The sequence below is a fragment of the Aquarana catesbeiana genome, linkage group LG01 (genome assembly GCF_042186555.1).
Source record: "Aquarana catesbeiana isolate 2022-GZ linkage group LG01, ASM4218655v1, whole genome shotgun sequence".
Classification (NCBI taxonomy): Eukaryota; Metazoa; Chordata; class Amphibia; order Anura; family Ranidae; genus Aquarana; species Aquarana catesbeiana.
The window spans coordinates 947687225-947975582 of NC_133324.1; the positions used below are offsets into that span (position 1 = coordinate 947687225).

General features: G+C 45.8%; 4 protein-coding genes across 6 annotated transcripts in view; 2 read left to right on the forward strand and 2 right to left on the reverse strand.

The window, feature by feature from the left end:
• HSPA12B (heat shock protein family A (Hsp70) member 12B) overlaps nt 1-20913 on the forward strand; it is an 80933-nt gene extending 60020 nt beyond the window's left edge. For all 3 annotated transcript variants that reach the window (XM_073611112.1, XM_073611113.1, XM_073611114.1), the window contains 4 exons: nt 7737-7841; nt 9147-9405; nt 14942-15045; nt 19137-20913. In XM_073611112.1, coding sequence (XP_073467213.1) covers nt 7737-7841; nt 9147-9405; nt 14942-15045; nt 19137-19771 — 1103 coding nt within the window. In that variant the 3' untranslated portion in view covers nt 19772-20913. The remainder of the gene's footprint in view (nt 1-7736; nt 7842-9146; nt 9406-14941; nt 15046-19136) is intronic.
• Nucleotides 20914-67260: 46347 nt separating this feature from the next.
• ADISSP (adipose secreted signaling protein) lies at nt 67261-184328 on the reverse strand. The gene is made up of 6 exons (XM_073611115.1): nt 184171-184328; nt 156919-157004; nt 151298-151440; nt 128623-128761; nt 81071-81193; nt 67261-71061 (listed from the first exon to the last, which is right to left on the reverse strand). Exons 2-6 carry the CDS (start codon nt 156935-156937, stop codon nt 70961-70963), a joined length of 525 nt encoding a protein of 174 aa, XP_073467216.1. The 5' UTR covers nt 156938-157004; nt 184171-184328; the 3' UTR covers nt 67261-70960.
• A 13153-nt stretch (nt 184329-197481) lies between these two features.
• On the reverse strand, nt 197482-221150 carry SPEF1 (sperm flagellar 1). The gene is made up of 7 exons (XM_073611121.1): nt 220964-221150; nt 215058-215169; nt 212574-212730; nt 210548-210590; nt 206848-206920; nt 205065-205170; nt 197482-202904 (listed from the first exon to the last, which is right to left on the reverse strand). The coding sequence occupies exons 1-7, from the start codon at nt 221070-221072 to the stop codon at nt 202803-202805; spliced, it is 702 nt and encodes a 233-aa protein (XP_073467222.1). The 5' UTR covers nt 221073-221150; the 3' UTR covers nt 197482-202802.
• A 12246-nt stretch (nt 221151-233396) lies between these two features.
• ADAM33 (ADAM metallopeptidase domain 33) overlaps nt 233397-288358 on the forward strand; it is a 60817-nt gene continuing 5855 nt past the window's right edge. The window contains exons 1-11 of the mRNA XM_073612322.1: nt 233397-233567; nt 242584-242663; nt 245036-245112; nt 251758-251836; nt 264184-264260; nt 265217-265370; nt 266249-266302; nt 268587-268658; nt 269537-269706; nt 282371-282455; nt 282822-282958. Coding sequence (XP_073468423.1) covers nt 233507-233567; nt 242584-242663; nt 245036-245112; nt 251758-251836; nt 264184-264260; nt 265217-265370; nt 266249-266302; nt 268587-268658; nt 269537-269706; nt 282371-282455; nt 282822-282958 — 1046 coding nt within the window. The 5' untranslated portion in view covers nt 233397-233506. The remainder of the gene's footprint in view (nt 233568-242583; nt 242664-245035; nt 245113-251757; nt 251837-264183; nt 264261-265216; nt 265371-266248; nt 266303-268586; nt 268659-269536; nt 269707-282370; nt 282456-282821; nt 282959-288358) is intronic.

Here is a 288358-nt window from a genome sequence, read left to right on the forward strand (position 1 = left end):
ACAACTGGATCACCAGGTGAGACTAGAAGAAAGCCTAAAAAAAAAGAAAACAAATGCAGCCATCACATCTGATAATTGGTGAGCCGCAATGTAATAAATGTTTGTTTTTGGGTTTAACACCGCTTTTTTTTTTTTTACAGTATTAATTCCTTTATTCGTCCTAACTGTCTGGTCACATTGTTATTATGAAAAAAAAAAATATATATATTTTATGTTTATAATATATATATATATACACACACACACAGTATATACACTATATTACTATATTACCAAAAGTATTGGGGTTCAATATTGAGTTGGCCCACCCTTTGCAGCTATAACAGCTTCAACTCTTCTGGGAAGGCCGTCCACAAGGTTTAGGAGTGTGTCTATGGGAATGTTTGACCATTCTTCCAGAAGTGCATTTGTGAGGTCAGGCACTGATGTTGGACAAGAAGGCCCGGCTCGCAGTCTCCGCTCTAATTCATTCCAAAGGTGTTCTATCGGGTTGAGGTCAGGACTCTGTGCAGGCCAGTCAAGTTCCTTCACCCCAAACTCGCTCATCCATGTCTTTATGGACATTGCTTTGTGCACTGGTCCAAATCATTTGGTGGAGGGGGGATTATGGTGTGGGGTTGTTTTTTAGGGGTTGGGTTTGGCCCCTTAGTTCCAGTGAAGGGAACTCTTAAGGCGTCAGCATACCAAGACATTTTGGACAATTTCATGCCCCCAACTTTGTGGGAACAGTTTGGGGATGGTCCCTTCCTGTTCCAACATGACTGCCACCAGTGCACAAAGCAAGGTCCATAAAGACATGGCTGAGCGAGTTTGGGGTGGAGGAACTTGACTGGCAGGGGCATTGCTAGGTGGCAAAAAAACAGGGGCTTCAGCCTGAAGTCTGAGCCCAGCACTGGGGGGGGGGGGGGGGTAGTACCTACCTGACACACACTGACCTACCTGACATACATACACTGACCTACACTGACCTACCTGACATACATACACTGACCTACACTGACCTACCTGACATACATACACTGACCTACCCTGACCTACCTGTCATACATGCACTGACCTACCTGTCATCAGGGCTTTTTTTCAGTGGGAAGGCGGGGGAACGCAGTTCCAGCACCTCCAGCAATGAATGTATGTAATAGAAGGGAGTGCTGGGGTGTGCTGGAGGGTCTATTGATGCTGGTTGCTTGGGGAATCTATTGTCGCTAGGAAGGATCTATTTTTGCACGGGGGTCTATTCTTGCTGGGTAGGTCCATTGTTGCTGGTGGAGGGTCAATTGTTGCTGGAAAGGATCTACTGTTGAGGGAGAGGTCTATTGATGTTGGCTGCTGGGAGATCTGTTGTTTCTGCTGGGGGTCTATTGTTGCTGGGGTGGTTTTTGGTGTGGGGGAGCATTGTTGCTGGGGGGGGGGGGAGACAGTCTATTGTTGTGTATGGGATCTATTGTTGTTGAGGAAGGTCTATTGTTTCGGGGGGGTCTACTGTTGCTGGGGTGGGGTCTATTGTTGCTCAAAGCAGGGATTCTATTTTACTGTCTTGTTATCATTAACAAATCACTTAGTAGTACAAAATGATACTTGGTTCTGTATTCTCTACTGGGAGGTATGTAGAAGGTGGAACCAAGGGACAGTGCTCAGAGGTGGGTAGGGGGCATAAACGATGGCTGGCAGGAGTTCCTGCACTTATTCTCTGAGAAGAAAAGCCCTGCCTGTCACACACTGACCTACCTGACATACACTGACCTACCTGTCACACACTGACCTACCTGATATACACTGACATACCTGTCACACACTGACCTACCTGATATACACTGACATACCTGTCATACACTGACCTACCTGACATACACTGACCTACCTGACATACACTGACCTACCTGTCATACACTGACCTACCTGACATACACTGACCTACCTGACATACACTGACATACACTGACCTACCTGACATACACTGACCTACCTGACATACACTGACATACACTGACATACACTGACCTACCTGACCAGATTTCAGGTGTCCTCCTGCAGCTCAGCGGTCCGCCCATCACACAGTATAGAGTAGACTTCAGGCAGCCAGAGCCATGATGAGGAGAGGAGAGCCGCCCGCCCGAGCGCCGAGTGGGGTCGGGATCTTCTCACAGTGACGCGGCGGCCGCATTTTAATTCCCGCCTTCTGGAGCCTGCAGCGCCTATGATGGACATCCCGCGATCCCGGCATTGTACCAGTGGGACGTCCATCGTAGGCGCTGCAGGCTCCAGAAGGCGGGACCTGCTATTACACTCGGCCGCGCTCGAGTCAGATTGGTCCCCGCTTGGCGGCAATGCTCGGGGCTAATAATAGATCCATGCCCACCCGAGACCCCGGGCTTTTTGGAGACCCACTCGGGGGTTCAGCCACTGTCAGTTCCCCTCCTGCTGACGCCACTGTTGACTGGCCTTGATTGGTGAGCATAAAATTGTTGTCCAAAATGTCTTGATATGATGACGCCATAAGAGTTCCCTTCCCTGGAACTAAGGGGCCAAACCCAACCCCTGAAAAACAACCCCACACCATAATCCCCCCTCCACCAAATGATTGGGACCAGTGCACAAAGCAAGGTCCATAAAGACATGGATGAGCGAGTTTGGGGTGGAGGAACTTGACTGGTCTGTAACCCAAATCATTTGGTGGAGGGGGGATTATGGTGGGGGGTTGTTTTTCAGGGGTTTGGCTTGGCCCCTTAGTTCCAGTGAAGGGAACTCCTAAGGTGTCAGCATACCAAGACATTTTGGACAATTTCATGCTCCCAACTTTGTGGGAACAGTTTGGGGATGTCTCCTTCCTGTTCCAACATGGCTGCAAACCAGTGCACAAAGCAAGGTCCATAAAGTTCCTCCACCCCAAACTCTCTCATCCATGTCTTTATGGACCTTGCTTTGTACACTGGTGCGCAGTCATGTTGGAACAGGAAGGGGCCATCCCCAAACTGTTCCCACAAAGTTGGGAGCATGAAATTGTCCAAAATGTCTTGGTATGCTGACCTCTGAAGAGTTCCCTTCACTGGAACTAAGGGGCCAAGCCCAACCCCTGAAAAACAACCCCCCACCATAATCCCCCCTCCACCAAATGACCTCACAAATGCCCTTCTGGAAGAATGGTCAAACATTCCCATAGACACACTCCTAAACCTTGTGGACGGCCTTCCCAGAAGAGTTGAAGCTGTTATAGCTGTAAAGGGTGGGCCAACCCAATATTGAACCCTACGGACTAAGACTGGGATGCCATTAAAGTTCATGTGCGTGTAAAGGCAGGCGTCCCAATACTTTTGAGAATATAGTGTGTGTATATATATATATATATATATATATATATATATATATATATATATATATATATATATATATATATATATATATATATGATGAGAGTATATAAAAAGCAGCATCAATCACCTGTGACAGATCCTCTATGTATCTTCACAATGAAGTAGAAATGTAGCACACATGGGATCTCTGGACTCACCAATAAAATGAAATCAAAGTGACCTGAGAATAGAAGAGATGTGAAACAATGTAACAGCTCCAATATAAAATATAATATAATATATAATTGTATGTCCTCATCACTGGAAACAGCCACCTGCTCACTCCAATTCTGTATCCAAAAAAAAAAAAAAAAGATGTATCCAGCAATGAAAGGAAGGGTCAGAGAAGGCAATCAATCGGTATGAACAAAAAGAAAATGGTATATTGGAAGAAAGATTATTTTTGTAGCGATATTCAACCCAAAAGCAAACATTGATTATATTGCAGCTGACCACCAATTCTTAGATGTGACGGCTGCATTTGTTTTCTTTTTTTGAGGTTTTCTTTCTTTTATTCTCATCTGGTGATCTGGCTAGTAAGTCTGTTGTTGTTTTTTTCAAAAGCTCAAGCTCTCCAACAGAATGTATCAGCTACAGAGTTGAGACAAACCATTTACCACTGACAGGGGTGCCTACAATGGTCAGTTTTTTATTCATTCACGTAAAACCTTTATCCTAAAATTATTAGTATTAGCTGGAGTTTGGCTTCCATTTCTTAATGTATCTAAATATGCTAATACATCTAACACTCCCCTCCCCACAGACGGGCAATGTGCTTCTTCATCCAGAGGTGGGGGGGGGGGGGGGGCTCTAATACAGGAGGTGTGTTACTGGCCAGATCACCGGGTGAAAACAGAGGAAAAAACAGCCTAAAAAAAGAAAACGAATGCAGTCGCTGCAATACATTACATTTTTGGTTTTGGGTATAATTTGGTTTTAAATGATTTATAGCACAATGATTCACCATATGCCAGTGCCAAGTACTGGTGGAGTGGTCCATATAGTGTGGGTGAAGTCTGGTGGGGTTGATTGTGGCGCCCTCCTTGGATTCATGTTGTGAGAAGTCATGATAAGATATTATCTGAGGGGCTGAACAGATTTTAATTGATTTAAATGTGAAGTTTAACCACTTGCATACTGGGCACTTATACCCCCTTCTTGCCTGTCGTGTACACACTATGACATTTTTTTCCTTTTTTTTTCACAAAAATAGAGCTTTCTTTTGGTGCTATTTAATTAGCACTGGGTTTTTTTATTTTTTGTTGAACTATTAAAAAAATGACAGAAAATTTAGAAAAAAAAACATTTTCATAGTTTGTTATAAAATTTTGCAAATAGGTAATTTTCTCCTTCATTGATGTGCGCTGATGGCTGCACTGATGGGTGGCACTGATGGGCACTGATGAGGCAGCACTGATGAGGCTGCACTGAGGAGGTGGCACTGATGGGCACTGATGAGGCTGCATTGATGGGCACTGATGAGGCGGCAATGATGGGCGCTGATGAGGCTGCACTGATGAGGTGGCACTGATGGGCACTGATGAGGCTGCACTGATGGGCACTTATGGGTGGCACTGATGGGGCTTCACTGATGAGGCGGCACTGATGGGCACTGATGAGGCTGCACTGATGGGCACTGAAGGCTGCACTGATGAGGCGGCACTGATGGGCACTGTTCAGGCAGCACTGATGGGCGCTGATGAGGCGGCACTGATGAGGCTGCACTGATGAGGCTGCACTGATGGGCACTGATGAGGCTGCACTGATGAGGCGGCACTGATGGACGATGATGAGGCTGCACTGATGAGGCGGCACTGATGGGCATTGATGAGGCTGCACTGATGAGGGGCACGCACTCATGGGCACTGATGAGGCTGCACTGATGAGATGGCACTGATGGGCACTGATGAGGCGGCACTGATGAGGCTGCACTGATGGGCACTGAAGGCTGCACTGATGAGGCGGCACTGATGGGCACTGTTCAGGCAGCACTGATGGGCGCTGATGAGGCGGCACTGATGAGGCTGCACTGATGGGCACTGAAGGCTGCACTGATGAGGCGGCACTGATGGGCACTGTTCAGGCAGCACTGATGGGCGCTGATGAGGCTGCACTGATGGGCACTGATGAGGCTGCACTGATGGGCACTGATGAGGCTGCACTGATGAGGCGGCACTAATGGGCGATGATGAGGCGGCACTGATGGGCACTGATGAGGCTGCACTGATGAGATAGCACTGATGGGCACCGATGAGGCGGCATTGATGGGCACTGATGAGGCTGCACAGATGGGTGCTGATGAGGCTACACTGATAAGGAGGCACTAATGGGCACTGATGAGGCTGCACTGATGGGCAATGATCACTGATGGGCACTGATGAGGCTGCACTGATAGGTGGCATGAGGGAATGGTGGGCACTGATTGGCAGCAGTGATAGGTGACACTGATGAGGAGGCACTGATAGGCAGCACTGATGGGCACTGTTGGGACTGCACTGATAATCAGGACATTGATAATCAGTGCCCCGATTATCAGTGCCGATGTCCCTTTAGCACAAGCTGATTATCAGTTCTCTTCTCCTCTTTCTGCTATCAGCGTGAGAAAAGAAAAGCCAATAACTGGCTTCTTTTTGCTTCCGTGATCAGCTGATCATGTGGTGAAGGGCCGCTGTGATTGGTCCTTTACCCTTATTTGTGATCAGCTGAGTCCGAGGGACGCGGGCAGCACGATCACGGGAGGACGTCCTCTGTATCCCTCGGATGCCCTCCAGCCAGGAAACAAGGCGGGGCTCTATCTGACATGCTGAAGTTTCTAATGCACATTGTGAGAAGCTCACAGCGTTCAGTGAAATCAGAGGAAGTCATTTCAGTCCAAGAGAGGAGTCGGTGCAAACTGTGCAAGACTGAAGGGGAAGGCCGGAGGGGGGGGAATTTAATCCCTTGGACTGAATTCCTCAGAAATAAAAAAATGAAGAAAATCACAAAGTTTCCAAAGAGAAGAGGAAGAAAAATGCAGAAAATGTGCAGAACGGCGGCGAGGATGTGGGCTGATTTCAGCACATGTGGGAGTCCGGGAGATGGAGACTCCGACTGATAATGAAACTGAGCGGAGCGCAGACATGGCTCAGATAAAACATGGAGCTCGGAGTCCGCGGGGAGGGGAAATCAGACATCAAACTTTTCTTTACGGCTTGTGATCCTCTGAGAAAATGTACTCTGATGTAAGAGGGGTTCTGAAGTAAGGGGGGGGGGGGGCTTTGATCGGACCTCTGATGTAAGGGGGGGTTCTGATGGGTACCTTGATGTAAAGGGGGGGTTCTGATGGGTACTCTGATGTAAGAGGGGTCTTTGATGTAAGAGGGGTCTTTGATGTAAGAGGGGTCTCTGATGGGCTCAGGTTTATGTGGAATTTCTCTGGTTTGTTAATGAAGTTCTTTCCTGAGTTGTTATAACTCACACCATACCAAAACACTTAATGTAAAACGTCTTCATTCATTTCACTTGTATTCGCTGAATTTCTAAAAACTGATTTTTTTTTTTCGGCTGGTGAATATTTGTAATATAGGATGAAAAGTCTGGAGTCCCCCCCCCCGTTATAGACCAATTAAATGTGAATAAAATACCCGTCTCTCTGGCATTGGCAGTGGAGGAACCCCCTTGGCAGGTCAGATGAGGTTGGACGAAGAGAAGTTGGCCGTGTTCTCAGTCCTGTAAAGTGTTTTTATGACTCCCGGGTGGGACGTGGTGAGGTCACTATTGGACTGTTGGTGGATGAGCGGGTGGAGCAGGATACTGAGCTGAGGGTTCAGAGCTAAAATTAAAATGTTGTATTTCCTGTGCAGGGGAGGGGATCCAGGTCTCCTCATGACCGGCACACTAGAGAGCATGGAGGACCTAAACACATTGCACAACGTTTAAAGTGAACTTGCTACCAGACTGTTCATTTCAACTAAATTCCTATATCCTTGAACCCCCCAAAACCCCCTCCCACCCCTACAAAATTGACTCCCCCCATTTTTTTTTGGTAATGCTTGCCCCATCCCATCTTCAGAGCCACCATTCTTGCCTAGGCAAGTGCTGTGAAGCCTCCTTCACAAATTCCAGCATGCCTATTTTTCCTCCAGACCTCTACTGGAGCTCCATTACACCAGCATGAAGTTTTGAAGAGTCTGTGGTCCCTTTTATCAAGGTATCAGACGGAACCTTGAGAAAGGAGACCAAGGTGCCCTACAAACTTCAAGTTGGTCCAATGGAACTCCAGCAGAGGTCTGGATTGGAACTTGGTGAGCTGGTTCCATCTCTCTAGTTGGTCATGGTACCACCATTTGAGGAGTAATAGTAGGTTCTCTTTATCATCAGCCCAGACTTTTCTCTCTGTTCCCTGCCTAGGAGATCGCTACATTGTTGTGGACTGCGGTGGAGGTACGGTGGACCTCACAGTACATCAGATCGAGCAGCCAGAGGGGACATTGAAGGAGCTCTACAAGGCATCAGGTGAGACCAGTTTGTAGCATCAGAGGGAAGATAGGAGAATGTAGCTTTCTATAGCACCTTCCACTGTCCAACCCACTCTGGAAAACTGGAATCCAGAGAGGTCTCCAACAGAAACAAATCCGTCCATCTTTTCACTGATTGTAAGAACAGTCACCAGCAGACATTTGTAATGAACTGAATCTCCACACATGGTTATAATAATGCAGTCTTAACTCTCAGGGATCACCGTTTTTGTCATTATTTACTTGTATTTTCTCCCTGCCCTGGCAGAATTGTTAGGCTGTAAGGCCACCATTGAGGATGTCTTCTGTCCTGCCTGTAAAAAAAAGTTGACATTGAAGTGCCACACCACTGCTAAGAGGTCCAGATACAACTTTATTCCATTAAAGATCAGGGGTACAATTCAAAAAGTAGCCAATAAAAACAAATATATAATAGCAATAATATATTAACAATATATCAAATATAATAATAACAATAATCATCACTAATATTGAAATGATACATTGTGGATGATAAGGTAACCTAATGAGAATAAAAAAAAATAAAAAATAGAAATTTATATGTGTATAAATTGAACCATACATTAAACAATATGATTGTGCAATCAAAAAACTGATAAAATAAATAAATAAATAATAGTATTATTTTTTGCAAGTGAACCATAACCATATACTGTAACAAGCAACCTAACAGTGTAACAGAAATCCTAACCAACAAACTAACTATATACAAAATATACAAAATGAGATACACGAATAAACAGGGCAATACCAGAGATGAACGGAGGAGGGAGGAAACAGGACCGGGATCAGGAACAAGGGGAACAGAAATAAGGCAGGAGAGTACAGGATGCAGGGCAAGACCAAGATCTGGAGCAGGATAAACGGCACACAGTAGCTGGCTAGCAAAGCAAAACACTGATGCAAAGTGTAACCCTTCATGGTTCCTTGCACTGGGGCCCTGAAGGTTCTAGTTGCGCCTCTGCTTCCAACTTTTGCTTTTACCTTCCTGTCCCCATGACAACTGCTCCTCCCAGTCCTTGTATAGGTGTCACGTGGACAGGAAGTGAAGCAAAATCTGTCCAATGGGGGTCACAGACAGAAAAAGCTAAAACCTGACAGAGATTCCAACCCTCCCATTTAATATCCAAAACTAAAAAAACAAGGGTTTTGGATAGAGTTGGACTTTTATATCTAGTAAATATGGCCATGGGCTAAGCATGGCTGGGTTTAGTCTAGAGGTATTAGATATAGTTCTCTATATAATGACCTCCTGACCTTTGGCCATGTTCTGTCCTTGAAGGGGGTCCATACGGATCTGTTGGGGTTGACCTCGCCTTTGAGAAAATGTTGTGCAAGATATTCAGCGAAGATTTCATCCAGACCTTCAAGATGAAGCGCCCAGCTGCCTGGGTGGATCTGATGATCGCATTTGAGGCCCGGAAAAGGACAGCCGCCCCACAGAGGTCCAACCACTTGAACATCTCTCTCCCCTTCTCCTTTATCGACTTCTACCGCAGACACAAGGGGCATAATGTGGAGACGGCTCTCCGGAAGAGCAGGTAATTCAAGAAGATAGTGTAATTTTAAAGGGTGGCTCCAAAAAACCTCTTTATTTAGTATGGAAAAGCTCAATGACTGATGAAGGGGGGGGTGGGGGCATCCAGTCATAGCATGGCTGAACTCTTGGCTTTTCAGTTGGACTATTTTTGTCCCTAGAGGTATCAAGACACAAATTTACTATGTTGAGCGCCCTCTAGTGGACTCTTCATAGGAATATGTAGAAACTCGGATTGGTGACAACAGTAGCTTTCACTCTTGTGCAAGGGTCCTAAACAGCAGCAGCAAATCAAACCATGCCTCATTCCCCCCAAACCTCAGAAAATATATTGTAGTTTAGCAGTTGAAGTTATGGCTTTATCTGCAATTCAAGCTGGTTACCACTAGGTGGTGCTCAGCTCACCTTTTACCAAGAAAGTATGCTTAAAACTTCAGCTGCCTGATATTTCTGGATTTAATTATGGTTTAAAAAACGAGCAATAAATATACATTTTGGAATTCTCTAAAACTCCTGTATACATGCAGATTGGCCAGTAGAAAATGTGTAAACATTAAGTCCTTGTCAAGTTTGTGGCCACCTGATCATCACACCTATATGAGCTTGTTTGACATCCTATTCCAAAACCATGACCATTACTTTGGAGTTTTCCCAACCTCAATGGATATAACATCCTCCACTCTTCTGGTAAGGTTATTCACAAGAGTTTGGAAGGTATCTGAGGGATTTTTTTTCCCAGCCTAAAGAACACTTGTGAGGTCAGGTACTGATGTTGGATGAGAAGACCTGGCTCCAAGTTGGCATTTTAGTTCATCTGAAAGGTGTTCAGTAGGGTTGAGATCACAACTCTGTGTCCAGTAGGCTTGAGGTCAGGACTCTGTGTCCAGTAGGGTTGAGGTCAGGACTCTGTGTCCAGTAGGGTTGAGGTCAGGGCTCTGTGTCCAGTAGGGTTGAGGTCAGGGCTCTGTGTTCAGTAGGGTCGAGGTCAGGGCTCTGTCCAGTAGGGTTGAAGTCAAGTCTCTGTCCAGTGGGGTCGAGGTCAGGGCTCTCTGTCCTGTAGGGTTGAGGTCTGGGGCTCTGTGTTCAGTAGGGATGAGGTCAGGGCTCTTTTTTCAGTAGGGCTGAGATCAGGGCTCTGTGTTCAGTAGGGTTGGGATCGGGGCTCTGTGTTCAGTAAAGTTCGAGGTCAGGGCTCTGTGTTCAGTAGGGTTGAGGTCAGGGCCCTGTGTTCAGTAGGTTTGAGGTCAGGGCTCTGTGTTGAGTAGGGTTGAGGTCAGGGCTTTGTGTCCAGTAGGGTTGAGGTCAGGACTCTGTGTTCAGTGGGATTGAGGTCAGGGCTCTGTGTTTGGTAGGGTCGAGGTCAGGGCTCTGTGTTCACTAGGGTCAAGGTCAGAGCTCTCTGTCCGGTAGGGTTGAGGTCAGGGCTCTGTGTTCAGTAGGGATGAGGTCAGGGCTTTTTTTTCAGTAGGGTTGAGGTCAGGGCTTTTTTTTCAGTTGGGCTGAGGTCAGGGCTCTGTGTCCAGTAGGGTTGTGATCAGAGCTCTGTGTTCAATAGGGTTAAGGTCAGAGTTCTGTGTCCAGTAGGGTTGATGTCAGGGCTTTGTGTTCAGTAGAATTGAGGTAAGGGCTATGTGTTCAGTAGGGTTGAGGTCAGGGCTCTGTGTCCAGTAGGGTTGAGGTAAGGGCTGTGTGTCCAGTAGGGTTGGGATCAGGGCCCTGTGTTCAGTAGGGTTGGGATCAGGGCTCTCTGTAGGCAAACTCAAGTTCCTCCAAACCAAACTCATAAATCCATGTCTTTATGGAACTAGCTTAGTACACAGAGGCACATTCGTGATGGAACAGAAAAGGACCTTCCCCAAACTGTTACCACAAGGTTGGGAGTGCACAATTGTCTAAAATGTCTTTGTACTGTAGCATTAATAGTACCCTTCACTGGAAACAATGCAACAAAAAAAGCTGCTCCAGGTGAGTGAGACTCTGGGTAATCCCCACACACAGTAGTCAGGTGCTTGCCCAGCTCACATGCTGTGTAACATAAGGAAATGATTCCAGACGGCTGCACTTCTAAAAATCCTTTTATTGAAGCTTCATATGATCAGTGGTTGACAGATGGAGCAGGGAACAAAGAGGTAGACGCGTTTCATGCATTTGGAGAGGTGGTCATATAATTGGTGTGATGGTCAGGTGTCCACAAACTTTTTGGAGTCAGCAATTTCACCAGCTCCTCTTTTTAATTCTGCATGCAGAGTACAATGGCTCTCTTCCCTAATCAGGTATCTTGTTTACCTTTGTGGAAATGTAGTCCTATCACATTGGTGATGTGAACCTATCCTCATAGAGTGCATCCCTTACAATTTTTTTTTTTTACCTATAATGGCTGACGCCCAGCATCTCTTGTAAATAGATCACTCTAATTATCAATCTACGAGTAATGAGTGTTCAGTTCCTACCTCTTCGGCAATCACTCAGTGCTGGCAGGGTGTCCACAGGGAGCGGTCATTTTTCACTCTCAACGCGTCCGATGACCGTGTATCAGTCCTGCAATTGCTATTGACAAGGTGATTTCTGAGTCATCTGTGATGACTTCACTATGGATTCAGGAGCCCATCTGTCACAGTTTTATATCCCAGGGGGGCCCTGTAACCAGACTTAGAGCAGTTCTGTATGTGCGTATCACATATTTGTATTGATGGAAATCCTAATCATATTAAAAAAACAGGGCCTACACTTATAAGTGAAAAACCTACACAGTGCATCTCTGAAATCATTGCATATTTCCTAGATTTTGATCTGCAAGTGTAGATAAATACCCGTTGATCTGGTGGAAATGCACTCAGCTCACAAGTCAGGGCTGGCATCACACAACATTTTTGAGGACTGAGTGGCAAGTAGGGTTGGGCGAACGGTTCGGGCCGAGCATAAGTTCGGGCTGAACTTTCGCTATTCGTACGTTCAACGAACAGCCGAACAAACGGGTAGTGCAATCGCTTCTTCGGCCCCCGAACCAACCACAATGCATTGCGGCGCTGAAAGCCCTGATTGACTGAAGCAGTGAAATATTCAGCCAATCAGGGCACAGAGCACTGTCAGAGTCATGATTGGACACTGTTATCATGACTTTATCCAATCATGGCTCATCCCCGCCCCACAGTATAAAAGTATTCTTTCAATGGCAGTCATTTTCAGTGTGATTTTGGCATGGAGAGAGATAGAACAAGGCTCTGTTCAGTGCTATTAGTTAGTTAGTGTGCTATACTGTGCTATTTTGCTATTTTGCTTCAATTGTCAGTGTAGAATATTAGTTTAATGGCAGTCTAGGGATAGTGTGAGTGTAGTGAAGAGGACCATCATTCAGCTTTGCATAGTGTGCAGAGTAGGGACAGCTCAGAAAGTTTCACTGTAGTGAGACCGTGTCAGTAATCTTTACATTAGTGTATAGCTAGAGTAGGGACAGCTCAGATAGCGTCAGTGTAGTGATGGTTGAACACCATCTATTTGATTGTGTTACTGCCAGTTTAATGCCATATAGTTCTGTGTGCGTTACTGCCAGTTTAACGCCATATAGTTTTGTGTGCGTTACTGCCAGTTTAACCCCATATGGTTTTGTGTGCATTACTGCCAGTTAAACTCCATATAGTTCTGTGTGCGTTACTTCCAGTTTAACGCCATATAGTTTTGTGCATTACTGCCAGTTTAACGCCATATAGTTCTGTGAGCGTTACTGCCAGTTTAAGGCCATATAGTTTTGTGTGTTACTGCCAGTTTAACGCCATTTACTTTTGTGTGCGTTACTGCCAGTTTAACGCCATATAATTCTGTGCATCACATTATATTGCAGTATATTATAGTGTATCCGTGGAGTGTGTCTGTGTAGTGTACGTACTCAAATTAAAGTGCACCAAACACCTCTTTACATTGATTAAGGTGCATCAGCATACAGATTTCAACTTCTTCTTTACATTTGCTTATAAGGACTGCCCCCTTCCTCCCAATAGACGGCAGACGTTCCCTTGGCACTATAAGGGGGCCAGCAACAAATGTGTCCACAGGCAAAGGTGGACGTGGTGGTCAGTCCTCGGGCATCATTTCTTCTGTTTAGTGAGTTTGCCCATGCTATCCAGCCACAGCTTGCAGAGGAGGTGGTGGACTGGCTTACTAAACCTTCCTCATCCTCCTCATCCTCTGTCACACAAGCAGAGTCAAGTGTGAAGTCCCCTGCAGTTGCAAGAGTGGATAAACCTTGTCCACATCTATTCCTGTCATAGCGCCAACATCAGCCATCGAGGAGTCAGCTGAGTTATTTGACCACAGCGTCAGCCACTTGCAAGTAAATGGCGTTAAACTGACAATTGAAGCAAAATAGCACCGTATAGCACACTAACTAACTACTAGCACTGAACAGAGCCCTGTTCTATCTCTCTCCACGCCAAAATCACACTGAAAGTCATGATGACAGTGTCCAATCATGACTCTGACAGTGCTCTGTGCCCTTTTTGGTTGAACCTTTCACTGCTTCAGCCAATCAGGGCTTGCAATGCACTGTTCATTCGTTCATGCATTGTGGTCGGTTCGGGGGGGGGCGAAACAAACAAACGGTCGAATGACCCGTTTGTTCGGCTGTTTGCCGAACGTCCGATCAGTGAAAGTTAGGCCAAACCGTTAGCTCATCCCTAGTTAGGAGGAGCTAGGTGGAGGTCTGTGGAATAGTGGATTGGTTACAAATGTGGGTGCCCGTCTGGTGGTATGGTGCTTCCCCTTTTGGTATTAATTGGCTTTACTGGGGTTCGATCCCTTGGGAAGGCAGAAAATAGTCGGTTTGGAACTGTCCTTGAGCTAGTGGGGACTCACTGGATTACTGTCAATCCTTTAAGCCTTGTTAATTTATGCAGTGCCCTCTGAGTGAATCTGAAATCTGAATATCACAGATCTTGCCAGATGATGTACATGTGCATTCTAAGCAATTTGGGCTCCTCAGCTTTCCCAAGATACGAGAGCCACTAGAACATGGGGTGTAGGGTATTTTTTTTCATTTTCTTAGATTTTTATTTATTTATTTTTTTTATTGCTTTATATAGCATTTTCAAATTATACTCTTTGCAAGAGTCCATTATTGGTAGTGAATCTATAATTTGTGTAGCAATAGTCCATACCCCTTGGAACCCCCAACTGGGCTCCCACAAGTAGTAATAGCTTAGATCTTAGCAGTTCAGTCCCCAGAAAGCTCTTGACCTAGATTCAGTTCCCTTTTTGTATGTTATGTCCAGCAGAGGGCAGTACTATTCAGAAAAGCCCAGGAAAACCTGGCTAGCAGAGTTAACCCTTACCAACCTTACAGCACCGCTTCTGCTGGGAAACCTCAACTAAGCAGTGCAATTTACACAGCAGAAAATACAGTTAACCCCCAAAAGTACTGAACACAACCAACACAGAAATACCCCGGTAAGCACCTGCTTACAAACCAGTCCTCCTAATTCCAGGATACAACCATTTATGTTTAATCCCTGCCATGCAATAATGCAATATTTGTGTCTTTGCCGTAGCGTGAATTTCGTGACGTGGTCATCACAGGGAATGCTGAGAATGTCCTCCGAAGCTATGAATGAACTCTTCCAGCCCACCATCCAGCAGATCGTCCAGCACATAGGTATGGTCACACTGGAAGCTTTGTAGAAAAGGCATTGCAGGGTTCATATTGCAATTTGTAGCTTGCTGCTACAGCTGACTACAATGCAGGAAAGGGTGATGGGACAAACATAACCAAATGGCCCCTTGGACCATAGGAATGTTTTCCTGTGGGCCAAAAAAAGTATGCCACACTAGGGGGTCTCTTTTTTTAAAAAGAAAAAAAAATAATAATTGGGTGAATGCCTCAGCATTCGCACAAGCATCATGAATAATTCTCCTAATGTGTCTAATGTGTGTATTTTCTGTAGTCATCAGCTTCATCTAGTGGCCATAATGTGAAATTTTCCTGATTTTGGTATTTCAGGAATATACTGCATTGTGACCACTAGATGGAGCTGTGATTGCGATATTTCAGGAATATACTACATTATGGCCACTAGATGGAGCCGCCAATCATAGGAAATACACATATTAGATACGTTACATGGATTATTTGTGATGGCTGTACAAATGCTGAGGCATTAAGCAGTAAATGAATAGATCACAAGTGTGGTATGATGCTGCAGAGATTTGTGGCCACGGTGGAGAATGGGTGTTGTCTTAAAGTGTAAGTACAGCCAAATTTGTATTTTTTCAAATTGGGTAAAGTGGGAAATATTATAACCCCTGTCTGGTTTTTCAGGGTTTTTTTTTTTTTTTAGAAAGATTTCCTCCTTAAAGGTCAAATCTGGGGACCTAAAAGCTCTGCAGTGGGATCCCCCATTACTGCGAGAGTTCAGTGCTCGTTTTCTTTCCAGGGTACCATGAAAAAGGATTTTTTTTTTCTTACCCTATACCCCTCTCTCCTCCTTCCCTATTGGCAGTCTGCACGGTACTATTATCTCCAATGGTCAAGGTTGTGGGTGGGCCCTCAACGTCCTCACTTACAATGCAGCACTGCTGCTCCTGCATTGTATGTGAGGACTATAGAGCTGCACCTGATGGACAGAGAGCCAAAGAGAGGAGGCTTCAAGGAACCGGTCATGTGGAAGGAGGAGCCCACAGGAGCGAAGAATAAGGTAAGTAAATAATGTACTAGACCTCAAAATCTTGTGGAAAGCCTTCCAAGAAGAGTGGTGGTCGTTATAACTACAAAGGGGTTTAATGGCCATGGTTTTGGAATGGGATGTCCAACAAGTTCATATAGGTGTCCAAACTTTTGGCCATTGTATCTCCAGGGAGATACAGAAGAGTGGAGGCCGTTATAACTACAAAGGGGTTTAATGGCCATGGTTTTGGAATGGGATGTCCAACAAGTTCATATAGGTGTCCAAACTTTTGGCCATTGTATCTCCAGGGAGATACAGAAGAGTGGAGGCCCAGAAGAGTGGAGGCCGTTCTAACTACAAAGAGGTTTAATGGCCATGGTTTTGGAATGGGATGTCCAACAAGTTCATATAGGTGTCCAAACTTTTGGCCATTGTATCTCCAGGGACAGTACAATGTGGAGTCAAGGAGGTGGAGAGTGAAGTTTCTAGGGTTAGGGTTTGTAGACCTCTTCCATCCCCAGTCCATTTTATCTGCTGCTTCATGTGCCTTCTTGCAGTATTTGAACGGTTGGGATTGTTTTCTCTTTTGCCCATATTTCTTCTTCTATTTTTTTTTCCATCAGCGGTCCAGACAGTCATTTTATCTGCCTGAGCAGCATATGAATAGTGTTTTACTATTGTGTCCTGAGAGATATCCCAGCATGATTCATCACTGAGCCATGATTCACCCGCAGGAGATGTAACAGATACGGATTATTTACAGGCAGACGGTCTAAGCGACATTAATAATGTATGGGGCAACCCCGAGAACAGGAGAAAAACATCTGCAAGAATTATAGCACAGCCCCGATGGGATCTTCTGCAAGGCGAGAGCGCCAGTATGTTCTGAAAAATAAAAGGAACAGTCCATCCAAAATTGATGTTTCACAGTTAGGTAGAAGCTGGGCAGTTAAAGGGTTTCTTTCTATCTCTCAGGGACACCGTTGATGAGATCTTGAACTCTACGCTTAGTTTTTAGGTCTGCAAACCATTAGCAGGAGGGTCTTAAAGTCAGTTGGATTTTTCATTTATTTTATATTGTGGAAAAATATAACCAAAGATGGAAAAGAACCTTTGGAATTGGTGGGAAAAGAACCAGGGTCAAGGGTTCCTAAGCAATACTCTATGGGGTAACTTTAAAAAAGCAGCAATATGGAAGTACCACTGATTTCTGGAGTCCGAAGCTGGTGGAGCCTAATAAAAATCAATGGGAGTCTTGCCAAATGAATGGGAGAATCTGTCAAAATCACATGACAATCATGGAGCTCTCTCTACTGGACCAAGCAGAGAATATTCCATGGAGCACCACTGGTTTCCCACCACGACCCGCATTTCATGAATTGGTTGTACAATGCATGCCATAGTGTGCTAGGGGTGTATAACGGAGATTGGATAGTGATCTCTGCTCTCTGTTATAAATTGCCCCCTATATAGGCACAAAGTGTGTGGACACCTGACCATCACACCTATATGAACTTGTTGGGCATCTCATTTCAAAACCATGGCCAGTAATATTGAGTTGCCCCTTTCCCCCATACCTTTGTAGCATAACTACAGGGGTTGAAATTGCGACCCAGCCCCATGCTCCAGGGCGTCCGTGTGGCCCTCCCTGTACACCTGTATAGGAGGGCCGGAGAGGGTGGCATATTGAGGAACTGATCCCCTCTATCTTCCTCCTGTAGCCTGTAACCGCAGAAAGCCTGCTTCTCCTCCTCTCCCTCCCGCAGGCATTCAGCAGCTGCAGGAGGAAAAAGGAGGGGATTGGTTCCTCTATATGCCACGCCCACCGCTCCTCCTATCCAGGTTGCTCATCTCCTGCTGCCCCCAGGCCCCTGTGTTCTCCCCTGAACTTCCCCCCCAGCACTGCGGACTTCTCCGCTCCCCTCTCCAACCAGCTACTGGAGGGGATGTATCAGAATGGAGAGCGGGGAAGGGGCTGGTGAATATGTAATTTACCAGTCCCTTCCTTTTCTGAATGGACAGAGTCAGTGATCGGTGCCGACCACTGACTCTGTTCATTTATATATGAAGCATAGTAAACTATGTTTACTATGCTTTGGTTTGTGAATGAACTGGAAGTTCTGTATAGAGCTATTCCTGTCCATTCATTCCATGCTGCTGAGACTGCAGAGACGGAAATTAAGGGCTCTGTCTTTAATTTCCTTTCTCTGTCTCCAAGGGGAAACAACAGAGGTCTCTTTAAACCCTTTCAGGAAATCCCTCCAACGGGGCTCCAAAAAAATTGCAAAAAACTAAAATTGTAAAAAACAATAATAAATTGGTAAAAAAAATAAATAACAAAAATAAAAAACTACTGACACCAGTGGCAGAACTACCAGGGTTGCAAAGGTGGGACTTGTGACTGGGCCCTGGCGTTTTACTACTGTGGGGGGGCCCAAGATGGCAGGAAGGGGGCCCACTGCAGAACATGTGAAAGGGTCCCACTGCGGGATCATAATAAAGGGCCACGCAATGGGAGTACAGGGCCTCGGGTTTAGTGGGAAGGGCCCAGGACCAGAGGTAAGGGCACCGGGCTCAGAAGGAAGGGCCCTTCATGGTTTCTCGCTTCCCGAAGGTTCTAGTTAGGCCTCTGATAACAACCATCATCCAACGCAAGACTTTGGAGTGTGTCTGTAGGAATCTGTGTCTCTTTAGCTAAAGGAGCATTTGTGAGGTCAGGTATTGATGTTGGATGAGAAGACCTGGATCTCAATTGATGTCCCAATTCATCCCAGATGTGTTCAGGTCAAGGCTCTTTGCAGGCCACTCACTCCTCAGGAAAGTCTTTCCACAAGAACTTTGAGTGTGTCTGTGGGAAATTGTGCCTATGCAGCCAAAACAACACTTGTGGGGTCAGGTAGTTGGGCTAGAAGACCTGGCTCACAGTTGGTATTCCAATCAGTAGGGTTGAGGTCGGGACTTTGTGCAGGAGACTAAATTTCCTTTACACCAAACTTTTCAAACCATGTATTTTTATCATTGGAGGGAAAAGCTGTTTGTAGGTATGCGATCATTATTTCATTCTTATGCTTCTTGCCTGCAGGTGACCTCATGAACAAGCCAGAGGTGAAAGGAATCAAGTACCTGTTCCTGGTGGGTGGTTTCGCAGAGTCAACAATGCTTCAGAATGCAGTCCAGACTGCATTCAGCGAGATCTGCCGGGTCATCATCCCCCAAGACGTTGGCTTGACCATCCTCAAAGGCGCAGTCCTATTTGGCCTAGACCCGACCATTGTGAGGGTCCGACGCTCACCACTAACCTACGGGGTCGGAGTCCTGAATAAGTACGTTGAAGGGAAGCATCCGAAGGAGAAACTCCTGGTCAAAGATGGGAAGAACTGGTGCACGGACATCTTCGACAAGTTTGTCTCTGTGGACCAATCAGTGGCCCTCGGTGACATCGTTCAGAGGAGCTACTGTCCGGCACGCCTCGGGCAACGTAAAATTATCATCAACATCTACTGCTCCTCCACCGATGATGTGGTCTACATCACCGATCCGGGAGTCCGGAAATGTGGCACCATCAACCTGGACTTACCAGACATCAACGACGCCAAAACATTTCGGCGAGAGATTAAAGCCAGTATGCAGTTTGGAGACACGGAGATCAAAGTCACCGCCATGGATGTGAAAACCTCGAAAATTGTCAGAGCCGCCATTGACTTCCTGTCTAACTGATGGACAAAGTCCCATCACATTTGGACAATAACTCCAAGCACTTAATGATATAGTTCTGGACTGTGGAATTCATAAATGCAGCGTATGACTGTTTCCGACGTACACACTTTTATTTTATGTGGCATTTTTGAAACACTACATGGATTGGCTCAGCGATCAATCAGTTCACCCAAAAACTGATCTTTCCATTATGGAATGATGCTACCTGGTTGATTTGCCAAGGCCAGTCCACTGAAAACGGATTTTCTCATTATAGAATGAGGCCACCTGGTTGATTCAACCAAGTCAGTCCACCCAAAACTGATATTTCTATGGCAGATTGATGCCACCTGGTTGATTTTCAGTTTTTTTTTTTTTTTAAAGACTCTGGTAGTGAGATTTCTGCTTTTATACTTTATGGTGGAGCTGGAAAGCCAAGTGCAGTGTAAGGAGGAGCAGGTGATGTTGAATTAGCGGCTGTAATACAAATTAAGTTCTCTGAAATTTCATCAAAAAGACCCTCTATTATTTCATGATGTGGCACAAAAAAAAAATAGTTCCCCGTGGTGATGTGGCATGGTTTGTTTATAAACAAATCCACCTCAGAAGCCATCATTGTCTGACATGGCTTTGTGGATAAACAAAGCCATGTGATCACCATGTTAACACTGAGATTGTGATCGGTGGCTTTCTTGGCAGTTGCTATTTTAAAGAGGACAGGTCAAGGTTATCACCCTCGCCACAAAGATACCAGCAAACCAAGCTTGCAGTATGGTATAGCAAGAGGGCACCTTTCCGGGCACATACTTACTGTGAGGGTAGCAGCCTGTATTTCTTGTGTTCTAGGCTGGTAAAATATCAGCAAGGGGAAGGCTGACGTCGTATTGATTCCTTTTGGTTTTGGAATGGATTCGGGAGAATGGGCTGCATGAATATTTATACATTTTGGGAAAGGTGGTTTAAAATAAAACAGTGCGTTGGCCATTTTGGGACAATGCAAGGAGCTTGCCATTAGCACTTTGGATCTTCTGCCACCCACATAGATGGCACATATAGATTTCTAAAAGAAGAAGACTGTGGCGCTTACTCAGTGCTAAAAAACAATAATGACTATAATAAACAAGTCTAATATAAAGTGCAATATTCAAGGAAGAAAATTTTCATTAAAAAAAAATGTGCAAATATGCAATAACATCAAAAATAAATAACTTTCATGAAAATGTGCAAATAATCTTCGAAGATAAAGTGCAAAATGCGCCAAAGTGATAATTAGTGCAAAAAATTGTGTCCGATCAAGGATAACAAATAAACAGTTCATGAAATAAAGTGCTTGTGCAAAAAACGAAAAAATCCAAGTGTTTCCACCACGCATCATAAACTTTGATGAAGTCACGGGTTCAGTGACGCAACGCGTCAGGGAGGAGCCGTGTGTCGTCACTTCCGGTCGTGGCCGAGACCGGAAGTCCCCTTGTTTGTGAAGCTGTATTGAGCGTTTTTAAACTGTAAGTTACTACTTGTTTTTTTAATAAATTGCACTGGATTACTACACCATGGAGCCCCTCCTCTTTCATTGCATGTAATCTGCATTTGATGAGCATGGAAACTGATCCTTATACTGGTGTCGTCTTGCTTTGGATACCTCTGGAAACGTATCGATTGTTGTGGAATCAGTACTCCATCCACACAGAGGCTTGACTTGGCCTGTAGGGGTCTCCATATGAGGTGAGAGGCTGGGGCAAACTAATAGCGCACAACGGATGGTGGAAACACTTGGATGAATTGGATTTTTTCGTTTTTTGCACAAGCACTTTATTTCATGAACTGTTTATCTGTTATCCTTGATTGGGCACGATTTTTTGCTCTAATTATCACTTTGGCGCATTTTGCACTTTATCTTCAAAGATTATTTGTACATTTTCATGAAAGTTATTTATTTTTGATGTTATTGCATATTTGCACATTTTTTTATGAAGATTTTCTTCTTTGACTATTGCACTTTATATATTAGACTTGTTTATTATAGTTTTGATTGTTTATTAGCACTGAGTAAGCATCACATTCTTCTTCTTTTATATTCATTTTTAGTGTGGGAACACCTTATATGTTGGTAGCTACTTATTAGTCCCTCCTTTGTTCATTATTGGTTTGCGCATTAGTACTCTTATTTTACATATAGATTTCTCTGGCCTACTCTTCAGTCTTGTAGTTGTACCGGCTCCTCTCCTGGACTGAAATTGGTTACTCTGATTTCTCGCTGCACACTGTGAGCTTCTAACACTGTGTATTAGAAACTGCAGTAACAGTCCATTCACTCATTGAACAGCCCAGGGGTCCGTCTTTTTTTTTTTTTTTTTTTTAAGTTTATTTGCTGGTAAAACTTGGGAGGGATTTAGGTGTGAAGTGAGATACAGTGGAACCTTGGATTACGAGCATAATCCGTTCCAGGAGAATGTAATCCAAAGCACTCGCATATCAAAGCGAGTTTCCCCATAGAAGTCAATGGAAACTAAGATAATTAGTTCCGCATTTGGGGTGTGCGGTACCACATTTGGCCAGAGGTGCGGGGGCGCCGGTGACACTCGGAACGGTTCGGAGCCATTCGGAAATACTCTGAACTACTCGGAAATACTCGGAAACACTAAAAAATACTCCGTTCCGGAATGTTTCCGAGTCTTTCCGAGTTCAGCCGAGCTGTCCCCGAGTATTTCCGAGGCTCTCCGGCGCCCCCGCACCTCTGGCCAAATGCGGTACTGCACACCCCATTAGCTTGAATTCTACTCGCAAACTGAGTCAGAATTTTAAAAAAAAGTTGATCGACTTTCAAAACGCTCGTTAACCGCGTTACTCGTAAACCAAGATTCCACTGTACTCCCAACCAATTGAAAAATAGCAGAACGAAGACAATCAAGGGCCTGATAAAGGCAAGCAATGGGCCACATCTGCCCCCCCCCCCAGCCCGAAGTTTTGGAGACCACTGCCGTATTGTTATGAATATAAGCAGCAGCGTTCTCAAATGTCAATATATGCATTGCCTTAACTCTATAGTCCCAGTCTGTCCAGACAGTATGTTCACCTGCTGACTTGGCACTATTCACAGGCAGCTTAACTCTTCAATAAGACACAGAAGCTGGATCCAGAGCAATTTTACTTCAGGTAATTTCAGTACAGAAGAAGTTTTTTCCAGTCTTTGGGAGTGCAGGAAGAGAATGTCCTAAACCTTGTCTCTACAAAGAACTAACACTGATAACGGGAACATGGAAAAAGAGCGGGGAGGATCTAGCTAAGACTGAACTAACCAGCATTAATTAGGAGGGGAGGACAGAGGGAAAAATCAAATCACATAAGCAAACAAGTAATTTTGGCCCCAAACCACCACTAGATATCAGCCTGCATTAGAACAATAGTAACTTGATACCGTTCAATAGATGCTTTGTTTCAAATGCCAATTTAAGCATTCCCAGTATTCCAGACAGTGTGGTCACCCTCTGGACTTGGCACCATCCACAGGCAGCTTAAAGCAGAGTTCCGGACATAAAACACATTTTACATTATTTAACTGCATTAGATACAACCTTTGGAATTTTTTTTTTTCTTACGCACCTTTTCAGGTCTGTTGCTAGGGGGTCCCTCCTAATCTGCCTCTTCCTCTCCACGGCGCATGACGTCACTTCCCTCGGCGCCCGTGCTCTCTAGTGCTCCTGGGAGATGTCTGTCATCATTTCTCAGCAGTCACTGGGCAGCGCCGAGGGCTTCGTTGCCATCACAACGGGGGAAGGCACTTTCGATGCCGACGCCCGTTGTGGCGGCCACGACAGAAGTGTACGGAGCTGCGCCATACACACTACGCATGCGCGAGAACGGGAGGTGCATGCTGGTCGCTCCAGCTGCACCAGAGCCCCAAAGATTAGTGCTTGTGGGCTTCACATGCCCACAAGCAAGATGGTAATAGACAAGAACAAGGAGGAAAAGAGATCTTTCTAAATTAAATCGGCAATCGAGTGCCGTTTAAACAGAGACACGTGAGCGCTACTACCAACTTTTTAAATATTAAGATATTCATCCTTAAAAAAAAAAAAAAAATTTCACAGTTGGAACTCCGCTTTAACTCTTCAATAAGATGCAGATATTGAATCCAGATACATTTTATTTCATATAATTGCAACACAGAGGATGCTTTTCTTCAGTCTTTTGAAGTGTAAGAAGACAATGACTTGCCTAAATCCCACCTCTGCAAAGAACTAACACTGAGAGAGGGAACATGGAAGAAACAGAGGAGGGTGTAGCTAGAACTGAACTAAGTAGCTTTAAACAGGAGAGGAGAACAGATGGAAATACTAAATGACATAAGTAAACAAACTGTAGTGGCCCCAAACCACCACTAGATGTCAGAATACCCCAGAACAATAGTAACTTGATACAACAGAGACCTCTGTGTTTTATTTAAATGTCAGATACAGGCTTTAATGAGATCTATGTTCTTAGAGGTCAGTGTTCACATGTATGCCCCCCATTGGTCTTTTGCACAGCTTCTCTCTGTAGGACCGGATGTCTCCTATTTGTGTACAGAGAGTGCCTCTGTGATGAAAAAAACAAAACAAAGTTAATATGTTACAAACACAAGGCGGATAGAAAAAGCAATATTCGCCTTTTTCACGATGTCCCTCCACCTTCAATAGAGCAGAGGCCGGCGTGGTCTGTACCAGCAGGAAGTATGAACAGGTCGTTCCTTATCGCTTCCCACAGGGGGAGCCAGAGCTGTGTCCGGAGAATATCAGAAAATGAAATGTACCCAGAAGTTTATTTTTGTATTCGTCTTCACATATTTCTGTATTCTTATATTGTGTAGAATCGGTTCTCCTGTGTATGAAGTGTATGACTCAACCTCAATAAACCACTATGGAATGTACAGATGTCTCCAACATATACCGAGGTGTTGTCCAAGAATCTACACCATGTGTCAGGACTCTGCTCCTTCCTCTATAACTCTCCTCTCCTGAAATACTCTGCACTGCTGGATGACTCTGCTCCTTCCTCTATAACTCTCCTCTCCTGAAATACTCTGCACTGCTGGACGACTCTGCTCCTTCCTTTATAACTCTCCTCTCCTGAAATACTCTGCACTGCTGGATGACTCTGCTCCTTCCTTTATAACTCTCCTCTCCTGAAATACTCTGCACTGCTGGGGGACTCTGCTCCTTCCTCTATAACTCTCCTCTCCTGAAATACTCTGCACTGCTGGATGACTCTGCTCCTTCCTCTATAACTCTCCTCTCCTAAATTACTCTTCACTGCTGGAGGACTCTGCTCCTTCCTCTAATTCTCCTCTCCTGAAATACTCTGCTGGAGGACTCTGCTCCTCCCTCTATAACTCTCCTCTCCTGAAATACTCTGCTCCTCCCTCTATAACTCTCCTCTCCTGAAATACTCTGTTCCTTCCTCTATAACTCTCCTCTCCTGAAATACTCTCCTCTCCTGGAGGGCCCTGCTCCTTCCTCTATAACTCTCCTCTCCTGAAATACTCTCCTCTCCTGGAGGGCTCTGCTCCTTCCTCTATAACTCTCCTCTCCTGAAATACTCTGCACTACTGGAGGGCTCTGCTCCTTCCTCTATAACTCTCCTCTCCTGAAATACTCTCCTCTCCTGGAGGGCTCTGCTCCTTTCTCTATAACTCTCCTCTCCTGAAATACTCTGCTCTCCTGGAGGGCTCTGCTCCTTCCTCTATAACTCTCCTCTCCTGAAATACTCTGCACTACTGGAGGGCTCTGCTCCTTCCTCTATAACTCTCCTCTCCTGAAATACTCTGCACTACTGGAGGGCTCTGCTCCTTCCTCTATAACTCTCCTCTCCTGGGGGACTCTGCTTCTTCCTCTATAACTCTCCTCTCCTGAAATACTCTGCACTGCTGGAGGACTCTGCTCCTTCATCTATAACTCTCCTCTCCTGAAATACTCTGCTCTGCTGGAGGACTCTGCTCCTTCCTCTATAACTCTCCTCTCCTAAAATACTCTCCTCTCCTGGAGGGCTCTGCTCCTTCCTCTATAACTCTCCTCTCCTGAAATTCTCTCCTCTCCTGGATGACTCTGCTCCTTCCTCTATAACTCTCCTCTCCTGAAATACTCTGCACTGCTGGAGGACTCTGCTCCTTCCTCTATAACTCTCCTCTCCTGAAATTCTCTCCTCTCCTGCATGACTCTGCTCCTTCCTCTATAACTCTCCTCTCCTGAAATACTCTGCTCTGCTGGAGGACTCTGCTCCTTCCTCTATAACTCTCCTCTCCTAAAATACTCTCCTCTCCTGGAGGGCTCTGCTCCTTCCTCTATAACTCTCCTCTCCTGAAATACTCTGCTCTGCTGGAGGACTCTGCTCCTTCCTCTATAACTCTCCTCTCCTGAAATTCTCTCCTCTCCTGGATGACTCTGCTCCTTCCTCTATCTAACTCTCCTCTCCTGAAATACTCTGCACTACTGGAGGGCTCTGCTCCTTCCTCTATAACTCTCCTCTCCTGAAATACTCTGCACTACTGGAGGGCTCTGCTCCTTCCTCTATAACTCTCCTCTCCTGAAATACTCTGCACTGCTGGAGGACTCTGCTCCTTCATCTATAACTCTCCTCTCCTGAAATACTCTGCTCTGCTGGAGGACTTTGCTCCTTCCTCTATAACTCTCCTCTCCTAAAATACTCTCCTCTCCTGGAGGGCTCTGCTCCTTCCTCTATAACTCTCCTCTCCTGAAATTCTCTCCTCTCCTGGATGACTCTGCTCCTTCCTCTATAACTCTCCTCTCCTGAAATACTCTGCACTGCTGGAGGACTTTGCTCCTTCCTCTATAACTCTCCTCTCCTAAAATACTCTCCTCTCCTGGAGGGCTCTGCTCCTTCCTCTATAACTCTCCTCTCCTGAAATTCTCTCCTCTCCTGGATGACTCTGCTCCTTCCTCTATAACTCTCCTCTCCTGAAATACTCTGCACTGCTGGAGGACTCTGCTTCTTCCTCTATAACTCTCCTCTCCTGAAATACTCTGCACTGCTGGAGGACTCTGCTCCTTCATCTATAACTCTCCTCTCCTGAAATACTCTGCTCTGCTGGAGGACTCTGCTCCTTCCTCTATAACTCTCCTCTCCTAAAATACTCTCCTCTCCTGGAGGGCTCTGCTCCTTCCTCTATAACTCTCCTCTCCTGAAATTCTCTCCTCTCCTGGATGACTCTGCTCCTTCCTCTATAACTCTCCTCTCCTGAAATACTCTGCACTGCTGGAGGACTCTGCTCCTTCCTCTATAACTCTCCTCTCCTGAAATACTCTGCTCTGCTGGAGGACTCTGCTCCTTCCTCTATAACTCTCCTCTCCTAAAATACTCTCCTCTTCTGGAGGGCTCTGCTCCTTCCTCTATAACTCTCCTCTCCTAAAATACTCTGCTCTGCTGGAGGACTCTGCTCCTTCCTCTATAACTCTCCTCTCCTGGGGGACTCTGCTTCTTCCTCTATAACTCTCCTCTCCTGAAATACTCTGCACTGCTGGAGGACTCTGCTCCTTCATCTATAACTCTCCTCTCCTGAAATACTCTGCTCTGCTGGAGGACTCTGCTCCTTCCTCTATAACTCTCCTCTCCTAAAATACTCTCCTCTCCTGGAGGGCTCTGCTCCTTCCTCTATAACTCTCCTCTCCTGAAATTCTCTCCTCTCCTGGATGACTCTGCTCCTTCCTCTATAACTCTCCTCTCCTGAAATACTCTGCACTGCTGGAGGACTCTGCTCCTTCCTCTATAACTCTCCTCTCCTGAAATACTCTGCTCTGCTGGAGGACTCTGCTCCTTCCTCTATAACTCTCCTCTCCTGAAATACTCTGCACTGCTGGAGGACTCTGCTCCTTCCTCTATAACTCTCCTCTCCTGAAATACTCTGCTCTGCTGGAGGACTCTGCTCCTTCCTCTATAACTCTCCTCTCCTAAAATACTCTCCTCTCCTGGAGGGCTCTGCTCCTTCCTCTATAACTATCCTCTCCTGAAATTCTCTCCTCTCCTGGATGACTCTGCTCCTTCCTCTATAACTCTCCTCTCCTGGATGACTCTGCTTCTTCCTCTATAACTCTCCTCTCCTGAAATACTCTGCTCTGCTGGAGGACCCTGCTCCTTCCTCTATAACTCTCCTCTCCTAAAATACTCTCCTCTCCTGGAGGGCTCTGCTCCTTCCTCTATAACTCTCCTCTCCTGGGGGACTCTGCTTCTTCCTCTATAACTCTCCTCTCCTGAAATACTCTGCACTAGGGATGAGCTTCGTGTTCGAGTCGAACCCATGTTCGACTCGAACATCGGCTGTTCGATCGTTCGCCGAATTGCGAACGTTATGGGCCGTTCGCGCTAAATTCGTGTGGCGCGTCACGGCCCATAATTCACTGCGGCATCGCAGTGCATTGCTGGCTGATGATTGGCCAAGCATGCACTATGACCCGCATGCTTGGCCAATCACAGCGCTGTCAGTAGAGAGAGCTGTAATTGGCCAAAGCCAGGGTGGCTTTGGCCAATTATGGCTCAGGGGATTTAGTACACACCCCACACTATATAAAGCCGCCTGCACGGCGGCCCTGTGTAGTGTGTGTTCCGGTGTGCTGAGAGATAGAGAGAGAGAGAGAGACAGTGTCATTTGATTTGAGTTAGATAGATTAGGCAGAACAGTCAGTCAGTTAGCTGCACTTACAGTGTATTGTGTATATATATGCATCCCAGGTGTTGCATATATATATATACACTGTATTCAGTTTAGCTAGATCCGTTCCTGTTATCTTCTATCTAGACTATTTACATTTAATGCAGTGCGTCCTGCTCACAGTGTTCAGCTAGATCCGTTCCTGCTATTTACATTTAGTGCAGTGCGTCCTGCTCACAGTGTTCAGCTAGATCCGTTCCTGTTATCTTCTAGACTATTTACATTTAGTGCAGTGCGTCCTGCTCACAGTGTTCAGCTAGATCCGTTCCTGCAATTTACATTTAGTGCAGTGCGTCCTGCTCACAGTGTTCAGCTAGATCCGTTCCTGCTATTTACATTTAGTGCAGTGCGTCCTGCTCACAGTGTTCAGCTAGATCCGTTCCTGCTATTTACATTTAGTGCAGTGCGTCCTGCTCACAGTGTTCAGCTAGATCCGTTCCTGCTATTTACATTTAGTGCAGTGCGTCCTGCTCACAGTGTTCAGCTAGATCCGTTCCTGCTATTTACATTTAGTGCAGTGCGTCCTGCTCACAGTGTTCAGCTAGATCCGTTCCTGCTATTTACATTTAGTGCAGTGCGTCCTGCTCACAGTGTTCAGCTAGATCCGTTCCTGCTATTTACATTTAGTGCAGTGCGTCCTGCTCACAGTGTTCAGCTAGATCCGTTCCTGCTATTTACATTTAGTGCAGTGCGTCCTGCTCACAGTGTTCAGCTAGATCCGTTCCTGCTATTTACATTTAGTGCAGTGCGTCCTGCTCACAGTGTTCAGCTAGATCCGTTCCTGTTATCTTCTAGACTATTTACATTTAGTGCAGTGCGTCCTGCTCACAGTGTTCAGCTAGATCCGTTCCTGTTATCTTCTAGACTATTTACATTTAGTGCAGTGCGTCCTGCTCACAGTGTTCAGCTAGATCCGTTCCTGCTATTTACATTTAGTGCAGTGCGTCCTGCTCACAGTGTTCAGCTAGATCCGTTCCTGTTAAATTCCTACTGACCGGCAGGCTTGTCTGGTTACAGTATATAAAGCTACCTGAAGAAAATTACAGGTGTTCTATTTGATCCTATTAGTACCACGGTCAGGCAGCTAGACTATTTACATTTAGTACAGTGCGTCCTGCTCACAGTGTTCAGCTAGATCCGTTCCTGTTATCTTCCTACTGACAGGCAGGCTTGTCTGGTTACAGTATATAAAGCTACCTGAAGAAAATTACAGGTGTTCTATTTGATCCTATTAGTACCACGGTCAGGCAGCTAGACTATTTACATTTAGTACAGTGCGTCCTGCTCACAGTGTACAGCTAGATCCGTTCCTGTTATCTTCCTACTGACAGGCAGGCTTGTCTGGTTACAGTATATAAAGCTACCTGAAGAAAATTACAGGTGTTCTATTTGATCCTATTAGTACCACGGTCAGGCAGCTAGACTATTTACATTTAGTACAGTGCGTCCTGCTCACAGTGTTCAGCTAGATCCGTTCCTGTTATCTTCCTACTGACAGGCAGGCTTGTCTGGTTACAGTATATAAAGCTACTTGAAGAAAATTACAGGTGTTCTATCCCAGCTTAGTGCAGCTACAGGCCATTAGTATGTCTGGAAGGCCAAGAAGGAGAGGCAGACAGTCACAAGCCAATAAGAGAGGGCAAGCAGGCTCTGTGTCTAGTGCTGGTCGTGGAGACGGTGCATCCTCATCAGCACGTGGCCATGGGACACGCTTGGCCTTTTTTTCGGCAGCTGGCCATGTTGAGCCGCAACATGCGGAAGACTTGGTCGAGTGGATGACCAAGCCGTCCTCATCCTCCTCATCCTCTCTCACCCATGCCCAGGGTGCTTTGTCTGGCAAAGCAGCGGCCTCTTCCCTCAGCTCAATGTCATCAGTGACTCCTTCCCTAGCTCCACCATGTCCTCATGAGGATTCCCTCGAACTGTTTGACCACAGTGTTGGGTACATGCTCCAGGAGGATGCCCAGCGTTTGGAAGGCTCTGATGACGATACTGAGCTCGATGAAGGCAGTAACATGAGCGCGGACAGAGGGGGTGCCCAAGAAGGACAGCAATCTGGCAGTCATGCTCCCCCTGCTGCAGCATACTGCCAGGTTTGCTCCAGTGATGAGGAGGGAGGGGATGATGAGGTCACTGACTCAACGTGGGTGCCTGATAGGAGAGAGGAGGAGGAGGAGGAGGAGGAGGAGGAGGAGGAGGAGGCGGCAGCACATCACCAACGAGGCAGGATGCCCTCCAGGGGCCAGCCTAAGGGCAGCACATTGACTGCATCACACCCCAAAGCTCCACATGTGCAGGGCGCTGCAGTCTCTGCACGTTATTCAAAAAGTTCTTTGGTGTGGGCCTTTTTTGAGACGAGTGCATCAGATCGCACCGCTGCTATTTGCAACATATGTCTCAAGCGTATCTCGCGTGGCCAAAATATCTCCCGCTTGGGTACCACATGCTTGACCAGACATATGTTGACCTGCCATGCAGTTCATTGGCAAGCGTATCTAAAAGACCCACACCAAAGAACAAAGAGGATCTCTCCTTGCTCCTCATCAGCTGAGATTTCCAACCCCACTAGACCTTCAGTCCTCTCTGAGACCTGCAGTGAGAGGAATGAAGGTGTAGAATTAGGTGTGTCACAGCCAAGTACTTGTGGGCAATCTGCTTTTGGTACACCGACGTCAGATTGTACCAGGCAAATTTCCCTGCCCCAGCTGCTGCACCGCCGAAAGAAGTTTGCTCCCAGCCATCCACATGCCCAGCGGTTGAATGCTAGCTTGGCAAAATTGCTAGCACTTCAACTGCTGCCTTTTCAGTTGGTAGACTCTGCCCCCTTCCGTGAGTTTGTGGAATGTGCGGTTCCTCAGTGGCAGGTACCCAAACGCCACTTTTTCTCACGGAAGGCGATTCCGGCTCTCTACCGGCATGTGGAAGGCAATGTCCATGCCTCGCTGGACAGGGCGGTCAGCGGTAAGGTGCATATTACCGCTGACTCATGGTCCAGCAGGCATGGACAGGGACGTTACCTAAGTTTCACGGCGCATTGGGTGACTCTGCTGGCAGCTGGGAAGGATGCAGGACAAGGTGCAGTAGTGTTGGAGGTTGTTCCGCCACCACGCCTCCAAAATGCTGATTGTGACACACCTCTCTCCTCCACCCCCTCCTCTTCTTCTTCCTCCATGGCCTCTTCCTCGGAACCAGCGGTGCTCCGTAGGCGTTCAAGGGGCTACGCAAGTACGCAGGCCAAAAGATGCCATGCGGTGCTTGAGCTGGTGTGCTTGGGGGACAGGAGCCACACTGGGGCAGAGGTTCTGTCAGCTCTGCAGGGGCAGGTTCAGAGGTGGTTGACGCCACGCCAACTTAAGGCAGGAATGGTGGTTTGCGACAATGGCACCAACCTCCTCTCTGCCCTCCGACAGGGACAAATGACCCATGTGCCCTGTTTGGCTCACGTCCTTAACTTGGTGGTGCAGCGGTTCTTGGGCAGGTACCCGGGCTTACAGGATGTCCTGAGGCAGGCCAGGAAAGTCTGTGTGCATTTCCGCCGGTCATATAATGCCAGTGCTCGGCTGACGGACCTCCAAAAGGAGTTTAACCTGCCCAAGAACCGCCTAATCTGTGACATGCCCACCAGGTGGAACTCAACGTTGGCCATGCTGCAGCGGCTGCACACGCAGCAGAGGGCCATCAATGAGTACCTGTGCGACTATGGCACCAGGACAGGGTCAGGGGAGCTTGGTTTTTTTTCCCCACGCCAGTGGGCCATGATCAGGGATGCATGCACTGTCCTGTCACCATTCGAGGAGGCCACGAGGATGGTGAGCAGTGACAGTGCATGCATCAGTGACACTGTCCCCCTTGTCCACCTGTTGGAGCACACGCTGCGTGGAATAATGGACAGGGCACTTGAGGCAGAACAGAGGCAGGAAGAGGAGGACTTCCTTAGCTCTCAAGGCCCCCTTTATCCAGACAGTGTTCCTGCGTGCCCGCCGATCACACAGGAAGAGGACGAGGAGGAAGAGGAGGAGGAGGAAGATTGTGTCAGTATGGAGGTGGAGCCTGGCACTCAGCATCAGCAGCAGTCTTTAAGGGATCAGTCCCAAGAAACACATGGACTTGTACGTGGCTGGGAGGAGGTGGCTGCGGACCATGTCGTTCTTAGTGACCCAGAGGACTCCGGACCGAATGCCTCAGCAAACCTACGCTGCATGGCCTCCCTGATCCTGCAAAGCCTGCGTAAGGATCCTCGTATTCGTGGTATCAAGGAGAAGGACCAATACTGGCTGGCAACCCTCCTTGATCCACGTTACAAGGGTAAGGTTGCGGACCTTATCTTGCCATCGCAGAGGGAGCAGAGGATGAAACATCTTCGGGAGGCCTTGCAGAAAGGTCTGTGCAACGCGTTCCCAGAGACTGGGAGGTTACAAACTCCTGTTTCTGGACAACGTGTTGCTGAGGCTTCGGTCAGTCAAAGAAGGAGCGGTGGAGAAGGTGGCCGTCTGACCGATGCGTTCAGACAATTTTTTGGTCCGCAGCCCCAAGGTATGATCGGTTCCAGCAACCATCGCCAGCGTCTGTTTTACATGGTGCAGGAATACCTAGGGGCAAGATCAGACTTGGACACCTTTCCCACCGAAAATCCTCTGGGTTACTGGGTCTTGAGGATGGATCACTGGCCAGAGCTTGCACAGTATGCAATTGAGCTACTGGCCTGTCCTGCATCCAGCGTTCTTTCGGAACGCACATTCAGTGCTGCTGGAGGCGTGGTAACCGATCACAGGGTGCGTCTGTCCACCGACTCGGTCGATCGGCTGACCTTCATAAAAATGAATGAGTCTTGGATCACCACCAGCTACCAAGCACCTGATGCTGATGTAACCGAATAATTTTTTTTGAAATCTCAGATCCCTTCAAAGACTGCCTATGCTGATGCTGAGTGACTATCCCTGAGTAATTATCCTCTTCCTACTCAATCATCACGCTGATAGCTTGTAAGAACATTTTTGGTTCTGGGCGCCACCACCAGTGCCTAAGGCACAATTTTTCAGCCCCTGTTTAACAGGGGCGTGTAATTACAATTTTTGATGTAATACTTTGCAGCAGGGCTCGTTCCTGCATTCCAACTAGAGTGTCTGTGAGGGGTTGCAGTGTTGTGGCACCAGCACCAGTGCCTAGGGCCCAATTTTTCTGCCCCTGTCTAACAGGGGCGTGTAATTACAATTTTTGATGCAATACTTTGCAGCAGGGCTCGTTCCTGCGTTCCAACTAGAGTGTCTGTGAGGGGTTGCAGTGTTGTGGCACCAGCACCAGTGCCTAAGGCCCAATTTTTCTGCCCCTGTCTAACAGGGGCGTGTAATTACAATTTTTGATGCAATACTTTGCAGCAGGGCTCGTTCCTGCGTTCCAACTAGAGTGTCTGTGAGGGGTTGCAGTGTTGTGGCACCAGCACCAGTGCCTAAGGCCCAATTTTTCTGCCCCTGTCTAACAGGGGCGTGTAATTACAATTTTTGAAGCAATAATTTGCAGCAGGGCTCGTTCCTGCGTTCCAACTAGAGTGTCTGTGAGGGGTTGCAGTGTTGTGGCACCAGCACCAGTGCCTAAGGCCTAATTTTTCAGCTCCTGTTCAACAGGGGCATGTAATTACAATTCTTGATCTAATATTTCACAGCAGGGCCCTGTGAGGGCTTACAGTGTTGTGGCCACAGCAACACCTAAGGCCCAAATTTCTGCTGAGTATATAGGGCAGGACCCTACTTTCAAACATCTAACTTACAAACGACTCCTACTTGCAAACGGAAGGAGACAACAGGAAGTGAGATGAAATCTACCCCTAGGAAGGGAAATTCTCTCCTGTAAGAGTTAATATGGGAAAACAAGTTCTCCTTTCCACTGATGCTTTCCAATCCTTGTTCCACAAAAAAACCCAAATTTTCAAAAAACATTTTTCATTGGGACAAAAAAGTGAGGTGAAATCTTCTGAAGAGGAGGAAAGACAGCAAAACAAATGTCACAGGGGTGATAACCCTTCCCTATGTTTTCCAAAAAGCTTAGAAAAGATTTTTTGGCTGGAGCTAAACACGTTAAAAATGTTCAAAATTACAAACAGATTCTACTTAACAACAAACCTACAGTCCCTGTCTTGTTTGCACCGCCTGTATACTGCTGTTCAGAGTATATAGGGCCTGGTGGCCCCACACCTTTCCTTATTTTAATTTGGGTGCGGGGTTCCCCTTAATATCCATACAAGACCCAAAGGGACTGGTAATGGACTGGGGGGTACCCATGCCGTTTGTCTCACTGATTTTCATCCATATTGCCATGACCCGACATGACATTAAACCCGCAAGCAGTTTTAAATGAGATTTTTTCCTTTAAAAATGACATTTGGTGCAGGGACTGTTCTAAACATGGGAAACACGCGTCACTTTACAGGCATACTATAGACACCCCCCAGGTACGATATTTAAAGGAATATTTCACTTTTTTTTTTTTTACTTTAAGCATCATTAAAATCACTGCTCCCGAAAAAACGGCCGTTTTTAAAAGTTTTTTTTGCATTGATACATGTCCCCTGGGGTAGGACCCGGGTCCCCAAACCCTTTTTAGGACAATACCATGCAAATTAGCCTTTAAAATGAGCACTTTTGATTTCGAACGTTCGAGTCCCATAGACGTCAATGGGGTTCTAACGTTCGTGCGAACTTTCGGTCCGTTCGCGGGTTCTGGTGCGAACCGAACCGGGGGGTGTTCGGCTCATCCCTACTCTGCACTGCTGGAGGACTCTGCTCCTTCCTCTATAACTCTCCTCTCCTGAAATACTCTGCACTGCTGGAGGACTCTGCTCCTTCCTCTATAACTCTCCTCTCCTGAAATACTCTGCACTGCTGGAGGACTCTGCTCCTTCATCTATAACTCTCCTCTCCTGAAATACTCTGCACTGCTGGAGGACTCTGCTCCTTCCTCTATAACTCTCCTCTCCTGAAATACTCTGCACTGCTGGAGGACTCTGCTCCTTCCTCTATAACTCTCCTCTCCTGAAATACTCTGCTCTGCTGGAGGACTCTGCTCCTTCCTCTATAACTCTCCTCTCCTGAAATACTCTGCACTGCTGGAGGACTCTGCTCCTTCCTCTATAACTCTCCTCTCCTAAAATACTCTCCTCTCCTGGAGGACTCTGCTCCTTCCTCTATAACTCTCCTCTCCTGAAATACTTTGCTCTCCTGGAGGGCTCTGCTCCTTCCTCTATAACTCTCCTCTCCTAAAATACTCTCCTCTCCTGGAGGACTCTGCTCCTTCCTCTATAACTCTCCTCTCCTGAAATACTCTCCTCTCCTGGAGGACTCTGCTCCTTCCTCTATAACTCTCCTCTCCTGAAATACTCTGCACTACTGGAGGGCTCTGCTCCTTCCTCTATAACTCTCCTCTCCTGAAATACTCTGCACTACTGGAGGGCTCTGCTCCTTCCTCTATAACTCTCCTCTCCTGAAATTCTCTGCACTACTGGAGGGCTCTGCTCCTTCCTCTATAACTCTCCTCTCCTGAAATTCTCTCCTCTCCTGGATGACTCTGCTCCTTCCTCTATCTAACTCTCCTCTCCTGAAATACTCTGCACCCCTGGAAGTCTCTGCTCCTCTTAATAGCTCTGCCTTTACTGATATAAGAATGAAGCACAATAATCATAAATGGACCTATTTTAATGAAGTCCTGTGGGAACTCATCAGCTCGATATCCCGGCAGTAGAGAGGTAAAGGCGGCACACAGAGTTCAGGCAGAGTTCAGGCCGGTGTCGGGAGGCAGCACACACACAGATTGTACGGGTGATCGGGGATTATTATGACCGCAGGCGCTTTCCCTTTATCCTGGTCCAATGCGGAGCGCTGCGCTGGGTTCTCTCTGATCCATAGATGGCAGGTCTGTTCTCCGTCATTCCCAGTAATCAGACACAATGTAACAACTCCGTGTTCTGCTGTCATATCTGAGAATTATGTGTCACTTGTGGAAAATCTCTCCTCCAATTAAACTCCTAATTAAATCTCCTGAGTGGTGGCGGCTGGGCGCCTCTGCTGTGCGGATTGTCACTCCGCAACTGAACTTATCAACGTTTACTAAATACTCCTTCATCATCATCATCGTCCTCATTAAAGGTCCTCTCCACTTCCCACCCAACACATCTGTATTATTCCCCTTAACAGTAAACTGAGCGTAGAGAGGAGCTGAACACGCAGGCCTGAGAGTGCCACCTGCTGGCTGCAAGTTGTAATTATGAAATACGGTGCCTTAAAAAAGTATTCATACCCCTTGAAATTTTTCCACATTTTGTCATGTTACAACCAAAAACGTAAATTTATTTTTTGGGGATTTTATGTGATAAATACATCTCAGTATAAATACAGCTGTTCTGTGAAGCCCTCAGAGGTTCGTTATAGAACCTTAGTGAACAAACAGCATCATGAAGGCCAAGGAACACACCAGACAGGTCAGGGATAAAGTTGTGGAGAAGTTTATAGCAGGGTTAGGTTGTATTAAAAAATATCACAAGCTTTGAACATCTCACGGAGCAATGTTCAATTCATCATTAGAAAATGGAAAGAGTATGACACAACTACAAACCTACCAAGACATGGCCGTCCACCTAAACTGACAGGCCGGGCAAGGAGAGCATTCATCAGAGAAGCAGCCAAGAGGTCCCATGGTAACTCTGGAGGAGCTGCAGAGATCCACAGCTCAGGTGGGAGAATCTGTCCACAGGACAACTATTAGTCGTGCAGGGCCCTCTTTAAGTCAGGGCAAAAGGGGCAGCTGCCCTGGGCCCTGTCATTGTTGTGGGGCCCAAAGCAGCTGCCTCATACTTGCCAACTATCCCAGTTTAAATTCCCTTGTCCTTTGAAGTTTTAGTCTTGTGCTCTGTCCCGATATCTCAGTGTGAAGTGCTGGTACTAATGCTGCCCAACTCTGCCCTATTGTTGTGTACGGATGACTCACCTGCAGACCCTGTGTTTACATGTAAATAACTGGCATTCATAAGTAAATAGCTGCGGCCGGCGGCATTGATATGTAAATAAAGGCGGCATTTATATGTATATCATGCCACCCTGCAGTGAGGAGATTATGTTCTGTAACCTCTAGCAACCAATTAACAAGCAGGAATCATTTGCTGTAACCTCTAGCAACTAATCAGTGAGCTGTAATGTATGCTGTAACCTCTAGCAACCAGTCAGTAAGCAGTAATTATATGCTGTAAATGGTGACAACCAATCGCAATTCCTGCCTGAACTGATACAGTAAACTGAATTTAAGTCCAGCTGCTATTTATTTTATGTCTCAGAGCAGGTGGAGAGTTAAATTGCATGGGGGGGGCCCCAAGAAATTTTTTGCCCAGGGTCCAATCAATATTAAAGATGGCCCTGTAGTCGTGCACTCCACAAATCTGGTCTTTATGGAAGAGTGACAAGAAGAAAGTCATTGATGAAAGAAAGTCATAAGAAGTCCTGAGTGCAGTTTGTGAGAAGCCATGTGGAGGACACAGCAAACATGTGGAAGAAGGTGCTCTGGTCAGATGAGACCAAAATTGAACTTTTTGGCCTAAAAGCAAAACACTATGTGTGGCGAAAAACTAACACTGCACATCACCCTGAACACACTACCCCCACTGTGAAACATGGTGGTGGGAGCATCATGTTGTGGAGATGCTTTTCTTCAGCAGGGACAGGGAAGCTGGTCAGAGTTGATGGGAAGATGGATGGAGCCAAATAAAGGGTAATCTTAGAAGAAAACCTGTTAGAGTCTGCAAAAGTCTAGACACTGGGGCGGAGGTTCACCTTCCAGCAGGATAATGACCCTAAACATACAGCCAGAGCTACAATGGAATGGTTTAGATCAAAGCATATTCATGTGTTAGAATGGCCCAGTCAAAGTCCAGACCTAAATCCAATTGAGAATCTGTGGCAAGACTTGAAAATTGCAAAAATGTCCCTCTCTAGATGTGCAAAGCTGGTAGAGACATCCCCAAAAAGACTTGCAGCTGTAATGGCAGTGAAAGGAGGTTCTACAAAGTATTGACCCAGGGGGGCGCCATACAAATGTACCCCACAGTTTTCACATATTTATTTGTAAAAAATGTTGAATACCATTTATCATTTTCCTTCCACTTCACAATTATGTGCCACTTTGTGTTGATCTATCACATAAAATCCCAATAAAATTTCAGCCAGGCGTGTGATTGGCACCACATGTATTCTGCAGCAGGACAACGACCCCGAACACACAGCCAATATCATTAAGAACTATCTTTGAGGTTAAGGAGAACAAGGAGTCCTGAAAATGATGGGTTGGCCCCCACAAAGCCCTGATCTCATCATTATTAAGTCTGTCTGGGATTACATGGACAGACAAAATGTTTTAAGGCAGCCGATATCCACAGAAGATCTGTGGTTACAACATTGTTACTTTGTATTTCTCCATCTTCCGTCTGTATAAAGTTTATAATCAATGTTACTTTGTATCTTTCTTTCTCCAGTCTGTACAACGTTTATAAACAATGCTACTTTGATCTCTCTATCTTCTGTCTTCTCAATGTTTTATAAACATTGTTAATTTGTATCTCTCTATCTTATGTCTGAAAAATGTTTATCAACAATGTTACTTTGTTCCCCTCTCTCTCCTTTCTGATCAATATTTATAAACAATGTTACTTTGTATCTCTCTACCTCCTGTGTGATCAATGTTTATAAACAATGTTACTTTGTTTCCCTCTATCTCCTTTCTGATCAATATTTATAAACAATGTTTCTTTGTATCTCTCCAACCCCCGTCTGATCAATGTTTATAAACAATGTTACTTTGATCAGACGGGAGATAGAGAGAAACAAAGTAACATATAAACAATGTTACTTTGTTTCTCTCTATCTCCTGTCTGATCAATGTTTATAAATAATGTTTCAGATGGTCAGTTTTTTTGTCAGCAGAAGCCTCTACAGCTGTGTAATTCCTGGCTGTCATTTTGACAGTTGGGACTTGCCGGCAGATGGGAGGGAGAGAGCAGCAGAAGGACGGGACACTCTACACCTCCTGTCCTGTATTTTAACAACATTTTTGGGCATCAAGTGTCCATCAATGCTTACATCGCATTTTCCACTGCTGACATTTCTTCACACCGCCGCTCACACTAATTAAATGGCGGTGTTGTGCCGCTCTCCCTGGGTGACGGACAGCCAGTGTCAGAGGGAACCTGAGGAACAAGATGTTTCCGGAGAGATGTGACAATCACATCGATCTTCTGCGTGCCCCATCTCCCACCACAGGAGAGCAGAGATCAGACTGAGGGCCTTGTGTTCTGATCCTCGACTTTATCATCCAGATCTACAGGAGAACTGGAGCCCCGTCTAGGCTGAACTCGGGGCAGGTAGAGAAGTGTCATCACCCAACCATGAGTGAGGAAGCCTGGACTAGATCTTCACTAAGGCTGGCCATACATTGTACAATTTTCTGTACAAGTTTCTTTAGATTTACCTTCAACTATGTAGTGCAAGGGCCTGCCTGATTGGATACAATTGAAAGCGTTGTTTAGTTTTGACCTCATATATGGTTTTCGGTAAATCTAAAGGAAATTTGTACAGGGATATTGAACATGTATGGCCAGCCTTATTTTCATCATCGATTTTAATATCACAGCACAGGTGTGTCAGGCACCAAAATGTTCAGGACAAGGGCCACATCGTATAATCTACTAATAATCAGAGGTGGGCAAAAAAAAAAAAATTAATAAAATTAAAATGAATAAACAAGTTTGTACTTGGAGCCTTTTGTAAGCATGATATGATTCAAGGTCATAGCACTCCTCACCAGTAGGGGGCGGACATCCAACACATCATTACTCTATAGAAAAAAAATGCAAAACTCATGAGCTGCAAGGTGAACCAGCAAAAAAAAAAAAAACGCATGTTAAATCATGACTATTCAGGTCCAATATTTCTCTAAAGGTCATGACACTATTCACCAGTAGAGGGCAGACATTCAACACATCATTAGATGGAAACCGAACCCCCAAAACGAGAAGCAGCGGCATGGCGTCAGCTTGGTCCCATGAAGACGTGCCTTCGCACGAAATGTGTAGGGGCGGAGCTATACGTGCTGACGTCACGCCACAAAAAAGGTGTTTAAAACACCCCCCCTCCCAATTTTCAGCCCCACAGCCGTCGATCACGCTACACATAGTATTGGAGTGGGATCTATAAGTCTAGGCCCGTTTTTTAATGGTTAGCTCACAACTGATGGACTATAGAGGCTTTTAAAATGTCACCAAGGGGGGCGTGGCCAAGCGATGGCAGAGTGAGGACGCACACCTCGGAGCTCTGTGCAGGGAAGCCCTGAGAACGGACAGTAATCTTGCCTAGAGAGAGCCGAAATTCATGCCAGGGGACCGCAAACACCCGCTGGACTCGGGAGTACAGAAGGGTTCAGAAATAACCCATTATTTCCTTCGGCAACACGCCGCCGCTTCCCCCGCCACCTCGGCCAAGATGGCGCCGCCTCGAGTGCCTCCGACGAACGCTGCCGCTTCAGCTAAGAAAAGCACCCAGCCGGGAACGAATCCAGGAGGAGACCGTCCCGCTTCAGATGACAGGTCAGCATCTCCTATTCTATCCCCTGTGATCCCCACCACTGACACTCAACTTAGCTGCAGTCATACAAGGGAGACAGGCGGTAACATGGAGGAATCCCTAAGAGACATTGTGTCTGGTCTGCCTACAAGACAAGATCTACAGGAAATGGCAGCATCCATTGTCAATGCACTCTCCAGGGAACTACATGACTTGCGCCAGCAGGTAAACACGGTAGATGAAAGGGTCACTGTTTTAGAGACCTCAGCATCCACATCGGACGCCCGGATTGCCGCTATAGAACAGGAACAGCGTGGCTTTCGCCGCCATCTTGTGGACATACAACTTAAGCTGGATGACGGCGAGAACAGGAGCAGACGTAATAATTTGTGCCTCCGCGGCATCCCTGAAGCCACCATGGGATCAGATCTCCGTGCAACGGTGGCGGCTATCCTGAACCAGGTCCTTGGAAAACCACCGGCAGCGGAACTGGAGCTGAACAGGGTCCACTGCATCCCAGGCCCCAGGACTCCCCCCGCAGCATCTCAAGATCCTGATGCCACAGACCTCCCACGGGATGTTCTGTGTAGGGTACACTTCTTCACCATAAAGGAGGAAATCATGCGGTTGGCCTGGGAGCGCGGCCCCATTGACTTTGATGGCGCATTGATCCGGATCTACCCGGATATTTCCAGGCAAACAAGGGCAATGCGAGGCCTTATGAGACCACTGCTGGAGGTCATCTGGGCGACAGAGGCGACGTACCGCTGGGGCCACCCTTTCCACCTAATTGTGCGAAGGCAGGGAGTAGAATTCTACCTACGCTCTCCAGACCAACTTCCAGACCTATTCAGCTTCCTAGCCAAACCCCCTGTTAGTGTCCCCAATTGGTTTGACTACCTGTTGTCACTGGAGGCCTTGGGCCCACCTCTGCCCAGGCCACAGCGTTCCCGTAGACCACGCTCACGAGCAATCAGCCGAGAGACTGCTAGACCTCACCCGAGGTCCGCCAAAGCGTAACTTCCTATCTTCCCTCAAGACCCGGTAAGACCAGATGAACGCTCATGTTACATCACCCCACTGAACTTCCAAGATCATTAAAACATACTTTCCAAGTGGCTTGTAAAGCTGGGTTCCTGGGTGTCTTTCTTGGGCCTGTCTAGACTACCATACCTTGTGTAACCTCAGGAATAATGACCCTCGGATATACCTACAACTCCCACTCCGGAATTAAGGGATGTCGGCCATTACCCACCAGCTTAATCATTAAGGGGCCGGACTGTCGCGGACTCGTGCCAAGCCTTGTCTGGCACTACGCCTCCATCGCACAGGCTCACTACCAGTGATGGATGAGGGAGACCGATGCAACAGGGAGACCAGTGACTTAGACCCCAGCCATGGCACCTCAAGATGGATACGCAGAACTTTATCACCGCCTGGAAAAATTGGCCCTCCACTCCCAGATAAGTGTCCTGAGGGCCTGGTCTGTTTATTTGCCTACCTTCCATTTGGCCTCATGTTTGGTTATGTACCCCCCCTATTTGCTAAACAACTTAGTAGTTATACGGGGCACCCCTGGGACCCCTCACTCTCCCTAGCTTCGTTCTGAAGTATGTGCAGGTTGTCATGCATTAGGAGGGGGAGGGAGGCTCAGGGCCGTAGTGGGTAACAATCCCAGGGACATGACAATAGTTGATGACGTACCTTTTATGATATGTTATGTTTTGTTGTTTAATTTCTTACCGCTCTTCTACTACATTGTTTTATCACTACACTGTATTATATTTACGCTACTGGTAGTAACCTCGCCTTTCATGATTCGCCCCGGTACCCCCGGGTGGGAAGGTGAAGGACTCTTGATGCTGGTGTTGCGGGCCTGGCCGTGAGGCGTTGGGGCGGACCCCACTGGTAATGGCTATTGCCTGTGTTGGCAGGGGGGATCGGTCTGACGTCCATGAGCCTCCTGGGAGCACCTTCATCTAGTGGTCGCGGCAGAGGATGTTTTTGTCAGCCATGATGCAGGTACCAACCACTGAAGGGTTTTTTCAGCTGTTATGGTTCTTAAGTTAGACACTCTATAATTCTCAGAGGCGCTACCCCCTCACATCTCCACATATTTTGTCTATTTAAATCACTGCCTAAACTCTATTTACTTTAGAGTAGATTACAACGCTCTTTTCACCCCCACATTAGGGCGGACCCCTGTGTAGACACCTTAGTGTACACCAGGGGCCCATAGTCAGTCTAAGACAGAAACCGTTTACTCCCCCTACCCCATCCTTCCTCCCCTCCCCTTTCCCTCTCCCTCCTCTCCCTCCCCTCTGGCCTATTTTCTCAAATTCTTACCCTCTGCCTGTAGGGGTGTCTGCTGTTGGGACTTTCCCACACGCATATTGACTTCCATTTCCCTGCCAGAAGGCATGATGGGCCACCTAAAGATTACCTCGCTAAACGTGCGTGGCCTTAATGTGCCAGAGAAGCGCTCGCAGCTTTTGACTGACCTGCGCAGGGGCAAAACACATGTCGCTTTTCTACAGGAAACGCACTTCCGTGCAGACTCCATACCCAGGCTGACTAACGGGGCCTTCCCGGTAGCATATCATAGTGTCTCTCCGGTCTCCAAATCGAAGGGGGTTAGTATTATCTTGGCCAGGTCGGTTCCTTGGGTGTTTGAGGCACAGCGAGCGGACAAGCAGGGTCGTTTTCTTCTCCTAAAGGGAAGAGTGTCCGATCTGCGGGTTACCTTCGCAAACGTTTACTTTCCCAATGTTAACCACCCCCAATTTCTACGTAAGCTTCTTTCGGAGCTCCTGGAGTTCTCGGAGGGGATGCTTATTCTCAGGCGGAGACCTTAACTTCGCCATGGATCCAGCCATGGACGTCTCGCGGGGAGCCTCCCATCTGTCTTACTCCTGCCTGAGGCGTCTCAAGGCAGACTTGCACACCCTACAACTTGTTGACCCTTGGCGGCTGCTCCATAACCAAGATAGAGACTATACATTTTACTCTCAGGTGCACCACACCTACTCGCGGTTAGATTACATATTGCTGTCACATAAAGATCTTGCCAAGGTAGTCTCTACATCCATTGATGTCATATCCTTCTCGGACCATGCCCCCATTCACTTGGTCCTCCAGTTGGGGCCAGTGATTCGGTCTCCTCCCTCTTGGCGACTAAACGAAGCATTGCTTCAATCGGAGGAAACACGTGCGGAGCTACTGAGAGCGCTGCGGGAGTACTTCTCCGTCAACGAGGGATCAGTCCCCAACCCCCTTGTGATATGGGAGGCCCACAAGACAGTAGTGAGAGGGATATTAATCAAAATAGGGGCCCGACTTAAACGGGACAGATTGAAACGCACGGAGGAACTAATTGCACTGATTCGTAAGCTGGAAAGTGTACATAAGGCTAGCCTTGCTCGTACAACCTTTCGGGATCTACAGAGGGCTCGGGAGGAGCTTTGCACTCTCCTCTTCCAGAAGACCAAACAGAAACTAGCATGGGCACGTCGTACTATGTTTGAGTATTCAAACAAACCAGGGTCACTTTTGGCCAGAGCCCTGCAGGGCCCTCGCACGAAAACATACATCCCACACATACAGTCGTCTACAGGACAGAAGCTAAATACCTCCTCAGAAATGGCGGAGGAGTTCTGCTCCTTCTATACAGGCCTCTACAACCTAGACAGATTGCAACTCACGGGTTCCCCTGGGGAGGGCAGGCATACCCCTCAATCTTATATAGCTGCCTCAGGCATGCCATCACTACCTGAAGAGGTAAGGGAGGAACTGGACGAACCCTTGACTGTAGAAGAACTGGGAGTTGCTTTGGCCTCCTCGAAACCAAAAAAGGCCCCTGGCCCCGATGGTCTAACCCCAGTGTACTACAAAACCTTCTTTGACTTACTGGCGAAGCCCTTAGTTTCTGCCCTCAACACCCTTACGGAGGGGAACCTATTCCCCATAGACACCCTTAGGGCCTACATATCCCTCATCCCGAAAGAAGGTAAAGACCCACGACTTTGTGGGAGCTATCGCCCAATTGCCCTTCTGAATTCGGATCTCAAGCTCTTCGCAAAAATTTTAGCCAATAGACTGCTCCCCCACATTCCGAATCTGATTCATAGAGACCAGGCTGGTTTTGTACCGCTACGTGAACCAAGGGACAATACTATAAGAGTCATCAACCTGATGACTCTCGGCGAGGATCACCAAACGGGCCCTTCTCCTGCTGTCAACTGATGCGGAGAAGGCCTTTGATCGCGTTGACTGGTCCTTCATCCGGGCAACTCTAGAGCACATAGGCCTTCGTTCCTCTATGCTACGGTGGATCCTTTCCCTATACACGCACCCCACCGCGTCGGTTAGGGTAAACGAGATGAGGTCAGACTTTTTCGACATCCGGAATGGCACGCGTCAGGGATGCCCCCTCTCCCCTCTGATCTTTATCCTGTCCCTAGAACCTCTTCTGTGCATGATAAGGGCAAACCCAGACATTCTAGGCTATCCGAAGCCCTCGAGACCCCACAAGGTGGCTGCTTTTGCAGATGACCTAATTTTCTTTCTAACAGAACCCCTTACCTCTCTCCCTAACCTGCTTGGATCCCTTCAAGAATACGGTAATCTCTCATCGTTTCAGATCAATCTGACAAAATCCTCCATTCTCAACATAATGGTAGATAAGGGAAATGTCCAACGTTTACGCGCGTCCTTTCCATTGAAATGGGCAACCAAGCATATACGTTATCTAGGAGTCGACATCACCTCAGATCCGGCTGAACTGTACTCGGCTAATTATACCCCTTTACTTCTACGCCTTAAAACTGACCTCCTGCACTGGCACTCTTTGACGCTGACATGGTTTGGCAGATGTAGCGCTCTCAAAATGACTTTGCTACCAAGGGTGCTATACCTGTTACAGGCGCTTCCCATCCGACTACCGCCAGCATTCTTTAAACAAATCGACTCCATGTTTCGGGCTTTTGTCTGGTCCCACCACAAACCTCGTGTTAGACTCCAACTTCTTTATCTAACAAAAAGCAGGGGTGGGGTTGGTCTGCCGGACATAAAGGTTTATTACAGAGCAGTCCACTTAACTAGGTTGGTGGACTGGCACTGTCATGCAGAGGCGAAGCACTGGGTCGCCATGGAGGAGGAAGACTCTGGGGGGTCGGCCATGAGTTGGCCCTGGATTGCCTCACCACTCCCAAAGGATCTAGTGGAGCACCCTACCTTGGGCAGCACCCTAACAGTGGTTAGAGATGCTTTTCGGCGCTCTTCAGTGTCCCCGCAGCCATCTCCCATGGTTCCGATTATAGGTAACCCGGAATTCTTACCTGGAATTCAGAATCCACAACTTAAGCGACTGGCAATGGGCACTAAATGCCGCCTACACGATTTTTTGGGACCCAATGGCCAACTTTCCTTAGAAGCTGGAGCATTGGTGACAGACCCCCCCTAGACTTTTGGAGTGGCCTCCAGCTGTGGAACTTTCTGCGCAGCTGTCTGAGGAAACCAGGCATTACCCGTAATCTCACTGAACTGGAACTCATTTGCCAGCGTAGGGAACCGATTCGACATTGTCTCTCACTGATGTACTCATCCTTAACCCAACCAGAGGAAGGGTACGTTCCTCAGTTCCTCTCCAAATGGGAGGCGGAGCTGGGAGTCCAATTCACTGGGGTGCAGAGACAAAAAATTCTCTACTTCGCCCAGAAATCCTCAATTGCCACTAGGGTTCAGGAAACCTGTTACAAAATCATGACACGCTGGTACAGAGTCCCTGCCATCTTGCATCGTTTCTTTCCTCAGGTGCCCGGCTTATGTTGGCGCTGTGGCTCTGAGGAGGGGATGATGCTACACATCTTCTGGTCTTGTTCCAAGCTTGCCCCATTCTGGCACGGAGTGACACGCACGGTCGGACATCTTACCGGTGTTTCCCTGGAAGACGATCCTGCAGCCTGCTTGCTCCATCTATCAGAACGACCCATTAAGAAATATAAGACCTCTCTCATCATCCAACTTCTGAATGCCGCAAAGGCCTGCATCCCTCTTTGCTGGAGATCGGAGAGACCACCGACACTATCCATGTGGTTTGCTAAAGTAAACGAATTAAGGGATATGGAGGATCTTACTGCCACCCTGCACAATAGAGAGGAGACCTTTCGAGAGACCTGGAGACCCTGGCAGCACTTTATTTACACGGAAGCCTATTTTCAGGAAATGACACAATCTAGCTAACTCCGCGGGTTGGCACCATCTCTCAGGCAGAGGGCACCACCCTTTACCCTGTTATATTGCACCTCTACATTCTTTCTTTTTTCGTTTCCTCTGTACTAATTCACTCCTTCCCCTCTACTTACCCTCCTGTTCCCCCCTTCCTTCTGTATTTCCCCACCCCCTCCTACCCCGTTACATTTCTCTCCTACCCCGGGGGACACTAGTCTCTATATTATGCATCCTCATACTTGGGTTTCTCCACGGCCCAGATATAAAGGAAATCTTGTAGATCATTACCTGTTCAATATGTCCCAGGTATGGGTTTTACAGTCTTTTTGCCCCCTTGTTACCAACTATAGAAAAAACATTGTATCCCACTGAGTGACAATGACTAGTAGACAAGGAAGTTAGACATAAGCCAAACAATTCAGAACCTAGAGCGCCGCTCAGATCTCATCCACTGACAGTATTGATAATTCGGGGGACCACCCCCACATACTTTAACTGTGGTGCTTGTTTTAATAACCAGATCTGTCGATCTTGTTGGTTTCTTTTTTGACATAACTGTTTGCAATCATTTACCTGTATCACACTTGCCTGTCTCTTACATTGTTTTACAACAGATTATGTAACTGTCTGCATTTGCTCAGTGTCAAAATAAAGGAATTTAAAATGTCACCAAGGGAAGTAGGATACTGAGGTTTGTCGCCATTTCACGGGGGGGCCATGCCTTTGCTGCGGGAGCTCCAGGAGAGTAATCCGGATGGTTTTCGGAATTATCTCCGGGTGACGGACCCCTGCTTTCACTAACTCTTGGCATTGTTGACCCCCCTATATTAAGATGCAGTTTTAAGGCTTGGCATGTTGGGTATTTATTTACTCGGTGCAGCCACATCTTTTATACTTTAGCGTTTGCATGATGATAAATGATGATAAAATTTAATTTTCCTGAAATTTTGCTTTTGAGAAACTGTTGCTCCCCTATCATGTGAGCAGTGGCGGCTGGTGGTATATTTTTTTTTGGGGGGGGGGGGGCGTTTCACAGACACAAACACCCCCCCCACCCTGGTCGGTTGGTCACCAGTCCCAATCTTACCCCATCTAGATCGCGGGCAGCGCTTCCTCTTCTGCCGCAATAGGATCACTTCTTCTATCGGCCGATCGGGGTAACGTGTCTTAGGACCCGCTTCCTGATTGGCTGGGAGGAGAATCAGGAACAGAATAGTGAATGTTCATTCTCTATTGTCACGCAACTGGGCGGGCTCAGGGCGCAGTGCTCTGCGCCCCCGAACCCAACCTTTTTTGAAGCCAATTAGAGCCTCAGGTTCTAATCACATGCTTAAAAAAAAAAAAAAAAACATTGGAATCCACGTGTCCGGTGCCCTGCATATAGATTAGGGGCCGGGCACATGGATTAGGGGCGGCCTCTTAATGGACGGGCCGCCGCTGCATGTGACATAACAAACAGCAACTGCCACTATTTTATTCTACGCTTGCAGAAAATAATATAATAGTTTTTTGGGTTTTTTTTTATGTAATCTTCAGTCCTAAAATGTCTTTTTTAAATGTGTGCAAAAACATTAAGCTAATCTCCAATAATATGATAATGCCCCCCCCCCCCCCCCCACAGCAGTATAGAAGCTAATTGGTGTAGCGATGTTGTATTCTTGCTGGCTTCCTGTTGTTGGCCTGGTGTGCGATAATACGCTAAGCAGACGCATCATTTTTATATAAAGATCTCTTCCTAACGATGACACTGAGGACAGATGAATATTTTAAAGCCGCTCAGCCCAGTATTTACACTAAATATTTTAGTAGCATTGAGCTGCGGTAATCACCGGCCTGGCTCGCTCTGAAACCCAATGCAAACGCCGGCAAAGTGTGAGGAAGTCTATCGAGCTGCGGCCTGAGGCTCACACCGAAGGTAAAATCGGGTATTTTATCTGGCATTGGCCGTAATTTATTCCCCCTCCCCCCCACAGACATGAGAAATACAGACCTCTTCTTTTTAACTTTTCAATTATTTATGAATGATGTATAAAGTTAGCAACACTCTTTTACAATCCATACTACTGACATTTTGAAATAAAGCCTTTCCATTTTCATTACATTCCTTTTTTTGGACTCAGTGATTAAATAAGTTGAAGCATTTCAGCCTATAAGGCCTTAGTCATATGGTTATGACTAAGGCCTTATAGGCTGAAACGCGTCAACTGATTTAATCTGCGTTTGCTCACTGTGGCTATTCAATAAAATAAAGAAATTTTAAGAGCAACATTCGGGGTGCGGATCGTTCTTTCTATATTACTCTACTCAGCCAGCGACTGTGGATCGAGCACCTGGGATCTCTGCTATCTATGTGGTGTATGGGTAGTAGCACCGACTTTTCTGTTTATACTCCTCTCAAGAGCCCTCAGGCCTGACACAGGCAGTGGGACCATTACAGGTCTTTGTCCCCAGATAATAAACCTCCCTGGCGATGTCCCTGATGACAAATGATGTGGAGCAATCGAAACGGAAACCTCAGTTATGACCTTTAAAAAAAAAAAAAACCTTTATTAACATGAAAAAAACTGGAGCAATGAATTTGGTATCTCCACTTCCTTGGCTTAGCTGATGAAGGACAACTATAATGGAGTGCAGGACAGCAGCTTCACAGCCAGGGGGAGGTGTGCGGGGTGTGTGGGGTATGCGGGGTGTGCGGGGAGTTGGGCTGGGGGCACCGGAGGTCCCAACAAGCAGATCATAACCGTCCCCAGCCAAACATCTCACCAATTCAGCCCCCACCCCCCTCCCTGCTGTGCACAGCTACCAACTTCAACCTTTTCTTTCTTGTAATGCAGGCCTCCTACTCCTGACCCCTGCAATCTGCCGTACTTACTCCTGACCTTTGCCATACTTACTCCTGACCCCTGCACTCTGCCATACTTACTCCTGACCTCTACCATACTTACTCCTGATCCTGCACTTTGCCGTATTTACTCCTGACCCCTGCACTCTGCTGTACTTACTCCTGACCCCTGCACTCTGCCATACTTACTCCTGACCTCTGCCATACTTACTCCTGACCTCTGCCATACTTACCCCTGACCCCTGCACTCTGCCCTACTTACTCCTGACCCCTGCACTCTGCTGTACTTACGCCTGAACCCTGCACTATGCCATACTTACTCCTGCACTCTGCCGTACTTACTCCTGACCTCTGCCATACCTACTCCTGACCCCTGAACTCTGCCGTACTTACTCCTGACCCCTGCACTCTGCCATACTTACTTCTGACCCCTGCCATACTTACTCCTGACCCCTGCACTCTACTGTACTTACGCCTGACCCCTGCACTCTGCCACACTTGCTCCTGACCTCTGTCATACTTACTTCTGACCCCTGCCATACTTACTCCAGACCCCTGCACTCTGCCGTACTTACCTGTGCACTCTGCCATACTTACTCCTGTCCTCTGCCATACATACTCCTGACCCCTGCACTCTGCCGTACTTACTCATGATGCCTGCTCTCTGCTGTACTTACTCCTGCACTCTGCCACACATAAGACGACATATTTTTTTGGAACATTTAGAAGCTTATCGCTTTTTGCGATTCACTTTGATCCATCATTACCTGGTAGGTCCACCTGTGTTTCAATCTGCATTATATTTATAAATACTTATTGATTGTAAAGCAGTTTTGCTAAATTTAAAAATGTGTACAATTATACACCCATATCATGATAGATGCGATAGCTCCATTTCAAACTCTATGTAATTATTTCTATTTTGTTGTTCCTTTCACTATCTTTCCTTAGCAATCAATTCATACAGCACTCTAGAATTTCCTGAAGAAGCTAATTCGAAGTGAAACATGTAGAGCGGTAAGGTCTGGATTTTTGTATATGAAATTAATTTGAAATGCAACAAGGATTTTTTTACAAAAATAATTTTATTTTTATTAATAAAGCAAATGTTTAATACAAAACAATTTTTCATTTATCTGACACCTTTAAAGTCCCGCAGTTTTCTCCTTTTCTATGTATTCTTCATAAAAATTGGGATGTGGTGTCTACTCTGATCTCACTGCCCTTATCCTTCTAAAAAAAAAGCACTGCCATACTTATTATTCCTGACCCCTGAACACTGTGTTACTAATGACTGACCCTTTCACTCTACTTACTCCTGACCCTTGTACTCTGCATTACTTAGTACTGACCCCTGAATTCTGTGTTACCAACTACGGACATCTGCACTTGGAATTACTTACTACTGACCCCTGCACTCTGAATTACTTACTACTGACCCCTGGATTCTGGGATATTGCCTACCGATTCCTGCACTCTAAATTGCTTACTACTGACCCTTGAATTCTGTGTTACCGACTACTGACCCCTGAACTCTGCAATACTTACTCTTTATCCCTAGATTCTTTGTTACTACTGCCCCCTGCATTCTAAATTACTCACTCCTGACTCTTGTACTCTGCATTACTTACTACTGACCCATGAACTCCTTGTTGCTAACTACTGACCCCTGCACTCTGAATTACTTACTACTGACCCCTGCACTCCGAATTACTTACTACTGACCCCTGCACTCTGAATTACTTACTACTGACCCCTGCACTCTGAATTATTACTGACCCCTGCACTCTGAATTACTTACTACTGACCCCTGCACTCTGAATTACTTACTACTGACCCCTGCACTCTGAATTACTTACTACTGACCCCTGCACTCTGAATTACTACTGACCCCTGCACTCTGAATTACTTACTACTGATCCCTGCATTCTGAATCATTTACTACTGATCTCTGCACTCTGAATTACTTACTACTGATCCCTGCATTCTGAATCATTTACTACTGATCTCTGCACTCTGAATTACTTACTACTGACCCCTGCACTCCGAATTACTTACTACTGACCCCTGCACTCTGAATTACTTACTACTGACCCCTGCACTCTGAATTACTTACTACTGATCTCTGCACTCTGAATTACTACTGACCCTTGAACTCCTTGTTGCTAACTTCTGACCCTTGCACCCTGCATTACTTACTACTGACCCCTGCAATACTTAGCACTGACCTCTGAAGTTAGCAACAAGCACATTATTGGCCTCCAGATATGCAGTGGTGCTCGCGCTGTGAGCGCTGCGTTCTTCTCTGCGATTCCTCCAAGACACCCCCCTGACTATGCGCACATTTCTTGGTGCCTCTCATTTGAAATCTGAATTTATAAACTTCCAGACGTCGTCCTTGTTTTAGAAGTCTGTGAATGTGTTAAAGATGGAGATGTGATTTTGGTGCGAGGGGGCCACAAAAAAAGGGGGGGGGGGGCGGTTTTGTGGGTGTGGTCAGTAAGGTGGCTCTAGATTTTCATTCTGAAAATCTGGTAAACCTTAAATGTAGCAGTAGCCCAACCCCAGCATGCTGATTGGATTATAAAGCAGCAGCAGCAGCACCCTGATGAGTCGTCCTTCTGCTCTCTTCTACCACTTGATTGGCTCAGAGAGTGCTGACCCTCCCCTTTCCAGTTTGAAATCTAGATTCAGTGTTATAATTCATCTAATTATAAAATATATCTAATTATTCTTTGAAGAATACAGCTTTTTATATATATATATATATATATATATATATATATATATATATATATATTGGCCTGGAGCTCAGCTTTTAGCAGATTCCCTTTAAACACACTATAGGATCCTTTAATTCAGTATATTCCGAGAAATGAAGCAGCATCCTCGCATGACAAGGACAGCAGTGGCGGTTAAGCGGTCGCACCTGCAGACATTATGTCAGGGGCCCACAGCATTCTGGGTAGTTAATAGCAGAGGTCTCAGTGTTCATCCGTTCACAGCTCCGTTCATTCCCCTTCTGTTTATTATAAACGTCAGAGAGAAGAGGAAACTGAGGCTCTCCGAATATCCTGTGTGAGAGTGATGTGATGGATGATAAGAGGGGATGATGAGCTACAATATACACTGTATTACCAAAAGTATTGTGTCGCCTGCCTTTACACACACATGAACTGTAATGTCATCCCAGTCTTAGTCCGTAGGGTTCAATATTGAGTTGGCCCACCCTTTACAGCTATACCAGCTTCAACTCTTCTGGGAAGGCTGTCCACAAGGTTTAGGAGTGTGTCTATGGGAATGTTTGACCATTCTTCCAGAAGCCCATTTGTGAGGTCAGGCACTGATGTTGGATTAGAAGGCCTGGCTTGTAGTCTAATTCATCCCAAAGGTGTTCAATCGGGTTGAGGTCAGGACTCTGTGCAGGCCAGTCAAGTTCCTCCACCCTACACTCGCTCATCCATGTCTTTATGGACCTTGCTTTGTGCACTGGTCCCAATCATTTGGTGGAGGGGGGATTATGGTGTGGGGTTGTTTTTCAGGGGTTGGACTTGGCCCCTTAGTTTCAGTGAAGGGAACTCTTAAGGCGTCAGCATACCAAGACATTTTTGGACAATTTCATGCTCCTAGCTTTCTTCTGGCCACTCTGCCATAAAGCCCAACTCTATGGAGCGTACGGCTTATTGTCGTCCTATGTACAGATACTCCAGTCTCTGCTGTGGAACTCTGCAGCTCCTCCAGGGTTACCTTAGATCTCTGTGCTGCCTCTCTGATTAATGCCCTCCTTGCCCGGTCTGTGAGTTTTGGTGTGCGGCCGTCTCTTGGCAGGTTTGATGTTGTGCCATGTTCTTTCCATTTGGTTATGATAGAGTTGATGGTGCTCCTAGGGATCATCAAAGATTTGGATATTTTTTTTATAACCTAACCCTGACTTTTACTTCTCAACAACATTGTCCCTTACTTGTTTGGAGAGTTCCTTGGTCTTCATGGCAGTGTTTGGTTAGTGGTGCCTCTTGCTTAGGTGTTGCAGCCTCTGGGGCCTTTCAGAAGGTGTGTATATGTAATGACAGATCATGTGACACTTAGGTTGCACACAGGTGGACATCATTTCACTAATTATGTGACTTCTGAAGGTAATTGGTTGCACCAGAGATTTTTATGGACTTCATAACAAAGGGGGTGAATACATACGCACATGCCAATTATCAGTTTTTTATTTCTGAAAAATAGTTTTATGTATATAGTTTTCTAATTTTACTTCACCAACTTAGACTATTGTGTTCTGATCCATCACATATAATTCAGATTAAAAAAACATTGAACTAAAGGCTGTAATGTAACAAAATAGGTAAAAAGCCAAGGGGTGAATACTTTTGCAAGGCACTGTATATAGCAGTCTTGTGACTTCTATCAGTGTCTGGTAAAAAGCTTGTAGGAGGAGTTTTCATTCTTCTCCAACTGTCCTATGAGGCTGCGGACCCCTGACCCTCTGCCTGGACAGTGCTGATTGGCCCTGTGCTGATCACCTGCACCCTCCCAAGAAAAAATAAATAAATAAAAACTCTCTAGCCATATACACCAAACTGAGCATGTGCAGAGTGTCCCCAATGCTCTGTACTGTCAGGAGATGGATTGGGGACACTGTAATGCAATGTGTGATGTGAATAGACTTCAGCTTGTAGAAAAGTGGTGTGTACAGCAAACTGAAAAGCTTGAGGCCAGCTGACCTAAGGGTTTAGTTCACATTTTTTTGCTTTCGGTTGCTGGCTCTCACACAGATGGTGGCTGTAATCGCTGTTGCTAGTTCACTTCTATGCACTTGTAAGCAGGGCTATCTTTCAGCAGGAACGCAGTTCCGGCACCTCCAGTCCCAAATGTGGCAAGGGACGGTGGAGAGTCTATTGATGTTGGCTGCTGGGAGATCTATAGTTACTGGAGGGGGATCTGTTAATGCTGGGGGGTGGGTCTTATGTTGCAGGATTATCAGTCATTGCTGGGAGGGATCTACTGCTGAGGGAGGGGTCTATTGGTGCTGGCTGTAGGGAGCCCTTTGTTGCTGGGGGTTCCATAGTTGCTGGGATTGATCTATTGTTGCTGGAGTGGATCTATTGTTGCTAGCTATAGGGGATCTATTTTACTACTTTTCTGGTTATCAATAACAAATTCCATGTGCATTACTTAGCGCCATAAAATTATACGTGGTTCTGTATACTCTAAAAGTGGTGGTACTGGTAGGTGGGTTGAGGGCGGAGCCAAGGGGTGACTTGGAAGGGAGGAGTTCCTGCACCCATTCTCTGAGAAAAAAAAAAAAGCCCTGCTTGTAAGCATATCCATTCACCAAGCTTCCTTATGAACCCAGATGTGGTTAGCTTGGAGCAGTGGTGATGCTAGATTTTCTTTCACCCAGGGGAGACAGTCATTTTTTTTTTGTTGCGGCGGCGCCCCTTCTAATCTGCTGCGGAGGCGAGGATTGAATGAAGGGATTTTAAGCCTCACCTCGGGTCAGTGGCATCTTGATAGCATCATGGGCCCCTGGGGAAAGTAATGCACTGGGGCCCCTACTAGGGAGATGGTGATCAAAAAGTGGGTGTGGCTAAAATTATACTACACATTGGGCGTGGCTTTTTAATCTGATTAGAAACAACAAATAAACAAAACAAGGGAATTATCCCAAATACAGCACCTTGATAAAGTATTCATACCCCTTGAAATTTTTCACATTTTGTCATGTTACAACCAAAAAACATAAATGTATTTTATTGGGATTTTATGTGACCAACACAAAGTGGCACATAATGGTGAGGTGGAAGGAAAATGATAAATAGTTTTCAAAATTCTTTACAAATTTTTTGCCGCAGATTCTCCATTGGATTTAGGTCTGAACTTTGTCTGGGCCATTCTAACACATGAATATGCTTTGATCTAAACCATTCCATTGTAGCTCTGGCTGTATGTTTCGGGTCATTGTCCTGCTGGAAGGTGAACCTCCACCCCAATCTCAAGTCTTTTGTAGACTCTAACAGGTTTTCTTCTAAGATTTCCCTGTATTTGGCTCCATCCATCTTCCCATCAACTCTGACCAGCTTCCCTGTCCCTGCTGAAGAAAAGCATCCCCACCACATGATGATGCCACCACCATGTTTCACACTGGGGATGGTGTGTACAGGGTGATGTGCAGTGTTAGTTTTCTGCCACACATAGTGTTTTGCTTTTAGGCCAAAAACTTCAATTTTGGTCTCATCTGACCAGAGCACCTTCTTCCACATGTTTGCTGTGTCCTCCACATGGCTTCTTGCAAACTGGAAATGGGTCTTCTTCTTACTTTCTTTCAACAATGACTTTCTTCTTATCACTCTTCCATAAAGGGCAGATTTGTGGAGAACACGACTAATAGTTGTCCTGTGGACAGATTCTCCCACCTGAGCTGTGGATCTCTGCAGCTCCTCCAGAGTTACCATGGACCTCTTGGCTCTTCTCTGATGAATGCTCTCCTTGCCCGGCCGGTCAGTTTAGGTGGACGGTCATGTCTTGGTAAGTTTGCAGTTGTGCCATACTCTTTCCATTTTCGGATGATGGATTGAACAGAGCTCCGTGAGATGTTCAAAGCTTGGGATATTTTTCTATAACCTAACCCAGCTTTAAACATCTCCACAACCTCATCCCTGACCTGTCTGGTGTGTTCCTTGGCCTTCCTGATGCTGTTTGTTCACTAAGGTTCTCTAACAAACTTCTGAGGGTTTCACAAAACAGCTGTATTTATGCTGAGAATAAATTACACACAGGTGGACTCTATTAACAAATGAAGTGACTGCTGAAGGCAATTGGTTCCACTGGATTTTAGTTAGCGGTATCAGAGTAAAGGGGTTGAATACAAATGCCCCCCACACTTTTCACATATTTATTTGTAAAAATGTTCCTTTCGCTTCACAATTATGTGTCACTTTGTGTTGGCCTAACACATAAAATCCCAATAAAATACATTTACATTTTTGGTTGTAACATGACAAAATGTGGAAAATTTCAAGGGGTATGAATACTTTTTCAAGGTACTGTAAAAATGACCCCTATACACACTGTCCCACCCTCTCCACACACTGTACACTCTATTCCCATATTGTTTTTTTAAATTTACTTTTTTTTAACTATTATTTTTGTTATTTTTTCAGTTTAAAAAAAAAAAATGTTTTAACGCTGCTGGGGGGTCCTTGGTGAGATATTCGGGATCTAAACAGACTCCTGAGGTCTCACTTATGGGACAGAGAAAGAGACAGGGGCCTAGATTCCCCAATTCCTTTATCTACAACATCAGCTGCACTGGAGATGAATGAACAGGAAGCGCTCCGAGGCTTCCTGTTCATTCACAAATTGAAGCATAGTGTAAAATGCACATTACAATGGGAAGGGGGAGCACATTGCATGTCAGGCACGTGGCATGGGGGCCTGGGCAGCAGGGGAAACGCATGTGGACGGAGCAGCTGAGAGCTGGCCGGGGGGAGGAGGAGATTCTGCTGCTTTCAGCTGCTGTAGGAAGAGCCACATAGAAGATCGGTTCCAGTTCTTTCCCCCCACCCACTGCACTGCCCCTCTCAATGTGGCACACGTCCCTCCCAACCCCCGGCACATTTGTAATGTCAGGGGAAGTATATTGCATGGCAGGGGTCTGGGCAGAAGTGGGAAACGTGGGTGGGCAGAGCGGGTGAAAAGTGTGGTTGGTTGGGAAATTCATGGAATTGATCTTCTGTGTGGCTCTCCCTGCAGCAGCTGAAAGCTGGGAGGAGGAGATGCAGGCTTTCAGCTGCTGCAGGGAGAGTCACATAGATGATCAGTTCCAGTCCTTTCCCCCACCCGCCATACAGATCAGCAGCGCCCGTCTTAATGCGGTACCCGGGGCACATGCCCCCCCCCCCCGACCCCCAATCACCATGGCGGGGGGGGAGGGAGGAAGTACATTGCATGGCAGGCACATGGTAGTGACCTGGGCAGCAGGGGGAAATTGCTCGTGGACAGAGCAGGTGATCAATGTGGTGGGTTGGGGAAATTATTGAAATTGATGTTCTGTGTGGCTCTCCCTGCAGCAGCTGAAAGCAAACAGAAGGGAGGAGGAGGAGATGCCGGCTTTCAGCTTCTGCAGGGAGAGCCACATAGAAGATTGGTTCCAGTTCTTTCCCCCACCGGCCGCACTGATCGGCAGCACCCCTCTCAATGCGGCACATATCACCCCCCCCCCCCCAGTTTCGGCCCCGGCTCTAAATACTTCCAGGTTCAGGACTGTCAAACCGTGGCTGCTCTGGCCAAGTACAAACCTGATCAAGCACAGCCTGTGTTAGCTGCAGAGGTGACATTGGCAGTCTAATAGACCCCCGGTGTCTCTTTAGAGAGAACCTGTCATTGCAACATGCTATCACAAATCTTTGCAGCCATGCGGGTGGAACCACACACAGCCATGCAAAAATCCAACCAACAACATACTGTATTGCTGTTAGAAGTAGGACCCTGCAATCTGGGTGAGATAGAGGTTAGGGTTAGGAGGATGCTGTACATGAACATGCTTCACGTTATGCCCTAAAAATGAGCGCAACAAGAAAAGTAGTCTAAAAAGGTGAACTAAGCCTTTAAGGCTCGGTTCACAGCAAACAGGTGAAACAAAACGCGCACATGTACCCGCACGTTGCGCATAGGGCAGCCCTTTCATTACAGAGGGTTGCTGTACATGTGAGAGACGCAGAAAAGAAGTCCCTCTTTAACAAAAACTGCATGGTGGCACCGCCGCACGCTAAAGGGCAGTGCGTTTCTGTGCGTGCGTCTCCGATGCGCACAAGGCTTCAACTGCAGCCCGACAAAAAATAAAATAAAATTGCCTGGAGTTCAGCTTTAATTTCTATTTTTGTATTAAAAGCAGCTTAACCTGCTGTCAGAAGCTGAAAATCAACACACCTACAGTCCACGGGCGGCTCCTAAAACAAGATCGGGTCTCCAGCGGTAAGCTAAATTCGGCATGCACACAATGGCCTCGTTAGTCGCAGAAATCAGCTTCTCTGTGCCAAATCCAACCAAGCTAAAAAAGAAATAGCAGCACTTGATTGTCAACATAGCATTGCCGGATCATTCTCAGCTCCTGATAATCAACCGACTGCATGCCGTTCATTGTTCCAACATTCAGGTCTGTAGATACCACATGCGGTTCTTATTATAGACGGGTTACACTTATTATAGACGGGTTACACAATCCTGCTCTGGAGGTGAACGCCGGATACTCTGAGACCACGAGGCTCGCTGTATAGTCTTGGTCTACATGGCGTTGTGTCTACAGCAAACCTGGGACACTAAAGTCAATGTAAACCCAAGAACATTTCTTCATATTTTAATATATTACAGCTCATCATACTGTCTACAGTGGGAAAAAATAATCATTTGACCCCCTGCAGATTTTTTTAAGTTTACCCACTTACAAAGAAATGAAGGGTCTATAATTTTTACCTTCCTGCCCAGGCCAATTTTCATATTTCAGCGCTGTTGCAATTTGAATGACAATTGCGCGGTCATACAACACTATACCCAAACAACATTTTTGCGCAACAAATAAAAAAAGACTGAAAATGAAAAAAAAAAAAAGTTTTTCTTGGCTTCTGTTAAAAAAATTTGTAAATAAGTAAGTTTTCTCCTTCAATGACGGGCACTGATATGGCTGCACTGATGGGCACTGATGAGGTGGCACTGGTGAGCACTCATGGTTACTTATGGGTGGCACAGATGACACTGATGGGTAGCATTGCTGGGCATCACTTGTCTGATCTGCTGCATAATGTTGCCAGTCAGTGCCCATTTGTAGGCACTGATTGGCATATACTTGGCATATTTTTGTTTAAGTGGATGGCCATGTGGTACGTACCTGGCCTTCCACATGTTAGGGACTTCCCTGGTGGTCCTGGTGGCTTCCCTGGTGGTCCAGTGTGGGTATCCGAGGGGGGGGCCACGCTGATAAACAATCAGCGCAGACCCCCCCGTCAGAAGAGCCGCCGATCGGCTCTCCTCTACTTGCGTCTGTCAGCGTCTGTCAACGGCTCTTCCTGTTTATATCGTGATCAGCCGTGATTGGACACGGTTGATCACGTGGTAAAGAGCCTCCGCCGGAGGCTCTTTACCGAGACCGGTGTAGCGGTGTTTCAGACTGACGCCCAGTCAGGATAACTGAACCACCGCCCGGCCGTCATTTTGCTATAGGCCGGGCGGGAAGTGGTTAAATGATTGAGACTGAATATCAACCTCTGTACTTGCCAACAAGAGTTTGTCCACCAAGTACCAAGTCATGTTTTGCTTGGGGATCAAATACTTATTTTTTTTAACTCACTGAAATGCAACACAATTTATAACATTTGTGTTGTGTGTTTTTTTTCTGGATTTTTGGTTGATATTCTGTTTCTATCATTTAAAATATACCTATGATAAATAATGATAGACCCTTAATTTCTTTGTAAGTGGGCAAACTTACAAAATCCTCAGGCGAATTAAATAATTGTTTTCCCCACTGTAAGCGGCCCTACTGGAGCAGCACCGAGGCGGGAGGACACATCTACACCCTTTTTTTAAAGCAGTTAATAGATATAACAAAAAGCTTTCAAGGGTATTTTTTACAGACCAAAAGGTAGGTTTAAGATTAGGTTTGCGACCCTTTGTGATGCCCATGGCAGGTATGTAAATGAGGCGACTTCAGGGCAGATCTCACCCCTAGAGTGTCCAAGAGATAAAACAGAGTATGAAACTCCTCTGGGTCCACAGAAACATCAGTTGTAGGTGGAATGACCCTTTAATTTAGCTGAACCATGTGATGATTGACCCTCTGCAATGCCTTGCATGTGCCATATGTTTTCTGAATGAGAATGAGAAATACATTATTAGATATTTTCCAGTGGCAGATAACAACAGGGGAGCAAGGCCCAGTGCTGCTTAGACAGTTGACTAAATGACCTTCTCAGATTTTACCAATGACTTACAGTTTAATGTGTAATGATATACACCAATGGGGGAAGCCATATTACAATATAAATTAATAGCGATGCCAACTGTTATTTTAGCTTACACGTGCAATACAGGAATTGTTCTGTATGTTTCGTCTCATGATACAAATCTGTCTGTCAGACCAACACCATGAATAGCTATTGGATGTGATCCCACCACAATACTTAAGCTACAGGTTACCACTGGAGAGAACTTCTAAAAATCTGTACATGAAATACACTCATAATATTGAGCCGAGGTCTCCAAACGTTCTTAACAAAGGGCCAGTTTACAGTCCTTGAGGCTTTAGGGGGCCCGGAATGGGGCCAGTGGGTTTAGAAAACACCCTGGTGTCAATGAGAGTAAACCGTGGCCCATAATGTTGGTATCAGTGGGAGGAATGGTATCCCATCATTGGTGTCTGTGGGAGGAATGGTATCCCATCATTGGTGTCAGTGCGAGGAATGGTATCCCATCATTGGTGTCTGTGGGAGGAATGGTATCCCATCATTGGTGTCTGTGGGAGGAATGGTATCCCATCATTGGTGTCTGTGGGAGGAATGGTATCCCATCATTGGTGTCTGTGGGAGGAATGGTATCCCATCATTGGTGTCTGTGGGAGGAATGGTGTCCCATCGTTGGTGCCCAATGACAAAGCACGGAGGGGCAGAGTGAAACATGTTGGGGACATGGCCTGTTGGGAGCCTAGGCTGAGGTTGTCTCTCTCATACCCCCATAGCATTCTATGGATGTGTGGCACCAGGGATCTTTCCTCTCTTCATCAAATCATTGGTGTCTGTAGGAGGAAAGGTGCCCCATGACTAAGCTTCGAGGGGTGGAGTGAAACACGTTGGGGACGTGGCCTGGTGGGCACCCAGGCTGAGGTTGTCTCTCTCATACCACCATAGCACTCCGTGGATGTGCGGCACCAGGGATCTTTCCTCTCTTCATCAAATCATTGGTGTCTGTGGGAGGAAAGGTGCCCCATCGTGGGTGCCCCATGACTAAGCTTCGAGGGGTGGAGTGACACACGTTGGGGACGTGGCCTGGGGGGCACCCAGGCTCAGGTAGTCTCTCCCATACCACCATAGGACTCCCTGGATGTGCAGAACCAGGGATCTTGCCTCTTTTCGTCCCATCGTTGGTGTCTGTTGGAGGAACGGTGCCCTATCATTGGTGTCACTGAATGGAATGGTGCCCCAAGGGCCAGATAAAGGCAAGCAAAGGGGCCACATGGGCCGCAGTTCGGAGGTCACTGCACTATATCATACAAAAGGTCTCTGCCTCAAATATTTTTCCATTTACAATGCTATACCTTTAGGCTTATTGCCAGTATTACCAGAATAACGGAATTGTTTGGATTTAATGACCTCTGTGAATGTTTTTTTTTTTTTTCGTTATTTTTTTTTCCTTGTATAGCCGCATGTTTTTATACATTTGTTTTTGTAAAAGCCACCTTAATGCTGATTTTTGCTGCAGTAATGGCAGAATTCATGAATATTTAAAATTCTATAATTAAATGACACACACAAAAAAAAAAAAACTACATGAATCACTAAGCAAACAGTACAATATACAACTATCATAAATATATTTCTCACTGGTTATTACAACTGCTCAGTGTGTATCGTTTAAAAAAAAAAAAAAAAAAATGCCTAAAATTACCTTTTTTTTTTTTTTTTTTTTTAAATAATGGATTTTTTTAATTACAAGAGAGAAAGAGAATGTTCCAAGAAAAAAAAAATATCACATATTTGCATTGCATTTATTTTCTTTTTAGGAAATTACATGTATTTCAAGTGTATCTTCTAGTCCAGGGGTCTCCAAACTTCCTAAACAAAAAGGGCCAGTTTTCTGTCCTTCAGGCTTTAGAGGGACCAGAGTAGAAAATGCCATTCCACCAATGAGAGTAAGCAATACCCCATCATCGATATTAATAAGGGGACTAGTGCCTCATTGTTGGTATCAGTGGGAAGAATCGTTCCCCATTGTTGGTGTCATTGGGAAGAATGGTGCCCCATCATTGGCATCAGCTGGGAGCAATAGTACCCTAAGGGCCAGATAAAGGCAAGCAAAGGGTCGCATCCAGCCCTCGGGCCACAGTTTGGAGACCACTGATTTAGAGCAATGCAGTAACTCAGATCAAAAACTAAAAGGGAATTTCTCCTTTAAATCTTGCCTATGCAGGGCTGAATGGAGACAGGCTGGAGTTAAGGTTATATTAAAAAGTTCAACTTTTTCTTTTTTTTTTTTAAATAACATGTTCTACTTATCTGCTATGTGCACTGGGTTTGCACAGAGCAGCCCCGATCCTCCTCTTCTGAGGTTCCCAGGCGGCGCTCCTGGCACTTGCTCGCCCTGCTCTATGCGTCCATAAGACCCAGAGCATCTCCTTGGCTCGCCCCCTCCCCCCTGTTCTCTTCTCATTGGCTCACTGGCTGTGACTGACAGCAGTGGGAGCCAATGGCTCTCAGCAGGGCTGCTGTTAGAAATCATTGGGGGGGGGGGACTTGTACAGCCTTCCTGATGGGCCTCCACACGCCCCCTCGAGGTGCAGCAGATCAACGGCACTGACTTTGTCCGCCTATGCTCCAAAAATGGAAAAAAAAGAGTCCCTCTGCTCCCACCTCCTGGGCCCCCGCTGTTCATATAATGGAGTTGAGGAAAATGTAATTTAAGCCCCGGTAAGCAAGTAGAAGCAGCAGAGTGATCTAGTAATATAAATTTATTAGTTTAGGCAAAAATGAAACAAAAAAGCTGCCCTGGGCCCCCCTGTTTAGCTGATGGGGGGGGGCTGGGCCCAGTACAACATTGACAGTTGTACTGCCCTATCAGCAGTCCTGGCTCCCGATGCGGTCTCAGCCAATAAAGAGAGGGAGTCCTGAGGCTCTCGTGCACCTCGCTGGATCGGACCCAGGGTCAGGCAAGTATTAGGGGGATGTAGCACACTGAAGGTTTTGTTTTACCTTCACATATAGAATACATGTAGGTAAAAAAAAAAAAAAAAAATCAACCTTTACAAACACTTTCAGCTTTAAATTTGTTTTTTGTGCAGACTAGCTTTAGAGTGCAAAGCAATCTTCGAACTGCATAATATGGAACAAAAAGAGGGTCCAGGTGCCACCCAAGAGATCTGGTCCATGGAAGCTCCAGCCCCTTCTTCACTTGAGATGTAAAGAAAACAGAGGCTGATGTTTCTTCAGCATTATCCTTACCATCCTGCCATATATATGCTGTTTAATCCATCGTAGGACCTCTCTGTATTACACAGATATAGAATAATAACAAAGGCAGAAGACATCTGGAGGGTCTACAGGAATTTGTGGATTCATGAAACAGCTAAAAGTAGACAAAAGCGGGCCAACCGATTAAGCTTAAGTTGGTGGACTATGGGCAAAAAAAAGAGAATATATAAATACACACACAATGCACGGTCACTAGCATTAGATTGTATCCAAACCCAAAATCAAAAATGTAATAAATTGCAGCTTTCCAGTCCTTAGATGTGATGGCTGCATTAGATTTCCTTTTTCCAGCTCGTGCTCCAGTCAGTAACACGCTTCTTGTACTAGGGCAACAATGCTTAATATCTGTACTGTATCTAAGGGACTACAAAACTACACAGGACTGGACTACAAAACACCCCCCCACCCGAAACATAGGAGGATGTCCTGTAGCCCACAGTGATGGTTAGAAGCAATGTAACCGATAAAGAGAGCAGCACAGGGAGATCACCTGACATCAATTTTGACAGGATCAAAAGGTTTCTCTTTTTATTTTACTCTTCTTCAAAAAGACATTGAATGGTATAGTTTAAAGTGGTTGTAAACTCTCCCCCACAACTTTGTCCCATGTGAATCAGCATAAAAAACCCTAATGAACACTGCTTGTAGATATCTCCTTACTTGCTTAGTGTTCTTTAGAATGACATCACTGAGCATGCCCAGATCTCCCCTGATTTACGGCACACTCTGTGTACTTGTCTATCTATGATGGACACAACACTAAAATCCCACAAGACTGCATAATCACTCAGAGCTTCCTACTACTCCCCATGTGACATCACATGGAGTGGAAAAAAAGGCATTGGACAGCATTACTGCAGTCTTAGCAGCTGAAGCTGCTAAGACTGACATAGGCAAACACTAGATAATTGGCACAAGTAAATACTATGCAATAAAACAAGTCAGCTATGAGCAGGGAAGCAGGGTTGCCATAGAAACGTTGGATTGAGAAGGAGGCTTGGTTAACAGTACAGGAAGTGCTCAATGTAAGGGCGGAAACACACTCCACTGTGGACTCAGAAAACAATACTTAAGATGGCGCTGCCTTACACCTGGAAACAAGTTTTTTAAAGTTTCTTTAAACAGTAATTTGTGATTTGGGCTGGATTACAGTGGCTATAGTTTGATAATTACTTATTACAATGGACTAAATGAAAAGAAGCATCAGAGTGGGAGAGTTTACTTCCTCTGGGTGAAAAAGCTGCAAATATAAAATTCATGGTGAGGGTTTACATATCAGTTAACACCGTGTTTTTTTGTTTCACAGAGTACCCCCTGTAGCAGCTTTTCTGATAATCCTCTTCAAAGATGTCAATCATTTAAAAGTGTGACAACGCTGTATACTCTGCAATATAATCGCTCTGCGGCATTGTCAGCCTGGGAACAGGGTAGACTTGGATGGACTTTAAATGCACTTATGCTTTTTGCCCCCTTTCCCTGAGATGACCTGACCCAACGTACCCTCCATAGATGTATACTTACATTACCCTAATCAGATGTCTGGTGTTGGTTTACCGAGCAGCACAAACCTTCACTGTCCTGGGCGCACCTGTTACAACTATAGCTCAGGGGTCCCCCAACCCCCCCCCCCGGGCCGCAGACCAGTACCGGTCCATGGCCTGTCAGACGCCGAACCGCACTCCCTCCTGAATCCCTTCAGCTACTGCGCATGTGCTGGCTTAGTGAAACAATCAGGAAAAAGCCAAGTGCCAAGACAAAGATTTCCCTGAAAGCAAATGCCAGGCAGTGGCGATCCCCGGCACCACACAGGGGGATACAGGATACAGGATTGATCCCCAGGGAAAACACTGGTGGGGGTTGCAGATCTCCTCTGCTCATACACTGCAGGGAGAAAACGGCATCTGCCGGCAGGTGACCGTGGCAAGCGATGCACTGCATCTTGCGGCAGGCCACTACGGCGAATGATAAGCCACGGGGTCCCAATGATTTTGCATTATGGGGAGTTAAAAGAGAAGTATGGGGTTTTTTTTTTTTTTCCTCCATTCATACTTACCTAAGTGGATGCAGCATCTCTCCCCCTGTGCCTCTACACTGAAAACCGAGTGATCAAACACTGTCGATCGCTCTGTTTAGAGAGCTCTGTGAGCAGAGAGCTGCAGGCTGTCAGTCACAGCTCTCTGCTCATCTCCCCCTCACGCTCATTGGAGTGCTGAGCTGTGGAGGGGCGGAGCGGGCCGTCTCAGCCTCTCAGTGGCTCGCTGGGAGGCTGAGACGGGTGTCAGTCCAGGCACCTGGCGGAATCCAGACTTTGTCGGGATGACGCGGTGCCTGGACTGATATCCGTGACGTCAGCAGAGAACGGACTTCAGTCCGCTCTCTGCTGAAAACAGGAGTCACAGGAGTACAAAACTACTTGCACGCATGCGATCCATAGGAGAAGCCCAGCCAAAACAAGCTTAGGTTGGACTTCTCCTTTAAAACCATTTCATGATATATAACAATGTAATAATAGAAATGATGCGCTTCAAATCATTGATGATTGATGCGCTAAGACCAGCCATTCCCCCGGCAACACCGCTAATAACCCCCTCTCCAGGTCCTTGGCAAAATTTTCTTCCATGAAACTGGTCCCCAGTGCCAAAAAGGTTGGGGACTGCTGCTATAGAATACTATGGGACCGTTTCCAGCGTCAGTACAAGGCCCAATAAAACTCTATGATGCATGGTCAGGACAATGAAGATGCGCACAACTGAATGATTTAGGTAATGGGGCAAAAAAGATAAGCAAGCAACAAACAAATCACAGCCCAACACAAATAACAATTTTTGTGTAACGGGGTAATGGTGCCAACCTAGGTTCATGGCCATTTACACACAAAGTCTGCTCCCCAAGAAAGTTTCCAAGACAGTCTATTGTCTTACAGTGCAATATAACATCTGTTTATTTTCATCTCAGAAAAAGACAACTGTGCACATGGAAAAAAAAAACAATATGAGCAAAAAATATACAATGCTACAGACTGCGAGAGTTTGAGTTAAAAAAATTTAAGTTTTTTTTATTTTAAGCTTTTTTGAAGGACCAAGGTCACACTTAAGATGTTCAGAATAGGAAGTAAAGAGGTTCTCTAGTATAGAATTAAAACTATGATTTAGCACTGAGCCCATTAGATCCCACAGGAGAACCAAGGGCATGCGTGAGGTCCATCCTTATCTGAAGTCACCTGAGAGGAGCTTGTTGGTAGAGCTGATTGTATCATAGACAACAATTTAGTTTGATGAGTATCTATGGTGATGTGTCCTCCAACATCCCAACTGCTTTCAGATAAGGTCCTCCGAAGCCCCCTTCATTCTATGGATACCTTGGGTTTGAGTCACTCAGCCAGAATCAGAACATAGATAAAAAAAAAAAAAACATCTGGATGTCATATACATGTTCCAGGCCAGTGACTCAAAAGTACTGAAGCCACATAGAGATGACAGTCCAGTAGCGAGAATTTTCAGAACAAGGCAGACCTTAATGGCAGATTCTGTTGGAAAAATAATAGCAACCTGTTCTGTAAGAGGAAACGTCTATGGGCACATCCAATTTTATTTTCACTGCTTTGGGTGCACTCATTATGCATGTACCATTTTACAGCCTGAAGCAATGACAATCCAACACTACAAGCAGTTCTGCCATTGTGGCAAGAAACCCAAGGCATCTGATGCAACAAATGCATAGACCAGCATTTTAAAGCCGATCAATTTTCTAGGAATTATTGGCATTCAATGGAGCACATGTTTCCTTCACTACCACCATGGCCTTACAGACATGATGGGTTGGATGTTCTTGTATTAGCCAACCAATAATCAGGCAGAGTTGAGTTTAACAAAAGGGCAACAAGTGTTTTGCAGCCAATGAAAGAACTGCAATTTTCTACTTGGAAAATCAACAATCAAATCCTCAAAAGACAGATATAGTGAAGGTTATGAGTACTTGCTACATTCAGACACTGTGACCAGGTTACCTTTGCTACAGCTCTGCAGGAGTTCCTTACTGCTTTTTAGTCAACTCCAGTACAGCCAAAGGGCTTAGGCACACAGGCATATAACACGCGGTGTTCAGATTCATACAATTTTTTGGGGATCTGAATGCGGCAGAATTGTATGCTATGGGCCCATTCATACAGCTATGTTTTGTATGTAGCATTTAGAGGAGTAAATCATAAACAAGAAAACCCTGCACCGGCAGTTAAATTTTGACCGTATTTTATATGGTTTACACGTGTAAACGGACATGGCCATATGCATTGCTGTCACTGCTTAGCATGGGGAAGGTGTAAACCATGTGCAAGTAGTGGCAGCAGTGCAAAATGACATCAAGCTCCACCCATTCTGAATAACGAGGTCATTCTGTACCTGGGCTGCCTCCTACATATTGTTTATGTTTACATCTCCCTCTGACCCCGAGTCATTCAGTAGTGCAAAATGACCTTGGCCTTCAGACATTCTGCTCCTGCATCACCAACCGTTGTCTAGTAAATTACTCATTAGGGCCAAGGGATGTAAACTGTGTATGCAGCAGCGGTGGTGTAAGCATGAGCTCATTCTGCAACTGTGCCATCACCCACACACGGTTTATGTTTACATCTCTCCGTGGTCCTGAATGAGTCCTTACCCTAGGAAGCAGTAGTGGTGCAAACTAACCTTGGCCTTCAGAATGCAGCTGTCATTCTGCATCTGTGCCGCTGCCTACACATTGTTTAGGTTTTCATCTCTCGTTGGCACTAAATGAGTTGCTCACTAGGCAAAATGACCTTGGCCTTCAGAATGAATGAAGACTGAGGTCATTCTGCTGCTGTGCCGCTGCTTGGGAAATGACTCATTCAGGGCCAAGGAGAGGTGTAAACATAAACAATGTGTAGGCAGTGCCTTCAGCATGAAGCAATTCTGTACCTGTGCCACCGCCTACACATTGTGTGTACATCAACCCCCTGGTCCTGAATGAGCCATTTACTAGGCAGCGTTGAAAATGACCTAAGCCTTCCATCATTTGGAATGAATCAAGGCATAGTTCATTCTGTGTCTTCATTGCTTCCTACTAAATTACTCATTCAGGGCCAGGGGGGGATATAAAACAATGTGTAGGCAACAGCAGCAGTGCAAGCACACAAATGACCCCTCAGCCTTTGTGAATGAGGTTATTGTGCACCTGTGCTGCAGCTTACACATTTGTATGTCTCCCCCTGGGCCCTGAATTAACCATCCAATCTGCAGTGGTGAAAAATGACCTTGGCCTTTAAAACGATGATGTCATTCTGCATCTGTGCTGCCGCTGCTGCCTACACATTGTTTATATTTACATCATCTCCAGACCTGAATGGGCCATTCATTAGGCAGCAGAGGTGGTACAAAATGACCCTGGCGTTAACTATGACGTCATCCTGCATCTGTGCTGCCGCCGCTGCCTACACATTGTTTACGTTTACATCTCCTTCAGCCCTGAATGGACCATTCATTAGGCAACGGCGGTGGTGCAAAATGACCCTGACCTTCAGAACTGTGATGTCATTCTGCATCTGTGCTGCCGCCGCTGCCTACACGTTGTTTATGTTAACATCTCCCCCGGGCCCTAAATAAAACAATCCACTAGGCGGTGGTGCAAAAATGACCATGGCCTTTAGTCATTTAGACTGACTGAAAGCAGAGTCCATTTTGTGACTGCACCACCACCGCCTAGTCAATGACTCATTCAGGGTCAAGGGGATATGTATAACAAATGTATAGGCATCGGCGGCAGTGCAGGCGCAGAATGACCTTGGACTTTCAGTCAACCTAGATAAATGAATATACGTAGCATGCATCTCAACTCAAATGTGCTTATATATGGCTGTATACGTTGAGATGCACTACAGACAACAGGCCAATTCTTATGCAGGATATTGCTGCCAGCAAGATCATCCCTAAATTTACATGACGTGTGCATAAAGTCTAGGTGCCACAACGTTCAGATCCATCGCATCTCATCAATTTACTGGACGATATAAGGCCACCACAAAAATGAAGGAATAATTTCACATTGTACCTCAGGTCAGCTTATAGGCTAGCCTCTACCACGTACTACATTGAATATTTAGAAGGAACATTAAACTACACATGGCGACGGTTAATAGCGGCTTACAGTTGCAAGTTGAACAAACTTTATTGGACAATCACGTGAAGTGCAGCAACTGTTCTGGAGGGCCAACGTGTAGACCTTGTATATGAAGTGTCTGGTATGGTACTGTGGGTGTCCTCTCTCACAACCAATGTGCTTCTTTCTATCATGCTCTAACCAGCATCTATAAAAAAGGAGAAGCCGATTGGCTGTTAGGACATGACAGACACACACCCGTCCGGCCAGACACCACAAACACAAGGGCCTACAGTGCGAGGGGGTATAAAAAGCCAAAGATTACACGCCAATCCTTTTACGTAACCCATTCACCTTCTCCCGCCACAGACATCCTGTAACAAACCCATCGGAGGAAAAGGCTCCCATCTAATCCCTACTATTCCAATGGCTATTTTAGAGGTTTGGTTGTTTTAAAAAGCAGAGCAGCACAATAAAAAGAGAAGAAAGTCCGTCAGCAACTCAGTCAAATCCATGCCAATCACTCTGCTCCGAATCGTACTCTGGCTCCGCCCCAATACATCGGACGCCTTCCAGCAGCATGGGAGTACCATGATGGCGGTCTGCAAGAAAGAAAAAAAAAAAAAGTCATTTATTTACAAATTATTTACAAATAAAAAGCGACAGAATAAAAATCGAGTCCCGGGCATTAAAACCCAAAACCCAAGTCCCAGGCATTAACCACTTGCCGCCCCAGGTACGTAAATGGATGTCCTTGGGTTTCAGTGGTTATACAGGGATGATGCCTACACTTACAAGCATTCTTCTCAGCCGGCGATTCTCTTTTTTGCAGAAGTGATCTGAGTGGCTAATTAGCCACTCGATCACTTCTGTGAGTGGCGGAAAGGGGTCCCACCCCCCTCCCGCAGCTGCCTTTCCCGGGCTCTCCTGTCCCATTGCGTTGCCTGGGAGCAATGCGGCTGGCGGCGATGGCTGCCCTAAACAGAGACAGGAACTGACGTGGTTCCCCTCTCTCTGTAACCTTTGCTTTCCCCCCAAAAAAATTGCATTTGAAAAACCGCTGCGCAAATCCCGTGTGACATAAAAAAAAATTGCAACATTGGTGTTATTTTGCTGCCCCCCAAAATAATGACAATCAGCTGTCACTGGTTTGGAATGAGTAGTGCACTGCTCTATGCACACTACAAATCCCATCCATTCATAGTCTAGTCCATGGATTCGCAACTTGTGCAGCCCCCCCCCCCCCCACCCATTGCAGAACTACAAGTCCCATGAGGATTGCAAGGCTGACAGGCACAAGCATGACTCCCAAAGGCAGAGGTATGATGGGACTTGTAGTTCTGCAACAGCTGGAGGGCCAGAGGTTCAGCACTCATGGTCTAGTCCAGGGATATGCAATTAGCGGACCTCCAGCTGTTGCAAAACTACAAGTCTCATCATGCCTCTGGGTGTCATGCTTGTGGCTGTCAGAGTCTTGCTTTGCCTCATGGGACTTGTAGTTCTGCAACAGCTGGAGGTTTGCTAATTGCATATCCCTGGTGAAGTCCATCTCACTAGTGAGAAAGAGGGTGGCTACATCCCTGCATACAATGGGACCATGACCACCCTCTAACAGACAGAGTTAAGAACACAAAATTAAATAGATTTTTTTATTTTTATTTAAACCAGTTTAGTGTCACTTTAAGGAAGGGGGGCACATTCAATAAATAGACCTTGTCTAAAGTACAAGGTCCGCTACAAAAACAGAAAAACCAACACTAGATTTCCTAATAGCTTAGTTACCAGGAGAATAACAGGATATTTCTGCGTTTCTTGGTCTGCGTCCAGGCTGAAAGGATTCATCGGTCGGACTGTACAGAATCATTAACACGTGTGTAATACACGAAGACAGAGTGTTCTACCATCATTAACGTCTCCTAAATTGATACTAAGTGAGCCTGATGAGTTTTTTTTTTTTTTTTTAACGAGACTATGGAAAAAAAAAATGATGGTAGAGTCCAAAGTACAGTCATTTAGAGCAGCCAGATAGATATCGGATTATATTGTAGCGTGAAGGTAGATGTAAACCCAGTCACTAAATTGTCATACAAGCTTTACCAGGTTCTTTTCAAAAAAATATATTAAAAAGGTTTTTAAAAACTGCAGCTTTCATTAAAATACTTGGTGATCCTCCTATGAAGGTCCTTGTTCAGGCACTTTGTTACAGGGTGACAACCAGCGGCGGCCCGTCCAAAAAAAAATAGAAAAAAAAAAAAATGTTCGTTAAGTGCACTGCGTTCGGGCACCGGACACAATGCACTATGGGAAGCGCTACATCAATGCAATCACGAGATTGCAGACGAGATGCTTCATTTGCAGGCTTTTGACCCGCTTTGTGGCGCATTCCAAAGTACCGAACAGCTTCCGCCCTTAATATTACGGGAGCTTTGTTCTTCTAGTTAACTGGTCATTTCCGGTTTCCATATGCTAGTGGTGAACCGGAAGTGACACAGGCAGCTCCGTGGAACGCATGGCCCGAGCGGAGCTGCCTGGTGAGGCTGCGCTCCATGGGGCACACACTGAGGCTGCGCTCCATGGGGCACACACTGAGGCTGCGCTCCATGGGGCACACACTGAGGCTGCGCTCCATGGGGCACACACTGAGGCTGCGCTCCATGGGGCAGAGTGTGGCTGCAATTGATGGTACAGTGAGGCTGAAATTGATGTTTTTTTGTCCAGAATTTTTCAGTTTGTTTGCACCCCCCCCAAAAAATTTTGAGTACCAGCCGCTCCTCAGAAAAGTTGCTTCTTTAGAGATATGATGAGGGAAAAGAAATATAGCCCACTGCTCAGACAGCTGGGGTGGTGACCAGATAAGAATTATTTCTTTCCAGACTGAATTCTGGTAATGAGAATGGTCTATTAAAGGTGGCATAGGGCACACTAATGCATAAAGATCTCCACCATCCCCAGAACATGTAGAGTAATCTGTTGGCTTTTACTGCCCACAAAAAGTAGACGTTAGGCTTTTCATAGGACCCACCACCACCTTCCGTTACCCCTCAGGACCCACCACCACCACCCTCCATTTTCTCCTCAGAACCAAAGGCCACCCTCCATTTACACGATTCTAAATTTTAAAAACTACGATTATCACTGCCAAGAATTGGACTCCTCAGAAAAGTTGCTTTTTGGAGAAGTGAAGGAAAAGACATTAACCACAAAGCTCAGACAGCTGGGGTAGTGACCAAATAGGACTTATTTCTTGCCAAACTGGCATTCAGTAGTGAGAAAGGTCCATGTTGGCATAGTGAAAGGGCTCACCAATGGATCATGATCTCCATTATGCCTAGAAAACATGTAGATTTGCTTTTATTAACCAAAGAAAAGAGACTTTAGTCGTTCCATAGGACCCACCATCACCCTCTGTTCCCCCTTAGGAACCCCTGCCATACTCGCATTCCCCCTCAGGAGCAACTGCCACCCTCTGTTCTCCCTCAGGATCCACCACCATCTTCCTAGTCTCCCTAGGATCCACAACCACCCTCTGTTACCCCTCAGGAACCACGATCATGCTCCTTTTTTTCCCCCCTATTTTACATTTAAAAGATAGGATTCTTACACTGCCAAGAATTGGACTCTTCAGAAAAGTTGCTTCTTTGGAAAAAAAACAAAGCCAAGGATTGGAAAACTGGGGCAGTGACCAAAACGTATTTCTTGCTAAACTTGTTTTCGGTTATGAGAGGGGTCTAATAAAGTTGGCATAGTGAAAAGGCATACCAGTGAAAAACGATCAGCCGAAAACTGTTTTTTCATTCGGCCAATAGCAAAAAACAGCTGATACCGAAAGGGGGCGGGGTCAGCCCCGGGTGCCGCCCATTCCCTCCTCCCCCCCTACTCGCCGCGATCTCCACATGTCACGGAGCTGAATTGTCCGGGCCGTAGCAACAATATTCCGCTTCCTGTGATAGGCGGCACACTGATCCAATGGAGGGACATTGAATGAGTGTGACGTGATCACAGGAGGCGGGACATTGTTACTGCGGTCCGGGCAATTCAAACCCTGCTCCATGACACGCGGAGATCGCCGCTCTGATACGGGTACAGGCATGCTGCATATGATGAACACTGGTGAGGCTGCTGGGCACAGGCAGGCTGCATATGATGGGCACTGGTGAGGCTCCTGGGCACAGGCATGCTGCATATGACGGGCACTGGTGAGGCTGCTGGGCACAGGCATGCTGCATATGACGGGCACTGGTGAGGCTGCTGGGCACTGGTAGGCTGCATATGACGGGCACTGGTGAGGCTGCTGGGCACTGGTAGGCTGCATATGACGGGCACTGGTGAGGCTGCTGGGCACTGGTAGGCTGCATATGACGGGCACTGGTGAGGCTGCTGGGCACTGGTAGGCTGCATATGACGGGCACTGGTGAGGCTGCTGGGCACTGGTAGGCTGCATATGATGGGCACTGGTGAGGCTGCTGGGCACAGGCAGGTTGCATATGATGGGCACTGGTGAGGCTGCTGGGCACAGGCAGGCTGCATATGATGGGCACTGGTGAGGCTGCTGGGCAAAGGCAGGCTGCATATGACGGGCACTGGTAGGCTGCAAATGATGGGCACTGGTGAGGCTACTGGGTACTGGTAGGCTGCATATGACGGGCACTGGTGAGGGCTATTGGGCACTGGTGGGCTGCATATGACAGGCACTGGTGAGGTTGCTGGGCACAGGCAGGCTGCAAACGACAGGCACTGGTGAGGCTGCATTGATCTCCTGTATCATGTCTGCAGTCTCTGACCATCTCCTGTATCATATCTGCTAGAGGTTCATCAAATGGAAATTTTGCTAATACTATTAGTAATGTGTTTAAGTTTAAGTAAGAGATTGCAAACATGATAGAAGAGATGGTTAGAGACTGCAGTCTGCATTTTTCTTGACCTTTCTTACACTAAAGGTGCCAATAATGGCAAACAATAAATTCATATTAATTTAAATTGATATTAATTAAAAAGTTGAATACAATTATATATAAAAATAATATACCGTATATATATATATATATTTATTTTTAAACTGTCATTTTCAGTATCGGTTTCGGCACCAACATTTCCATTTGGTGCACCCCTACTAGGAACATGTGTAGATTAATCGGTTTGCTTTTATTAATCACAGAAAGTAGACGTTAAGCTTTTCATAGACCCTATTGTAACACTGTCCTTTCATGACCCACCTCCACCTTTCCTCCTCAGAACCATCCGTCACCCTCTGTACCACTTCAGGGACCCACCACAACCCTCTATTGCCCCTCAGGAACAAACCACCACCTTTCACTTCCCCCCTCCTCCTCAGGCACAAACCACCACCACCTTCTCTTCCCCCTCAGGAACAAACCACCACTATTCTCCGTATACCCTACACTAAAATAAAAATTACAATTCTTACACTTCGAAGAATTGGGCTCTCCAGAAAAGTTGCTTTACCAATGATGATTTCTTTCTAAACCGGCTTTCGATAAGGAGACAGGTTTGCTACCAATGGATTATTGAATAAACTACATGTTCTAGGGTTGGTGGAGATTGGATCATGATCTCCTCCAACCCTAGAACTTGTAGTTTATTCAGTTGGCTCTTATTAACCACAGAAAGTAGACTTTAGGCTTTTCATAGCCTTTGTAGCACCCTCTACATAGGTAGGTGCCAAGTTGGGATTTTTGGTGAGTAGCTAAAATTTAGGCAGGCCTGGCTGGCAGCCAGGCCGGTTTGGTTTGGTTTGTGTGGGCTGGGAGTAGCTCAGAGTTTAGCAGCTGGTGACTCACAGGCAGCCCCACTGAGACCTCCCTCTTTCTTCTAGAGGATTCTAGAGGGAGAGAATGAGAGGACAGGTGGAGCTTTCTGGGGTGTTCTAAGGAGCCCTGACCAATCCCCAACCTGGATTGGCAGGAGGCATGCCTTCTTAAATACCTAGAGTCAGCCCAACTCGGGAGGAGTAGTCGGGTGGAAAAAGTGGAGACGGAGTACTAGGCTGTCGGGGTTCTCCAGTCTGGGGGGGTGGGGGTGGTGAGCCTAGGTTCAGGTGCAGGACAGAGCCCTCCAGAAAAATCGTGGAGGCTCTGAACAGGAGTCACAGGAGGAACAAGAGAGGACAGCAGGAGCTAGTACTGCCGGGCAAGTCTTCAGGAGGGAACCATCGGTCACAGCCAGGGGGGGGGGGGCGCGATGAATGACATGTGCAGTCGGGAGGACTTGGGAGGCACACCTGAAAGGACTGGGAGATTGCAGTCAGAGCTGGGTGCAGAGCCAGTAGTATGGACTGCAATGTCATGGGCAGTGAAGTCGGGCAGCTGCAGCCAGGAGGAGGACTGACTATACAATCCACCGATTGTTCTTAAATCTTCTGGGCATCCAAAATCCCCTGAGCATCCAAGTTTAGCAGCTGGTGACTAATCCAGGTTGGGGATTGGTCAGGGCTCCTTAGAACACCCCAGACAGCTCTACCTCTCCTAGAATCCTCTATAACAGGCATGTCCAAAGTCCGGCCCGCGTTCCGGTTTCGGATGACCCGCCTGGTGATTTTGACATATATATCTTTTGTGGCCCCCAACGAATCCCCGAGCGCCGGGGGCCACAAAAGATAAATGCTGGCTGCCTTGGAGAGGACAGGACGAGCGCCGCACATACAGGAATATTTCCTGTTTACACGGCGTCCTGTGTGAATATTTCCTGTTTGCACACCGTCTCCTGAGCTGCCATTGGATACCTGTTCTGTCCATCACAGGAGGCGGGACTTTCAATTAAAGAGGCAGCCGAGAAAACAGGAGTTTCTCCTATATGTCAGTTGGCGCTCGTTCCACCCCCTCCCTGTCTCCTCAAGGCTGCAAATGGACATGAATCAGGCTGCACTGACGGAAATGATGAGTCTGAATTCATGGCAACGGAGTGGGTGCTGCATTCAAGGCAACGGAGTGGGTGCTGCATTCAAGGCAACGGAGTGGGTGCTGCATTCAAGGCAACGGAGTGGGTGCTGCATTCAAGGCAACGGAGTGGGTGCTGCATTCAAGGCAACGGAGTGGGTGCTGCATTCAAGGCAACGGAGTGGGTGCTGCATTCAAGGCAACGGAGTGGGTGCTGCATTCAAGGCAACGGAGTGGGTGCTGCATTCAAGGCAACGGAGCGGGTGCTGCATTCAAGGCAACGGAGTGGGTGCTGCATTCAAGGCAACGGAGCGGGTGCTGCATTCAAGGCAACGGAGTGGGTGCTGCATTCAAGGCAACGGAGTGGGTGCTGCATTCAAGGCAACGGAGTGGGTGCTGCATTCATGGCAATACGGTGGGTGCTGCATTCATGGCAATACGGTGGGTGCTGCATTCATGGCAATACGGTGGGTGCTGCATTCATGGCAATACGGTGGGTGCTGCATTCATGGCAATACGGTGGGTGCTGCATTCATGGCAATACGGTGGGTGCTGCATTCATGGCAATACGGTGGGTGCTGCATTCATGGCACTTGTGAGGCTGCAGATGGGCACTGATAAGGCTGCATTGATGGGCACTGGCCCTTATTTTGCGTCACAGTTCTTTATTTAAAATTTAAGATTTCTTCCCGAAACTTCCTTTTTAAAAAGTGAAGGTGCGTGTTATAAGCTGATAAATACGGTATATCCAAATAACACGCCCAAGCTCATCTCTTCACCACACACAGCACAAAGGCAGGAGAATTCTTGTTGGGCCGTGTATTGGTGCTCGAACGAACACACTTAGACCAAATTTTAATGGTTTAAAGAATGTCAGGCAAAATGGTCGGCCCTCACACATGTTCACTTCATCAAATCTGGCCCTCTTTGAAAAAAGTTTGGACACCCCTGCTCTAGAAGGAGGACTGCATACTAGCTCATTATGCCTTTGCATACAAGTTTTTGTTTTGTTTTTTCCCCCAGGGCATACAACTGCTTCAAATAGAAGATAGCTCAAGATAAATACTTTGTCATTGCAATGCAAATTACAATGAACATTCTATAAAAAGATAATAGAATTGTAAGCCATTTTGTACTTTCACGTGGTAAGACTGCGTTTCAGATCAGCTATACTAGTCGGTTGTAGGTTTTATACCTGAAATACGGAAGGGTTTTATTTTTTTGTTTTTTGTTTTTTTTTTTAAACATGCAAAAGTAGTCCTTAGCGGACTTTATTGAAGATTTACAAAGGCAAAAGATAGTAACCTAATGATGTTTGGGATAAATAGAGTGATGATAACTCCAGCATGCTGTAATGTAGGTATAACCGCACTGTGACACCGCCGGAGGCTGGAATCACACACTCACATCCCGGCATTAGCTGAGAGGTAATGGCATCTAAATTTGGATAATATCAATTTCCCGCATTGACTCTTATCCAAGCTTTCCGATGGAGCAGCTGCTACGAGCTTTTATCTGGTCTGGGCTGGGAGGGGCAAAGACTGACCAAGAGACAACTGACAGTATGGAAACCATAACAAGAAGAAGAGACTGGCATATTCCAGGGCAAACAAAACTGGCAAAAGCTTTAGTACTGGACGATATGGGGGGGGGGGGGGGGGGGGGGAACCATCAATGCACTCCAGAAATCCCCCATCTGCATTCATTTCCTTTATGCCTGTGTCTAGAATTCATTCCATCAATATCTCCCTATATTGTCACATATTCCGATGCACTGACAACATAGGAGTAAAAGAACACATCTCTGGGAACCCTTTAGATGAGCATGTTACTCCCTGCTAGGCACTGGATGATGGGGACTTTAGTTATGCTGTTCTGGTTAGATGCTTGGTCAGTGTTAATTAAGCGGGTATACACATGGTATCAATCAACTGATATGCACATAGCTAAAGACTACTCCGTGTAGTGGCCAGCTTTTTTGCTGCAACAACATGCACATCTAAAGGGTGCCAGGCAATGTATTCTTTCACTTCTTCAAGCAGCAGGAAGTCGACAAGAAGAGACTGGCCTATTCCAGGACAACCAGACTGCCAAAAGCTTTAGTATAGGACAATATGGGGGAAGAAGACCTTTGTAATCACTCCAGGAAATCCCCCATCTGCATTTATATCCTTTAGGCCTGTGCCTGGAAGTCATTCTTCCATCAATATATCCCTATATAGTCACATATTCAGATGCACTGACAACATAATGAGCCAGAGTAAAAGAACACATCAGCGGGATCCCTTTAGATGAGCATGTTCCTCCCTGCTGGTCACCGGATGATGGGGACTTTAGTTATGCTGTTCTGGTTAGGTGTTTGATCACTGTTTCTGAAGCAGGTATACACATGGGATCAATCAACTGATATGCACATAGCTAAAGTCTTCTCCATGTAGTGGCCAGCTCCCTCCCTGCAATAACACGCACACCGGAAGGGTGCCAGGCAATGTATACTTTCACTTCTGCAAGCAGCATGAAGTTGACAAGAGACTGGCATATTCCAGGACAAGACTGGCAAAAGCTTTAGTACAGGACAATATGGGGGTAAGAAGACCTTCGAATCACTCCATAAAATCCCCCATCTGCAATCATTTCCTTTATGCCTGTGTCTAGAAGTCATTCTGCTATCAAAATCTCCCTATATAGTCACATATTCAGAAGCAACAACAACATAATTAGCCTGAGTAAAAGAACACATCTCTGGGATCCCTTTAGACGAGCACGTTCCTCCCTGCTGTTGTGGTTAGGTGCTTGACCACTGTTCTTGAAGCTAGTATACACGATATCAATCAACTGATATGTACATAGCTAAAAAGTCTTCTCCATATAGTGGCCAGCTCCCTCCCCTGCAATGACATGCACACCTAAAGGGTGCCAGGCAATGTATTCTTTCACTTCTGCAAGCAGCATGAAGTTGACCAGAAGACACTGGCATATTCCAGGACAACCAGACTACCAAAAGCTTTAGTATAGGACAAAATGTGGGCAAAAAGACCTTCAAATCACTCCAGAAATCCACCATCTGCATTTATATCCTTTAGGCCTGTGTCTAGAAGTCATTCTTCTATCAATATCTCCCTATATAGTCACATATTCACATATGCACTGACAACATAATGAGCCAGAGTAAAAGAACACATCCGCAGGATCCCTTTAGATAAGCATGTTCCTCCATGCTGGTCACTGGATGATGGGGACTTTAGTTATGCTGTTCTGGTTAGACGTTTGATCGCTGTTCCTGAAGCAGGTATACACATGGTATCGATAAACTGATCTGCACATTACTATGGTCTACTTTTTTTTTTTTGGCCAGATCTCTCCCTGCAACAACATGCACACCTAAAGGGTGCCAGGCAATGTATTCTTTCACAAACAGCAAGAAGTTGACGCTTTACTCCCCGTGCTGGCCGTTATCAAAAACTGAAAAAAAAAAAAAAAAAAAACACAAACAGCTGCAGCTATATAGAGATGAACTGAGGATATGCGCACATTTTCAAAGTAAGAAAAAAATGATTTTAACAATACTAATTTTTAATATATTCTAATATATATATATATATATATATATATATATATATATATATATATATATATATATATATATAAAATATACACACACACATAGATATTTTATTGATACTTAATGTTATAATATTGACACTGGTATCACACTTACCCAATACTCGAGCCTGTACCGCCACCCTGAGGAAGGTTTTGTCATCAGTCTCACTGGTCAGGATCATCTCCTCTTTTACGACTCCCTCTTTATGTGCCGTGTACTCACATTTAATGCTGTGCCCTGCAGGGAAAGAGACATAAAAGATATAGCTTCCCAATAAAAAAAAAAAAAAAAAAAAAAAGTACATTTAAAAGCCGAGCTCCGGGCACAAAAACCTTCACCGAAATATATTCCTCAGTAAGCACAAAAAGACAAAAATCCACTTTGTGTGCCCCAAATGTCTTTGCCAACCCAGATATTACCTTGTAAAATGTAGCAATGAGCTTATCACTGGGCTGTACATAGCCTGTGCAGAGAGCAGAGCTGTGGGAGGGGCCCAGCAGGCTCCACCCCACTACAGAAAGCTGCAGGAGGGGGCGGCGACAAGACCAGTCACCCTGCACAAGGAGAGAGAGCAGCAGTGAGCGGTCTTCATTACAGGAAGTCTCACACTGGATTACTGCACAAATCTGGAAGAAATATTAAAGAAGAATGGAAGGGGCAGGGCGGGCCAGGCCAGTAAGGCTGATTGGTGTCTTTAATAGAAGCAACAGGAAAATGAGAGAAAGTAAAATATGAAAGCGCAGCCACAGGAGAGATCACAGGAAGAAGAAGAATTACAGCCAGCCGGCTCAGTGATTATCCCGCTGGAAAAAGGCAATTAGAGAAACACACACGGGGGGGGGCTTTTTATCGTTCTATATCACCGCCAGCAGCTCATCATCCCCCCTCCACCTCCTGTATACAGAGATTTGATCACAGCCTGTCTCATGACTCAGGTAGTGTCGTGTATTCCCAATACCAAATCAAAGACAGCACTGAGTACAGAGTCCCCACCCAAACACCACCGTGTCCTGGATGACACCACATCACACACGGAGTCACCGGGATAAACATGGCGGGAGCCGCTTGAAAGGATCAAGGCATTCAGGCTAGGTTCACATCTATGCAGGTTGCAGTTGATGCATTTCAGGTACATTCTTTAAAACATGCGTTTGACGCTTTCTTTTTTTTTTGGTCAATAGGAAAGTATGAGAGTTCTGGTTATGAAGTGCGACTGACGCAACTTAAGCGCCAGAGAGTGAAAAGTCACATTAAAAGTAAAAGCAGGAACTTTTATGTGTCCAAAGTCACCCGCTAGGGGTAGGGTAATCGCCGGGGCAAGAGGCGGGGGTAATCGCCGGGGCAAGAGGCGGGGGTAATCGTCGGGGCAAGAGGCGGGGGTAATCGTCGGGGCAAGAGGCGGGGGGTAATCGTCGGGGCAAGAGGCGGGGGGTAATCGTCGGGGCAAGAGGCGGGGGGTAATCGTCGGGGCAAGAGGCGGGGGGTAATCGTCGGGGCAAGAGGCGGGGGGTAATCGTCGGGGCAAGAGGCGGGGGGTAATCGTCGGGGCAAGAGGCGGGGGGTAATCGTCGGGGCAAGAGGCGGGGGGTAATCGTCGGGGCAAGAGGCGGGGGGTAATCGTCGGGGCAAGAGGCGGGGGGTAATCGCCGGGGCAAGAGGCGGGGGGTAATCGCCGGGGCAAGAGGCGGGGGGTAATCGCCGGGGCAAGAGGCGGGGGGTAATCGCCGGGGCAAGAGGCGGGGGGTAATCGCCGGGGCAAGAGGCGGGGGGTAATCGCCGGGGCAAGAGGCGGGGGGTAATCGCCGGGGCAAGAGGCGGGGGGTAATCGCCGGGGCAAGAGGCGGGGGTAATCGTCGGGGCAAGAGGCGGGGGTAATCGTCGGGGCAAGAGGCGGGGGGTAATCGTCGGGGCAAGAGGCGGGGGGTAATCGCCGGGGCAAGAGGCGGGGGGTAATCGCCGGGGCAAGAGGCGGGGGTAATCGTCGGGGCAAGAGGCGGGGGTAATCGTCGGGGCAAGAGGCGGGGGTAATCGTCGGGGCAAGAGGCGGGGGTAATCGTCGGGGCAAGAGGCGGGGGTAATCGTCGGGGCAAGAGGCGGGGGTAATCGTTAGCATTAGTGGCAATCATTAGGATTAGCGCTCTAACCCCATCAATTACCGCTAACCCTAACAGGCGACTTTGGACACATAAAAGGTTCCTGCACTACTTTGATGTGACTTGAGTGTCAGAGAGTAACGTTGTACTGCATGAACAGAACGGTCATACCTTTATTAGCCCAAAAAATTAAAAAAAAAAAAAAAAAAAAAAAACGCACAAAAGTCTATTACAGGCAAAACGTAATCCGCTGCAGGATGAGAAAATGCACCAGTTTAAAACACACATGTGAAAAAGAACCATAAAAAGGAAAAAACAAAAAACAAACAAAAAAAAAAACACAACACAATGTTGACTGGACTGTAGTGCATTTCTGCAAAGCGTACAAAAAAAAAAAAAAAAAAAAGAAAACGCAGAGGTGTGAACCAAGGGTCAGGGTGCATTCCGGTCAGATCTGAAAAATGACATTAGCCCTTTCCTCCCCACCCTGACTGTTCCTGGACCTCCCCCTTTCATTCACTGAATTTCTGTTATTTTAAATCATGGAGTCTCAGCATCACATGTGAGCTTTGCCAAGCAAATACAGTCTCTACCTGGGCACCCGCCCATCAAGGCATTTTGATATTTGCATAACTCCTCCCAAGAACCAGCCCATTGTTTTGCTTATGTTTTTCATCATTCCTCCATTAACTATTAATAAAGTTTTATTGATAAAGCCCACTTTGTTTTATTACATAATTTATCACTGGGTCTCTGTGCCTCTCTATGCAATGCAGGTAGATCACGGCGGGTGGGAGGGGCCAGCAGGGTGCTGTACATAGCTTCCTGAACACATCACCCCACTTCAGTACTCCTCTAAAGAGCGCTCAGTTATGGTGCAAGCAGTGGGAGGAGTTATGCAAATATCAAAGTGTCAGTCTGGAGGAATGAGCGTTCCTAGGCTGACTGCACTTGACATGCACACCATCTTTAGTAATGATCAACGTGCGACGCCGAGTCTCCTAAATGGAAAGCTCTAAAACCCAAATGAAGGAAAAGGGGCAAGGCAGGGGCAGTCAGGCTGTGAAGGAAAGCGCTAGATGATGCTGGAAGTCCTCCAGCCAGGAAAAAAGAGGCAGGAGGTTAGGCAGGCTGGTTAAGCACACTTTATCTGAAATGTACTCCCCCTTTAAGACACTAAGGGACATCAGTGAAATGACAGCCGTCACATATGAAAGAATTACTGCGTTGTGCTAATAGTTTCATTCTTGGGGGGGGGGGGGGGACATATCCCAGTGACTTTGATTCTATAAAAGGCTGCAGACATCGGGCGCATTTCATAATCCAGTAGCCCCACCAAAGAAATAAAAGCTTTCAGCCACTTCTAAGTGATTCCTGATAAGAAGATTACCATTTAATACGGGAAACCGGAATTATAACCGCCTACGACATCTCTGGGAGGGCGCCGACAGATGGTCCGGGAACAAGACATCATCCCTACGCCAATGTTTTATTCATCTTAATTAATGTAATTATAATTATGATCATGCAAAATGCACAATAATGGGTAAATCAGGGGCACCGTGAGAGAGCACCAAGACAATGGATCTCCATAGACATTCTTTTTTTGTTTTGTTTTATTAACGTACACAGGCCATTCAAATTTCACATGTTGGAAGAGAGTCTCCGCTACTCTAGCTACCAACCAAGCACCTCCGCCACTCTAGCTACCAACCAAGCATCTCCGCCAACCAAGCATCTCTACCAACCAAGCATCTCCGCCACTCTAGCTACCAACCAAGCATCTCCGCCACTCTAGCTACCAACCAAGCATCTCCGCCACTCTAGCTACCAACCAAGCATCTCCGCCACTCTAGCTACCAACCAAGCATCTCCGCCACTCTAGCTACCAACCAAGCATCTCCGCCACTCTAGCTACCAACCAAGCATCTCCGCCACTCTAGCTACCAACCAAGCATCTCCGCCACTCTAGCTACCAACCAAGCATCTCCGCCACTCTAGCTACCAACCAAGCATCTCCGCCACTCTAGCTACCAACCAAGCATCTCCGCCACTCTAGCTACCAACCAAGCATCTCCGCCACTCTAGCTACCAACCAAGCATCTCCGCCACTCTAGCTACCAACCAAGCATCTCCGCCACTCTAGCTACCAACCAAGCATCTCCGCCACTCTAGCTACCAACCAAGCATCTCCGCCACTCTAGCTACCAACCAAGCATCTCCGCCACTCTAGCTACCAACCAAGCATCTCCGCCACTCTAGCTACCAACCAAGCATCTCCGCCACTCTAGCTACCAACCAAGCATCTCCGCCACTCTAGCTACCAACCAAGCATCTCCGCCACTCTAGCTACCAACCAAGCATCTCCGCCACTCTAGCTACCAACCAAGCATCTCCGCCACTCTAGCTACCAACCAAGCATCTCCGCCACTCTAGCTACCAACCAAGCATCTCCGCCACTCTAGCTACCAACCAAGCATCTCCGCCACTCTAGCTACCAACCAAGCATCTCCGCCACTCTAGCTACCAACCAAGCATCTCCGCCACTCTAGCTACCAACCAAGCATCTCCGCCACTCTAGCTACCAACCAAGCATCTCCGCCACTCTAGCTACCAACCAAGCATCTCCGCCACTCTAGCTACCAACCAAGCAAGCATCTCCGCCACTCTAGCTACCAACCAAGCAAGCATCTCCGCCACTCTAGCTACCAACCAAGCAAGCATCTCCGCCACTCTAGCTAGCTACCAAGCAAGCATCTCCGCCACTCTAGCTAGCTACCAAGCAAGCATCTCCGCCACTCTAGCTAGCTACCAAGCAAGCATCTCCGCCACTCTAGCTAGCTACCAAGCAAGCATCTCCGCCACTCTAGCTAGCTACCAAGCAAGCATCTCCGCCACTCTAGCTAGCTACCAAGCAAGCATCTCCGCCACTCTAGCTAGCTACCAAGCAAGCATCTCCGCCACTCTAGCTAGCTACCAAGCAAGCATCTCCGCCACTCTAGCTAGCTACCAAGCAAGCATCTCCGCCACTCTAGCTAGCTACCAAGCAAGCATCTCCGCCACTCTAGCTAGCTACCAAGCAAGCATCTCCGCCACTCTAGCTAGCTACCAAGCAAGCATCTCCGCCACTCTAGCTAGCTACCAAGCAAGCATCTCCGCCACTCTAGCTAGCTACCAAGCAAGCATCTCCGCCACTCTAGCTAGCTACCAAGCAAGCATCTCCGCCACTCTAGCTAGCTACCAAGCAAGCATCTCCGCCACTCTAGCTAGCTACCAAGCAAGCATCTCCGCCACTCTAGCTAGCTACCAAGCAAGCATCTCCGCCACTCTAGCTAGCTACCAAGCAAGCATCTCCGCCACTCTAACTAGCTACCAAGCAAGCATCTCCGCCACTCTAGCTAGCTACCAAGCAAGCATCTCCGCCACTCTAGCTAGCTACCAAGCAAGCATCTCCGCCACTCTAGCTAGCTACCAAGCAAGCATCTCCGCCACTCTAGCTAGCTACCAAGCAAGCATCTCCGCCACTCTAGCTAGCTACCAAGCAAGCATCTCCGCCACTCTAGCTAGCTACCAAGCAAGCATCTCCGCCACTCTAGCTAGCTACCAAGCAAGCATCTCCGCCACTCTAGCTAGCTACCAAGCAAGCATCTCCGCCACTCTAGCTAGCTACCAAGCAAGCATCTCCGCCACTCTAGCTAGCTACCAAGCAAGCATCTCCGCCACTCTAGCTAGCTACCAAGCAAGCATCTCCGCCACTCTAGCTAGCTACCAAGCAAGCATCTCCGCCACTCTAGCTAGCTACCAAGCAAGCATCTCCGCCACTCTAGCTAGCTACCAAGCAAGCATCTCCGCCACTCTAGCTAGCTACCAAGCAAGCATCTCCGCCACTCTAGCTAGCTACCAAGCAAGCATCTCCGCCACTCTAGCTAGCTACCAAGCAAGCATCTCCGCCACTCTAGCTAGCTACCAAGCAAGCATCTCCGCCACTCTAGCTAGCTACCAAGCAAGCATCTCCGCCACTCTAGCTAGCTACCAAGCAAGCATCTCCGCCACTCTAGCTAGCTACCAAGCAAGCATCTCCGCCACTCTAGCTAGCTACCAAGCAAGCATCTCCGCCACTCTAGCTAGCTACCAAGCAAGCATCTCCGCCACTCTAGCTAGCTACCAAGCAAGCATCTCCGCCACTCTAGCTAGCTACCAAGCAAGCATCTCCGCCACTCTAGCTAGTTATCAAGCAAGCATCTCCACCAACCAAGCATCTCCGCCACTCTAGCTACCAACCAAGCATCTCCACCAACCAAGCATCTCCGCCACTCTAGCTACCAACCAAGCATCTCCGCCACTCTAGCTACCAACCAAGCATCTCCGCCACTCTAGCTACCAACCAAGCATCTCCGCCACTCTAGCAATCAACCAAGCATCTCTACCAACCAAGCATCTCTACCAACCAAGCATCTCTACCAACCAAGCATCTCCGCCACTCTAGCTACCAACCAAGCATCTCCGCCACTCTAGCTACCAACCAAGCATCTCCGCCACTCTAGCTACCAACCAAGCATCTCCGCCACTCTAGCTACCAACCAAGCATCTCCGCCACTCTAGCTACCAACCAAGCATCTCCGCCACTCTAGCTACCAACCAAGCATCTCCGCCACTCTAGCATCTCTACCAACCAAGCAAGCATCTCCACCAAGCATCTCCGCCAACCAAGCATCTCCGCCAACCAAGCATCTCCGCCAACCAAGCATCTCCGCCAACCAAGCATCTAGGCCACTCTAGCAACCAACCAAGCATCTCCGCCACTCTAGCAATCAACCAAGCATCTCTACCAACCAAGCATCTCTACCAACCAAGCATCTCTACCAACCAAGCATCTCCGCCACTCTAGCTACCAACCAAGCATCTCCGCCACTCTAGCTACCAACCAAGCATCTCCGCCACTCTAGCTACCAAGCAAGCATCTCCACCAACCAAGCATCTCTGCCACTCTAGCTACCAAGCAAGCATCTCCACCAACCAAGAATCTCCGCCACTCTAGCTAGCTACCAACCAAGCATCTCCGCCACTCTAGCATCTCTACCAACCAGGCATCTCCGCCAACCAGGCATCTCCGCCAACCAGGCATCTCCGCCAACCAAGCATCTCCGTCACTCTAGCTACCAACCAAGCATCTCCGCCACTCTAGCTACCAACCAAGCATCTCCGCCAACCAAGCATCTCCGCCAACCAAGCATCTCCGCCAACCAGGCATCTCCGCCACCCAGGCATCTCCGCCAACCAAGCATCTCCGTCACTCTAGCTACCAACCAAGCATCTCCGCCACTCTAGCTACCAACCAAGCATCTCCGCCAACCAAGCATCTCCGCCAACCAAGCATCTCCGCCAACCAAGCATCTCCGCCAACCAGGCATCTCCGCCAACCAAGCATCTCCGCCACTCTAGCTACCAACCAAGCATCTCTACCAACCAAGCATCTCCGCCACTCTAGCTACCAACCAAGCATCTCCGCCACTCTAGCTACCAACCAAGCATCTCCGCCAACCAAGCATCTCCACCAAACCAAACATCTCCACCAACCAAGCATCTCCGCCATTCTAGCTACCAAACAAGCATCTCTACCAACCAAGCATCTCCGACACTCTAGCTACCAACCAAGCATCTCTACCAACCAAGCATCTCTACCAACCAAGCATCTCCGCCACTCTAGCTACCAACCAAGCATCTCCGCCAACCAAGCATCTTCGCCAACCAAGCATCTTCGCCACTCTAGCTACCAACCAAGCATCTCCGCCACTCTAGCTACCAACCAAGCATCTCCGCCACTCTAGCTACCAACCAAGCATCTCCGCCACTCTAGCTACCAACCAAGCATCTCCGCCACTCTAGCTACCAACCAAGCATCTCCGCCACTCTAGCTACCAACCAAGCATCTCCGCCACTCTAGCTACCAACCAAGCATCTCCACCAACCAAGCATTTCTGCCACTCTAGCTACAAAGCAAGCATCTCCGCCAACCAAGCATCTCTGCCACTCTAGCTACCAAGCAAGCATCTCCGCCAACCAAGCATCTCCACCAACCAAGCATCTCCAACACTCTAGCTACCAACCAAGCATCTCTACCAACCAAGCATCTCCGCCACTCTAGCAATCAACCAAGCATCTCCGCCACTCTAGCTACCAACCAAGCATCTCCGCCACTCTAGCTACCAACCAAGCATCTCCACCACTCTAGCTACCAACCAAGCATCTCCACCACTCTAGCTACCAACCAAGCATCTCCACCACTCTAGCTACCAACCAAGCATCTCCACCACTCTAGCTACCAACCAAGCATCTCCACCACTCTAGCTACCAACCAAGCATCTCCGCCAACCAAGCATCTCCGCCACTCTAGCTACCAACCAAGCATCTCCGTCACTCTAGCTACCAACCAAGCATCTCCACCAACCAAGCAAGCATCTCCACCAACCAAGCATCTCCACCACTCTAGCTACCAACCAAGCATCTCCACCACTCTAGCTACCAACCAAGCATCTCCACCACTCTAGCTACCAACCAAGCATCTCCGCCAACCAAGCATCTCCGCCACTCTAGCTACCAACCAAGCATCTCCGCCACTCTAGCTACCAACCAAGCATCTCCGCCACTCTAGCAACCAACCAAGCATCTCTACCAACCAAGCATCTCCGCCACTCTAGCTACCAACCAAGCATCTCTACCAACCAAGCATCTCCGCCACTCTAGCTACCAACCAAGCATCTCTACCAACCAAGCATCTCCGCCACTCTAGCAACCAACCAAGCATCTCTACCAACCAAGCATCTCTACCAACCAAGCATCTCCGCCACTCTAGCTACCAACCAAGCATCTCTGCCACTCTAGCTACCAACCAAGCATCTCCGCCAACCAAGCAAGCATCTCCGCCAACCAAGCAAGCATCTCCACCAACCAAGCAAGCATCTCCACCAACCAAGCAAGCATCTCCACCAACCAAGCAAGCATCTCCACCAACCAAGCATCTCCACCAACCAAGCATCTCCACCAACCAAGCAAGCATCTCCACCACTCTAGCTACCAACCAAGCATCTCCGCCAACCAAGCATCTCCGCCAACCAAGCATCTCCGCCACACTAGCTACCAACCAAGCATCTCCGCCACTCTAGCTACCAACCAAGCATCTCCGCCACTCTAGCTACCAACCAAGCATCTCCGCCACTCTAGCTACCAACCAAGCATCTCCGCCAACCAAGCATCTCCGCCAACCAAGCATCTCCGCCACTCTAGCTACCAACCAAGCATCTCCGCCACTCTAGCTACCAACCAAGCATCTCCGCCACTCTAGCTACCAACCAAGCATCTCCGCCACTCTAGCTACCAACCAAGCATCTCCGCCACTCTAGCTACCAACCAAGCATCTCCGCCACTCTAGCTACCAACCAAGCATCTCCGCCAACCAAGCATCTCCGCCAACCAAGCATCTCCGCCAACCAAGCATCTCCGCCACTCTAGCTACCAACCAAGCATCTCCGCCAACCAAGCATCTCCGCCAACCAAGCATCTCCGCCAACCAAGCATCTCCGCCACTCTAGCTACCAACCAAGCATCTCCGCCACTCTAGCTACCAACCAAGCATCTCCGCCACTCTAGCTACCAACCAAGCATCTCCGCCACTCTAGCTACCAACCAAGCATCTCCGCCACTCTAGCTACCAACCAAGCATCTCCGCCAACCAAGCATCTCAACCAACCAAGCATCTCAACCAACCAAGCATCTCAACCAACCAAGCATCTCCACCAACCAAGCATCTCCACCAACCAAGCATCTCCGCCATTCTAGCTACCAAACAAGCATCTCTACCAACCAAGCATCTCCGCCAACCAAGCATCTCTGCCACTCTAGCTACAAAGCAAGCATCTCCGCCAACCAAGCATCTCTGCCACTCTAGCTACAAAGCAAGCATCTCCGCCAACCAAGCATCTCTGCCACTCTAGCTACCAAGCAAGCATCTCCGCCAACCAAGCATCTCTACCAACCAAGCATCTCCGCCACTCTAGCAACCAACCAAGCATCTCTACCAACCAAGCATCTCTACCAACCAAGCATCTCCGCCACTCTAGCTACCAACCAAGCATCTCCGCCACTCTAGCTACCAACCAAGCATCTCCGCCACTCTAGCTACCAACCAAGCATCTCTACCAACCAAGCATCTCCGCCACTCTAGCAACCAACCAAGCATCTCTACCAACCAAGCATCTCTACCAACCAAGCATCTCCGCCACTCTAGCTACCAACGAAGCATCTCTACCAACCAAGCATCTCCGCCACTCTAGCAACCAACCAAGCATCTCTACCAACCAAGCATCTCTACCAACCAAGCATCTCCGCCACTCTAGCTACCAACCAAGCATCTCCGCCACTCTAGCTACCAACCAAGCATCTCCGCCACTCTAGCTACCAACCAAGCATCTCCGCCAACCAAGCAAGCATCTCCACCAACCAAGCAAGCATCTCCACCACTCTAGCTACCAACCAAGCATCTCCACCAACCAAGCATCTCTGCCACTCTAGCTACAAAGCAAGCATCTCCGCCAACCAAGCATCTCTGCCACTCTAGCTACAAAGCAAGCATCTCCGCCAACCAAGCATCTCTGCCACTCTAGCTACAAAGCAAGCATCTCCGCCAACCAAGCATCTCTGCCACTCTAGCTATAAAGCAAGCATCTCCGCCAACCAAGCATCTCTGCCACTCTAGCTACCAAGCAAGCATCTCCACCAACCAAGCATCTCCACCAACCAAGCATCTCCAACACTCTAGCTACCAACCAAGCATCTCCGCCACTCTAGCAATCAACCAAGCATCTCTACCAACCAAGCATCTCCGCCACTCTAGCAACCAACCAAGCATCTCTACCAACCAAGCATCTCCGCCACTCTAGCTACCAACCAAGCATCTCTACCAACCAAGCATCTCCGCCACTCTAGCTACCAACCAAGCATCTCCGCCACTCTAGCTACCAACCAAGCATCTCCGCCACTCTAGCTACCAACCAAGCATCTCCGCCAACCAAGCATCTCCGCCAACCAAGCATCTCCGCCAACCAAGCATCTCCGCCACTCTAGCTACCAAGCAAGCATCTCCGCCACTCTAGCTACCAAGCAAGCATCTCCACCAACCAAGCAAGCATCTCCATCAACCAAGCAAGCATCTCTGCCACTCTAGCTACCAAGCAAGCATCTCCACCAACCAAGCATCTCCACCAACCAAGCATCTCCACCACTCTAGCTACCAACCAAGCATCTCTATCAACCAAGCATCTCCACCATTCTAGCTACCAAACAAGCATCTCCACCACTCTAGCTACCAACCAAGCATCTCCGCCAACCAAGCATCTCCGCCAACCAAGCATCTCCGCCAACCAAGCATCTCCGCCACTCTAGCTACCAACCAAGCATCTCCACCAACCAAGCATCTCTGCCACTCTAGCTACAAAGCAAGCATCTCCGCCACTCTAGCTACCAAGCAAGCATCTCCGCCACTCTAGCTAGCTACCAAGCAAGCATCTCCGCCACTCTAGCTAGCTACCAAGCAAGCATCTCCGCCACTCTAGCTAGCTACCAAGCAAGCATCTCCGCCACTCTAGCTAGCTACCAAGCAAGCATCTCCGCCACTCTAGCTAGCTACCAAGCAAGCATCTCCGCCACTCTAGCTAGCTACCAAGCAAGCATCTCCGCCACTCTAGCTAGTTATCAAGCAAGCATCTCCACCAACCAAGCATCTCCGCCACTCTAGCTACCAACCAAGCATCTCCACCAACCAAGCATCTCCGCCACTCTAGCTACCAACCAAGCATCTCCGCCACTCTAGCTACCAACCAAGCATCTCCGCCACTCTAGCTACCAACCAAGCATCTCCGCCACTCTAGCAATCAACCAAGCATCTCTACCAACCAAGCATCTCTACCAACCAAGCATCTCTACCAACCAAGCATCTCCGCCACTCTAGCTACCAACCAAGCATCTCCGCCACTCTAGCTACCAACCAAGCATCTCCGCCACTCTAGCTACCAACCAAGCATCTCCGCCACTCTAGCTACCAACCAAGCATCTCCGCCACTCTAGCTACCAACCAAGCATCTCCGCCACTCTAGCTACCAACCAAGCATCTCCGCCACTCTAGCATCTCTACCAACCAAGCAAGCATCTCCACCAAGCATCTCCGCCAACCAAGCATCTCCGCCACTCTAGCAACCAACCAAGCATCTCCGCCAACCAAGCATCTCCGCCAACCAAGCATCTCCGCCAACCAAGCATCTAGGCCACTCTAGCAACCAACCAAGCATCTCCGCCACTCTAGCAATCAACCAAGCATCTCTACCAACCAAGCATCTCTACCAACCAAGCATCTCTACCAACCAAGCATCTCCGCCACTCTAGCTACCAACCAAGCATCTCCGCCACTCTAGCTACCAAGCAAGCATCTCCACCAACCAAGCATCTCTGCCACTCTAGCTACCAAGCAAGCATCTCCACCAACCAAGAATCTCCGCCACTCTAGCTAGCTACCAACCAAGCATCTCCGCCACTCTAGCATCTCTACCAACCAGGCATCTCCGCCAACCAGGCATCTCCGCCAACCAAGCATCTCCGTCACTCTAGCTACCAACCAAGCATCTCCGTCACTCTAGCTACCAACCAAGCATCTCCGCCACTCTAGCTACCAACCAAGCATCTCCGCCAACCAAGCATCTCCGCCAACCAGGCATCTCCGCCAACCAAGCATCTCCGCCAACCAAGCATCTCCGTCACTCTAGCTACCAACCAAGCATCTCCGCCACTCTAGCTACCAACCAAGCATCTCCGCCAACCAAGCATCTCCGCCAACCAAGCATCTCCGCCAACCAAGCATCTCCGCCAACCAGGCATCTCCGCCAACCAAGCATCTCCGCCACTCTAGCTACCAACCAAGCATCTCTACCAACCAAGCATCTCCGCCACTCTAGCTACCAACCAAGCATCTCCGCCACTCTAGCTACCAACCAAGCATCTCCGCCAACCAAGCATCTCCACCAAATCAAACATCTCCACCAACCAAGCATCTCCGCCATTCTAGCTACCAAACAAGCATCTCTACCAACCAAGCATCTCCGACACTCTAGCTACCAACCAAGCATCTCTACCAACCAAGCATCTCTACCAACCAAGCATCTCCACCACTCTAGCTACCAACCAAGCATCTCCGCCACTCTAGCTACCAACCAAGCATCTCCGCCAACCAAGCATCTTCGCCAACCAAGCATCTTCGCCACTCTAGCTACCAACCAAGCATCTCCGCCACTCTAGCTACCAACCAAGCATCTCCGCCACTCTAGCTACCAACCAAGCATCTCCGCCACTCTAGCTACCAACCAAGCATCTCCGCCACTCTAGCTACCAACCAAGCATCTCCGCCACTCTAGCTACCAACCAAGCATCTCCACCAACCAAGCATTTCTGCCACTCTAGCTACAAAGCAAGCATCTCCGCCAACCAAGCATCTCTGCCACTCTAGCTACCAAGCAAGCATCTCCGCCAACCAAGCATCTCCACCAACCAAGCATCTCCAACACTCTAGCTACCAACCAAGCATCTCTACCAACCAAGCATCTCCGCCACTCTAGCAATCAACCAAGCATCTCCGCCACTCTAGCTACCAACCAAGCATCTCCGCCACTCTAGCAATCAACCAAGCATCTCCGCCACTCTAGCTACCAACCAAGCATCTCCACCACTCTAGCTACCAACCAAGCATCTCCACCACTCTAGCTACCAACCAAGCATCTCCACCACTCTAGCTACCAACCAAGCATCTCCACCACTCTAGCTACCAACCAAGCATCTCCACCACTCTAGCTACCAACCAAGCATCTCCGCCAACCAAGCATCTCCGCCACTCTAGCTACCAACCAAGCATCTCCGTCACTCTAGCTACCAACCAAGCATCTCCACCAACCAAGCAAGCATCTCCACCAACCAAGCATCTCCACCACTCTAGCTACCAACCAAGCATCTCCACCACTCTAGCTACCAACCAAGCATCTCCACCACTCTAGCTACCAACCAAGCATCTCCGCCAACCAAGCATCTCCGCCACTCTAGCTACCAACCAAGCATCTCCGCCACTCTAGCTACCAACCAAGCATCTCCGCCACTCTAGCAACCAACCAAGCATCTCTACCAACCAAGCATCTCCGCCACTCTAGCTACCAACCAAGCATCTCTACCAACCAAGCATCTCCGCCACTCTAGCTACCAACCAAGCATCTCCGCCACTCTAGCAACCAACCAAGCATCTCTACCAACCAAGCATCTCCGCCACTCTAGCAACCAACCAAGCATCTCTACCAACCAAGCATCTCCGCCAACCAAGCATCTTCGCCAACCAAGCATCTCCGCCACTCTAGCAACCAACCAAGCATCTCTACCAACCAAGCATCTCCGCCACTCTAGCAACCAACCAAGCATCTCTACCAACCAAGCATCTCTACCAACCAAGCATCTCCGCCACTCTAGCTACCAACCAAGCATCTCTGCCACTCTAGCTACCAACCAAGCATCTCCGCCAACCAAGCAAGCATCTCCGCCAACCAAGCAAGCATCTCCACCAACCAAGCAAGCATCTCCACCAACCAAGCAAGCATCTCCACCAACCAAGCAAGCATCTCCACCAACCAAGCAAGCATCTCCACCAACCAAGCATCTCCACCAACCAAGCATCTCCACCAACCAAGCAAGCATCTCCACCACTCTAGCTACCAACCAAGCATCTCCGCCAACCAAGCATCTCCGCCAACCAAGCATCTCCGCCACACTAGCTACCAACCAAGCATCTCCGCCACTCTAGCTACCAACCAAGCATCTCCGCCACTCTAGCTACCAACCAAGCATCTCCGCCACTCTAGCTACCAACCAAGCATCTCCGCCAACCAAGCATCTCCGCCAACCAAGCATCTCCGCCACTCTAGCTACCAACCAAGCATCTCCGCCACTCTAGCTACCAACCAAGCATCTCCGCCAACCAAGCATCTCCGCCAACCAAGCATCTCCGCCACTCTAGCTACCAACCAAGCATCTCCGCCACTCTAGCTACCAACCAAGCATCTCCGCCACTCTAGCTACCAACCAAGCATCTCCGCCACTCTAGCTACCAACCAAGCATCTCCGCCACTCTAGCTACCAACCAAGCATCTCCGCCACTCTAGCTACCAACCAAGCATCTCCGCCAACCAAGCATCTCCGCCAACCAAGCATCTCCGCCAACCAAGCATCTCCGCCACTCTAGCTACCAACCAAGCATCTCCGCCAACCAAGCATCTCCGCCAACCAAGCATCTCCGCCAACCAAGCATCTCCGCCAACCAAGCATCTCCGCCACTCTAGCTACCAACCAAGCATCTCCGCCACTCTAGCTACCAACCAAGCATCTCCGCCACTCTAGCTACCAACCAAGCATCTCCGCCACTCTAGCTACCAACCAAGCATCTCCGCCACTCTAGCTACCAACCAAGCATCTCCGCCAACCAAGCATCTCAACCAACCAAGCATCTCAACCAACCAAGCATCTCAACCAACCAAGCATCTCCACCAACCAAGCATCTCCACCAACCAAGCATCTCCACCAACCAAGCATCTCCACCAACCAAGCATCTCCGCCATTCTAGCTACCAAACAAGCATCTCTACCAACCAAGCATCTCCGCCAACCAAGCATCTCTGCCACTCTAGCTACAAAGCAAGCATCTCCGCCAACCAAGCATCTCTGCCACTCTAGCTACCAAGCAAGCATCTCCGCCAACCAAGCATCTCTACCAACCAAGCATCTCCGCCACTCTAGCAACCAACCAAGCATCTCTACCAACCAAGCATCTCTACCAACCAAGCATCTCCGCCACTCTAGCTACCAACCAAGCATCTCCGCCACTCTAGCTACCAACCAAGCATCTCCGCCACTCTAGCTACCAACCAAGCATCTCCGCCACTCTAGCAACCAACCAAGCATCTCTACCAACCAAGCATCTCCGCCACTCTAGCTACCAACGAAGCATCTCTACCAACCAAGCATCTCCGCCACTCTAGCAACCAACCAAGCATCTCTACCAACCAAGCATCTCTACCAACCAAGCATCTCCGCCACTCTAGCTACCAACCAAGCATCTCCGCCACTCTAGCTACCAACCAAGCATCTCCGCCACTCTAGCTACCAACCAAGCATCTCCGCCAACCAAGCAAGCATCTCCACCAACCAAGCAAGCATCTCCACCACTCTAGCTACCAACCAAGCATCTCCACCAACCAAGCATCTCTGCCACTCTAGCTACAAAGCAAGCATCTCCGCCAACCAAGCATCTCTGCCACTCTAGCTACAAAGCAAGCATCTCCGCCAACCAAGCATCTCTGCCACTCTAGCTACAAAGCAAGCATCTCCGCCAACCAAGCATCTCTGCCACTCTAGCTATAAAGCAAGCATCTCCGCCAACCAAGCATCTCTGCCACTCTAGCTATAAAGCAAGCATCTCCGCCAACCAAGCATCTCTGCCACTCTAGCTACCAACCAAGCATCTCCACCAACCAAGCATCTCCACCAACCAAGCATCTCCAACACTCTAGCTACCAACCAAGCATCTCCGCCACTCTAGCAATCAACCAAGCATCTCTACCAACCAAGCATCTCCGCCACTCTAGCAACCAACCAAGCATCTCTACCAACCAAGCATCTCCGCCACTCTAGCTACCAACCAAGCATCTCTACCAACCAAGCATCTCCGCCACTCTAGCTACCAACCAAGCATCTCCGCCACTCTAGCTACCAACCAAGCATCTCCGCCACTCTAGCTACCAACCAAGCATCTCCGCCAACCAAGCATCTCCGCCAACCAAGCATCTCCGCCAACCAAGCATCTCCGCCACTCTAGCTACCAAGCAAGCATCTCCGCCACTCTAGCTACCAAGCAAGCATCTCCGCCACTCTAGCTACCAAGCAAGCATCTCCACCAACCAAGCAAGCATCTCCATCAACCAAGCAAGCATCTCCACCAACCAAGCATCTCCACCAACCAAGCATCTCCACCACTCTAGCTACCAACCAAGCATCTCTATCAACCAAGCATCTCCACCATTCTAGCTACCAAACAAGCATCTCCACCACTCTAGCTACCAACCAAGCATCTCCGCCAACCAAGCATCTCCGCCAACCAAGCATCTCCGCCAACCAAGCATCTCCGCCACTCTAGCTACCAACCAAGCATCTCCGCCACTCTAGCTACCAACCAAGCATCTCCACCAACCAAGCATCTCTGCCACTCTAGCTACAAAGCAAGCATCTCCGCCACTCTAGCAACCAACCAAGCATCTCTACCAACCAAGCATCTCCGCCACTCTAGCAATCAACCAAGCATCTCTACCAACCAAGCATCTCCACCACTCTAGCTACCAAGCAAGCATCTCCACCAACCAAGCATCTGCACCACTCTAGCTACCAACCAAGCATCTCTATCAACCAAGCATCTCCGCCATTCTAGCTACCAAACAAGCATCTCTACCAACCAAGCATCTCCACCACTCTAGCTACCAAGCAAGCATCTCCACCAACCAAGCATCTCCACCAACCAAGCATCTCCGCCACTCTAGCTAGCTACCAAGCCAGCATCTCCGCCACTCTAGCTAGCTACCAAGCCAGCATCTCCGCCACTCTAGCTAGCTACCAAGCCAGCATCTCCGCCACTCTAGCTAGCTACCAAGCCAGCATCTCCGCCACTCTAGCTAGCTACCAAGCATCTCCGCCACTCTAGCTACCAACCAAGCATCTCCGCCACTCTAGCTACCAACCAAGCATCTCCGCCACTCTAGCTACCAACCAAGCATCTCTACCAACCAAGCATCTCTACCACTCTACCAAGTATCTTTTTCCCTCTAGCAAATAAGTATCTCCTCCTCCATCCACTTGCACTCTGGAAGGTTTACCCCCTTTGATGACTTGGCAATTTTTTACAATACAGCACTGTGTTACTTTAACTGGCAATTGCGCAGTCATGCGACGCTGTACCCAAATAAAATTGATGTCCTTCTCCCACACAAATAGAGCTTTCTTTTGGTGGTATTTGATCACCTCTGTGGTTATGTTTTGCGCTATAAAACACAAAGCTGACAGTTTTGGAAAAATAATATTTTTTTACTTTATGCTATAAAACATATCCAAAAAAAAAAAAAATCCTCACCCTTAGGCCAATATGTATTCTTCACATTTTTGGTAAAAAAAAACAAAAAAACAAAATATCCCAATAAGTGTATATTGATTGTAGATGCTATAACTTTTGCGCAAACCAAACTATGAGAGATTTATTATAATTGTTTCCTAGCGATGGCGGCGATCAGCGACTTATAGTGGGACTGTGATATTGAGGCAGATAGACGGACACTTTTTGGGAATCAGTGACACCAATACAGAGATCAGTGCTGAAGATATGCACGGTCACTGTACTAATGACACTGGCTAGGAATGGGGGTTAACATCAGGGGCAATCAAAAGGTAAATGTGTGCCTAGCCAGTGCTCGTGTACTGTGGGGGGGGGGTTATTAAGGGAAGGCATCAATGCTTTGCAAGAACACAGGATTAATGCCTTTAAATGCCTTCCCTCCTCACAGAACGGCAACCTGCCCTGTTTACATAGACAGATCACTGTCCTGCCAGTGTACTGAATAATTGGCGGGTGCTGGCGGACATGGGTGCTCCCCAGACCCGGAAGTGCCTAATAGGTACATAATCTGGCACAGAGTGGCTGCCCTGTCGCAATACATGTACAGTTTCTCTGTCCACAAGTGGTTATAGCAAACATCTCTTCCCTCTAAAAGCAAGCAAGCGACTCTTCCCTCTAAAAGCAAGCAAGCCTTACCTCTAAAGCAAGCAACTCTTCCCTCTAAAGCAAGCAAGCAACCCTTACCTCTAAAGCAAGCAAGTAAAATAATGGATTCCAAGCAGAAGCAATCTGCTGTCATGAGTTTATTTATTTATTGATGGTACTTATATAGCGCTGTCAATTTACGCAGCGCTTTACATATTCATTGTACATTCACATCAGTCCCTACCCTCAAGGAGCTTACAATCTAAGGTCCCTAACTCACACATACTAGGGACAATTTAGACAGGATCCAATTAACCTACCAGCATGTCTTTGGAGTGTGGGAGGAAACCGGAGTACCCGGAGGAAACCCACGCAGGCACAGGGAGAACATGCAAACTCCAGGCAGGTAGTGTCGTGGTTGGGATTCGAACCAGCGACCCTTCTTACTGCTAGGCGAGAGTGCTACCCACTAGACCACTGTGAGTTCTTGATGAAGGAGGGGTGTAGGCGCTCTGACATCCACAGAAGTCTACAGACTATTTATGAGATGAGCAGAGAAGGTGAAAGTGGCTGTGAAGAAGTGGGTACAGCACGACACACCCGAATTTTAAAAGATTGGGTTCAATGATGTCACAAATTTAAAATCGCTTGTAACGGAGACTATGTTGGATTAGTAGCTTTATATACAGGAGGACAATTCTCTACCAATATATGAAATGTGAACTACCTATGGAAATTAGACGTGGTGTCCACTTTTGCATTGCTTTTGGTACAGCCCTAGACCAGTGTTGCCAACCGTCAGTAATTTTACTGGCAGCCAGTAAAAAACAGGCAATTGTCTCCTGCCAGTAAAAGGAAAAAGTTGCCAGTAAAAATTATGCCTGTGATGTTTGGCTTGGTCCAGAGTCGGCCGAGACCATCCCAGTGCCTGCTACAGTGTGTTCGGGCAGCTCTGGTGGAGGCGGTGACTGAGCGTGTCGTGTAATGTCATGGTGCAAGGGAGCCAAGCAGAGTGGCCAGAGCCTTGTGTGTGGGTCTACAGGACAGGAGCAGGGCAGGTCGGGAGCAGGACTGTCAGTGCTGTTTAGACTGGAGTGGACTGAAGAGACCAAGAGTCAACTTTCATGTGTGTGTGTGCCTTTCTATTCTAATTTCTTGCCATCCTGAGTCCTGTCCCTGAGCTACTTACTTACTATATCGAAAATAAAATAAGAAATATGTTTTTTTCCCTAATATCTACCTTAAATCGCATTGCTAATTGCACATTGTACTTGTTTGTAGCCCAAATACTAAAATTTGCACTTAAAACTGTAATTTTGTAACTTTTGGAAATGCCAGTAAAACTTGGCTGTTCCAGGAAATTTTGTCGTGTGTTGGGTGTCGTGTCAGTAAATTTCAATCTGGTAGGTTGGCAACACTGCCCTAGACTCCAAGTGTAGATATTTAGAGCCCTTTCACACTGGGGCCACCTGTGCATTTGCGGTAAAACGCTTTACCGCTGTTTAAGCTGCGCTTTTGCACGACTTTTCGGCCGCTAGCGGGGTGCTTTTAACCCCCAAAAAAAGGAGTTAAAAACGCCCGTGTTCTGGCTCTTCCGAAGCAATTTTCATTCATTCCAATGGGCAGGGGCGTTTTATGAGAGCTGTATACAGCGCTCCCAAACCACCCCAAAGATGCTGCTTGCAGGACTATTTCTAACGTCCCGCAAGTGTACCGCCCGGGTGTCAAAGCACTCATTGCAATGAATGGGAGGCAGTTTTCCGGCGCTATGTCTAGCGCTAAAACGTCTGAAAACTGCCTCAGTGTGAAAAGGGGTCTTAGAAACAGGAGCCAAGCCAAAAAAAGTGAAGTTTAATTTTTTTTTTTTTTTTTTTTACTATTTATAAATAAAATTACAAAGAAAACCATTCCAACACGTTTTGGGGGAAACACTTCCTCAAGGACACCACACATAAAACATAATAAAAATTAAAAAAAAAAAAAAAAAAAAAAAAAACACACCTGTGTCAATACTTATCTGCAAGTAAAACCAAATTTTATGAAACATGTAAAATTATATATGAAACTGTGGTGAAATAAATTCTCATGCATTTTGTATATAAAATAGAATGCAAAATGTGCATAAAAAAAAAGTTAAAATACATATTATGCCGCGTACACACACGATCGGAAATTCCGCCAGCAAAACTTTGTCGGAAAATGCGACCGTGTGTATGCTCCATCGGTCTTTTGCTGGTGGAAATCCAGCCAGCAAAAGATTGAGAGCAGGTTCTCTATTTTTCGGTCAGGAAAAGTTCCTTTCCGAAAATGCGATTGTCTGTACAAATTCTGACGTGCAAAATTCCTATGCATGCTCAGAAACAATTCGACGCATGCTTGGAAGCATTGAACTTAATTTTCTCGGCTCGTCTTAGTGTTGTACGTCACCGCGTTCTTGACGGTTGAAAGTTCAGAGAACTTCTGTGACCGTGTGTATGCAAGGCAAGCTTGAGCGGAATTCCTTCGGAAAAAACATCCAAGTTTTTTCAGACGGAATTCCGCTCAAATCTGCTCGTGTGTACGGGGGCTTTAGAGTAGTTCCCACCATCAGAGGCATAGTGGGAACCTTTCATATGGGGAACAGCACTTTTGTAGACCAGTAAATTTGGTGCAGGAAAGATAGGGACCTCCATAATGGGCACAGCACATGTACAATCCCAGGCACCCAATAGAGGAAAGGTGGGGACCGCCATAATAGACTCAGCAGGTTTACAATCCCAGGCGATCAATTCAGGAAAAGAGGGGACCCCCATAATGGGCACAGCACGTGTACAATCCCTGGCACTCAATGCAAGAAAGGTGGGGACCCCCATAATGGGCACAGCAGGTGTACAAGGCTGGGACCCCATAATGGGCACAGCAGGTGTAAAAGGCTGGGTGCTCAATACAGGAAAGGTGGGGACCCCCATAATGGGCGCAGCAGGTGTACAAGGCTGGGACCCCATAATGGGCACAGCAGGTGTACAAGGCTGGGCGCTCAATACAGGAAAGGTGAGGACCCCCATAATGGGCACAGCAGGTGTACAAGGCTGGGCGCTCAATACAGGAAAGGTGGGGACCCCCATAATGGGCACAGCAGGTGTACAAGGCTGGGCGCTCAATACAGGAAAGGTGGGGACCCCCATAATGGGCACAGCAGGTGTACAAGGCTGGGCGCTCAATACAGGAAAGGTGGGGACCCCCATAATGGGCACAGCAGGTGTACAAGGCTGGGCACTCAATACAGGAAAGGTAGGGACCCCCATAATGGACACAGCAGCTGAGCAGACCTGAGAACTCAGCACAAGGATGGCCACAGCAGGATGGGAACCTGGGGAACTCAGCGCATGTATGGTGGGAGTCTCTCATAATGGGCACAGCAGGTGCAGGCTATTAGAATAATATAAAAAGCCTGCAATTCAGAGCTGTTCCTCGCAGTACATCTTTTCTGCCACAAGATGTCCTCAGCATTATGGTTTGAATGTCAGCCAACACCATTAATACCACTTCCTGAACCCAGGAAGTCATGGACCCACCCCCCCCTGTCAGAAGGTTGTAGCACCTACACACCTGTTTTCCCCATGGACCCGCCCCCTAACCTGTGACTGGACAGTAAAAAGGAGAAGAGCAATGAGCTCATCCTTCTGCTCTCCTATCAGCAGGTTACTTGTGAGCACAAAAAACAGAATGGCTACTTGTGCTGCTTTGCTTCTCTCCCAATCTGAGCTCTGTTGTACAGGGGATTGCAAGAAGCTGATACCAGGTCACATTTAGGGACCTACACTTCTTGCAATAAAAAGTTTAATACAAAGCCCTGAGCTACAGAAACATAGGCGGGGCCGATTTACTAAAACTGGAGAGCGCAAAATCTGGTGCGGCTCTGCATGGTCAGCCAATCAGCTTCTAACGTCAGCTTGTCCAATTAAAGCTTCGACAATAAAACCTGGAAGCCGATTTCTATGCAGAGCTGCACCAGATTTTGCACTCTCCAGTTTTAGTCAACTGTCCCCAAACCCTCCAAGGGATCGAAGTCCAGTACCCTGCCGTGGACAGAACCAGAGCTGGACCTATGGAGCTATGAACAGACATCGAGCGCCATTCCCAGACGGCCTGCCGAGTTGGAAAATTTGCTTCCAATTTAATTCAATCACACAGTAATTTTGCTGCCAGCCCCATCACTCCCGTAACGAGTTTGCAAATCTTAAACCAATTTTCCTGCCTCCGCTATCTGGGAAAATGGATGATCGTGACTGCCCAAGAGAAAAAAAAAAGGGGGCCATTAGGGTGCACTTAGCTTATTAGAGGAAGAGAGAGAGAGAGAGAGAGAGAGAGAGAGAGAGAGAGAGAGAGAGAGAGGGGTGAGTCACTCCTAATAGAAGACTATCTATGTATGTGGCTTCTAAATGTTTAACTTAAAGTGGGCTTGTAACAAAAAAAAAAAAAAAAAAAAAAAAAAAAAAAAAAAAAAAAAAACAAACACCCCACAGTAAATACTAACCATCATCATCTTCCCCTGCACACCCTCTACACTAGGGACGCACAGATACTTTTTTGTTACTTGCCGATACCAATTACCGATAACTACTGCAACTATTTTGTTTACACTTCAGCTATCAGCAATTGCAGTAAGCATTGAAAAAGTTATTTATAAATGAAAGCTATATATTTTTTACATGTGAAACGTGTAAATTATATGTAAAATTATAAACAAAATCAAGAAAAAAACAAAAAAAAAAAAAAAGTTAATCGTTTATAAAATAGAAGTGAACAAAAAAAAAAAAAAAAAAATCAGCAGAAAGATTAAATGAAAAATAAGGGGTTAATTAAGGCTGATTAGAGTAAATTAAAAGAAACATTTCATTAAAAAATTATTTAATTTATTTTTTTTAAATTGACAGGTTTCTTTAAAAACGGACTTCAGCTGCAGATGGAAGTTCATCCCTTTGATCTGTAGATGAAGAAACAGAAAGATACAAAAAAGAAAAAAAAAAAAAAAAAAAAAGGTTTTTTGTCTCCGTTTCAGCTACTGAGCAATGTTGTTGACAGCTCAAATTGCCAGACTTAAAGCGGAGTTCAACCCAATAGTGGAACTTCCGCTCATTTGTCTCCTCTCCCCCTCCGGTGCTACAATTGGCTCTTTTTTTTTTTTTTTTTTTTTTTTTACAACTCAGCTGTCAGTGGAGGAATCCCACTGACAGCTGAAAGAACCGAGGCTCAAAGTAGCGGTTTCAGGTATCGGTGCATTTGCACGAGTACCGATACTCTTGTAAATGCTTACTATTATTATTATTATTATTATTATAATACTTTATATAACGCCAACAGTTTACGTAGCGCTTTACAATATAAAAAGGGGGACATTATACAGTTACAATACAATAAAATACAAGAGGATTAAGAGGGACCTGCTCAGAAGAGCTTACAATCTAATAGGGTGCGGCAGGTAGTACAAAAGGTTGTAACTGTGGGGAATGAGCTGATGGAAGTGGTAAAAGATTAGTTGGAGACGTTATAGGCTTTCCTAAGGAGATGAGTTTTCAGGGATCACCTGAAGGTAGCAAGGGTAGGGGATAGCCGGACCGGTGGAGGTAGTGAGTTCCAGAAGATGGGAGAGGCTCTGGAGAAATCCTGGAGACGAGCATGGGAGGAGGAGACGAGAGAGCTTGAGTATCAGCACTAATATCGGTGCAACTCTACTCTACACACTACAGTAATATGATGGTGTACATTTATTAAAAAAAAAAATTGCAAAGCTATTCATCCTGTGAAAAACTAAGTACATGGAGGCAAAATCAAAATGTTATTAGGCTATTCTCTCCACCAGGTTGAACATTATTCACTCATAAAATGATAGGGCAAAAATCAGAAAAATACTGCATAATGGCCACTAGGCAAAGATGATGATCATAGGAAATAATGACTATGATCACCAGCTCCATCTAGTGGTCAGAATACAGTATTCTCCTGTTACTCTATACTAGATTAAATTGACCAACATTCGACTTGGTAAGAAATAAGCATAGCAAGCCTCGGTGCAGGAGTTTCCTGTAATAAAAAGACCATTCACTGCTGCTCCCTCTCCTTGTGCAGGGCGATTGGTCTTGTCTCCACCAACGCCTGTAGTATTCTGTAGTGGGAGGGGACTATTGGGGCCCCTCCCACAGACCTGCTCTCTGCACAGGCTATGTACAGCACAGTGACGTCACTGCTAATTATACAAGGTAATATGTGGGTTTGCAAAGGCATTTGGTGCCTATCCTGTGTGGCTTGAGGAATATACTGTATTTATTGGCTAAGAACACGCACCTTTTCACCCTGAAAATCGGGTGCAAATAGCGTGTGCGTGTTATACGCCAATACTTCAATTTTAGCTGCCTCGGAGGGGACAGGGAGGGGGGGCGGAACGAGCGCCGTCAGATTACATACAGTGAGAATCTCCTGTTTACTTGAGGGCCTCTGTAATAGGAAGTCCCGTCTCCTGGGCCACCATTGGACCACTGTTCTGTCTATCATAGGAGATTCTCACTGTATGTAATCTGTCGGCGCTCGTCCCGCCCCCCTCCTTGTCCCTTCTAGGCTGCAGATATACATCGATCAGGCTGCACTGACGGCAATGGTGGGGCTGCTGCACTGACGGCAATGGTGGGGCTGCTGCACTGACGGCAATGGTGGGGCTGCTGCACTGACGGCAATGGTGGGGCTGCTGCACTGACGGCAATGGTGGGGCTGCTGCACTGACGGCAATGGTGAGGCTGCTGCACTGACGGCAATGGTGAGGCTGCTGATGGGCATTGATCAGGCTGCATTGATGGCAATGGTGAGGCTGCATTGATGTGGACTGATGAAGCTGCACTGATGGCAATGATGAGGCTGCATTGATGAGGCTGCAGATGGGCACTGACCCTTATTTTACTTCAAAAGTTCCTTATTTAAAATTTAAGTTTTTTTTCCCCTGAAACTTCCCTCTTAAAATGAATGTGCGTGTTATACGCCAATAAATATGGTATTTAAATGCGTTTTTGTGTCTGGAGTTCTGAGCGCCGCACTGAGCCAATCATGTCCCCACATTGGTGACGCCGAGACTCACAAGGCTGTCTGAACAGATCATTCTACACAATGAAGCCAGGTTCTACGTACTCTATGTGGAAGTTTGGCCGGGAACGAGGCATTGCACAATACACAGAGCAGAGACCTGGCCCGAGCTCACACATTTCCTCATATGGATACAACTCCCGTCTTATGACAAATCAGTATTCCGACCATCTGCGGCCAACGCTCCCCGCAGATCCCCAAATCGATCCTCAGCACGTCAACTGCCTAACAAGTGTCATTAACAGACGCTGAACACCGAGGAGACTGAAGAGGCAGATTATCGCTGCGGAAGGAAACCACGCTGCTCTGTTACCCGTGAGTTGGGATACAATGTCCCTCTAGGACATGCCCTCAATAAAATCGGGACACAACGTGCAATTCCGAGGAGAGCGCTCCTCCATTGTATGCAAGACACGGAGGGGGCCTGTCCACATACTAGGCACAGAGGAGAGCGCCGAACGCCCATTTCTTTTTTTTTTTTTTATTATTTTTATTTAACTCCAAAAAAAAAAAGGGCAAAACCCAAATCATTACAGCAATAACATACAGGTGAATGGAATTCTATTCTGAAGATGTTCCGCAGGTCATCAACTGGCATACATACAGTAAACAAATAGGCAGCGCCCAAACTCAATTTCCACTTTTCTTAAACAGTAGTAGAGAAGATAAAAGAGAAAAAAAAAGGATAGAATAGTAAAGAACAGAATAGAGAGGGGACAAGAGGGCGAGGAGACGATGGCTCAGAACACCAGAGGTGGGGAGATACCTTCAACTTTTGAGATACTTGGGTTGCAAAAAGAGGACCTTCCCCTCATCAGATAGAACAAATATATTCCAAAGACCCCAAGTCTTCGTGTATTTCTCGCGCTGTAAGAATGAAATCCTCCATCCTATTAATATCCTCCACCTTTCGCAGCCAAGTCCCAGTGATCGGAGAGTGCCGTTGTTTCCAAAAGAGGGGAATACAAGACTTGGCAGCATTCAATAAATGACCTATAAATGGATTTTTTGTCAATTCTGGCCGCCCACTTCTTTAGCCAAAGGAAAAGTTGATGTTAAAAAAGGAGAACTGTCGTTTTTTACATTTATTTGAATCAAAATATTGTTCAGTCGTGTGATCTCGGCACCCCTACCAGACTACACAGGGGAGAAGGGTGTACCCTCACTTTTCTAGATATACTGCAGTTACAAAATTTGTAGCTTGGTCACCAAATCACCTCAGTGCCCGTCCCCTCCCATCGCTAATACTCCCAACACCAACTCTCCCTTTACTAACCCTCCTAGTGCCCACGCTCTCCTCTCCCATTACTAACCCTCCCCAGTGCCCACGCTCTCCTCTCCCATTACTATTCCTCCCCAGAGCCCACGCTCTCCTCTCCCATCATTAATCCTCCCCAGTGTTCGTGCTCTCTCCACCCAACACCACTTCTCCCATCACTAACCCTCCCCAGTGCCCACTCTCCTCTCCCATCACTAACCCCTCTCCAGTGCCCACTCTCCTCTCCTATCACTAACCCCTCTCCCATCACCAACCCTTCCCAGTGCCCATACTCTCCCCTTCCATCACTAACTCCCCTGTCACTAACACTCCAATCACTAATCTGCTCCAGTGTCCATGCTCCCTCAATCCTCTCCTCAACACCAACTCATCACTTCTCCTCCCCAGTGCCCAAGCTCTCTTCTCCCATCTCTAACCCTCCTCAGTGCCATGCTCTCCTCTCCCATAACTAACCCTCCCCAGCGCCCGTGTTCTGCCCCCCCCCCCATCCTGTCACGAACCCGCCCTAGTGCCAGTGTTCTCCTCCCCTGTCACTAACACTCCCCTCACTAACCTGCCCAGTGCCCATGTTCTCCACACCTGTCAAGAACCCACCCCAGTGCCCATTGCTCTCCCCTTCCATCACTAACACTCCAGTCGCTAACCCTCCACATTGCCTAACCAGCCCCAGGGCTTGTTTTCTCCCCTTTTATCAAGTAAGCTCCAATGACAGCACTGTGCAATGGAGACTGGTTAGCTGACCGTTCTACTGGGCAGAGGATTATAAGAAGCCAATATAAAGCCAGATTTAGCCATTTATGCTAGCTGTATTTTAAAAACATGTTTTTTTTGTGTTTTTTTAAAAAGCTGAACCTCAGGTACACCCCTACAAAAACAGATGAAAAGCATATCTACTGACCACGGACAAGTAGAATCAACAACACTGATTAGCTTATTACAATGGCACCTGAAAAGTGGTTGGGATGGGTTAGGCAACATGTTGCCCCTGAAGTTGATGTACTGAAAGCAGAAAAAAATAAAATTGGCAAGTGTAAGGATTTGAGTGACTTTGACAAAGGCCAAATTGTAATGGCTGGACGGCTGGGTCAGAGCAACTCCAAACCTGCAGCTCTTGTGGGATGTTCCCGGTCTGAGTTAGTCAGGACCTACCAAACGTGGTCCAAGGAGGAACACCGGGGCAACAGGGTCATGGGTGGCCAAGACTCATTGATGGAGGTGAGAAGGGAATCCGATCCAATAGTAGAGCTACTGGAGCTCAGATGAAAAAAAAAAAACAAATGGCGATTGTGATGGAAAGGTGTCAGAACACATCGTAATTTGTTGAGTATGGGGCTGCATAGCCGCAGACTGGTCAAGGTGACTATGCTGACCCGTGTCCACAGCCAAAAGCGCCTACAATGGGCATACGAGCATCTGAACCATATAGCAATGGAAGGTGGTGGCCCAGTCTGATGAATTACATTTTCTGTCACATCATGTGGATGGATGACCACTTATCTGGGGAAGAGATGGCACCAGGATGCACTATGGCAAGTTCAATCCATTGAGGCCCCACCTTGCAACCCTCAGGACTTAAAGGATCTGCAACTGACAGCTTGGTGCCAGATACCACAGCATACCTTCAGAGGTCTAGTAGAGTCCATGCCCCGATGGGACAGGGCTGTTTTGGTGGCAAAAGGGGGACCCTAATCAGTTTCAGGTGTGTGATCATAATGTTATGGCTAATCAGTGTAGATGCGGGTTGTAATACTCGCTGAAGGATTTAAATGACTGCCCATCCAGTCCTGAGACTTACATAGCTCTGCCAGACAAATCAGCCCTGTACGGAAGGGCAGGAGACCCGACTTGTTTTTTTTGTTGCTCTCTAGTAACACTTAGAGGTCTTGTACCTCCCCCAGCCTGTGAATGGACAGTGAAGGGAGAAGCAGCAGACTGATAAAGTTTATCTCTCTAGGTCACTCCGATCCCTCCTCCTATCAGCAAGTTTCTGTGCTGCTTCTCCCTTCTACTCTGAGATCAGCTGTACAGGGACTGTAGAAGGCCGATACCAAGTCAAAATCAGGTATTTACACACAAAACAATAATTTAACGACTTATTAATGAATGCAAAACTACAAGGATTTGGTTTCTTTATATCTGCCTGGAGTTCAGCTTTAACAGGATTAAATAGTGGTATTATATCTTCATGGCCATAGAAAACCTTCCATATTCTGTCAGTGTCTGAATGCAGAATTAAGACGCGGCCCGGCCAGGAGCCGCTCCTATGAGCCCAGGAAAAAAGATCTCATTATAATAATTAGTTCAGTCAGTAATAGAAGCAGCAGATACCTAATTACCATAAACTGGGCCAATCCATCATATAGGATCTGAGAACACACCATGTAACAACCAAACATAGAAATTATTAATTAGAATGTGCTCACTTTACAGCGGGAGGATGCATTAAGCCTGCAGATGGATGTACCAGACCTATAGTAGATGTCCACGGGTGGCATCACCATGCCTTCCAGAAGACCTGGGAGCACAAGAATCCACTCCAGCCCATTGCAAGGATGCATTCTTATGGGACTTGGAGCTTACAGGCACGGCGACACCTACCAAGCCTACAGGAAACTATGAAAGTTGGTAATAAAATAGGTTTATTTATTATTTACCCGTATTTAACTGCGTATAACACGCACATTTATTTTAAGAGGGAAGTTTCAGGAAAAAAAACAAAACAAAAAACTTACATTTTTAAATAAGGAACTTTGAAGCAAATTAAGGGTCAGTGCCCATCTGCAGCCTCGCCATTGCCATCAGTACAGCAGCCTCGCCATTGCCATCAGTGCAGCAGCCTCACCATTGCCATCAGTGCAGCAGCCTCACCATTGCCATCAGTGCAGCAGCCTCACCATTGCCATCAGTGCAGCCTGATCGATGCCCATCCTCAGCCTAGAGGGGACAGGGAGGGGGGCGGGACGAGCGGCGACGGATTACATACAGTGAGAATCTCCCATGATGGACAGAACAGTGGTCCAATGGCGGCCCAGGAGACGGGACTTCTTATTACAGAGACCGCCAAGTAAACAGGAGATTCTCACTGTATGTAATCTGATGGCGCTCGTCCCACCCCCCTTCCCTGCCCCCTCCGAGGCAGCTAAAATTGAAGTATTGACGTATAACACGCACACGCTATTTGCACCAAATTTTCAGGTTGAAAAAGTGCAAGTTATATGCCAATAAATATAGTAGGAGTGCAGAAACCCCTAGCAACCTCTGGAGGAACCCTAGAGTTCCCTGGATCCCTTGTTGGATAACTACTCCTCTAGGCTACTGCCTTTTTCATTGCAGGAATATATTGGATTCCAAGCAGGAGCAACGCGTCATCACTGAAATATTGACAAAAGAGGAGGGCAGGAACCCCTAGCAACCTCTGGAGGAACCCTAGTTGGTTACCGCCTTTTTCTTTGCAGGTTATTAATGGTTTCCAAGCAGAAGCAATGTGTTATCAATGAAGGAGGAGTGCAGGAACCCTTATCAACCTCTGGAGAAAAACTAGGGCTCCACAGAACCCTGATTGAGAAAGGCAGGTCTGAAGGGTCAGGTGACCAAAAAGGTAATGCCACCCAACTTTAAGAGTAGTATGCCACAGCCAGTTAGGCACAGCGTGCAACGTGACTGGAGCTTACAAGGAAGTTGCGTGCTCCTGCGTACACCGACACAGCTTTGTAAAAGCCCAGTGCCTGGCGACAGCTCACATGCCCAGTCGCTGCTGTCCCATTAGATGTGGTCCTCTGAGCCCCAAAACAGCGAGAAGCTGTGGAATGTATATGTCCTGCATGTGTCCAGGAGTCCTGGGGATGGAACAAAGGAATTAAAAGGCCTGCACTCACTTCTGAAGGTGGGCAAAGAGGGGCTCCACCACAGTAATATTGCAGTATAGCTTTCAGTAAACCAGAATATAAAATCGTGTCTTTGCATTCTAAAGTGAAGAACGTTACCTGAAGAGTCTTCTAAGCAGGGTTTGTGTGATTTACAGTTGCATGTGACAGGTACACTTTAAATGTAGAAAAATAAATCCTAAGAGTGGAGTTTACTTCTAATTGTGTAATATATTATTCCCCGCTAATCCCTCTGATTATAAAACTGTGCATGTGTGTCCAATAGAACGAGTCAAATGACCTTTAAAAATCCTCATGGTGAGAAATGTTATTTGAGATATTCACATGAAAAACAAACATTATTAGACTTTTGTGGTTCCTTCTCCCATCAGTCTTCATAAATCTGTCACAGCCCGAGCAATGCAAACCGAGCCTATTAAACCAAATGTATGAGCAGAGATTTCCCCCCCGGGGGGGAGCACAGCATGGCCAACAATCTGTACATCCAGAAAGGTTGGCGGCTGGATTATATGAAAAGATCTTTTCTTCTGCAAATCTGCTTCCTTCACCTACCCATCCTAGATTCATCACATAGGATCACCAATAGGGTGGCTTAGTAAGTGGGTGAGGGCTGGGCTAAGGTCAACATTTAGAGAAAAAAAAAAAGTCAAGATTTCTATATCATGGTGACATCAGAGAATACAGACTATCCCTTCACTAGAGGCCAGTGACATCAGAGAATGCAGCCTATACATTGTTTCGGAAATTTTTATTAATGTATGTTGTCAGATGTCCCCCAGTATCAGTTTTGCTGTAATATGCTCATGCGAGCGTATTCGCACACACAGACGTTGGTGGAAGACCATTGGCTGCGGAAACCTTCAAGTGGACACGGCAGATCTGTTTGCTCTTTTAAAGATGCTTGTTTATGCCTCACCAAGGGACTGGCCACTTCATGGCGACTGCATCTACCCTCCTAAGTAAGCAGATCTGCGTACACGGGAACCATAGCATAACCATACAAAATTATGGCCCACTGAGCCATGATAGAGTATGGCTCGCGTCATTGGTAGCAGTGGGAATGTGCACACGATCGTGTTCAGAGCCATGTAAGTAGTGTTCAAACACTTTGTGTCTCACAAGACGCTTGCCGCATGGCTCTATACACGACCGTCTGCATACATCACTACTGTATTTCTATTTGAATATATACAGGTGTGTGCGCGCGTTTGGTTCTTTTGAAAGAATACAAGTGTCTGATTGGCTGATTCTGAAGCCACCACCTTCCTTTGTTTATTCATGTTGATAGTATAAATAAAAGGAGTAAAGCATTCAATGGAGGATTCTGCTAAGCTCAAGGTGATACCAGCATCTGTGTCTGTGTTACTTGGAGACATACAAGCACGCTTTCCCGGCATTATATAAGAGCTGTTTTTGTGCTTTTAAGCGCAAAGAAATTATTTGCTTATAGGGAGAAGCTTAAAATTTCCCGGACAACATTCACTAGAGACATCACTGATAATGTAGGCTATCCATTCACTAGAGGCCAGTGACATCACTGAGAATACAGCCTATCCATTCACTACAGACTGATGACATCACTGAAAATGCAGCCTATCCATTCACCAGAGACCAGTAACATCACCAAGAATGTAGCCTATCCATTTGCTAGAGACTGGTTACGTCACTGAGAATGCCATCTATTAATCCACTAGGGTCCGGTCACAGAGAATGCAGCCTATCCATTCACTACAGACGTACGATCTCACGGAGAATGCAGCCTATTCATTCGCTAGAAACACAAGTCATTATTACAGCACTGACCTGAAAGCATGGTTTGTGGAGACTTCTGTATCTGAACTTGCTTGCTGTCCCATATGGCCATACAGAAGTTTGTAGGTTCTCCCTCTAATGGCAGGCTACTTTTCTTGGACAGTACTCTCCACAATATTGGTTATGGCTTCTGACACTTGATAGACTTGCCGTGAGGGAACAGTATAGCCCAATCACCACCCTACACTCTACAGGTCAGGTATGCCCCACATGGCAACTATGCACTATACAGAGAGAGGACTGATAAGACAGGAAAGGCCAGATATTATTAAAGTGGTCACGTTCCAAAAATACGGACAACCCACATACAGAAATGGATTCATATCTGGTGTACACTATGTGATCTCGTTACCTTAGGTACCCTTTTTCTCTGTTCTGTGTCTATCCTGGCATCAGACAACACCATCTGGAGTCCCCCATCATCCCCCACCCCCCCGTGCTCGTATTCTGCAGATCAGAGGATTCCAGCTCAGTATTATATCGGCACGGGTCTGCAAGCTTCTCTGATGGGCGCTCTGGCATGAATAAGGCAAGTTTGCTGCAGAAAGGGGTAAAGTAGCACTAGGGGGAAAATGAGGATGAACTGCTGAGGGGTCATTTTAGGAGGTTAGGTTAAGTGTTAGAGCTGTAGATTAGGGATTGGCTACCTGTAAGGGTTCTGTTTAGGGAGTACGTAAACTAAAAAACAAAGTACGAATGTATAAGCCATTATTATTATTCTACAGGATTAAAAGTAGCGCCAATAGTTGGTGCAGTAAGTACGTATAATTTTCCTAATCGTTTTCTTTACAGGTGCAAATAGGTTGAGGGGGTTGCAACAATGTAAGCAGACCTGCACCAGTGTAAGCATTTTACTCCAAGGCTGTTTTAATAGTAGTGGCCTCCAGTTCCCAGGGCTTCTCCCCTGTACAAGACCCTGGGGCCCTCCAATATTGCAATGATAATCATGCTTCTTAGTCACTGTCCCTGTCTGCTCCCATCTAAATGCTGCTAATCATTGAGGTGGGTGGCCTTGCTAACCTATAGAAACACATGACAGGGTACCCCCCGGTACCTAGCGCCTATGTTTTTTTAAGGGTGTGGGCAGGAGGGAAATATGTTTCACGCCTGGTAGTCCTGTCCAGACGTGTTGGACCATCGGATCAGGATATTTAACCTTCTTTACTCCAACGGGGGTGAATATACACACAAGAATCCTAAGACCGTGGTATTTACTGAACTGTCAGATGAGATACCCAGACATCTCAGGACCTTTGCCTTTTTCATCTTTTTGGCAGCAATAATTACCAAAGCGGGAGCGTGGATATCCCCTGTGGTCAACATTGTGCTAGCTAAACATAAAATATCTTGGATTATGCTTCCTTAGTATATGCCTAGTATTCTCCGGGACAAGCAAACTAGTTGGAACCCCTGGATTAGATAACTTCAAATCTCAGCAGTAATTGGGAGAGTCCTAGAGGTTGGACAACTGGGCCAAGGGGATTGGTTCTTTTCTCCTTTCTTTGCGCTTTCCCTTTCTTCTCTTTTTCTAAGCCTCTCTCATATCTCACATGAATGCCTAGGTGTGGGTTCTAGGGCCTTCCCTAGCTTTGATTATATATGGGAGCATGGTACCTTGCTTTTGGGTGTTTGGAACACTGTATGGTCTTCCGATACCCAACCCCTTTTTTTTTTTTTTTTTTTTTTTTTGATTCACATATCTACAATAATGTGTTGTGACACCTTGATACTATATTGTCTTCTGCACTTGGGTACTTTAAAATTTTAGCTCTTTACACTTTTTGAGAAGGAGGGTAAGCAATTTAGGTCCCGAGCCTCTACTGGCGAAAGAAGCAGCATGCCGGTATCTTGAAAAGGTACTCGTTTTCAGAAAACGGCCATCGCAAAAACAAAAAACGGCCACACAATGCAGGTTTCTTGGCCATCATGTTAATCCTATTGGTCTCAATCCTGCAGCAAGCATGGTGACCAGGAGTTGTGAGGTCAGTCTGACTTTCCTGATCTGAATGCTAGTTCCACTTCAGAGACTCAAAGCACAGAAGAGGGGGGCCGGCGAAACAATAAGGCAACACGACAGCTTTATTATAAAGGTAAAAAGAAAAAAAGAAAAAGAAAAATTCTCACGCAAGGAAAAGCAACAGGTCCACTTTATTGTCTGGCCACCAGCCTTCTTAGTTTTCCCTTTCCTTCCTCAATAATCTATTCACTGCTGACAGCAAAAAATAAATAAAAAATACCCCGTACCTCTGGGTATGGAGTAGCATGCGACTCACTACCTCGCCTCCCATGTGACAGCGCTGGCGCTTTGCGATTGGCCTAGCATTATCACATGCAGCCCTGTTTAAGCTCCAACTAAAAACATAAAAATCACAAATGGAGCAGCAGGGGAGCAAAGGAAAGGACGGCATTAGACGATACATGGATAAATCACAGGTTCTCTTAAAGACCGAGCAGGTTATTTAATAGTTAATTTTAACATATACAGTGGGGACAGAAAGTATTCAGACCCCCTTACATTTTTCACTCTTTGTTATATTGCAGCCATTTGCTAAAATCATTTAAGTTCATTTTTTTCCTCATTAATGTACACACAGCACCCCATATTGACAGAAAAATACAGAATTGTTGACATTTTTTGCAGTTTTATTAAAAAAGAAAAAAACTGAAATATCACATGGTCCTAAGTATTCAGACCCTTAGCTCAGTATTTAGTAGAAGCACCCTTCTGATCTAATACAGCCATGAGTCTTTTTGGACCTTTTTACACCTGGATTTGGGGATCCTCTGCCATTCCTCCTTGCAGATCCTCTCCAGTTCTGTCAGGTTGGATGGTAAACGTTGGTGGACAGCCATTTTTAGGTCTCTCCAGAGATGCTCAATTGGGTTTAAGTCAGGGCTCTGGCTGGGCCATTCAAGAACAGTCACGGAGTTGTTGTGAAGCCACGCCTTCGTTATTTTAGCTGTGTGCTTAGGGTCATTGTCTTGTTGGAAGTTAAACCTTCGGCCCAGTCTGAGGTTCTGAGCACTCTGGAGAAGGTTTTCGTCCAGGATATCCCTGTACTTGGCCGCATTCATCTTTCCCTCGATTGCAACCAGTCGTCCTGTCCCTGCAGCGGAAAAACACCCCCACAGCATGATGCTGCCACCACCATGCTTCACTGTTGGGACTGTATTGGACAGGTGATGAGCAGTGCCTGGTTTTCTCCACACATACCGCTTAGAATTAAGGCAAAAAAGTTCTATCTTGGTCTCATCAGACCAAAAAATCTTATTTCTCGCCATCTTGGAGTCCTTTAGGTGTTTTTTTTTTTGCAAACTCCATGCGGGTTTTCATGTGTCTTGCACTGAGGAGAGGCTTCCATCGGGCCACTCTGCCATAAAGCCCCGACTGGTGGAGTGCTGCAGTGATGGTTGACTGTCTACAACTTTCTCCCATCTTCCGACTGCATCTCTGGAGCTCAGCCACAGTGATCTTTGGGTTCTTCTTTACCTCTCTCACCAAGGCAATTCTCCCCTGATAGCCCGATAGCTCAGTTTGGCCGGAAGGGTTCTGGTCATCCCAAACGTCTTCCATTTAAGCCACTGTGCTCTTAGGAACCTTAAGTGCAGCAGAAATTTTTTTGTAACCTTGGCCAGATCTGTGCCTTGCCACAATTCTGTCTCTGAGCTCTTCAGGCAGTTCCTTTGACCTCATGATTCGCATTTCCTCTGACATGTACGGTGAGCTGTAAGGTCTTATATGGACAGGTGTGTGGCTTTCCTAATCAAGTCCAATCAGTATAATCAAACACCGCTGGACTCAAATGAAGGTGTACAACCATCTCAAGGATGATCAGAAGAAATGGACAGCACCTGAGTTAAATATATGAGTGTCACAGCAAAGGGTCTGAATACTTAGGACCATGTGATATTTCAGTTTTTCTTTTTTAACCACTTAACAACCTGCCCATAGCCGAATGACGGCTGCAGGGCGGTTGCTTAACTCTGGGAGGGCGTACTATGACGTCCTCCCAGAATTCCCCTCTCGCGCGCCCCCCTGGGACGCGCATCCGAACGCATCACGGATCCCGGTAAATGGCCACTGATCGTGGCCGTTTACCATGCGATCGCTCCGTCAAATGACAGAGCAATCACATGTAAACAAACCAGCGTCATCTCATGACGCCGGTTCCTCTCCTCCCCTCCCGTGCACCGATCGGTACACTGTGAGAGGAGAGGGGGGTGGATGGATGGCTGCAGCGCTGTGGGCTGGATGTGTAGTGCCCACAGCACTGCACAGTGACATCCAGCCATCCATCCATGCTCAGCCATCCCTAATGCTCTGCAATACCCCCCGCAGTACCTCGCCATCCCCCCCCCCCCGCAGTACCTCGCCATACCCCCCTGTACTCGGCCTCTGTATGTGGCCAGGCTGTGGAAGTCTCACACATGTGGTATCGCCGTACTCAGGAGGAGTAGGAGAATCTATTTAGGGGGTGTCATTTTTGGTGTGTACATGCTATGTGTTAGAAATATTGTATAAATGGACAACTTTGTGTTAAAAAAAATTTTTAAAAAATGCGTTTTAACCACTTCCCGCCCGCCGGCTGTCATACAACGTCATTGACTTTGTGCGGGGATATCTGAATGATGGGTGCAGCTACAGGCATCACTCAGATATCAGCTTTTTCAGCCGGCGATTCCCTACACCATAATGATCATAGTGGCTGTTCCACTGCTTGATCGTTCTTATGGGAGGCGAGAGGGGACGTCTCCCCCCCTCCAGCCGCCCTCCGGTGCTTGTACCGACTCACCGCTACGATCGAAGCCAGGATTTTTTTTTTTATTTCAGGCTTCCCAGCCTAGAGGTGAGATGTGGGGTCTTATTGACCTCATATCTCACTGTAAAGAGGACCTGTCATGCCATATTCCTATTACAAGGGATGTTTACATTCCTTGTAATAGGAATAAAAGTGGTCAAAAAAATTTTTTGGGGGAAAAAGCATCAAACTAAAATAAAGTAAAATGAACAATAAAAAAAAAATTTTTAAAGCGCCTCTGTTCCTGTGTGCTCGCATGCAGAAGCGAACGCATACGTAAGTCCCGCCCACATATGAAAACGGTGTTCAAACCACACATGTGAGGTATCGCTGCGATCGGTAGAGCAAGAGCAATAATTTTGGCCCTAGACCTCCTCTAACTCAAAACATGTAACCAGTAAAAAATTTTAAAGCGTCGCCTATGGGGGTTTTTGAGTAGCAAAGTTTGGCGCCATTCCACAAGCGCGTGCAATTTTGAAAGGTGACATGTTGGGTATCTATTTACTCGGCGTAACTTCATCTTTCACATTATGCAAAAACATTGGGCTAACTTTACTGTTTTGCTTTTTTTTTTAAAGCACAAAACTTTTTTTTTTTTTAAAGGCGTTAAAAAAATTGCTGCACAAATACCGTACGAGATAAAAAGTTGCAATGACCACCATTGTATTCTCTAGGGTCTTTGCTAAAAAAGCATATATAATGTTTTGGGGTTCTATGTAATTTTCTAGCTAATAAATTATGATTTTTACATGTGTACTCCAGAACGCCTGAAGGTACTCCCCTGCATTTTGGGCCTCTGTATGTGGCCACGCTGTGTAAAAGTCTCACATATGTGGTATCGCCATACTTGGGAGTAATAGCAGAATGTGTTTTGGGGTGTAATTTGTGGTATGCATATGCTGTGTGTGAGAAATAACCTGCTAATATGACAATTTTGTGAAAAAAAAAAAAAAAAAAAAAAAAGTAAAAAAAAAAACTTGATTTTGCAAAGAATTGTGGGAAAAAATGACAACTTCAAAAAACTCACCATACATCTTTCTAAATACCTTGGAATGTCTTCTTTCCAAAAAGGGGTAATTTGGGGGGTATTTGTAGTTTTCTGGCATGTTAGGGTCTCAAGAAATGAGATAGGCCGTCAGTACTTCAGGTGTGATCAATTTTCAGATATTGGTACCATAGCTTGTGGACTCTATAACTTTCACAAAGACCAAATAATATCCACCGATTTGGGTTATTTTTACCAAAGATATGTAGCGGTATAAATTTTGGCCAAAATATATGAAGAAAAATTACTAAATTTGCAAAATTTTATAACAGAAATGAAGAAAAATGCATTTTTTTTCTTTTATAGCGCAAAAAATAAAGAACCCAGCGGTGATTAAATACCACCAAAAGAAAGCTCTATTTGTGTGAAAAAAAGGACAAAAATTTCATATAGATACAGTGTTGCATGACTGAGTAATTGTCATTCAAAATGTGAGGGCACCAAAAGCTAAAAATTGGTCTGGTTATTAAGGGGGTTTAAGTGCCCAGTGGTCAAGTGGTTAATAAATCTGCAAAAATGTCAACAATTCTGTGTTTTTCTGTCAATATGGGGTGCTGTGTGTACATTAATGAGAAAAATAAAATTAACTTAAAATGATTTTAGCAAATGGCTGCAATATAACTGTGTGTAGGACTCATTCTGAGCATGCTCAGTCTGAGGCTGTGGAACTCTGTGTAAGTGGAACTGGTCTAAGTGGTGAGTTAAAAACCAGAGTTAGAGTGAACAAGTCTTGCTTTTTGTTTGCTGGGTTGCATTTTTGGGGCTTTTCCTTTTAGTTTTTCAATCACCTTTTTCTGTCACTTTTTAAATAGCTTTTTTTTTTTTCTCTGGTTCCTTCAGGCTATCAATTAAGGGGGTTGGTAATTGCTCACAGGTGCCTATATAACTGTGTGTAGGACTCATTCTGAGGCTGTGGAACTCTGTGTAAGTGGAACTGGTATAAGTGGTGAGTTAAAAGAGGTGCAGGCACTAGCAAAGAGTAGATGGGTGACAGTCAGGAGGGGTAGAGGGGGAAGTGCCAGGGAGGCCGATCCAGGACTGGAGCATCCCAATAAGTACGCTCCATTGAGTGACATTGGTGAAACCAGTCAGGGACCAGCACTGCTGGAGCTGAGGGACTCTCCTAGCTGCCAGGGGAAGAACTCCTCCAGTGAGAGTGGGGGGAATCAAAGGGAAAGGAAAGACAGATTCTGGTGGTAGGGGACTCAATTCTTAGAGGGACAGAGAGGGCAATCTGTAACCAAGACCTGAAGTGCCGAACAGTATGTTGTCTACCGGACGCTCGGGTTCGCACATCACGGATCTTGTGGACAGATTACTGGGAGGGGCTGGGGAAGACCCGGCTGTCATGGTGCACGTTGGCACCAATGACAAAGTCAGAGGCAGATGGAGTGTCCTAAAGAACGAACGATTTTAGGGACTTAGGAGCTAAATTGAGGAAAAGGACCTCCAAAGTAGTATTCTCAGGAATACTACCGGTACATCGAGCCACACCAGAAAGGCAGAGGGAGATTAGGGAAGTGAACAAGTGGCTGAAGAGCTGGTGTAGTAAGGAGGGGTTTGGGTTCCTGGAGGACTGGGCCGACTTCTCAGTCGGTAACCGGTACTATAGCACCTAAATGAGGAGGGTGCAGATCTGCTGGGAATGAAGATGGCCAAAAAGTTAGAGGGGTTTTTAAACTAGGCGATGGGGGGGGGGGGGGGGGGGGGAGGGTCCAGAGACAGAGATAGCCAGCGCGGAAGATATTCCAGAGGGTAGCATTGGGGGCATTAGTGGTAGGTTAACCAAAGCACAAAAACACAAGGTGAGTATAGTAGCAAGTCCTAGTTGCAATCTCGAAACACCCAATACGAGGACAATATGCGACCGGTCTAAACTATGTGGCATGTTCACCAATGCCAGGAGCATGGCGGACAAGATGGGTGAACTAGAGATACTGTTGTACAAGGAGGATTTGGATTTTGTAGGAATTTCAGAGACCTGGTTCAACAGCTCCCATGATTGGCTGGCAAACATTCAAGGGTATACCCTATACCGCAAGGATAGAGAGGGTAAAAAAGGGGGAGGGGTATGCCTATATATCAAGAATAATGTACAAGCGAATGTGAGAGATGACATCACTGAGGGAGCTAGAGAGGAGGTGGAATCCTTATGGGTAGAGCTCCAAAGGGATGAAGCTAAGGGGAAAATAATACTGGGAGTATGCTATAGGTCCCCTAACCTGAGGGAGGAAGTGGAGACGGATCTCTTATCACAAATTGGATGAGCAGCAAGGATGGGAAGTGTTATCATAATGGGGGATTTTAATTATCCAGACATAGACTGGGCGGAGGGAACCGCGCATTCATTTAAGGCTCGCCAGTTCCTTAATGTCTTGCAGGACAATTTTATGGGTCAGATGGTAGACGCACCAACTAGAAATAAAACATTACTGGATCTACTGATTACCAACAATACAGACCTGATCACGGATGTGGAAATACGGGGCAATTTAGGTAACAGCGATCACAGGTCAATTAGTTTCAGTATAAATCACACAAATAGGAAACATGAAGGGAACACAAAGACACTGAATTTCAAAAGAGCCAACTTCCCTAAACTACAAACCTTGCTAAAAGGCATAAATTGGGATAAAATATTAGGAACAAAGAATACGGAGGAGAGATGGGTTTGCTTTAAGAGCATATTAAATAAGGGCATTAGCCAATGTATCCCATTGGGTAATAAATTTAAAAGAGCGAACAAAAATCCTGGATGGCTTAACTCCAATGTAAAAATGCATATATGACAAATGAGAAAACTCAGATTAATGCGCCCCTCTCGAGTTTTCACCACTGCGCTCAAATGCCAGACAGAAGGGTGCTTACCCCCTACAAAAGAGAACGTCCTAATGAAATAACTATAGAGCTGCCACTTTAAAATGAATAAAATAAACTGTGCAAACCTTTTTATTGCTTACAAGTAACCCTAAGCTGTATTGGTACTTGCAAACCAATAAAAGTGGCGCTAAATGACGGTGTAACTGCTAGCTAATGCATATAATAGTGATCTAGTGTTCTAGCAAACAATGTGTATAAATAAAGGGTAAAAAAAAAAAAAAAAAAAAAAAAAAAAAAAAAAACAATCATGGAGAATCTCATCAATGTGAGAAAATAGAAATCGTGAAAAAACCCTATAAAAGTGTGTCATACAATATATATTGTATAATGATATAAAACGTGAAATATAAATGATATTAGTCCATAAAGATTCCACAGGCAGGACACCGTGCAGGAAAGGTGAGGTATCTGGAAACAATCCACCAATTCACTCAGTGTTAGTGATTCCTCTCCCCTTGAATTCAACACTCACCAGCTCCACATGCCTCACACTCTCGTGTTTTGGCAATAAGGCATAGGTATAAGGTTGGTCAATGGAAGGTCAAAGGATCCAGATTCTTTAATTATCCAAGTGTCACCTTAAAAGTGGTCAGTGTCAGAGTAATGGACGGCACCAGCATGAGAGTGGACACGATTGAAAAGTTTTTCAATCGTGTCCACTCTCATGCTGGTGCCGTCCATTACTCTACTTCTACCATCCACTGTTCACTGTTTTGCTGACTGACACTGACCACTTTTAAGGTGACACTTGGATAATTAAAGAATCTGGATCCTTGACCTTCCATTGACCAACCTTATACCTATGCCTTATTGCCAAAACACGAGAGTGTGAGGCATGTGGAGCTGGCGAGTGTTGAATTCAAGGGGAGAGGAATCACTAACACTGAGTGAATTGGTGGATTGTTTCCAGATACCTCACCTTTCCTGCACGGTGTCCTGCCTGTGGAATCTTTATGGACTAATATCATTTATATTTCACGTTTTATATCATTATACAATATATATTGCTGTGTGTATGACACACTTTTATAGGGTTTTTTCACGATTTCTATTTTCTCACATTGATGAGATTCTCCATGATTGTTTTTTTTTTTTTTTTTTTACCCTTTATTTATACACATTGTTTGCTAGAACACTAGATCACTATTATATGCATTAGCTAGCAGTTACACCGTCATTTAGCGCCACTTTTATTGGTTTGCAAGTACCAATACAGCTTAGGGTTACTTGTAAGCAATAAAAAGGTTTGCACAGTTTAAAAATGCATATAAAAGCAAAGGAGAAGGCCTTCAAAAAATACAAGGTTGAGGGATCATCCTCAGCATTCAGACTTTATAAAGAATGCAACAAGAAATGTAAGGGTGCAATTAGGACAGCTAAGATAGAACATAAAAAGACACATAGCGGCGGAGAGCAAAAAAAAATCCCAAGAAATTCTTTAAGTATGTAAACAGTAAAAAAGGGAGGACAGACCATATTGGCCCCATAAAGAATGAGGAAGGACATCTGGTTACAAAGGATGGGGAGATGGCGAAGGTATTGAATTTATTCTTCTCCTCAGTCTTCACGAGTGAATCGGGGGGCTTCAGTAACCAAAACTGCAGTGTTTATCCTCATGACACAACACAGGAAGCACCTCCATGGTTAACAGAGGACAGAATTAAAATTAGACTTGAGAAACTTAACATTAATAAATCACCGGGACCAGATGGCTTGCATCCGAGGGTACTTAGGGAACTCAGTCAAGTGATTGCCAGACCGTTGTTCCTAATTTTTACAGACAGTCTATTGACTGGAATGGTACCAGCTGATTGGAGAAAAGCCAATGTAGCACCAATATTTAAAAAGGGCCCAAAATACATCACTGGGAATTACAGACCAGTTAGCCTAACATCAATAGTATGTAAACTCTTGGAGGGGATGATAAGGGACTATATACAAGATTTTAGTAATAAGAACGATATCATTAGCAGTAATCAGCATGGATTCATGAAGAATCGTTCTTGCCAAACCAATCTATTAACCTTCTATGAGGAGGTGAGTTGCCATCTAGATAAAGGAAGGCCCGCAGACGTGGTGTATCTGGATTTTGCAAAAGCATTTGACACAGTTCACCATAAACGTTTACTGTACAAAATAAGGTCCGTTGGCATGGACCATAGGGTGAGTACATGGATTGTAAACTGGCTACAAGGGCGAGTTCAGAGGGTGGTGATAAATGGGGAGTACTCAGAATGGTCAGGGGTGGGTAGTGGGGTTCCCCAGGGTTCTGTGCTGGGACCAATCCTATTTAATTTGTTTATAAATGATCTGGAGGATGGGATAAACAGTTCAATCTCTGTATTTGCAGATGATACTAAGCTAAGCAGGGCAATAACTTCTCCACAGGATGTGGAAACCTTGCAAAAAGATCTGAACAAATTAATGGGGTGGGCGACTACATGGCAAATGAGGTTCAATGTAGAAAAATGTAAAATAATGCATTTGGGTGGCAAAAATATGAATGCAATCTATACACTGGGGGGAGAACCTCTGGGGGAATCTAGGATGGAAAAGGACCTGGGGGTCCTAGTAGATGATAGGCTCAGCAATGGCATGCAATGCCAAGCTGCTGCTAATAAAGCAAACAGAATATTGGCATTAAAAGGGGGATCAACGCAAGAGATAAAACGATAATTCTCCCACTCTACAAGACTCTGGTCCGGCCGGACCTGGAGTATGCTGTCCAGTTCTGGGCACCAGTCCTCAGGAAGGATGTACTGGAAATGGAGCGAGTACAAAGGGCAACAAAGCTAATAAAGGGTCTGGAGGATCTTAGTTATGAGGAAAGGTTGCAAGCACTGAACTTATTCTCTCTGGAGAAGAGACGCTTGAGAGGGGATATGATTTCAATTTACAAATACTGTACTGGTGACCCCACAATAGGGATAAAACTTTTTCGCAGAAGAGAGTTTAATAAGACTCGTGGCCACTCATTACAATTAGAAGAAAAGAGATTTAACCTTAAACTACGTAGCGGGTTCTTTACTGTAAAAGCGGCAAGGATGTGGAATTCCCTTCCACAGGCGGTGGTCTCAGCGGGGAGCACTGATAGCTTCAAGAAACTATTAGATAATCACCTGAATGACCGCAACATACAGGGATATACAATGTAATACTGACACATAATCACACACATAGGTTGGACTTGATGGACTTGTGTCTTTTTTCAACCTCACCTACTATGCAACTATAACAAAGAGTGAAAAATTTAAGGGGGTCTGAATACTTTCTGTCCCCACTGTATACAGATCACTTCTAAAAGCCTCAGGATCCCTTCAGAAGTTGTATTTTATAGACAGAGGCCTTCTTGGGCATTGTGCGCCAAGGATGACACAATGTTTCCCATCTCCACTGTATAAACCCGTCAAGCCAGAGGAAGCCGCCTCCGATTCTGTATTAGCTCCACAGAGAAGAGATGACCCGGGCAGAAATAATCGCTGTGAAGGTACTGCAGAATCAGAGAGGCAAAGAGAACAGTAAAAGCAGCAGAAGGTTGATCTGGGGGGTATTGGCAGACAATGTGAAGTCAATGTACCGTAAAACTGTGTTACTGCACTGTCAGGAGAACTATGTTCTACATTCATTGTAATACATTGGACCTCTGCATCAATGTCCCATTGGGAGCCATTAAAGCAAAAACGTCCAGGAGAAGTAGGAGAATTTACAATGAAATGATGCTCCAAGATTTAACACTTTCTCCTCTTTTCTTTGGAACAAAAAAACACAACTGCTTTTTATTTATTTTTTTTATCTTTTTATCCAAAAAGCCTTATGCAATGTTAAGTTCAAAGCCAAACTGAAGCACGTCATTCAACACCAGGCCCATCTACCCCCAACAGAGGTCTAGTCATAAAGGTGGAGTTTTGGTGTAGAGCCGGGATATAGATACAGGGGTTGATTTACTAAAACGCGAGAGGGCAAAGTCTGGTGCAGCTCTGCATAGAAACCAATCAGCTTCAAGGTTTTTGTTTTTTTTTTGGCAAAGTTTCATTGAACAAGCTGAAGTTAGAAGCCGATTAGCTACCATGCACAGCTGCACCAGACTTTACACTCTCCAGCTTTAGTAAATCAAACCCACAGTCATGAATTATCTCACAGCTCTCATTCTCAGATAGATCATCATTAAAATAACCCACCCCACTCATTTATTTAGACTAAGGCTGGCCATACACTATTCAATTTTCCTGTTCAACTTTCCTTTAGATTTACCAAAACCATATAATAGGAGGACAAACCTAAACACTTTCAATTTGGATGCAATCAGGCAGGCCCTTGTACTACATAGTTGAAGGTAAATCTAAAGAAAATTGAACAGGAAAATTGTATGGTGTATGGCCAGCTTAACACTGAGAAATAAAATTCCTTTCTATAAACTGCAAATCATTAGAAGGCAATGTAGCCATGCTACTAAAAGTTGCACTAAAAATAGGAGTGTAATTAGCAATTCAGAAAAAATGTAAATAAAAAAAATAGATACATAAATAAAAAAGTGGAGGCATAAAAGAAATGTACAAAGAAGAAAAAAAAAAAAAAAAAAAAAAAAAAGAAAGAAGGAAAGCGGGACCAACTGACCCTGGGAAAAATGAGAAGCAACTTACAGTTGGGAAAGGGAAAGGGGGGGGGGTGGGGCGGACCACCTCCCCTGGGGAGAGAAAAAAAAAAACAAAAAAAAACAACAACACTACAACGGCCAACCTTCCCTGAGGGGGCACAGTGGTTCTACATGGATCTTTAAAGAACAAAACAAAAAACACCCTGTGTAAATTATTTGCATACACTGGACAACAAAGACTTTTCCATGAGGAGTTGCCCTCATGGAAAAGTCAGAAAAGCTGGGCCCTTGTAAACCAGGTTTTGAAGGGGAACCTAGAGGTTTCTAACCAATTTCCTGGAAAGATTTTCACTTAATGAAAGCGGACAGGATCGCTTTGAAGAAGTCCAAACCCAAGAACATAAATTAATGTATTATATTGCAGTTTGCCAGTCCTTAGATGTGGCGCCCCTCCTCCATCCAATGGAAATGGACAGGAAGACTTCTTGTAGTCCAAATCAGGAGAGCAGCCTAGGTTGACAATGCTGCTGCTCGTCCATAGATAAAAGTGGAAGAGCTGAGCGAGTGTTGCCACCCTAGGACAGCAAGTGTTTCAGGTTAACATAAACCAAATTCATCCAACGCATAAGGAGTGCAATATGTTGTATTTTTGTTTCAGGGTTTAGAATCACTAACTAAAGACCATGACAAGCGAGTCTCAATTTAAAAAACAGATTTGCGTTTTGGACTGAGGAAACATTAACTGACCAGTTTAGCAAATAGACTGCACCTCTGTTGGAAGAGGTGCCTAGCTCTCATTCCCTGCCCTGAAAAGGCATCTTGAAAATGGATGATACCAGCTATCCAGCCCTCTTTTGTCCAACTAAGGATAGTGCCCGTGCTAACGCCCTGCCACCCTACAAGAAGTCCATCAACCTAGACATCCCATATCAAGGCCAATACACAGCAAACTAACCGGAAAGAGCTGGACACGCACCAGTAATAATTGAACAGTGGTTGGCCACATTCAACAGGAGTGGTCTAGCACTGTTGAAGTTCAACCTCCACCCCCCCCCCATTCTTAAATCAATGACACATACATAGGAACATTGGGGCCCTTTTCAGTGAAAGCCCTCCAAGGCCATACTGAGGAGGAACAGTTGGTCATATTCATAGACTGGAGAAAGGAAGGCCTTCGATCACAGCAGAAACTCAACCCCTTCCACCCTCCCCACCCAATAACACATATTGTACATGGTGCCCCTTTGAGTGAATGCCCTCCAAGGCTATCCAAAATAGCAACAACATTTGGGTCTCACCTTCCGGCAACGCGTTAATGGTGGTCACTTTGAGGTTCAGGTTCGGAAGTGGTACCGCAGAAATGTTCTTCCCCAGCTTCTGATTTAAAGGCAAAGTGAAGGCGATTTCATACTTGTGCAGAATCTTCAGAAAGCCGACCTGTAAGACCACAAAAAGAAACCAGTTACAGAATTCCTTTCTCCTTACTGGCCTGTGCTGATGAGTAAAGACTTGCAGCAGCCGGCCTGTACAGAGCTCCAATAGCTTGCTGCGACTGGCCTACTTCTTCATCAGCCAACCATACAGCAATATTTTACGCATGGAAGCAACCAAAAAAAAAAAATTCCCAATCTCCAGTTCTCAAACCCTCATTTCTATTATTTGCAAAAATACACATAAAAAAGGGGCCAAAAAAGGATAAATGTACTTTGTTATAAAGTGCACTTATCGTTTAACCCTTTTGCCCCCACCGCCTTAATGCTTGTGGCGGGGGGGGGGGGTTTACGAACAATTGCAGTCACCACAAGCGTGTGTACACTGCGCAAACCGACAGTTGACTTTCTAATGTAAGGGATGCAGCAGCTGTGCAGCTGCTGAATTGTTTCCCGTGACCCCCAGAGTGCAACTCACCCCTGATGTCTTATCAGGCGTCTAAAGCACACCTGATACCTCATTAAAGAGAACCAGTCTTAAAAATGTGATATCACATATGGGACTTCTATTTTAAACTGAATGGGCTATTTTAAAGCTATACTTTATACTTTAAAGCTTGACATGTTGGGCATCTATTTACTCGGCACAACCTCATCTTTTCTGTTTTCAAAAAAAATTTAATATATTGCATTTAGGTGCCCAAAAATTAGTGCATTTTTTTTTAAGGACATTAGCTTAATAAACCATTGTGCAAATATCCTGTCACAAAAAAATTGGAACTACTGCCATTTTATGCTCCAGGATCGCTTTCAGAAAATATAGGTTGTTTGGTGGTTTTAACTAAATCTTTTGCCCGAAAATCTTTTTTTTTTTTTTTTAACGTGTGAAAAAAAAAAAAGAACAAACAAACAAACAAACACAACAAACACAAACAGCTCTGGCAGTGAAAAGGTTTAATTATGATTAATATAATAATAAACGATTTATATAGCGCCAACAGTTTACACATCGCTTTACAATGTAGAGGGGGGGGGGGGGGGGCAGCACAATTACAGTACAGTTCCATACAGAAGAGACAGGAGAGCCTAATTCTGTACATACAATTTATAAACAATAAACAATTACAGTGCTAACAATATGCTTAAAAAAAAAAATAAGGCAAACAATCTGGCTATAATAAAGGCACAATAAACACTGCAAACAACAAGTAAAGAAATATAAAAGCAATCAATATCATAAGTGCATGAAGTATCAAGTATGCATCATTGATCCATTTATATTATTCAACGCTGAACAATACATGTTGCATTACTCATTACAAGCACTGCACTGATGTAAATAAATTAAAAAAAAAAAAAAAAGGAAACTGCGTAGCACACTGATAAGTCGCCATAGACAAAAGTCCAGTGTCCTCTATTAGGGCCAGTTCACACCAAAATGCAGTGCGGAAAAGGCGCGCTCCCTGCGCATTTCCCAAACCACGTTCTGACACGCTGCCTTTGCAATCTGCATGCTGGTAGTGTAATATTAACGGCACCACAAACAAATCACACGGTATCAGGCGATTTGGTATGGCAAGTTTTTAAAAAGAGTAGTGCATGCACTACTTTTTCCACGTTCCGGTGAGATTTGCAGCCCATTGCAATGAATGGGCTGCAAAATCTCACCACAGGTGGGTTCCAGTGCGATCCCTGCGTGAACCGGCCCTAAACCGGCTAAAAACTCTCTGCCATTAGGAATGATAAATTGAAATATAGGAGAAAATTTGGGACCCATGGATAAAATCTCTGAAAAAAAAATAAAATTAAAAAAAATTAAAAAAAAAAGGAAAAAAAGGGAAAAGAAAGAAAAAAAAAAGAAAAAAAAAAAAAATCAACCCCAATGAGTCTTCTTTACTACTCTTCATGCTAAATAAAATAATGTTTTTTTTCTCTTCTATGAAAGGCAGTAGGTCTTGCTTGCCATGTGTTTTTGTTTTGGCAAAAGATGCATTTTCTGATTATATGTTCAGTTTAAAACTGCCCAGATGTAGGACAGGTTTGGGTTAATAAATAGCCCTCCATGGTATACAAGGGATAGTAAGAGTTATGTCCATCATGGCTTATCCTGTCCATACATTAGATTCCAGAAGAAACATTTTCTCCATCACGTGCTTCTGAAAACCTCCCGCTGTCATCTTCTGCCAAAGACCCGCCAACATTTGTACAACGAGCTCCAGATGATCTCTATTAATGGACTGACACGTAGCCAACTATTCCAACACAAGAGACTGAAGAGTGACCTCTAGCCTGGGCTGCTACGAGTCAGGGTTATACAACAAGAACACCGTCCAATACTGACATACTGCGGAGCACATACAAGAGAAATTCAGGAGCTAATCAGTCCAAACAAATACATAATGGGGTCTTTTAAAAAAAAAAGAACCCATTGGTTATTTATTGTGGAAAAAAAGAGGAATTTTAACTTACCTGTAAATTCCATATGTTGGAGTACAGCACAGGATACAGGCCAAATCTTCAAAGACCTTGTGTTATAGGCTCATACCACCAGGAGATTGGACCCTACTTCACTTCGTAAGTTCTTAGTTTTGTAGCAAGCAATGCAGGGTAACCAAAAAAAAAAAACAAAAAAAACAAAAAAAAAAAAAAAACAGAAGGGATGGTGTGGCCTATATCCTGTACTCCAAGATATGGAATTTACAGGCATGTCAAACTTTGCTCTTCACACAGTAGAGGACACAGGCTGCATATTTAGAGACTCTGCGACATTTCCAAGCAGTGAATGAGAAGGGTGAGTAACAACTAGGCGAACAACACTGTTCCAATAAGTACAACGATAAGAACCAACCACCCAACTTCAGAGTGCCACTGCAAGAACCTTGAGGCCAAACGTTGCATCCATAGAAGATTGGATTTCCATCTGGTAAAAAAAAAACTTTGAAAAAAAAGGTATGAACAGAGTCTAGGTGGCAGCCCTTCAAAGCTGGGCCACACCGGCTTGATGCCGGAATGCCCAGGAAACAAGCGCTGACCTGATGAAGTAGGCGTGTAAAAGCACAGGGGGAGTTCCCACCTGCACTATAGCCAAGAGGGCTACAGTGCAGCTCTCCTATTCTGGAAGTGTGTCCATAGATGCCCTACCAGAACCATGCATCAGGGCACACTCCGATCGCTGTGTCCTTTGGACACAGCTCATCACAGATCGCGGTAAAGGGCCAATCACAGCGACCCTTTATCATGTGATCAGCTGTGTCCAATCACAGATAGTCACATGTAAACAGACTTGCTGGTTATTGGCAGTCCTTTCCTCACACACTGCCTCTGTGCAAGGAAAGGAGTGCCGATCACCGGGCTGACAGTACATTGTTTACACTGATAATCAGGATCATCAGTGCAGCCTCATCAGTGTGACAGCACTAAAAGCTGAAAACTAGCGTGGGCAGAAGGGGGTGAAAGTGCCCAGTATTGAAGTGGTAAAGAAATGGTGCACTTGGAAGTAGGATGTCCCCTGTCCTAAAGATAGGACAAATAGGTAGTCTGTCTTCCCAACAGAAGCAATTGCTTTGGAGCTAGACTCAGATGGCTCTGACAATGTCCAGGCAATGAAGAACAATTTTCTTTGGGTGCTTTGGCGCAGGGCACAAAGATGGAAGGACTAGGTTTAACTGATAGAGGACTGATTGCACCATAGGAAGAAAGTATGAGGAATGGCACCTTACAAGAAAGAACTTCCAGCTAATCGAAGAGGATATTCCTGATCTGAGAAACACCAACCAAAATGTCTGGAGCATCCAAAATTGTTCTGTGGACATTTGCAGACAGCTGGAAGACATACGAGTCCTTCAGCAGAAGGTAATCTACATAACCTGTGACCTGGATGGCCCAAGTTCTTAGAAGGGCAAGAAAAGGGGCTACAACCTTTGTGAATTCTCTGGGAGCAGAAGATTGGCCAAAAGGCAGTGCAATGAACTGGAAATTATTGCCTTCCCTTGGAAAGCGCAGAAAATGCTGATGTGGTGAATATCAAAATGAATATGCAGATAGACATCTTTGATGTCTATGGGTGGCAGGTATTCCCTCGTCTCAGAATGGCAATTGACCTTGCAGATTCCATGCTAAACATTGGAATTCAGAGGCACTTGTGGAGGGATTTGAGGTCCAAAATAGGACAAATACCACCATTGGGCTTTGGTACTGTAAACCAGGTTTGAATAGAATCATATCAACCTGTCGTCTTGTAGGGGTCTTTAAAGCATTCTCCAAATTTGATTGCCCTTGGGCAGATTTGATTGAGAGAAAAAAAAAAAAAAAAAAGTGGTGAGGGGGTAGGTTTTTAGATGCGAGGCCTCCCCCTTTTTAGGAATAGGGCTTTGGGGAAGACTTGGTGGGCTTGGTAGGTCATGTCTAGAAGAGCTAAACTTAGGTTTTGAAGATGAAGCCTGGATAGAGCGATTAGGTGCCATGCCTTTTGAAAAGGTAGAGGCTCCAGAGAAGGTTGGTTGGTTGGTTTTCTGCTGCAGAAGTAGAATCTTCACTCCTGTGTAATATTTTATACATTTGGTGTAACAAGTACATTTACATTTGACAAGGTCCCACAAAAGAGGCATCCTCCTTGAAGTGCATACACATGAGTCATCTTTTACAGGCAGCTTCAGCTTTTAGCTACAAAATTCTGTATACGTGAATGAAGATTAGGACCATTTTGGAAATTTGTTTCATTACTTGTTCTAGGGCATACACACCACAGAGCAGGCAGAAGGTAATTGCTGTAATTGCTCAGTTAAAGCACGGTCCCGGAATATAGGCTCGTGTTGGCTGGTAATTGTCCTAGACCAGTTAGCTGCTGTGTGACTGACAAATCACATCGATAGCTGGTTGCGGAGCTCGGCCTGCAAGTGAAAAAAGGGCTCTTAAGGAGCATCTCAAACTTCCTATCTGCAGAATATTTAAATAAAAGGAACATCTTCAAATTGGTACAATGAGATGTTTAACCCTTTCACTGCCAGGTCCAGACAGTTGGGGTGGGGGGATTGTGTATATCTGACAAGTCGACTTGAGTTTGTCAGATGAAAGTGGTCCGGCACCTCCAGCCGCACCGGATTGCTTTCCCATACCCAGGTAATGGGCGCCCAAAGCCCCCCACCATGTATTCTGGGCTCCGTGTGCCTATCTGCAGGCCCGGGACCAGCGTAGCCGGTCCTGCCGGGTAAAGTGGAGGGAGCTGAACAAACACACGTCCGCTCTTCTCCCCTTCTATCCGCCAATTCCCGCTGAGTAGGCAAATGACAGGTCTGTGTCCACTACGCTATGCAGAGGAGGCATGTAAAACCTTGGACAGAGGGGTGGCTGTGGACATGGTCTACTTGGATTTTGCAAAAGCATCCGACACAGTTCCGCACACACGGCTCATGTGTAAAGTCTACAGGCCTTTGAAAGATCAATCTGTAAAATGGATAGAAAACTGGCTAAAAGACAGCATTCAGAGAGTAGTGGTTAATGATTCTCACTCTGAATGGTCTAGGGTTATCAGTGGTGTACCCCAAGGTTCAGGGAGAGGAAGAGGGAGAGGGAGAGAGAATGAGAATGAATTTTGCCCCTGTACAAATCATTAGTAAGACCTCATCTGGAATATGCAGTTCAGTTTTGGGTACCAGTTCTCAAAAAGGATATCGGGGAACTGGAGAAAGTGCAGAGAAGAGCAAAAAAAACTGATAAGAGGCATGGAGGAGCTCAGCTATGAGGAAAGATTAGAGGAACTGAATTTATTCTCTTTTAAGAGGAGATTAAGGAGGGATATAATCAACATGTATAAATACATAAGGGGTCCATATATTGAACTTGGTGTTCAGTTATTCACTTTAAGGCCATCACAGAGGACAAGGGGGCACCCTATATGTCTAGAGGAAAAAAGATTTAATCTCCAAATATGGAAAGGTTTCTTCGCAGTAAGAGCTGTGAAAATGTGGAATAGACTCCCTCCAGAGGTGGTTCTGGCCAGCTCAGTAGATTTTTTTTTTTTTTTTAAAAGCAAAGCCTGGATTTTTTTCCTTAATGTACATAATATAACTGAGTACTAACATTTATAGGTAAAGTTGATCCAGGGAAAAACCAATTGCCTCTCTGGGGATCAGGAAGACATTCTTACCCCAGCTGGAGCAGATTGGATCACGCTTTGCTGGGGTTTTTCACCCTCCTCTGGATCAACTGTGGGTAAAAGTATTGTGTACTGTATATGTGATTTTATTTTATTTTTTAATGGTTGAACTAGATGGACTTGTGTCTTTTTTCGACCTGACTAACTACGTAACTATGTAATCTTCAGGTCTAAAGTGTTTTTCTAAATGTGTGCAAAAACAGCTCCGATAGTGAAAGGGTTAAACCAATCCACTAGTACATGAACATGGAAGGTCTTTTTAGATTTAGCAGGTCTCTTTCTACACAAAGGGGCTTGGCCAGATTAAGGAGAATCAAGTGCAACAATGCCAAGGCTTTTAAACAATGAGCATATCCACATTTGCATGCATATTAGCTGAAGCAGAAAATTTAGGTGTACAGGAGTCTGGTGAAATTTTCCGCAGCCTCCTCTAACACTGCCACAAGTCCTCTTCATTCACTTCTCTGTTCACCTCTTCTAGGCCAGGCATATTGGGATCTGACTCAGGTAGAGACGGTGGAGCCTGAGAAGGTTCCTGGTGTTTGAGCCTTGGACAGAGATGGATGTCATTAAACCTGTTGCCCAAGAAATTGTGATAATTGCAGAAAAGTCGGATTCAAAATCCACTGCTAAAAATTGGGTCCTACTCCAGTGCAAGGGAAACCTTATGACTCTGAGGTCTTTGGCAGAAAGAATGTTCACCTGAGCTTTGGCTGCGATTCCCCATCGCCCGGTTTCGGTCATAGCTATGGGTGAGGGGAATTTCCTGTAGGACACTCACAGGGTAGGGTGCAGAATATAGGGTAAGCGTGTGTGAAAGGAAAACGCTGCAACCCAGATGGAGACTGATCATCCTATAGCGAAGTCCTTGTGGCAAAAAGGCTAGAGGAACTGCCCGAGTCACTTATAAGACCTTAAAAACACCTGGTCATCTTCCCGGGGTCTAAGCTCTGAGTAGGACATTTCAAACATAGTCCAGTTCTTTTACGGTAGAGGTCAGCAATACAGAGTGACCCTGTCTTACCTGCCCTTGATGCTGGTCCCTATATAGGGTCCAAGCTTTGCCCATCATGGTGGTTATACCCTTGCAGGAGTCTTCAGGGATTGGGTTCCCTAGGGATGGCCCTGGACATGTATAGCACCCTGCAGCTGACTACATGTGCTGCACAAAGCGCTGAGGCGAGTACCCATGCAGGATCCAGTGCCCAAACCAAAATTTCGAGCTGTCCCCATGGTTTGGGTTCTGGGCACAGATCCCATGGTTTTAGCACAGTAATATGGATCTGCATACACGGTTTCTGATGTGGCATTTAGAAGCAGAATCTAGTCCAGAAGCATCGAGTGAAGAATCTGAAGATAAAAATAAATGTAGCCCCCTTGTTCTAAACAGGGGCTACAAAGCCAATTTAGTTTTTGGGTGGGCTTTAGTTAGTTCAGACTGATTGTATAGTTTTTCACCTGGGTTTTTCCCCTAAGCTTAAGTTGGCTTGTGATTTCTCACTCACCAGTAGATGACACTGATATCTCTGGTCATAGTATGAGATTTCACAAATAAAACTAAAGTTATGAAGATGTACATGTTCTTCAGCCAATTAGGATTAGGATTAGGTTTATGCCACTGGTGCATGCTGGTGGAGGATATAAATATTTGGGACAGGAGGGGCATGGCCTAGCGCATGGAGCTGTAGGACGTGCATCGCGGCAGCTCCCGGTCCCGACAGCTTCCGTGGGGCTCTCTCCTCCATTATCGCCCACATTCCCTCCAAAATCGAAACGATGGGCAAGGGGAAGCCCAAGGATCAATCCAAACCCACTGGTGACCAGACACATGGCAATTTGGGATGGTTTCTAACCCGAGCATCTGCAGCCTACATGAACCAGGGGAATTCCAAGATGGCATCGGCACCTCCATCCCCGGCCCGCTCTGAGCCAGCAGACACCATGCAGGTACACTCCAGGGGCCGTTCGGCCTCTTGCAGACCTTGAACCTCCCTTACACAGCCCCCACAGCCTCATTATGCTCCGGTGATGGCTGGGATATGGAATCGCAGATGCGATCCCTGCACACATACATGCTATCCCTGCCTACAAAATCTGACTTTGAATTATATCTCCCGCATAGAAAAGACATACAGGCAGGAGAAAACAACTTAAGAAAGACCTGGGAGTCCGTATGGAAGACAGAGAACACCACTGATGGCATTTGCAACACATTGCTGTCACACGAGGAGACCCTTAACTCCCACACTGTTTTACTGCAGCAGCTCATGTACCACCAAGACGATATCGAGAACCATAACAGATGGAACAATATCAGGATATGTGGCATCCCTGAAACAGTGGAACACAAAGACCTAGCAGGGGCAGTCACCGCCATCTTTAACCAGCTACTCCAACAGCCTAAAGATGCCCACATTGAACTGGACAGAATTCACAGGACCTCGGGCCAGATGAACCCCGATTTATCCTTTGTCTGCGATATACTTTGCAGGGTCCACCTCTACAAGGTTAAGGAGGAAATTATGCGGGCCGCCAGTACACAAGACTCCATCCGGCTAACGACACCCCTGTCATGCTGCTCCCAGACCTCTCACGCCAAACACTCACATCTCTCCTTCCAGAGAAACATAACTAAACATAATAAAAACATATTTGACTCTAAATATTTGGGACAGGCCATGTGCTCTCTCTATTCCCCTGAGCTGAGGCCTAGGGAGATGCTGCTGGATGGAGCTCTGCTGTTGGGTCCAATAGCCTGTTTAGGTCCTAACGTATGCTGAAATGGTCCTGAAGCTATCCTGCTTCAGGAGGAAATTGTGCCAAAGAATACACCCAGGGGAGGCACCTTGCTGGAGAGTGCCAGAAAAAAAATGTCTGGTCTCTCAAATAGCCTGGTGACTTACTTGAAGGATGCACTGGAACTTGGATTGTGCTTGCAGTGTTGCTGGGTCATCTTAAAGGTTTTGACATGGTTAAGCTGGACACTGGTCTTGAGAGTCTGTAAGTTATCTGCTACAGTATCTGGGACTCCCTAACCCTCACCTCCTTAACTGGTCTGCAACCATTTTTAGCCATGGGGTGAAATGCTAGACCACCCCTGTTTCTGGAGGAGATATCCTGCCTTTGGTGTGTCAGAGGGGTGCTACATAAACTGGTTAAGAGTGATTCCTTCATAGAGAAGATAAGGTCCATTGCGTTTAGGAAACTAGCAAAAAAACTGAGGTCTCAGAGTGGGGTAGGGTTATAGGGGAGGCGCCCATGTCCTCAAAAGCAATGCCAGTGTCCAATCACCTAAAGGTAGGAGCTTATAATCCAGGTTTATAAAAACTCAGCCTGCGTCCTGTACCGCACGATTAAAAAATTATGTTTATTCTATTTGGCAGGGCTGAAAAAAAAAAAAAAAAAAAAAAAAAAAATCTAAACCGTTAAACCCAAAAAAACGAAAATATGTTGCAGCTGTCTTTTTCTTTTATTGGTCACGTACTTAATTTCCTATAAACATTTCAGGATAAAAACATATTAGTCTCTCGTGGTGCTCTAAGCTTTACAGCAGGGAGCATTTCCCACCATCGACTGCGAACACGGCAAAAAGAACATCATGTTACAGGCTATGTGTTTTTTATAGCACCTAAAAATAAAATGTTTTCAGCAGCATGAAAAGCCACAAATGCAGCTGTGTGATCAATAGATGGCGGAAAATAGGAATTTAGCAGATCTGGTCATCCCTCTGGACAAACGTCTGGCGTCTAATCACGTCCTTTAATAGGATAAGCGGCTCAGCACACGCTGCCGTTCAGGGAGCTGCCTGGCATCACCAGGCTTGGAAAAAAAAAGGCTGCGTCTACCAAACGGCATTCTCTGGAGTGGCAGACAAGCAGGCTCTCTGGACAATCATCAAATGTGTGTATTGTATGAGGCTAAACAGTCGTGAGAAGGAGGCCTTACAGGATCCCAAGGTATGTAGCCTAAGCTGGATTCACACCTTCGCTTGATATGCTTTCCCTTGGAATTAAAGCAAGTAATACACCATGACTCACATCAATTTGCATTAATGTGCATTAGAACGTGTGTTGACACACAATTCGATGCACATTAAAAACATGCAAAGATGTGCCTTTATTGATTTGAATGGAGAACTTATCAGGGGAGAAAATCGCACAAGTGAAAGGCTCACAAAATATGACTGGCTTAAGGAAACTTGATACAGTCAGACACGACGCCAAACATACAAAAAAAAATTGATTTTGCTTCTGTTTTGTTCAGTTTCAACCCAAAGTTAAACTGGGTTGAAGCAATCTGACCTCCTCCTCCGAGGATTAAATGCTTGTTTTGTCTAGGGCAGCCATTCTCACCCAGGGTTTCATGGAACCCTAGGGTTCCTCCAGGGGTGGCTTAAGGTTCCCTGAACTGTGTCCAACTGACCTCCCAATCTGATGATTCCTGCATATTGATGGGTCCAACATCTCATGGCAGAGCCTGCGGTATGACTGCAAGGGTGGCATCCTTCAAAACAACCCAATAAAAACCCGGTTTGAGACTTAACTACTCCAAAAGTTCGAACTATACGATCCTATATCATAAGGTCCAACAAACCCACTTGTGCAATTTTATAAAAATTATGCCTTTTATTGAAATTATTTTTTATAAAAACATTGCAGAAGTGGGTTTGTTGGACCTTATGATGTACGATTGGAGTAGGGTTGAGTCTCAAACCAGGTTTTTATTAGGTTCTTTTGATGTATGCTTTGGTACTGGTGACTCCTCTACAAAATGTCAATGGACTCCCAGATTTTACTTTATTAACATTAAAAGGTGGCCTTCTTTCCACTTCCCACCACCAACGTAAGGGGAATTTTTCCAATGACCTCCCAATGTACTAACCTTACCAGGGATTCCCTGCAACCTAAAGATTGTTTCAAGGTTTCTCTAGAGCACGGGTCTCAAACTGGCAGCTCCCAGCTGTTGTGGAACTACAAATCCCATCATGCTTGTAATTGTCAGCCTTGCAGTGCCTCATGGGACTTTAGTTCTGCAACAGCTGGAGGGCTGCCAGTTTGAGACCTCTGCTCTAGGAGTAAAAATGTTGAGCAGGCTGGTCTAGGGGGATGAAGGTGAAGTAACTTATTCCTTGCTCCCCTGGCACGGGCCCTCTCTGATGCTGCCAGGATAGGAGTGGGCCCTCAGTATTTTCACAAACAATGGAGGGCAACTGGACCTGCATTGTACGTAATGACATCAGAGAGCTGCAACCAACATGACATTGGGAAACAGTCTTAGGAGAAGGAGGAAGCCTCTAATTATTTCACCTTATTCCGATCTCCTACACAAAATAGGCATTTGACCAGATAGAAACCCCACTGCAAGTTTTTTTTGTTTTGTTTTTTCCCCTTCAGCCGCGAGTTCAGATTAAGGTCTTCAAATGGAAATAGCTGACCTCAGGGCTTTCTTCATCTAGCCATTACTGCAGAGTCCCACTCAACCCTGCTCTATTCTGTCTGTAAGCTGGTGGTCTAATGACCTCATGCTTAAGATGAGGAAGAGAAACTCCCAAACACACAAATTTACATACACAAGCTGGATTGGATGGACTGAACAGCAGAAACATCACCTTTACCAGAGAGAGTCTGAGGTTTCAATTAGACAATGACAAAGCAAAATCAGCAGCTGAAATATCTTTAGCTAACCCATGATGCACTGGGAATCCTTTGTCACTTTTGTTTTTCCTTGTGAAATAAGGATTTTTGCTCCACATTTTTGAAATTCTACACATTGATGTGGGTATGTACCTCAAGTAGGTCTGTCAGAAGGCAGGCCCTGAAATTCATGTCTTGTGGTAGCTCCTTTCACCAAGGGATCAGAGATCTTAGATAGCTGCTTGCCTGGTTTTCTACTCATCCCTGTACACCTTAGCTCTTGCTACGTGATATCAGTTGGACATAATCAACAAGGAACACACAAAGGGCACCAATTCTTACCTGCCTTAAAAAGTACAGTAAACAGTGTCCAGATCAATGTGACTGGAGGGCTTCCAGCACCTGCTTGGACCCACCAACCTTTAAATTGGTAGCCGGTTTTGTTCATATGTCATGCGAATCATATACAGTAAAAAAAAAAAATCCAATTAGCATATACACTATGTTGTCAGAAGTATTGGGACACCTGCCTTTACATGAATTTTAATGGCATCCCAGTCTTAGTCCGTAGGGTTCAATATTGGGTTGGCCCACCCTTTGCAGCTATAACAGCATCAACTCTTCTGGGAAGGCTGTCCACAAGGTTTAGGAGTGTGTCTATGGGAGGGAATGTTTGACTATTCTTCCAGAAGGGCATTTGTGAGGTCAGGCGTGTTGAACAAGTAGGCCTGTCTTGCAGTCTCCGCTCCAATTCATCCCAAAGGTGTTCTATTGGGTTGAGGTCAGGACTGTGAAGATCAGTCAATTTCCTTAACCCCAAACTCACTCATCCATGTCTTTATGGACCTTGCTTGTGCACTGGTCCAAATCATTTGGTGGTGGTGGGGGGGGGGGGGGGGAATTATGGTGTGGGGTTGTTTTTAAGGGGTTGAGCTTGGCCCCTTAGTCCCAGTGAAGGGAACTCTTAAGGCGTCAGCATAGCAAGACATTTTGGACACTTTCATGCTTCCAACTTTGTGGGAACAGTTTGGGGGATGGTCCCTTCCTGTTCCAACATGACTGCGCACCAGTGCAGAAAGCAAGTTCCAATAAAGACATGGATGAGCGAGTTTAGGGCGGAGGAACTTGAATGGCCTACACAGAGTCCTGACCTAATCCCAATAGAACAGAAGAGACTGCGGCCTTCTCGTCCAGTTTCAGTGCCTGACCTCACAAATGTGCTTCTGGAAGAATGGTCAAACATTCCCATAGACACTCTCCTAAACCTTGTGGACGGCCTTCCCAGAAGAGTTGAAGCTGTTATAGCTGCAAAAGGTGGGCCAACTCAATATTGAATCCTACGGACTAAGACTAGGATACGGTCATGTGCGTGTTAAGACAGGTGTCCCAATACTTTTGACAATATAGCGTATATAAACTAGGGGCTAAATATAGGCATCGGTAATTGGTATCGATGAGTACTTGAGTAAAAAGTATGGGCACTCGTACTCAGTTTTAAAAACTGGTATCCGTGCAGCCTTACTCTACACTAGGGAGGGTGCTACCCCAGATCTTTGACCTTTTTTTTTTTTTTTTGGCCATAATTCACATTCCCTTAATGAATAAAAAAACGGTTATTGAATTAGACCGAAGGTCTGAGCCAAAGAATGCCGTATACAACCAGGCTGTCATTATACCCCACGATGCAGAAAACAGTGGAAAAAAGCAATTAATCCAATTACAATCAGCTATTTAGTGACTCGAGTCTCCTGCGCTGACTCAGAAGACACAATAAGAGGCGGTGGGATGTGGGGTAATGCGGCCGGCGATAACAGTTATAAAGGGTCTCCTTTCACAACATTCTGAGAAGCAATTACCGGGAACAAACACCGCTATTACCAGCAGCCTTTAAAAGGGCAAATCCTCCTTACTGGTAAATATCGCCTCGAATAACCACAGCACATGAAACAAGCCATGCATTCTGATGGCGGGGTGTGCGACGGTGCTGTGGTCTCACTTATTTTTCATCATTTGGGCCCCATTCACACTAGGCGTGAGTGTAGGCCCCAAAAAGCATGCGCTATACTTTTTCAAGCTTCATGCAACAGAAGACAAGTGACAGCCACCAGGCGTGAATGGACTCTACTCGAGCGTTGTTGCAATTCAGGAATCGAGCAACGAAACGCTCAGGTGTGAATGAAGGCTCAAAGATGGTTCTAAACCCAAATCACTCAAAATATAATGAAAGCTTTACCTCTTCATAAAATTTCAAAAGGTTGCAACTTTCATTGCAGGGCGACGACCATCTCCTAATTGCTCCCCTGCATTGCGGTCTTGTCATTTGCACATCTGTTGGAGGCTTCCAGCAAGTGTGTCAACACACAGCAAGGACATGGTCATTAGAAGAAAGCCGCACCACAGCAATGATGTGCTGAACGATATGCTGAAGCAAGTGCATGTAGGCATGAAGTGGCTGCAAAGAGGCTTTATCAGGTACACAGAATTATAGAATTTAACCTGCTCACCTATCCATGGAAAGGCAGAGAGATATCGAGAGAGAGAGAGATATCGAAAGAGAGAGATAGATATCGAGAGAGAGAGAGAGAGAGAGAGAGAGAGAGAGAGAGAGAGAGATCGAGAGAGAGATCGAGTGAGAGAGAGAGAGAGATCGAGAGAGAGATCGAGTGAGAGATCGAGAGAGAGAAAGAGAGAGATCGAGAGAGATCGAGAGAGAGAGAAAGAGAGAGATCGAGAGAGCGATCGAGAGAGAGAGCGATCGAGAGAGAGAGCGATCGAGAGAGAGAGCGATCGAGAGAGAGAGCGATCGAGAGAGAGAGCGATCGAGAGAGAAAGCGATCGAGAGAGAGAGCGATCGAGAGAGAGAGCGATCGAGAGAGAGAGCGATCGAGAGAGAGGTCGAGAGAGAGGTCGAGAGAGAGAGAGATCGAGAGAGAGGTCGAGAGAGAGGTCGAGAGAGAGGTCGAGAGAGAGAGAGATCGAGAGAGAGGTCGAGAGAGAGGTCGAGAGAGAGGTCGAGAGAGAGGTCGAGAGAGAGGTCGAGAGAGAGGTCGAGAGAGAGGTCGAGAGAGAGGTCGAGAGAGAGGTCGAGAGCGAGAGAGGTCGAGAGAGAGGTCGAGAGCGAGAGAGAGAGAGAGAGAGAGAGAGGTCGAGAGAGAGAGAGCGATCGAGAGAGAGGTCGAGAGAGAGAGAGAGGTCGAGAGAGAGGTAGAGCGATCGAGAGAGAGGTCGAGAGAGAGAGGTCGAGAGAGAGAAAGAGAGAGATCGAGAGAGAGAGAAAGAGAGAGATCGAGAGAGATCGAGAGAGAGAGATCGAGAGAGCGATCGAGAGAGAGAGAGCGATCGAGAGAGAAAGCGATCGAGAGAGAAAGCGATCGAGAGAGAGAGCGATCGAGAGAGAGAGCGATCGAGAGAGAGCGATCGAGAGAGAGCGATCGAGAGAGAGCGATCGAGAGAGAGGTCGAGAGAGAGGTCGAGAGAGAGGTCGAGAGAGAGCGATCGAGAGAGAGGTCGAGAGAGAGGTCGAGAGAGAGGTCGAGAGAGAGGTCGAGAGAGAGGTCGAGAGAGAGGTAGAGAGAGAGGTCGAGAGAGAGAGAGAGAGAGCGAGAGAGAGAGGTCGAGAGAGAGAGAGAGAGAGAGGTCGAGAGAGAGGTCGAGAGAGAGAGAGCGATCGAGAGAGAGGTCGAGAGAGAGCGATCGAGAGAGAGGTCGAGAGAGAGGTCGAGAGAGAGGTCGAGAGAGAGGTCGAGAGAGAGGTCGAGAGAGAGGTCGAGAGAGAGATCGAGAGAGAGATCGAGAGAGAGAGAGATCGAGAGAGAGAGAGATCGAGAGAGATCGAGAGATCGAGAGATCGAGAGAGAGAGAGAGATCGAGAGATCGAGAGATCGAGAGAGATCGAGAGATCGAGAGATCGAGAGAGATCGAGAGAGAGAGCGATCGAGAGAGAGAGCGATCGAGAGAGAGAGCGATCGAGAGAGAGAGCGATCGAGAGAGAGCGATCGAGAGAGAGGTCGAGAGAGAGCGATCGAGAGAGAGCGATCGAGAGAGAGCGATCGAGAGAGAGGTCGAGAGAGAGGTCGAGAGAGAGGTCGAGAGAGAGGTCGAGAGAGAGGTCGAGAGAGAGGTCGAGAGAGAGAGAGATCGAGAGATCGAGAGATCGAGAGATCGAGAGATCGAGAGAGATCGAGAGAGAGATCGAGAGAGAGATCGAGAGAGAGATCGAGAGAGAGATCGAGAGAGAGATCGAGAGAGATCGAGAGAGATCGAGAGGGAGAGATCGAGAGGGAGAGATCGAGAGGGAGAGATCGAGAGGGAGAGATCGAGAGGGGGAGATCGAGAGGGGGAGATCGAGAGGGGGAGATCGAGAGGGAGATCGAGAGAGAGATCGAGAGAGAGAGAGATCGAGAGGTCGAGAGAGAGAGAGAGAGAGAGAGAGAGAGAGAGAGAGAGATCGAGAGAGAGATCGAGAGAGAGATCGAGAGAGAGATCGAGAGAGAGATCGAGAGAGAGATCGAGAGAGATCGAGAGAGATCGAGAGGGAGAGATCGAGAGGGAGAGATCGAGAGGGAGAGATCGAGAGGGGGAGATCGAGAGGGGGAGATCGAGAGGGGGAGATCGAGAGGGGGAGATCGAGAGGGAGATCGAGAGAGAGAGAGATCGAGATCGAGAGAGAGAGATCGAGAGATCGAGTGAGAGAGAGATCGAGAGATCGAGTGAGAGAGAGATCGAGTGAGAGAGAGATCGAGTGAGAGAGAGAGAGAGAGATCGAGTGAGAGAGAGAGAGAGATCGAGAGATCGAGATCGAGAGATCGAGATCGAGAGATCGAGAGAGATCGAGATCGAGAGAGATCGAGATCGAGAGAGATCGAGATCGAGAGAGATCGAGATCGAGAGAGAGAGAGATCGAGAGATCGAGAGAGATCGAGAGAGAGAGAGATCGAGATCGAGAGAGAGCGATCGAGAGAGAGAGAGAGCGATCGAGAGAGAGAGCGATCGAGAGAGAGAGCGATCGAGAGAGAGAGCGATCGAGAGAGAGCGATCGAGAGAGAGCGGTCGAGAGAGAGAGGTCGAGAGAGAGAGGTCGAGAGAGAGAGGTCGAGAGAGAGAGGTCGAGAGAGAGCGATCGAGAGAGAGCGATCGAGAGAGAGCGATCGAGAGAGAGCGGTCGAGAGAGAGGTCGAGAGAGAGGTCGAGAGAGAGGTCGAGAGAGAGAGAGAGCGGTCGAGAGAGAGATCGAGAGAGATCGAGAGATCGAGAGAGATCGAGATCGAGAGCGATCGAGATCGAGAGAGAGCGATCGAGATCGAGATGAGAGCGATCGAGAGAGAGAGCGATCGAGAGAGAGAGCGATCGAGAGAGAGAGCGATCGAGAGAGAGAGGTCGAGAGAGAGAGGTCGAGAGAGAGAGGTCGAGAGAGAGAGAGAGAGAGATCGAGAGAGAGAGAGAGATCGAGAGAGAGATCGAGAGGAGATCGAGAGAGGGAGATCGAGAGAGAGGTCTGAGAGAGAGATCGAGATCGAGAGAGAGAGAGATCGAGAGAGAGAGAGAGATCGAGAGAGATCGAGAGAGGGAGATCGAGAGAGAGATCGAGAGAGATCGAGAGAGGGAGATCGAGAGAGAGATCGAGAGAGATCGAGAGAGGGAGATCGAGAGAGAGGTCGAGAGAGAGATCGAGAGAGAGATCGAGAGAGAGAGATATCGAGAGAGAGAGATGTCGAGAGAGAGAGAGAGAGATGTCGAGAGAGAGATGTCGAGAGAGAGATGTCGAGAGAGAGATGTCGAGAGAGAGATGTCGAGAGAGAGATGTCGAGAGAGAGAGATGTCGAGAGAGAGAGATGTCGAGAGAGAGAGATCGAGAGAGAGATCGAGAGAGAGATCGAGAGAGAGATCGAGAGAGAGATCGAGAGAGAGATCGAGAGAGAGATCGAGAGAGAGATCGAGAGAGAGATCGAGAGAGAGATCGAGAGAGAGATCGAGAGAGAGATCGAGAGAGATCGAGAGAGAGAGATCGAGAGAGAGAGATCGAGAGAGAGATCGAGAGAGAGAGATCGAGAGAGAGATCGAGAGAGAGATCGAGAGAGAGATCGAGAGAGAGATCGAGAGAGAGATCGAGAGAGAGATCGAGAGAGAGATCGAGAGAGAGATCGAGAGAGAGATCGAGAGAGATCGAGAGAGAGATCGAGAGAGAGATCGAGAGAGAGATCGAGAGAGAGATCGAGAGAGATCGAGAGAGAGATCGAGAGAGAGAGAGAGATCGAGAGAGAGAGATCGAGAGAGAGAGATCGAGAGAGAGAGAGAGATCGAGAGAGAGAGATCGAGAGAGAGAGATCGAGAGAGAGATCGAGAGAGAGGATCGAGAGATATCGAGTGAGAGAGAGAGAGAGATATCGAGAGAGAGATATCGAGAGGGAGATATCGAGAGGGGAGATCGAGAGGGGGAGATCGAGAGGGAGAGATCGAGAGGGGGAGATCGAGAGGGGGAGATCGAGAGGGGGAGATCGAGAGGGAGAGATCGAGAGGGGGAGATCGAGAGGGGGAGATCGAGAGGGGGAGATCGAGAGAGAGATCGAGAGAGAGAGAGATCGAGAGAGAGATCGAGAGAGAGAGAGAGAGAGATCGAGAGAGATCGAGAGAGAGAGAGAGATCGAGAGATCGAGAGAGATCGAGAGAGAGAGAGAGATCGAGAGAGAGAGAGAGAGAGATCGAGAGAGAGAGAGAGAGAGATCGAGAGAGAGAGAGAGATCGAGAGAGAGATCGAGAGATCGAGAGATCGAGAGAGAGATCGAGAGAGAGAGAGATCGAGAGAGAGAGATCGAGAGAGAGAGAGAGATCGAGAGAGAGAGAGAGATATCGAGAGAGAGAGAGAGAGAGAGAGATATCGAGAGAGAGATCGAGAGAGAGAGAGAGATATCGAGAGAGATATCGAGAGAGATATCGAGAGAGAGAGATAGAGAGAGAGAGAGAGAGATCGAGAGATCGAGAGAGAGAGAGAGAGAGAGAGAGAGAGATCGAGATCGAGTGAGAGAGAGAGAGAGATCGAGATCGAGAGAGAGAGATCGAGAGAAAGAGAGAGAGATCGAGTGAGAGAGAGAGAGAGATCGAGATCGAGAGAGAGAGATCGAGAGAAAGAGAGAGAGATCGAGAGAAAGAGAGAGAAAGAGAGAGATCGATCGAGAGAGAGGTCGAGAGAGATCGATCGAGAGAGAGGTCGAGAGAGATCGATCGAGAGAGATCGATCGAGAGAGAGAGGTCGAGAGAGAGAGGTCGAGAGAGAGAGGTCGAGAGAGAGAGAGAGATCGCGAGAGAGAGAGAGAGAGAGAGAGAGAGAGAGAGAGAGAGAGAGAGAGAGAGAGAGAGAGAGAGATCGAGAGAGAGAGAGAGATCGAGAGAGAGAGAGAGATCGAGAGAGAGAGAGAGATCGAGAGAGAGAGAGATCGAGAGAGAGAGAGATCGAGAGAGAGAGATCGAGAGAGAGAGAGATCGAGAGGGAGAGATCGAGAGGGAGAGATCGAGAGGGTGAGATCGAGAGGGTGAGATCGAGAGGGAGAGATCGAGAGGGAGAGATCGAGAGAGAGAGATCGAGAGGGAGAGATCGAGAGAGAGAGATCGAGAGAGAGGTCGAGAGAGAGAGAGAGAGAGAGAGAGAGATCGAGAGAGAGGTAGAGAGAGAGAGAGATCGAGAGAGATCGAGAGAGAGGTCGAGAGAGATCGAGAGAGAGGTCGAGAGAGAGAGGTCGAGAGAGAGAGATCGAGAGGAGAGAGAGATCGAGAGAGAGAGATCGAGAGAGAGAGATCGAGAGATCGAGATCGAGAGAGAGATCGAGAGAGAGAGAGAGAGAGATCGAGAGATCGAGAGATCGAGAGATCGAGAGATCGAGAGAGAGAGAGAGAGATCGAGATCGATCGAGATCGAGAGAGATCGAGAGAGAGAGAGCGCAAGATGTCGAGAGAGAGATCCATGGTCCAATAAGTAATTCAATGTGCATTCCGCAGACAGTGCTGCCTACAGAAACCCATCGTCTGCTGGAAATGTAAACATGAAGTGCATTCTGTAGACAGTGCTGCTGGGAATGCAAACACTGAATTCTGCGGTCACTGCTGCCGGGATTTGCTGGCCACGTGCGTTCCGTTGACAGCGCTGCCTACAATAAATTCAGCCACAACAGCCGTGGCCAAAAGTTTTGAGAATTACACAAAATATTAAAATTTTCACAAAGTCTGCTGCCTAAGTTTTTATGATGGCAATTTGCATATACTTCAGAATGGTATGAAGAGTGATCAGAAGAATTGCAATAAAAATTGCAAAGTCCCTCTTTGCCATGAAAATTAACTTAAAAAGCAGAGGTCCACCCACCCCACAAAAAATTCTAAGTCAGCAGCTACAAAATACTGCAGCTGCTGACTTGTAATATACGGACAGTTACCTGTTCAGGGATCCCGCGAGGTCAGCTTCACGCCGAGTTCCCTACTGTTTATGCGCAAAGCACATCCCAATTGGTCCAGTGGCAGAGAAAGGAGGAGGCCAGACTTCTGACGTACCTCGCCAAATGGAGGAGACGAATAAGCGGAAGTTCCACTTTTTGGGTGGAAATCCGCTTTAATCCAACACACACAGCGTTAAGACTGTAAAAGGATAGAATATATATATATATATATATATATATATATATATATATATATATATATATACACACATACACACATATACACACACACTTACCTGCTCTGTGGAACTACACAGAGCGGTTACGAACCTCCTCTTTTCGGGTGCCCCGCCGGCGCTCCTGGCCCCTCCCCTCTGTCCAGTGTCCCCATGGGAGCACTCGTGTGTGCCCGCTCCTGAGTTCCGCTTCTGCGTCCATTGACACAGACAGCGGGACTCTACTCTGCCCAGCCCCCCCCCCCCCCATCATTGGCCTTGATTGACAGCAATAGGAGGCAATGGTTCCTGGCACCCCGGCAAAGCCAGCGAGACCTGGAAGTGAGAGGAGAGCTGCAGACGTAAGCAGCGCTGGATCAAATGAGGGCTCAGGTAAGTAAAGAGGGGGGGGGGGGGGGATTGCTGACACCTAAACATTTTTTACCTTAATGCAAGGAATGCATTAAGGTAAATAATGTTCAGGCTTTAAAACTAGGGTTGTCCCGATACCACTTTAAGACCGAGTACAAGTGCCGATACTTTTCAAGTACTCGCCGATACCGATTTTTTTTTGTGTGTGTCATGTGACAGTGGCACCAATATGCATCACTGATGACGTGTGGACTGTGTCAGTAGTTTATTTTATTTTTTTTTAATGCTCTCTTTTTTTTCCCTTTCTTCCCTTTGAGACAGGGAAAGGGACTGAGGACAGAGGGTACACAGTCACTTTCTCTGTAGCCTCAGCTGCACTGAAAATGAATGGAGAGGTGACACAGAGGCTCCTCTCCATTCATAAACTGAAGCAGAGTAACAGTTTATGATGCTCAGGGAGGAGGGAGAGGAGGAAGAGGAACAGCAGCACAGAGGGGAGGGAGGGAGGGAGGAAGGACAGCAGCACAGAGGGGAGGGAGGGAGGACAGCAGCACAGAGGGGAGGGAGGGAGGACAGCAGCACAGAGGGGAGGGAGGAGAGAGGGAGGGAGAACAGCAGCACAGAGGGGAGGGAGGAGGAGGAGGAGGAGGAGGAGGAGGAGGAGGAGGAGGAGGAGGAGGAGGAGGAGGGAGGGAGAACAGCAGCACAGAGGGGGGAGTAGAACAGCAGCATGGAAGGGGAAGGGAGCAGGAGGAGCACAGAGGGGGAACTGGAGGAGAATACGGGACAGTCAGGGGTGGTCGGGAGTTACAAGCACTGATCCCCCTGTATAAGATTTCAATAAAGCATCTGACAGCCACGGGAGGGAGAGGAGAAGCACTGTCAGATGATTTATTGAAATCTATACAGGGAGATCGGTGCTTCCAACTCCTACCACCGCACCGATCAACCCTGACTGCCCAGGTATCAGATCAAGCATCGGAGCATTTGGCCGAGTGCTCGGTATCGATACTAGTATCGGTACAACCCTATTTACAACCACTTTAAAAAAGGAGGGTGGTGCTTGAAATCATTTTTCTTCCTCTGCTAACCATGGTTACCTGCAAGGAAACATGTGCAGCCATCGTTGCTTACACAAAAAAGGGATTCACAAGCAAGGATATTACTGCTACCAAGATTGCACCTAAATCAACCATTTATCGGATTATCAAGAACTTCAAGGAGAGAGGTTCAATTGTTGTGGAGAAGGTTTCAGGGTGCCCAAGAAAGTCCAGCAAGTACCAGGGCGGTATCCTATAGTTGATTCAGCTGCGGTATTGGGGCACCACTACTGCAGAGCTTGCTCAGGAATGGCAGCAGGCAGGTGTGAGTGTATCTGTGCGCACAATGAGAAGACTTTTGGAGGATGGTCTGGTGTCTTGGAAAAGAAGGGTCAACACTGCAAATATTGACTCTTTGCATAAACTTCATGTAATTGTCAATAAAAGCCTTTGACACTTATGAAATACTATAATATACTGAAGTATAATTACAAGTAACATCTGACAAAAAGATCTAAAAACACTGAAGCAGCAGACTTTGTGAAAATTAATATTTGTGTCATTCCCAAAAAAAAAATAAATAAATAAAAAAAAAGTAAATATATATTGGCTACGGCTGTATATTGCCTGCATATGCTACATATAATGTCCCCACAAAGCCAGCACCATATTATAAAGGTGATAAAAAAAAAAAAAAAAGAGAAGTTACCTTTACTAAAAAATTTCCATCTGCCTCCTGGGAGACCATGACCACCGAGTCGTGGAGCTTGTCTTCAAAGTGGACATGATTGTGAGCGGCCTCCTCTGGTAATCCTGTAGCAAAGCGGACGCCAGCCACTTTTGGCTTTGTACCTGCAAAGACAGATCAGTTAGACATGGGGTTTCAAAGGGGATAAAACACAAAAGAATTTGTAAAAAAAAAAAAAAAAAAAAAAAAACTTACACAAAATATTATTATTATTATTCTCCCTACTAATAAAGTTATCCTCTCCACTTTATTTAATAGATTTAATTGGAACCATTAAATCCCTATTGATCCTGGCAGCAGCTGGCTCCTCCTGAATGGGCATGACAGCACAATACTGCTGATGAATAGTGTCCTGTACACTGCATAGGCTGTCAGTAATTACAGGCAGCCTGACGGGGCTATAGGTTTTTGATTCCCACAAAAAAAAAAATATATAGTAAAAAACACATTTTTATTGCCTTTTTTTAAAAGTTCTTTTTAAGTTTTTTTTTTTTTTTATAGCATTTGAACCACTTGCATCCTAGCCTATAATACTTTTCCTTACTGCACCATTCTCCAGTATTTAATGCTATAATAGTTTGGCTAACAATTGCTCCATCACACAGCACTGTACCCGAATGAATATTATATCATTTTAGGAGATAGTTTTTACAATATTAAAAAAGGAGAGAAAAAAAAAAAAAAAAAGAAAAAAAGAAAGAAGGAAGAAAGGAAGAAGATTGACATTTTTTTTTTTTTTTTTTTTTTTTTCAAAATGTCAATCTTCTTCCTTTCTTCCTTCTTTTTTTTCTCTCCTTTTTTAATATTGTAAAAACTATCTCCTAAAATGATATAATATTCATTTGGGTACAGTGCTGTGTGATGGAGCAATTGTTAGCCAAACTATTATAGCATTAAATCTGGAGAATGGTGCAGTAAGGAAAAGTATTATAGGCTAGGATGCAAGTGGTTCAAAATGCTATAAAAAAAAAAAAAAAAAAAAAAAAAAAAAAAACACCCCCAGCATTGTTTAGTGTATTGTAATTAAATAGCATAGGCGGCAGTGCAGTCAGAAGAAGTTTCACATTTCGGTAATTAAAAGAGGTGGATGGAGCATCGGACCGATGCTGCAGCTGTCCCCCGCCGCCTCTTCACTGAGAACCGAGACACCGAACACCACAGATGTCTCGGATCTCACAGATCTGAGAGGAGAGCAGCTGACTGTCAGTCAGCATCTCTCCTGCTCATTGGAGCACTGAGCTGTGGAGGGGCGGGAGCGGCTGAGACGGCCATCAGTCCAGGCAGCTGGCGGATCCAGACTTCCTAAAATCAGGACGCCGCAACTGCGGGGCTGATCTGTGTGACATCAGCAGAGAGCGGACTTCAGACCGCTCTCTGCTGAAAAAATGGGTCACGGGAGTGAAAAACGAATTGCACTCCTGTGACCAATAGGAGAAGCCCAGCCTAAAAAGCTCAGGCTGGACTTCTCCTTTAAGGGTTAGTGCTCCCTTACGATGATGGTTGGTGTTGAGCATCCCGATCAGTGATGAATGTGAAGGCACAGGAACCGGGGGTGGAGTAGACAAGATTGTGGACATACAGGAGGAAGACATGGCTGGAAATGGCAGAGAGAGGGGAGGGGGTGAGATTAAATCCACCGCTGGCCAACCCTCAGCAAAATGAAAAGAAAAAAAAAAAAATTGCTGGCATCCCCCCCCCCCCCAACCCCAACCCTTCGGTCTGGTAGGTATGGATAGGGGAGCCCCCACGCCAAAAAAATAAAATGGCACGAGTCCCCCCCCCCCCCCCCTTATCCGAGCATGCAGGAACAAGGGCCTCTTCCCAACAACCCTGGCGGGTGGGGGCTTATCGGAATCTGGAAGCCCCCTTTAAACAAGGGGCCCCCAGATCCCGGACCCCCACCCTATGTGAATTGTACCCTACCCATTCTCCCAAAAAAAAAAAAAAACCATACACAGGTTTTTGACAAAGTAACGTATTAAGCAGCTCCGGCGTCTTACGATTTTTTTCTACCTCCGGCAAGGTCTTGTCTTCATCCTCCGTTCTTAACCCCTCTCTGCTGAGGTCTTCTTCACTGTCGGTTCTCCTTTCTCCACTGTCCTCTCCCTCTTGCCGATTCTACTCTCCCGGGGCATGATGGGGCAGTGACGTCACAAGGGGGCAGGGCTTCCGGATGACGTCACTGGGTAGCCCTGCCCCATGGCTATACAAGTAATGGCACACAGGGGCCCTAGCATTACAGTGGGAGAAAACGTCGAGAGAACATTGGAGGAAGAACAGAGGGAGAAGAGAGCGCGGAGGAAGAACAGAGGGAGAAGAGAGAGCGGAGGAAGAACAGAGGGAGAAGAGAGAGCGGAGAGTGGAGGAAGAACAGAGGGAGAAGAGAGAGCGGAGAGAGGAGAACCGGCAGAGGGAGATGAGAGCGGAGAGAGGAGAACCGGCAGAGGGAGATGAGAGCGGAGAGAACACCCCCCCCCCCCGTTGAGGACACGTTGCCTGGCCTGTTATGGTCCAGGGGGGAGAAGTGCTCACTCCCTCCTCTTCCCTTTCCTGACCTGCATGCTCAGATAAGGGTCTGCTATGGATTTGGGGGGGCTCCTAAAAGCCTGTGTGTGCGCGCATAGAAACATAGAACAACCTGGAGGGGTGTTTTTGAGCTGCAAAAATAAATAGTCTGTGAAAAAAACGCCCTGCGTGCAAGAGGCCTTACTGCAACTCTGCAGTCATTAAATACATCATAAAATGCATTGGTAATCCAAGCAGTGCAAATATCGGAATGTGACCTGGTCCTGGCCTCTTGCTGCCCCTGTACAGCAGGGCTGAAGTGTGAGAGGAAGCAGCAGTACAAGGAGCAAATCAGTACTCTGTGCTGACAAGAATCATGTTGATAGGAGAGAGCAAATCTACGCGTTATCAATGTGGCACTTCTTTATTCACTGTCCAGTCACATGCTGGGGGCTCGTCCGGGATGACATCGGCTCAGAAGAAATGGGTTGGATGATGCTGGCCAGCAGACTAAGGACAGCGAACAGAAAAAAAAAGTACTGCAGATGAAATCTCCAGATTGAAGGGGAATATGGGCTGCAACGCTGGTTTTGTTGTTTTATACTCAAAGGGGGCATTCGTTTTTTTTTTATTATTTTGGTATGGAGCTCTGCTTTAACATTCTCTACTACATCTAAACCCATAGTCACAAGAAACTAAACTAATGATGCAATTCTGTGTGCAAACACGCACACACACACATAGTGCCGGCAATCAATAGTCACATGACCTTTCAGTTGCTTGGGACACCTTATTGCGATCAGATGATATAAATAAATTCCTGTCCGGCGCAGTGGGAGGTTGGTCACAGTAATGAGCGTTCCCATCTGTACATCGTGTGATCTGTCAGGAACAGATTCCTCCATCGCTGGTAACATAAAGAGGTGCCATCATGTGAAAATATGATAAAAGGAACCGCCAACCACAATGCAGAAGAGGGTGACAATGAGGATGTGTATGGGGCCCCGGCAGACGTGGCACATGGTGTCCCCCGCATTGATTAGTGGTAGGTTTGTGAGAGTTCAGACACCTCCTCAGGGGGTCCATTCACTCACATTACACAGACTGACGATAATTAGGTTACTGTCTGCTCCTGTTTAGCTGCTCACACAGTGCCATCAGCAACCACGCTACGTGAACAGAGTGATGAGCGACGGCATATACCGATGTGACTGACTGTGTTCTCTGTACAGCACTGCGGTATATGTTAGTGCTATATATTATAAAAGATAGATAGATAGATAGATAGATAGATAGATAGATAGATAGATACTATTTTTTTTTAATTTATTTTTATTATTAATTTATGTAGCACTGACATATAACGCAGTGCTCTACAGAGAACAGTGAAACAGTCACATCAGTGTCTGCACCAAAAAAGGGCTTACACTTATTGTCCCCCCCACAGTCACATAATAATAATTAAAAATAATATCATTATTAAAGTGACTGTATTATGAAAAGGACTATATACAAGATTTTAGTAATAAGAACGGTATCATTAGCAGTAATCAGCATGGATTCATGAAGAATCGTTCTTGCCAAACCAATCTATAACCTTCTATGAGGAGGTGAGTTGCCATCTAGATAAAGGAAGGCCCGTAGACGTGGTATATCTGGATTTTACAAAAGCATTTGACACAGTTCCCCATAACGTTTACTGTACAAAATAAGGTGCGTTGGCATGGACCATAGGTGAGTACATGGATTGAAAACTGGCTACAAGGGCGAGTTCAGAGGGTGGTGATAAATGGGGAGTACTCAGAATGGTCAGGGGTGGGTAGTGGGGTTCCCCAGGGTTCTGTGCTGGGACCAATCCTATTAATTTGTTCATAAACGATCTGGAGGATGGGATAAACAGTTCAATCTCTGTATTTGCAGACGATACTAAGCTAAGCAGGGGCAATAACTTCTCCACAGGATGTTGAAACCTTGCAAAAAGATCTGAACAAATTAATGGGGTGGGCAACTACATGGCAAATGAGGTTCAATGTAGAAAAATGTAAAATAATGCATTTGGGTGGCAAAAATATGAATGCAATCTATACACTGGGGGGAGAACCTCTGGGGGAATCTAGGATGGAAAAGGACCTGGGGGTCCTAGTAGATGATAGGCTCAGCAATGGCATGCAATGCCAAGCTGCTGCTAACAAAGCAAACAGAATATTGGCATGCATTAAAAGGGGGATCAACTCAGAGATAAAACGATAATTCTCCCGCTCTACAAGACTCTGGTCCGGCCGCACCTGGAGTATGCTGTCAAGTTCTGGGCACCAGTCCTCAGGAGGGATGTACTGGAAATGGAGCGAGTACAAAGAAGGGCAACAAAGCTAATAAAGGGTCTGGAGGATATTAGGTATGAAGAAAGGTTGTGAGCACTGAACTTATTCTCTCTGGAAAAGAGAACCTTGAGAGGGGATATGATTTCAATGTACAAATACTGTACTGGTGACCCCACAATAGGGATAAACTTTTTCACGGAAGGGAGTTTAACAAGACTCGTGGCCACTCATTAAAAAAACAAAGAGGTTTAAACCTTAAACTATGTAGAGGGTTACATAGTTACATAGTAGGTGAGGTTGAAAAAAGACACAGTCCATCAAGTCTTCTTTACTGTAAGAGCGGAAAGGATGTGGAATTCCCTTCCACAGGCGGTGGTCTCAGCGGGGGAGCATCGATAGTTTCAAAAAACTATTAGATAATCACCTGAACGACTGTAACATACAGGGATATAGAAGGTAATAGTGAGATATAATTACACACATAGGTTGGACTTGATGGACTTGTGTCTTTTTCAACCTCACCTACTATGTAACTATGACTGTGAGGGCACATTAAAGTGCAAGCTCCTCTGATGCAGACACTGAATGGCCCAGTGTTCTCTGTACAAATGAAAGAGAAAATAATAATAATTTTATATATATATATATATATATATATATATATATATATATATATATAAATATATATATATATTATATATATATATATATATATATATCACACAAAATGAAATTTAAAAAAAAAAAAAAAAGTACCTTTTTTGGCAGCAGCCATCTATCGCACCATCCAGAATCTTCTATGACATTAGAAGTTGTTCCCCCATATCGGCAGCACTCCGGGCCTGCACAACAAACAACCGCAATGTAAGAAGGGAAGCACTACACAATCTCAAGCACATTTATGCCATTTCAGAGACAAAAGTGGCATCTGCCATTGCTGAAAATGCTACCTGCCTGGCTACTATGCTGACCCTCCGACTCCAAACACACTGAGTCACTGACCAGAAACAAAACATGCAGAACTTTTGCACTTTTTTGTACTTTACTTGGGTCGGCAATGCCAGCATTCCAGGCAGACAGAGGGGATGGTCAGAAAAAGTTGTGCTGGAAGCCCGCTTTCCGAGAAGAGAGCGTTAAGATAACAATTTGAAATTTTAGAATCGAGAGAGCACAGGAGTCGTTGTCAAGTCTTAACCACATCAGCGCCAGAAGGTGTTACCCCCCTTCCTGAAAATGCCATTGAAAAAAAATAAATAAATAAAAATAAAATATTGTGTGCGCACACACACTTTTGAATCAGAGTATAGCACCAAGTCAATTAAACTCTTGGGATATTGATCTGGCCAGTTAAGTAGCAAAGGGGGTTGTTAATCAGTTTCAGCTGCTTTGGCGTTAATGAAATTAATAAGTGCACTAGATGGGCAACAGCGAGACGACCTCCAAAAACGGGAATGGTTTTACAGGTGGAGGCCACTGACATTTTTTTCCCCTACTCATCTTTTCTGACTGTTTTTCAATAGTTTTGCACTTGGCTAGGGTTTAGTATCACTACTGGTAGCACGAGGCGATACCTGGACCCTATAGGAGGTTGCACAGACAGTCCAACTCCTCCAGGATGGCACATCAATACGTGACATTGCCAAAAGGTTTGCTGTGTCTCCCAGCACAGTCTCAAGAGCATGGAGGAGATTCCAGGAGACAGGCAGTTACTCTAGCAAAGCTGGACAGGGCTGTATAAGGTCCTTTATCTGCTCCTTTTTGCAAGGAGGAACAGGAAGAGCCTTACAAAATGACCTCCAGCAGGCCACTGGTGTGAATGTCTCTGACCAATCAGAAACAGACTTCATGTGGGTGGCCTGAGGGCCGACATACTCTAGTGGTCCCTGCGATCACTGCCCGGCACCATGGAGCTAGATGATTGGCATTTTCCATTGAACACCAAAATTGGAAGGTCCGCCACTGGCACCCTGTGCTTTTCACAGATGAGAGCAGGTTCACCCTGAGTACATGTGACAGATGTGAAAGGGTCTGGAGAAGCCATGGAGAATGTTATGCTGCTTCATGGAGAATGTTATGCTGCTTGTAATATCATTCAGCGTGACCGGTTTGGTGGTAGGTCGGTGATTGTCTAGGGAGGCAGATCCATGGGGGGACTCACAGACCTCTGAAGGCTAGACAAATGGCACCCTGATTGCTATTAGGTATCGGGATGAAATCACTGGACCCATTGTCAGACCCTACGCTGGTGCAGTGGGTCCTGGGTTCCTTCTTGTGCACAACAATGCCCGGCCTCCTGTGGTATACAGCCAGTTCCTGGAGGATGAAGGAATTGATACCATTGAATGGTCCCCCATGCTTGCCTGACCTAAATCCAATAGAACATCTGAGACATTAGGTTTCGGTCCATCCCACACCGCCAGGTTGCACCTCAGTCTGTTTAGGAGCTCAGTTATGCCCTAGTCCAGATCTGTGAGGAAATACCCCAGGACATCCGTCGTCTCATTAAGAGCATTCCCTGACGTTGTCAGACATGCATACAAGCACGTGGGGGCCATACTGTACAAACTACTGAGGACCAATTTTGAGTTGCGGCAATGAAAATTTTAGCAAAAACGCACCAGCCTACTGCATAATTTTTTGATTAGTCTTTGAATTCAGCCCTCTGTAGGACGTTTTCATTTCTATCAAACGATGTGGAATCCTTTCATTCCTAACACATTACCCCGTCCATATCAGTATAGATATCCAACTAGATTTCCCCCCCCCCCCCCCCCCCCATTGAGATCTGATATGCTGTCAAAGTGTTCCTTTCATATTTTTTTGGAGGGAGACAGAAACACACACACACACACACACACACACACACAAAAACTTCTTCATAAGTTTAGGCAAAAATGTATTCTGCTACCAGAATTTGGGAGAGGGAGAAGAAACAAACAGATCGTTCCCTCTCTACAGAGCCCTGTACACAGCTGATTAACAGGTTCCAGTCATGAATCATTGGCTGAAACCTGTTGACAAAATTACGCCGTGTCCAATAACAGTGGGAGACGACCGGGAAGGGGGGGCGTGCCCTGAACTCGGAAGACGGTGCCGATGTACAGGTAGGATGTACAGCAAAGTTACTGCCGGCGGTCAGCAAGTTGTTAAAGTAGAACTAATAAGGCAATCCCTCCCGTCCTATAGCCACAACAGAAAGGGAGAAGAAATCCCTCCAGAAATAGTGTCCCCATTCCTATTCTGGTGACAACGCAAAAATTTGGGACTCGCTTTTGAGAAGAGCGAACGGTCACCAGAACAAAAATAGGGTAAATCTTCCTTTTTAGGGGGCACAGACAGCAATAAAAAACCTAACAGGTGTTCTAATCCCTCCACTCCATCCTAAACTAAAAAAAAAAAAAAAAAAAAAAAGAGAAAGCTTTGCCTTCATACGTTAAACTGACTTCTGTGGCCACAATGCGAGGAAATAGGAGGCAGTGTGGGCGCCAGGGCAGGGACTGACAACGATATAAACAGACGCTGATTACGGTCGCACTTGGCAAACCCTGTACATGTAACCCGTCCATAACCTTCCGGTGGTTTGCAGACTCCCACCACCACACCTGCAGCCATAAATTACAACATACAAACCACCCAACAAACAGGAAACCCAACACCGCACCAAGGAAAGACCAAACTGGAACTGCCTACTCAATGTTCTCGAGACGCCATCATCTAAAAAAAAAAAAAAGGAAGGAACATTGTCCGCCATAAAAAAAAAAAAAAAAAAAAAAAAAAAATTTAAATAAAAAAAAAAAAAAAAAAAAAAAATAAATATATAAAATTATAAATAAAACCAAACACACACAAACACACACACACACACACACACACACACCTCACACTTGAAGCCCAACTCCAGGATCTTTAGCAACCCACCCACTATGAAAACAAAAAGAAAACAAAAGCTCCGGTATCCACCCGGTTATGAAAGAGACCCACATCCAGGGTCTTTAGCAACCCCCACCGGTATGAAAGAAGCCCAACGCAAGGATCTTTAGCAACCATCTAACTGGTATGTAAAAAAAACTCAAAACAAGCCTGTAAGGGGTCTTCTGATTGGCTGGGTGTGGGCACAAAGAGGTACAAGTCCCCACCCGACTTCTTGATAGAATAACCCACCTGCTTGTAGCCCTCTATAGCCGCCATATTGTGTCCAATTCCATGCCACCCCCCCCCCCCCCTCCCAATCAGCCTTTATATTCAGAAGATAGGAATGTTCACAAAAATAGTACAGTTTCCTCACTTTACTGATGTTTCTACAGAAGATGGCAGCAACCAGTCACATCACATTGATATATACTACTCGGGGTCACTTGACATTACTTTGTCAGTCACATATAGTGGATGTACCACAGCAGTCATTACGTGAAAGCAGTACGCAGCACTTCACCCTTAAGCCATCTTCCCTTTGCATAGTCTCTCGCCTTTCCAGGATCATTAGTAGTCACTCAGAGGGCTCTGACTTGCCCAAGGCTCTATGGATGCAGTTCACAACTTCCTGCATGCTGTTCTACAAACAAGACTGCTGCAGCTGCTCCTTTAGTATCTGTACACCTTCTCCAAGGACCTCAAGGGGAATAGAAAGATCACAGCAGAGAACACTTGGCCTGGCCTGAAAGGCCTTTTGCAGCCCGCTCTTAGCCTCCACCAACCATAAGAGGCAGGAAGACTACAGTGAGCTCTTCTTTGTGCAGCACTACCGCACCCTGTCATCCAGCCCTATCCAGGGCCTCTTCACAGCCGACTACATCTGAATGCTGATGGGCTATCGGGCTCCCATCCCCAGCTGCATAGGCTCTTCCCAACCTGGTATATACATGGCCATTGCCTCTACACATAGCTACAGAAAGGCTTCGTCAAAAAAAAAAAAAAAAAAAAAAAAAAAAAAAAAAAAAAAAAAAAAAAAAAGGGACCCAACACCCAATTACATTATTCACCATTGCCACACACTATTTTAGGACAGAGCCCCCTAGGGGCAGTCTACCTAACTGCACCCTACTTACAAACCTATCCAAATGACCAATTTACTTAAAGGCTAACACCACCTTTTGCACCAGGTTACGCCTGTATGTTGGGTGCAATTTGGAACATGATGCAAATGGCTCCCCTGTAGACTATGTTCATTTAATATCTAGAGGCCATGGCAACTTGTGAATCCTGGGTTCAAGCAACATTGATCAAATTATAGATTAAACTGTTGATGGTACAAAATGAAGACTACTTCCTATAATATTTTTAAACCTATTTATCATAGTTAAATTAGATCTATCTAGATATACCCATCTCTCTCTCTCTATCAGGATTCGAACACCTTCACCCAATCAGAAGCCAACTCTGGTCAGTCTTCATTCCCCTTTGGTGTAATGTGCCCAAGTTTAAAATAAGGCTTTGTAGGTTTTGCCGATTTGCCTCCACGTTCCAACCTAGATTTGGTGCCACCTGTTATTTTTAATGGTGGGAAGCCGGAGAATAAGGCAGTTTTTGTTTTTATTACCCTGTATTGTGATATTACTATTGAGAGACCAACTACTAATTCATTAGAAAACTGGCAAAAAAAATTCAGATGAACGGAGGAATGTGCAGTGAATGGAAGGAGGTTTCATTTTTACGAGCCATCTAAAATAGGCCTCGGGGCACTTGGCATAGAACACATACACGGCGCTGCAATACACAACACAACGTTATCATACCCAGCAAGCCCATACCTTTAGGAGGCCCAAAAATCTCTCCAGCCTGACAACTGTCCACTCCCGGGAATTGTTGGCTGGCATACTAAAGCTCATATTCAGTGTCTAAGTGCCTTACGGCTCCACATTTGCATTCTCAATTATTCCAGTTAATCTGTGCCCGGCTCAAAGGTCTCGGGTGGCATTGTGTGGGGATTTAGAACCATTACTGTGTTAATTCCAGCAAATGAGAGGATAAATCCCGGCACAGCAACCGGAAAATGGCACCAAAGGGACATCCCTCTGCTCCAGACAGGTGGCTGAATATAAACGTAGACAACCTGTTCTGAGACACTTGTATGTCTAGTTTTCAGGTGACCTAATTGAAGCCCAACTCAAAAAAAACAAAAAAACGGAAAAAAAAAATAAAAATATGAGATGAGGAAAGCCAAATAATTACCAGCATCATTTAACCTGGCAGACTGATGACCTACTGAGAGCACAGGGCTTCATAGAGCCACCCCCGAATGGGAAGTCACTACAGAGCTCTACAACACTAAATGATCTATAGAGCAGTGCCAACATCGTGGACTGCCCATAAATCGTAGGGGTGCTGAAATTAATTGTTGCATCGCGATTCGGGGGTCCCCGATGCGGCATCGATACAAAAGGACTGGAAAATTGAGTGCGGGTGACGTCATGACGACTAGCCCCGTCCCTCCTGGGACAGCGCTCGGAGCGTTTTCTTCAAAATTACTTTATTTTAATAAATGCTGTATTACAATGGATGATGTGCCCCGCTGTATGTGCTTTTTAAAAAAACTATGTCACTTCATACCGAATTTCACAGTAGTACGATACATGTGACTCCCGGCCCGTCCCTCTCCGCTCTCCTCTCTTGAGTCCTGACGTCAGCGGGGAATTCTCAGCCCCGCCCGCCTCTCCCTGATACGATAGCTATAGAGAGCGGGCCGGGCTGAGAATTCCCCGCTGACGTCAAGACTCAGGAGACGTGAGAGGAGAGCGGAGAGGGGCGGGCCGGGCTGAGAATTCCCCGCTGACGTCAGGACTCAGGAGATGTGAGAGGAGAGCGGAGAGGGGCGGGAGTCACATGTATCGTACTACTGTGAAATTCGGTATGAAGAAGTGACATAGTTTTTTTAAAAAGCACATACAGCGGGGCACATCATCCATTGTAATACAGCATTTATTAAAGTAAAGTAATTTTAACAACAGTAAGTAGACAGAGTACAAATGTGTACTCTACTTACACCTCTCACACCGTGCTGACAGGTCCCTGGCTATCCTGTGCACATTCCACTGTTAACTCCTAGTGGGCAAACGGGAATGCCAAGGAACTGTCAGCACCAGTGGTGGCCCGTGCATTGTGTGTGTGTGTGTGTGTGTGGGGGGGGGGGTTAGTGAAGTGATGGCTGCGTTTGACGGGGCACAGGTGGCTGCGTTTGACGGGGTTTGTTTGCAGCCCCCCAAAAAAAAATTTTTTAGCACCAGCTGCCACTGGTCAGCACAGGGAACTTCACAGGGTGTACCTTCTGACTTTTAATAAAAAGACACTCAACTGTCCTCCCACAATCCAGCGACGTGGCCACCCAAACCCTCCTTTCTCTCCCCGGCCTGTCCACAGCACTGGCAATACTACTATGGGCATCCGGCTGTGACAGCTCGCAGCTTCACAGCCGGGTACGCATGTCTCACTGCGCTTTCCTGCATAGCCGGGCAATCTTTTGGGAACGGTAATGTGTCCCAGAAGATTGCAGGGTGGAAGGGTGGAAGGGCCGCCTAGGCGGCCCAAGCGGAAGTGGGAGCTCGTCGGTAATCGTGTCGCATCGTGGAATCGAATAGTTGACCAGATAATCATAATCGAATCGTGAGACCAGTGAAGATGCGCACCCCTAATATAAAAAAAAAAAAAAAAAAAAAAAAAAAAAAAAAAAAAAAATCGGTAGATCATTGGAAAGGGAAGAGGATCCAACAATTTTTACACACACTTCACAGGAGGAGGAGCCGGACATTGGGCTTTGAAAGGAACCAGTCACAACTAGGCTTATGCAAGAATTTATGCATTTGGTTTTCAAGGGCCAATCCATTCAGGACCCTTCTGGTCCAAGTCTACCACTGCTTCATAGATGTCCTGGATACTCCAACAGAGAGATGTTCCCGCTGTAATTCTCAACTCTGTTCTTGTCCACCTGGGACTTTAGGGTTTTCCCACCCTACTCAAGACAAATATCAAGGCTTCCATGCTTGAGCTCCCCATCTGAAAAATGCCAGTTGCCTGCCTGGCTGACCCTTTCCTTACAGACCTGGACCAAGCATTAAGATAAGGACTTCAGAGTTTACTATGGTTTTCTTGTATGTATACTTGTTCCAGGTCACTTAATGTTTTAGAGCAGGGGTGTCAAACTCAATTTCATTGTGGGCCGCATCAGCATTATGATTGTCATTAAAAAGGCCGGTTGTATCTGTAAGATTAGATGTCCAGCGCATCCCCTCCCCTTACATTAGATGTCAAGAGCCACCCCACCATCAGAAGTTGAGTCCCCTACTCTCCCTAACATCACAGTGCACCCCCCTTTCCTTATGCTGCTGCTGGGAAGAATCTGGATGCATTGCTTGAAAGTAGGGGTATGGAGGTGGACCAGAGGAGGGCTGGAGCTCTCCTGCAGCTGCAGGAGAGGTGCGAGGGCCACATGAAATGGCCTGGAGGGCTGGATTCCGCCCGCGGGCCTTGGGTTTGACACCTGTGCTTTAGAGTAAGGGGAGTAAAAAGCCAGGCTGATCTTATGTTCAACAAGAGGCCAAAAAAAAAAAACGGAAGCTTGTGTTCTTCTCACAAAAGCTTTGCCACTGTTTGATCTTCAAATGACATGATGTTGCCCATGTGATTAGTCAGGACACCAGCCATTTAATGACCTGGTTGAGAGCACAACGAATGCGGCCGTTACATTCCCAGCAAGTGCTGGGAATATAATGTTTTTTTTTTTTAAACTGTTAAAAATCGATGGGTTTAGTTGTGTTTTAGGTTTAGGTATGGCAATTGTTAGAGAGTTACATTGGACTAAACGTAAATGTCATACCTGTTGGATCCCTGTGAAAGATGGACATCCCTGTAATAGGCACTACAATGCTCTACACTAATTTTCAGGTCCTGTGCTGAGCAGCTGCCCTGCTGCTTTCTTAATACAGGGGCCACTCACTTGGCATTGGCACCATTCAGGGTACACTTTCTCCCACCCCCCCCCACCAAGTTCTTCTTTAAATCATTGGTCATGTGGCCTGCCAGATCCAGTGTCTTCCATCGGTTTTACTGCAGAGTTGGTTGCTTTTGGAGGGTGTCCATGTTAGGTGTCTGGGATGGAAATTACAACCCCTTGGCTGTCCAGCGGTGATGTTCTCCTCAGTTCTGAAGACTAGATTGGAGGGTTATTGAATGGGAATTGAGGTGGAGAAGGTGGTGGTGCTGGTAGTGGTGGAGAAGGTGGTGGTGGTGGTGGAGAAGGTGGTAATGGCGAGGTGTTGGCCATGGCTAGGTTGCTCAGGTCATAGGTCTCATTGGCTCAAAAGTGGTCATTTTTAACTCTAATGAACTGGTCTAAAAACATCAGAATTGTCCTCATTTAAACTTCACACTACATTAAGGTTTTTACAGCACTTTGTATATTTATCCTTGTGGTATTTATAAAGCTCTTGAAGTGCAGATTGCAATGTCCCACGGCATTCGGGAGTGTGTGGGAAAATCACGACACTTGGTAGCGGCGCGCAACACGTCAGTGCGGAGCACAGTTATGTGCTATAAGCTTGTGGGGCACAGCCCATCACTTTAAAGCCGAACTACACTGCATATGAGCACCACAAAGCAAAAACGCGATTTTATACATTTTTAAATATTCAAAAGCAAACTCCCCCATCCATGTCTCCGTGCTTTATTTTGCTGAAAAAAAAAATCACTTTGAAAAAAAACACTCCCTAGCATTTCTGGCCATGACCATCTTGACTAAGGGCAGATGAATCATGTAGCATTTCCTTTGTGGACTCCACCTGCCCTTAGTTCGGGCATGCATGCATGCAAGTGGGTGTTCTTAGCTCAGAAAACCCCTTCAGAAGACTCCTGGGATGTATACATCATTTGCCTAGGCAAGAAACCAGGAAGTAACTAAAGAAACAAAGATTTTTATTTTTTTTTTTAAACACACACACACACACACGTAAATATGATATACATTCCTATCTATTTACTAATGCTAGTCAAGTTTGATTAAGGGAGTGAAGTTCCACTTTATAGTGGTTGTAAACCCTTCTATATACCCAGTGAAGTGACTGGCCTTGAGTGATACACAGAGATGAAACAAACCCTCTTATAAGTTGTACCCGTTTATCTGTGCAGTCTTCTCTTCTCTACATCCAAAGTGCAAAATATATACAGCTTGTCTGAAAGTTCCGAAAAAAAGGGTCGGAGAGTTGAAATTACCCACTGCAGAGCTCAAAGCGCTGATGGGAGGGAAGGGGCACCCCTCCCCCCCTTCACAGAACTGAGGCTGTCAATTAGCTGAAGGTCCATCCCCTGTCACCATTTTTCTCTTGGTGTCAGGAAAACTTGTCAAAAGTGACTGATAGCAAGGGAAGGAGGCGGCAGACAGAAATTACACTGGATTGAGACAAGTACACACTATAGGCAGGGATTGTGAACCTTGGCACCCCAGATGTTTTGGAACTACATTTCCCATGAAGCTCAACTACACTGCAGAGTGCAAGAGCATCATGGGAAATGTAGTTCCAAAACATCTGGGGTACCAAGGTTGGCCATCACTGCTATAGAGGGATATGCTTTGTTCATATTGTATGTCCGAGGCTTACAACCACTTTAAGGTAGATGTAAAACACAACCACTGAAATCACATGAAGCTACAACATATTAAGATCATTGCAAAAATACTTCCAATATTTTTAAGCCTGAAGACTTCATTAAAATAATAGCTGGTGATCCCACCATGCCTTGTTCAGAAACTTTTATAGAGTGACAATGGTCTCTGTCACAGACACGGGTATGAGGGAGGCCAATTGATATGCAAGGTCAGCGTCCTGGGACATCAACCAGCACACTGGCAGATTGCCATGACAATCCAAAGAGAGGTAACAACTGTAAAACACATATACTAATCTCCAACTGCTGCCAAAAGATGTCAAAGGACACACACCCATGGTGACTTGCTAAAAAAAAAAAAAAAAAAAAAAAAATATTTTTTATTGCATTTTAATAAGTGAAATAAGTACTTGATCCCCCATCATTTAACAAGATTTCTGGCTCCCAGGTGTCTTCTATACAGGTAACAAGCTGAGATTAGGAGCACTCTATTAAAAAGGGAGTGCTCTTAATCTCAGCTGGTTACCTGTATAAAAGACACCTGTCCAAAGAAGCAATCAGATTCCAATCTCTCCACCATGGCCAAGACCAAAGAGCTGTCCAAGGATGTCAGAGACAAGATTGTAGACCTACCCAAGGCTGGAATGCGCAACAAGACCATCGCCAAGCAGCTTGGTTAGAGGGTGACAGCAGTTGGTGAGATTATTCTCAAATGGAAGAAACCACTAAATAATTCAGTCTCCCTCGGTCTGGGGCTCCATGCAAAATCTCACCTCATGAAGTTTCAATGATCATGAGAACGGTGAGGAATCAGCCCAGAACTACACGGGAGAATCTTGTCAATGATCTCAAGGCAGCTGGGACCATAGTCACCAAGAAAACAATTGGTTACACACTCCTGCAGTGTTCATAAGGTTCCAACTGCTCAAGAAAGTTTGCTAATGAACATCTGAATGATTCAGAGGAGAACTCATGGATTGTTTAGCATATGCTTTTTAAAATTTAATATGATTCAATATGTTCATGCAATGTTTATGTTTTTTGTTTTGGTTTTAATGGACATATATATATATATATATATATATATATATATATATATATATATATATATATATATATATATATATATATATATATCTCATTACAGATAGTGAGATTTGCTCTTTGTATATTTTACATCTCTAAACCTTGATTGTGTCCTGAAGAAGCCTCACGGCAAAACGTGTAGACGCACAAGGGCTCACTGTACAAATTATCTTTTCATGTTTTTAACCATTGTGATATACTATGTACTTTTTTCAATAAATATTATGATTATTTTTTGTTGCCTTTCCATTACCTCTCCATTGTTTCCATGCCCTAAAAGTCTGAATTTTGGTTACCCAACCAGAACTGGATGAAAGTGTTGTGGTCAGAGAAGACCCAAATCAAGCTCTTTGGCATCAACTCAACTCACCGTGTCATGAGGAGGAATGCTGCCTATGAACCCAAGAACACCATCCCCACCGTCAAACATGGAGGTGGAAACCTTATGCCTCAGAGGGGTTTTTCTGCCGAGGGGACAGGACAACTTCAACACATCAAAAAGGGACGACGGACAGGGCCATGTACCATCAAATCTTGGGCGAGAACCTCCTTCCCTCAGCCAGAGCATTGAAAATGGGCCGTGGATTGGTATTCCAGCATGACACTGACCCAAAACACATGACCAAGGCAACAAAGGAGTGGTTCAAGAAGTAGTACATTAAAAGTCCTGGAATGGCCTAGCCAGTCTCCAGACCTTAATCCCCTAGAAAATATGTGGAGGGAGCTGAAGGTTCGAGTTACCAAACGTCAGCCTGGAAACCTTAATGAACTGGAGAGAATCTGCAAAGAGAAGTGGGACAAAATCCCTCCTGAAAAAAGGTGTGCAAACATGGTGGCCAATTACAAGAAATGTCTGACCTCCGATTGCCAACAAGGGTTTTGTCACCAAGTACTAAGTCGTGTTTTGCGAAGGGGTCAAATACTTATTTCACTCATTAAAGTGCAAATCAAATTTATAACTTTTTTGAAATACGTTTTTCTGGATTTTTTTTAGTTATTCTGTCTCTCACCGTTAAAATAAACCGACCATTAAAATTATATAGGACTGATCATTTTTGTCAATGTGCAAACATACAATATCAGCAGGGGATCAAATCCCCCTTACTGTAGCTGGCTGGACAAGCTTTCAGAGACATTATGCAAGTGTCAACAGCCACAATTGAAAACCATGAGATTTTGGGCTACAAAACACACAGGTGTGCATGAATTTCCACTTGAGGTGGGGAGAGGAATTTAAATGTTATAGGAGGATTTAATGATCGACTTTACATACTTCTGTCCTTTCGCCCAGAGCTGCCATTTTACTATGGCTCGGGTCTCGGCGAACATAACCGTGCATCTCTAAAAGGGGTTAAGTTGGAAGATTATTCCATCCAACAGCAGCTGACTATGTGACAAAGCTTCACAGGCAGGGGTGTAAAAAAAATTCCAACTGATAATCACCAGATCACAGCCCCAGACAGAGGATTGTAAGAAGCTGCAACATCTCTCACCACCTGCGTACAGACACGAAAAACAAGAACCATCCATAATCTGAATCCTCACAAAACAATGACGACCAGTCGGTTTCCATACCATCCATGGGTGAAAAATTCTTCTAGATGATAAAACAGCTACCTATAGTATTGGTCCACCCCACATGGACATTTCAGATTTTCACACAAGTTAAAAAAACAGTTAAACCCCAACAGTCTCTTCCATCTCCTGGGAACTCTACTGGTGAGCTCTCCATGTTGAGTTCCTGAACTTGCACCACTTGCTGTGTGTTGTGTAGGGCTCCAATCATTCCTGAGATGAGTTCCAGGTTATCTACACCTGCTGTGCCCATTATGAAGAGCTCTCATAGCCCCTGACCCAAGTTCCAGGGTCTGCGCGCTTGCTGTGCCCATTATGAGGGGCTTCCACCTTTACAGGGTTGAGTCTGTAGACCTGCTGTACCAATAGGACCGCCTACAAAGTGGAACAAGGCACTAAGGGCGCGTACACATGAGCGGACTTCTCGTAGGACTGAACTCCGAAGGACTTTGACGGAATTCCAACGGAACGGACTTGCCTACACATGATCGCACCAGTCCGATCGTTTCGAACGTGATGACATACGACTGGACTAGAATAAGGAAGTTCATAGCCAGTAGCCAATAGCTGCCCTTGCGTCTTTTTTTGTCCATCGGACTGGCATACAGACAAACGGATTTTTCGATCGGACTCAAGGCCGTCGGAAAGATTTGAAACATGTTCTATTTCTAAAGTCCAACAGATTTTGCGACAGAAAAGGTCCTATGAAGCCCACACACAATGAATTATCCAACGGATTAGTTCCGTCTGACCAGTTCAGTCGAAAAGTCCGGTCGTGTGTACACGGCACAAGTCAGTAACTGGGATCTGCTGCATGGAGACCACAGAGATAGTTCTGGTGACTAGTGCTTCACCCTCTGTTTCCCTTTTTTGAGCAGAGTTTCCACAGTTCAAAAGGTCAAAGAACCAAAACTCCATGGTTCCACAGGAGCTCGACATATTTGCAAATTATGAAAAACATCTCAGTTTCAAACAAGACCCATGCTCAGACACATCTCCTCCGTTGCTTGTTCCACATCTAGCATCAGTGTTTGGCCACTAACCATGCAACTACCTATTTGGCCCATGTGCATGCATGTTGGAGTTGCATTGTTCCTGCAGGACATTTACATATGCCAGGAGTGTACACTGCCTGTGACGCAAGTAATTTTAAACATTTGCTAGCAGACAGGTAAAGGAAGTTTTGGCTGAATAACTATCTTTTTCCAATATGGCCACCTCTAGACACAGTGGAACAAGACATTGAAAGTCAGAAATGAGGACTAGCTCAACCCTCTGCCCAGTGGCCTGCTGACGACTAGAGGCAGAGTCAAGGGACTTAGCTGGAGGCACCTGATGCAAGGTGGGACTGCGCAGGGGGCACCTGATGGCATCTGGTGTCAGGCAACGTAGCAAGTAACACACTCAGGGCTCCCAACGATTTTGCATTATGGCGCATTGAACTATTTTATATTACAACGTAACAGAAATAATGCGCTCCAGTCATCCTGACACCATAACAACCATGGTGTTGGGATGATTGAAGTGCTAACATCAGGTGTTTGGAGTATCTTTATCTGCCGATTGTTAAATTTTGTGTACTACATATATTGCTATTGTGGTGTAGAATCTGGGCCTGCTGTCCCTCCATCCCTCTTTCCTTCCTTCTCTCCCCTTTTTCTCTCCCACTTTCTTCTCCCATCCCTCATTCATCTCAGACTCGAACCACACCCCCTTTAAGCCACGCCCAATATTAAGTTTAAGCCACACTCCCTAACTATAAGACTCCGCCTACAGACAAAAAAAAATAAAAACGCCCCTAAAATTTTTTACAATGTTGGCAACTATGATTATTGCACATCCAGCATCAGCGTTTGGTCACCAACTCCCTAGCTTGCATGCTGGAACTGCCGTCTGAGGGGCAAGTAGTTTTTTTTACCATACCTTCCATAAAAAAACAAAAAAAAAAAAAAAAACAAAAAAAAAAAACTCTACCTGGGGGTGTGAGGGATAACTTCAGTTTTGCTTTGACTATTACCCATGTGTATAGTAGCATGGCTGATTGATGGTACACTCTGTTAACGTACACCAACAGTATATTGACCTTTCATTCATATAGCATCAGGCTCGTTCCTCTGGCAGGCCTGGCCGTCACCCTCCTGTGTTACAGAATAAATAGACTTCAGAAATGTGCCGATATCATGCGGCTTACATTGTCAGAGTAAAAGAATTTCCTCCGGTGACAGCAGTGTACACACGCCACAAGGCGATGGCGGCTGATCGTATATAAAACACACATTACCGCCTCTCCTGACCTCATTCCAATCAATACAATACACATTGGGGGAAGGGTTACTACAAGGCAACTGTGCATAAAACGGTTATTCCGGCATCTTTTCTGCCGTCATAGTAGTCTAGGTCACTAAACCCCAGGAATTATATCTAGGAAAATGCTGTTCTATATTATAATCCAAAACCAAAACCATGGGACACTATATATGCCTCCAATAGTAAATATAAATCAATTAAAAATATTAAGAACATGAGTAATACAGCCAAATACAGTATAAAAACAACCAAATGTATTACACACACACTGTGTAAAAAAAAAAAAAAAAAAAAAAAAAAAAAACCCCACACAGCATCAACCCATCTCCAGTGCATCCCAGTTGAAACGTTGGAATGGTTGAAAGGTCAACGCATTTCATGGGAACCCCGCTTCAGGACCTTTTAGACCTCACTCATGTCCACAAGTGATTACAAAACAATATTTGAAACTAAAACACATACATACACACACACACACACACACACACCCCAACTATAGCCCAGGGCTTGATCTGGAATTCAGCACTGCCTTGTCCTATGTGTATGACACAAATATAGATATAGATATATTTTAATTTCCCCCTTTGTACGGTTGGCATTATTTTTGGAAATGTTCCTCAGAGATTTTGCTCCACAGTGACATGACAGCATCAACTTGTTGGCTGCACATCTATGATGTGAATCTGCCATTCCACCACATCCCAAAGGTGCTCTATTGGATGAGATGTGGTGACTGTGGAGGCCATTGGAGTACAGGGACCTCATTGTCCAGTGGTGAGATGATTGGAGCTTTGTGACATAGTGCATTATCCTGCTGGAAGGAGCCATCAGAAGATGGGGACACTGTAGTCATAAAGGGATGGACATGGTCAGGAACAATACTCAGGTAGGCCGTGGCTTTATGAGATGATCAATTGGTACTAAGGGGCCCAAAGTGTGCCAAGAAAATATCCCCCACACCATTACACCACCACCACCAGCCTGAACCAGTGATACAAGGCGGGATGGATCCATGCTTTCATGTCCTTTACACCAAATTCTGACCCGACCATCTGAATGTCGCAGCTGAAATTGAGACTCATTAGACCAGGCAAAGTTTTTCCAATCTTCTATTGTCCAATTTTGGTGATCCTGTGTGAATTGTAGCCTCAGTTTCCTGTTCTTCACTGACAGAAGTGGCACCCGATGTGGTCTTCTGCTGCTGTAGCTTATCTTCTTCAAGGTTTGATGTGTTGTGCGTTCAGAGATAGTATTCTGCATATCTTGGATATAACGAGGGGTTAGTTGAGTTACTGTTGCCTTCCTATCATCTCAAACCAGTCTGCCCATTCTCCTCTGACATCAACAAGGCATTTTCCTCCACACAACTGACACTCACTGGATATTTGACCCCCCCCCCACCACCACCACCACCACCACCACCACCACCACCATTCTCTGTAAACCCGAGAGATGGTTGTGTCTGAAAATCCCAAGTAGATCAGCAGTTTTTGAGATACTCAGACCAGCCTATCTGGGACCAACAACCAAGCCACGTTCAAAGTCACTAAAAATCCCTTTTCTGGTGCTCCTTTTGAACTTCAGCAAGTCATCTTTACCATGTCTAGATGCCTAAATGAATTGGAATTGCTGCCATGTGATTGGCCGATTAGCAATTTGTGTTACCAAGCAATTGAGCAGGTGTACCTAATAAAGTGGCTGGCGAGTGTTATTTTGGGGGCCATTATGGTTTTTGGTTCCGAATATAGATTTGATGTTTAGTTCTAAATATTGTAATGTTATCACATGTGGACATGAGTGAGGTCTATAAGGTCCTGAAGGAGCAGGGGGTTCCCGTGAAACGCGATGACACTACTACGTCAGCCATAAAGACGTTCCAACTGGGACGCACTGGAGATAGGTTAATGCTGTAATTTTGAGATTATATTTCTAGGGGATGATGCTTCCTCTGGTAAAGGTTTATTAGTAGGGATGCACCGAATGGGTTTTTTGTGCCGAAACCGATAATAAATCTTCCTTGATCCCGAAACAGCACCGATACCGAAAGCGACGAAAGAAAGAAGGCGCGCATCGCCAGAAGGACACCCCCGTAATGGGCAGCACCAGGGACGGGGCCCCGCCCCCATTTTCGGTATTTTGCCAAAAAGGCCATTTTCGGCGGCCGAAAATTCGGTGCATCACTATTTATTAGATATGAAAGTCGCCACATACATGTTCTATATATCTATATCTATCTATCTATCTATCTATCTATCTATATATATATATATATATTTTTTTTTTTTTATTTTATTATAAATATATTTGAATTAGACTTAAACTTCAACCGGATAACATTTAGTTTGCTTAAAGCGGAGTTCCACACAAAAATGGAACTTCCGCTTTTCGGAACCCTCCCCCCCTCTGGTGTCACATTTGGCACCTTTCAGGGGGGAGAGGGGTGCAGATACCTGTCTAAGAAAGGTATTTGCACCCACTTCCGGCATAGACTCCCATGGGAGTCTATGCCTCTTCCTGTCCCCACTGCGCTGTCTCCTGGGAAACACACAGCTCCCAGGAGAGAGCGGGGACCAGTTACGATGCGCAGCGCAACTCGCGCATGCGCAGTAGGGAACCGGGAAGTGAAGCCGCAATGCTTCACTTCCTGATTTCCTCACCTAGGATGGCGGCGGCAGCTGCCGAGAACCGAGCGGGTTCTCGGCGTCGCCTGCCGACATCGCTGGACCCTGGGACAGGTAAGTGGCCATTTATTAAAAGTCAGCAGCTGCAGTATTTGTAGCTGCTGGCTTTTAATATTTTTTTTTTTTTGGCAGTTTAGGTGGACCCCCGCTTTAAGCACAATGTATCCGGGGAATGTCCGATCCCTGGTCATCTGGCTGCTCCCTGGGTTCAAAACATTGCCCCTTATCCCCCCCCCCCGCAGAGATTGGTGTGGGAGAGGAGACCATTAGAGGTTTCTTTGCAGGGAGGACTTTATCTATTTTAGTGATAAAGCCACTTTAAAAAGTATTTGTATATCAAGGCCCAGCATGTCATAAAAAGATAAAATAATAATTTTTCACTGACAGCTTCCGTCACTGCCTAACGAACACAGCAGAGCATTATACAAACTGTGATAACATATCACACTAAACAGCACGCTGTGTCTGAACTTGTCGTTGTCATTCTCCTTGATGGAAAAACATTTCAATAAGCTGAAAAACATGCTAGAAATAGATTTTAGAAGAAGCTGCATCATCCAGGAGGTAGGTTGGAATTCCTCTTTTCAATTTTAAAAGACCATCTCCAGACTAAAAACATCCTCCATCCTCCCAACCCTTGACCAGTTAGAAAAAAAAAAAAAAAAAAAAAAAATTTATATAACCACAAACAACCAACCCCTTCCAAACCATTTTGACTTACCCGAATCCACCCTTACATGATGCTCTTCATGGCCTCCACTCCCAGATCTAGCTCAGTCCTCAATTTCCACTTGCCTGCTCGCATTAGTGGAAATAAGCTGAGGGTGAGTGTGGAGCAGGTGCGGACTGGGCTGGGAGGATAGGGGGGGCAGGGAGGCAACTGCTCCTTCCCCCGGGGCAACTCTAAAGCCCTTTAGAAAAAGGCTGACGCGATCAGCCAGGAAACTGTCAAGAAGAGAGCCGGTCACACCACACAGAGAGAGGAACTACCGCTGTGACACAGCTTGGATTTGAAAACGCTGGCCGCTGTCAAAGTCCCACCTCCTGGACCAGCTCCTATGATAGACAGCACACTGGTCCAATTTCCAGGCATCGGACCAGCGTGATGTCTATCATAGGAGCCAGCCCAGGAGGCGGGACTTTGACAGCGGCCGGCGTTTCAAATCCAAGCTGTGTCACAAAGGAAGATCCTCTCTCTGTGTAATCTGGCCAGCTCTCTTCCCTGTGATCCCCATGCAGTGATAGGCCGCACTGATAAGGCAGCACTGATGGGAACTGATATGCTTTACGTTAATATTGATAAAGTTGTTGTTGTTGTTGTTGTTGATATTCAGTTTTGTAAATAAATTCTGCATAAAACATTTAACAGTGTAATTTCATGAGACAATTCCCAAGGGCGTGTTTAGGGGCATGGTAGAGTGGGGCAACTGGTGGCAAGCAACTCTTAAGGCCTGGCTAGTAGCTCAGGACTTGAAATTTTGAGCCCTGATCTAGCTTTTTGGTAAACTGGTCTTGTTAACGCAGCACAATAGCTCAATGGTTAGCACTTTTTCCCCATGCAGCACCGGGGTCCTTGGGGTACGTGCATGGAGCTTGCATGTTCTCCTTGTGCTTGCTTGGCTCTCAACCTCAGTTCTCAAGTATGTCCAAAAGGATGTTATGGAAGATACTACTTAGATGTAGTTTGCATGTTCTCATTTAGGTAATCCACACTCCAAAGACATGCTGGTAGGTTAATTGGCTCAACTGAGTGCACCCAAGGTGACTCCCAAACTCAGTCCTCAAGTACCCCCTGATAGGACATGTTTTGGGAGATACTACCTATATGGAGTTTGCGTGTTCTCCTTGTGCTTGCTTTCTCCTTGGTCTCCATTTGGGCAATTCCCCACTCCAAAGCATGCCAATAGGTTATTTGGCTCAACCGAGTGTGCCCAAGATGACTCCAAACTTCAGTCCTCGGGTTTAAATTCTGACCAGGACATTACCTGCATGGAGCTTGTATGCTCTTCTCGTGCTTGCATTTGTTTCCTTTGGAGTGCAGAGTACTCCTAAGCTAGCGGTTCTCAACCTCAGTCCTCTAGTACCCCCAACAGGATATGTTTTGGGAGATACTACTTACATAGAGTTTGCATGTTCTCTTTGTGCTTGCGTGGGTTTCCTTTAGGTACTCCGCACTACAAAAACATGCTGGCAGGTTATTTGGCTCCACTGAGTGCGTCCAAGATGGCCTCATCTCCTAGGCTAGTTGCTCCCAACCTCAGTCCTCAAGTACCCCAACAAGATACGCTTCCCCTTAGAAAAAAAATAGCTCTCATAAACAAGCCATTGACATGAATTTAAGAAGCACCCGTACAAGGTGAAGGAAATCCTGAAAACATTACTCAGAGGTGCTTGAAGACTGAGGTTGGGTACCACTGTCCAAAGCGCTTCACATTCCCAGGGAGAAAAACATCATCAATTAAAACATTTTTGTAAACAACCTAAAATTAAACAAAACAAAAACACCCCTCGACAAGATGTCATCAGTGAGCTGGACCACTGGACAACCAACAGGAAGTGTCCATGTCTTCCAATCAGGAGGGTGGACACCAGAAGAAACACCATCCTAATCTGCAGTCCAGACGAGAGAAGACTTGGGACCCAGTGCCTCACAGTCCACACATTCAGGTATGTAAAATCAGCATTTTCAGAAGGCACCCTATGTATTTCTCTCACTTTTAAGTGAACCTGTGCTCAGGCTATGGACATTTAGACCAAAGAACTGCCATAAACCCCTCCATATACTTTTTTTTTTTTTTTACAAGAAAAATGTTTATTCGATTTTTACAGTGCAAGCGATGCATATACACATTTGTACACCGATATATTATTGCAAGAATTGTCACAAGACAGTTGATTTGCACATTTAAACAGGAGAAAAATACGTAGAGCTGTTAATGTTACATCACCGTAGGATATGGGTTTGGAGGTAGTAAATTTCAGCAATATTACTTGAGAAGGTCCTGGGGGGGGGGGGGGGGGAGGAAGGAGGAGGGGGAAAAAGAGGGGGGCGGGGGGGCGAAGGAGGGACCTCATCTACTTTGTTAAGTTCACAAAGCCTAAACAGTAAATAGGATGGAGGAATATCTCTCTACGGGCATCCCCTCCATCCACTCGCCTTTCCTTTGGTTCTCTACCACTCCTGGAACCAAATACCCCATACTTCACTTCTGGGTATGAAGAAGTACACAACTCAGTCCATGTGACTGCGCTCAGTCAATTGTTGTTTCACAGACTCTCCATAAACCTATATATGCACTGACACAGGTTTCCTGTAGCTTACAATAGAACTTTCCTTCATTCCCAGAAGCAGATCAGACCGGCGAGATAGCAAAAGAAAGGAAAGTATGGGCTGCTTGAGAGAGACAATTAAAGTGAAGGTTACTTTGACCTGTGTGGGCAAAGATTCACTTTAAGAGCTAGCCAAATCAAAGAGACCAGTGGAAGGACATTGAAGAATCTAGCTTTTTGAAGAATCCAAAATGCAGGTTTAGCTCTTCCGGTTTATAGTGTCTTGACATCCATTGCTAGAAGGAACAGCCATTAAGGCACCAGCCAGCTCTTCCCCTTTGCCGAAAATGAGGCTTGGCAATAGAGCCTCTGGCACCTGGAAACGACTTCACCTTTACTGGGATTAACAGAGGCCTCCCTCATCCAGGTTCAAGGTGATGCATCTCCTCCTGTCAGAGGAAACACAATCAACTGACCAGTTCAGCATAAGGAATTCCTTTTAAAGTACATTTTGGTGATGCGTTTCCTGTTCCTGTTGGAGGAGATGCCTATATCTCATGGGCTGTCCTGGACGATGATTTAGGAAACTGTATTTGCCATCAACCCTCTTCTTGAAAAAAAGAAAAGCTGGGCAATGATACTTTAAAAGGGCCCTTTCGCTCTACTCTGTTCCGTTAAGACAATTTAGAACCTACTGCAACAAAAGAAAAATCAGAGCACCACAAGAAGCCACCTCTCAAAGTAAGGAATTCACCCATCTCTGTGGTTTCAGGTGCCAGTCGATGGAGCTAGTCAATGCTCCCCAGGTGGAATGAAGAAACGCCAGCTGCACTATTATGATAGTAGATTTTTTTTTTTTCTTCCAGGACAAGATCACAAGACCAAGCCTCACTGATGTTTTTCCATCCAAAAATGCCATAATCAGAGAGAAGGGGAGAAAAAAAAAAAAAAAAAAAAAAAGGGGGGGGGGGGGGGGGAGGAACTGCACTAGTCATGCGTGTTCTGGGGTGCTGCAGCACTGGTTCAAGACACTAGTAGTTTTCCAATTTGAAGAAACCCCAAACCACATCAAAGTTGTTCTCCAATTCACTCAATGCTATCAATGATATTCCTGATGGTGGTGCCCATGCCCATTCCTGTAGAACTTAGCCATTTTATGCCATCACTCACGCTAAAGAAGAGCATCTTCAAGGCCCAGAATGTGCTCATCTTACTGGGTAGACTGAGCTACGTACATCATTCAGACACCTGCTGCTAGCCCACCTTCTTCCACCCGGGAAGCACAATCAATCCCGAGAGCTTCCGCAACACCCATTTACTCAGCACTGATGACCACTTGATCCTTCATATAATCAATGGAAATAGCTAGGAGTGGCTTTTAAAGCTTCACAGAGTGTCACACCGACAAACTCAATCAATATGAAGGTCAAAAGAGAATAGCAATAGCCCACTGGAGTGCAATTTATCCAGCTTCATTTAACAACTACTGAACTTCGGGCAAATTAAAAAAAAAAAAATGAATTTTTGAATATAGTTAATATAAAAACGTCAAGATTTGAAAGTAAAAAAGGTCTAAAAGTATTAACATTGAAAGTGAAGAAACAGAGCAAAAAAGTATCCAAAACTACATCCTATAACCTGAATTGTTCATAAAGAAATGTTATCAGCAATTTTCTACAATGAGAAAGTAGAATAAGAATTGGTTAAACCAGGTTGTTGGATTGCAACCGTCATCCAGGTTCAAGGAACTGGGATGACCATGCCCAGAGGAAGATTGGTTGGTTCAAAGTGGTGCTGGATCAAAGAAGGTATATGGACTGTATGGATTTCTATGTTACAGTCCTCAATGTATAGTAGGGGTTATAGGGACTTCAAGTTTAATGCTCGGGAACCTCTAATACACTATATGGCCAAGAGTGTCGTTGCCCCTCCAGAAGACTGAATTCAGATATTTTTAGTGAAGGGTACTGCAGCATACAAGGACAACAGTTTGTGGAAGGTCCTTTTATGTTCCAGCATGATCGTCTCCCTGTGCACAGACAGCTCTATAAAGACATGGTCTGATAATAGTTTGGAGAACTGTCCCTCAACAGGTATTCCCATTTATCCCAAAGGTGTTCAACAGGGTGGAGGTCAGGGACCTGTGTAGGCCACTCAAGATCCCCCACCCCAAACTGGTCCATGTCTAAATGAAGGAAAGGTGTTCAAGTAGGGTTGAGGTCAGCAACCTGTGTAGGCCACTCATGTTCTTCAACCCCAAACTGGTCCAACCATGTCTTTACGGAGCAAAGGTGTTCAGTAGGGTGAGGCCAGTGACCTGTGAAGGCCACTCAAGTTCCTCCAGACATGTCCATATGAAGCAGAGGTGTTCAGTAGGGTTGAAGTCAGGGACCTGTGTTGGCCACTCAACTTCCGCCACACCAAACTGGTCCAACCAGGCCTTTATAAAGCAAACGTGTTCAGTAGGGTTAAGGTCAGGGCTTTGTGCAGGTCACCCATGTTCCTCCAATTCAAGTGTCTTGCACAGGACCCTGACCTCAACCCTACTAAACACCCTTGGGATTACCCAGAAAACTGATAGGGACCCAGGTCTTCTCTTTCAACCCCAGTACCTGACCTCACAAATGTGCTTTTGGCTGAATGTGCACAAATGCCCACGGCCAGCCTCCAAAATCTTGTGGAAAGCCGTCCTAGAATAAAGAAGGCCAATACATCAACAAATGGGGGAACTAACTAAATATTAATATCCATGGATTTGTTATAAGATGCCCAACAAGCTCATACAGGTGTGATGGTCGGGTGTCCACAAAACGTTTGGCCATTAAGTCCATAGCAATCAGAACTACAGAACCAGAACACCAAGAGATAATCCATAAGAGATTCAAGTAATAGGAGTCTACTATATGAAGTAGTAGCCTTCATCCACGACTACTACCAAAGAGGACTCTCGGATGAACTAGTTGTCTAAAGACAATGCTGAACTAAGGCTTTGTGGCCCAGAATCTCTCCCCATCCTCTCTGCCATGTAAAGTCCTGGAAACCTCAGAAGGGTATCAGTCAAAGGTTGGGATCCCGTCCGGTCTGTCCAGTAGGATTACTGACAATGCAATCACTTAAAGGGCATTACCACCCAAGACTGAGCAATATTCTCTGCTGCGTATGACCAAGGGAGGCACTATGCAGCTGCTTCCTCTCCTCCATAAACCTCTGCAGAGAGGCCACTGCTACCCTATACATAGGCAGAATTACTGACAATGCAATGACTTAAAGGGCATTCCCACCCAAGACTGAGCAATATCAAGTCTCTGCCGTATATGACCAAGGCACTATGTAGTTGCCTCATCTTCTCTATAAACCTCTGCAGATAGACCCCTGCTTCCCCATAGGCAGGCAGAATAGAGACCCCTGCTTCCCCATAGGCAGGCAGAATAGAGACCCCTGCTTCCCCATAAGCAGGCAGAATAGAGACCCCTGCTTCCCCATAAGCAGGCAGAATAGAGACCCCTGCTTCCCCATAAGCAGGCAGAATAGAGACCCCTGCTTCCCCATAAGCAGGCAGAATAGAGACCCCTGCTTCCCCATAAGCAGGCAGAATAGAGACCCCTGCTTCCCCATAAGCAGGCAGAATAGAGACCCCTGCTTCCCCATAAGCAGGCAGAATAGAGACCCCTGCTTCCCCATAAGCAGGCAGAATAGAGACCCCTGCTTCCCCATAAGCAGGCAGAATAGAGACCCCTGCTTCCCCATAAGCAGGCAGAATAGAGACCCCTGCTTCCCCATAAGCAGGCAGAATAGAGACCCCTGCTTCCCCATAAGCAGGCAGAATAGAGACCCCTGCTTCCCCATAAGCAGGCAGAAGAGAGACCCCTGCTTCCCCATAGGCAGGCAGAATAGAGACCCCTGCTTCCCCATAGGCAGGCAGAAGAGAGACCCCTGCTTCCCCATAGGCAGGCAGAAGAGAGACCCCTGCTTCCCCATAGGCAGGCAGAAGAGAGACCCCTGCTTCCCCATAGGCAGGCAGAAGAGAGACCCCTGCTTCCCCATAGGCAGGCAGAAGAGAGACCCCTGCTTCCCCATAGGCAGGCAGAAGAGAGACCCCTGCTTCCCCATAGGCAGGCAGAAGAGAGACCCCTGCTTCCCCATAGGCAGGCAGAAGAGAGACCCCTGCTTCCCCATAGGCAGGCAGAAGAGAGACCCCTGCTTCCCCATAGGCAGGCAGAAGAGAGACCCCTGCTTCCCCATAGGCAGGCAGAAGAGAGACCCCTGCTTCCCCATAGGCAGGCAGAAGAGAGACCCCTGCTTCCCCATAGGCAGGCAGAAGAGAGACCCCTGCTTCCCCATAGGCAGGCAGAAGAGAGACCCCTGCTTCCCCATAGGCAGGCAGAAGAGAGACCCCTGCTTCCCCATAGGCAGGCAGAAGAGAGACCCCTGCTTCCCCATAGGCAGGCAGAAGAGAGACCCCTGCTTCCCCATAGGCAGGCAGAAGAGAGACCCCTGCTTCCCCATAGGCAGGCAGAAGAGAGACCCCTGCTTCCCCATAGGCAGGCAGAAGAGAGACCCCTGCTTCCCCATAGGCAGGCAGAAGAGAGACCCCTGCTTCCCCATAGGCAGGCAGAAGAGAGACCCCTGCTTCCCCATAGGCAGGCAGAAGAGAGACCCCTGCTTCCCCATAGGCAGGCAGAAGAGAGACCCCTGCTTCCCCATAGGCAGGCAGAAGAGAGACCCCTGCTTCCCCATAGGCAGGCAGAAGAGAGACCCCTGCTTCCCCATAGGCAGGCAGAAGAGAGACCCCTGCTTCCCCATAGGCAGGCAGAAGAGAGACCCCTGCTTCCCCATAGGCAGGCAGAAGAGAGACCCCTGCTTCCCCATAGGCAGGCAGAAGAGAGACCCCTGCTTCCCCATAGGCAGGCAGAAGAGAGACCCCTGCTTCCCCATAGGCAGGCAGAAGAGAGACCCCTGCTTCCCCATAGGCAGGCAGAAGAGAGACCCCTGCTTCCCCATAGGCAGGCAGAAGAGAGACCCCTGCTTCCCCATAGGCAGGCAGAAGAGAGACCCCTGCTTCCCCATAGGCAGGCAGAAGAGAGACCCCTGCTTCCCCATAGGCAGGCAGAAGAGAGACCCCTGCTTCCCCATAGGCAGGCAGAAGAGAGACCCCTGCTTCCCCATAGGCAGGCAGAATAGAGACCCCTGCTTCCCCATAGGCAGGCAGAATAGAGACCCCTGCTTCCCCATAGGCAGGCAGAATAGAGACCCCTGCTTCCCCATAGGCAGGCAGAATAGAGACCCCTGCTTCCCCATAGGCAGGCAGAATAGAGACCCCTGCTTCCCCATAGGCAGGCAGAATAGAGACCCCTGCTTCCCAATACGTAGGCAGAATAGAGACCCCTGCTTCCCCATAGGCAGGCAGAAGAGAGACCCCTGCTTCCCCATAGGCAGGCAGAAGAGAGACCCCTGCTTCCCCATAGGCAGGCAGAAGAGAGACCCCTGCTTCCCCATAGGCAGGCAGAAGAGAGACCCCTGCTTCCCCATAGGCAGGCAGAAGAGAGACCCCTGCTTCCCCATAGGCAGGCAGAAGAGAGACCCCTGCTTCCCCATAGGCAGGCAGAAGAGAGACCCCTGCTTCCCCATAGGCAGGCAGAAGAGAGACCCCTGCTTCCCCATAGGCAGGCAGAATAGAGACCCCTGCTTCCCCATAGGCAGGCAGAATAGAGACCCCTGCTTCCCCATAGGCAGGCAGAATAGAGACCCCTGCTTCCCCATAGGCAGGCAGAATAGAGACCCCTGCTTCCCCATAGGCAGGCAGAATAGAGACCCCTGCTTCCCAATACGTAGGCAGAATAGAGACCCCTGCTTCCCCATAAATAGGCAGAATAGAGACCCCTGCTTCCCCATACATTCCCCAGGCATATTTGTAAGTAAAAAAAAATGAAAGTGAATGACTAAAGACAGACTGATATCTGGCCTTAGCAGGGCACGGTGCAGCTTCATCATCCAATCTATGGACCTCCGGACACACTCCCAATTCCCTATCATCATTTCATTCAGCACCCACAAAGCCGAGTCAGAACTCTGCAAGCAACAAAAGTTAATACCCCCTGCCGATTGGAGAGCCCTGACCCTCAGGCAATGTGTGGGACCTCTGCAGAGGGACCACTGCTTCCACACAAAGTGCAAGGGTCTTCCTCTGTAGAATGCTGGCCGGGGACAGGCTGTAGAAAGGTGTCAGAATGTCACACAGATAGCATTTCATAACCCCAGCATGGAGAAGAGGAAGTGTCAGCACAGGGGGGAAGCTCTGCTGCCTCTCTGCATTCCTCCAGAACAGCCAGAAAATAACAAGATGAAGGACCGGTGTATGGAGAGGTGGCAGCATGGAGCTCTGCTTATACACCAACCTGGGGTGGACATGCCCTTTAAGTGATTGCAGTAGCAGTGTATATTATTACCACCTCCTCCTCTTCATCCTCCTCCTCATCACACTGACAGCACTCCTCACTCACCTGTTACCAATGATCCTGTCCAACAGCGTAAAACTCCCCTCCCCCGATCCGCCCGTCTCCAGTCCCGGGCACAGACTGAACTAGACAGCCCGCTCCTTCCCCTCCACAATGCACTAACCTCCTAACCACGCCCCCACACTGCTGGCTGAATCTCCTTATTGGCTCTCAGTCATTCCCCGCCTACTGTTTTTATCCACATCCTATATAAACAACAGCCCTCAACGAATGGAGAGAATGCGTTCCACAGTACCACGCCCACACATCTGGCGAGGCTTCTTATTGGCTTTCCAGGGAGCGGGCGTGGCTTTTTACCCTGCCCACCTTCAATAGACAACGACCTATGGACAACGGCTTCACCGAGAGAGCTTAGACGTGACCATTGTGCCACGCCCACTATTGGCTTCGTGAGGAAGGCGGGTCCACGGTGCCCTATGGAACGCGGGTCGGATGGATGTGTTAGCTCGTGGTTATTCTATGAACCGGTAGAGGGCGCTGAAATAGATTGTAATTGCAGAACCCCTCAATAAATATTATTATCATTATTATTATTAATAATAATGTTTTATTTATAGTATTAATTATATTATTTATAATATTAATCATTAATGAAATGTTGATTATGTATTAATAATTAATTATTGAATAAATTAATGTATACATGTATTATTCTTTCATTTATAATTATTATTTCACTATAATGAATAAATAATAATGTTTTATTTACATTTTTTTTAAATTCTAATTCAATAATGAAATGATTATATATTATTCATTAGGAAAAATTAATTATTGAATAAATGTATTTATATATTAATTATTCATTAATGTATTAATTTTATTTCACACATTTACATTCATTTATCAGATTATTATTATTCTTTTGATTATTATTATTATAATAAATACATAATAATGTTTTATTTATATTATTTAAATTGTTATTATTTAATGACATGTTGATTATGTATCATTAATTATTGAATAAATTAATGTATACGTTTACTATTCATTAATGCATTATTATTATTTCACACATTTACATTCACTAATTATAATGATTAAATAATATTTTTGTATTTATAATATTTAAATTATTAATGTAGTGAAATGTTGATTATGTATTAATAATTATTATTGAATACATTCATTTATACATTCATTATTTATTAATGTATTATTGTTATTATTATTTCACATATTTACATAAATTTATCAGGTTATTATTTTTATTATTATTATAATGAATACATATTAATGTTTTATTTATATTGTTTAAATTATTAATTAATTTATGAAATGTTGATTATGTATTAATCATTCATAAATAAATTAATTTATACATTTATTATTCATTAATGTATTATTATTATTTTATACACTTACATTAACTTAGTGGATTATTATTGTAATGAATAAATCATATTTTTTTATTTATATTATTTAAATGATTAATGTAATGAAAGGTTGATTATATATTAATAATTATTATTGAATACATTCATTTATACATGACTTATTCATTAATGTATTATTATTATTATTATTATTTCACACAGTTACATTAAATTATCAGATTACTATTGTTATTTTGATTATTATTATGAATACATATTAATGTTTTATTTATATTATTTAAATTATTAATTAATTCATGAAATGTTGATTATTTATTAATCATTATTAAATAAATTAATGTATACGTTTACTATTCATTAATGCATTATTATTATTTCACACATTTACATTCACTAATTATAATGATTAAATAATATTTTTGTATTTATAATATTTAAATTATTAATGTAGTGAAATGTTGATTATGTATTAATAATTATTATTGAATACATTCATTTATACATTCATTATTTATTAATGTATTGTTGTTATTATTATTTCACACATTTACATAAATTTATCAGATTATTACGGTTATTATTATTATTATTATTATAATGAATACATATTAATGTTTTATTTATATTATTTAAATTATTAATTAATTTATGAAATGTTGATTATGTATTAATCATTCATAAATAAATTAATTTATACATGACTTATTCATTAATGTATTATTATTATTTCATACATTTACATTAACTTAGTGGATTATTATTGTAATGAATAAATCATATTTTTTTTATTTATATTATTTAAATGATTAATGTAATGAAATGTTGATTATATATTAATAATTATTATTGAATACATTCATTTATACATGACTTATTCATTAATGTATTATTATTATTATTTCACACAGTTACATTAAATTATCAGATTACTATTGTTATTTTGATTATTCTTATTATTATGAATACATATTAATGTTTTATTTATATTATTAATTAATTCATGAAATGTTGATTATTTATTAATCATTATTAAATAAATTAATTTATAAGTTTATTATTCATTCATGTATTATTATTATTTCACACATTTACCATAATTTATCAGATTATTATTATGAATAAATAATAATGTTTTATTTATATTATTTAAATTATTATTAGTTAATGAAATGTTGATTACGTACTAATAATTATTGAATACATTAATTTATAAGTTTATTATTAATGAATGTATTATTATTATTTCACACATTTATATTAATTTATCAGATTATTTTTATTGTTGTTATTATGTATTTCATCATTACATTAACCACTAAATTTATATATTTTCTTTCACACAAATAGAGCTTTCTTTTGATGGTATTTGATCACCACTGGGTTTTTTATTATAAAAATAAAAAAAGACAGAAAATTAAAAAAAAAAAATGAGGCTGCACTGATGGGCACCGATAGGCTGCACTGATGGGCACTGATGAGGCTGCACTGATGGGCACTGATGAGGCTGCAGTGATGGGCACTGATGAGGCTTCACTGATGGGCACAGATGTGGCTTCACTGATGAAGTGTCACTGATGGGCACCGATAGGCTGCACTGATGGCCACTGATGAGGCTTCACTGATGGGCACTGATGAGGCGTCACTGATGGGCTCTGATGAAGCTGCACTGATGAGGCTGCACTGATGGGCACTGATAGGCTGCAATGATGGCTACTGATAGGCTGTACTGATGGGCGCTGGTAGGCTGCAATGATGGGAACTGATGAGGCTGCACTGACGGGCACCGATAGGCTGTACTGATGGGAGCTGGTAGGCTGCAATGATTGCGCACTGATGAGGCTGCACTGATGGGCACCAATAGGCTGTACTGATGGCCACTGATAGGCTGTACTGATGGGCACTGATGAGGCTTCACTGATGGGCACTGATGTGGCTTCACTGATGAGGTGTCACTGATGGGCACCAATAGGCTGCACTGATGGCCACTGATAGGCTGTACTGATGGGCACTGATGAGGCTTCACTGGTGGGCACTGATGAGGCGTCACTGATGGGCTCTGATGAAGCTGCACTGATGAGGCTGCACTGATGGGCACTGATAGGCTGCAATGATGGGTACTGATAGGCTGTACTGATGGGCACTGATAGGCTGCAACGATGGGCACTGATAAGCTGCACTGATAGGCACTTATGCACACTGATGGGGCCCTGATTATCAGTGTAAACAATGTACTGACAGATTATCGGCACTGCTTTCCTTGCACAGACACAGAGCATGAGGAAAGGACTGCTGCTAACCGGCAAGTCTGTTTACAAGTGATCAGCTGTGATTGGCCCTTTACCCCGATTTGTGACCAGCTGTCCGTAGGACACAGCAGTTAGAGAGCGCACCGCAGGGGGTGCAAAGGGGGGCAGGGGTTCTGGTAGTATGTCCATGGACACCCTTCCAGAACTACTATATCGTACTCAGTAGCAGCTGGTGCTTAACATTTGGGGGGGGTGGGGTGGCAAACCAATGTGCCACCCCCCAATGGGAGACAGACGGGAAGGTGGCGATCACCCCCCACAGGAGACGGACGGGAAGGCAGTGATCAGAGGCCCCTTTACCTTAGGAGGCAGATGATGAGGATGTGGGGTAGGGCTGCTGCTCTCCAGCATGGACAGTTTACTGTGGAGCTCTAGGATGAAGTGCTGGATTTGGCTTTGGGTGAACCATCCCCAGAGGAGGGAGCCAAGTCTGGATAAGTTGGTCGCTCTTCTTCTCCCTAGGAGGATCTGATGGTGATCCTCTGGATTATGGCTCCCGGCTGGAGAGGACCGTGCTGCTGGCTGAGCTGCTCCCTGACTCTCACCCTGATGGCTTCAGTCTTCCAAGGTGGGGAGACCTTGCTTCGGGGCAGTTGCTTCTTCTCCCGGCCCAACAGGAAGTAGGTCCTGAGACCCAATTGGTCGGGAGTCCTAAGACTCCCGGCCAATCGGGTCTCAGGTCCCGCTTCCTGATTGTTCGGGAGGAGAATCAAGAGTGCAATAGCGAATATTAACTCGTTATTGTCACAGAACTGGGTGGGCTCCTCGGGGGGCAGTGCTCTGTGCCCCCCAAGCCCACCCTTTTTTGAAGCCAATTACAGCCTCAGGCTCTAATCATGTGCTTAGAAAAAAAAAAGAAACCCATTGGAATCCATGCGTCCGGCGCCCTACATGTATATTAGGGGGGCTTTATGGATAGGTCGCCACTGTCTGCGCTGTAGATGTCTTTTGGCAATAGCCCTGTACTAAAGTGATTACAATATCTCAACGCATCATAGCCACTAGATGGCGCTTATGGTCATAGGAGATAATTGTAATACACAGAAATTGAGAAGTCTGACTTGCTGCAGCTTCTAATGCACATTGTGAGAAGCTCACAGCGTGCATTGAAATCAGAGTATAGCCATTTCAATCCAGGAGGGGAGCCGGTACAATTGAGCAAGGCTGAAGGGAAGGTTGAAGGTCAGATTTAATGCAACAAGGTAACTTTTGCAGCAGATATATTAGAAAGGAGAGATTTGCTTTAAGTGATCAGATTGAAGTCATTGGAAATCTCTGGTGGTGGGTAGGTGCACATACAGGTCATCGTTGCCCTGGCATACTGCTGGTGGGAGCCCACCTACCCGACAAGACACGGGAAGCCATGCAACCCACACATAGCAGGATATTGGCTTTCACACAGTACATATCCACACCCGGCCTGCGTCGTTAGGAAGCAATGTGCAGTAATTAGTTACATTCTGGTCACAGATGTCACTGCCTGTTTGTGTAACAAGAGTTCAATCCATTTTCCATTTTAACATCTTGTATGTTTAGATTCTACGGAATGAGAATGACAATGGGGTTTGTTTAATTGGCAGTTGCTGAGTTGATGGGAAGATGCAATCTGCTCCCTCTCAGCTCTGTACGGAATGTCCTGTCACCAGATTAAAGGGTCCAAGCACCCAGAATTGACCCTTTAGTTACAGCCGGAGTTTGGTGGGTTTTTAGCCGCCTTACTTTATGGTGACTGGTGTGTCTTCTTGCCAACTACCCTGTACATCAAATTACTGTAGTTCTGCCTTGCTTGTTGGTGACCCGAATTGCCTGACTCTGATCGTGTCTCCTGCCCTTGTTGCCGACTTTACCCATTTCTGTTTTCTTCTATGGCATGCCGCCTGCCGTTCCACAGCCTGAACTTCAACTACTCTATTGCCTGCCATCTGCTTTCCTCAGCCTGGACTTCAACTACATTCTTGAGTGCTGCCTGCCTCAACCTCTACCTGGACACTGACTACTCTCCTGCCTAACACCAGCCTAGATCTCAGCCTGAATGCCAACTACTCTTTTGCCCGCTGCCTGCCTTGAACTCAACCTGGACTCCAAGTATTCTCTTATAATCCACCACCTGCCTCAACCTTAGCCTGGACTCCAAACCACTTTCTTGCCTGGTACCTGCCTCAACCTCTACTTGGACTGCAACTACTCTCTTGCCTGCTGCCTTCTGCAAACTAGGCCTGGACTCCAAACCACTTTCTTTCCTGTCACCACCTCTACTTGGACTGCAACTATTCTCTTGCTTGCTGTCTTCCTCAACCGTAGCCTGGACTCCAAACCACTTTCTTGCCTGCCACCTGCCTCCACCTCTACTTGGACTGTAACTACTCTCTTGCCTGCTACCTTCCTCAACCTTAGCCTGGACTACAAACCACTTTCTTGCCTGCCACCTGCCTCGAGCTCTACTTGGACTGCAACTACTCTCTTGCCTGCTGCTTTCCTCAAACTTAGCCTGGACTCCAAACCACTTTCTTGCCTGCCACCTGTCTCCACCTCTACTTGGACTGCAACTACTCTCTTGCCTGCTGCCTTCCTCAACCTTAGCCTGGACTCCAAACCACTTTCTTGCTTGCCACCTGCCTCGACCTCTACTTGGATTGCAACTACTCTCTTGCCTGCTGCCTTCCTCAACCTTAGCCTGGACTCCAAACCACTTTCTTTCCTGCCACCTGCCTCCAACTCTACTTGGATTGCAACTACTCTCTTGCCTGCTGCCCGCCTCAACCTTAGCCTGGACTCCAAACCACTTTCCTGCCTGCCACCTGCCTCGACCTCTACTTGGACCCCAACTACTCTCTTGCCTGCTGCCTGCCTCAACCTTAGCCTGGACTCCAAACCACTTTCTTGCCTGGTACCTGCCTCAACCTCTACATGGACTGCAGACTACTCTCTTGCCATGCCGCCTGCTTCGCCCATTGCCTGGATTCCAGCTACTCTCTTGCATGCTGCCTTCAACCTTTGCCTAGGCTCTGACCTTCTGCTACATCGTACCCTGTTTCCACAGCATAGCCACCCTGTTCCTGCAACCCCTTGGTGGGGTGTTTCCAAGGGCCACAATCTTGCAGCAAGGTATCTCAGGGGAAACTAGGGTCACCAGCCCATTTCTCCTTGCAGGGTGTTATGGTGAAGATCAAGCGACAACTTCATAATAGACTTTGTTTCTTGGGTGAGTCCACATCGCCTACCAGGGGTGTCAATCCTAACAAAGGGGTTCTCTTGTGGATGGAGGAGCCATGCACAGCAGTAATCTCTCCTTGTGTCCATCTATAGATAGAGATTTTTAGTGGGATTGAGAACCAGTACACAAAATGACTGGCTCCACCTTCCAGCAGCCTAAAATTACATGGCCAAACCCAGTTGCATTACCCAGGTAACCCCCATAATACTTTCATGTTGGGTCTCCTTAGCAACCTTCATGTTGGGACTCGCACTTTCAATTGTAAAATATGCATTTTTCGGGGAGGGGGCAAAGTACATTGTCCTGTCCACATGATGAAGACAAGGGTCTCTTCCCCAGAACTCTGACTTGGTGGTTGTGGGGGTGTGTAGGCAGGAGGCTTATAAGAATCTGGGTCCCTAAATTTGCCCCACCCCCAGGTGAATGAGTACAGGGTACTCATTAACACACAAAAAGTGAAAGGTGTTAATAAAGACACACATGTTCTTGCTGGGTACCGTGCCCAAAACACAGCCAATATATATAAAAAATCAGCAGGGGGCTTCAGCCAACCCGGACTTCACCTAGAACTAGAATAGAGTAGAATAGAAGAGAATTTTTGGATGGAGTCTTCCTTACTGCTAATAAACAGAAGAGATGGATGCCTGCACATGCAAAGTGATCTAAGTCAGCGATAATAATTCTATATCCCAGTTTTACTAATGTAATCCTCTGTATACCCCTGTATATTTCATGAGCTCCCACTGGGCCCCCCGCGGGACCCCCACAGAGAGACGGAGACTTCAGTGTCAAATGCAGCAATTAGTCGCATTGTATAAAAAGGAGCACCGCCAGATGCTGTCTGTGTGATTCAATAAAGTAAATGCAATGATTAAAGGTCACACAGAGATTCCTGCAGACAAACACCTCATGGTGGAGTAAGTTGGGGCTGATATTAACTAAGGGCTAATAGGGGGATAAATAGGAACACGTTTTATAAGAAAAAAAAGAAAACAAGATGCAAAAGTAACAATGTTTGTGTCTCTCTGTCTCCCGTCTGATCAATGTTTATAAACAATGTTACTTTGTATCACTCTATTTCTCATCTGTTCAATGTTAATAAACAATGTTACTTTATATCTCTCTATCTCTGTCTGAACAATGTTTATAAACAATGTTACGTTGTATCTCTATCTCCCGTTTGATCAATGTTTATAAACAATGTTACTTTGTATCACTCTATTTCCCATCTGTACAATGTTTATAAACAATGTTACTGTATATCTCTCTATCTCTGTCTGAACAATGTTTATAAACAATGTTACTGTATATCTCTCTATCTCTGTCTGAACAATGTTTATAAACAATGTTACTTTGTATCTCTATCTCCCGTTTGATCAATGTTTATAAACAATGTTACTTTCTATCTCTCTATTTCCCATCTGTACAATGTTTATAAACAATGTTACTGTATATCTCTCTATTTCTGTCTGAACACTGTTTATAAACAATGTTACTTTCTATCTCTCTATTACCTGTCTGAACAATGTTTATAAACAATGTTACTTTGTATCTCTTAATCTCCCGTTTGATCAATGCTTATAAACAATGTTACTGTGTATCACACTATTTCCCATCTGTACAATGTTGCTTTGCATCTCTCTGTATTTTAAACAAAAAGTCGTGCTAGTCTAGAAAATGATTAAAAAAACTTAAATCCTAAAGCTGGCCATACACGGGTTGAATTCTGAAAGAATTTGCTTTTGAAAATCAGAACATTTGTGCGTTTTGTGATCCGATGATGCCACCATTGATTTAGAAATTCGGCCAACCAAGCCTTCAATTTCACCTCCATGTTGCTAGAGAATAGAATTTTCGTGGCCGGGAAACTTCTTTTCTTTCTGGGAATTTTCTTTTCTTGCACATGTGCATTTCTTTTTCGATGACATTTCTCGCACGATTCTCCCATCATTGATTAGAAAATCGTTTGTTTTTCAAAACATTTTCCAACATGTCCTATTACTCAAATTTGATTGCCGCACGAAAATCGGCTGTTGCTGCAGCCCACTAATGGTGCGAAATATGAACGAAAATTCTTAAGATTTTCGACCCATGTATGGCCTGCTCTAATGTGACATGATACACTCTGTGCGTAGATAATGTCCTTGTATTTATCAAGTGATGAAAAAAAGAAGACAGTTTACCTCGTGGTTAATTAGACAGGAATTCCACCACCAAAAAAGATTGTACAGAACCTTCTGTGGCACCCCACACCATGTGATCAGGGACACTTACCAGATGGTAGATGTTACTCTGTATCTCTCTATCTCCCATTTGATCAATGTTTATAAACACTGTTACTTTGTATCTCTCTATCTCCCGTCTGATCAATGTTTATAAACACTGTTAATTTGTATCTCTCTATCTCCCGTCTGATCAACGTTTATAAACACTGTTAATTTGTATCTCTCTATCTCCCGTCTGATCAATGTTTATAAACACTGTTAATTTGTATCTCTCTATCTCCTGTCTGATCAACGTTTATAAACACTGTTAATTTGTATCTCTCTATCTCCCGTCTGATCAATGTTTATAAACAATGTTACTTTGTATATCTCTATCTCCCATTTGGTCAATGTTTATAAACACTGTTACTTTGTATCTCTCTATCTCCCGTCTGATCAACGTTTATAAACACTGTTAATTTGTATCTCTCTATCTCCCGTCTGATCAATGTTTATAAACACTGTTAATTTGTATCTCTCTATCTCCCGTCTGATCAACGTTTATAAACACTGTTAATTTGTATCTCTCTATCTCCCGTCTGATCAATGTTTATAAACAATGTTACTTTGTATCTCTCTATCTGCCGTCTGATCAACGTTTATAAACACTGTTACTTTGTATCTCTCTATCTCCCGTCTGATCAACGTTTATAAACACTGTTACTTTGTATCTCTCTATCTCCTGTCTGATCAACGTTTATAAACACTGTTACTTTGTATCTCTCTAAATCCCGGCTGACCTGTGTTTATAAACAATGTTACTTTAAGGCTATTTCTATTGTTCTTTCAATCGTGGAGGCTAAGACTGACAACCACTCATCAAGGCATTTTGATATTTGCATATCTCCTCTGAAGACCAACCCACTGATTACATCAGGACTGAGATCACTTGAGAGGAGTACTGAGGCCGGGGCTTTGATGCTTTCAGGAAGCTATGTACAGCACCCTGATGGCCCCTCCCACCAGCCATGATCTACCTGCATGGCATAGAGAAGCACAGAGATCCAGTGATGCCAATACTGGGTCTAATATAAGGTATGAACAGAAAGTTTTTATAAAGGGGGAGAGGGGACCAGGGGAGGTCAAATATAAGAATACATTTCAGCTTTGTATTGTTGTTTAACATATTGCACTATTGTGGTCTATGGGGTCCCAGTTATTATTTGTGATGGTGAGACCTACAGTTATGTGTTTATGGCTCCATCCACCCACCCGCTTTGTGGCTCATCTACTTATTGTGAAGTCTCTGCTAATTTACCACAAATTCTTTTTTTTTTTTTCTGTACTGTTCAGAAATTTCAATAAATACATATTCAACCTAAACTTCAGCTTTAATATATACTGTATATCAGGGGGTCTCAAACTGTCTCAAACTGGTGGCCCTCCAGCTGTTGCAAAACTACAAGTCCCATGAGGCATTGCAAGGCTGACAGTTACAAGCCTGACTCCCACAGGCAGAGGCATGATGGGACCTGTAGTTTTGCAACAGCTGGAGGGCCGCCAGTTTGAGACCCCTGCTCTATACGGTATACATATATAAATATATATATATACACAGTGGGAGGGAAAGTATTCAGACCCCCTTAAATTTTTCACTCTTTGTTATATTGCAGCCATTTGCTAAAATCATTTAAGTTCATTTTTTTCCTCATTAATGTACACACAGCATCCCATATTGACAGAAAAACACAGAATTGTTGACATTTTTGCTGATTTATTAAAAAAGAAAAACTGAAATATCACATGGTGCTAAGTATTCAGACCCTTTGCTGTGACACTCATATATTTAACTCAGGTGCTGTCCATTTCTTCTGATCATCCTTGAGATGGTTCTACACCTTCATTTGAGTCCAGCGGTGTTTGATTATACCTATTGGACTTGATTAGGAAAGCCACACACCTGTCTATATAAGACCTTACACCTCACAGTGCATGTCAGAGCAAATGAGAATCATGAGGTCAAAGGAACTGCCTGAAGAGCTCAGAGACAGAATTGTGGCAAGGCACAGATCTGGCCAAGGTTACGAAAAAAATGTCTGCTGCACTCAAGGTTCCTAAGAGCACAGTGGCCTCCATAATCCTTAAATGGAAGACGTTTGGGATGACCAGAACCCTTCTTAGAGCTGGCCGTCTGGCCAAACTGAGCTATCGGGGGAGAAGAGCCTTGGTGAGAGAGGTAAAGAAGAACCCAAAGATCACTGTGGCTGAGCTCCAGAGATGCAGTCGGGAGATGGGAGAAAGTTGTAGAAAGTCAACCATCACTGCAGCCCTCCACCAGTCGGGGCTTTATGGCAGAATGGCCCGACGGAAGCTTCTCCTCAGTGCAAGACACATGAAAGCCTGCATGGAGTTTGCTAAAAAACACCTGAAGGACTCCAAGATGGTGAGAAATAAGATTCTTTGGTCTGATGAGACCAAGATAGAACATTTTGGCCTTAATTCTAAGCGGTATGTGTGGAGAAAACCAGGCACTGCTCATCACCTGTCCAATACAGTCCCAACAGTGAAGCATGGTGGTGGCAGCATCATGCTGTGGGGGTGTTTTTCAGCTGCAGGGACATGACGACTGGTTGCAATCGAAGGAAAGATGAATGCGGCCAAGTACAGGGATATCCTGGACGAAAACCTTCTCCAGAGTGCTCAGGACCTCAGACTGGGCCGAAGGTTTACCTTCCAACAAGACAATGACCCTAAGCACACAGCTAAAATAATGAAGGAGTGGCTTCACAACAACTCCATGACTGTTCTTGAATGGCCCAGCCAGAGCCCTGACTTAAACCCAATTGAGCATCTCTGTAGAGACCTAAAAATGGCCGTCCACCAACGTTTACCATCCAACCTGACAGAACTGGAGAGGATCTGCAAGGAGGAATGGCAGAGGATCCCCAAATCCAGGTGTGAAAAACTTGTTGTATCTTTCCCAAAAAGACTCATGGCTGTATTAGATCAAAAGGGGCTTCTACTAAATACTGAGCAAAGGGTCTGAATACTTAGGACCATGTGATATTTCAGTTTTTCTTTTTTAATAAATCTGCAAAAATGTCAACAATTCTGTCTTTTTCTGTCAATATGGGGTGCTGTGTGTACATTAATGAGGAAAAAAATAAACTTAAATGATTTTAGCAAATGGCTGCAATATAACAAAGAGTGAAAAATTTAAGGGGGTCTGAATACTTTCCGTCACCACTGTATATATATATCTATATATAGATATATATATCTATATATAGGCATATCTATCTATCTATCTATCTATCTAGATAGATAGATAGATAGATAGATAGATAGATAGATAGATAGATAGATAGATAGATAGATAGATAGATAGATAGATAGATAGATAGAGATAGATAGATAGATAGATAGATAGATAGATAGATAGATAGATAGATAGATAGATAGATAGATAGATAGATAGATAGATAGATATAGATAGGCACCCCTGCCAGGCGGCACAGCCTGGGAAGGGTTAACAGGGAAGCTGGGCGGGGCAAGCACTGGAAATGTGTGGGTCATACCATCAAATTAACTTTTTTTTGCAATCAGCTGTGAAATCCTAAAAGGCTCTACAAACTTAGTCTGGGTTGTCACATGAAATGAATTGGAAATGACTGTAAATTATTTTTTATTTGTAGCAAAAATATTAAGAAAAACACACAAATACATACTTATTATCCAAATGATACAGCGCTGGTTCTGCCTGTCTGACAGTTGCTGAGCACAGCAAAAAAAAAAAATGTTGGGCAGCTGTCCGGCACCCCCAGGGTGTTGGTACCTGGTGTGGATCGCACTCCCCCTAATTACACCACTGGTGCAAGCAATGGATCTAACCAATGGAGACATCAATGCTCCTCCTCCTGTCTTCTCTCTAGGGCAGCCCCCAGGCAGCAGGGCGGGTCAGTAAAGAATGGAAGGGGGGCAGGCTGTCATCTTATGTACCTCCTCCCCCATCTCAACACTGCACTCAGGGCAACTGCCCCTCCTGACCCCCCCCCTACCCAATCCAGTTCCTTGGTTTAATTGATGGTTACATTCCAATGTACAGGTAGAGTCACCCGCTGGCTTCTCATGAAAGTCCACCAGCAACATTCCCCTCCCCTTTCATGAACAGTATGTAATCTAATCTTACAGCCTCTCACTGTTGCTGTCTGCATGGCTGACATTTCTTTACATATTTTAAAGAGACCCTGTCACCGACTTATAACAATTAGATAAATACTGGAAAAAAATAACTATTTTAAGTGTACGGATTTTTCCTTTCCAGAAATTGTGTTTATTCTCTTGAACTTGCTATAGAATCACACATCTCCAGGAATAGTCAATGCCCTAGCACAGCCCCCTCCCTCCTTGCAGGTCATAGCCCTCTATTCTTCTAGGAGTGACTAATCACTACTGTGCTGGCCCAGCTACTCCACTCCTCACCTCCCTGCCAGGGAAGGATTAAAGGGGAATACTACAAGGTTACATAGTTACATAGTAGGTGAGGCTGAAAAAAGACAAAAGTCCATCAAGTCCAACCTATGTGTGTGATTATATGTCAGTATTACATTGTATATCCCTGTATGTTGCGGTCGTTCAGGTGCTTATCTAATAGTTTTTTGAAACTATCGATGCTCCCCGCTGAGACCACCGCCTGTGGAAGGGAATTCCACATCCTTGCCGCTCTTACAGTAAAGAACCCTCTACATAGTTTAAGGTTAAACCTCTTTTCTTCTAATTTTAATGAGTGACCACGAGTCTTGTTAAACTCCCTTCCGCAAAAAAGTTTTATCCCTATTGTGGGGTCACCAGTACGGTATTTGTAAATTGAAATCATATCCCCTCTCAAGCGTCTCTTCTCCAGAGAGAATAAGTTCAGTGCTCACAACCTTTCCTCATAACTAAGATCCTCCAGACCCTTTATTAGCTTTGTTGCCCTTCTTTGTACTCGCTCCATTTCCAGTACATCCTTCCTGAGGACTGGTGCCCAGAACTGGACAGCATACTCCAGGTGCGGCTGGACCAGAGTCTTGTAGAGCGTGAGAATTATCGTTTTATCTCTGGAGTTTATCCCCTTTTTAATGCATGCCAATATTCTGTTTGCTTTGTTTGCAGCAGCTTGGCATTGCATGCCATTGCTGAGCCTATCATCTACTAGGACCCCCAGGTCCCTTTCCATCCTAGATTCCCCCAGAGGTTCTCCCCCCAGTCTATAGATTGCATTCAGATTTTTGCCACCCAAATGCATTGTTTTATATTTTTCTACTTTAAACCTCTTTTGCCATGTAGTTGCCCACCCCATTAATTTGTTCAGATCTTTTTGCAAGATTTCCACGTCCTGCGGAGAAGTTATTGCCCTGCTTAGCTTAGTATTGTCCCCAAATACAGATAATGAACTGTTTATCCCATCCTCCAGGTTGTTTATGAACAAATTAAATAGGATTGGTCCCAGCACAGAACCCTGGGGAACCCCACTACCCACCCCTGACCATTCTGAGTACTCCCCATTTATCACCACCCTCTGAACTCGCCCTTGTAGCCAGTTTTCAATCCATGTACTCACCCTATGGTCCATGCCAACGCACCTTATTTTGTACAGTAAACGTTTATGGGGAACTGTGTCAAATGCTTTTGCAAAATCCAGATACACCACGTCTGCGGGCCTTCCTTTATCTAGATGGCAACTCACCTCCTCATAGAAGGTTAATAGATTGGTTTGGCAAGAAGGATTCTTCATGAATCCATGCTGATTACTGCTAAAGATACCGTACTCATTACTAAAATGTTGTATATAGTCCCTAATCATCCCCTCCAAGAGCTTGCATACTATTGATGTTAGGCTAACTTAGGCTAATTCCCAGGGATGTATTTTGGGCCCTTTTTAAATATTGGTGCTACATTGGCTTTTCTCCAATCAGCTGGTACCATTCCAGTCAGTAGACTGTCAGTAAAAATTAGGAACAATGGTCTGGCAATTACTTGACTGAGTTCCCTAAGTACCCTCGGGTGCAAGCCATCTGGTCCCGGTGATTTATTAATGTTAGGTTTCCCAAGTCTAATTTTAATTCTGTCCTCTATCCTGTTCCGTTCTGTCCTGTTAACCATGGAGGTGCTTCCTGTGTTTTGTCATGAGGATAAACACTGCAGTTTTGGTTACTGAAGCCCCCCGATTCACTCGTGAAGACTGAGGAGAAGAATAAATTCAATACCTTCACCATCTCCCCATCCTTTGTAACCAGATGTCCTTCCTCATTCTTTATGGGGCCAATATGGTCTGTCCTCCCTTTTTTACTGTTTACAAACTTAAAGAATTTCTTGGGATTTTTTTTGCTCTGCTCCGCTATGTGTCTTTCATGTTCTATCTTAGCCATCCTAATTGCACCCTTACATTTCTTGTTGCATTCTTTATAAAGTCTGAATTCTGATGAGGATCCCTCAACCTTGTATTTTTTGAAGGCCTTCTCCTTTGCTTTTATATGCATTTTTACATTGGAGTTAAGCCATCCAGGACTTTTGTTCGCTCTTTTAAATTTATTTCCCCATGGGATGCATTGGCTAATGCCCTTATTTAATATGCTCTTAAAGCAAACCTATCTCTCCTCCGTATTCTTTGTTCCTAATATTTTATCCCAATTTATGCCTTCTAGCAAGGTTCGTAGTTTAGGGAAGTTGGCGCTTTTGAAATTCAGTGGCTTTGTAGTCCCTTTATGTTTCCTATTTGTGTGATTTATACTGAAACCAATTGACCTGTGATCGCTGTTTCCTAAATTGCTGTATTTTCACATCTGTTATCAGGTCTGTATTGTTGGTAATCAGTAGATCCAGTAATGCTTTATTTCTAGTTGGGGCGTCTACCATCTGACCCATGAAATTGTCCTGCAAGACATTTAGGAACTGGCGAGCCTTAGACGAATGCATGGTTCCCTCCGCCCAGTCTATGTCTGGATAATTAAAATCCCCCATTAAGAGTAAACACTTCCCATCCTTGCTGCTAATCCAATTTGTGATAGGAGATCCATTTCCCCTTCCTCCCTCAGGTTAGGGGGCCTATAGCATACTCCCAGTATTATTTTCCCCTTAGCTTCATCCCTTTGGAGCTCTACCCATAAGGATTCCACCTCCTCTCTAGCTCCCTCAGTGATGTCATCTCTCACATTCACTTGTACATTATTCTTGATATATAGACATACCCCTCACCCTTTTTTACCCTCTCTATCCTTGCGGTATAGGGTATACCCTTGAATGTTTGCCAGCCAATCATGAGAGCTGTTGAACCAGGTCTCTGAAATTCCCACAAAATCCAAATCCTCCTTGTACAACAGTATCTCTAGTTCACCCATCTTGTCCACCAGGCTTCTGGCATTGGTGAACATGCCACGTAGTTTAGACTGGTCACATACTATCCTCTTATTGGGTGTTCCGAGATTGCAACTAGGACTTGTTACTATACTTACCTTTGGTTTATGTGCTTTAGTCAACCTACCACTAATGCCCCCAATACTACCCTCTGGAATATGTTCCGCGCTGACTATCTCTACCTCTGGACCCTCCCCCCGTCGCCTAGTTTAAAAACCCCTCTAACTTTTTGGCCATCTTCACTCCCAGCAGATTTGCACCCTCCTCATTTAGGTGCAGTCCGTCCCTTCTATAGTACTGGTGTCCGACTGAGAAGTCGGCCTAGTCTTCCAGGAACCCAAACCCCTCCTTACTACACCAGCTCCTCAGTCACTTGTTTACTTTACTAATCTGCCTCTGCCTTTCTGGTGTGGCTCGATACTACCTTGGAGGTCCTTTTCCTCAATTTAGCTCCCAAGTCCCTAAAATCGTTCTTTAGGACACTCCATCTGCCTCTGACTTTGTCATTGGTGCCAACGTGCACATGACAGCCGGGTCTTCCCCAGCCCCTTCCAGTAATCTATCCACCAGATCCATGATGTGCCAAACCCAAGCGCCCGGTAGACAACATACAGTTCGGCGCTTCAGGTCTTTGTTACAGATTGCCCTCTCTGTCCTTCTAAGAATTGAGTCCCCTACCACCAGAATCTGTCTTTCCTTTCCCTTTGCTGCCCCCCCACTCTCACTGGAGGAGTTCTTCCCCTGGCAGCTAGGAGAGTCCCTCAGCTCCAGCAGTGCTGGTCCCTGACTGGTTTCACCAATGTCACTCAAAGTAGCGTACTTATTGGGATGCTCCAGCCCTGGATTGGCCTCCCTGGCACTTCCCCCTCTACCCTTCCTGACTGTCACCCATCTACTCTTTCATCGTGCCTGTACCTCTTTGTCTCCACTCTGTGTCATTCTGAGTCTTCTGGGATTGCTGACATCACATCCAAGATGGTGGCACCAGTCTCAAGGCTTTTGCATGTCTGCATAAAGGATGCTTTTACAATAGGTAATAACAAACAATGCATGCATATATAATAAAATGGGAAGGTTATTGTTGGAATGGACTGGGGAGAGGGTCTCTTTAAAGGACCTAGGATTTGATTACATTGTCTAGTTGCCTGCAGCAGGCTGGTAGTATGTCAGCCAGATTATTTATGGTTACAGAGAGATGAGTACCAACCAATAGGTCGGTAGTCAGAGGAGGGAGTTGTCAGAAGCACTGAAGGCGCCTAGGAGTGTGAGGAGGCAAGAGCTCAGCCAATGTAAAGCCAGAAGGTGAAGAGTGCGGAGGGAACTTAGTGAGGAGAAAAGAAAATTATAGCGATTACATCATCACACCTGATGATATCATCACAACTCCTGTCTGTAATGTGTAGACAAATTATTACCTGAGTACATAGGCAGCCCTGGTGATGTTCCCAGATATTTCTAGCTGGGAGGGATCAATCACAGAAGAGCAATGATAGGATAGAAGACAGAAACCAAACTCATTATGCACAATGAGGCCTCATGCTCACTGAGCATCAAAAGTGCAGTTTTTAAGGGTGTTTGATTTTTTTTTCTGCCTCTAACCGCCCCTCTATGTCAGCCTATGTGTCCATGAAACACATACGTGTTTAGAGGCATGAAAAAAATCAAGAGCTGGCATATTCAGGAGAGGAGCATAAAAAATACTTTATGCACCTAAACACACGTAAACGAATCTAAAAGCGATTAAAAGCTAGGCATGTTTAGCTCTTGAGCGTTCGTTCATTCCAATAGTCAGAACCTGGCCAATGGAATGAATGAACGCCCAAGCACTTTACAAAACACAGCTTTAGGCACATTTTTAAGACAGCTTTTTACTCCCCTGGAGCAAGGCATTCAGGGGAGGAAAAAAACGTCCAGTGTGCTTGAGGCCCAAAGGTTCAATTCAGTTTTGAAAGAGTTTACACTTTTTTTTTTTTTTTTTTTTTTTTGTGTTTTATGACAACGTTCAATAATTCAGATGTGTGATATTTGAATAATTAAGCACATTTACACACTTTACATCTCAGGACCATAAATAAAAAGCAAATAAAATAATAGTATAAAACATAAGGAAGCAGGGTATGGAGAATTGTGGCTGTCAACTGTCATACGTGAAAAGCGTTATTTTTTCTCGGCCTCTTGCATGCGTCGGGTTAGGTCATCGATCCGGACGTTCTTCAGGTGGACGACCTGCTCCAATCGCCGCAGCTTCGCCTGCAAAATCTAAAATACGTTTCAGTTTATTTATTTAGCCAAAGAGCGTTCTGCGAAAATGGTGTAACCCATGACAATTTATCAGCATTTAACTCCTTATTGTTGTGCAGGGGTAGGGGGCCTGCCCTAAGCAGCAGTTAGTGTCCCTATAGTCTAAATTTTTTGCTGCTGGGCTGTAGTCAGCCTGAGCTCTAACTGGTAGTTCTGCTTTCTTCAGGTTTTTGCTAAGTTCAGTGTTATTGATTGCTTCTGCCTGCTACTGGGGAGTTCCCCTGGCAAGAGTGTAAGAGGATTCAATAACCTGAGCTATAAATATTTACATCTCCCTGGCCAACTACTAGAAAGAAATAGCAATGATTGTTTCACAGTGCCAACATCCAATCATCAGAATATAGAGAAAAAGAGGGTTCCCCTTGGGGTAGGACTTTAACGGCACTTATACAGAGTCACAAAATTTTGCACTGCACTGCCTTGTTGGAGGGCATATCTAGGAGATGTGAAGCTGGGACCTGGACTGGAGCACCAGGATTGAAACTTCATCTGCTGAAGAGTGTCCTGGAGGAACTGACTGGAATGTACCACTGGTGGGCATTGCAGGCAGTTCCGGTGGCTCTTCTAAGGAGATTGCGTAAGTGTGAGGGGTAGTGTAGACAATGTACAACTAATTAATATGGTTCCTTCTCTGCTAACAGGAGTGTGTTTCTCCTCTGAGTCCCTCAGGCCTTTTTTACCATATTAGCTGTAGTAAGAGTCTGTGGAGAGACTGTCTTGTGGTGGACCCGTACTAAAATAAACCATAGCCATTGGGAAAGGTTTTCTAAATTGCACAATCGCTTTGTCAGAAGAAAAATAAAATCCTGAAATATTGTTTTTCCTAATTTCAATGAATATTTCTTTTAAAGTTCACAAGTTTATAACCTAGTGTTTAATCCTATGTTTTACGTTTTTAACTTTACAAATTAACATTTATTACCGGTTGCTTCCATTGAACTCAGTTTGCAAAGTACACTTATATTTCCAAAAGTTTGTGGACCCTTGACCATCTTATCTACTGTGTATGAGCTTGTTAGAAATCACATTCCAAAACCATGGACATTAATATGCAGTTGTTCCCCTCTTTGTGGCTATAATGGCCTCCACTCCTCTAGGAAGGCTTTCTAAACATTTTTGAAATGTGCGGCCATTTGTGAGGTCAGGTACTGATATTGGATGAAAAGATCTGGATCAAAATCAGCATTCCATTTCATCTCAAAGATGTTCAGTAGGGTTGGGGTCAGGGCTCTGTGTTCAGTAGGGTTGAGGTCAGGGCTCTGTGCTCAGCAGAGATGAGGTCAGGGCTCTGTGTCCAGTAGGGTTGAGGTCAGGGCTCTGTGCTCAGCAGAGATGAGGTCAGGGCTCTGTGTCCAGTGGGGTTGAGGTCAGGGCTCTGCGTTTAGTAGGGATGAGGTCAGGGCTCTGTGTTCAGTAGGGATGAGGTCAGGGCTCTGTGTTCAGTAGGGTCGAGGTCAGGGCTCTGTGTTTAGTAGGGATGAGGTCAGGGCTCTGTGTTTAGTAGGGATGAGGTCAGGGCTCTGTGTTCAGTGGGGATGAGGTCAGGGCTCTGTGTTCCGTATGGATGAGGTCAGGGCTCTGTGTTTAGTAGGGATGAGGTCAGGGCTCTGTGTTCGGTAGGGTTAGGATCGGGGCTCTGTGTTTAGTAGAGTTGAAGTCAGGGCTCTATGTTCAGTAGAGTTTGAGGTCAGGGCTCTGTGCATCCTCCACAGTAGACTTTATGGAGCTGGCTTTGTGTACAAAGCCACAGTGACGCTGGAGGAGAAAATGGCCTTACCCTGTTGGCAGTTCGAAAGTGCAAACATTTCTTTGTATGCTGTTTCATTAACTGTGCACATCACTGGAAACACCTGAGCTTAATCATTTGTAGGGGTGTCCACATACAGTACATTTGGCCATACAGGTATATATGATGGTCAGGTAACAAGCCTTTGTCCATATAGTGTATACTGGACTTTCTAAAAATAAAACCCAGCACTGCCAGACAATGTACAGCTAACTAATTAATATGGTACCTTCTCTGGTAGGAGGGGGAGTGTGTTCCTTCTCTGAGTCACTCTTTATTGCAAAGTTTATGATACAAAATGTGGCACAGGGGATGCTGGGAGTTGTTCTTACCTGGATGTTTTCCTGTGCTTCTAGCAGTGCCTGCTCCTTTTCTGCCAGCTGTATACGTAGACTGGTGTCGGCATTGGCTCCGTGAGCATATCCCTGATGCTGCTTGCTGGGAACACAAGAAACAAAGGGTGGAAATATGAATTGGGAAGGCTGTTGTAGGCTGGTGGGGTAAGGGACAATATAAGTGCCCATTCAAACTATCTCCTATTCTATCCTTTCTATTATTAAGACAAAGCTTAACTTCCTATGTGAGTTTGTAGAGGATTCTTATGCCGCGTACACACGGTCGGACTTTTCGTCTACAAAAGTCCGACAGCCTGTCCGACATACTTCCGACGTACCTTCGGCGGACTTGCGGCAGACTTTCTTACGAACGGACTTGCCTACACACGACCACACAAAAGTCCGACGGATTCGTACGTGATGACGTACACCGGACTAAAATAAGGAAGTTCATAGCCAGTAGCCAATAGCTGCCCTAGCATGGGTTTTTGTCCGTCGGACTAGCACACAGACGAGCGGATTTCGGGGTCCGTCGTACTTACGACGTAAAGATTTGAAGCATGTTTCAAATCTAAAGTCCGTCGGATTTGAGGCTAAAAAAGTCAGTTGAAAGTCCGGAGAAGCCCACACACGATCGGATTACCAGCCAGCTTTAGTCCGTCAGCGTCCGTTGGACTTTTGTAGACGAAAAGTCCGACCGTGTGTACGCGGCATTACACATACAGAGTTCACCTCAAAGACCATGTGCAACCAGCTAAGCCCACGCTCTCTTTTGTGTGCAGATCTTGGGATTTTTCACCCCTCTCCTCTGTGTTCAGTTCCTGGGATCCCTTACCCCTCTCCTTTGTATGCAGGTCTTGGGATGGACTCCATACCCCTCTTCCAGGATCCAGTGGCGAGTGGATCAAGAAGTCTAGTAAAAGACTGGGAGCCAAGTTGAGTGAAGTTCTACAATAGGAGATTGTAGAAGAAAGGGAAGGAGTTCATTGCAACCTTTGTTAGAATAGGAGACAGAGGTCCTACACATGCAGATGTGGTGTCTAGCTGGATACCTTTCCCTGCATGGCTGTCTGCCTATAGAAGTCTCAGAATCTGGCAATTAACATTGCATCTACTTAAGGGTGTCCTGGCCCCAACCCTCTCTCCCACAGTTCTGTTTAAGAAACAATAAATCTCTTTGCATTCAAGAAGTGTCTGGCGTCCAATAATCCACCTTGCATTACACCCACCATGCCTTGTAACCATAGGTGTGCGCAGCCTATTGCATTAGGGTGTGCACCCCAAAGCTCAAACATATATGTGTGTGCATGTGTATATATACGAAAGGTGTCAGTAGAGCAGTGAATGGTGTCATAAGGGCAGATATTGGTGGTGGCAGTAGGGCAGATACAATATTATTTTAATAATTTTTTACATTTTTTAGAATAAAAAAAATAGATTTTTTTTTTTTGGTGAAATATTAGGGTACTAAACATTGGAAAAATGCACCACACGGGGTTATTAGGGTGTGCCCAGGCACACCTGGCACACCCTGTGCACACGCCTATGCTTGTAACCCACTCTACACAGAAGGATGTCAGTTGTTCCTAACTCTGGAGGTCACCATTAGGCCTAAAGGGACCGGGACTTTGCTACATTAACATTTTAAAATTTTACACCAACATCTCTACATCTAAATGGACTACTTACATAAACTATGGAAAAGTAACATTTCACCCATAAATTGGCCCAATCCAAGCTGAACCTTAATCTCCAGATTTTGATCATCTCTTGCACTCACCTGCCATGTTCACCCTTTGGAGCTGCTCGGGGGCTGCTCTCCACACCATTACTCTTCTGCTTTGAAGAGTAACCTGAGACAGGGAAGCAAATTAAAATAAACTTTATTAGTAATAAACAGGACAGCATTACAGAGTGCCTACCCCCACACCCCTTAGTTAGTGCTCTCTCCTAATAACACAAGCTACTGACAGCACCCCAATTTCCAGAAATAATCCAGAGTTTTGAAGATTGTCATATTTTTATTTTTTTTTTTTTGCACTGAGCTGTGACACTTAAGCTGGGTACACACTACAGATTTTTTGTGCAACCCCGTGGGTTGAACGAAAAAAAACCTGACAGCTCTGGTCGGGAGCCGCTGTACTAACCATGGGAAATTAATACAGCAATCTTCCCCGCTGAGCTGTTGTGTTCCTACAGGGGGACCCCCCCCCCACGCCAGAAAACTCCGATCAGCACTCTCTGCCATTGGCTTCTGGTTTTCCAGCGTGCATGATCAAATGGCCGGCCTTTTGTCGGACAGACCGACATACACACGGGCAGAATGGTGGCTGGTATTTTTTGCACCGGCAAATGTCTCTTGACATTCTGACACGGGGCTTTACCTACAACCCTTATCTACATTCACCCTTATCTACAATGATGTGTGGTTTGGTTTCCAGTAAAATGCTTCTAAAACATCTCACACTGTATCTGCTCTGTATAAAAATGACCGGGGTGTGAATGTGATCCAGAGCTGACCCTCCCTCACCCAAACCCTAAATCCCCATACAGACGGGCAGAATGTCGGGAGACATACTGGCCGACATTCTGTCGGTTTGTCGGACATGCATGCTGGAAAACCAGCAGCCGACCGACTCCCGATCAGCGCTCTCAGTCAATGGCAGAGAGCGCTAATCGGAGAGTTGCGTCCCCCTGTCAGAACACAACAGCTCAGCGGGGGGGGGGCTGAATCGCTGGACTATTACAGCGGCTTCCAACTAGAGCTGCCAGGTTTTTTTCGTGCAAAAAAAACTGTAGTGTGTACCAGGCTTAAGGCTCCATTCACAGTTTGTGTTTCCAGAACGCTACACAAAAATGAACAAATGACAATGGTTTTGCAATGCGTTTCGGAAACAGGCTGCAGACACTGTGTTTAGTTTACGGTGCCATTAATTGTTAATTGTTAACTCTAAGGAATAGAGTTCTCCTGGTTTTGGCCAAGTGGACAAGAGTACCTTGCCATTTGGCTAAGATGAAGTGTAGTGTCTGTTCTTATCAGTTTTTGGGAACAAAATGTGTCCTTTAATCATGGTTGGGGGTAGGGTTGGGAAATGGTTAGTAATAAGGTGAGTACTGTGGGAGGGATCCTTTTCTCCTCGGTTGAATCTGGCCTGGTGTACCAGGCTTGTCCCCGGTTGTAGGCCGTCCATAAGTGCTAATGCCTTTCTGATAGGAATGGGGCTGCAGTTAACTGGCCAGGGGCTGGGGAGGCAGAATGCCTGCATTGTCAGTTCCCCCCCTGGGAGTGGTGATCTAGGGTTGCTATTAGTATCACTATGGGCTTGTGACCCCACTGTGAGAAGGAGAATTAGGACACAATATCCCAGCTTTTTTTCTGCACTGAACCTCTAAGCCTTTTAGCCAAGACCGGGGCAATTTCTATTACCAGGCCACAAGGTCTAACCATCGGGAGAGCCCCTAACCTTGTCCTTGGTGGTCAGTTTTGGCTGATCACAAGGAAAGGAGGATGCTAAGCCTTTTGGCTAGGTGGACCAGAGTGTGCCTTGCTCCCATCAGAGGTCTTGTGCCCCAAGGTGTCAGGGAAGGGTCCTTCCTCTTCCTCATATGACACACCCTAGTACACTTTTTTGGTTCACTTTGGTGTTTCTTTTTTTTTTTTTTTTTTTTTTTCGAACCCATGGTGCGGTGCACAAAAAGAGTACCTTGTCCCTTTCAGGGGGACCTTGGGTGAGTCCAGGAATTATAAAGGATCATATCACCTTTGTGATTGTATTTTTTATGTTGTGAGGTGCACTACATTTTTTTTTTACATGGTGTTGTTCTTGAGCACACACTGCAAGCTTTAAATTAAAAGCTGCTGCAATCATTCAAGGTCTGGAAGTCTACAACTTTATAGGTCTGCACTCAATTGCTCAGCAACCTCCTATGTCATATATCTTTATCCTAATGAGAAAGTCATTAAGTCTGGGGATCCCAATTAAGGTTGTGATGACAAATATTGATTTTTTTACTCTCCCTTCAAAAATCATGAATGTAATGTACGAACGTCTGGCTTCCAGCAGAAGGAGGAAAAAGCAACTAATTATCTGACAACTGTCAATTCCTGAAACAATATGTGGAGCTGATATATCTAAAAAAATAGGATAAGACTGAGTCATTATTCCGGGGTCTAAAAGTGCCCACACACATTTCAATCCGATTAGTTGTTAATCCAGTCTACTGTATAATTTATTAACCTTTTTACTGTTTTCAATTGTTTTTTTGAAGGGGAACCAAAGAATGGACAATGTCAGTTCCTTTTCAATGTGGTTGCAGCAGTGTAAATAAACATTTTGACTTCACCCTTTTAGGGCATGCCAAAAAAATAGCGATTAAATGACCATTTTAATGACAAATAATAATAATAAAATAATGAACAATTTGTACTGTTTATATGAAATTGAAAAAAAAAATTCAGCTAAAATTAATTAAATAAATATTTTTAGCAAAATGAGTGCATGTGTGCCCAGTGCAAAATAGATCACTCATATGAAGGACCTTCCTTAGGAAAATGTCAGCAGAAAAAGTAGGAAAATATTTTTTGGGTCATTTTCTGTAAACCAAATGACCTTCTTGAGTGGGTTTTATTATTGCATTATAATGCAGAAATTCTACACAATACACGTTCCCATCTCCTGGACTACCTGATAGAGAATCAAACTCTTCCCCGTTCTTCACTAAAGAAAAAAAATTACTGGAGTTAGGTTTTATCTCGTATCCCCTGTGATTGGCCATGTGAGTTCAGATCATGTGACCAACCATGTACAGGAAACACATACCGTGTTTCCCCGAAAGTAAGCCCGGGTCTTATAATAATTTTGGCAAGCAACAAAAGACACAGTAGGGCTTATTTTCGGGGTAGGTCTTACCATGTAATGTGCTGCCTTCTCTCCCCCTCTCCCTCCCTGCCTATTAGGAATACCCAGTGTGAACCAAGTTAAAATGCTTGTAAAATGCTAGAATCCACTTTATTACAGTAGTATATAATGTACCATGTGTATGCTTCTCTGTAATATAATTGTGCCAAATACCTTTGTTATAGCACCGCTCGGTGCTTCCGTGACCGGCCAGCGCTCTTCCTCGCTCCGAGCATGGGGGTGGGGCGAGATTACCCGCTGACAGCTGGGAGAAGAGGAGGAGAGCAGCAGGAGGTCAGCTGAGCACCGAGCGACGCTGTACCAAAGTTATTTGGCACAATTATTTTACAGAAACATACACATTGTACATTATATACTATTGTAATAGAGTGGACTATAGGATTTTACAAGCATATTAAACTAGGGCTTATTTTTGGGGTAGGGCTTATTTTCGGGGAAACGTGGTAGATGTGTGTTCCCGTACAGCTCTGCTCTGACAAAGAGTACCAATCTCAGATGTGATCTATACAACTGACCTAGATAAGGGAGAGCTATGAGGGACAGCGGTGTATCAGATGTTACCTGGCTCTGTGTGATTGGCAGGTTGAGGCCGAGGACTCAGCTCCTGTGTGGGAGGAAGAACATGTAATATAAATGCAGGAGAGGGAGAGATAGATAGATAGATAGATAGATAGATAGATAGATAGATAGATAGATAGATAGATAGATAGATACTCTTTCTTTGGCCTCTGGTGGGATGATCCATAGCAGACTGTCTCTCTCTCCTCTTTCCTTCTCTCTGTTCCCCTCTTATTCTCTCTCTCTCATTCTCTCGCCTTTCCCCTCTCTCTCTTATCCTCCCTTCTCTCTTTCTCACCTTCACTTTCTTTCTCTCTCTGTCCCTCTCTTATTCTCTCTCTCTCTCCTTTACTCTCTCTACATCCCTTTCTCTTTTTTATCCTCTCTTACTTCTCTTTCTCTCACACCTTCTCTTTCTTTTCTTCTCTCTCTGTCCCTCTCTCATTCTCTCTCCATCTCTCTCTCTCTCTCACCCCCCTCTCTCTCTCCTCCTTCCTCCCCCCCCCCTGTCTCCTTCCCTCTCTCTCTCTTATCCTCCCTTCCTTTTCTCTCTCTCCCCTCTCTCTCTCTCTTATTCTCTCTCCTTTTCTCTCTATCCCCCTCCTCTCTCTTATCCTCCCTTACTTTTCTCTCCCTTATCCTCCCTTACTTTTCTCTCCCTTATCCTCCCTTACTTTTCTCTCCCTTATCCTCCCTTACTTTTTTCTTTCTTATCCTCCCTTACCCTCTCTCTCTTTCTTATCCTCCCTTACCCCCTCTCTCTCTCTCTTATCCTCCCTTACCCTCTCTCTCTCTTATCCTCCCTTACCCTCTCTCTCTCGCTCTCTCTTATTCTCTCTCTCACCCTCTCTCACCCTCTCTCTCTCACCCTCTCCCTCTCTCTCACCCTCTCTCTCTCTCTCTCTCTCTCTCTCTCTCTCTCTCTCGTATCCTCCCTTACCCTTTCTTGCTCTCTCTGTCCCTCTCTTATTCTCTCCTTCTCTCTCCTTACCTCTCTTTATCCCTCCTTTACTCACTCTACATCCCTTTCTCTTTTTTTATCCTCTCACTTCTCTCTCACCTTCTCTTTCTTCTCTTCTCTCTCTGTCCCTCTCTCATTCTCTCTCCTTCTCTCTCTCTTTCTCTCTCATCCTCCCTACTTTATTCCCTTTTCTCTCTTATCCTCCCTTACTTCTCTCTGTCCCTTTCCCTCTCTCTTTCTCTCCTCTTCCCTCTCCCTTTCTTTCTCTCCCCTTTCTTCTTTTTCTATCTCCTTCTCTCTCTTTTCTTCAATATCTTTCTCTCACCCTCACACCTTCTTCCTCTCTCTTTCTCTCACTCTCTCTCTCCATCCCCTCCTTCTTCCCCCCCTTCCCTCTCTTTCTCTCTCCTCTCTCTTTCTTCCTCACTCTCCTTCCCCCTCTCTCTCTCCTCTTTCTCTCACCTCCTCTCTCTCTTCTTTTTCTCCTTCTCACTCTCTTTCTCTCTCTCTCTCTTTCCTCTCTCTACCCCCATCCCTCCTTCTCTCTTTCCCATTCCCTCTCTTTTCATCATCTTTCTCTCTCTCTTACTCTCCCCTGTCCCTTCTTCTCTCTCTTTCTTTCTCTCTAAATCTCTCTTCTTTTCTCTCTCTTTCCTTCTCTCTAGCTCTCTCTTCTTTTCTCTCTCTTTCCTTCTCTCTGGCCCCCTCTTCTTCTCTCTTTTTCCTTCTTTCTGGCTCTCTCTTATTCTCCTTTTTCTTCTCTCTCACCCTCTCTTCTTCTCTCTCTTTTTCCTTCTCTCTGGCTCTATCTTGTTCTCTCTCTCCATTATAAGAGGTTGGACAGAACTAAGAATTCTAGCTGTCTCACCATTGATGCCTGTCAGAGAGACAAAGAGAGATCACACCTAACTGTCCCCAACCTAACTTCCTAGCTGTGCCATAGTAAAATACAAACAAAACACTACAACATTAGACTTACAAACTTCATCACTGGAAAGATGTCCTTCACTCCCCCATGGGAACTACTAAATGACAGGTACCCTTCAGTACCAGCACTGAAAGTGTTACCTCTGATGTGTCTCCAGCGGCCTGGATCTGTTTCTGCTTCTCCTCGATCTTCTGGTGCAGTGTGTTCAGTACCAGTTCCACCACTCCCGGTGAGCACTGTACGACCTTCCGGATCACATCGTCTGGGACTGAGAAGTTCAGTTTACTCAGAACTTTCCTAATAAGAAAATACAGATAAGTAATGGACAGCTGTGATTCTAAAACACCCACATTGACACCTCATACTGAACCTGACACTCAGCCCTGGTTCCTTCTATGTCCTGGACACTCAAACAATGGGATCCCCCAACATAATGTTCAGCTCTGTTCCTGCACACCTGGGAGCTTTAGGCTTCCCACCTTTGTGTATTTCAGCTTCTCCTGTTACATTCTTCATAATATTAAATAAATAGGAAGTCCAGCAGGGATGGTGGGGACACCTCATAATGAGCACAGCAGGTGTACAGACCTGGGAACCCAAAACGGGGATGGTGGGAAATCCTCATAATGGGCACAGCAGGTGTACAGACCCGGGAACTCAGCACTGGGATGGTGGGAACCCTTCATAATGGGCACAGCAGGTGTACAGACCCGGGAACTCAGCACTAGGATGGTGGGAACCCTTCATAATGGGCACAGCAGGTGTACAGACCCGGGAACTCAGCACAGGGATAGAAGGAACCCCTCATAATGGGCACAGCGGGTGTACAGACCCGGGAGCTCAGCACAGGGATAGTAGGAACCCCTCATAATGGGCACAGTGGGTGTACAGACCAAGGAACTCAGCACGGGGATGGTGGGAACCCCTCATAATGGGCACAGCAGGTGTACAGACCCAGGAACTCAGCACAGGGATGGTGGGAACTCCGCCTCCACAGATGCATACTTACCTCCGGTGTTTGTTTACACTCAGCGTTGCTAATATCACGGTCCTTGCTTGGCCTGCTCTTTATAGCACGCTGACTTCTTTGGGGTCATCTACCTTTGCCTCCAACCTCGGTATCTCCATGGAAGTTGATGGGGCTGTAATGAGCAGGGGCAGCCAGTAGGGGGGTAGTGGGTAAGTTTAGACTAAGACAAAAGAGGTAAAAATATAAGTGCATTTTATCTTAACGCGCACTTATCCTTTAAACCCTCCTGACAGCCCTTACATAGGTTTTAATGTCTGGAGGCGGCGTGGCTTCTGTATCACATGACCATTGTGATTGTCTCACACAGCAGTCACATGAATGGGAACCCATCCTGCTGGCCTCCAATATGAAGCCTTGGCCAAGAGCTGTCGGTGACAGTTCAGTCAGCATGTTGAAAGTGCGTTGTAAACATGCTCCCAGCACACAACCTCACGGGCACCTACGTGCAGCGGCTGGGTGTTAGAGCCCACCTTTCTTGCTGCTGCATATACACTATATTGTCAAAAGTATTGGGACACCTGCCTTTACACGCACATTAACTGGCATCCCAGTCTTAGTCCGTAGGGTTCAATATTGAGTTGGCCCACCCTTTACAGCTATAACAGCTTCAACTCTTCTGAGAAGGCTGTCCACAAGGTTTAGGAGTGTGTCTATGGCAATGTTTGACCATTCTTCCCGTAGCGCATTTGTGACGCCAGGTGCTAATGTTGGATGAGAAGACTCTAATTCATCCCAATGGTGTTCTATTGGGTTGAGGTCAGTCAAGTTCCTCCACCCCAAACTCGCTCATCCGTGTCTTTATGGACCTTGCTTAGTGCACTGGTCCAAATCATTTGGTGGAGGGGGGATTATGGTGTGGGGGTTGTTTTTCAGAGGTTGGGCTTGGCCCTTTAGTTCCAGTGAAGGGAACTCTTAAATCGTCAAAATACCAAGACATTTTGGACAATTTCATGCTCCCAACTTTGTTGGAACAGTTTGGGGATGTCTCCTTCCTGTTCCAACTTGACTGAGCACCAATGCACAAAGCAAGGTCCATAAAGACATGGATGAGTGAGTTTGGGGTGGAAGAACTTTACTGGCCTGCATAGAGTCCTGACCTCAACCCAATAGAACACCTTTGGGATGAATTTAGAGTGGAGACTACAAGCCAGGCCTTCTCGTCCAACATCAGTGCCTGACCTCACAAATGCGCTTCTGGAAGAATGGTCAGACATTCCTATAGACACACTCCTAAACCTTGTTTACAGCCTTCCTAGAAGAGTTGAAACTGTTAAAGCTCCAAAGGGTGGGCCAACTCAATATTGAACCCTACAGACTAAGACTGGGATGCCGTTAAAGTTTATGTGCGTGTAAAGGCAGGCGTCACAATACTTTTGACAATGTAGTGTATTTGTTACACAGTTGGCACGAGAATTTACAGCTAAGTAATATGAATGATTGCGTTGGGGTCAAAGAAGGGTATAAACCTCATGTCATCAATGGTGGTACTCCAATGGGCGCGCCTCACCAGCCAGCAGATACCACCCATTGGCTACTAGAAGGGTGAAGAGGAAATTGGCCCTTTTTGGGTCAGCTGGGGAGGAGAGTCACTAACCGGTTCAGGGTGGTCCAGTTGCTGAGCTTCTGTTGTTTGGAGTTGGCTGGAACGTAGTTGTGCATCTCTACAAGTTTAGGAAAATGGAATTTCACCAGTTCGGCGGTCAGCACTGGACAGAAAAACACAAGATATACCATTATGTGTGCCACTGTGATGTGTTCTAGAAGGTATATCCTATTCCTATTCCTATTCCTGTTCAAGCAGGGATTGTCTTTATACTTTATATTCTTATCTTATTCTTATCAAGAATGTTATTGTTAGGTTTATGACCATCTGTCTATCTGATGATCACACTGTTATAAGCAATAACAGTGTAAGAAAAAAAATCCCTGCTGATCACCACCCTCCCAATGAACAATGAAGTATTCTGATGACAGGATGTAAAAAAAAAAAAGAAAAAAAAAAAAGAAGAGGAAGCAATGTTAAAAAAAAAAAACAAGAAAAAAAAATGTAAAAAAAAAAATGATAAAAAATGATTTACCCTTTTATTTTTTTTTATTTTTTTACATACTGCCACCAGTCAGTGTCTCTGATCACCGCCACACCAGATATACGATGACCCTGTACTGCACTGGTGACAGTATGTAAAACAAAAAAACAAAACAATTGTAAAAAAAAAAAAAAGAAGAAAAAAAATGTAATTTTCCGAAAAATTGTGACAAAAAAATTACAACTTCAAAAAAGCTCGCCATGCCTCTTACTAAAATGCCTCAAGCTGTCTACTTTCCAAAAAGGGGTCATTTGTACTGTCCTGGTATTCAAGAAATGAGATCGTCCGTCAGTACATCAGGAATGATCAATTTTCAGATATACAGTATCTGACAAAAGTGAGTACACCCCTCACATTTTTGTAAATATTTTCTTCTATCTTTTCATGTGACAATACTGAAGAAATGACACTTTGCTACAATGTAAAGTAGTGAGTGTACAGCTTGTATAACAGTGTAAATTTGCTGTCCCCTCAAAATAACTCAACACACAGCCATTAATGTCTAAACCACTGGCAACAAAAGTGAGTACACCCCTAAGTGAAAATGTCCAAATTGGGCCCAAATGTCAATATTTTGTGTGGCCACCATTATTTTCCAGCATTGCCTTAACCCTCTTGGGTATGGAGGTCACCAGAGCTTCACAGGTTACCACAGGAGTCCTCTTCTACTCCTCCATGATGACATCACAGAGCTGGTGGATGTTAGAGACCTTGCACTCCTCCACCTTCCATTTGAAGATGTCCCACAGATGCTCAATAGGGTTTAGGTCTGGAGACATGCTTGGCCAGTCCATCACCTTTACCCTCAGCTTCTTTAGCAAGGTAGTGGTCGTCTTGGAGGTGTGTTTGGGGTCGTTATGTTGGAATACTGCCCTGCGGCCCAGTCTCTGAAGGGAGGGGATCATTCTCTGCTTCAGTATGTCACAGTACATGTTGGCATTCATGGATCCCTCAATGAACTGTAGCTCCCCAGTGCCAGCAGCCCCGGACCATGACACTCCCACCACCATGCTTGACTGTAGACAAGACACACTTGTCTTTGTACTCCTCACCTGGTTGCCGCCACACACGCTTGTCACCATCTGAACCAAATAAGTTTATCTTGGTCTCATCAGACCACAGGACATGGTTCCAGTAATCCATGTCCTTAGTCTACTTGTCTTCAGCAAACTGTTTGCAGGCTTTCTTGTGCATCATCTTTAGAAGAGGCTTCCTTCTGGGACGACAGCCATGCAGACCAATTTGATGCAGTGTGCGGCGTATGGTCTGAGCACTGACAGGCTGACCCCCCCCACCCCTTCAACCTCTGCAGCAATGCTGGCAGCACTCATACGTCTATTTCCCAAAGACAACCTCTGGATATGATGCTGAGCACGTGACCTCAACTTCTTTGGTGGACCATGGTGAAGCCTGTTCTGAGTGGAACCTGTCCTGTTAAACCTCTGTATGGTCTTGGCCACCGTGCTGCAGCTCAGTTTCAGGGTCTTGGCAATCTTCTTATAGCCTAGGCCATCTTTATGTAGAGCAACAATGAGAGCAAAAACACCAAATTTAAACACACCAGAGACCTTGTAACACTAACGAGCCACATGACACCGGGGAGGGAAAATGTCTAATTGGGCCCAATTTGAAAATTTCACTTAGGGGTGTACTCACTTTTGTTGCCAGAGGTTTAGACATTAATGGCTGTGTGTTGAGTTATTTTGAGGGGACAGAAAATTTACACTGTTATATAAGCTGTACACTCACTACTTTACATTGAAGCAAAGTGTCATTTCTTCAGTGTTGTCACATGAAAAGATAGTATAAAATATATATAAAAATGTGAGGGGTGTACTTACTTCTGTGAGATACTGTATATCCCAGAGTTTGTGGACTCTATAATTTTCCTACAGACTAAATAATATACATCGATATGGGTTATTTTCACCAAAGAAATGTAGCAGAATATATTTTGGCCTAAATTTATGAAGAAAGATTATTTATTTGCAAAATTGTATAACAGAAACTAAGAAAAACGTGTTTTTATTTTTTGATTTTTGATCTTTTTTTCCGCTCATATAGCAAAAAAAAAAAAAAAAACCCAGAGGTGATCAAATACCACCAAAAGAAAGCTTTATGTATGTGAAAAATATGACATAAATTTCATCTGTGTACAGTGTTGCATAACTGCGCAATTGCCAGTTAAAGTAGAGCAGTGCTGAATAGCAAAAAAATGCCCTGGTCATGAAGGGGTTAAAACTTTCCAGAGGTCAAGTGGTTAAAGGCGATACAATCAGATTGTAAAATGTATGGTGAGCTTTATTCATCTCAGTGCTAATCACTGTACACTGTGCAATGTTTAAATACGTGTGTATTTCAGCTATGATTACACAATACAGCAAGAAACATTGTAACCCAATTATCAATAAACATTGTAATGTAGTCAGCAATAAACACTGTAACTCAATCCACCACTATAGCATACATTGTCAGATCATTTAACCCTTCCCTACTCTACTAGAAGTGTGTTATGCCTCTGTGCTGTCCCCCCTGCAGTACATTTATTTTTTATTTTTACACTGTCCCTTTATTTTTATTTATTTCACTTTTTATTTTTACACTGTCCCTTTAAACAAATTTTATTTTTTATTTTTTTTTTATCACTTTTATTCCTATTACAAGGAATGTAAACATCCCTTGTAATAGAAAAAAGCATGACAGGACCTCTTTAATGTGAGATCTGGGGTCAAAAAGACCTCACATCTCATATTTACACTTAAAAGTAATAATTTTTTTTTTTTTAAAAAGGAATTTTATGTTTTCACATAAGGAAAAATGGGTCCTTTACGGCCGGAGGGTGGAACTGACATATGACGTCGCTCCGGTCCTCCAAGGGCATAGAGTCCAGTGGGGGGGCCATCTTGCCCTCACTTGACTTCCTGCCCATCAAGTCAATGAGACGCAATTTTGTACTGAAGTCTTTGGGGGGGGCGTTTTTGCATTGGAGGTAATGGGATGCGATTTTGCATTGAAGTCAATGGGAAACGATTTGCATTGAAGCCATTAGGGGAGTTATTGCATTAAAGTCAATGAGACGCGATTTTGCATTGAAATCAACGAGAAGCGATTTTGCATTGAAGTCACTATGGGGCGTTTTTGCATTGAAGTCAATGAGACGTGATTTTACATTGAAGTCACTAGTGGGCATTTTTGCATTGAAGTCAATGGGACGCAATTTTGCATTGAAATCAATGAGAAGTGATTTTTGCATTGAAGTCACTAGGGGGCGTGTTTGCATTGAAGTTAATGGGACACGACTTTGCATTGAAGTCACTAGGGAGCATTTTTGCATTGAAGTTAATGGGATGTGATTTTGCCATTATCGCCACCTTTTTTTTCCCCTATCGGCAAAACGCTGATAACCCTATTTTCGGTCAATAATTTTCGGCGGCCTATATATTGATGCATCCCTACACTGGGGTTCTAGCCCCTATTTTGCTAAAGTAAAGCAGTTTTATTTCTGTCTGCGTTGCTGTTGGGGGAGTTCCCCTCACTTCCTGTCTGGTACAACATTGTCAGCAGCACAGGAAGTGAGGGTAAATCTCTTTAACAGAACCCTAGATAGCAGTAAAAACCTGACAGGGGTCCCTACCCCCCTTACCATTGTTTCCAAAACTAAGAAAACAATGTTTTGGTTTTGTTAGCAGAGACCCTAGAGAATAAAATGGAGATTATTGCAATATGTCACACTGTATTAGCGCAGCGGTCTTACAAACGCAATTTTTTTGGAAGAAATACACTTTTTTTTTTATTTAAAAAATAAGAAAACAGTAAAGTTAGCCCAATTTTTTTGTATAATGTGAAAGGTAATGTTACGCCGAGTAAAATGGTACCTAACATGTCACGCTTTAAAATTGCGCGCGCTTGTGGAATGGCGACAAACTACGGCGCTTAAAAATCTCCACAGGCGACTTTTTAAATATTTTTACAGGTTCCATGTTTTGAGTTACAGAGGAGGTCTAGGGCTAGAATTATTGCTCTCACGCTAACGATTGCGGCAATACCTCACATGTGTGGTTTGAACACCATTTGCATATGTGGGCGGGACTTGCTTATGCATTCGCTTCTGAGCGCGAGCACGGTGGGATGGATCAGTTTACATTTTTTTTTATTTAGTTTACTTTTTATTTTTACACTATCCCTTTATCTTTATTTATTTTACTTTTTATTTTTACACTGTCCCTTTATTTTTATTTATTTCACTTTTTATTTTTACACTGTCCTTCTAAACAAATTTTATTTTTTATTTTTTTTTTATCACTTTTATTCCTATTACAAGGAATGTAAACATCCCTTGTAATAGAAAAAAAAGCATGACAGGACCTCTTTAATGTGAGATCTGGGGTCAAAAAGACCTCAGATCTCATATTTACACTTAAAAGTAATAAAAAAAAAAAAGAAAAGAATTTTATGTTTTCACATAAAGAAAAATGGGCCCTTTACGGCCAGAGGGCGGAAGTGACTTCTGACGTCGCTCCAGTCCTCCAAGGGCATAGAGTCGAGTGGGGGGGCCATCTTGCCCTCACTTGACTTCCTGCCCATCGCTCCATCGGATCGGATCGTTTCCGCCTGGAAGCGACGGTAGGGAGGGGGGAACCTCTCCCTCTGCCCGTAAAAGTGATCCAGTAGCGAATCCACCACTGGGACCATGTGAAAGTGGATCGCCCACTGTGTAAAAATATACTGGGGTTATAGTAGCTATCTGCTGTGATAACAATGGTATATAACGTCAAAGTAGTGACCTATATCCGCGGTGGGCAGTCCGGAAGTGGTTAGGGATGCAGCGGCGGCCGCCTTCCTGGCCCGCTTCTTAGCAACCAGCTATATACAGTGTTTTTAAAGCAGAACCCCCTCCCCCCCCAAAATGCTTAATAAAAACGCATCAAAAACGCAACACTACACTCCATTGAAGTCTATTATACCCAAAACGCAATCTGCTGCAGGGAAAAAAAGCCCCTGACCCTTTTCAAAACGCACAGATGCTACATTCATAGGAAACTGTGTTAAATGAACTGTAGTGCGTTTCTGCAAAACACACCAAAAAGGTGTGAACAGAGGGCTACTCGGCACAACCTCATCTTTTATATTTTCCCCCCCAAAAAAATGGGTATTGTACTGCGACTGAGTGCCCTAAAATGACCCTTTAGTGTATTTTTTTTTTTTGCTGGAATTTTGCGTTTCCTAAACCATTGTTCTAATATCGTGTGACATAAAAACATTGGAAACACCGCTATTTTATTCTCCAGGGTCTCTGCTTTCAGAAAATATATAATGTTTTGGGGTGTTTAATGCAATCTTCAGACCTAAAATGATAAAAAAAAAAAAAAATGCAAACAGGGCTCTGGCAGCGAAAGGGTTAAGGGTGTCAGACCTCCGTCGCTGAAGTCGCGGGCGATGTTCCTCTTGGGTCGGGAGAGCGGGATCTTGTCCACCCAGGAATAAAGTTCGTGCAAGTTGTGCTCGTCAAACTCCTCGGCCATCCTTCCTCCTTCACACACCTGAGTCCTCGTCCTCTCAGGCTCCCAGCTGACATTGTTGTGTCTGTGGTCACCGTGGCGACAGACGAGGCTCAGAGGACACCTGGGAGATGTAGGCCTCAGGCTTTTTCTGTTGTCGTCAACAAACTTTATTAGCATGTTACAGTTCACTGAAAGGCTTCTCTTAACTGTTATAATGCTCCGTTCACACTACTGCATAGCTCCCAACTGTCCCTGATTTCAAGGGACTGTCCCTGATTTGGAGCAATGCCCCTCTGTCCCTCTTTCCTCCTCATTTGTCCCTCATTTTGGTCTGATCTATATAGATGTATATAAAATGCACTTTTTATCTATCAAAAAGTTTTTCCCAGCGCTAAACCTTTCATCTAATTTCTCAATTGCTACATTTGTAAATTCCAAAAAGACAATCTAAAGGAATAGTAGTGGTAAAAAAAGCACTTGTGGGTTTAACCAATCTTGTTTTTTTGTACAATTCTCCTTTAAGGGGGCGTGGCAAGGGGCGTGTCCTATGCCTGCATACTTTTGCTGATAGGTGTCCCTCATTCCCATCTCAAAAAGTTGGGAGGTATGCTACTGCCATGTGATTTTTGACTCGATTTGCAGACCGTTATTTGTACGGCCACCATTGTGATCGGTTGCCTGACGATTGGAAACAATCAATAAAACTCAGCCAGTATCAAAATTGAATTAAACTTCACTAAACCAATCAAAATGGAGGGACTGCGTTTTACGATTCCTATTAGGATCGATCATTTTATTGGTGGCCATACCGCACGCTCTTTAATAAATGATCGATTTCTTTTCCCATCCATAGGAATACTCAATCTATAGTCAACAACTCAGTCAATCGATATGTCACCTACAGGGAAGAGGTTTTTGATCCATGGTTTGAGCCCTGGTTCACATTAGTGCGATTTGGCGGCAATGGCACTGTCCGAATTAATGCGATGCTGCATTTGCGCATTTCGGACAGTGCCATTGCCGCCAAATCGGACTAATGTGAACCAGGGCTCAAACCATTGATCAAAACCTTCTTCCCTGTAGGTGACATATCGATTGATTGAGATGTCACCTACAGGGAAGAGGGTTCTGATCCATGGTCTGAGCCCTGGTACACATTAGTGCGATTTGGCGGCAATGGCACTGTCCGAATCGGTGCAACGCTGTATTTGCGGTGCTGCACCAATTCCTAAGGCTGCTTTCACACTGGGGCGGTAGGGGGCATCGGCGGTAAAACAGCGCTATTTTTAGCGCTGTTTTACCGCGGTATTCGCCCGCTAGCGGTGCGGTTTTAACCCCCCGCTGGCGGCCGAAAAAGGGTTAAAACCACTCGTATAGCGCGGCTATAGCCGCGGTATTGCCGCTGTATAGCCGCGCTCCCATTGATTTCAATGGGCAGGAGCAGTTTAGGAGCGGTGAATACACCGCTCCTTCACCGCTCCAAAGATGCGGCTGGCAGGAGATTTTTTCTTCTCCTGCCAGCGCACCACTTCAGTGTGAAAGCCCTCGGGCTTTCACACTGAACAAACAGCGGAGGCTGTTTTGGGGCGGTTTGCAGGTGGTATTTTTAGCGCAATAACGCCTGCAAACCGCCCCAGTGTGAAAGGGGTCTAAAAGTAGTTTCTGTACTACTTTTGGGGATTTCAGGGTGCGATTTCCATTGACATCTGTGCAGAAACCCACACAGATGTCTCTGTAATCGCCCCTGAAATCAGGACCGACATGCGGGTATGAAATGGTGCGAATTCAGCAGTCAGTGTGAACCAGGGCTCAAAGTTATGATCGTAAGTTATCAATAGCATCTCTGTTGCCACCTTACAATCTCATATTTTAATCAATCGAAAAATGATGAATTCATAATCTCAGTGCTGCAGATTGATATAAAATAATCAATCATTTTCAGCCCCAACCGATCAAATCTGGTCTAAATCACATAGAAGGGAAGGCATGCCTATTTCATTGTCTGCCGACTGATCACAGCACCTCTGTTTCCACAATCTCATAATCTGATCGATCGAAATATGATTGAATTCATGTTCGATGAAAATAATGTGATTTCTCTTGTCATGCGATTCTGTGCGCATCGAAAATCACACTAGTGTGAATCGGGCCTAAAAAAATTGGCTGATCTGCGGACTGGTCCTAACTGTAATAGCCGCCTGGCAAACAGCATTTTCAGGAAAGGACAGCAACGGTGGCATCCATATTCCTTAAGTCTCAGAGTCCTGACCTCAACCTGATTTTTGCCTGAATTCACACCTGAACCGGACCTAAAAACACACGGGACCCTTTTGGAAACATCACCATGGCCGCCCCCGGACATGTGTGAACCATTGAAAGCTGGTCACACTCACATGTCATGCGAATTGGATGCGGTGAAAATGGGCAGCAAAACCACTGACCACCAACTAAAAAGTACTACACTCATCATGGAGGCACCAAAATTAGTGACCACCATTTAGGTGGCATTACACTAACCTAGGGCGGCATTGGCTACTAACTAAAGGGCACCAAAACCACTAACCGTTGTCTAAAGGGGGGGCACCAAAACCACTCACCACAATCTTAAAGGGGGCAGAAAAATCAGTGGACCACAAATTAGAAAAGGGTCACCAAAATAACTCGCCACCATTTAAAAAGGTACACCAAAACCAAAGACCACCAACTAAAAGGGACCACCAGAGCCACTGACCACTATTTAAAAGGGGTACCAAAAAGCACTGATTGCCAGCTGAAAGTGGGCAGAAAAAAGATAACTGACCACCAATTAGAAAGAGGGTACTAAAATCACCCACCACTAACTAAAAGGGGCACCAAAACCACTGACCATCATCTTAACAGGGCCACCAAAACTACTGACCACCAACAAAAAAGGGGGCACCAAAACCACTGACCACCAACAAAAAGCATCATAAAAATCACTCGCCACCAACTAAAAGGGGCTACCAAAACAACTGATCGCCATCTAACAGAGGCCACCAAGACCACTGACCACCAACAAAAATGAGGCACCAAAAGCACAGACCACCAACAAAAAGGTAGCACCAAAATCACTCACCGCCAACTAAGAGGGGCCACAAAAACTACTGACCAACTTCTGAAATGGGACATTAAAACCACTGACCACCATCTAAAGGAGGCACCAAAACCACTCACCACCAACAAAAAGGGGGCACCAAAATGTACTGGCCACCAGCTAGAAGTGGGAACCAAAACTACTGATCACCATCTGAATGGCGACATCAAAACCACTGAACAACAACTAAAAGAGAGCACCAAAATCACTCATCACCATCCAAAAGGGGCAACCAAAACCACTGACCACCAACAAAAAGGCGGCACCAAAATCACTCACTGTCAACTAAAAGAGGACAGCAAAACCACTGGCAACCATCTAAAGGAGGTTGCAAAACAACTGACTACCAACTACTGACAAGGGGGCACCAAAACTACTGACTACTAAGTGGTTACACCAAAACCACTGACCACCAACAAAAAGCATCACAAAAATCACTCACCGCCAACTAAGAGGGGCCACAGAAAATAATGACCAACATCTGAAAGGGAACATCAAAACCACTGACCACTGTCTAAAGGAGGCACCAAAACCTCTAACTACCAACAAACGGGGGGCACCAAAATCTACTGGCCAGCAACTAAAAGTGGGGACCAAAATTACTGATCACCATATAAATGGGGACACCAAAATCAGTGAATAACAACTAAAAGAGGGCACCAAAATATCACCATCCTAAAGGGGACACCAAAACCACTGAATAACATAAAAGACGGTACCAAAATCACTCATTACTATTCAAAGGGGGCCACCAAAACCACTGACCCCAAACAAAAAAGGCAGCACCAAAATCACTCACTGTCAACTAAAAGAGGACACCAAAACCACTGGCCAACATCTAAAGGAGGTTGCAAAACCACTGACCACCAACAACTACTGACAAGGGGGCACCAAAACTACTGACTACTATCTAAATAGGGACATCAAAACCACTGAGAACCAACTAAGGCCCCTTTCACACTTGTACGACCTGAAAGTTGTGTGTCGCTGCGCGACTTTGCTGCGTGATTTTGCCGCCACTTTGATGCGACTTGAAGCCATGCCTGTGTAATCTTGAGGTCTATGGACCTCAAGTCGCATCAAAGTCAGACCAAAGTAATGCAGGGATTACTTTGAAGTCACACAGATATGAACGGTACTCATTGGAAATCATGAGGTACGACTTGTCATGCGACTTTGCAGTCCAAAGTCGCAGGACAAGTCGCACAAGTGTGAAAGGGGCCTAAAAGAGGTTACCAAAACCACTGACTACCAACTACAAAAGGAGCCACTACAATGACCACCTACCTATTGACTGCGTATCACTGGGAGCGCCACACTGTCACCGTTGTCATTGTCATCTTATTGGTTTTTATTTTAGGTCATTTTTCACCAGCATGATTCTAGTTTACACATCGATCGTATACAGAACTTATTTTACTGTCTCCGTTTCTTGACATTAATAGTCAAAAGATGAACAAATAAATCCGCCCCGAGTGATAAATACGTTCGGAACGCCGCTTTAAAAAAAAAACTGAGCATGCCTCCGAGATTGTTTGCATTGATATGGATGAATTCACGGATTCCCTGGAAGAAGCTGAGGATTTGCCGCCCCCCAGGATAAGGTTTGGAATAGTTTTACTGCCCAGGGGGTGAGCGGAGAGCGGTGTATATGTGATCACTGCGTGTCTGAGCCTGTCACCTTCCTCTATACAGCTCACAAATCTCTCTACTCAGGCAGTCCATTCCCATCCGCTGGACACATCGCACAGCTCTTCAATGCTCCGTCCTCCTCTTCCCCCCGTAACTGGACCGCTGACGTATTCTGGAGACTATGAGGAATCTTCTGTGTGCCGTCATCTTCATCCTCCTACAGCAACTCTTCAGGAGCGAGGGTGAGTGACGCCATGAACACCTTACACTGGGTCACCTTGTGTGTGTGTGTGGCTGCGCACCCATGTGTGCTCCTGCTTCCTCAGATCTGTCTTCCCTATGTAGTGAAGACACCAATGCTAAGTTGTAATGGAAACCCATGAGACATCAAGATGGCCATTGATATCCAATGTTTCCAAAAATGTCTGTTCTTTCAAAAAATGTCAGTTGTTTCCAAAAATGTTAGTTGTTTCAAAATTTTTTATTTGTTTCCTAAAATGTCAGTTGTTTCCAAAAATATTAGTTGTTTCCAAAAATGTTAATTATTTCCAAAAATGACAGTTGTTTCCATATATGGCAGTTGTTTCCAAAAATGTTAGTTGTTTCAAAAAATAACAGTTGTTTCCAAAAATGTCAGTGCTAATAGCAGTGCTAAAACTAATGCGCAAACCACAGTGAATAAAGTTAAATAAAATAAGCAGCAGCCAACATAAATGGCGGTTGTTTCAAAAAATGACAGTTGTTTAAAAAAATGACAGTTGTTTCAAAAAATGACGGTCGTTTCCAAAAATGTTAGTTGTTTCAAATTTTTTTATTTGTTTCCAAAAATGTTAGTTGTTTCCAAAAATGTCAGTTGTTTCCAAAAATGTCAGTTTCCAAAAATGTTAGTTGTTTCCAAAAATGCTAGTTGTTTCCAAAAATGTTAGTTGTTTCCAAAAATGACAGTTGTTTCGAAAAATGTTTTATTTTTTTCAAAATGTGCTAATAGCAGTGCTAAAACTAATGCGCAAACCACAGTGAATTAAGTTAAATAAAATAAGCAGTAGCCAACATAAATGGTGGTTGTTTTAAAAAATGACAGTTGTTTCCGAAAATGTTTTATTTTTTTCAAAATGTTTTATTTGTTTCAAAAAATTGTATTTGTTTCCAAATATGTTAGTTGTTTCCAAAAATGTTAGTTGTTTCCAAAAATGACAGTTGTTTCCAAAAATGTTAGTTGTTTCCAAAAATGACAGTTGTTTCCAAAAATGTTAGTTGTTTCCAAAAATGACAGTTGTTTCCAAAAATGTTAGTTGTTTCCAAAAATGACAGTTGTTTCCAAAAATGTTAGTTGTTTCAAAAAATTTTATTTGTTTCCAAAAAGTCAGTTGTTTCCAAAAATGATGGTTGTTTCCAAAAATGGCAGTGCTAAAACTAATGCACACACCACAGTGAATAAAGTTAAATAAAATAAGCAGCAGCCAATATACAGTAAATGGCGGTTGTTTACAAAAATGACAGTTGTTTCAAAATGTTTTATTTGTTTCAAAATGTTTTATTTGTTTCCAAAAATGTTAGTTGTTTCCAAAAATGACAGTTGTTTCCAAAAATAACAGTTGTTTCCAAAAATGGCAGTGCTAAAATTAATGCGCAGACCACAGTGAATAAAGTTAAATAAAATAAGCAGCAGCCAACATAAATGGCGGTTGTTTCCAAAAATGACAGTTGTTTCCATATGTGGCAGTTGTTTCCAAAATAACAGTTGTTTCCAAAAGTGGCAGTGCAAATAGCAATGCTAAAACTAATGCGCAAACCACAGTGAACAAAGTTAAATAAAATAAGCAGCAGCCAACATAAATGGCAGTCGTTTCCTAAAATGTCATTTTGTTTCCTCAAAAAAATGTCGGTCACTGGCCTGGAACAAGTGTGCAGACAAGGTTTCTTCCTGTAGGATTGGTTCATACCTTCAGGTGCAACTGAGTGTGCGTGCGTTTCCGCATGTTTGTGCGTCACGGTTCGGACAGCCTACTTATATCAATGGGCTGCCCTACGAGTGAGAAGAGTGTAAAAGAAATCCGTGAGGCTCGGGTCACACCTTTACCTGTCAAGAACGTGCGCAAAATCGGGCACTTTCTTGACACACACAGAAACGCGTTGCCCCTCAGGATTAACGTGCAGTTGTGCCGTTAATTGTTAATGGCAACTCCACACATCTGCAAAATGCGTGAGTTCTCAAGTGCGCCAAATTGTGTTGCGTTCGGTGAAGCGTGTTTTTGGAAAAGCGTCAGGGACTACATTTCCAAGTTTCTTGCATGCAGGGCAGCCTACTGAAACAAATGGGCTGTTATAAGATGTAATAAGTAATTATATTCCTTCACTGATGTGTGCTGATGAGGCTGCACCGATTGCCACTGATGAGGAGACAATATTGAGGCGGCACTGATATGTGGCATTGATGGGCACTGATAGGCGGCACTGATATGTGGCATTGATGGGCACTGATAGGCAGCACTGATGGGCACTGATGAAGGGACAATATTGAGGCAGCACTGATATGTGGCATTGATGGGCACTGATAGGCAGCACTGATGAGTACTGATGAGTTGGCACTGATGAGCACGGATGAGGAGACAATATTACATAGCTACATAGTAGGTGAGGCTGAAAAAAGACAGAAAGTCTATCAAGTCCAGCCTATGTGTGTGATTATATGTCAGTATTACATTGTATATCCCTGTATGTTGCGGTCGTTCAGGTGCTGATCTAATTATTTTCTGAAACTATCGATGCTCCCCGCTGAGACCACCGCCTGTGGAAGGGAATTCCACATCCTTGCCGCTCTTACAGAATCCTCTACACACTGATGAGGAGACACTAATGAGGCGGCACTGATATGTGGCACTGATGGACACTGATAAGCACTAATAAGGAGACACTAATGAGGTGGCACTGATGGGCACTGATAGGCGGCACTGATGGACACTGATGGGCACTGATAGGTCGGCACTGATGGGAACTGATGAGGAGACACGAATGAAGCGGCACAGATATGTGGCACTGATGGACACCGATAGGCGGGCAATGATGAGCACTGATGAGGAGGCACTGATATGCAGAATTGATGCACACTGATGGGCACTGATAGAAGGCTCTAACAAGTGGCACTGATAGGCACCAATAGGTGGCAATAAAAAGCAGTACTGATAGGCACTGACAGGCAGCACTGATTGGCAGCACTGGTGGGCACTATTGGGGCTGCACTGATAATCAAGACATTGATGATCAGTGCCCTGATTACCAATGTAGATGTTCCCTGCTTATGAGCCTCTTCTCATGCGCTGTCAGTGTGAGGAGAGGAATGCCGACAACCATCCAGATGTGACTGACAGACCAACCGAGAGGGTGGGGGGGGGGGGCTGGCGGGAAATCACACGCTTTCTCGACATGCACAGAAACACGCTGTCCTATAGCAGACATGCGGCAGCGCCATTCATTCTTAGTGGTACCTCCCCATGCATCTGCTAACATTTTCAGTGCGGTGTGATTTTGCAGAAGGGTCAGAGACTTCTTTAGCAAATTTCTGATGTGTAGGGCAGTCCTATAGGCAACGAGCGGGAAAACGCAGAAAATGCATGGAAACACAAGCGCTCCGGACACACCTGCATGGCGCGCATAGAGCCTTAACAATTAACGGCACCACTGTGCGTCTAAAGTGAAAACTGTATACTCTCCTTTCTGTAATTTTTCTTTTCTGGTGCATCTTCATGGCGGCATACAATGGGTCGTGGCTCCGCCCCCACAACCTGATAGGATAAATCAAAAATTGACCCGGCTCACAACATTCTGTGTACCTCTCACCAATTGGGTGGAAATCAGTATGCTGCCATGAAGGTGCGCCAGGAAAGGAAAATTACGGAAAGGTAAGTATACAATTTTTCTTTTTTCTGGCGCAACATGGCAGCATGCAGTGGGAACTAACAGTGTTGGCTAGTGCCAACAAACAAACCACCCACCAACCCCCCCGGGGGTCGGTCAGTGAAACACACCCCCCCGCTGTTGGTCCAACAGTCGAAATCCTACACCCCCCCATTGCTTGGTCGATAGGCAAACCCAGCACTTACCCCATCTAGGTCGCTGCCTGGGTCTCCTCCTCTGCGGCTTCCCCCTGCATCTCCTCCTCAGTGGCTTACCCCTGCGTCTCCTTCTCAGAGGCTTCCCTCTGCGTCCCCTCCTCTGCGGCTTCCCCCTGCATCCCCTCCTCTGCGGCTTCCCCCTGCATCTCCTCCTCTGCGGCATCCCCCTGCATCCCCTCCTCTGCGGCTTCCCCCTGCATCCCCTCCTCTGCGGCTTCCCCCTGCGTCTCCTTCTCAGAGGCTTCCCCCTGCGTCTCCTTCTCAGAGGCTTCCCCCTGCGTCTCCTCCTGTGCGGCTTCCCCCGCGTCTCCTTCTCAGAGGCTTCCCCCTGCGTCTCCTTCTCAGAGGCTTCCCCCTGCGTCTCCTCTTCTGTGGCTTCCCCCTGCGTCTCCTTCTCAGCGGCTTCCCCCTGCGTCTCCTTCTCAGAGGCTTCCCCCTGCATCTCCTCCTCTGCGGCTTCCCCCCTGCGTCTCTTCCTCTGCGGCTTCCCCCGCGTCTCCTTCTCAAAGGCTTCCACCTGCATCTCCTCCTTAGCGGCTTCTCCCTGTGTCTCCTCCTCAGCGGCTTCCCCCTGCGTCTCCTCCTTAGCGGCTTCCCCCTGTGTCTCCTCCTCAGCGGCTTCCCCCTGCGTCTCCTCCTTAGCGGCTTCCCCCTGTGTCTCCTCCTCAGCGGCTTCCCCCTGCGTCTCCTCCTTAGCGGCTTCCCCCTGTGTCTCCCCCTCAGCGGCTTCCCCCTGCGTCTCCTCCTCTGCGGCTTCCCCTTCCCCCTTCCCCCTTCCCCTTCCCCTAAGAGGGGCCACAAAAACTACTGACCAACATCTGAAATGGGACATTAAAACCACTGACCACCATCTAAAGGAGGCACCAAAACCACTCACCACCAACAAAAAGGGGGCACCAAAATGTACTGGCCACCAGCTAGAAGTGGGAACCAAAACTTCTGATCACCATCTGAATGGCGAAACCAAAACCACTGAACAACAACTAAAAGAGAGCACCAAAATCACTCATCACCATCCAAAAGGGGCAACCAAAACCTCTGACCACCAACAAAAAGGCGGCACCAAAATCACTCACTGTCAACTAAAAGAGGACACCAAAACCACTGGCAACCATCTAAAGGAGGTTGCAAAACAACTGACTACCAACTACTGACAAGGGGGCACCAAAACTACTGACTACTAAGTGGTTACACCAAAACCACTGACCACCAACAAAAAGCATCACAAAAATCACTCACCACCAACTAAGAGGGGCCACAGAGAATAATGACCAACATCTGAAAGGGAACATCAAAACCACTGACCACTGTCTAAAGGAGGCACCAAAACCTCTAACTACCAACAAACGGGGGGCACCAAAATCTACTGGCCAGCAACTAAAAGTGGGGACCAAAATTACTGATCACCATATAAATGGGGACACCAAAACCACTGAATAACATAAAAGACGGCACCAAAATCACTCATTACTATTCAAAGGGGGCCACCAAAACCACTGACCCCAAACAAAAAAGGCGGCACCAAATTCACTCACTGTCAACTAAAAGAGGACACCAAAACCACTGGCTAACATCTAAAGGAGGTTGCAAAACCACTGACCACCAACAAAAAGCATCATAAAAATCACTCGCCACCAACTAAAAGGGGCTACCAAAACAACTGACCGCCATCTAACAGAGGCCACCAAGACCACTGACCACCAACAAAAATGAGACACCAAAAGCACAGACCACCAACAAAAAGGTAGCACCAAAATCACTCACCGCCAACTAAGAGGGGCCACAAAAACTACTGACCAACATCTGAAATGGGACATTAAAACCACTGACCACCATCTAAAGGAGGCACCAAAATCACTCAACACCAACAAAAAGGGGGCACCAAAATGTACTGGCCACCAGCTAGAAGTGGGAACCAAAACTACTGATCACCATCTGAATGGCGACACCAAAACCACTGAACAACAACTAAAAGAAAGCACCAAAATCACTCATCACCATCCAAAAGGGGCAACCAAAACCACTGACCACCAACAAAAAGGTGGCACCAAAATCACTCACTGTCAACTAAAAGAGGTCACCAAAACCACTGGCAACCATCTAAAGGAGGTTGCAAAACAACTGACTACCAACTACTGACAAGGGGGCACCAAAACTATTGACTACTAAGTGGTTACACCAAAACCACTGACCACCAACAAAAAGCATCACAAAAATCACTCACCGCCAACTAAGAGGGGCCACAGAAAATAATGACCAACATCTGAAAGGGAACATCAAAACCACTGACCACCGTCTAAAGGAGGCACCAAAACCCCTAACTACCAACAAACGGGGGGCACCAAAATCTACTGGCCAGCAACTAAAAGTGGGGACCAAAATTACTGATCACCATATAAATGGGGACACCAAAATCAGTGAATAACAACTAAAAGAGGGCACCAAAATATCACCATCCTAAAGGGGACACCAAAACCACTGAATAACATAAAAGACGGTACCAAAATCACTCATTACTATTCAAAGGGGGCCACCAAAACCACTGACCCCAAACAAAAAAGGCAGCACCAAAATCACTCACTGTCAACTAAAAGAGGACACCAAAACCACTGGCCAACATCTAAAGGAGGTTGCAAAACCACTGACCACCAACAACTACTGACAAGGGGGCACCAAAACTACTGACTACTATCTAAATAGGGACATCAAAACCACTGAGAACCAACTAAGGCCCCTTTCACACTTGTACGACCTGAAAGTTGTGTGTCGCTGCGCGACTTTGCTGCGTGATTTTGCCGCCACTTTGATGCGACTTGAAGCCATGCCTGTGTAATCTTGAGGTCTATGGACCTCAAGTCGCATCAAAGTCAGACCAAAGTAATGCAGGGATTACTTTGAAGTCGCACAGATATGAACGGTACTCATTGGAAATCATGAGGTACGACTTGTCCTGCGACTTTGCAGTCCAAAGTCGCAGGACAAGTCGCACAAGTGTGAAAGGGGCCTAAAAGAGGTTACCAAAACCACTGACTACCAACTACAAAAGGAGCCACTACAATGACCACCTACCTATTGACTGCGTATCACTGGGAGCGCCACACTGTCACCGTTGTCATTGTCATCTTATTGGTTTTTATTTTAGGTCATTTTTCACCAGCATGATTCTAGTTTACACATCGATCGTATACAGAACTTATTTTACTGTCTCCGTTTCTTGACATTAATAGTCAAAAGATGAACAAATAAATCCGCCCCGAGTGATAAATACGTTCGGAACGCCGCTTTAAAAAAAAAACTGAGCATGCCTCCGAGATTGTTTGCATTGATATGGATGTATTCACGGATTCCCTGGAAGAAGCTGAGGATTTGCCGCCCCCCCAGGATAAGGTTTGGAATAGTTTTACTGCCCAGGGGGTGAGCGGAGAGCGGTGTATATGTGATCACTGCGTGTCTGAGCCTGTCACCTTCCTCTATACAGCTCACAAATCTCTCTACTCAGGCAGTCCATTCCCATCCGCTGGACACATCGCACAGCTCTTCAATGCTCCGTCCTCCTCTTCCCCCCGTAACTGGACCGCTGACGTATTCTGGAGACTATGAGGAATCTTCTGTGTGCCGTCATCTTCATCCTCCTACAGCAACTCTTCAGGAGCGAGGGTGAGTGACGCCATGAACACCTTACACTGGGTCACCTTGTGTGTGTGTGTGGCTGCACACCCATGTGTGCTCCTGCTTCCTCAGATCTGTCTTCCCTATGTAGTGAAGACACCAATGCTAAGTTGTAATGGAAACCCATGAGACATCAAGATGGCCATTGATATCCAATGTTTCCAAAAATGTCTGTTCTTTCAAAAAATGTCAGTTGTTTCCAAAAATGTTAGTTGTTTCAAATTTTTTTATTTGTTTCCTAAAATGTCAGTTGTTTCCAAAAATATTAGTTATTCCCAAAAATGACAGTTGTTTCCATATATGGCAGTTGTTTCCAAAAATGTCAGTTGTTTCCAAAAAGGGCAGTGCTAATAGCAGTGCTAAAACTAATGCGCAAACCACAGTGAATAAAGGTAAATAAAATAAGCAGCAGCCAACATAAATGGCGGTTGTTTCAAAAAATGACAATTGTTTCAAAAAATGACAGTTGTTTCCAAAAATGATGGTTGTTTCCAAAAATGTTAGCTGTTTCAAATTTTTTAATTTGCTTCCAAAAATGTTAGTTGTTTCCAAAAATGTCAGTTGTTTCCAAAAATGTTAGTAGTTTCCAAAAATGTCAGTTGTTTCCAAAACTGTTAGTTGTTTCCAAAAATGTCAGTTGTTTCCAAAAATGTTAGTTGTTTCCAAAAATGTCAGTTGTTTCCAAAAATGTCAGTTGTTTCCAAAAATATCAGTTGTTTCCAAAAATGTTAGTTGTTTCCAAAAATGTCAGTTGTTTCCAAAAATGTTAGTTGTTTCCAAAAATGTTAGTTGTTTCCAAAAATGTCAGTTGTTTCCAAAAATATCAGTTGTTTCCAAAAATGTTAGTTGTTTCCAAAAATGTTAGTTGTTTCCAAAAATGTCAGTTGTTTCCAAAAATATCAGTTGTTTCCAAAAATGTCAGTTGTTTCCAAAAATGTTAGTTGTTTCCAAAAATGTCAGTTGTTTCCAAAAATGTCAGTTGTTTCCAAAAATATCAGTTGTTTCCAAAAATGTTAGTTGTTTCCAAAAATGTCAGTTGTTTCCAAAAATGTTAGTTGTTTCCAGAAATGTCAGTTGTTTCCAAAAATGTTAGTTGTTTCCAAAAATGTCAGTTGTTTCCAAAAATGTTAGTTGTTTCCAGAAATGTCAGTTGTTTCCAAAAATGTTAGTTGTTTCCAAAAATGTCAGTTGTTTCCAAAAATGTTAGTAGTTTCCAAAAATGTCAGTTGTTTCCAAAAATGTTAGTAGTTTCCAAAAATGTTAGTTGTTTCCAAAAATGTTAGTTGTTTCCAAAAATGTTAGTTGTTTCCAGAAATGTCAGTTGTTTCCAAAAATGTTAGTTGTTTCCAAAAATGTTAGTTGTTTCCAAAAATGACAGTTGTTTCCAAAAATGTTTTATTTTTTTCAAAATGTGCTAATAGCAGTGCTAAAACTAATGCGCAAACCACAGTGAATAAAGTTAAATAAAATAGGCAGTAGCCAACATAAATGGTGGTTGTTTTAAAAAATGACAGTTGTTTCCGAAAATGTTTTATTTTTTTCAAAATGTTTTATTTGTTTCAAAAAATTGTATTTGTTTCCAAAAAGTCAGTTGTTTCCAAAAATAGCAGTGCTAAAACTAATGCACACACCACAGTGAATAAAGTTAAATAAAATAAGCAGCAGCCAACATACAGTAAATGGCGGTTGTTTCCAAAAATGTTAGTTGTTTCAAAATGTTTTATTTGTTTCAAAATGTTTTATTTGTTTCCAAAAATGTTAGTTGTTTCCAAAAATGTTAGTTATTTCCAAAAATGACAGTTGATTCCAAAAATAACAGTTGTTTCAATAAATGGCAGTGCTAAAACTAATGCGCAAACCACAGTGAATAAAGTTAAATAAAATAAACAGTAGCCAACATAAATGGTGGTTGTTTCCAAAAATGACAGCTGTTTCCAAAAATGACAGTTGTTTCCATATATGGCAGTTGTTTCCAAAAGTGGCAGTGCAAATAGCAGTGCTAAAACTAATGCGCAAACCACAGTGAACAAAGTTAAATAAAATAAGCAGCAGCCAACATAAATGGCAGTCATTTCCTAAAATGTCATTTTGTTTCCTCAAAAAAATGTCAGTCACTGGCCTGGAACAAGTGTGCAGACAAGGTTTCTTCCTGTAGGATTGGTTCATACCTTCAGGTGCAACTGAGTGTGCGTGCGTTTCCGCATGTTTGTGCGTCACGGTTCGGACAGCCTACTTATATCAATGGGCTGCCCTACATGTGAGAATAGTGTAAAAGAAATCCGCGAGGCTCGGGTCACACCTTTACCTTTCAGGAACGTGCGCAAAATCGGGCGCTTTCTTGACACACACAGAAACGCGTTGCCCCTCAGGATTAACGTGCAGTTGTGCCGTTAATTGTTAATGGCAACTCCACACATCTGCAAAATGCGTGAGTTTTCAAGTGCGCCAAATTGTGTTGCGTTCAGTGAAGCGTGTTTTTGGAAAAGCGTCAGGGACTACATTTCCAAGTTTCTTGCGTGTAGGGCAGCCCACTGAAGCAAATGGTCTGTTATAAGATTTAATAAACAAGTAGTTATACTCTTTCCCTGATGTGTGCTGACGAGGCTGCACCGACTGGCACTGATGAGGAGACAATATTGAGGCGGCACTGATATGTGGCATTGATGGGCACTGATAGGTGGCACTGATGGGCAGTGATGAGCACTGATGAGGAGACAATATTATATAGTTACATAATAGGTGAGGTTGAAAAAAGACACAAGTCTATTAAGTCCAACCTATGTGTGTGATTATGTGTCAGTATTACATTGTATATCCCTGTATGTTGAGATCATTCAGGTGCTTATCTAATAGCTTTTTGAAACTATCAATGTTTCCCGCTGAGACCACCACCTGTGGAAGGGAATTCCACATCCTTGCCGCTCTTACAGTAAAGAATCCTCTACGCACTGATGAGGAGACACTAATGAGGCAGCACTGATATGTGGCATTAATGGACACTGATGGGCACTGATAAGGAGACACTAATGAGGCGCCACTGATGGGCACTGATAGGCGTCACTGATGGACACTGATGGGCACTGATAAATCGGCACTGATGGGCACTGATGAGGAGACACGAATGAAGCGGCACAGATATGTGGCGCTGATGGACACCAATAGGCAGCACTGATGGACATCGATAGGTGGCACTGATGGACATCGATAGGCGGCACTGATGGGGGGGCACTGATATGTGGAATTGATGGACATCGATAGGCGGCACTGATGGGGGGGCACTGATATGTGGAATTGATGGACATCGATAGGCGGCACTGATAGGAGGGGCACTGATATGTGGAATTGATGGACATCGATAGGCGGCACTGATGGGGGGGCACTGATATGCGGAATTGATGCACACTGATGGGCACTGATAGGCGTCACTGATGGACACTGATGGGCACTGATAAATCGGCACTGATGGGCACTGATGAGGAGACACGAATGAAGCGGCACAGATATGTGGCGCTGATGGACACCAATAGGCAGCACTGATGGACACGATAGGCCGCACTGATGGACATCGATAGGCGGCACTGATGGACATCGATAGGTGGCACTGATAGGGGGGGCACTGATATGTGGAATTGATGGACATCGATAGGCGGCACTGATGGACATCGATAGGCAGCACTGATGGACATCGATAGGCGGCACTGATAGGAGGGGCACTGATATGTGGAATTGATGGACATCGATAGGCGGCACTGATGGGGGGGCACTGATATGTGGAATTGATGGACATCGATAGGCGGCACTGATGGGGGGGCACTGATATGTGGAATTGATGGACATCGATAGGCGGCACTGATGGGGGGGCACTGATATGCGGAATTGATGCACACTAATGGGCACTGATAGGAGGCTGTAATAAGTGGCACTGATAGGCAGCAATAGAAAGCAGTACTGATAGGCACTGACAGGCAGCACTGATTGGCAGCACTGGTGGGCACTATTGGGGCTGCACTGATAATCAGGACATTGATGATCAGTGCCCTGATTACCAATGTAGATGTTCCCTGCTTATGAGCCTCTTCTCATGCACTGTCAGTGTGAGGAGAGGAATGCCGACAACCATCCAGATCTGACTGACAGACCAACCGGGGGGAGGCTGGCAGGTTGTTTGTTTGCCAAAAAATGGCGCACCAGTCACCACTGCCGTACATGGTTCAAATCTCAGACGGTCCGTGCTAAACGTGCTAAGATTCAAACCATCTATGGCCATGCTTACACTTCGGTCACCCGCAGCACAATCTCATAGTCACACAATTATAGGGCTAAGCTCTGCCAGTATATGATAACATTGTATGATCAGATCTGTAGAGTGACGGGCCCCCATAATCTGTATTTGTAGAGAAATTGTCTGTCAAAAAGAGAAATCCTCCACAGATACAGAACACAACTGTGGATGGGAAAACAAAGGTATGGGCTCCGTTCACGCGGTCAGCGTGTGTGCGTAGTTCCATGCATTTCCGTGCGTCTCATGTATGGTAGGTCATTTGTTTCAATGGGCTGCCCAATGTGCAAGAAACACTCAAAAGAAATCCCTGACTCTTTTGAGAGAGATGTGTGATGTGGCGGTGTCATTAGGACCACTTTGTGCATTGTGGAAACAGGCGCAAAATCACACGCTTTCTCAACACGCACAGAAACACGCTGTCCTATAGCAGACGAGCGGCAGCGCCATTCATTCTTAGTGGTACCCCCCCCCCCCCCCCCATGCATCTGCTAACATTTTCAGTGCGGTGTGATTTTGCAGAAGGGTCAGAGACTTTTTTGGCAAATTTCTGATGTGTAGGGCAGCCCTATCGGCAACGAGCGGGAAAATGCGGAAAATGCATGGAAACACAAGCGCTCCGGACACACCTGCATGGCGCGCATAGAGCCTTAACAATTAATGGCACCACTGTGCGTCTAAAATGAAAACTGTATACTCTGTAATTTTCCTTTTCTGGTGCATCTTCATGGCGGCATACAATGGGTCGTGGCTCCGCCCCCACAACCTGATAGGATAAATCAAAAATTGACCCGGCTCACAACATTCTCTGTACCTCTCACCCATTGGTTGGGAATCAGTATGCTGCCATGAAGGTGCGCCAGGAAAGGAAAAATAATGGAAAGGTAAGTATACAATTTTTATTTTTTCTGGCGCAACATGGCAGCATGCAATGGGGAACTAACAGTGTTGGCTGGTGCCAACAAACAAACCACCCACCAACCCCCCAGGGAGTCGGTCAGTGAAACACCCCCCCCCTGCTGTTGGTCCAACAGTCGAAATCCTACACCCCCCATTGCTTGGTCGATAGGCAAACCCAGGACTTACCCCATCTAGGTGGTTGCCTGGGTCTCCTCCTCTGCGGCTTCCCCCTGCATCTCCTCCTCAGCGGCTTCCCCCTGCGTCTCCTTCTCAGAGGCTTCCCCCTGCGTCTCCTCCTCTGCTGCTTCCCCCTGCATCTCCTCCTCTGCGGCTTCCCCCTGCGTCTCCTCCTCTGCTGCTTCCCCCTGCATCTCCTCCTCTGCGGCTTCCCCCTGCGTCTCCTCCTCTGCTGCTTCCCCTGCATCTCCTCCTCTGCGGCTTCCCCCTGCATCTCCTCCTCTGCGGCTTTCCCCTGCGTCTCCTCCTCTGTGGCTTCCCCCTGCATCCCCTCCTCTGCGGCTTCCCCCTGCATCCCCTGCGTCTCCTCCTCAGCGGCTTCCCCCTGCATCTCCTCCTCAGCGGCTTCCCCCTGCGTCTCCTCCTCTGCGGCTTTCCCCTGCGTCTCCTCCTCAGCGGCTTCCCCCTGTATCTCCTCCCCAGCGGTCAATACGGTTGCTTCTCCTCTCGGCCAACCGCTTCCTGATTGGCTAGTAGGAGAAGCAGAAGACAATAGCGAGTATTAATTAACTATTGCCACACAACTGGGTGGGCTCAGGGCACAATGCTCCGTGCCCCGAGCCCACCCTTTTTTTAAGCCAATAGAGCCTCAGGTTCTAATCATGTACTTAAAAAAAAAAAACCCATTGGAATCCATGCGTCTGGTGCCCTGCATGTAGATTAGGGGGCTGGGCGCATGAATTAGAGGGGCAGCGCCCCTAATTAAGCGGCCGCCACTTGGAACTCGCCATACGGGAGGGTGAGTGAACATTTTTTAATGGTCAGTAGCGTAAGTATGCACATTGAATTTTCCAAATTATATTGTCATAAGCTGAGCCGGGTTCACTTAATAAAGTGTATCGAAGGTGTCCCCAGAGGACCATATTGCTGCGCGACTCCAGTCCTGATCAGGTAAGGACAAAAAGGAGAATGCTGTGAGCCGGGTCTGTCTTTGATTTATAGTTAAAACGGCTCTCATACTTGCCAACAGTCCCGATTTTCCCGGGGCAATCCCGATTTTGCGACCCTCGTCCCGATTTAGGCTTGTCCCGATTATTTTCCCGGGATTTTGCTTTTGTCCCGGGAAAATCAGAATTATTTTTGGCTAAAAACGGCAGTGGGCTACACAAAGATGGCCGCCGCCTTTGTCACAAGTATTGTTTCCCCTTGTGTTCAGTGGAAAGAAGAGGGCAGCCAATCGGCTTCTCTCTTCAGTGCTGCAGGGATTGGAGACCCCTCCCCTCTCCACTGAACACAACAAGAGATCAGCCGCTGCCAACCCTCCGCCCCCCGTGGAGCAACATGTGACACGAATCCTCTGCCGTACACGAGAGAGCGGAGAGTTTTGTGCTGAGCGGTCAGAGACGGAAGTGACAGGCTGGGTTGGCTGCTGGTCCTGCTTGTCTCATTTGTAAACAGGGCTTTTGTAGCAAGGCTCCATTTTTATTGTGCGATGCCGAGGCCGCCACGGGGGGGAGTCCTGGGTCTGTGTACCGCAGCGAGCTGGGTAATTACTGACTGGGGACATTTGCCACGAGCAGGTCATGTATATGAGTGAAAAATAAAGTGTTAGAAATTAATTCAGTTTTAGTATATGTGATATAGTAGTGACTTCAAGCAACTAAGTAGGCAGGTGACATGCTCAGGGATCCCACTGATTCTGCATTATGGTGAGTTGAATGATTTAATTTTATATTACAATGTATTAATAGAAATAATGCGCTTCAAACTTCCTGACACCATAACAACCATGGTGCCGGGATGATTGAAGCACTAACACCAGGTGTTTGGAGTATCTTTATCTGCTGATTGTTAAACTCTGGAATACACATATTTCTATTGTTGTGAAGGATTTGGGGCTGCTGTCCCTCCATCCCTCTCCCCCCCTTTCCTCCTTTCCCTCTCCATCCCTCATTCATTGCAGACTCTAACAACCTCCCCTTTGAGCCACGCCCATTTAAGCCACGTCCACCATTTCACGTAAACCACGCCCATTTTTCGCAGCGACCGTGTTTTTATTTTATTCTATGCCACACCTACAAATGCATGCCACGCCCCCTAATTATAATGCAACTCCGCCTACAGCCAAAAAAGTGTCCCTAAAATTTTTTTTACAATGTTGCCAACTATGGGCTCTTCAGTAATTTTCTTCATCTTTCCATTTATTAACTCTTCTGCCCTTGTTGTTGTTTTAACTTTGGATAGTAAAACATTTTTTTTTCTGCCAGTAAATCCCTTATACAGCCCACTTCCTGTTTGTTGTCTGGTCATTAGCCTAGGCTTATGACATCATGCACAGCTCTCTCTCACACTCTCGTGAGAGTTTGCCAGGAAGGAAGGGAGGGGGTGAGTCGTAAGAGGGCCATTGAGAGCTGCAGAGCTGGAGGTGTGCCTCTGTGTGTCTGTGTAAATCCAGGAAGTGAACAGGCAGCAGCTTCAGCTGCCCACAGTTAAAATGGCTGCAGCCAGACTCAGTGGAGGGAGAATTCTGCAGCATATTTGGCAAGTACAGAATCCCAGTATATATAAATTAATATGCAAAGTGGTTGGAGGGAAGCTTCAGAAGGACAAAGATGTTTTTATTATTATTTATTATTTTATTATTATTATTATTTAATTATGTGAGCAGACTGCAGTTCCTCTTTAACCAGTCATATCAGGTTGTGGGAGGCGGAGCCGCGACTCTTTGTATGCTGCCATGACGGGCCAGGAAAATAAGCTGAAATTAGACAGATGACGTCACTGTGCATCAGCAAAAAGGCAACGCGTTTTCGTGTGGTGCGGCAAAGCGCATGATTTTGTGCGCATTCTAGACATGTGCAGAATGAGAAAACTCGTTTCATTTCGATTCGTTATTTACATCAATTTGTTTAGTCAAATTAGCTTCATTCGTTTCATTAGTTTTCGGGATTTGTTTTGTTTATTCGATATCGAATCAATTCGAAAAGTTTTCGAATTCGAAAAATTTTCGAATTCGAATAGTTTTCCAATTTCCAAAAAAAATAAAATAGAATAGAAAATAAAGGAATAGAATAGAAAAAAAATTCTATTTTATTCTCTTTGGAAATTGGAAAACTATTTACATTTGAAACGATTTCAAATTTGAAAACTATTCGAATTTGAATTTCGTCCTAATGTTTTTTTTCATCATTTTAGATTAGTTTTAACTTCGGTACTATTCTAATTCGGAAATTCGGATACATCCGAATTTCCGAATAATGAACATTTTTCCAGAATTTTAGTGCAGAATGAAACGAACCGCACATGTCTAGGGCATTCCCACAACACACTAATGTGAAGCCTAGCTCTGAGGAAGGGGGTGCGCCCCCCGAAACGTGTTAGCTGTACCCCGTGTTCTGTGTATGTCAATGCACTGTGTTTGTGGCCTTTTTCTCAGTTGCATTTTGTGAGTACCCACTTTTATATAAAAATTTCTTATTATTAAATTATCTTTGGTAATGCACTAGGTGTGCGCCTTCTATTTCTGTTTTTCTTGTAGACACATGTGAATGTAGCCCGTGTAAAATGTTGAAAATTCAACTCAAATTAGACCATTTATGGGGAGAGATTTTACTGATATTTTTTCCCTCTTGTGCCCGTTTCTTGCAGCCATCCCTTCTACATGGAGCCGGGAAATATCAGACGACAATCATGGCGACGAGCGTCCTGGAGCGCCCGGCGCACACAAGGTGATGATCTCATCATGAAAAATGAAGAGGGGAGAGTAGATCAGCATGTCGTTATCTTGCTGAGAATATAACAATGTAGATGAATCCTATTTTATCATCTTCATTGAGCACACCGCTATGCAGTACCGGAGGCGGTGGGGGGGTGGGGGGGGTGTAAGGAACACTTTTGGGGTGGATTTCCTAAAGTGGAATGGACTGTGCACTGTGCAAGTAGCACTCGTTTGCCCCCAGAGCTTTGTGAATGTGATGAAACTTTGTAAAGAATACCCAGTAAGGTGCGAGGAAAACTAGATTTAAAAAACTGCTTTTTTTTGCTTGCACACGATTGGATGGTTGAAATCAACAGAGCTTCACCACATTCAGCTCCGAGGGAAATGAAATCTACTGCACTTGCAAAGGGTGCAGTCTAAATCCACCTCGCTTTTTTGCGGTGTAGCACCCTCTAGTGTGCTACGAGTGTTAGTACAGGCAAATTTTAAGTTATGGCTCATAGTTACTTTGTGAGTCAGAAACTGGGTCAGGGTTGCAGCAGGTCAGGCTGGGTGACTCCAGAGAGGGGGGTCTCTGGTACTTCCCCCTGAATCTAGAAGTTTGGAGAAACTTATAGAAGTTAGTGGGCAGAGGCCACGAGGTACTGATCTGCACATTTGAGTCAGCCCTTAAAGTGATTTTAAAGTCTCTGTTTTTTTTTTTATAAATAAATAACAAACATGTTATACTTACCTGCTCTGTGCAGTGGTTAGGCACAGACCAACCCCGATCCTCCTCTTCTCAGGTCCCTCGCCGGCACTCCTAGCCCCTCCCTCAGATTGCTATGGGGGGTACCCAAGCCGAGCCATTGCTCTGTGTGTCTATTCAGACATGGTGCTTTGTCTCAGCCCCGCCCCCTCTCTATCATCATTGGCTCACTGACTTTGATTGACAGCAGTGGAAGCTAATGGCACCCCCCCGCTGCTGTCTCAGCCAATGAGGAGGGAGAGTTCCCGGACAGCCGAGGCTCTCATGCAACATCGCTGGATCAAGATGGGGCTCAGGTATTAGGGGGTTAAGGGAGGCTGCTGCACACAGAAGGTTTATTATCTTAAAGTGATACTAAAGTCTCGTTTTTTTGGGTTTTTTTTTTGCTTAAAAATAACAAACATTTTATACTTGCCTGCTCTGTGTAATGGTTTTGCACAGAGCAGCCCTGATCCTCCTTTTCTCAGGTCCCTCTTCGCTCCTCCTGGCCCCTCCATCCTGCCGAGGGACCCCACAGCAAGCAGCTTGCTATGGGGGCACCTGAGCCAAGCAGCTGCTCTGTGTGTCCATTCAGACATGAAGCCGCTGCCCGGCCCCGCCCCCTTCTCTCTCCTGATTGGCTCACTCGCTTTGATCGACAGCAGCGAGTGGTGCTGTCTCAGCCAATGAGGAGGGAGAGTCCCCGGACGGCCGAGGCACTCGTGCAACATCGCTGGATTGACGTGGGGCTCAGCTAAGTATTGGGGGGGGGGGGCTGCCGCACACAGAAGGGTTTTTGTATCTTAATGCCAACAGAGCTTTACAACATGAGGGCAGACAGTAGAGTTACAATACAATTCAATACAGGAGGGATCAGAGGACACTCTGGAGGAGAGTCATGTGTATATTATACACTGACAAGGAATATGCTGATAGGAGGAGAGAGTACAAATGTGAAATGATTGATTTGTAAATGAGCTGCAAAAGCAAAACATCTCCAGCAGGTTTTTGGAATCAGTGTTCAATCTGTGACTGTGAGCTAAACAAGTCCCTGATATCCAACAGCATGTTCACAGTGTCTGATCATCTCCTGTACTATGTCTGCAGTCTCTGGTCATCTCCTGTAATATGTCTGCAGTCTCTGACCATCTCCTGTACCATGTCTGCAATCTCTGACCGTCTCCTGTAATATGTCTGCAGTCTCTGATCATCTCCTGTAGTCTGTCTGCAGTCTCTGATCATCTCCTGTAGTCTGTCTGCAGTCTCTGATCATCTCCTGTAGTCTGTCTGCAGTCTCTGATCATCTCCTGTAGTATGTCTGCAGTCTCTGACCAACTACTGTATTATGTCTGCAGTTTCTGACCATCTCCTGTAGTTTGTCTGCAGTCTCTGATCATCTCCTGTAGAATGTCTGCAGTCTCTGATCATCTCCTGTAGTATGTCTGCATTCTCTTCATCTCCTGTACCATGTCTGCAATCTCTGACCGTCTCCTGTAATATGTCTGCAGTCTCTGATCATCTCCTGTACTATGTCTGCAGTCTCTGACGATCTCATGTAATAAGTCTGCAGTCTCCGACCATCTCTTGTAGCTTGTCTGCAGTCTCTGATTATCTATTGATTAAACTTGGTATTAATAGAGACTCCCATTTTCTAGGTGCTCTATGAGAACCAGGCTGAATACATGGTCCGGATCCAAGACAAAGATCACATCCTGAAACTGACCAAGGCCAAGTAAGTTCTGTGTGTTTGTATCTTCATCCGCCCTACAGAGGAGCTTTTGACAAAACATGACCTTTCCCTAGTGAAGAGATGGAGAGAACACTAATGGCCCGTACACACGATCCGAATATCGTATGTCCGTTTTTTGCTTAATAGTCGCAAGTAGAAATTGAATAGGTAGATAAAGTCACGAAAATTCTCGTACGACAGGAAAAAAAAAAATCGGAAGTGATGTCATGTGTTGTAATGTATTTGTATTGTATTTTCAGACGACAACTATACTGACTAAACGAAAATCGTACGATCTGGAATCGTACGAGGAAAATTTTTGTGCATGTGCGATCAAATAATATCGGATAGTATAAAAAGGAGCATTAAGTCCACTGATATAGACACTCTCCCAAGAGATGGATTAAAGATTTTAACGTAGATAGTGACATGCAATTCCAACACTAAACGTATTAAATGTGAGGATATGTTGAACAAAGGTGCCTCCACCACAGATAATACTGCCGCTTACCAGCTCCCTAGGTCTCCTTTCACAGAGACCCAACGTGCCTTAGGCTTTTACCCAGCCTCGGGTGTTGTGGTAGCTGTCAGCGCCAGAAAAGATCTCCCCCGCTTTCAATATGAGATGTCATCACGTATGAAACATATCCATCAATAAGCCGGGAAAAGATATGAAGAATCCATAGTGTAATCCGTTTAAAAAAGTATTTATTCAAATAAAAATGATTGCACTTACAGTTAGATAGATGTCAATTCAGCGGTAGATGACAAAAACATGAGCCGGCCGGCTCTCGTATGCTGCCCGTAACTTCCGGGTTCAGCGCAGTGTGTGGTGACGTCAGCACGCCGCTCCTCCCTACGCCGTTTTGTCAGAGATGACGTCTTCCAGGGGTACGGGCGGCGTGCTGACTCACTGCCATATGTACACAACATAACAAGCGGAACGCCCACTTCTGAACTCGTGGTATTCCTCGATCCGCCATATTGGAAAAGGGCATATGCCCTAAAATCCTACAAAAAAGCTGATATTCTATTGTTTGGTTATAATTAAAATAACTGGGCATAATATTAGCCTAATGGTCTATGAGGAATGTCATTAATACTACTGAATATCAAAAAATTGTTCGATGAAGAGTGATTAAATTAAAACAGTACCATTGGCGTTTGCGCCCTTTATTCCACATTAAGCAAAAAGGTCACGTCTAATAGGAACTGCCCAAGCAGTTTAGAAAAAAAACTCAGGATCCATAAAGCAGCTCTAACCTGCTATACCCATTTGTAAACACTGTGCTACCAGTTTTTATACAAAAATTAAAATTTTTAATTTTTTAATTTTAATTTTTGTATAAAATGTATATATACCATCAGCAGGGCCGGACCTTCCATTGGGCTTCACGGGGCTCAAGCCCATGGGCCCCGGCCAATAGGGGGCAACGCAGGCCCCGCCCGTTCCGAAAGCCACCGAGAGCGGCCGAGAGCCGCCGAAAGCCACCAAGATACAGAGTATCTGTATCTCGGCGGCGCCATTTTTAAACTGAAAGGCTGCAATGACAAGGCAGAAATGACACTGGAGAAAGGCTACACTGACAAGTCTGCAATGACACTGACAAGGCTGCAGATGGACACTGATAAGGCTGCATTGATGGGCATTTAAATGTAAGTTTTTTCCTTAAACTTCCCTCCTAAAAGTTTTTTTCCTTAAAATTCCCTCCTAAACTTGGGGTGCGTGTTATACGCTGATAAATACGGTAATTATCAATTTATCCATTTTTATTGCTTTTATTAATCGTGGACCCAGGAGGAATACCAGTACAGTATCCCCCACTTATATGCTTATATATTATCTACTTTTGTGAGTAGCCATTTGGCTGTTTTGTCTTGTCCAATTAAACAGAAGTTCTTTAATACTGCACTGAGTCTGGCGCACCTTGTCCTTTTCTATTTCTGTTTTATAGAGCTGTGCATATGTATAGAAGGGTAGGGCCCGAAAGTGACTCAAGCCCAGGGGCCCCTACCACCCTAAGTCCTGCCCTGACCATCAGTGCTTCCTATCAGTGCTGACTATCAATGTCCATAAGTGCTGACTATTAGTGCAGCCTCATCGGTGCCCATCAGTGTCTCCTCATCATTGCCACTTATCAGTGCCCATCAATGCAGCATATCAGTACCATCAGTAGCTGCCTCATCAGTGCCCATCAGTGCTGACTATTAGCGCATATAAGTGCTGCCTATCAGTGCCCATCAGTGTCTCCTCATCATTACCACTTATCAGTACCCATCACTGCCAATTATCAGTGCCCAATCAGTGCAACATATCAGTGCCCTTCAGTGCTGCCTATCAGTGCCCATCAGTCTCTCCTCATCATTGTCACCTATCAGTTCCCATCAGTGCAGCATATCAGTACCATCAGTGCTGCCTATTAGTGCCCATAAGTGCTGACTATCAATGCCCATAAGTGCTGACTATCAGTGCAGCCTCATCTGTGCCCATCAATGTCTCCTCATATTTGCCACCTATCAGTGCCCATCAATGCAGCATATCAGCAGTACCATCAGTGCTAACTATCAGTGCCCATCAGTGCTGCCTCATCAGTGCCCATGAGTGCTGCCTCATCAGTGCCCATCAGAGCTGCCTCATCAGTGCCCATCAGTGCTGCCTCATCAGTGCCCATCAGTGCCGCCTATCAGTGCCCATCAATGCAGCATATCAGCAGTACCATCAGTGCTAACTATCAGTGCCCATCAGTGCTGCCTCATCAGTGCCCATGTGTGCCGCCTCATCAGTGCCCATCAGTGCTGCCTCATCAGTGCCCATCAGAGCTGCCTCATCAGTGCCCATCAGTGCTGCCTCATCAGTGCCCATCAGTGCCGCCTATCAGTGCCCATCAGTGCAGCATATCAGCAGTACCATCAGTGCTAACTATCAGTGCCCATCAGTGCTGCCTCATCAGTGCTGCCTATCAGTGCCCATCAGTGCCGCCTATCAGTGCCCATCAGTGCAGGATATCAGCAGTACCATCAGTGCTAACTATCAGTGCTGACTCATCAGTGCCCATCAGTGCTGCCTCATAAGTGCCCATCAGTGCCGCCTATCAGTGCCCATCAGTGCTGCCTCATCAGTGCCCATCAGTGCTGCCTCATCAGTGCCCATCAGTGCTGCCTCATCAGTGCCCATCAGTGCCCCCTTTTCAGTGCCCATCAGTGCTGCCTCCTCAGTGCTCTTCAGTACAGCCTTATCAGCGCACATCAGTAAAGAAAACATAGTTATTTGCTAAATGTTATAACAGAAACTAAGAAAAAAAATAAAAATTTAAAAATGTTTGGTCTTTTTTTTATTAGTTTAGCAAAAAAAAAAAAAACCCCTATAATACCTCCAAATTTCTAAAAAAAAAAATGATAAAAATGTCATATGGGTACAGTGTTGCATGACCGCGTAGTTGTCATTCAAAGTGTGAAAGCGCTGAAAGCTGAAAATTGGCCTGGGGCAGGAAGAGGGGTGAAAGTGGCCGGTATTGAAGTGGTTAATGTTCATAGACTTTAGCACTATTGCAGAGTTTCCTGGATAGCAGCAGAATCTAAATACTCAGCACCTGGAGTCGCTCTTTGATCGGATATAAACAATTTTCTCCCCGGGCCCTCATTGCCCCCTGGGGGGGGGACGTTCTTCCAAGGAATACAGAATCCATAGCTATGAGGAGGGAGGCAGCAGATGTGATGGCTTTGAGGTGTCAGCATTGCCGGAATTCCTCTCGGTAGTCACATTCCCCGCGTGTCTCTACAGTACAGGAGGGAGATGGTTAATGATAATAAATACCTGACTACCGATCCGTCCCACACCTGAACTGTACACAACAAGACCGGATAAGTACACAAGCCTACCCCGATTATCAGAACATGGGCCCAGTGCTCCGGATACAAGGCTGCTCCTCCAGAGATACAGTACAGTGAGTGAGCGTTGTCACCCAAGGACAGGAAGTGTGTTACTGGCAGGATCACCAGGAGAACATAAAGGAAAAAACCCTGAAAAAAGAAAACATTTTTTGTTTCTGGGGTTAGATACATTTTACCTGATCAGACTGTAGATTACAAGGATTTTTCAGAGAAGAGGGGCTCTAGGGACCCTAATGTGGGTAGAGGGATTCTGGGGACCATGGTGTAAGAGGGGAGCTCTGATGTAATGGGGAGGAGACTCTGGGGACCCTGATCTAAGGAGGGGGGGGGGCTCTGGAGACCCTGATGTAAGGGGAAGGGAATTCTGGGGACCCTCATGTAAGGGGAGACTCAGGGGGGGCCTGATGTGTGGGGGAGGGGGAGGGTACTCTGGAGATGCTGATATATGAGAGGAGACTCTGGGGACCCTGATGTAAGGGGGGACTCTGGGCACCCTAATGTAAAGGGAAGGGGACTTTGGAGACGCTGATGTAAGGGGGAATTTGAGGGGCTCTAATGTAAGGGGGGACTCTGAGGACCCTGATGTAAAGTGGGAAACTCTGGAGATGCTAATGTAAGGGAGGAGGACTCTGGGGACCCTGATGTAAGGAGGGGGGACTCTGGGGACCCTGATGTAAGGAGGGGGGACTCTGGGGACCCAGATGTAAGGAGGGGGGACTCTGGGGACCCTGATGTAAGGGGAGACTCTGGTGGGCCCTGATGGGCGGGGGGTACTCTAGAGATGCTGATATATGTGAGGAGACTCTGGGAAGTGGGGACCCTTATGTAAAGGGAGAACACTGGGGACCCTGATATAAGGGGGGGGAGACTTAAGGGGCTCTAATGTAAGGGGAGTCTCTGGGGACCCTAATGCAAGGGGTAGGGCAACTGTGAGCACCCTGATGTAAGGGGGAGACCTGGGGGGGGGCTAATGTAAGAGGGGACTATGGAGATGCTGATGTCAGGGGAAACTCTGGGGACCCTGATGTAAAGGGGAGTGGAATGCTGGGGACCCTGATATAGAGCAGGGAACTCTGGAGACACTGATGTAAGGGGGGGGGACCTTAGGGATTCTGATGTAAGGGGGGTTTTGGGGGGCCCTAATGTAAGGGGGAACTCTGAGGACCCTGATGTAAAGTGGGAAACTCTGGAGATGCTAATGTAAGGGAGGAGGACTCTGGGGACCCTGATGTAAGGAGGGGGGACTCTGGGGACCCTGATGTAAGGAGGGGGGACTCTGGGGACCCAGATGTAAGGAGGGGGGACTCTGGGGACCCTGATGTAAGGGGAGACTCTGGTGGGCCCTGATGGGGGGGGGTACTCTAAAGATGCTGATATATGTGAGGAGACTCTGGGAAGTGGGGACCCTTATGTAAGGGGTAGGGCAACTGTGAGCACCCTGATGTAAGGGGGAGACCAGGGGGGGGGGCTAATGTAAGAGGGGACTCTGGAGATGCTGATGTAAGGGGAGACTCTGGGGACCCTGATGTAAAGGGGAGTGGAATGCTGGGGACCCTGATATAGAGCAGGGAACTCTGGAGACCCTGATGTAAGGGGGGGGGGGGGGAACTCTGAGGACCCTAATGTAAAGTGGAGGGGACTTTAGGGATTCTGATGTAAGGAGGGTTTTGGGGGGCCCTAATGTAAGGGGGGACTCTGAGGGCTCTAATGTAAGGAGGAAAACTTGGGAGATGCTGATGTACGGGAGGGAAACACTGGGGACCCTGATGTAAGGGGGGGGACTTTGGGGACCCTGATGTAGTATACATATGTACAGTATATATTCAGAAGAGTGTATACATGTGTTTTAATTTAAATGTCAAAGGTCGTCCTTTATCTCCAAAATGTAATTCCACACAAAAATGACGGCTTTCACCTAAAAGTACCTTTTCACAACTTCTACCTCCCAACCCTAGTTCTTCTCTGAATGGTCACTTGGAGTGAATGGACACCACAGTCCCCTCAAAGTGGACTTGAATATAAAAACTGAGGATTTGCTATGTTATAAGGGCAAACCAGAAATGTATTGATCACAGACATTTATAGTGCCAACAATATACATACTACACATCTCCATCAGTCTCTGTTCTCCAGCAGCTTACAATCTAAGGTCCCTATCCCACATATATGCATAGATTCAAACACATACTAGGTGTCCTAGCTAGGAACTGAACCGAAGACCCCAGTGCTGCAGGGTAGAAGTGCTAACCATAAAAATCACTGTGCCACCTTGTCTTGATCGCCTCCTAAAATATAGACGTACACTTCCTGGAATGTCAGTGTGCCTAGGCACTCCTGTTGTGTAGGACTATAGCTGTATATCTGCAGTGTGAGATCTAAGGCACTGCTAGTCCTGGAGTGGAAGGTGTACCTGAGGACCTGCAGAGGTAGGATCTCCTTGTTTCTTATTCATTAATGTTATGGATCTGGGCTTCCTCCACCCCACCTGCTGGTTCTCCATCTTTACCCTTTCCCCATTTATCGGATCACCGGTCATCCCATCATGGGAGATCTGACATAAGGAGGCAGTAGCCTGTCTCTACCAAGATGACTTCTTCCATTCAGAGAACAAGGGATGATAAGAGTAACGGGGAAAATATCAGCTGTAGAGCAACTACATGCAATACCAGTGACTAGTCTGTTGTCCGCTCTTTGCCTTTATATTGGCCAGATCTAAGTGTACTCATCAATATATATAATAGCTGCTCTCATTTTCAGAGATCTCCTGCCACTGAATTTCACGGCATCCTATTACAGAGGAGAAGGAGAATTGGTCACCGAGTCACCGGGACATCTGGTATGTGATGTACACATTGTACGAGCGTCTATGGGGGAGCAATGGAAGAGCTCATAGTACTCTCCAGATAAATGTTTGCCATTGAAGCTTTTACAAATAACCCCAATTCCTGGACCTTCACAACTCCGATCACCCCAAATCCTAGACTTCCACACCTCAAATCACCCCAATTCCTGGACCTTCACTCCTCCTCACATCACCCCGATTTCTGGACCTACACAACTTCACACCTAAGATCACTCCAATTTCTGGACCTTTACACCTCACATCTCCCCAATTCCTGCACCTTTACATCTCACATCACCGCGATTTCTGGACCTACACAACTTCACACCTAAGATCACTCCAATTTCTGGACCTTTACACCTCACATCTCCCCAATTCCTGCACTTTTACATCTCACATCACCGCGATTTCTGGACCTACACAACTTCACACCTAAGATCACTCCAATTCCTGGACCTTTACACCTCACATCTCCCCAATTCCTGCACCTTTACATCTCACATCACCGCGATTTCTGGACCTACACAACTTCACACCTAAGATCACTCCAATTCCTGCACCTTCACTCCTCACATCTCCCCAATTCCTGCACTTTTACATCTCACATCACCGCGATTTCTGGACCTACACAACTTCACACCTAAGATCACTCCAATTCCTGGACCTTTACACCTCACATCTCCCCAATTCCTGCACTTTTACATCTCACATCACCGCGATTTCTGGACCTACACAACTTCACACCTAAGATCACTCCAATTCCTGCACCTTCACTCCTCACATCTCCCCAATTCCTGCACCTTTACATCTCACATCACCGCGATTTCTGGACCTTCACACCTCAGATCACCCTAATTTCTGGACCTTCACATTTCAAATTACCCCAATTCCTACAAATTAACACCTCAGATCACCCAATTTCTGCACCTTTACACCTCTGATCACCCGAACTCCTGGACCTTCACCTCAGATCTCCCCAATTGCTATACTGTCACACCTCTGAGGTGTGAAGGTTCAGGAATTGGGGTGATCAGAAATGTGACAGTATAGCAATTGGGGAGATCTGAGGTGTAGGTCCAGGAGTTTGGGTGATCTGAGGTGTGAAGGTGCAGAAATTGGGGTGATCAGATTACCCCAATTCTTGTCCCTTCACACCTCAGATTACCCTGATTTCTGGACCTTCACACCTCAGATCACCCCAATTTCTGGACCATCAAATTCAGATCATCCCAATTCCTGCAAATTAACACCTCAGATCACCCCAATTCCTTTACCTTCACACCTCAGATCACCCGAACTCCTGGACCTTCACCTCAGATCTCCCCAATTGCTATACTGTCACTTCTCTGATCACCCCAATTCCTGGACCTTCACACCTCAGATCACCCTAATTCCTGCATCTTCACACCTCAGATCACCCCAACACCTGGACATTCACACCTCAGATGACCCCAATTTCTGTACCTTCACACCTCAGATCAACCCAATTCCTGCATGTTCACCCCTCAGATCACCCCAATTCCTGCATATTCACACCTCAGATCACCCCAACACCTGGACATTCACACCTCAGATCACCCCAACACCTGGACATTCACACCTCAGATCACCCCAATTTCTGTACCTTCACACCTCAGATCACCCTAATTTCTGCACCTGCACACTTCAGATAACCCCTAATTCTGCACCTTCACACCTCAGATCACCGTAATTCCTTCACCTTTACACATTGGATCACCCCAGTTCCTGCACCTTCATACCTTAGATCACCCCAATTCCTGCACCTTCACACCTGCACCTTCACACCTCAGATCACCCTGAGTCCTGCACCTTCAACCCCCAGATCACCCCAATGTCTGCACCTTCCCACCTAAGATCACCCCAATTCCTGGACCTTTACACTTCAGATTACCCCAATTTCTGCATCTTTACACCTCATATCACCCCAATTCTTGCACCTTCACACCTCAGATCAACCCAATTCCTGCATGTTCACCCCTCAGATCACCCCAATTCCTGCATATTCACACCTCAGATCACCCCAACACCTGGACATTCACACCTCAGATCACCCTAACACCTGGACATTCACACCTCAGATCACCCCAACACCTGGACATTCACACCTCAGATCACCCCAACACCTGGACATTCACACCTCAGATCACCCCAACACCTGGACATTCACACCTCAGATCACCCCAACACCTGGACATTCACACCTCAGATCACCCCAATTTCTGTACCTTCACACCTCAGATAACCCCAATTTCTGCACCTTAACTCCTCAGATCACCCTAATTCCTTCACCTTTACACATCACATCACCCCAATTCTTGCACCTTCTCATCTGAGATCACCCCAATTCCTGCATGTTCACACCTCAGATCACCCCAATTTCTGCAACTTCACATTTCATATCACCCTGCTTCCTGCACCTTTACCCCTCAGATCACCCCAATTTCTGCACATTCACACCTCAGATCGCCCTAATTCTTGCACTTTCACTCAATGATGTCTGGCAAGTGTCTCTGAAACCACATGGAGCTGGGTGGCGATGCAGAGGGGAAGGTCAGACTTTGCAAATGACAGAATGGTGCCCCTTTATCCAACTTTAGGCTGGGTTCACGTATATTTGCGGTGGGGGTCACCGCATGTGATTCGGATAGGAATCGCACTGCATTCCTGTTTAAATCATATGCAATGCAATGGCTTAAATCACACCAAATCCAAAGGCACGGGACCCCCCCCCCGCACTGGAATCGGATCACATGGGCGCTCACACCTATGCGATCCGATTCTGTCAATCGCACTGCGTTTTGCAAACCATTTTGGGGTGTTGTTAACGTCGCTACCCCCCCCTGCGGTTCGCATGAATGCAATCTCTGTGCGGGGCGGCAAAACGCACAGGATTCACTGCGTTTCCTGCATCGCATATATTTGATCTGAGCCTTACTGTATCTCCACAGTCATTGGCTAATAGATGGGTTATAGCCTATACTTTATATATTGACATGCATTTGTTTCATGATTTATTATTATTGATTTCATTTGAGAACACATTGAGGGGAATACCGCATCGTAGTAAATCTTTGGAATTCGTGTGTAAGTGGCATCAAACATTTTCTGTATTCAATTTTAATGATTTCTCATTTTGTTTTTTTATATCCTCAACCACTAAGCTGTATTTATGAATTGTGCTGCCATATGAAATGTGTGTGTGATTGGTATAATGAAGGTTCTGCGGAGCTCCCTCAGGGGTGCGGGGGGTAATAACTGAGTAACGGTAATGATGACTTGGCCGCAGGCGGTGTGTCATTATGCTGTTGTTTGCACCTTTAATTTGCTCGTCTGTGGATAAATATCTAAGCTTAGTAAACTATACTTAAAAAAAAAAAAAAAAGTCTCCAGATACAGGAAAATAAATAAGTGTACTGGTTTTGCTGTAATTGGATCAAACTGGACACCCGTAGCGTCCCAATGTGTACACTATAAAATGCCCTCTCTAGTCACCATAAGTACGGCAAGTGAAAGAATAATTCCACAGCCTTGATGTTAAGTGATGGACAGTACAATACTAACAAGGTCTACCTATTAGTGGCCATGGGAGCTGAACCCAGGCCATCAGTGCCGCAAGGCCATGGTGTGCTAACCACAGAGTCGCTATTCCAATCTGCCGCTACAGTGCCTTGAAAAAGTATTCATACCCCTTGAAACTTTTACACATTTTGTCATGTTACAATCAAAAACGTAAATTAATTTTTGGGGATTTTATGTGATAGACCAACACAAAGTGGCACATAATTGTGAAGTGGAAGGAAAATGATAAATGGTTTTCATAATTTTTTTACAAATAAATATGTGAAAAGTGTGGGGGGGATTTGTATTCAGCCCCCTTTACTCTGATACCCCTAACTAAAATCCAGTGGAACCAATTGCCTTCAGAAGTCACCTATTTAGTAAATAGAGTCCACCTGTGTGTAATTTCTGTATAATTCTGTAATTCTCTGTATAAATACAGCTGTTCTGTGAAGCCCTCAGAGGTTTGTTAGAGAGCCTTAGTGAACAAACAGCATCATAAAGGCCAAGGAACATACCAGACAGGTCAGGGATAAAGTTGTGAAGAAGACTAAAGCAGGGTTAGGTTATATAAAAAAATATCCCAAGCTTTGAACATCTCACGGAGCTCTGTTCAATCCATCACCCGAAAATGGAAAGAGTATGGCACAACTGCAAACCTACCAAGACATGGCCGTCCACCTAAACTGACAGGCCGGGCAAGGAGAACATTCATCAGAGAAGAGCCAAGAGGTCCATGGTAACTCTGGAGGAGCTGCAGAGATCCACAGCTCAGGTGGGAGAATCTGTCCACAGGACAACTATTAGTCGTGTTCTCCACAAATCTGACCTTTATGGAAGAGTGACAAGAAGAAAGACATTGTTGAAAGAAAGCCATAAGAAGTCCCGATTGCAGTTTGTGAGAAGCCATGTGGAGGACACAGCAAACATGTGGAAGAAGGTGCTCTGGTCAGATGAGACCAAAATGGAACTTTTTGGCCTAAAAGCAAAAAGCTATGTGTGGAGGAAAACTAACACTGCACATCACCCTGAACACACCATCCCCACTGTGAAACATGGTGGTGGCAGCGTCATGTTGTGGGGATGCTTTTCTTCAGCAGGGACAGGGAAGCTGATCAGAGTTGATGGGAAGATGGATGGAGCCAAATACAGGACAATCTTAGAAGAAAACCTGTTATGCCGCGTACACACGAGCGGAATGTCCGACAGAAAAAGTCAGACGGAAGCTTTTCATAGTCTATTCCGATCTTGTGTAGGCCTCATCTGACTTTTTTTTTGTGAAAATTCTGACGGACCTAGAAATAGAACATGTTCTAAATATTTCCGATGGAACCAATTCCTATCGGAAAAAACGCTCGTCTGTATGCTGTTCCAACAGACCAAAAACAACGCATGCTCTGAAGCAAGTACGAGACGGAAGCTATTGGCTGCTGGCTATTGAACTTCCTTTTTCTAGTCCCGTCGTATGTGCTGTACGTCACCGCGTTCTGGAAGGTTGAACTTTGGTTTGACCGTGTGTAGGCAAGACCGCTTGAATGGAATTCTGTCGGAGTTCTGTCGGAGAAACCTTCGGAGTTTATTCCGACGGCAAAACCGGTTGTGTGTACAGGGCATAAGAGTCTGCAAAAGACTTGAGACTGGGGCGGAGGTTCACCTTCCAGCAGGACAACAACTCTAAACATACAGCCAGAGCTAAAATGGAATGGTTTTCAGGGGTCTCAGACTGGCGGCCCTCCAGCTGTTGCGGAACTACAAGTCCCATGAGGCATTGCAAGGCTGACAGTTACAAGCATGACTCCCACAGGCTAAGGCATGATGGGACTTGTAGTTCCGCAACAGCTGGAGGGCCACCGGTTTATGACCCCTGGTTTAGATCAAAGCATATTCATGTATTAGAATGGCCCAGTCACAGTCCAGACCTAAATCCAATTGAGAATCTGTGGCAAGACTTGAAAATTGCTGTTCACAGACGCTCTCCATCCAATCTGACAGAGATTGAGATATTTTGCAAAGAAGAATGGGCAAAAATGTCCCTCTCTAGATGTGCAAAGCTGGTAGAGACATCCCCAAAAAGACTTGCAGCTGTAATTGCAGTGAAAGGAGGTTCTACAAAGTATTGACTCCGGGGGGCGCTATACAAATGTACCCCACACTTATTTATTTGTAAAAAATGTTGAAAACCATTTGTCATTTTCCTTCCACTTCACAATTATGTGCCACTTTGTGTTGGTCTATCACATAAAATCCCAATAAAATACATTTACAGTTTTGGTTGTAACATGACAAAATGTGGAAAATTCCAAGGGGTATGAATACTTTTTCAGGGCACTGTAGCCTTTCAGATGTCAGCATTGATAAACCCCACGGATTGGTTGGAGTGACATTCCTGTGGAGTCAGGTGGAATCCTGAGGTTACCTGTGTAGCGCTGAGCGCATGGCGGGCTGTAAATCACTATGGCGGTCGTAGGGGGAGCGGGGGGGGGGGGGGGGGGGCGTTGTTCGCATCACATTAAGAATGTGTAAAAATGACAGCATTTATGGGTTTAGAGATTTCTTTCTCCCGGCTACAGGAGACAGAGGAACGTGTCCGTCACACTTTATGAGATCGCACAATACGCCATTCATCCACTAAGAGAAGCACTCGGAGCGCTCACCATCAATGTTACTTTGTTGGGTCTCTTTATTGGGGAGCTCACATAGTTGGGGGGGGGCAGAATGTTCCAATTTTTTTAGCAGATTCTACAAAATTAAAAGTGGACCTGATCTAAAAAAATGTACAGAACCCCCGAGACCACTTCCTGGTATGTGAGGGTGCCTAGGCACCACCGAGGAGAAGGCAGAAGAGTCATCAGGACACTAGCATTTCCTCATTAGGATTTAGCTGAAGTTCAGCTGATACATTAGAGATCCTTCTTCTGGTGTAGGAGGGGGGGGGGGGTGCGTTCCTCCTCTGAATCACTCAGCTGTCCTTGTTGGTTTGGTAAACAGAGACCTATCAAAGTACACAGGCTATTCACAGTCTAATAGTAAAAGATTCAGCTTAAGAAGAAGAGACTTTTCTTATAGAGCGGGGCTGTCAAATTAAATTTAATTGCAGGCCGCATCAACATTAAGGTCACCGTCAAAGGGCCATATGTAAGACTAAATGTCCAGAGCACCCCACCCCCCATTTCATCGGATGTCAAGAGCCCCCCCCCCCCCAACATCAGAGTCCCCCACCCTCCCTTACATCACAGTGCACCCCTCCCCTCTTACCTTGTGCTGCTGCCGGGAAGAAGCTGGGGGCGGAGCTTGGAAGCAGTGGCGGTGCGTCCATAAGGGCGCACGGGCTCCGCCCCCTCTCTTCTGCCACCCCCTCTAGCACCAATAGATAGTCATGCATTGCATGTCTCTATCTATGGCCACCGCTGCCACCCCCTATTCAAGCGCCCGACCCCTTTTTGGGCACCTGAATTACAGCGGCGGGGGGGGGGGGGGTGTTTTTGAAGCACCTGATTAGAGCCATAGGCTCAAATAGGCGTCAAAAAAAGTGACCTGCAAGTGCCATGCTGGGCGCTCGCAGGTCACTCAGCTGTGTTAGAAAAGCGAACGACTATTCGCTTTCCTAACACTAAACCGCCTCTCCGCCAATCAGGTGCTCGGGTCTGTTACTTGTCACCTGATTGGCTGAAACAACAGGCGTCACTATTGGATACCTATCAGGAGGAAAGGACGGGAGATGCATGAAGGACCCCGCTCGTCGCCGTCACCCGCTGCCCCACCAAGACAGGGTAAGTGCCAGGCAGACAGCGAGCGGGCATAGGGGGTCACACTGGCAGCATTTGATGGGCACACTGGCAGTGTTTAATGGGCACAGTGGCAGTGTTTTATGGCACAGTGGCAGCGTTTAATGGGCACATTGGCAGCGTTTGATGGCACATTGGCAGCGTTTGATGGCACAGTGGCAGCATTTGAGGGCACAGTGGCAGCGTTTGGCACAGTGGCAGCGTTTGATGGGCACAATGGCAGCGTTTGATGGCACAGTGGCAGCGTTTGATGGGCACAGTGGTAGTGTTTGATGGCACAGTGGCAGCGTTTAATGGGCATAGTGGCAGCTTTTGATGGCACAGTGGCAGCATTTGAGAGCACAGTGGCAGCGTTTGATGGCACAATGGCAGCGTTTGGCACAGTGGCAGCGTTTGATGGGCACAGCGGCAACGTTTGGCACAGTGGCAGCATTTGATGGGCACAGTGGCAGCGTTTGATGGGCACAGTGGCAGCGTTTGATGGCACAGTGGCGGCAATTGATGATTTCTTTTCAAAATTTTTTTGTTCCCCCCAAAAAATTTTGAGCACCAGCTGCCACTGCTTGGAAGCAGAAAGTGCAGGGTCTAGAGGAGAACCAGAGGGGGGCCAGAGTCTGCTAAATACTGAGACCAGGGGAGGGGTGCTGCGGCTGCACAGAACGGAGCAGGATCTGTGGGAGGAGTTCCGTCCTCCTCTCTGCTGCCAACTGCTGAGAGGTCGGGGTGGAGTAGAGATGAGACTCTCTGAGACTGCACGGAAAAGCGCAGGTTCGCGCGGAGGAGTTCTGTCCTTCCCTCTGCTGCCGACCGCTGAGACAAGGTGGGGGTGGAGATGAGAGGGGTGCCACCGCTGCAGGGGAGGTGCGAGGGCCACGTGAAATGGCCTTGTTTTTCCCCACAGGCCTTCTGTTTGACACATGTGTTGTAGGTAGATCTACACATTGGCTAGAAACATCAGCTATTCACAGCCTAATAATAAAGAATTCAGCTAAAAAGGTAGAAACCTTTCTTATAGAGAGGGAGGGTGAGGGATCCTCCTCTGAATCACTGAACAGTTTGTTGTGATTAGAATTACTAACAGTGTCATTTTTCAGTTGGTTTGTGCCGATCTGTGATGCTGAGCTATATACTCTGTCCTGTGATGCTAAGCTGTATACTCTGTCCTGTGATGCTAAGCTGTATACTCTGTCCTGTGATGCTGAGCTATATACTCTGTCCTGTGATGCTGAGCTATATACTCTGTCCTGTGATGCTGAGCTATATACTCTGTCCTGTGATGCTGAGCTATATACTCTGTCCTGTGATGCTGCGCTATATACTCTGTCCTGTGATGCTGAGCTATATACTCTGTCCTGTGATGCTGGGGCTGTATACTCTGTCCTGTGATGCTGGGGCTGTATACTCTGTCCTGTGATGCTGAGCTATATACTCTGTCCTGTGATGCTGGGGCTGTATACTCCTGACACTATGGGTGGAAGTAAGTTTAATACAGGGGACGGAGTGGGTGGATTCTATAAGGGGTGGGGCTTATGAGAAGTGGGAGGGGTCAAAAAGGAAGGGCAGGGTCTGGCGCCCCCCCATCCTAAAACTTTACCAGCCGCCACTGCTCATGCAGAAGAAGAGGGAGGTGAACCCCTCCTCTGAAGAGCCCAGCTGTGTTTGTTGTGATTAGCCCAGAACCAAAGACCAAAGCCCCCGAGGTAAAGACCAAATAATACAGGCTATTCACAGCCTAGTAGTAAATGATTCAACTGAAGAGGTGGAAAACCTTCTTACATCTCCTCCTAATCACTCAGCCATTTGTGATTAGAACTGAATATCTGGAAACCAAGGCTGAAGAGGCCGAGATCCTTTAACCAGAAAGAGAGGGAGGTGGTGAGCCCTACCTCTGAATCTCTCCGCTGTGCTTGTTGTAGGTAGATCTGAGTACCAGAGACCAAAGTACACAGGCTATGAACAGCCTAATAGTAAAAGATTCAGCTTAAGAGGTAGAGAACCTACAAATGAAAGGGGGGGAGGGGAGCCCCTCCTCTGAAGAGCCCAGTTGTGTTTGTTGTGATTAGTCCTGAACAGCCAAAGGCCAAATAATACAGGCTATTCACAGCCTAGTAGTAAATGATTCAGCTGATGATGTGGAGAACCTACTAAAATCTCCTCTTAATCACACCAGAAGTAGAGGGAGGAAAGTCCCTCCTCTGAATCACTCAGCTGTGTTTGTTGAAGGTAGATTTGAATACCTGAGATGAAAGTACACAGGCTATTCACAGTCTAATAGTAAATGATTCAGCTGAAGAGATAGAGAACCTCCAAACAGAAGGAGAGGGAAGTGAGCCCCTCCTCTGAATCACTCAGCTAGGCTTCTTGTAGGTAGATCTAAATACCAGAAATCAGAGTGCACAGGCTACTCACAGCCTAATAGTACAGGATTCAGCTAGAAGAGGTAGAGAACCTCCAAATGAAAGGAGAGGGAGGTGAGCCCCTCCTCTGAGGAACTCAGCTGTGCTTGTTGTAGGTAGATCTAAATACCAGAAATCAAAGTACACAGGCTACTCACAGCCTAATAGTAAAGGATTCGGCTGAAGAGGTAGAGAACCTACACATGAAAGGAGAGGGAGGTTAGCCCCTCCTCTGAAGAGCTCAGCTGTGTTTGGTCTTTGGCTGTTCGGGACTAATCTCAACAAGCACAGCTGAGCTCTTCAGAGGAGGGGCTCACCTCCCTCTCCTTCTGTTTATAGGTTCTCTTTCAGTTGAATGTTTTACTATTAGGCTGTGAGTAGCCTGTATTATTTGATGTCTGGTATTCATATCTACCTACAACAAGCACAGCTGAGCTCTTCGGAGGAGGGGCTCACCTCCCTCTCCTTTCATGTGTAGGTTCTCTACCTCTTCAGCTGAATCATTTACTACTAGACTGTGAATAGCCTGTATATATTTGGTCTTTGGCTGTTTGGGACTAATCACAACAAATATATATACAGGCTATTCACAGTCTAGTAGTAAATGATTCAGCTGAAGAGGGAGAGAATCTTCTTGGAAAGGAAGAGGGGGGGGGGGGGTTATCTGCTGAATCACTCAGCCGCTTGTTGAGTATGGACTGAATAACTGGAGAAAAAAATTATACAGACTATTCACAGCCTAATAGTAAATCATTCTGTTGCAGCAAATGATACAAATTACATTTTAATATTTTATTTCTTTACTTTTTGAGTCCTAAATAAAACCTACAAAAACACTTTCTATTCCATTGAACTCATATGTAAGACCGGTGTGGTGTTGACGTCGCTGGTTCAGTATTCAGTTCTCCTTCCTCCAATATCCTGAGGTTACAGTGAAGATGATAAATCTTATCCTGTGTGACGGTCTCCCGTGTTCTGATGAAACGGTCTCCCTTCGTGACTTCCCATAGTGTGCAGCACTGATATCGGTGATGATCTGCGGGGCCCCCTGGAGGACACCGCTAGGCAGCTGCTCTATAAGGAGCGGGGGGCAGGCCCGGGCAGGCAGTACATTCTAATGGTGGCGTCCCGGGCCCCTCACTTCATAAACTTTACAGAAACCAGAGCCTAGGGGCCCAACTCCGATACTACTGACAGCTTTCGACTACTGCCTCCGGAGTTAACCTTTTCCTCTTATCTGTCATTGTGCCGTGACTTCTCATCGCTGATTATGTCAGCTTACATTTCCTGGCACAGAAGGATGGGTTTTAGCCCTAAACCCCTTTTTTTTCGGACAAAAATTACACACTTTGCCCTCATGCTCATTCTATCATTTCACATAAAAAGCTACCAATAGCATCAATGCAAAACAATCGATAAAGCAAAAACACATTGTTGTGCTTTTACAGATACCCACCACAGACAGCACTAGCAAAAAAGGGAAACAGCAAAAAAAATATGTCGGGGGGGGGGGGGTATTAGGCTAAAATGTCTTTCCAGGTCAAACATCATTCATTCATTCATAAGAATAGAGTGAAGCAGAAACATACTGCATTATGGCCACTAGATGGAGCTGAGGATTATGGTAATAAGTATTTATTCATTAGCTCCATCTAGTGGCCAAAGTGTGGTCTTCTCCTGATTCACTTTATACTTCTTGAAACAATAATGTCCACAGAACTTGGAACTCAGCACAGGGATGGTGAGAACCCCTCATAATGGGCACAGCGGGTGTACAGACCTGGGAACTCAGCACAGGGATGGTGGGAACCCCTCATAATGGGCATAGTAGGTGTACAGACCTGGGAACTCAGCACAGGGATGGTGGGAACCCTTCATAATGGGCACAGCAGGTGTACAGACCCGGGAACTCAGCACAGGGATGGTGGGAACCCCTCATAATGGGCACAGCAGGTGTACAGACCCGGGAACTCAGCACAGGGATGGTGGGAACCCCTCATAATGGGCACAGGAGGTGTACAGACCCGGGAACTCAGCACAGGGATGGTGGGAACCCTTCATAATGGGCACAGCAGGTGTACAGACCTGGGAACTCAGCACAGGGATGGTGGGAACCCCTCATAATGGGCATAGTAGGTGTACAGACCTGGGAACTCAGCACAGGGATGGTGGGAACCCCTCATAATGGGCATAGTAGGTGTACAGACCTGGGAACTCAGCACAGGGATGGTGGGAACCCCTCATAATGGGCATAGTAGGTGTACAGACCTGGGAACTCAGCACAGGGAGGGTGGGAACCCCTCATAATGGGCACAGCAGGCGTACAGACCCAAGAACTCAGCACAGGGATGGTGGGAACCCCTCATAATGGGCACAGCGGGTGTACAGACCTGGGAACTCAGATCAGGGATGGTGGGAACCCCTCATAATGGGCACAGCGGGTGTACAGACCCGGGAACTCAGCACAGGGATGGTGGGAACTTCTCATAATGAGCACAGCAGGTGTACAGATCTATAGGTAACATAGATCTTTTTCTTTATAGTGGTGGAAAGGAATGAAACACTGTATTTCTGCACACAGGCCCATTGCTGTTACACGGGAAGGGTGGAGGGAGTCGCGGAATCCTCGGCCTCTGTGTGTACCTGTCATGGGCTCAGGTAAGTGATCACTACTCCGATTTACCTACAAAATCAGCACATTGTTCTAGTATGAGTTACTGTATGAATCCATGATTTCAGTCATTTGCAAGCAGCTGCCCCTAGCTAGGAAGGAGAGGCTGCTCGTCTCAGCTCTGAGCACTTTGCCATGGCAAGCAATGGGAGAAGAATGTAGAGAGGAAGGGGACATGTCAGCCTCCCATTCCTCTACATTCTTCTAACCTCCACTTGTCTCAGGAAAGTGCTCAGAGCTGAGACAAGTGGCCGTCTCCTTCCTAGCTATGTTGTCGGAACAGCCTCTTGTCTCGGCTCTGAGCTCTTTCCAAAGACAAGCGGTGACAACAAGAATGCAGATGAACGGGCAGCTGACTCTTTTCTCTTTCTCTGCAGGTAATGAAAGCAGAAAGGTTTAAGATAGCAAAGTCATTAGTGTGTTGATGTTGAGGGAAAGTAGGATCCAGGGAAAGGCAAAATTTAAACAAATTAAAGTGATTGTAAAGGCTCGTTTTTGTTTTTTTTTTTAAATGAGGGTATACAACCCCTTTAAGCTTTACCTTTAAGAACCCTTCAACCCCCAATATAGGGACTTCCAAAGACCCGACACTTCAGTTGTGTCAAATCCATATAAACTCACCGGTCACTTTAGGGTCAGAATTTGGCGTAAACAACATGAAAGCATGGATCCATCCTGCCTTGTATCACCGGTTCAGGCTGGTGGTGGTGTAATGGTGTGGGGGATATTTTCTTGCCACACTTTGGGCCCCTTAGTACCAATTGAGCAATGCTTAAACACCACGGCCTACCTGAGTATTGCTGCTGACCATGTCCATCCCTTTATGACTACAGTGTCCCCATCTTCTATGTTTCTTTTGAACATTCGCATTTATCCATTAACTGGGATTATCACAATTTCCCAAAAACACCAAGAAATAACAATCACCATTTCTACTTCACAGTGGCTATATCACCATCAGAGATGACACCTATGTCATTGATCACCACCATTCTTCTGGATCCTTGACACCTGTGGCCACCATGCTGAGGAGGAGGACACCACCGCCCGACTCTCATGGCCGCCAAACGCGTTCCTTGTATTTTACTGCCACCGAGGTAATGGCTCTCCATGTATTACTGTCCAATATCTGTACACAAATCCACATTCAATTCTAAAGGGCTTTTTTCACTCCAAGTATACAATTCCATATTTGTGTGGGACCTTTCAGGCATTCTACATAAACATGTACAAAAAGCTATAAAATGGATTTTACTACACATGTAAATATACACATTAAAAAACAAGGCCACATAGTGATCAAGACATATTGGGTATAATTCTCTTCACTTCCAACGTGTTTCGAACAAACTGTGTTCCTTAGGGGAACAAGAATCTGAACGAGACCCAAGAGATCACAATGCATATGTGGCCATGATCATTGCTGTGTTAAAAAGTTGACCAGAAAACACCAAGATACGCCCAAGGAGGGTAACTCTCTCAACAGGACCCAAGGTGCCAACTCTTCTATAGAAACATCCCTTGGGATAATACATAATATCATCAAAATGGTGATCATCCCCCAGCTCCAAACAATAGCCAGGTCACCACAGGCCCAGTAAATGATTGACGCACTCATTGGGGGTGTGGGGGGGTGGTAATTACCCAGAGCACCTTCCAGCCTGATCACCTGTTTGGATATGTATTGCTGTGGGTTATTAATAATGCATTGGAGTTGCCTTTGGAGGACTCCAGTTAGCTGACTTAATCGAAAACATGGTGGTCATTGCACCAAAAATGCTCAATGCAACTCTCCATGTGACATTGTTTCAATTAGCTGGGCTTAATGATGACTATACTCCATTGAACAAGACCCATTGTGGCTTTTATTGTGTACAGCTCTGGAGCTTAAAAGGAAAGTTGCAGTTGGAATGGTGGGGTTGGATCTTTTGTTTTGATGGAAATTAAACTTTCATTTCATGTCTTTTGTTATTAGGGTCAGCGAGAGAGCTACAACATTGAGCTATTCCTGGTTGCCGACAAGAAGGAGGTGAGATGTTTCTTCTGTACAGCCCTCTTATTCATGCTGTCCCAGGAGAGGTTGGCTTTCTGATTGCACAGGGGTCCATAAGTACAAGGGGGCCCATTACAGGGACCAATAGGTGAGGATTAAGGAGAACATTCTCTTCCACTGCTGATCACATGGGAACTTCTAGACTAGGTGCATTGCGGTCTGCTAGTAGAGGCAGAATCACCAGTGGTAAAATGAAGGACATGTCTGTATAGACTGGATCAGTAAAAGCTGGACTGATTTTAAAAATGTTCACAACTTTACAAATGTGGTTCTTGGAAATCTCTCCATGAAATATCTCCATTAGGTAATTCTGTCCTAAATCTGGTGTGAGCTGTTCAATGAAGGAAGTCGTAGAAGGGAAAGTTATAGTTAACCACTGTATATTTTTGAAAAATGAGAGAAACTAAATGGGATTTTTGAGGTGCCAAAACAGAAGAAAATTGTTATTATAAAATTAAAAATGTATTCAAAGAGTAAAAACAAGACATACAAAAATTAAATGTTGATAATACAGTACTAATACATGTGCTGACTGATTTCATCTCTACATGTTTCGCCTTGATATTGGCTTTTTCAGGAGATATAATTGATATCAGGCACAATAAGCACTAGGAGTAAATAGAGTTTTGTTGAAAAGCAGAGCAATCAACAATTATAACAATTACAATACATAAATGAATGCAATTTAAACAAATTGAAAATAACATTCATCGATTGAAGACAGCACAGAAAATAAGTCATAGATGGTCATAATAATTACCTGGATGTTCACAACCAATTACACATAAAATAAGGCTCCATAGTCATGGGGATATCAACAGACGGATCATTTGGTGAAGCCAAACTGGGGGGGTGTATCCGAAATCCAGCCACCAGTCAGTGGTTCAAAAGCTATGGGGAAAGGTGAAGGACAGAATTAATTACTAAGGTAAAAAGCAATCACCACTAAGGTCCAGACACAACTATTTATCTAGAATAGCTTATACCCTGTATATTTTCCATCTCGCGATATTTGTATCAAAGTTTTATATTCTGGGGCAATACCATTTAGCAGCATAAGAAAGTAAAAATATACATCTCCCTTTTCCCGACTTTTCTCAAAAGACCCCTGCCAGGGCTCCATAGTGGTCACTTACTGTATTTTTTGCCATGCGTCTTTTTCCCAGCGTCTATTGCAGGAGTGATAAAGGGGGTCAAGGCTGGCCCTCTGGTGTCATCTTGGTGGCCCTCATGACCATAAAAATCAGACTGTGTGGATTTTTACATGTTACCTAGACTTAGTATCGGCAAACTTGGTCGCAGCCAATACTACCTTTAGTATCGGCAAACTTGGTCGCAGCCAATACTACCTGGTAGGGGAAACCCCCTGGGCAGATGGTCTTGATATCACTGCATATAAAGTCTCATAATTTCACTCCTGTAACACTCTGCATAATAATAAATAAAATAAAAATCCATCTCGGAGAGTGGGAGAACCTCATAATGACTCCAAGACTCAAGACCAATTATATTGCCTCCAGAGTTCCATGAATCAGTTGGGTGGTTTAACTCTCCAGCTTAAAAAAACAAAAAAAAAAACACCCCAGCCTGTTGTTATAAAAAGCCTGTCTGATGCCAGCATGCTTAAGAGAAGGACCTCTGTACTCTATGTGGAAGCAGTGGTCTCTCTGCATACACCCCTGCTGAGCTAGAGGTAGAGCCCTCCAATCAGCGAAACGTGTGAGCTTTTCTCATTGTAAAGCTCAGCAGGAGGAATGTGTCCGACCCCTCCGGAGAGACATTGGCTTTTCACACAGAGATCAAAGGTCCTTCTCTGCAGTATGCTTACAGGGGACAGATTTTTCTACTGGAGTTCTTCTTTAAATCGAGAGTTAATTTGGGCTCTAATTAATGAAGATAATGAATATTTCCCCGTGTTGACAACCGGGTGGCAAGGAGACAGGAGGGTATGGAACTGAGGGGGGTATTCCTGGGACACCAGGTATCACCATTGAGCCCTCTGGAGATGTAGTGGACTCATCAATGAAACACCAATGAAGGAGGGTGCCCACCTGATGACCCAGATGATGAACCTACCACCTCCATCCTTGTCACCACACCAATCCCAACATCAAAATTGACAACTTACCATAGATATTGAAACATTGAGTCCTATTAGCTACTACCACTATTGATAACATTTTAAATAAAATTGCACAGCGTCCTTTCTTGTCTATAGGTTGACTGTCTGAAGATCTTGTCTTCATCTCTCTTTCTGCAGTTCCAGCGTCATGGGGAGGATCTGGAGAGGACCAGACAGCATCTCATCTCCGTGGCTCATCACCTAGGCCAGGTAGAGTCCAGTACCCAGGTGAAGGTGGTACATGGCATCTTATCTCAGTCATTCCCTGAGTGAACTTACCAAGACATGCACAGGGAGGGACAGCTCTGAACATCACATATCTGATGGTGCAAGTCATTAGAGACAAATAAGTGCCTCATAACTGGATCTGTAGTAGATGGGCGCCTCATTCCTCACGTGAATGATCTCTGTTTATTCCTCCAGATTAGGGATTAGGTGGTTTTTGGTGGTGCAATGGCTTTAAATAGCTCCATATGCCTCGGACTTTCCGACAACAAAACTGTGGAATTTTGTTCGAAGGTTGTTGGCTCCACCTTGTATTGCATACACACGGTCACACAAATGTTGGCCAACAATTACAAACGTAGTGACGTACAAGACGTACGGCGAGCCGATAAAAAGGAAGTTCAGTAGTGATGAGTGATTCCGAGCATGCGTGTTTGTACTTTGGACTTTTGTCCGACGGACTTGTGTACACACAATCGGAAAATCCGACAACAAACATTTGTTGGCGGAAAATTTGAGAACATGCTAGCGAAATTCCGACAACAAATGTTTGATGGAGCATACACACGGTCGGACTTTCCGCCAACAAGCTCACATCCAACATTTGTTGACGGAAAATCCGATCGTGTCTATGGGGCATAAGACTTGTATTTTTGTGTATTATTTCCTTTTTTGTGTATATATGTTATTTTACATATTTTTTACAAAAAAAGTATAAAAAAAACTAACATAAAAAATGTAAAGTACCATTAAAATACCCCCCCAAAAAACTTTGCAAAGTAACATGATAAGGTTTTCATTCAGGAAAATTTTACCTAAGCAGAAATTTTACCTAAGCATGAAATCACTTGTCCCTATTCCAGATATTTTCCAAGATCGGCTTCCAGGTTTTTCTGGTCGGGGTGGAGATCTGGACACAGGAAAATCGAGCTGTCATCTCGGAAACCGCACACAGCACCCTTCAGCACTTCCTGCGGTGGCGAACGGAGGAACTTCTACCTCGCAAACATCACGATAACATCCAACTGATCAGGTACTAATCTGAGAAGACTTCTGGTGGACTTCATTCGTCTTTGAGCTCCTACCAATGCTCTTCTCACCACCTCGTTGATGTAAGAAATTTTACCGCAAAGATTTTTTAGAAGTCATGCATGTAAATATGACGAGCCTAAAGCAAAACTGCACTTTATGTTAAGGAACAACACAAAGATTGTTGAAAGCAGAATTGCACATTTCTGGACCCAGCATTTAGAGGGTGTCAAAAACACTTCTCAAGTTAGAAACAGAGCCTTGAGCAGAAAACTTCCTCTATGTATCTCTTTTAAACTCACTTTTCAATGTAATTATGTAACAGGAGTAGGGATGAGCCGAACACCCCCCGGTTCGGTTCGCACCAGAACCCGCGAACGGACCGAAAGTTCGCACGAACGTTAGAACCCCATTGACGTCTATGGGACTCGAACGTTCGAAATCAAAAGTGCTCATTTTAAAGGCTAATTTGCATGGTATTGTCCTAAAAAGGGTTTGGGGACCCGGGTCCTACCCCAGGGGACATGTATCAATGCAAAAAAAACTTTTAAAAGCGGCCGTTTTTTCGGGAGCAGTGATTTTAATGATGCTTAAAGTAAAAAAAAAAAAAGTGAAATATTCCTTTAAATATCGTACCTGGGGGGTGTCTATAGTATGCCTGTAAAGTGACGCGTGTTTCCCATGTTTAGAACAGTCCCTGCACCAAATGTCATTTTTAAAGGAAAAAATCTCATTTAAAACTGCTTGCGGGTTTAATGTCATGTCGGGTCATGGCAATATGGATGAAAATCAGTGAGACAAACGGCATGGGTACCCCCCAGTCCATTACCAGTCCCTTTGGGTCTTGTATGGATATTAAGGGGAACCCCGCACCCAAATTAAAATAAGGAAAGGTGTGGGGCCACCAGGCCCTATATACTCTGAACAGCAGTATACAGGCGGTGCAAACAAGACAGGGACTGTAGGTTTGTTGTTAAGTAGAATCTGTTTGTAATTTTGAACATTTTTAACGTGTTTAGCTCCAGCCAAAAAATCTTTTCTAAGCTTTTTGGAAAACATAGGGAAGGGTTATCACCCCTGTGACATTTGTTTTGCTGTCTTTCCTCCTCTTCAGAAGATTTCACCTCACTTTTTTGTCCCAATGAAAAATGTTTTTTGAAAATTTGGGTTTTTTTGTGGAACAAGGATTGGAAAGCATCAGTGGAAAGGAGAACTTGTTTTCCCATATTAACTCTTACAGGAGAGAATTTCCCTTCCTAGGGGTAGATTTCATCTCACTTCCTGTTGTCTCCTTCCGTTTGCAAGTAGGAGTCGTTTGTAAGTTAGATGTTTGAAAGTAGGGTCCTGCCCTATATACTCAGCAGAAATTTGGGCCTTAGGTGTTGCTGTGGCCACAACACTGTAAGCCCTCACAGGGCCCTGCTGTGAAATATTAGATCAAGAATTGTAATTACATGCCCCTGTTGAACAGCAGCTGAAAAATTAGGCCTTAGGCACTGGTGCTGGTGCCACAACACTGCAACCCCTCACAGACACTCTAGTTGGAACGCAGGAACGAGCCCTGCTGCAAATTATTGCTTCAAAAATTGTAATTACACGCCCCTGTTAGACAGGGGCAGAAAAATTGGGCCTTAGGCACTGGTGCTGGTGCCACAACACTGCAACCCCTCACAGACACTCTAGTTGGAACGCAGGAACGAGCCCTGCTGCAAAGTATTGCATCAAAAATTGTAATTACACGCCCCTGTTAGACAGGGGCTGAAAAATTGGGCCTTAGGCACTGGTGGTGGCGCCCAGAACCAAAAATGTTCTTACAAGCTATCAGCGTGATGATTGAGGAGGAAGAGGATAATTACTCAGGGATAGTCACTCAGCATCAGCATAGGCAGTCTTTGAAGGGATCTGAGATTTCAAAAAAAATTATTCGGTTACATCAGCATCAGGTGCTTGGTAGCTGGTGGTGATCCAAGACTCATTCATTTTTATGAAGGTCAGCCGATCGACCGAGTCGGTGGACAGACGCACCCTGTGATCGGTTACCACGCCTCCAGCAGCACTGAATGTGCGTTCCGAAAGAACGCTGGATGCAGGACAGGCCAGTAGCTCAATTGCATACTGTGCAAGCTCTGGCCAGTGATCCATCCTCAAGACCCAGTAACCCAGAGGATTTTCGGTGGGAAAGGTGTCCAAGTCTGATCTTGCCCCTAGGTATTCCTGCACCATGTAAAACAGACGCTGGCGATGGTTGCTGGAACCGATCATACCTTGGGGCTGCGGACCAAAAAATTGTCTGAACGCATCGGTCAGACGGCCACCTTCTCCACCGCTCCTTCTTTGACTGACCGAAGCCTCAGCAACACGTTGTCCAGAAACAGGAGTTTGTAACCTCCCAGTCTCTGGGAACGCGTTGCACAGACCTTTCTGCAAGGCCTCCCGAAGATGTTTCATCCTCTGCTCCCTCTGCGATGGCAAGATAAGGTCCGCAACCTTACCCTTGTAACGTGGATCAAGGAGGGTTGCCAGCCAGTATTGGTCCTTCTCCTTGATACCACGAATACGAGGATCCTTACGCAGGCTTTGCAGGATCAGGGAGGCCATGCAGCGTAGGTTTGCTGAGGCATTCGGTCCGGAGTCCTCTGGGTCACTAAGAACGACATGGTCCGCAGCCACCTCCTCCCAGCCACGTACAAGTCCATGTGTTTCTTGGGACTGATCCCTTAAAGACTGCTGCTGATGCTGAGTGCCAGGCTCCACCTCCATACTGACACAATCTTCCTCCTCCTCCTCTTCCTCCTCGTCCTCTTCCTGTGTGATCGGCGGGCACGCAGGAACACTGTCTGGATAAAGGGGGCCTTGAGAGCTAAGGAAGTCCTCCTCTTCCTGCCTCTGTTCTGCCTCAAGTGCCCTGTCCATTATTCCACGCAGCGTGTGCTCCAACAGGTGGACAAGGGGGACAGTGTCACTGATGCATGCACTGTCACTGCTCACCATCCTCGTGGCCTCCTCGAATGGTGACAGGACAGTGCATGCATCCCTGATCATGGCCCACTGGCGTGGGGAAAAAAAACCAAGCTCCCCTGACCCTGTCCTGGTGCCATAGTCGCACAGGTACTCATTGATGGCCCTCTGCTGCGTGTGCAGCCGCTGCAGCATGGCCAACGTTGAGTTCCACCTGGTGGGCATGTCACAGATTAGGCGGTTCTTGGGCAGGTTAAACTCCTTTTGGAGGTCCGTCAGCCGAGCACTGGCATTATATGACCGGCGGAAATGCACACAGACTTTCCTGGCCTGCCTCAGGACATCCTGTAAGCCCGGGTACCTGCCCAAGAACCGCTGCACCACCAAGTTAAGGACGTGAGCCAAACAGGGCACATGGGTCATTTGTCCCTGTCGGAGGGCAGAGAGGAGGTTGGTGCCATTGTCGCAAACCACCATTCCTGCCTTAAGTTGGCGTGGCGTCAACCACCTCTGAACCTGCCCCTGCAGAGCTGACAGAACCTCTGCCCCAGTGTGGCTCCTGTCCCCCAAGCACACCAGCTCAAGCACCGCATGGCATCTTTTGGCCTGCGTACTTGCGTAGCCCCTTGAACGCCTACGGAGCACCGCTGGTTCCGAGGAAGAGGCCATGGAGGAAGAAGAAGAGGAGGGGGTGGAGGAGAGAGGTGTGTCACAATCAGCATTTTGGAGGCGTGGTGGCGGAACAACCTCCAACACTACTGCACCTTGTCCTGCATCCTTCCCAGCTGCCAGCAGAGTCACCCAATGCGCCGTGAAACTTAGGTAACGTCCCTGTCCATGCCTGCTGGACCATGAGTCAGCGGTAATATGCACCTTACCGCTGACCGCCCTGTCCAGCGAGGCATGGACATTGCCTTCCACATGCCGGTAGAGAGCCGGAATCGCCTTCCGTGAGAAAAAGTGGCGTTTGGGTACCTGCCACTGAGGAACCGCACATTCCACAAACTCACGGAAGGGGGCAGAGTCTACCAACTGAAAAGGCAGCAGTTGAAGTGCTAGCAATTTTGCCAAGCTAGCATTCAACCGCTGGGCATGTGGATGGCTGGGAGCAAACTTCTTTCGGCGGTGCAGCAGCTGGGGCAGGGAAATTTGCCTGGTACAATCTGACGTCGGTGTACCAAAAGCAGATTGCCCACAAGTACTTGGCTGTGACACACCTAATTCTACACCTTCATTCCTCTCACTGCAGGTCTCAGAGAGGACTGAAGGTCTAGTGGGGTTGGAAATCTCAGCTGATGAGGAGCAAGGAGAGATCCTCTTTGTTCTTTGGTGTGGGTCTTTTAGATACGCTTGCCAACGAACTGCATGGCAGGTCAACATATGTCTGGTCAAGCATGTGGTACCCAAGCGGGAGATATTTTGGCCACGCGAGATACGCTTGAGACATATGTTGCAAATAGCAGCGGTGCGATCTGATGCACTCGTCTCAAAAAAGGCCCACACCAAAGAACTTTTTGAATAACGCGCAGAGACTGCAGCGCCCTGCACATGTGGAGCTTTGGGGTGTGATGCAGTCAATGTGCTGCCCTTAGGCTGGCCCCTGGAGGGCATCCTGCCTCGTTGGTGATGTGCTGCCGCCTCCTCCTCCTCCTCCTCCTCCTCCTCCTCCTCCTCCTCCTCCTCTCTCCTATCAGGCACCCACGTTGAGTCAGTGACCTCATCATCCCCTCCCTCCTCATCACTGGAGCAAACCTGGCAGTATGCTGCAGCAGGGGGAGCATGACTGCCAGATTGCTGTCCTTCTTGGGCACCCCCTCTGTCCGCGCTCATGTTACTGCCTTCATCGAGCTCAGTATCGTCATCAGAGCCTTCCAAACGCTGGGCATCCTCCTGGAGCATGTACCCAACACTGTGGTCAAACAGTTCGAGGGAATCCTCATGAGGACATGGTGGAGCTAGGGAAGGAGTCACTGATGACATTGAGCTGAGGGAAGAGGCCGCTGCTTTGCCAGACAAAGCACCCTGGGCATGGGTGAGAGAGGATGAGGAGGATGAGGACGGCTTGGTCATCCACTCGACCAAGTCTTCCGCATGTTGCGGCTCAACATGGCCAGCTGCCGAAAAAAAGGCCAAGCGTGTCCCATGGCCACGTGCTGATGAGGATGCACCGTCTCCACGACCAGCACTAGACACAGAGCCTGCTTGCCCTCTCTTATTGGCTTGTGACTGTCTGCCTCTCCTTCTTGGCCTTCCAGACATACTAATGGCCTGTAGCTGCACTAAGCTGGGATAGAACACCTGTAATTTTCTTCAAGTAGCTTTATATACTGTAACCAGACAAGCCTGCCTGTCAGTAGGAAGATAACAGGAACGGATCTAGCTGAACACTGTGAGCAGGACGCACTGTACTAAATGTAAATAGTCTAGCTGCCTGACCGTGGTACTAATAGGATCAAATAGAACACCTGTAATTTTCTTCAGGTAGCTTTATATACTGTAACCAGACAAGCCTGCCTGTCAGTAGGAAGATAACAGGAACGGATCTAGCTGTACACTGTGAGCAGGACGCACTGTACTAAATGTAAATAGTCTAGCTGCCTGACCGTGGTACTAATAGGATCAAATAGAACACCTGTAATTTTCTTCAGGTAGCTTTATATACTGTAACCAGACAAGCCTGCCTGTCAGTAGGAAGATAACAGGAACGGATCTAGCTGAACACTGTGAGCAGGACACACTGTACTAAATGTAAATAGTCTAGCTGCCTGACCGTGGTACTAATAGGATCAAATAGAACACCTGTAATTTTCTTCAGGTAGCTTTATATACTGTAACCAGACAAGCCTGCCGGTCAGTAGGAATTTAACAGGAACGGATCTAGCTGAACACTGTGAGCAGGACGCACTGCACTAAATGTAAATAGCAGGAACGGATCTAGCTGAACACTGTGAGCAGGACGCACTGCACTAAATGTAAATAGTCTAGAAGATAACAGGAACGGATCTAGCTGAACACTGTGAGCAGGACGCACTGCATTAAATGTAAATAGTCTAGATAGAAGATAACAGGAACGGATCTAGCTAAACTGAATACAGTGTATATATATATATGCAACACCTGGGATGCATATATATACACAATACACTGTAAGTGCAGCTAACTGACTGACTGTTCTGCCTAATCTATCTAACTCAAATCAAATGACACTGTCTCTCTCTCTCTCTATCTCTCAGCACACCGGAACACACACTACACAGGGCCGCCGTGCAGGCGGCCTTATATAGTGTGGGGTGTGTACTAAATGCCCTGAGCCGTAATTGGCCAAAGCCACCCTGGCTTTGGCCAATTACAGCTCTCTCTACTGACAGCGCTGTGATTGGCCAAGCATGCGGGTCATAGTGCATGCTTGGCCAATCATCAGCCAGCAATGCACTGCGATGCCGCAGTGAATTATGGGCCGTGACGCGCCACACGAATTTAGCGCGAACGGCCCATAACGTTCGCAATTCGGCGAACGATCGAACAGCCGATGTTCGAGTCGAACATGGGTTCGACTCGAACACGAAGCTCATCCCTAAACAGGAGGACTAATTTTGCTGACTCCATGACTAAGCTCTTTTTACCCATCATGAGAATGTCCTTATAGACCACTGTGCATATATGGAAGGAGCACCAAACCAAAAGATAAGAGTCCAAATTCATTTATTGATGTTGTGGGAAAAAAAATTCTTGCTCGGTAAGAAAGTGTAACCGGCTTCAGAAACATTTTCAACATGGGCAATTTATTTAGGAGTATCATATCCCCTTCATCAACATTCCTAAATAGAACGTGTAGCAACCCCTGACCCCTCAAGGCTGTTAGGGACCACTAAAGAGCAGGGTTGACATTTCATCTCGGGGTTGGATTCTTGACTTGCAGAGAGGAGGTGAACAGATGGGCGCCAGTCACTTTTGGACATTTATTTGAGTATAGTCAAGTAAATAAAGTCTAGGGAGAAAGTGTTAGTGCACAGGATTCCCTAAAGAACCCCCCCCCGGCAGACCCTCTGGAAAAGCAGTGTTAGCTTGTATTCCCTAAGATCAGGCCTTCTCAAATCCCAAATGTCCTGCCCAGGTAGCAGGCCTGAGAGGTCGTGAACAACAGCCCACATGTACTCCCCATGCAGAGCCTGGGAGGCAAGAGAGCTTCCACAAGATTTCCTAAGAACAACGAACAGACAGAAAACCCTACCTACAGCTGATACAAATGTAGCGCTGGTAGATTTGCAATCTACCATATGTTAGGTAAATTTAGTAATTTGTTCGTTAGGGAGGTTAGGTTTGCCTCTGTTCCAGCTTGGATGACGTTGTGTGTGTTTCCATACTGACCGGTGGGTGTCGCTTTTATCAATGGTTAGTGTTGGAAAGGCAACGTGTTGAAGCGTATGGATGCTCTTCTGTCCCGGAGACAACTCGGTGGAGGTGGTCCTCCGAGTTGCATTCTGGGCGAGGGTATTTATGGGACAGACGCCATATTCTGGGGTTCATTTTACAGCCACCTGCTGGCCCTCCTGGCCGACAGGTAGGCGTTAGAGAGCTATCTCGTGGTCCTCCGTTCAGGAGGCCCACGTTGCTGCGGCGCAGGGGTGGGCCCAGAAGCTTGTCTGGGGCCTACCACAGCAGCCGAGGAATGGTCTTGAGCTGTCTGTCCTGTGTGAAGAAGCTGGACAACCAAGGAGATCCCAGGAGAGAACCCGTCATGGAAGGTTAATGCAGAGTGCTGGTCTGGAGAGGGGCCTGGTGACTCGGTTGGAGGACGTATCCTAAAGTAACTATACAGCATAGTGTTGCCGGGTTGGCTTAAAGGGGTTGTAAAGGTAATTAAAAAAAAAAAATAACTACATGTTATACTTACCTTCACTGTGCAGCTCGTTTTGCACAGAGTGGCCCCGAACCTGGTCTTCTGGGGTCCCTCGGCGGCTGTTTTAGCTCCTCCCCGCAAGGACTCACCACCTTAATGCAAGCTCCCTCGCACGGTGGTTAGTTCTTGCGGGCGCGCTCCTGTAATACAGCCGGCGGCTATAGCCACTCACTGTATCACTCGGCCCCGCCCCCCGGCGCGCCGCATCATTGGATGTGATTGACAGCAGCGCGAGCCAATGGCTGCGCTGCTTTCAATCCATCCACTGTAGCCAATCAGCGGCCAGGCTGAGCAGCGAAGTGGATGTCGGGAGCGAGCGCGGGACTTTCAAGGGGTCAGGTAAGTGAAACGGGGGGGGCTGGGGGCGGTATTGTCGGAAGTTTTTTCATCTTAATGCATAGAATGCATTAAGGTGAAAAAACTTTTACCTTTACAACCCCTTTAAAGGTTCAGGCACTGTGACTGACGTTCATTGCAGAAAAGAAACCAATACATCCTGTGGCAGAGGATCGTACGGGTTTATCCCAAACAAGTCTGGGGCAGAGACTTTTGTTCGTGCTACGTACTGGCTGCTAGGCAAGTGAGAGAGGCCTATCCAGGCGTGCAAGGAGTGTGTCCCACGAGGGGAGCGCATTCTATTATCATATCCAAATTGTACCAGGACATTTGTCAAGAATCCTACAAGAAGATATTTGAGTTTCTTCTGCAGTTTCCTTTCTGCCTCTTTCCTGCTACTTCCTTGTTAAGTTGTTTAATAAAGCATTGAAAACGTACTCAAGTGTTGGTGCGTGTATCGTCCAGAGGTAAACTCAACGGAACCCTAGACCCGGTGCCGGTGAAACAGAGGGAAGGAGAGTGAAGGTAACAAGCCCGCTTAAACCAGCAGCTCCACCGTGAGTTATTGCTACACAAAAAAGGACATTAAAGCCAGACTGGCACTTTTGACTGTAGGCAGTTGTAGGACATGAACCCCTCTAGACAAGCCACCAGACTCCCTGCAATGTTCAAAAGTTCCTCCCTGGTGCTCCAATCCAGAATCCAGCTTCACGCCTCCCAGGCAAGCCCTCTGTAAAGCCAGTGCTAGCTTGTAGGCCCCTAAACTCAGGCTTAGTTTCTTCTCAAAGCACATGTGTCCTGCCCAGGCAGCAGGCCTGGGGGAACAACAGACCATGTGTACTCCCATACAGAGCCTGGGATGCAAGACAGTTGTATTCTCATGACTGTGTACTAGGGTGATCAGACATTCCCGGTTTCCGGGGACAGTCCCCAGACTGAGAACACTGTCCCCGGAGCCAGTCTGTCCCTGTTTTTGTCCCCGGATTCAGGGCCATCTTTAATGCTGGGCAAATGGGGCAGCTGCCCATTGAGCCTGCGCTGTCACAGATTTGAAAAAAGTTGCCCCGATACGATGCCTGATCTGCTGCAGTAAACTAATTTAGAGTCTAGCTGCTATTTATTTTATGTCTCAGAGCAGGTGGAGAGCAACATTGCGTGGGGGGGTAAAAGAAAATGTTTGCCCAGGGTCCAATCAGTATTAAAGATGGCCCTGGCCGGATTAACGAGACCGAGAGGTGAGCAGATGGGGGGTCTGTTTGTACACAGGTGAGGGTGGTGGGGGAGCAGGGGTCATAGCTTACATTACAATACAGCTACATTGCAGAGATAATCCGGTGCACAGGTGAGCTATGGATGTGGGGCCAGAAGTGTCCTCTGTGCATAGCAAACCTCTGAACCCTGCACTCAATGCCTAACACCCTCTTGTATATTTTGCAGTCCTGAGCCGAGCACTCTCTCTATTATGCAGTCCTGTGCCCAGCGCTCTGTGTATTATGCAGTCCTGTGCTTGCGCTCTGTGTATTATGCAGTCCTGAGTCCAGTGCTCAGTCTATTATGCAGTCCTGTGCCCAGCACTCAGTCTATTATGCAATCCTGTGCCCGGCGCTCTGTGTATTATGCAGTCTTGTGCCCTGCGCTCTGTTTATTATGCAGTCCTGTGCCGCGCGCTCTGTGTATTATGCAGTCCTGAGCCCTGTGCTCTGTGTATTGTGCAGTCCTGTGCCCAGCGCTCTGTCTATTATGTAGTGCTGTGCCCAGCACTCTCTCTATTATGCAGTCCTGTGCCCAGCGCTCTGTGTATTATGCAGTCCTGTGCCCTGCGCTCTGTGTATTATGTAGTCCTGTGCCCTGCGCTCTGTTTATTATGCAGTCCTGTGCCGCGCACTCTGTGTATTATGCAGTCCTGTGCCCTGCGCTCTGTGTATTTTGTAGTCCTGTGCCCTGTGCTCTGTGTATTATGCAGTCCTGAGCCCTGTGTATTGTGCAGTCCTGTGCCCAGTGCTCTATCTATTATTCAATCCTGTGCCCTGCTCTCTGTGTATTATGCAGTCCTGTGCCCTGCGCTCTGTGTATTATGCAGTCCTGCGCTCTGTGTATTATGCAGTCCTGTGCCCTGCGCTCTGTGTATTATGCAGTCCTGTGCCCTGCGCTCTGTGTATTATGCAGTCCTGTGCCCTGTGCTCTGTGTATTATGCAGTCCTGTGCCCTGCGCTCTGTGTATTATGCAGTCCTGTGCCCTGCGCTCTGTGTATTATGCAGTCCTGTGCCCTGCGCTCTGTGTATTATGCAGTCCTGTGCCCTGTGCTCTGTGTATAATGCAGTCCTGTGCCCTGCGCTCTGTGTATTATGCAGTCCTGTGCCCTGTGCTCTGTGTATTATGCAGTCCTGTGCCCTGTGCTCTGTGTATTATGCAGTCCTGTGCCCTGCGCTCTGTGTATTATGCAGTCCTGTGCCCTGCGCTCTGTGTATTATGTAGTCCTGTGCCATTTGCCAATAAACAAAAAAAAATATGTCCCTGTGTTTCATTTTAAAAATCTGGTCACCTTACTGTAAGCAGTTGTAGGACATGAACCCTCTAGATGAGCCACAAGACTCCCTGCAGTGTTCTAATATTTACCTTGCTCTTCAGAATGCTCTTCCAGCACTCACCGACCTTCCAGCAGGACAGTACTAGCTTGTAGGTCCCTCGGCTCAGGCTTAGTTTCTTCCCAATGTACATGTCTCCTCCCCAGCTAGCAGGCCTGGGAGGTGAGGAACAACAGCTCACACATCCTCCGCACGCAGAGCTTGGGAGGCAAGAAAGCTTGTGCAAGGTTCCCCAAAATTTTTATACCCATCTCCAGCATGCACCACTGCCAATAAACCACCTAGTAATTGGCCATGGAGAAATAAATAATTATAACTCAGGCTATGGAGTCTTCCCACAAACCAGAGACTCTCCCTGAGGCAGGCAGAAGTAAACAACAACCTAAACTTAGGGGAAAACCTGAAGAATGTGGAACTATCAATTACGCTGAGGCTGACTGCAGCCTACAAGCACTAAACTTAGAAGGGTGAAATTTAGCAAGGTGCAGCAAATGTGTTCTGTAGTCCTGAAATGCACTTCCCTCAGTTGTCCCAAATTCAAGCTATTCTGACAGGTTTACTTTACCAAGTCCTGTAGCTATGACTTGTGCTTTCTGGCACCCCTACTGCTCAGTGGGCAGCTGCTGGGTTCAGTTCCGAACTTGGTCTGAACCCAGTTTGGCCAAACCCATGGAAAGCTGTCACATGATTGCAACCTCACCGGACCAGTGAGCTGTAAAAGAGGTGGAGAATCTCCCACCAACAGCCCATTGCCCAATACAGCTAGCTTTTGAGTTCCAACCAAACTCCATTTGGACCGAACCCAAGCCCATCCTTGCTGCTCAGCCAATTGTCACAGAATATGGTAACCCATCAAATCCCACTCACTGTCCTCTCTCAGCCTTCATGGTATGTCCCACCAGTGCCGAAAAGGTGATTCCAGACTTGCTGTAAGGTTGAAAGAGGAGAGAGAGGCCATGGAGAAATAAATAATTATAACTCAAGCTATGGAGTCTTCCCACACTCTAGGGACTCTCCCCAGAGGCAGGCAGAAGTAAACAACAACCTAAACTTAGGGGGAAACCTGTAGAATGTGGAACTATCAATTAGGCTAAGGCTGACCACAGCCTACAAGCACTAAACTTAGAAGGGGGAAATTTAGCAAGGTGTTCTGTAGTCCTGAAATGCACTTCCCTCAGTTGTCCCAAATACAAGCTATTCTGACAGGTTTACTTTACCAAGTCCTGTAGCTATGATTTGTGCTTTCTGGCACCCCTACTGCTCGGTGGGCAGCTGCTGGGTTCAGGTCCGAACTTGGTCTGAACCCAGTTTGGCCAAACCCATGGAAAGCTGTCACATGATTGCAACCTCACTGGACCAGTGAGCCGTGGAAGAGGTAGGGAATCTCCCACCAACAGCCCATTGCCCAATACAGCTAGCTTTTGAGTTCCGACCAAACTCCATTTGGACCGAACCCAAGCCCATCCTTGCTGCTCAGCCAATTGTCACAGAATATTTTAACCCATCAAATCCCACTCACTGTCCTCTCTCAGCCTTCATGGTATGTCCCACCAGTGCCGAAAAGGTGATTCCAGACTTGCTGTAAGGTTGAAAGAGGAGAGAGAGTGGTATTTAACGGGTTACCATCTTCTATGATCCAGCTGCTGGGAAGCTTATCCACATGTATTTTTTGACCTACATTTACGTTGGTCCAGTGGAGCCGGTAAGGCTATGGAGGCGAGCAGGTTTTCTATTTCAGCACAACTTACGTTTTATACTTATCGCTTCAGTGTGACCTAGAGGTGGGTTAATGTTCTGGGGCCAATGATAGTTATTTGAGCTGGTGTGGTGGTTTCACATCAAGACAGATTGAATTCTGACCAGCGTCGTCTCTTCTCATCTCTCACAGCGGAGCGCACTTCAGGAACCACGCCCTGGGAGAGGCGTTTCTAGGCAAGATGTGTACCAGGGGTCAGAGTGGGGGTATCATCAAGGTAATCAAAAAACATTATATTTATCCCTACAATAGCCAAAGTTGTTTTTTCTTCTACTTGGTTGCATCTTGCTACCAAATTTCAGGTGTTGAAAAGCTTGGATGGCAGTATTTAAAGGCTAATTCCACCTTTTCTGACCGGAGTTCCCGTTACATCCATTATATTGAAATTGTAATTTAAAACAAGGTTATTCTCCCCAACCCTCAAGATCAACAAATAGTTTCAGGAGTTCCCCAAGATCCCAAGCTTTTTTGAAAGTTTCCCCCAGGGAACAACTAAGCAATCAAGTGTTTTAGGCGGTATCGGCAGCTCTTGACGTACATGGTGAAGTGTCGGCTCTCTCATATAATGCTTGTTGTTTCACAGGACACGGGACTCAGCGCCAGAGAACTCGCCAAGTATGTGGCTCATGAGTTGGGCCACAATCTTGGAATGAGCCACGATACGGAGAACTGCTACTGCCCCGCTGCCAAAGGGAAATGCCTACTCTCCCGACGCACTGGGTAAGCTTCCTACGGGTAGAGGTGGAAAGTGTCCAGGCTGCAGCCTAAGGCTTGGTATGTTTTGCTTTTAGGTATTTAGAACAGAGCCGGATGTTATGGGAAATCTTTCTAATGGGAACAAAAGATTATAGCGCACACATACAAAAATGTCATTTAAAATCCTACAAGGCTATTTAACCACCTTAATATCGGGGCACTTACACCCCCTTCCTGCCCAGGCCATTTTTCAGCTTTCAGCGCTGTCACACTTTGAATGACAAGTGCACGGTCATGCTACACTGTAACCATGTGAATTTTATTTTTACCATTTTATTCACACAAATAAAGCTTTCTTTTGGTGGTATTTAATCACTCCTGGGTTTTTTATTTTTTCCTAAAAAAAAAAAGACCAATTTTGAAAAAAATTAAAAGTATTTTTTAGTTTCTGTCAGTAAATTTTGTAAATAAGTAATTTTTCTCCTTCACTGATGGGCGCTGATGAAGTGGCACTTATGGGCACTAATTAGGTGGCTCTGATGAGGCACCAATATGCCGCACTTATGGGCACTGATAGGTGACACTTATGGGCACTGATTAGGTGGCACTGATGAGGCACCAATATGCCGCACTTATGGGCACTGATAGGTGACATTTATGAGCACTGATAGGCAGCACTGATGGGTGGCGCTGATGGGCACTGGGCACAGATAGGCAGCACTGGTGGGCACAGATAGGCGGCACTGGTGGTCACGGATAGGCAGCACTGGTGGGCACAGATAGGCAGCACTGGTGGGCACGGATAGGTGGCACTGATGGGCAGCACTGATGAGCATTGATGGGTGGCATTGATGGGCAGCAGTGATGAGCATTGATGGGCAGCACTGTTAGCCAGCACTGACTGGCATCACTGATGGCCAATGATTGCTGGTACTTGTGGGCATTGTTTGCTGGCACTTGTGGGCACAGATTGGTGCCAATTGTGGGCATTGGTTGGCACAGATTGCTGGCAGTGACATTGCTGGCATTTCTGGCACTTTATTGTAATCAGGGCACTGATGAGCACTGACGATCGCCGCGCTGCGTGCCACCAGAGGTTCGCAGGCACGGTCGTTCTGGAGGGCCATCGTATGACATCCACCCAGAACGAGAGCCGCGCTGCCCAGCTGTCATTTGATGGCTGGCGGGTGGGAAGAGGTTAAAACACCTGAACATAATAAGCAAATATCGGGATTTGGTCACACCATATGGCCATACAGCACTGTATGGCCATATGGTGTGACCAAATCCCCATATTTGCTTAGTTGCTTATTATGTTTAGGTGCTTTAAATAGCCTGGTAGGATTTTAAATGACATTTTTGTATGTGTGCGCTATAATCTTTTGTGATGTTGGTATGGTCTTATAGCAGCACCATCTTTGATGTAATACATAGTTAGGGTGTGCCCCCCCCCCCCCCCCCCAAATCTTTGTTTATCTCTCTAATGGCGACACAGACAAAACAAAAATGGTGAATTGGGACAAGGTTTTTTTATTGCTTTGAGTGCCTCTCCTCCATTATTTCTCATGGTGTCACAGAGACAGAAAGTGAGGCAGAATCTCTTCAAAGGCATCATAGACATAATAGGGGAAATGACCACATTATGGCCACTTGAGGATGCTGACAATCATAGGAAACAACTATGCTCTGCAGCTCCATCTAGTGGCCACAATACAGAATAGTATATTCCCCATTTACACATTTGAGCTGCAGAAAATGTAGCCCTGAGAATATTTGATTTTGCCCCATTCGCACAGAATTAATTTACACGCAGAACTACAGATCCAAGGGGTTAGGGGTTGGTTACGGTCTTAAAAAAAAAATGATGTATAAAATAATTAAACAGTTAAGATTTTTGGAAAGTATGAGTATTGGGACCCATCCGTTTTGTAGGGGTGGTGCAACGCTCCAGTGTTTTATGACACTTCATTTAAGTCTATGCAGAACTCTGCGGTGCATTGAAATGTGTTTTTGTGTGATGCAGTGTGCAATAATGCCAACATGCTGTGTTTTTTTATGTAATAGACACCAATGCACTTGTATGGTGTAAACAGGGCACATAGAATGCAGATGTTTTCTGTGTCCTTGCTACGGGCTAGATGACACTTGGTGTGTTGAGCTACAATGACACTTTGGGGATACGTGGGGTGTTTATAGTGAAATCCACATTTGGTTTTCGGTGCCAAAAGCCGTAATTTATGCTAATGACAGAGGTAAATTTGGTGCAAATTCAGCACCAATTCATAGCCAACTTTCTACAATGTGCAATGGATACAGTACCACCCAGTGGACATTATATGTACAACAGGTACTTATGGTAACATTTGTCTTCATTCAGTAAAACAAACAGAATAATGAGAATAAGGGGGTGGTGGTTGCGCTGTGATAGAAAAGGGAAGGAGGGGGGGGGAGAGAAAAGGGAGGGGAGCTGAACTAAAATAAGTACAAAGATATCAAATGACCTAAATATGTGAATGAATTATGTGAAAAAGGACTCACAGATGCAAGTATATAAATGAAATATAAGCACAAACAAATATCACTAGGTGGTGCATAACAGAAAAATAAATATATACAAAATGAATGGAATGAAGGTATATACCAGCAAACAGTGTACAAGGGTATGTGAATCCGCTTCAAAAAGAGCATAAATCCAAAGTATATCAAATATCACGAAAACTTATCAAATGAAATTGCTAAAGACGTGTATATATATATGTGTGCTAATATTATGATCAACCGATGACATAAATACACAAGTGAATAATAATTAACAATAAGAGAGAAAGAAAAAATGTGAATAAAAAATATATAAAATTATTTATAAGTGTCCATGAAATAGTCCCAGTAGTTGATGTTGATGACCCGCCAACACTTTTCGAAAAAAAAAAAATATGCCAAAAAAGAGAAAAAATAAAAATAAACAAAGTGACAACAGTCCCACCACCAAATGTGACACTCCTGGATGCAGATAAGGTACTGATGGTGGACCGGGGGGGGGGGGGGGGGGGAAAGTGTACTAACAGGTGGGGGCACCTCCGTGTTCCCAGGCCCCTTACCTTACAGCTGTAAGGTATACAGCATGTGTAGTGGAGGCCCCGCAAATGGGGAAATCCAAAGGTACAGCAGATGGCGTTGATTGGTGATGCCGTATATCATATGCAGAGACAAAAAACGAGCGGCATATAGTATAATTCCATTTGATGTGAAGGACACAGGTGGGGGGGGGGGAGATGAAGTGGGAGAGGGGGAGGGGGAGGGGGGGTTGCACTCACTTTTAAGCAATGAGCGCACGCCTCAACCCACGAGCGCCGAGCTCGTATAGTCCCAGGCTCTGGATCTTCCAAGAAACTCTCCCCGCTTCCAGTTCCTCACCGCCCGTTATGCAGAGTTATATTGTGCGGTATAAAAAACAGAAACCGCACATAGCATAATCCCGTATACCATATATTTTATTAAAACAGTAACAAAATTTCATGCACTTACATTTAAAACACAGCTGGGGGGTAAAACATCCACGAGCGCCGAGCTCGTCACATCCAGCTAGTGTATGGCAGTGTCCCGTGCTCCTAACGCGTATCGTCACGTCACATGACTTCTTCAGAGGATAGCACGGGACAGAAAGCCAATGCTTATAAATGGTCCCCGTGTGATGAACACACGGCGGCCATTTTCCTGAGGAGCGCTAGTGTAAGGGATAGGGCAGGCAACTGGCGGCCATTTTCCCAGACCTTATCTCTATGTATAATGTCAAATGGAGCGATGTGTCAAGCTATTGAAACGCAGCCAATTGTGAAGTAACAATCATGCCAGATAATCAGCCCAGGGCTGCGGAGAAAAAAAAAAAAAAAGGGTTTTTTTTTTAAAAACAAGGACATACTTAAAGAAAAAAAGAAAATATTGTTAAAAATGCTCCAATATATAAATACAGGGAGCAACTCACATGGTATTATAAAATGATAACCTAACCGATAAAAAAGTTGTAAGGAGAAAGGGAAAGTTTATTAGTGTTTATAGTCATTATAACACGGCGGCCATTTTCCCGAGGGATGCTATTGTAAGAAATACAAATAGGCAATACAAATGGCCGCCGTGTTATAATGACTATAAACACTAATAAACTTTCCCTTTCTCCTTACAACTTTTTTATCGGTTAGGTTATCATTTTATAATACCATGTGAGTTGCTCCCTGTATTTATATATTGGAGCATTTTTAACAATATTTTCTTTTTTTCTTTAAGTATGTCCTTGTTTTTAAAAAAAAAAACCCTTTTTTTTTTTTTTCTCCGCAGCCCTGGGCTGATTATCCGGCATGATTGTTACTTCACAATTGGCTGCGTTTCAATAGCTTGACACATCGCTCCATTTGACATTATACATAGAGATAAGGTCTGGGAAAATGGCCACCAGTTGCCTGCCCTATCCCTTACACTAGCGCTCCTCGGGAAAATGGCCGCCGTGTGTTCATCACACGGGGACTATTTATAAGCATTGGCTTTCTGTCCCGTGCTATCCTCTGAAGAATCACGTGACGTGACGATACGCGTTAGGAGCACGGGACGCTGCCACACACTAGCTGGATGTGACGAGCTCGGCGCTCGTGGATGTTTTACCCCCCAGCTGTGTTTTAAATGTAAGTGCATGAAATTTTGTTACTGTTTTAATAAAATATATGGTATACGGGATTATGCTATGTGCGGTTTCTGTTTTTTAAACCGCACAATATAACTCTGCATAACGGGCGGTGAGGAACTGGAAGCGGAGAGAGTTTCTTGGAAGATCCAGAGCCTGGGACTATACGAGCTCGGCGCTCCTGGGTTGAGGCGTGCGCTCATTGCCTAAAAGTGAGTGCAACCCCCCCTCCCCCTCTCCCACTTCATCTCCTTCCCCCCCCCCCCACCTGTGTCCTTCACATCAAATGGAATTATACTATATGCCGCTCGTTTTTTGTCTCTGCATATGATATACGGCTTCACCAATCAACGGCATCTGCTGTACCTTTGGATTTCCCCATTTGCGGGGCCTCCACTACACATGCTGTATACCTTACAGCTGTAAGGTAAGGGGCCTGGGAACACGGAGGTGCCCCCACCTGTTAGTACACTTTCTCCCCCCCCCCCCCCCCCCCCGGTCCACCATCAGTACCTTATCTGCATCCAGGAGTGTCACATTTGGTGGTGGGACTGTTGTCACTTTGTTTATTTTTATTTTTTCTCTTTCTTGGCATATATTTTTTTTTTCGCCAAGTGTTGGCGGGTCACCAACATCAACTACTGGGACTATTTAATGGACACTTATAAATAATTTTATATATTTTTTATTCACATTTTTTCTTTCTCTCTTATTGTTAATTATTATTCACTTGTGTATTTATGTCATCGGTT

What these genes read in the sequence shown, in the direction of transcription:
- ADISSP (XM_073611115.1), bottom strand. An exon ending in ATGGAAATTTTTTAGTAAAG is followed by an intron (nt 128,762 to 151,297) that starts GTAACTTCTCTT and finishes GTGGTCTTACAG; the next exon opens with GTCGGCTTTCTGAAGATTCT. An exon ending in CATTAACGCGTTGCCGGAAG is followed by an intron (nt 81,194 to 128,622) that starts GTGAGACCCAAA and finishes CTTTCCCTGCAG; the next exon opens with GGCACAGCATTAAATGTGAG.
- SPEF1 (XM_073611121.1), bottom strand. Translation starts at nt 221,072, where the DNA reads ATGGCCGAGGAGTTTGACGAGCACAACTTGCACGAACTTTATTCCTGG. An exon ending in CCGCGACTTCAGCGACGGAG is followed by an intron (nt 215,170 to 220,963) that starts GTCTGACACCCT and finishes TTTTCTGTCCAG; the next exon opens with TGCTGACCGCCGAACTGGTG. An exon ending in TGCCAATCACACAGAGCCAG is followed by an intron (nt 206,921 to 210,547) that starts GTAACATCTGAT and finishes TCCCTGTCTCAG; the next exon opens with GTTACTCTTCAAAGCAGAAG.